Genomic DNA, 243,879 nt, shown 5'->3' on the forward strand with positions numbered 1-243,879 from the left:
CTTTACTGGTAGTTTCAGGCTTGACAATTGTTTATCTTGTTCAGTAAATAAGATTTATCGCTGAGCGCGATGAGATAACTCCAGTGGTTAAGAGTTTATTTCTTGTCGTCCCAAGTTCTGGATTCGATTCTCGCCCACCCCCAAGATTTACTCAATTGTAAGGCATATAAGCCAAATTAGTCAAAAAATAAGATTTATCGCTTGAAATTCAATTAATCATCATCGAAAACGACTGCACTGAAAACAACTGTACCTTTGCAATTAATTCACTCAGATTTATGAGATCCTGCCCCCGAATTGTCATGTGTCGTTTATCGATATTATCTTAATTTCATCGATGATTATTCCAAATATACTTGGATATATCCCCTCGTTTGCAAATCTGAAACCTTTACATACATTTTGTAAGTTTAAATTAGCTGTTGAAGATTTATCTGGCGCTAAAATAAAATCTTTTCGGTCTGATAACGGAAAGAAAGAAGTATGATAATAAGGTGTTTAATGCATTTTTGTCAAATCATGGCATCCATCATCATTTTACATGTCCTCATACATCTCCTTCAAATGGAATAGCCGAAGGAAAAAGCATCCTCACATAGTTGAAACGCCATTTGCCATAGTTTTAATGAGGAACTCTTTCCATTTGCCAGCATACTGTCATCTGGAATTCTACAATCAATGGATAAAATGAAGTCTTGGTTCGATTCAACCGAACCGCCAACCTAGAGCTGTAAACGAACCGAACTCGGACGAACTTTTAACGAACTCGGCCAACCTTATCAAGTGGATTAATCTTTCTGAACCATTTCAGAAAGCCTCATGTACCTACATCTCCCAGTATACCATCAGCACCGCAAATCACCACTAACAAGATAATATATCACATGTATCAGCAGAACCAATTATCACCAAGAAACACATATCACATGTTCAAACCACTTCTCATGTTCAGAGCTTAGCCCTTGCTCCAATGAATACTCGTGAATCTATCCATCGGATTTTTACACGCCAACGTGATGGCACAAGAAAATCAAAGGTTCCTTATACTGGCATAGCTACTCGTCATCTGCTTCCGGTATGCTTACAATCCATTTTACATTATGAGGATGATGAACCTACATGTTACACGAATGCTTCTATGTTCCCTCATTGGCGTACGTGCATTAATGCTTGATGAATTTAATGCGCATTTAAAGTAAAGAACATGGTCTTTTGTTCCAGCAAGTCCCAGATAAATTATGATTAAAAGAAAAGCATACGGTACTATTGAACACCAGAAAACCCGCTTAGTTGCTAAGGGTTTGATCAGCAATATGGCATAGACTTTGTTGAGACATTCAGCCTGGTAGTGAAGCCTCAAACTATACTGCTTGTTTTTTCTCTTGCGATGAACCGTAATTAGTGTATTCGTCATCTCGATATTAAAAATGTCTTTTTACACAATGTTTCACAATGAGATTATCTACTTGAAGCAACCTCCAGGTTTTATAGACAAACAGTTTCCGAATTATGTTTGTCTCTTGCACAAGTCTATTGTCAGTCACCAAGGACATGGTTTAACGATTTTAGCAAATTTCTACTTGAATTGGGTTTTAAAAGAAGTCGTGCTCACACTTCTATATTCATACACAATGCAGCTCATGTTATGACTATACTTTTGATCTATGTTGATGATATTCTCTTAATTGGCTCCAGCATTGAGTTCATATCATCTATAATTAGTCATCTTAATTCTCGTTTTGAAGTTAAGGACTTAGGACAACCGAGCTATTTTCTAGGAATCGAGGTTCGTAGAAATGGTTTCAAATACAACTTAGCCACACAAAGTATGCTCTTGACTTGTTAAAAAGAACAAATTTTTTACTTGCTAAACCATGTTCTTCTCCGGTGGCACCAGGCTCTGAGCTTTCATCACTGACTCAACTCCGCTTCTTGATGCAACCGTTTATCGTAGTGTTGTGGGAGCTTTGCAGTATTTAACCATCACGAGACCAGACCTTACTTATGCAGTGAATCAGGTGTGCTGGTTCATGCACCAACCTCGTCAAATTCACTTGGTTGCTGTAAATGAATTTTGAGATATCTGAAGAATACTCCTCATTTTGGCACTCATATAAATAAATCACAAGATGAACATATTTATAATTTTTATGATGCTGATTAGGTTGGTTGCCCAGATGATAGGTGATCAACTATTGGTATGTGTATATACTTTGGTCCAAATCTTATAAGTTCGGCAATGAATAAATAAAGTACAGTCTCAAGATCCAGCGCAGAGGATGAATACCATGCACTTGCTCATGTTGCATCTGACATCTGACAGTTCTACCATGTCCACCCATCAGTTTGAAGGGGGGTGTTAATGATATTACAGGAAAGCTCTGCTGAGACTAAGGGTTCTGGTGAGATTAAGGGATATTTGCATCATTACCATATCTTCTTAGAGTTTGTTATGATTACCAAATCATTGCTCATGATGTAAATTACACTTATATTTTAGTTGTTGTATGTAACATTATAAATTCAATACAGACATCCCAAATCATAGTATAGGGTTTTGTCCTTCATTCTAAACTGGTATCTGAGTTCAGACTGACGGGAGGATTCACGAACCTGCCTGCCACCCCCAATATTTTTCACAATTAAATTTAATTGTGAACTCGAAAGGTAAATTAGTGCTACAAAGATGCATCACTAAGTATATTAAGAAATTAATCACAGAGGCACAAACAAGTACTAATTTAGGAAGCTTATAGTCTTATACTGCTTATTGATAGGGTAGTTCACGAATCGAGCCGAACTGAGTTTTGACTGAACAGAGCCCGAGCCGAGCTTTTTTATCGATAAAATATTATGTTCGCGCTCGAGCTCGTTAACTAACGAGCCGAACACGAGCTTGTTCGCGAACATAAATGAGCCGAGCCATCAGGTCGACTGTGGAAATAACTTATCAAATATTTTTTTTTTGAAATTTTGGTTATATCACTAAATATATATATCTTGACATCCATACGGTTGGATCGATGAAAAATATTTTTAAAATATTCAAAACACCTATTCATGACTAAAAATATCCATGATATATTATAATTTTTTCGAGTTTTAAAGAGCGAGCTCTTTGAGCTCGGCTCCAAAACTCGGCTCGAGCTCGTTTTGCTTCACAAACACATTTGTCTGTTCGAGCTCAAGCTCGAGTTCGTTAACGAGTCGAGCCGAACGAGCTCTTAATGAGCCGAGCTCGTGCTTGTTCGCGAACAACTTGGTTCGTGAACAACCATCGATATAACTATATTTAGTAGCATGGTGTTATAAGAGTATAAGATCATGTCCGGCCTCTATGTTCGGCCTTTAATGGTCGATATTTTCTCCTTCTGAAACCTTGGAGCTTGTAAGTGCTTGTCTGCAGAACCTAGTGACTATAAACATTTATCGAGTCGATTAATTAGGAATGACTGTCAAATAACAGGGCTATACCTACTGAACAACTTTTGAATGCACTAACGAAATGATTCTTTCGAGAAATTTCGATGATCTTTCTGATGAATGTCCTGGTAAACACATAGTGACCACACAAGTGCTGAGAGCACTGCTACTGCCTTACCATGTATCACACACGGCTAAGGCTTGTTTGTTTATATGGTCTCCAGTCCATGGAAAATAGGAGTATAAAGAAAGACTTGTGTCTTCTTGAGGGTTTCCTTGCAACTACTAGCTATATTTGTCAGAACCTTCTTCCTAAATACTAAAATTATAGAGCGTGTCTGCAATATTAAACATGATATATCTAGTCAAGTAGTGTATTGAAAAATTGCAAAGTGTTTCTCATTTGTACTCCCTCCGTCCCACCGGGATGTTTACGTTACTATTTGACACGTATTTCGAGGCTTCTATAAAGTGTAGTTTTATAATGTTTTTTCAAATTTTTTTTTGAATAAAAGTTTAAACATGAAACTTTTATTCAAAAAAGAATTTAAAAAAATATTATGAAACTATACTTTAAACGAGTATTGAAAAGCGTGCCGAAAAGTAACGTAAACAATCCAGTGGGATGGAGGGAATATGTAATTAAGATCTTACTCGATTGTATAATATGTGTTTGATATTGCTGTTGCTGACAGCGTTGAAAAACAGTTAAAAAACTGTTTGGTAAAATTAAAAAACTGTTTTTCTGAAAAGTACATTTTGCGTAAAAGTGTTGTTTGAAAAAGTAAGATCTACCATGCTTTTCAAAAAAGCTGATACTGATTTCACCATCAAACCTCATCTAATTTTTATAATTTTTTACATCAAAACATATACAAATTAAAAATATTACCAAAATGTCATCTGATTTTTTCAACAACACTTTTTCCGCCAACACAGCAATTTTTAACCGCAATTCCAAACAGAGCAAGTCTCGTATTGATTCACGACATAACATATATAACCAAATATAATATCAATATCGATAACAAATATTTAAATTAAATAAATGAGTTAATAATACTCAAAACTGATAACCTCCTTAGATCTTATTTTATCGAAAATGTCTGTGAAAAATGTCTCGAAAAGTGAATATTGATAATATAATAATAGATCAATATTGATAATAGATTTTGTTGTTATCTTAAACACAAATTGTTAGTAGGATAATAATAGTACTCTGTTAATTAAGAAACATTTTCATAAAAGTTCAACATGCGTGCAGTACTTCTTTGTTGAATTTTGCATTAATCAGCGTCAATGTCAAAGTTTTGAATTTTATTGGTAAAATATGTTGCACAAGTCAGAAAATACGAGTTTTCAAAATCAAATTCTGCATTGTCGTGCAGGTGTATTTATAAAGTAAAATTCGAATTTTATCATATATTGAAAATCGTGTATTCTCGAGAAGGACGGGTCTAGGTAAAGGCCCTTAGTAGCATAATCGGGGTAAAAAAGATTCAAAATCTCACGCACTAAATATAATCCTTATTATTACTCAGAAACGCAAAATTTTATTGCCGTTATTTTTAAATTAAAAAACGCAAACTTTTCTTGCGTTTAGTAACGAGACTCATGTAATTGATTTTGAAATTCAGAAAAGAAACACAAATTTATGATGCGTTAAGTCACCAACATATCGTAAAAAAGTGTTTATCTAAATAAATCTGTAGGCTCATTAGTGGTTGAATTTCAACTTTTGTATAGACGTATTATTTTTTATGGATCATTTTTGTGATATGTGATAATTTGAATTATTTACTCCCAAATTATAAGATAAAGAACATTTTTTTCTCTAATATAAGATATACGGGACACATGTTCTTTTCTAAAATTAAAAATTTTACAATATTTATTTTTCATTTTTTTTATCGTAGATAATTTGCAGCCGCTATCTTTCGGATGCGCACGGGTAAATCATATGGGCTCAAACAATATTTATTTTCCGTTTTACTCTTGTGCAGCATGATAAAATTACCATGAAATTTGCAGGCTATTGCATGAACGCACCATAAAAGTAGCGGCCGCGGGTTATCTACGAAACATGAACAACTTGGTTGACGTAGAGAGACAAGATTGTTCTGTGTTTGTGGGTGGTCCAACTCCGAATATTTGACACACCTCTAAATTCACGCTTCTCTGTCTTAAATTCCTTTCCCCCAAACTCTTCTACATGTATTCTACACTCCTACAGTCCAAACAATTTTATAATTTAAAAAGATTTTGCGACAATAAGTGGTTAGGTATATGATTTATCCCTAATTTTGAAAATTTATCAAAAATACCATCTTCTAGCAAAATATTTACAAAAATACGGATACGGGTTATATATGAGGTTGATTCGTATTTTTGCAAATATTTTCTGCAACTTGAATATTTATGAAAAAATCCCTATAATTTTTCATGATGATAATAAAACTAACGACAGCTAAAAATATACAAAATTTATATTTGAACTAATGGTGGAAAAATTGAGGAAACATCTTTGGGAATGAAGTTTTTGAATATTATAGTGGATGTAAATATTTTATTTTTTATATTTTCTCAGATATGTATTCGATATGACATTTGTATTGACGTACGATGTTTGTAAATTTATTTTTAAAAATAAAATACCTATTTTATAAATATAAAATTAGGAAACAAATCACGATTTCTAAAAAAATCATGATTAACGTATTAATATCTTGATTATACAAGACATCAGACTGATTTGATTTTTAATATTTAAATAAACAACAAATGCATTTCGTAAACTAATATAATAAGTATAACTTTCCGCTTTTTACAACATCGTCATGTTCTAAAAATTAACAATTTTACTGATTAATCACTCGAATAATTATTATAAAATATTCTGTCGATTCAATTTCAGAATCCGATTAATCGTTATATACTTTTATAACCTAATATATCAAGTTTAATAAACTAAATATTTTTAATATTTATTTTAATATATCCAATTAATATTTCAATAAATCGTTTCACCTAATTACTAATTATTCAATTAATCACAATAACGCATATTTACCGACTAATTCTGATTTCCGTATTTTAAACTCTTTCCAATTGGTTAAAAAGGCCCCTCTTGCTCTTGTGGTAACTTGTTAACTACACTTTTAGCCTACTTTCTTATTTTAAAATTGCTAAAACACTAAACTTTACAAATATAATTATCAAATAGTATCTACAATTTCTCGGTAATATCAATGTAATACAAAAAAAATAAATAAATAAAATAACCGACATAGCTTTATAGAATGCGTATTCTCCAACTATACTAAAATTCTTTCAGTACAACTACTATTTTACAAATTATACTTACATGTTTTATATATATTTCTTCTCATTAACCCCTAAATTCTTGCATATATACATACAGCTTCTTGTATCTATAGGTCACTTATATAATTTATTAGTTTGATGTAATTGAGTTCAATTAGGGTTCATGTGTTTGCATAAATGCTTGTGAGAGGCGATCTAGGGTTTGTGGCGGTGATTGCGGTGGTTTTGGCGGTGATCTGGTGGGTGATTCGCCGGAAATGGAGGATTGCGGCGGCGAGGAGGGAGGAGATCCACCGGCTGTTGGTTTTCGCGGCGGAGGAGTCGGCGAGAGCGGAGTTTGAAGCTACGGTGATGTATGAGAGTGCGGCGAAGGAGGAGTTTGTGAAGGAGAAGGTGCCGGTGGTGAAGAATCAGTGTGCGCTTTGCTTCTCGCCTGCTGCGAAGCTTTGTTCGCAGTGTAAAGCGGTTCGATACTGGTACGGTAAATTTTGGCTGTTTTTGATGTGTTTGAATTGGAGTTTTTGTGATTTTGTTGTGAATTGTGCGATTTTTGTGAAAGTGATTTTTTTCGGTTTTTGAATTGAATTGAGGTGAAATGATTGGGGAAAGTTTTGATCTTGTGGGGAAATGTTGTGGAAATTGGTATTTTGTTGATATAATGAATAATGATTAATGTGTAGTTCGGAAGTTATGTGTTGATTTTGGATTTTGAATACGTTAGGCGTGGTATCGGGTTTTTTGAATGGATTATGTTGTTAACTGTTATTTGAATTGCTAAGAGTTGGTTTTTTTGTCGTTGAGCTAAACGGAGGGTGTACTTTGTATGGATTATGTTTTTAACTGTAATTTGAATTGAAAAGAGTCGGTTTTTTGTCATAGACCTTTAGCGAGTGCCTGCTTCATTAATTGTAAGTGTCGTGTTGCTTTTGATGATGATTTGTCTCAAGGAAACTAATGTTTGAAAGATACGTTATGTGGCAGATGAGGGATGACATGTATTATGCGTTAGAAAGCGCGTGTTTTAAATGGGATGCATTAAATTTCATAGGAAGGCGTGTGGTGTGAAATACTTTCTAGATTGCGATAACTTGAAGTGAAATAGCTATTAGGACTGCTTTCTTAATTGTTTGGCTGAAACCCCTCTCAAGGAAAACTGTTACTCTTTAAGGAAAATAAGTTTCTTTAAACTTTTGACTGTTAGCGCGTTGAAAATAGGTAATTAATGAATTCGTAAATTACAAAAGGAAGTGCTTATATAGGTATACTCTATGACGAAAATAAGTAAAGGCCTTTCTTATATAAGTGAATTTATTAGTTGTTGACAATGTATAGAGTAGCGGAGCAAAAGCTGTTCCTTTGAAGTAGGTTATAGTCAATCAAAGGTGACTGGTAGCTATTGTTTAATGCATATTATGAAAAGTTAACATTAACATAATTTGTGTGCTCAAAAATGTAACTGAATAAGTTGGAGTAGCTGGGCAATTGTGTATGCCCTCCAGAATTTCTTACTGCTTAACTAGCAATCTTTGTGCTGAGTTTTTTCAGTATGATCTTTTTATGTCCCTATACTGCATGTTTGGTAGAAAAATATAACTCTGGATACAAATTTTTCAGCTCTGGGAAATGCCAAATAATTCACTGGAGACAAGGTCACAAAGAAGAATGTCGTCCATATACCATACTTGATAAGAGCCATGAAGGGAAATTTTCCAGCCAAAAGGAGTTCAATGAAGAAGAAGATGCGAGTTATGGGAATAGCTATGAGTTAGACAAGAGGCAGTATGCTAAGAAAGTTGAAACATTTCCTAAAAATTATGCAGATACTGGCAACTCTGATCTTTTGCACAGGAAGGATGATAATGAGGGCGAAGGTCTTATTAATGATGTGGAATCTAACTCGTCTGCTACTTCTCATTTGTCTGAGAGGAGTTCTGAGCCGACTAATACGTCCAGTGAAGCCTCGCTTGATGCTTCTGTTTACATTTCTAATGATTCTGACAAATTAACCAGAATTCAGACTGCCACAGGTGTTGCGGTCAAGTCTGAGACCTCATATATGGGCATGGACCCAAACAGGCCACCATCTACTGAGAAACCATCCAATCTGAAGAAGCCATCCGTGTCTGGTCATTACAAACCTGTTTGTAGTGATAGAGATAGTCATAGTGTCTCTTGCAGTTCATCTGGTTGGAGTGTTGATGGTTCCAGTGATTCTCTTTCTGAACCTACCACACCCTCTTCTGCATTCTGGGAAGGAACAATCAACTCTAGGAGGTCTAGAAATGGTGCTAATGATGATAGCACTCAATCCAGTTCCAGTGATTCTGGTGGGGACGTGATTTCAGGTCCTGTATCTTCTCCGGGGACTTCAGCTGGCCTGGCTAAAAATTTTACTCCTGCCATGCCCCATCAAGGGTTTAACTCCAACACAATGATATCTGATGGTCCAAGTGCGTCAAGGACCAAGAGGCATGTCGGTGAAGCTGCTTCATCTGTAAAATTAGGTAAAGATAGTTTGAAGTCCATGAAATCAACATCATTAAACTCAGAAATGTCTGCAAGTATGCATACTGACACTGGATATAATTCACGGGTGCTTAAGTGTAGAGAGACCAAGTCTTCTTTATCCAGTAATCATTGTGCTCGCCCATATGCCAATGATCAAGGGCTTTTACCAGTGAAAGATAGTAAGAAAACCAGTAATTTGCCCCCATTGTACTATGAAAGATCAAAAGTGGGCAGTGATACCATTAGCTCTTCACGTGCTTCGAAATCTCAGGAAGTTGGATCTATATTGCGCAGAGATCCTGATACGAGATCGACATCTAGTAGCGGGCGGGATGCATATTTATCAAAGGTCGGTGATAGTGTTCATGGGGTTATAGATTCTTCAACTGCCAGAACTGGTTTGAAGTCAACAATGTTGAAAGTTGTTGACCAGCTCAAACCCTCTAAAATTTCAAAACATTATTCGATGGGGTTAAGTAGCGAAACTTTGGGAAAATACACTATTAAGGTTCAGTACTACCTCTTGGATTCACTTCGTTTATTATATCCAGTTTGCCATGTTTAATGTATCTCTTTCTAATCTGAATTTATCAATTTCGAACAGGGCCTGTTTTCATACGAACTGTTTGTTAAGCTGTACAACTGGAATAAAGTTGACATGCAACCATTTGGGCTCATAAATTGCGGAAACAGGTAATTGTAAGCGGGCTTTTAAAAAGAAATTGAAATAGACAACGGTACTAAAATATGACAGGAGGATACAAAATTATAAAGATGGCATGAGATTTCTGAAGTTCAATAGAGTGCATAACAAACGCAACAATCTTGTTCAAGTAACTAGACTGCATCAAACAACTCTTCATGTACTGGCCCATAGGAATTATTTGACCCCAACCACATTTCACCCAAGCATTCAAGACTTTTAGCCTCCTCAAGTGGAGAACTTGCACAGTGCACACTATCCACCACATGCTTGCATAAAACCACATTTCTGTTTATTTTAACAACAACGAGATTTACACCTTTTTATATTTTTACAAAAAATATAAGAATGTCAGTCATTATATAATACAGAAACATTAGTTTGATATGTTTTTTTCTTTCAAACTATAAATTCAGGCTGATGTGTTTCATGTTTATCTGTTTTATTGAAACTTTTTGTAGTTGCTATGCTAATGCTGTCCTCCAGTGCTTGGCGTTCACACCACCTATCACTGCGTATCTTTTGCAACGTCTTCATTCTAAAACATGTAAGCTTCTTGTTTGGTCTTTCTGTGGGTCTTTTTAATCTCCTTTTAACTTGTGTTTTGTGTAAGATTCTTACTGCAACTAAGTTCTTGTTTTTTATTTTTACATTAGGTCAAAATAAAGATTGGTGTTTCACCTGTGAATTCGAACATCTAATTGTTATGGCAAAGGAAGGGAATACTCCATTATCTCCAATTAGAATACTTTCCCATGTTGAAAACATCGGAATTCATCTTGATTACGGGAAAGAGGAAGATGCACATGAGTTCTTAAGGTGTGTAACATTTGCTTCAGGAAAGTTTTTGACATTTAGTATATTGAGCATTCACATGCATGTAAAGTTTAAGACTACAATATATTGAGATGACAGGTGTGCCATTGATACATTACAATCCTCTTGCCTCAAGGAAGCCGCCTCAAAGAGCGCAGGCTCTTTGACTGAAGAAACTACTCTAATGGGCCTTACTTTTGGGGGTTACCTCCGGTCCAAGGTAAATATGGTTTATGAAAGGTGAATAAGTTCTATAAATAAACACATGCACTCCCCTCCCCCCTCTCCCTCCCCACCTCCCTCCCTCCCTCCCTCCCCCCCCCCTCTCTCTCTCTCTCTCTCCCTCTCTCCCTCTCTCTCTCTCTCACACACACACACACAAACAGAGTGAGGGAAGAGAGAGATCCGTCCCTCTCTCCATCTCTGTGTGTGCACTTGTTTCCATTTCTTTAAAGTGATTATTTGTTTGATTTTCTTGCATATGAAATATTTGATGGTGTATGTAAATGTCCAGATAAAATGTATGAAGTGTGGAGGCAAGTCTGAGCGCAATGACAGAATAATGGACCTTACTGTTGAAATAGATGGAAATATCTGTACCCTAGAAGAGGCTCTACGAAAGTTTACGAGTACTGAAATTCTTGATGGTGAAAACAAGTACAATTGCAGCAGGTTCGTTGTGTTGATCTATTTGCTATTAACCTGAAAGCGTGTTTTGGCATCTATTTTCGTTTACTTTATCTTTGGCACGCATATCATATGAACTTCACATAATAGTACTCAGATTATTAACTTATTTTGTTAAGTATTTTGCAAGTTAGGCATCTTCTCTTTTCTTATAGACTGCTAAAAGATAATTTGAGCTATTTAGGAAATTGTATTGTAAATGAGGTGTATAGGGATGTTTATCTCTGAGGAATATTGTAAGTTTTCTACCTGCAGTTATAAACACGGGTTTCCCACTATTTAGTTGGTTACGGTATCTGAAGTTCATTATTGTTTGTTTTACCCATTACCTTACTGAATATCTTCTCTGTTAGTGATGAAATAGTTTATTGACCTTGTTACTGGATTCCTTTCAGATGCAAATCTTACGAGAAAGCTAAAAAGAAGTTGACCATATTAGAAGCTCCTAATATCCTGACCATTGCGTTGAAGAGATTTCAGGTATGTTGCATAAATGACCCTACACTATGGACTCTAATTGGCACCTGTTGCGCACTTAAATGTTTGTTTGCCTTGCACAAAATTGCAGTCAGGCAAGTTTGGAAAACTTAGCAAATCAATCCAATTCCCTGAGATTCTGAACCTGGTTCCATTTATGAGCTCAACTAGTGATACGTCTCCAATATACCGGCTTTACGGAGTTGTGGTTCACTTGGATATCATGAATGCGTCTTTTTCTGGTCACTATATATGCTACGTCAAAAATATTCAGAATAAGTGGTTCGAAGTTGATGATAGTTCGGTATGTTCTGTCCTAACCTTGTTTAAACCTGTTATTTTTTTTTGAAAGACATTTTATTAGAATAATTGTCCCATCTATAAATAATGTAATCACATTCTTGAACCGTTCTATGCTTATTCTAAACACAAGGCTGGATGAGAAGTAGAAGTGTGGAACGAGTGTAATGGAAAAGAAATGTGGCAGGCTGAGTTAATAAATACGCAGACTAATACAAGTATTAAAAACACATTAATAGTTTTGACTTCAAAGGAATTCATTTAAACCTGATATTACATTGGTCTTCTACTTCTGTTAACTTGTTTAATTATGATATTAGTTCTTTAAGATTAAGTTTTGTTCTTTAACAATAGGTTTAGTTATGTGTGACTTTGATATAAACCCGTACTTCTTTTGTAGTTTTTTTTTGTAATTTATGTTGTTATGCAGGGCAGTGGGCTAAGCTCACTGTGTATTGTATTTAAATTTGACTTCCTTTATTAGCCAAAAATAAATTGACTTCCTCAAGTTTTTTGAATTATGACTTGCCTCTTTAAAGTGCAAACGGGGAAATAAACATATCCATTCAGTTTTTAATATTTAAGCAGATAATCAAGTTCAACCAATCTGTTTTGTTGGCAATAAAGGTACAAGAAATTACTCTTGGGGGATACCTAAGCATTTTTCATGCAGTAAATACCTGGGCAAAATCCGGCTCTAAAATAATCCATGTGTAGATGATCCAATATAGTGTGACAAACAGCTACCTTGCAAAACATAGAACCTTTAAGACACGATGGTCTGATGTATGGATATTAGTCAAATGTGTTGGATACTTTTCTCTGTTGGTCTGATTAGGTGGTTAGCTATGGTTTCAGATGTATCCTCTGACTTCCATGTTGAAGGTTCAAATTATTAACTGCTTTATTGTTGGGCATTAAAATACTGTTGATAGCTTTAGTTCTTATGCTTGAGATGGATTTACAGGTGAATGCTGTGGAACTTGAGAGCGTCTTGACAAAAGGAGCATACATGCTTCTTTATGCGAGGTACGAATATCAACTGCTTTTGTCGTCAATACATGGATTTTTACTTTTCCTTTTCATATGACTTCTTTTTTAGATAATGCCATTTACAGACTTATGACTTCGCTAATATTCCCATAGGTGTTCTCCACGGGCCCCGAAGTTAATAAGGAACTCAATGGTACCTCGTGATCCAAGAAAACCAAAGAATACATCACTAAAGCTGGGATCCCACTCCATAGGTCCATGTGATTCGAACAAAACAGATCATTTAAATTATCAGACCAGTAAAGGCTCTTATCGAAATTATCCCAGTTTTCAACGGGTTTCTTCCATTTTAGAGGATGATTCTTCAAGTGACAATTCTTCCTCCATATTCTCTGAGGCTGGTTCATGTAGCACCGAAAGCAGCACTAGAGATTCAATGAGCGCTGATGACTATTTTGATCAAATATTTGGTGATTCCGGACACAGCTGGAACAGCTCCTGGTGGAATACATCTGACTCTGACACTTCATCATCCTCATCATCTCCCTCCCCTATGTACACTAAAAACACACCGGACACCAGTTCTGATCATTATGCGACTAGATATAATGAAGAAAGCCACTACTCGGCTTATCTTGCAGAATCAGCGGAGAATGGCCGTGTTTGGGCAAAGCAACCAGGCAAGAGTAGCAACATGAAAAGCTTGAAAGGTAAAGGAAGTGTCCCCATTTTGTAACAAGACTAAACAATGTAGAGAAGTAGATAGTAATAGTAGTTGTAGTTGTAGTAGATGTAGATGTAGGGAAACTAACTTGAACAGATTAGTGAAGGTCAACTCCCTTAAACAATGTGAAATCTGGGATCTCTCAGAGAAGGTATAGTAGAGGATAGCTGGATTAAAGATCACTCATTCAATGATAGCAAATTTAGACTTAACTTCTTCAGTCGGCATTATGGAAGCAAAGGAGGACGACGATAGGGTTTACCCTGAGCGTGTTCATGGACAATTTCCCTCCACATCGTGAGCTCATATGCCCGGGGTGCTAAGCGAAGATCCGGAAGAAAGACGGATACTGGGAGGAAACTTTCTTTTAGCACCCCTCTTCAGCTCGCACTTGGAAGCAAGCTTTTAGTAGAGATTGGAGGAGATAGACACCGAAAAGTATTTTGATTGCAGAGTAGGGACAAATAAAGAGTTCAAAAGGGTGGGGTTTAGGTAGTGGGTTTGTATGTATATGTGCTCTTCTTGTTGGTTTTGTTGAAAGAAATGAACCAGCATTTTGTCACCCTCCTTCCCCCATTTTACCTTTTATAGAGTTAAATAAAATCTTCCTGTATGTTTTACTTCCTTGGACTCGAGGATGTTTTATTTGTTGAGGTCGGATCTTTAATATTTTGTACACTTATTTCCCAACGGTCTTGTTTTCTCTTATTTTTCTTCTAAAAATTAGTCTCTCATGGTAAAAGTAACTACAGTAAAAATTCTTAAAAGTAGTAGGGTTAGGTTAGGACTAGAGATGTTCAAAAAATTTCAAGCCCAAATTCGATCAGATTCGGAAAAAAGCCCGAAAAATCCGATCGGAAAAAAGTCTGGCCCGGTTCAGCTCGGCCTGTGGGCTTTAAATGAGCCTACTTTTTCTAAAAAATCCGGCCCGAATCCCGAAAAATCCGAATAAAAGCCTGGATTTTTCAAATCCCGGTTCGGCCCGGATAAAAGTCCTGGCTTTTCGAAAAACCGATTTTTTATACACCCTTCGTTCCAATTTATCTGTCTTGTTTGACTCTTGATTGTCAAATTGACTCAACTTTTACCGTAAATAAAAATTTATTTTTTTATTATTTTGAAAAATTGTAAAATACATATTAAAGTAGATTAAACAGACTTTCGAATGATATAATTTTTATAAATATTTTCGATAACGTACTATATATAATTTTTGGTCAAAGTTCGGTCAATTTGACCGCAAAAAATCAAACAAGACAGATAATTTGAACGGAGGGAGTGTAAAATTTGAAAATATACAATATATTTTGTGATTTTTAAAATATTATATTATAATATTAGAAGCAACTAAGGTATATATGATTATTTATATCTTATATTAGAAAATAATTATTCATTTCGTGTCTAAACTACTTTATCTAATATATCAAGATATTATTTTCTCCCGAAGGGTTGTCAACGAGGCTCAAAAATTAATGTCTGGTATCAAAGTTTGTAATCATGCTCCGAGTATAACCCATATGTTCTTTGCCGATGATAGTTATTTATACTGTAAGGCTAACGTGGAGGAATGTCAGAATGTGTTGAATATGCTGAAAATAATTGAGGGTGCATCAGGGCAAAAGATAAATACCTCAAAATCATCGATATTTTTCAGCACAAATATGGAAACAACAGTAAAATGCTAATATGTGAAACGCTGAGAATGCAGGAGGCAAATGACTGTAGTACATACTTGGGCCTTCCAAATATATTGGGTAGAAACAAGTCGACGGTACTTGGTTTTTTGAAGAATAAGGTCAAGAGGAAGGTGGAAACTTGGGATGGTAAAATTATTTCAAAGCCTGGCAAAGAAGTCCTGATTAAATCGGTTGCTCAAACAATTCACAGTTATGTTATGAGCGTATTTCTCTTGCCATTAAAAGTTACAAAGGACATAGAGTGAACTATATCTAAATACTGGTGGAGCTCGAAATCTGATGGCACTAGGGGGATATATTGGATGAGTTGGGATCGATTATGTAACCATAAATCAACTGCTGGTCTTGGCTTTCGAAATTTTCGTGACTTCAGCATGGCCTTACTTGGTAAACAGGGTTGGCGTTTCCTCACTAAACCGAATAGCTTGGTTATTAGACTGTTTAAGGCTCGTTATTTTCCTTCGACTAATTTCCTGAATTCGGCGTTAGGCAATAATCCAAACTTTATCCGGAGAAGTGTGTGGGAGGCAAGGGAGCTGATTCGTGCTAGGGCCATATGGATAGTAGGGATGGGGAGAGTATAGATATTGTTGGCCAACCTTGGTTGAATGATGCAACTGATCCCTATGTCCCAACGATTTCTGAATCTTTTGAGAATAACAAGGTCTCATCTTTGTTTGCAACAAATTGCATGAATTGGGACACGGACATTATAAGACTTATTCAATGCACGTGATCAAGATTGTATCAGGTACACTACGGTGGAGGGTGGGTCGAATGAGGATAGGCTGTATTGAAATAAAGAGGCTTATGGGTTGTATACTGTTAAAAACGCCTATTGATTGATTCAATCTCAAAAGGGGTTATGGAGCTCTGTTGATAATACTAGTATGTGGAAGAAAATGTGGAGAATTAAAGCTCCGCCAAAGACCTTAAATCTTTTATGGAGAGCAATGTCACGGAGTCTACCGACTAAAGTGCAGCTGCAGCACCGCCACGTTCCTGTACTGTCAAGTTGTCCAGTTTGTGAAAATGAAGATGAAACCGCCATGCATATTTTGATTTTTGTCATTTTGCTCAACTTTGTTGGCAGCTGTTCAAGCCAATGCTTTTATCAATTCAGTGTGAGGACTTTGCGGGTTGGATGGAGCAAGCCTTGCAAATCTGTAATGCTAAAACAGGAACGGAGCTTGCCACTTTGTGTTGGCCTATTTGGAAAGCGAGAAATGATAGAGTTTGGACGAACAAAAAAGCTCGTGCAAATTATGTTTTCTCATCATCCATGCAGTATCTTTTACAGTGGAAGAATGCCCAAAGTAAGAATTTTATACCTATCTCTCACTATAGTCGTGAAGGTGATGGGGCGAGTCTTTGGGTTAAATCTCAAGGAAGTAATCGCCATTCGAGAAACTCTGGGTCGGTTAAAGCACAAACAGTGGAGTGGAGTGGTGGTTGAGTCAGATTGCTTAGTGGCTATACAAGCAATCAGAAGCCAAATTGTCATGGTATCTCCATTTGACAAGGTTGTAGCTACCTGTCGCAACCTCTTGGAGGAACTAGCAACAACTTCGTTATTTTTTGTTAAACGGTCTGCTAATGAGGCTGCTCACTATATGGCGAGAGAGTCTTATTCTTTTCCAGATCGAGTTCTTAATAGGAGTACTGTTCCTATTGAGCTTTTGAATATTTTGCAAGTTGATTCGTCTAATTAATAAAACACCCTTTTACGTCAAAAAAATTACTTTCTCCGGTATTTAAATCACTCATAATTCGAGTTATAAAATATTAAAATAATTTTTAATATATAAATAAAAAGCCCGTATAAATCCCGGTTCGGCCGGGACGCGAACCTAAAACGAACCTTATATTTCTTAGGAAGTCCGGCTCGATCCGTTTTTAAAAAAACCGAGTTTTTTAAAGTTTGAATAAAACCCGGTCCGATGGACATTTTGTGCAACTCTAAGACTTAGGACTACCAAGTTTATTATTTATTCGAAAGTAAAAATATATTGTTTTTATTATGTTCGAACTGGAAAAGGATTTTATTTTAATGAGTTTATTATTTTACCGATTATTACTTAATCGAATTTTAACTTTATTTAAATCAAATCGTTTTTTTGTATGTTAATACTATTGAAAATATAATTAAATTATATTTGGGGGGAGGACACACTAGTACTCTTAATAGTCGATACCCAAGCTGAGTTAATTAAGGAGAAAATCTAATGAAAACAACAATATTAAAGCAGGTCATGTATTACAATTTTTATCTTTATGCTTCTTGAAATATAAGTTGATAAAAAAATTTAGGTAGTATTGAAAAATTATTTATACAATATCGTAATTAATTATTTGTTTATTTTTTCTATATTATAAATATAGACTTATTTCAAAACAAATTTTAATATTACTCCCTCCATCCCTTTTTACTTGTCACATTCGACTTTGATTCAGTCAAATCGACTAAAGTTGGCCGATTGAACAGAATAAAAAAACTATATCATCGGAAAGTAGATTTAATCTACTTTAACATATAATTTTTAGTTTTTTCAAATATTAATATAAAAATAATGTTTAATTTTTGATCAAAAATCGGTGAATTTGAGTGTGACAACTAAAAAGGACCGGGAGAATAATAATAAAATTTAAATTAACACGACTTAAAATCCAAGCTAAAAAAGGTTTTTTAAAAATCCCACCTAAAAAAGGTTTGTTATACACGCACTAATAGTCAATAAACTTGCATTCCACGCACCCTATGCAACTCTTAAAACACAGATAGGATTCACTTAATTTCTCATTCAGAAAAGGAATCGAAGATTAAGATTATAGGGTATTATATAAGTAAAAACTTACAATGTTACCATGAAAATATAAAGAGATATAAGAAATCTAAAGCTAAACAAACCACTTTGATCATGGCTTCCAAGTGGATATTCACCAAGTTTCTTGGAGCAGGATCGTACGGTTCGGTTTTCTTAGCACAATGTGCATCGCCTTTAACAGCCTGCTACTCTAATTTACCGAACATGGTAGCTGTGAAATCGTCTCTAGACAGGGTTTCATGGTCTTCGAGGTTGGAGAAGGCTGTGTTGCATGAACTTAGAGGATGTCGAGAGATCGTGCATTGTTTTGCAGATGAAGATTTTGAAATTTTTAATAAGTATGGCAAGAAAATTTATAATATTGTGCTTGAGTATGCTGATGGAGGTACCTTAGGACAGGTTATTGAATCGAGGGGAGGAAGGATGCCTGAGTATGAAGCGAGCTGGAATGCTTGTATGATGCTTAAGGGGCTGCGTCATGTGCATGGTAAGGGTTTTGTTCATTGTGATTTGAAGCCGGATAATATTCTTGTTTTTAATGTTGAGGCCGGGGAGGGTAAAGGAGTGGTGAAGTACAATCTTAAGTTAGCGGATTTTGGATTGGCTAAAAAGAGTGGAGGGGGAAAGTGTGGTGGAAGAAAGGAGTATAAGAATCGCGGTACTTTGCTTTACAGTTCTCCTGAATCTGTGGTGGTTGGAGTTCATGATTCCGCTATGGATGTGTGGTCATTGGGTTGCATTGTGTTGGAGATGCTTTTAGGGGAGGGAGGTTTGTGGAGCAATTTTCTTGATGTTGATAAACAATGCTTGGGGGAGATGATTGCTAATTATGAAGATGATAGGTTAAATCTGATTCTACCAAAGTTTGATTACTTATCTGAGAATGCAAAGGATTTCGTGAGGAGATGTTTAACAAAGGACATTGAAGACAGATGGACTGCTGAAGAACTTCTCAACCATCCCTTCATTACTCTCAATCAGACTCTGCTGGAGGAATTAGAAGCACGATTATCCTACGAGAAGATGATGAGGTACCAGTCCAACACTCCATTCAGTTCTTCATTCAGATCAGCCCATATCTCTCTGGGGGTTTGTTAATTTGACGTTATAGGTACTTCTTATCAGACTAACTATCTTTTTCGTTTGGACTAATGCTGATGAACAAGTTAATTTAGGGGACGATTATTAGTATTCACAAAGATGGATGATCAACTTGATTCTGCTCTAGAGTTCAAACATACAATATGGAGGTTTTATTCGATATTTTTGGCTAACAGATGTGCAGAAGATCAGCTGTGACCACAATCGGATGATAGTGAAGTAGTTTATAGCATCTGAAACTCATATAAGTTAGAAGTATATTAGTGTTATGATTAAGAGGTTAATGCAGTGCTGATAGTATTGTAAAACCTTCAATTTTCTATGCAGTGAAATATTACTGAGTTTCATACTTATTGTTAAGCTGTAGCTTTAATTTGTGTTGATTATCTATGGTTTAATTTGTTAGTTTAATACATATGCCTCTTTTAATCCGTGTCGGATCCTTTGACTGAAATATGGACACTTAATCATACTTAATATTCAAAATAAATATGAAAGAAGAATGAAAGAAGCGATAATGAGATAAAACTAGGGAAGATATCAAATTCGTTAAGTTCTTTAGAAAATTAACTTTAATTTTAGTTATGTTGTTACTTTATTGTTAGATGTCTAACTTAACATACTTGCTTATTAGTAAAATATGTCGTGTTCCCGTAGCCTTGTCCAAAAATAGGACAGTGTCCCCATGTCCCCAGTTTTTAGACTTCTAAAATCCGACATTCAGATATGTGTCGTGTACGACACTCTGTACCCGAGTCAGAGTAACATAAGCTACGACTCCTTGCCTTGATTCGGGGCCTAGGCCTATTGACTTTCCTTGTTTCCCTTGTTTCTTTCTTGGCAAGCAGCAATGGTACTTTGTTCAACCAAACACATCATTTTTCATCTCGAATCAGCCTTGAATCAGTATTTAGAAGGATTGCCGGAAACACAGATTACTATGTACCCTTGTCTCTGTCTTCTTACTCCAGTGGCTGCTGATCTGTAGGGAGTACTAGACGAAAATGCAGCCAGTCCCTTTATTGAACAAATTTGAAGATTGCCACTTAGTTGAAAGGAAAATGAGATTGTAGACGTTCACAATTGATAAGCAAAATGTATGACATGGTCTTTTAAGCTTTTGCTGGTAGTGAGGACATGGCAATATACTGAATTACAAAACATGTAGAACAGTGAGTGACTATTGCCACCTGATTTTCTTCACTTCTGATTTTGTTGGCAGTTGGCAGTAGTTGTGCATCAGGCTCTCGTAGTTGCTCGTGCATTCCACGATAGAACCTAACGATTCTATAAACACATAATTCTCTGGAATAGAGATAAGGACCGTAATCAATATATTCAATTACCAAGTTTAAACCGAAATAGAACCAGTTTAGCATTATCACAACCCGCTTATATTAAGACTGGCTATCAGATTAGATTTCATAAAAATTTGAAAAAGAAAGATTAAACCTCGCGATGATGTCGATCAACAGTTCAATGAGATTAGGAGTCACGTTAAGGATTAAGAAGAGTAGTTCTAATGATAATGATTGTTCATCAAGGCTAACTGAATAATAAGTTTGGAATGGAGTACAATTATCAAGATAGCTATTCACTTATTCTCAAAACATGGAGTCAGCAGTTAATGTATCAAAAATCTTGTTCCAAAGCACAGAGATTTTCTCATCACGTACAACGACCATAATCGACCGGTCCAGGCTAAGCACCTGGAAGGTAAGGTTGTTATCCTGCACTTTGTGCCACTAATTCCTCGGGATGGGATTCTGATGCGATATGTAACATCCCTGGTGGATATATATGACGCGATAAAACCTTAAGGCGTGGAGGTCGTTTTCATTGGAGTCATTTCACGAGAGAAGAGTCTTCTCTCGAGAAATGTTTTGAATAAAAGTTTTCTATCATGCCATGGACTGCCATCCCGCTCTCCGATATCATAAAATATCAGGGATATATGGAGAAGAAATTAAGATTGAGGTTCTCTGAATATGTCACTGCAATTGGAGGTAGTTTATCTAAAGAATTGGATGTTCAAAAATTATAAACATAAATAAGCAATTCTATTTAGCAAAAAAAAAACAATTCAAGTTTAGATTTATATTGTCTTCCATGTTTATGAGGAACAAGCATTCCTTTCTCTCATTCATTTTATTCACAAGCTTGAACACTATTTCTAACTATAATCTAGGGGTGGCACTAGCTATAGTCGAGCAAGACTTGCTCCTAAAGCCCCGAACACTCAAGGGCCCCAAAAAATTCAACTTTTTTAAGTAAACATATATGAATATGCATGATTTATGTATGTTAGGACCCCGTAAACTGATTTCGACTAGGACATCTCAAATCTCTGGACCGACCCTGTTATAATCTAATGCCATCTATTCATTGTTTTTGACACCTAATTGTTATATTATAATGTCATTCATATTCCAGGGTCGATACCATTTTTTATGAGTTCCTCTGAGAAGAAAAATATATTACTTGTTTCTGGGCAGTGGACTGCAGATCCTGATTCTGTAAAGGAATATGTTGCAAGTATCCTCTGGGCTCATCAATACAGAATAAACATGCTGCATTTGAATCTCAAGATCCTACAACTGTGATTTCTTTGCTGAAGTCAATAATTTGACACTCTAGAATCAGATCCATCCAGAGTGAAAACTAAGATAGAGTGCATTATAAAACCAAGTTCAAGATTACAGATCACAGACTCACAATACTTCATAATTAAATTAACAATTCAAGATATGAAATCAAAAAGCACTTACCTTCTGCATGCAATAATCTCATCATCTTGATCAAACTAAAAATAGTAAAAACCAATGACAAAAGAAACTATTTATGTACTTTAAATGCAAAGCTCACACAACTTAAAATCCAACTTGTGTGCCTTGATAGCCAACATCAAATACCATAATCAGATATCAGAATAGGCATGAGATGAAACTAGGCTTAGGGTTGATGAACAAGGTTGTAATGTGTAAACACAACCTAACACCTCGTTCTTCATCCCGAATCAGCCCTTGAATCAGTAGATAGAAGGACCGCCAGAAACACAGACTCCGATACCCTAGTCTCTGTTTTCTTACTCCAGTGCAGGGACGGATTCAAGGGGGCATGAGAGGGCCATGTCCCCCATTGTAGTGTTCTTGAAAATCTACAGTTTCTCATGAATGCTCAGTCTTGAAAAATTTTGTCTGAATTTCGCCCCTCCAAATTTATTTTCTGGTTCCGTCCCTGCTCCAGGGGCAGCTGATATGTAAGGATTCCACCGAAAATGCAGCCAGTTCATCTAAAATAACATGTCATAACACTGGCAAGACAAAAACAGCAATGTGAATACAAAACATCTAAAACAAGATTTTAAAAAAGAGTCTCGTAAAGGAATCCGTTACTCTAAAATCTCAAGATATTAGAGAATTGCCGTTTTCCGGATCTTATATTATTCTAACATGGGCGCCCATTTTTTGGGATAAATTTGTTTTTCGTGTTCCTTATAAATCGTGAGAAATGTTGGGGGTGGCAGGGGCTTAAGATATTAAAGAAAGGCCCTTTCCAGAATTTATATTATTCTAACAAGGGTTTTAATCTCTAACAATCATGTGTTAAATAAACTTTATCTAGAACTGCTTCACAATCCTTAGATCTTTATTTCAAGTGCTCAGCCGCTGAAAAGAAAAAGTCCTTTCCGCAAATATTTATAGCGAAGGGTAAAAAAAAAGCTTCAATCCAGACCGTTGAAATATAGATTCGACGCCCCTAGAATAACGTGTTATTTAAACGGTCACTGACACTCACCGGGACCTTTCTAACAAACCTTTTTTCTATTGTTTAAATTTATCCATGTAAACACATTAGCCTTTAACTTTGGCCAACCAAAATTTGGCAATTCACATTTGATATGTATCACCTTTTTCACAAAATGTACACCTTTTATTACAGGTTAAAGTTGCATGATTTTTGTATTGATCTTATAGTTGGTATCATTACCAGAAAGCAGTTGAGTAGTTCTTTTTAGGTAATACATTATATTCGTAATTTTGTTTTAATGTCTATTAGATATTAGAGATCACTAAACATGCTTGGAAACTAATTCATCCTGCTTTCAAGAAGTTGGCATAGAAACCATGACCTCTAAGGTATTTTGTTTTTTAAATAATATAGTTATTCATATTCAAATGTTACATTAGAATACCATTAATTATTAAATTAACTATATTTATATGTTGTAAATCAGGTCAGTTGATTTAGATTTAGTACAGAGTATCACTTCTAGTATCTAGACACTGGCCGTTTTGTTCAATCATCCATGCTATATTCTATATTTGTAAGAAATTCAAATTTGAACACTATTTTTAATTAGCGTCTGAAGCAGTCTGAAGAAATTTATTCATCGTCAATCTATCATCGTTTTTAAAACCCGATAGATTGTAATATTATAACGTGCAAAAGGTCTGATTCAGGGAAGAATGTGTTGCTAGAATTCTCCGGGCTCATCAATACAGAAAAAGCATTTGTTGCATTTGAAACTCAAGATCCTAATATGGTTAGAAACATAATGACCTTCATAACAACTTGCAATTTGGATCATAAAGAATATGAGAATTCATTAAACAAGAGAACAATACTGCTAACATACCCCTGCAATATGATAAAGATATGTCCAGAACACCTGCTACAGTGCTTTGTAAAATTGTCATCACCAAGTGATACTGAGAAAGTGATTCTCTACATTACTTTTTGACACGTTTTTCAATGCTCATTGTTAAATATATGATCATATTGGGGTCTTCCTCTAACACCTTAAGATTTTAGATGAGCTGGTTACTCAACATGGTATCAGAGCTTAGGCTGGCGGGAGAACTAAGGCTGGGAATAACTAAGGTTGGATTCCCAGTCACCCATAAATGGGCTTTCGAGTGAGTGGGAGTGTTAAATATATGAGGGCCTTAACACTCATTTAAAACATAACTCTACAATATTTTTTAAAAAAAAAATATTATGAAACTATACTATATAGAAGTCTTGAAATACGTGCAAATAGTGAACGCACGTATATAATCGGATGAGACGGAGGTAGTACAAGAGTACACTTAGTGCTGATCCTGATTGTCAGAATGTGTGTATATATTAGGTTTAGTACACATCCAATTAGATTCTTAAACAACACATGGACATCTTTTTAATCTTTGGAGTTCATATTTATTTATGAGAAAACAGACAATAACATTGTTTAAAATTTTAGCCAATAGACATAAATAATAGCAATTCTCGTATAGTAGATTTCAAAATGATTTCAAATTTCTGTTTTAAAATGATTTCAAAATGTCAATGTTGCATGTTGTGATTGGTCATCAAGAGTTAAGAATTTCATGCATTCACATCAGTAATCACCAATTAAAATAGCGCAATATGGGCCATCACCAATGTCTCATTATTTTGGAAATACTATTTGTACCCAATTTCGATCATTTCATTTCCAAACTTGAACACTATTTCTAACTAAAATTTAATGTCATAAGTACAGAGTCTATATTATGAGTTCCTCGAGAAGAGTAATCTACAAACTTGTTCTGAGAGGAATGTGTTGCAAGTATCCTCTGGGCTCATCAATACAGAAAAGCAGTTTCCTGCATTTGAAACTCAAGATCCTAATATGGTTAGTAACATAATTGACCCTAATAACCCGCGATCCTACTATGATTAGTAACATAGATGACCCTAATAACCCACCATTGGATCCTAATACATGTGAATTCATCGAACCAAAGAATAACACTGCTAACATATACTGCAATATGATGAAGATATTTCCGGAGCACCTGGTACAGTGCTTTGCAAATTGTCATCACAAAGTGATGCAACTGAGAAGTGTGATTCAACCCAATTATAGGCGATCCTCCATGTTATGTAGATAGTGTGAAAGATGATGCTAGTGAAGATCTCAAAATAAATTCAGGGAAGGGCCCTAAGCTTACTTCTGAAGATCTTTCATCTGGTTGCAAAAACCTGAATTTCTTTGGGAAGTCTCTGGGAATGATACGGGTCATGTGATTAGTGTGGAATGCATGAGCAACCTACAATCAGGTAATTCAAGGTGGATAATTTTATATCTAATGGCTGCTGATTCTCCCATTGAAGATGAGGAACTACGAGAGCCTGATGCACAATTATGCCAACTCTCGTTTCCTGGTGGATTGGAACAGGGTTCAAACAAAATCAGAATTTAAAAAAAAACAGTGCCGGAAGTGGGAGAAATGAGAGCAGAACGAGTATGATGAAGAACAATGAGAAGTAAGCGTGTCACAAAAAGATTGATATATTTTGTATAAATTTATTGGTGCGATGAGTGGCCATGGGTAATATGTAAATGAGGTTAGAGATGAATATCAATTATAAATGTCAAAACAGGGAGGCTAACAATGATTTTTGTTTTCTTATTGCATTCCATAAATACGAGGTGTAAAACAGCACAAGGGCATATCAGAACAGGCATGAGATGAAACTAGGCTTAGGGTTGTTGACAAGGTTGTAAACAGAAGTCCAAGTAATTACTTTACTAGTAATACAAAGATATAACAGGCAACAACAATCTAGAGATACAGGATCTGATTATCAACATGACTCAACTGGTAAATCATAAACTATTCAAAACTTCGACCTCCCTCAGTAGTTACCTTATAACACTATAAAAGATTCCTACACTAAGTGCAGAGGTGACAAAACCGTATCCTAAACTAAGCTCGAGATTACTATATCCACGCCCTTGATCACCAATTCCGTAATTACAGGGTAGAGGATAAAAAACGCAGGGTAGGAGTCACAACTCTATCCTCAAGTCACATTTCCACTCACATTCACATTCCTAAAACGGGAGTCATATTTCCATCCTCGTCGCCTCATTTCAATCCTGAGGCCTGAGCCCTCTCCCTATTCAAATTATCTACATACACAGGAGGCACGCAATTAGGATACCTGAATCTTTCCTCCCACTTCCACTTCCTCCAACCCCACCCTTACAGATTTTCATCAACACAACTACTAATTGTGCTACAATCAAGGTCAGCTTAAATTTGCATCTAATTTAGATCATATAGATTAGTTATTACAAAGTATATATAACACTGAGTTATAGTTATCATTTATACAACTTACCTATGACCCCGTACATTGTTTGGATCTAATAGGGTGGGAACATTCATTCCCTGCTGTTTTGTTCTGTCATTCTACTAAGTTTCTATCTTCTAAATTTAAAAGGAATGAACATTCCTTTCTCTCATTCATATTTGTCACAAACTTGATTTCTCAATTCTTACACTAAAATACAATATCCTCTGTTCTGGTTTCCAGCACCTGCTAAAATGAAAGATTATTTCATATCACATAGCTATCTGTACTCAACGTGTACAAGTCACTACCATTGGTAAAAAAAGATAATAGAGAAACTTGTTTATGGTGAAGCAACACTGCCAACATTTGCACTTGTTTGTTAATATGAAACAGGGTAAAAACGAAATCAGAAGTAAATCAGGGCCGGAGGGAACATGTTATTGATGAAGAAGATTGGGGACTGGGTATGCAGCAAGAAGATTAAAGAATTTCTCAAAATTTAGTAATGGAATGAGTAGCCATGGGAAATACAAGGACTGTATCTTAGCATAAGTTATTGAAGTGAGATGAGGGTCGTTTAGAGATGAAGATCAAGTTTAAATGTCAACAGTGTAGACCAACAATATCTTATTTTCTCATCGCATCCATCATCTTTTTAATGTAACACTAACATTAGGGCATATCACAACTAGATCATGAGATGACACTAGGCGGCTTAGGGGTGATGATATTAAGGACGTACACACACATCTGAGTAATTGCCTAATCAGTAAAAATAAAGACATATCAGGTAAGAACTTTCCCAGTATGAAGTATTAAAAACATAACTCAACTTCTAAAACAGAAAATAATCAAAAACTTTGATTTCTTTACTCAAGTAATTAATTTAGAATCCGATTCCTCCAGAGTGAAATCAAAGATAGAAATAGAACACATTATAAAACTAATTACATGAAAGCGTAGTACCCTAAACTAAGCTCAAGATAATATTTACAGCCTTCATACACAAACCAATGACACAATTATAGGATAGAGAACAGAAGTAAACCAGTATCTGCAGCTTGAGAAAATGGAATGAAAGCAACATTGCAGGATACAATACTTTATACCACATATATATTAAATTAACGATTCAAGATATGAAATCAATAAACACTTATCTTCTGCATAATCTCATCAGCTAGATCAAACTAAAGATAGTAAAAAAAACGATAACAAAAGAACTACATACTATTAATGCAAAGCTCAGACAACTTAAAATCCAACTTGTGTGCCTTGATAGCCAACATCAAATACCAATATCAAATGATACAGTTACAAATCTGAGAAAAGCAAATGACAGCAATATTCAAAGCTACAACTTTTACGCAGTTAGTTACAAATTCATGATTTGAACCTACAAGTCTTCTGCGACTGCAAGCAATTCAGCAATGAACATAAACCAACATAATAACCAACAAAATAAAGAAACTACCTACCTACTCCAATTCACCGCATTCCTAATCAAACTTCTGAATTCTATTTCTCCTTGTTCCTTGCTAGCCAACACTTCTCGACAAACCCCAAACCCCCATTTCATTACAAATTCTTCCTTGGCCTGCCCCTCTTCTTAGCCCCCGTCGACGAACCAGAACCAACCCCCACATTCCTATGCACAGGAGTCACATTCCCCGTCACACTCACATTCCTATGAGGCGGAGTCACATTTCCACCCACACTCACATTCCTATAAACCGGAGTCACATTCCCATCCTCCTCCCCTCCATTCCCCTCATTCAAATTCTCCACATTCACCGGAGGCACCCAATTTGGACCCCTCTCCTCCTTCCTCCCATTCCCACTCCCCCCATCCTCATTCCCCGTAAACCCCATCGGAAAAAACCCCCAACAACAATAATACGCCTCCTGCCCTTCCACCACCGGAGGCAACGTCTTGATCTCCGTCCCGTGCATTGCCCTATTACAATTCCCACATTTCAACACACAATCCTTATAAACCCTCGGATACTCATACAGATTATAACAATACGGACACGTAGTCCAAAAACTCGATAACCTCCTCGGAGTCCCAGCCCCCGAAACACCTCCACCCGAAACCCCACCCTTACTATAATTCTGCTGATGTGGCACTTTTTTCCCCAAATTAACCTTACTAAAAATCCCATACTCACTATCAAACCCTCGCTTCTTACTCACATCTGATAACACAGCCCACGCATCCGCCACGAGTCGAAACGCATCATGGGCAAAAGCGTAATTATTCTTATCAGGATGCAACAACAAGGCTAGTTTCCGATACTGTTTCTTAATTGCCTCAATACTTTCCAATTTCGAGTCGAGTCCGAGAATCGCGTACCAATTGAGCTTGTTATTGACTTTCTTTGTTTCGGCGGCGAGAAGCACGTCGGAGATGGCTATGATTTGATCGGAGCCGTCAAGTAACGGCGCCGTTTCCTGGGCTAGCGCGGCGAAGTCATGTGCGCTTGTTAGATCTTTGGTTTGTAAGAACTTGGCGGCGATTGTGAGGAGTCGCTCGCCTTCTGCTCTCGCGTCGGATTCCATTTCGTTGGTTTTCAGGTGAAAATGAAGAGAGAGAGAGAGAGAGAGAGAGAGAGGGAGGGAGGGAGAGGGAGAGAGAGAGAGAGAGATGGGAGAGAGACTGAGGGAGAGAGAGAGAGAGAGAGAGAGATACTGAGGGAGAGACAGAGAGAGAGAGAGAGAGAGAGAGAGAGAGAGAGAGAGAGAGATATGAACTTTATGAGATTTACTTGGGGAGGGAGAGAGAGAGAGAGGGAGAGAGGGTGTATGTTTTTAACTATGGTAATGTTGGGTTTATATAGGGAAGGGTTTTCAGATTGAACTGGGGTTTGGATGAGGGTTAGAATATGACAAGTTTAACGAGGATCTAGAACCAGGCTGGGTTGTTAGATCCAATTTGTTGGGCCTTGTAATGGGTTTTAAATGGGCCGTTTGATTTTTTGGGTTGACTTTTTGGAATTTGAAATTTGGAAAAAACTTTGTTCAAGAAATAACTGGATTTGTTGTCATTGGCCCGTTTAGGTTTCAAATAATTTACGTATTACTTTAAAGATGAAATCAACTAGTAAAATATATATTACTCGTATTCCTATCATTATTTTATATATATATCTTATATAACGGAAAAAATATTAATTATAATTTATTGTGGAGGTGAAAATATTTAATTTTTTTACTAAATCGGGCTTATATAGATTACATAGTGAGATAAATGAGTAAATTTTTAAATACTCTTGAATAATTAAATGGTTATATTGGTTCAATATTAACTAATCATTTATTTTTATATTTTTTATTTTTAATCTGGGGTGTGATTGAGAGCAAGACTCAAAAGTGGGTTTTATTCAATTAATGAAAAATCAGCTCGTGAACAAGTATTTGTACTCGGTCGATATATTGGCTAAAACGATCGAGTTTTTAAACAATGACTTGGATTAGTTGGACAATGACTCGAAAAAATAAAATATTAAAATTTGACCAAATATAAATAATGTATTAAATATAGTACATTTCATTACTTGTTATTACATATATTTTAAAAATAAAAAAAGTACTAAATTTTTTATTAAATTAGACAATAATTTACACCCTACATTTATCGATTTAGTTTTTATCATGAAACTTTTCTAAATGTACTTAATTTGTTATTTTGTTTTAAGAGCACGTTTAATTTTTCATTAATTTTAATATGTCTTGAATTCTTATTAATTTACCCAATATTTTTTCAACTTATTTCACTCATCTCACATATATAAAATGTACTTGGTCAACCTAAGTGTTAATAATTTATGAGTGAGCCTAACTAGTAATAAATATGTTTGCTTTATTTTCACTCTTCATTTTTTAGTCTTAACCAAACAAATAAGGATGGGTATTAATCTCGCCTCGCTTGACTCTAATACGATCCCCGCCCTATTCAGATCGGAAATTCAGGAAATTTTTAGGGCCGGGAAAGATGAAAGTTTTATAGAAACTTCGGGGTTGAGGCGATGTCGAAGATTAGTGTCTTCGTGACCCCGATTATGTGTGTGTCTATAATATGATTTATGCTATTATTATATTTTTAAAATAATCAATACTTTTTTCAATCATTTTTTTAACTTAATATAATATATATTTTTAATTTTTAATGTATCATTTTTTTATATTATAAACAATTATAATACTGTTTGATGTTAAAAATTGGAATATTACTAATGTTTTTATATAATACGAATTATTATATTATTTTTAACCATACAAATTTATTAAAAATATATTATTATTATAATTATTAATTATTTCCTGAATCCCGCATGAATTCCCGTTCGTTGGGGGACCGGAGAGGAAAAAAAAATTGTTTAGGGTTTAAAAACGTTGATAACACTTCCCAACCCCAAAATGGTCCAATGCATAACCCTACAAACAAACTTTACATGTTTTTGTTATAATAATATAGTTTAAATTTATTTAGTAGTTAGACTTATATACTAATAAGTATCTAATCTCAAAATTCACGGGATGAATGAGAATCGAGTCCTACTACAAAAAATAAACTCTCCCCACTTAAATTATCTAATCCAATTTTAACAGTATGTATGAAAAGAAAAAGATACACAATTTAGTGATGAATTTTATGTAATATTTTTATTTATTTAAATTTACGAGATGTAATCAAATTTATATAAAAAAATATTATTTATCATCACCTAATTGCTATGTGAATATACAATATAGTCAAAATAATCATATGTAGTATCCAAAAAATATTTATTTAAAGATACAAATTCGTTTGAGATAATATTTCAATATATATATATATATATATATATTGGTCGTGACTCGCACCGGCTTTTATGTTACTTTAAATTTTATACTCCGTTACATTTATTGGCCTTTAAAGTTTCATAATCCCTCTGTCACATTCAATTTTTTATAATTTCCCTTATTTATTTGTCCTTCTTAATTTTTTACATTCCAAAAGTTATTAAAATTTTAGTAAAATTATATAATATACATATTAACTAAATCCACTACATTCCTTAATTATACACACTTTATACATAAAATTATGATATAATTCCAATACTTATTTTCTTATTTCTCAACACAAATTTACACTTATTTTTAACTTTCATGTACAAACCAAATATAAATAATTGGATGAGACAGAGAGAGTATAATTTAGGGACCATTTGACACACGTTGTAATATATTAAAAACAAAATTACAAAGCCAAATTTTCAGGTTAGCATAATGCATAATTTCATATTTCCATGATTTATGAGTTATTAAAAATGTAAAAAGAATCAATTTCACCCACTCATTTTTATGTCGTACATTAATCTCTTACCATTCATCAATATTTGATCATCTTCTTTCCAATCCGAGGACCAACCACCACATCTGGTGGCCGCCATTTCCGACCACTGTCACCGGCCACCAACATTTAATAAAAATGTTGTGACTGAGAGTATATTTTAGTTTTCATTTTTGCGGGGCTTCTCATTTAAATAAGAATGATAAACATTGAGTAACTTCATTGTTTGATTTGTTAATCAAAATTTGTAATTATATATAATAAAAAAATGAAATAAAGATATGTATTATATATATTATTTACCCAACTTGAACATGTCCCCAAAATCAAAAATATAAACCCTAATTTGTACTTTCTCTCATCAGTTTCGGCTCGTGTTAAATTTGACACCCCTAATTTTAACTCATGCTGTTGAACATAACTACGGAAATAGGTAATAATTTTATTTCATCAAATACTTTTTTTTGTCGGATTCATCAATACTTTTTTTAAAATAGAAAAACAGGGACAAATTTTGGAGCATTGTAATTTTACAAATAGCATGATAATATTCGAGAATTTAATTTTGTACTTTACAAACATGGAAAATTTGTTCAATACTTCAATCATGTAAAAATGAATTTGATTTATGATCATGTGAAAATCGACCCTCTAATCACTCGACGGTAATGAATAAATTTAATATCTACTTTTTTACTCCAAAAATAAATAAAATTATAAAATTAAAAAACAATAAACCACATTCTTACGAAAGGACTTAAACTACACGCGCTCCACGCGGCTACCCTGTATAAAGCCGCGGTCTCAGAAATTAACTCGACTTTCCGAAGGCCTTGTGTTTCGTGCCTAAATCATTCTTACTGTCTCTATATTTTGACCCCAAATAAAACCCTAGTTTTTTGAAATTGATGATCGCAATTTGAGTCTGATCGTATAGAGATGAAGAGTTCGCTCGATGTTTTCGATTTCGATGAGGAAGATGATGTTGCTGAACTCAATGCTGCTAAGTATTTTAATAAATTTAAGGACTCTGATGCTCTTGACAAGTGTGGATTTCTTCAGAATGGTGACAATTCTCTCTCTCTCTCTCTCTCTCTCTCTCTCTCTCTCCCTCTCTCTCCCCCTCTCTCTCCCCCTCTCTCCCCCTCTCTCTCTCTCGCTCTCTCTCTCTCTCCATCTCTCTCTCTCTCTCCCCCTCCCCCCTCTCTCTCTCGGCACTCTCTCTCTCTCATATATACATATACAAATTGTATATGTATAATACAATTCGTATTTACTGGTGTGTTTTGTTGCTCTCTCTCCTTGCCCCTCTCCCTCCCTCTCTCCCTGTCTCTCCTTCCCTCTCTCTCTCCCGTTCTTTCCAAAGACACACTTTTTTATGTACTGAATTTGTTTGTGTATATGTAGGAATTCCGGAAAGAGATTGATTTTGGGGGTTTAATAGGAATTCTGTAATTATAATATCAACCTTAGGTTCGTGGTTTAGAGAGCAACTCTTTAAATGCTTGAGATATGCATGTATTTTGTAATTTTAAACCCTAGGTTTGTGTTTGTATGTGTGTGTGAATAGTAGCGAAAAAAGACGATTTCTGGATGCTGAATGGGAATTTTGTAATTTAAACCCTAGAATTATGTTTGAAAGAACAGCTGTTTATTTTGTATTATGCTCTGAGATGGATAATGGAATATGTTTTCAGAAGAGTTAGGGCTTAATTGGAGAGGTCTAATCCCAAACACTTGAAAATTTGATAGTGTGATAATATGAACTTGAGAAGTTAAAAACAGATTGGAAAGGAAAACTTTTCTTTTATTATAGTGGTTAGTAGTAAGCATTTGCATATTGGCGGGTAGAGATTCCCGCAGTTAATGGTTGAAAATTGGCAGACTGAAGTTGAGGCGGGCATTTTTTTTTTCCTTTTAAGATCTTTGGCCTGTTTGTAACTGACTAACGCGGTGAGAGATATAATAAAAACAAGTTAATTACCTCCTTTATTAAATTCATATTGTTTGTCATATTTGGAAACTGGCAGCTGTCTTTATCTTTATATATAGAAGTTCTCATTACTACATGTTATAATGGAAGCAAGAAAGATATAATGAATTAGTTTATATATATAATGAATTCCGCTATTAATTGTTTAAGCTCCAAAAAGGTTTTGGTCATAGTAATATGTGCAGATTTTTTCCACTGCCACTACATCTACAGATACTAATTAATTGGAAAATTGTTAGATATGCCTGTATTTTATCTTCCCTAACATTGATATTATTTTCTAGTTGGCCAGAAAAAAAATGTGCAGTCAAAGGAGACTAGCAATGTAGCATGTGTGGATGTTGATACCGTCAACATAGACAACGACAGTGAGTGTGCTGCCTCATTCACCTCTATTAATGGAGAGGATTGCAATGCCAACACGTCTGTTTTAAATGCTGTGCCACACATGATTTCCGTTTTTTCTGACAAGCTCCCGCAGTCTAGACCAATTAAGGTTGAGGCTGAAAGTTCCTTTTGTCAAATAGGAGGCTGTTCAGTATCTGAAATAGCTGTACCTGCAAAAACCAGATTTAAGTGTACCGGGGATGAGTCATCCAGCGTAAGCGAAGGCTTAATCTTTATTATCTCAATTCTTCAGCATTGAGCTTTGCTAAGAGCTAACAAATGGCTGTACTTGTGCAGGACGAGTCCTCTGATGCAGTTCCTGGTTCCGATGGAAGCTTGAGCGAGACATCCCCATCAACTTCTTCCTTAATTGGAGATGATAATGATTATGGCGACGATGATGGTATACGTATAAGCACACCCCTGTAAAGAATATATATAGCTGTAGTTTCTTTCTTGTTTTTACCCTGCTAGTCAGTACAAGGAATCATGACAGCAATACTAATAGTAGTTAATAGTTATTTCCGAAGAACAGCACAATTTGTAATGGTTTAACACATAAAATTGATGCATTATACTTAGCAAAAAAAATGATGCATTATGTGTTCTGGAAATAACAAATATTTGGATATAGCTGTAGTTTCTTTTTAGTTTTACCCTGTCAGTCATCACAGTAATACTAATTGTTATTATCGTTGGAGCCATCACAAATATATAATGTTTTAGCTTATAAGATTGATGCACCATGTGTTTTGGAAATAAAAAATCAGATATAACCTTATTTGCTTAGTCAATTCTGACAAATGACATATTTTACTGTGATGTTTGCATTCTCAGTTCCTCTTGATGGGATGGAAAATGAATGGGTTGGCTACATGCAAATGGTAAACAACTACTTGTTTTTGTATCACATTGTTTATTTTATTTGACACCATTATTAAGAATTAACAAAAAATTAAAGATTTATATGTTTCACATAGAAGATGTAAATAACGATTTAAGATTTTTGATGTCATTTTATTTTGTAGTTTAGGCATACAGAAAACAGGATCTAACTTGGCTCAGTGTAAGTAAAGGAAAGCAAGTCCATGATTTGATTAAACATTTGGTGCTTTTACTTGCTAAAGTTCTTGAAGCTGCTTGGTATCTAGTTTGAGTATAATTATAAGATGCTGGTTAAATTTAAATTAACAAGTTAAATGCACTTCTATATTCTGATTATATTGTGCATATCAATGGTATGAGATACAAGCTCTGTTCCCTACAAAAAAGAAATAGATGAAGAAATGGTATTTTGTTTTAATAATTTTATATATTTAGCACGGGCATCCATACGAAAGATCATTATTTGAGGCAACTAAACGCAAAACTTAGTTGACTTATCCATGTTAATTGGGAATCTCTAAGAGTAGCCAAAGTTGGTAGCTATCATGATAAGGTTCCCCAGTCAAACCTGGAGCAGGTTTGAACTGCTAAATCTCGTCTATAACTTGCATGAAAAGATGAAAAATGAAGTATTAGTCATCTATCTGATATAATGAAAATAACCTTTTCACAGAAGTGCAATTTCTTCACTGTTTTTAATATAAGAACCCTCTTGCCATAATTAAATTACTGACTTTCAACAAAGTTCTTGTGCTGTAACCATGTTGGTTCTTGTTATTTTATTTGCAGGTTGATGGAGAGTTGTGCGTTGAATGTTTCCCCGATTATCTTGTGTATCGTGGTAAATATCTGTCGGACTCTGTAATAATCTTTTCAAGCAGCTGGATCAAAATTAAAAGTTCAACACATTACATAGAAGATGAAAGCTTTGAATTTCATTGGAGACTTGACGATATCATTAATGTCGAGTCCCAATGTTGTGAAAGGGTGAGCTTTAATTGGCCGTGTCTCTGTTCTTTACATCTGAAGTGTTTGTTTTGTGTAGTGTCCAAATATGTTCATCTCTTTTATGTTTGATGTTCAGTATGATATGGCAATGGTAAAGATTCATGTAATTTCAAAAGGTTCAGTTTTGGCTGGAGATCTACATGGCACTTCAGGTTTGACACTGGAAGTACAGATTATGCATTCCTCGCTTCTTGTGCTTTCTTTTTGTGTTACATGTATTTAACTTAAGCTACTTAGCTTGTTTTCTTGTATGGTATTACGCAAGTGGGCATGTTACTATATAAGTTTAAAAGTAACTGGATTTTTTTAGCCCTGACTTTGGACTGCAGTTAAACATGTATAACGGCTTTAAATTTAAGACGAAGGGATATGTATCTTATGGATTATATCAAATTATACATCTCTTGCACCTAAATAAAAAGCTGGATATATGTAATGTGTCACTTGTTAAGCTATCTGCTAGTTGACAACATTCTACTAGTTTTAAGGCCATTTAATACGTTTAATCATTCATTATTATTTTGACATTGAACTTATTTAGTACCCGTACTTCTATCATGTGTTTTGTTAATATAAATTATACATACTGTATTCTTTTCCAATTCTAATAACACGTGTTATGTTTATGTTGATTTTAATCAATAAAACTTCAAATTTTTATCAAAACATAAATTCAAGAATTTTTATTGTTATTAATTGTACGTCTTTTATATATGCCATGTCAAAATATATATGCGTGTGTGTGTGTATCTTATATTCTAATGTTGATAATTAAAATATCAGAAGATAAAAGTTACTTCTAGGTAGTTAGAAATGGGATTCCGACTCTGTCACTTTGATCCTTGTTCGGGGAAGCTTAGGTGGAATTGTTTTGAGTTTTTTTAACAATTTGTAAGAATATTTTTTCATTGATTCTATTTTTATTTTCTACACCATATTAAAATTTCTTTATATTTTAAACGATTATTTCCTAAAATTAACATACGACACTTAATAAATTTTACAGCACAGTTTGGTGTTGTTAATTGGTAAATAGTTACCAAAATTGTAAATATTAAATTCTAAATTGAAGTTGTATTAGGAATTGAATTTGTAATTACAATTTCCAAGTTTTAAACAGAAGTAATTATGATTTTTTGTTCATTTTATACATCAGAACTGTTACTGGAAGTTTGGAAGGAGTATGTGATTCAAATAACTGTAATGACGAACAATATATATATATATATATATATATGATTAGACCGTGTACTTGTAAAAGTAGTTAACTGTAGTGATAATTTTATAATTATTTGGGGTGGCGATGGGTTGTGGGTCACTGGCTTTCTCTCCAAAGTATGTTAGCACGTATGCAATGAAGATGTTAGCCAAAGAACCTTATTAGTAGAGACACTATTGTTGGAAACATTTAAGTAGTATGATTATTTGAAGATTTTGAACCACACGGGAAAAAAGAGACTTGACTCATCCAGTGAAACCCAGACCTAGAGTTACTAGTTTCCTAAAACCAAAATTTTATGTAGTCCAGAAAAGGTAAAGAATACCCTGAAATCATGGAGACTTATATAGGCTGCAAAGGCTGGGAAACTACATTGTAGCTGACTTTGCTTTTTACATATGTATACTGATATTTAATCATCTCTTTGATGGCTATGCCTGATTCTTGTTTGAAAACATAATATAGGTATTGAGGAGTTGAAGTTTTCAATCGTTGGAGACTGGCGTGGGAGACAGAATGCGATCACTTCTATGGATGTTTACAAGCCTTTGTGGAAAATTGTGCTAGAGTGAGTGCTTTGAACTATTCATTTTCTTTTGTTTGCTATGATATGCAATTATTTGTCATGATACATATGGAATTTGTAATCTCTATTATTTTTTGGTTACTTGCCATAACTATTTTTAATAATATCCTGTTGATCTTTTTAATGCTATATTAGTAATAAAGTTAATTGCTATTGATCACAATAGATAGATATATTGTTAGGGATATTTTAGGTTATGGTGGTAGGAAAATAGAAGTATTAGTTTCACATATTTGCTACTTTCCTTATTTGTAGGTTTTACATGTTAATTAAGACGTGACATATTAATGTTTTATTCTGATATTAGGTGTAAAATTATGTTATTAGGAGAGTTTGATTAATGAAATTAATACCATTGTCTCATTATGGTAGTTGTGATCCAAAACAATTCCTCTGTTTACGGATGAGAAATTCTAGGGGTAGTTCTTTTTACAGTTGTATCATCTTCAATCTTAATAGAATTAAGAACCAGCTCAGTCTAAAAGTTTTAATATTTTCACCTGCTGTTGTTTCTTATTTCTTCAACTGTTTAAACATGATGTTGATAGGTGGATTCATTTAGTGATTCTGTTTTATCTTGTTTGTGGTTCTTGTCCAGATATAACTAGTTAGTTTCGGTACCATGCATGTTTGTGATCAAAAAGTTGTATTGTATTAGTATACCTAAGAAGCAGGGGTGCGCCACCCCCCTGGAGCACTGCGCACTAAAAGCTTCGGGGGTGCGGGGGTGTGCACGGGGTGTGCCCGCGGGGGTGTGCACGGGGTGTGCGGGGGTGTGCACGGGGTGCGCCACGCGGCGTATCCCCATATTTGGCAGCTAGGATTCGCAGGGGTGCGGGAAGGGTATATTTCGTAATTTTTTTTTTTTTACTTTTACATAAAAATCACTTACGTGTTTCATCTTGTGAGAGGAGGAGCCCTAATTAGACTTGTGAGGCGAGATAGGAGAGGCAACCGGGCGACTTCATCTTCATCGTCGTGTTTTCCGTCAAATCCGGCACCGTCATCTGGTGAATCACAAACTCCGGCAGAGTTTTCTACTTTTATGGCTTCCTAGTTGTATGTATAGGTTGTATGTATATATACTGTGTTTTGTTTGTGTGTGTCTACGTGAGGTGTTTGTGTGTGTCCACGTGAGCGGCTCTGCTCCCAAGGAATAAGACCACTGTTACCTTTTTAAGTATATTTGTTAATTCAATTTTTGTTTATTTGTTTATTAATTAATATTATTATACTGTTTTATTTGTATATATTGTTTTGTTTGTACAATTGTGTAAACATGATTGACTGTGTATTGTTTGACAACATGTTTGTTTATTTTTTTAGTTATTTGTCTTTTAATTATTAAGTATGTTGAATTCTGTAATGTTATTCAGGATGTTCGACTACTTTGTTTAAATAAATTGCAATTTTTGGATCATAGATATCTCTATAATATTATATATAGTAAATATTATTTTATTTTTTTTGCCGTATCCCCCCCACCCGAATCCCCATATTTTTATTTTTGCCGAATTCCTGTATTCCCGTACCGCACCCCCGCACCCTTGCTTCCTAGTAGTATACAAATGTACTACAAACTTAACATATTCTGTTTCATTTCTCACCTTGTGAAAAAAATTGTATTGAAAAATAATAGATAAAAGTATAAAATAATAACTATGTTTGCCGAAACAGACAAAAAAGGTAGATCTTAATTAATATGATCCTATGGTCTTGCATTTCCATTCTGGGATGAATGACTTTTGACATCTAAATCAGCTGTGTATATGGTACTATGTTGATATATCTTTTCTGCTCAGATTACAATGCCTTGTTGGTTTAAGTCTTCTTCTAGTGACAATGCCAATGAAAATACCAATATCCACATGCATATGTTATTTCACTTCAGTGTGTACGTATTTATTGTACATCCTTCACAATCTTTTGTATATTGTTTTTGCTCATGCGTGCCTGCGGAATTTAGACCGGACTTATTATGTCATTTTCTTTACACTAAATGTTCGTCTTGTATCTCTGTAGTCAGTGTGAACTTATCTTCTGATGAATCGTTAACTTGGATTCTCTTTTTTAGCTCTGAAATGAGGCACACCAGTGAAGTTTCACTTGGGAACAAAGGTGTATTGCTCTCGGATCGTTATTTTCCCAAGTAAGCTCAAAATGCAATTCTCTTGTTTATTCTTATTGAAGCACGATTATTGCTCCTCTTACTTCTTGTTATGCATTTGATTTTTTATTTGTCACGGCCTCAAGTGCAGCTCCTATCTTTCATCTCCTTTGATGCCTTAATATTGGGACATGATTGTTTTCTACTTATCTTTCACCATTCTCTGTGATTCCTATATATGACAAATGTTTTTGTATAAATTACAAAAGTGATTTTTTAAGTTTCTAATTATCTTTGCAGATATGATCAGTTGCTATATATTTTTCTGCATATAACTATCTCGTTACTCGAGCAGTGTGTAGTGAATATGACCTGCTAATATGATATCTAAATAAAGCGTGTAGCGGCCTTTATGTCCTAATTTTATTTCAAATAATATGGTCATCCTTTTATGGAGTTTTTTTATTCCAAACTCAGACATAACACTGTTTGTTTAGTTGTACTCGGTGATTATAATTAGTGTATTGTATTCATTAATATCTGTTCTATTTCAGTAGTACTATTCAAGTTTTTGTATTGTCAAAATGCAGAATGATTTGTTTTGCTGAATGGCTTTGGAACAGTGTAGACTCCATATTAAAGATACTTTACGAGCAGTTTGGTTGAGGAAATCGTACTAGGCCAGAAGTCCTAGAACACGTGTACGAGTAAAAAAATTACCTGTAGTTACTGAAAAAGCTGCAAGTTAAAGCAATTAATTCGAATGGGAGGAGATATGTATACAAATATTCATTAACAAAATTACCCAATATATTGTGCACAAGCACTATAATTTTCCTTTCTAGGCATCATGTAGTCATGTGTAAAACAGTAGTAACATATTGTTTCCAGCAGTAGATCAAGTTACCCTGATGATCTTGTATTCATGGTTATGAAGTCTGTATCATTAGTTGGAGTTGTTCGAAAGAAGGGTTGTTTTTTGTTTCTGTTACTCCTATCATCTTTTGAATGGTTGTGTTTCATTATTTTGATTCCTTGAAATGTGAAGCTGATTTCCATGCAACATTTGTGCAGTTTTGATAAGCCTTTTGAAGACCTTATATATCCGAAAGGGGAGTCTGATGCTGTTTCAATCAGTAAGAGGGACATCGATCTTCTACAGCCAGACACATTTGTTAACGACACTATTATTGACTTCTATATCAAGTAGGTACTTTGTGGTATTACCTTGTGGTTTGTAGTCTTTCTTCATTGCAGAAGCATGCTGCATCGCAATAACAATTAAAATTTTCTTGCTATAACCATGAATGTATTATCAGACGATGGGGTAGGGAAATTGATAGTGTGTGTGTGTGGGGGGGGGGGGGTTGGAGAAATTAGTATTATGTTAACCACAGAATATAGATTTCCTGATCGCAGGATGAGGAATATGCATCCCTTTGGTTTAATCTTCAGTAAATAAGTTGTATTCCACTGTTTTCAGGGTGGAGGGGAGAGTTTTGAATTTAACTTCAACTGGTTCTATTTGAGAGATGCCTTGCTCACAAAATCAAATTTAATAGAGAACATCCGTAAATAGGTAGTAAATATGTAAATGAAATAGGGATTTATAGAGCATCTTATATGAAGAAGCTGCTTGATAAATTTTGCTCGAATCCCCTACTATATATGACAAAAAGGTAATGCAATGACAATTTTGTAGGTCTTGCTACATCCCTCGAATAGGGAAAATGATGGCGTGGGGGGCCATATACTCATATATGTGATCTGCCTATATCACTATATATGTAAATATATTATATTTGTACATCAATATCATTGTATATGTAGATTTGTATATGTTTTCTTTCTGCTTAACTTTTTTTTTCACCATTATATTACTTGTGTACCATTACCATGTTATGATTTTTATTCTCGATGTCAAATAGTTTTACTTTTCAGTTCTCACTAAACATTTACCTTGCAAGTTCTATTATTGGAAGGTCTTAGTAAAAAAGTTGTTATATTGAAAGGGGACTGAAAGAGTTAGTATGTAAATTCATCTATCTTATTTTTGAAAAATTTGTAGTCCTATCTTGTTTGTGATATATCCGTCATAACTTAAGCTATTTTATCTGGGCTATTGTTTCTCTGTACAGTGTCTTACTTGTTTATCTAATGTCCAGATACCTGAAGAACAAAATTGAACCTGGTGAGAGACACAGGTTTCATTTTTTTAATAGTTTCTTCTTCCGAAAACTGGCTGACCTTGACAAGAACCCATCCAGTGCTGTGGATGGAAGGGCTGCATTCCAGCGAGTTCGAAAATGGACTAGAAAAATTAATTTATTTGAAAAGGATTTTCTTTTCGTTCCTGTCAATTTTAAGTAAGTTAAAAGCTGTAAGCAATCTTCTTTTTGAAACAATATCTATTTAGTACCGAGTTCACTTGACAAATGTGCATCGTTGGTGACAGTTATCACTGGAGTCTCATCGTAATATGTCACCCTGGGGAAGTGGTTGGGTTTCAAGGCAAGCATCTGTAGGTGTATTATTTATTAAACAATGTCAAGCATACTTATCTGAATGTAGTTCTACTTATTGACATTTCAGATCCCGATCCACACAAGTCCCTTAGGTCACCATGTGTATTGCATATGGATTCTATCAGAGGAACTCATTCTGGTCTGAAAAGTCTTCTCCAGAGGTATCAGGATACCATTTTGATCCGATTCTTTTGAACTTTGCAATTGTGAATGTGGAGCAAATTACAATATGTGGCATAAACTTTGTTAAATTTTATTAATTTATAGGCTTCTTTTAAAATTAAATCTTGAGATTAGTCACTTGCTGACATGAACCATGTTTTCGCAGTAAGAACCATGAGTAGTTACATCCTGACATGACCATGATGGCATAAACCATGTTTTATTATTTGATACTGTTCTGTCCAACCTAGCCTTTATAAGTTTCTAAACTTGAGCCTAATGTTCAAGTAGTCATCTTTTAGATAAGGTGGTTTGTGTTGTTTTGTATTGTATTTAATTTTAATTGAACAATTTTTTTAATATTAATTTTCTGGTATGTTATGGGACCCGAACCTCCTTGTACCCTTTGCCATGGTTGTGCGGGCGGTTTGGGTATAGTATGGGACCTGACTCTCCTTGTACCCTTTGCCACGGTTGTGTGGGCTATTTTTATTATTTGATACTGATATGTCCAACCTAACCTTTATAAGTTTCTACACTTAAGCATAAGGTTGGTGTTGTGTTGGTCCATGCCATTAAAGTCAACCAGATGAGGTCATGAACAAAATAGATTCATATGAATAACTTATTTGTTGTTCATTTTAAAGAGAATGAAGATCATATATTGTCGACCATGTTGCTTTGTCAATCCTATAGTCATGAAAGAAGAGCTAGATGCTCCTACAAATAGCAGGAGGGAACCATATTGATGTGATCAAACCCAATGACTTCATAATCTCTCGTACGAATTCATAAAAGCTTATGTGTAAAGAAAGAGCTGCTCCAAGTTCAGTCAAGTTGGCAATGTGCTGTTTGGTTGATTATAACTGTCCATTTAACTGTTTGGGTCAATTTGTACACGGCTCTCAGGAGCCCATCTAATTGGACAATTTGAGGCTGTAGATCGGCTGGAAAATATGTGGTCGACGATGCTACAGCTGTAACCATGATAGGAAAAAATAATTACAGCTGTTGAGGAACTCTAAAACTTAGCTACTAAATGTGGTTATGATAAATACAAAAACTAATCCCACTTTTTTGTATCTGTTACTAATAATATATTTTTTAACTAGGGAAGGAAACAAAAAGCAGATTTTAATATATCTTAACTACTAAAGCTGAGTACAATCAGTTTATAAGGATTCACTAGCATGGACTGCTAGTAAAACAATTGGGAGCTGGGTGTAAGAAATAAGATTGAACTTTAGAAGGATTCACTAGCATCGACTGATTTTAGTTTTATTAAGAAATATAGTATATTATAGAAATTAGAAAATTCAGCTATCGGAGCTGCTCATCTGATTGAGTTTTTGTTTTTATTTATTTATTTATTTATTTATTTATTTACACCTCTGTTTATCTTGTAATGGCAGTTACTTGTGCGAGGAATGGAAGGAAAGGCAGAAAGATTCATCGGAAGATATCTCCTCAAGATTTTTAAATTTGAGATTCCTGTCACTAGAGGTACAGTGTCAAGTTCAGATTGTTTGTAATGAAGTAGCATCATGTCATTATGTGTATATAATTATTGTTTAGATAAAGGCATAATCATGTGGGCCCCTTGTAATTCATAATTGAACTTCTATTGTAATTTTTACATGATGGAAACCATATTATTACTTGCCATTCTAATGTATAATTATTAGATTCTGTTCTAATATATAATTAGTATATCATGTGCAGCTTCCGCAGCAGCAAAATTCATATGATTGTGGCCTTTTCTTGCTTCACTACGTAGAGCTCTTTCTGGAAGGGGTCCCTGCTAATTTCAACCCCTTCCAACTAACAAAATTCTCCAACTTCGTAAGTTAACTTGGTTAATTTCTTTTTCTGTGATTTGGTTTGATTTGTTCATGCTTTAGTTTTGTTCTTTGAGTTCCCTCATTCTCCCTCCATAATTATTGACTATGGACATTATTTTTGGGACAAGAAAAAATGGAAATAATGGACAACAAAACTGGTACGGAGGGAGTAAGACAATAACAGACCTTTTATGGGTTCTATTACTCTATTCCTTGTGTTGTATGGTAGCCTGGATTACATAAATAACTTGTTTATCTTGAATCGGTATAAGTATCAACTAAGATGGCAGTAAGCGGGTAAGATAAAAGTAATGTTGAAGTTAGTTTTGTAGTGGTTCGGGGGATAAAAATGGTGAGAACGGTGTTGTTTGAGATAGGAGTTTCTGGTCAGACCTTTTTAGAATTAGTTTTCTATCTATCTTCAGTCTCAGAGATCTTGTTATGAGCCAGATCTTTTTTGTCTTTTTAGAATTTCCCGATCTTTCGTGTGTGGTTCTGGTAAGATCACAAGTAATTTCAAATCCATGTGACATTACACTACTAATTACATAATAAGATTACTTGAATTTCTTAGTGTTTTTCTGGAAACTTTTGTTTTGTTTTTTCTTAAAATATGCCATTGGAAGATAGCAAGTTATTATAGTTTGCTGATTGGTCTAATTTGCTTATGGGAGAACATGGGGACTATCTCTGTTGTATCACTTTTGTTAATATTTTAATATAGAAGAATCAAGATAATAAATACTTATTTTTTTTAACGCTATTTGCTGTATTAAATACTCCCTCTGTCCCCCTAGGTAGTATACATTGGGGAACGGAGGCTCGGCACACATTTTAAAGCTCTTTTAAAGTAGAGTTCAGTAAAAAAATTCTAAATTTTTTTCTCCTGAATAAAAAAATATGTTGTTTAAAGTTTAATACAAAAAAAAAAAGAAAAATTCAAGACTAAATTATGGAAGTATACTTTATATTCACCTTAAAATGTGTGTCGAACCTTGAAAAAAAACTGTATACAATTAGATGGGACTGACGGAGTAATAAGGTAGCATAGGAGATAGTAACACATTCATAGTCCGAAGTGTGAAGTTCACTGCTTTGCATTTTCTTATATAGCTCACTTGAAATGATGATACTGAGGTGACATGTAGAATTTAATCCATCAGATAAATTGTCCCAACACTGTTTTGATTTCCAATTTTACATGTTTGCAATTGAATAATGTACAAGGTTTAGTTCAGATCTAGTTCATGAATCATTTCAAGATATGATTCATCTTAATTACTTGGTCATCCTGCGTTTTACCAAGTAGACTCAAAATTGATCTGTTTGGAGCTGATTATGAGTGGGAAGGACTTTTTGTTTTTGTCAGATCTCAAAATTATACTTCTGATATTTTTTCCTTGAGCCTCTAGATAAATTAGAATTAAGCTCGTGAAATTTTGCTTATTAAAACTGTTTTTATGTATAATAAATATTAAATTTCAGCTTACTGCGGATTGGTTTCTACCTTATGAGGCTTCCCTTAAGCGAACCTATATCCAGAGAATGATCTATGATCTTCTAGAAAATGGGGGTTCACATAAAATTTCTGGTGCTGGAAGCGTAAAGGAATTCACCTCAAACTGCTCAACATACTCATTTGAAAATGGAAACACTGTAGGGTTTATTGCAGCTAGATGCAGTCCTTCGAAAGCTTTCCTTGGGCATGCCACGAGTTCTCAAACTGGGCAGGAACCTGAGTTGACCTTGTTACCATCTATTCTGAAAAGTCCTGGTTGTAATCAAGATTCAGGATTGGTTTACGCAGACATGATGGAGTCAGGTGATGCGGTTGGGTCGCTTTATCAATCTTTAGAGCAGTCAGCTCCTTTGAATGAATTGAACAATGCAATGATGCAAGTGGAGGTATGACTAAAATTCTTATATTTGATTTGTATGCTTTACATATGATTATTAATGTGATTGATGTACCCTGTCTTTTTAATAAACCACTCCAAACTGTAATTTTGGCTTTGTAATTATATTACTTAATTGGTTTGCTTGAGGTTATAAATGTTTATTCAAAAGCGACATCATTAGGTTTGTCAAGTAAAATTCCGCCCTATTTCATCATCCCTAATATAGCTAGCAATGTTGACAAGGGAGGTCGTTCCTTTAGGATTTTTAAGCCATAAAGATGATTTGTGAAAATCTGCTCAAATCTGTGAATCAATTGCCATTGGTTTTCTACACCTGCTCTGTTACTTAGATATAAGGCAATTTTTAAATTTAGGGGAGAAAGATGCCTGTGTAAGGATAACTAATAAGAAAATTATTTATTTGAAGGATTTGGTGAGCTCAATCATATTATATACACACACACACACACTGATTTTGGTCAAGATATTTGGCTGAAATCTATGTAATATACCCTTTAATCTCCGCATATAGAGTAGTAGAAAGTACTCAAATGGTTATTTATATTCTCTAAAGATTTCCAAAGCAAAGCACAGACAAGTCTTATCTCATTGATTAGATATCTTAATTATAAGGTGTTGTGAGCAAAAAAAATCATCAATGGGAAGATTTGGTCTTTTTGTATGTTGAGAATAATTGGTTTATTTTTCGTGTGAACTTAGAAACATCAAGAATGTTTTTCTTTTAAAATCCTTATTTCTTTTCTAGTTCATTCAGTTCTTTGGCTCATTCCTTGGTCCTTTCCTATGGAAGGGAACACAGTTATTAAACCTTTGGTGGATTTTGATATTGTTCATTTAAATATATCTTTTTTTGGTTCATTTAACTTTAGGCAACTTTGATGTGTTTACTTTCCTATTTCAATCACATTAGTAAGAAAATAATGTCTCGAATGTCTCGCCTGTCTATTTAAGGGAGTTTTCCGGTCATCATTCTACATTGAATTTCAGAAACATGCTCATTGGCATAAGGCCTTCGTAAATTTGAACCTTGATTTAGTTCAAGAGCTTTTTAAGCATATCGAATGGATTGAGGTTTTGAAATTTTGCTATCGATGACTTGTTCTATGAGCTTTGTTGTTTTTAACAACCAGACTTAAATCTTTCTAGTGGCTAGTAACGTATTTCAATTCCTTTGATATGCAATATTTTTTTTAACATCACACAACACTTCGTATTATTTTGAAACAGGGAGAGAAAGACATGGATGGGTATTGTGGCTCCACAGCAGCAGGGACTGGTCTTGAACAGTTTGTTGCTACTGCATCTCAAGAATCTAATGCCTTTTTATCTACAGAAGTTGAAGGAGAGCCATCATGGAACTTAGGAGCATCTGTTCATCAGATAGTGCCTGGGGATATTAATTCATTAATAGAGACATCTGTACGTGTCACTGATAAAGCATTAGATGCAGAGGTGGTGGACCATGGTCTAGTAAGGACAAATCCGACTTTTGAAGTAAACATAGAGCAATACAGACCATCAACAGATGACGGAGAGTGCGTAATGTATTGCCTTGGCTCTGCTCCCAGAAGGATACTTGAACAAATTCCTAACAACAATCCTGTTCATTTGCACTGCGCCAGTGAGGATGCGGATTTGGTTACAACGAATAATGGAGAGTGCTTAATGGATTGCCATGGTTCTTCCTCCAGTGGGATACCTGAACAAGTTCCTAACAACAATCCTGATCGTATGCACTCTACCAATCCTGATCGTATGCACTCTACCAATCCTGATCGTATGCACTGCGCCAAGGAAAATGCAGATTTGGTCGCAAAGAATAACGGAGAGTTCTTAATGGATTTCCATGGCTCTGCCCCCAGTGGGATGCCCGAACAAGTTCCTAACAATCCTGACCGTATGCACTGTACCAAGGAGGATAGAGATTTGGTCACAACGAATAACGGAGAGTGCTTAATGGATTTCCATGGCTCTGCCGCCGGTGGGACACCCGAACAAGTTCCTAACAACAATCCTGATCGTATGCACTGTACCAGGGAGGATATGGATTTGGTCACAATGAATAACGGAGAGTACTCAATGGATTTCCATGGCTCTGCCCCCAATGGGATACCCGAACAAGTTCCTAACAACAATCCTGATCGTATGCACTCTACCAATGAGGATAGGGATCTGGTCACGATGAATAACGGAGAGTGCTTAATGGATTTCCATGGCTCTGTCCCCAGTGGGATACCCGAACAAGTTCCTAACAACAATCCTGATCTTACGCACTGTACCAAGGAGGATAGGGATTTGGTCACAACCTGCTCGGCGAATTCACTTGGATCGTCTGCCCAAAATTTTGATGCAGGAGAGGAAGGGATAAATTGTTGTAAAGGATCACAATCATTTGCTGATACAGATTTAGGAACAAATGAGCTTCATGATGCTAAGAGAAGGAAGCTTATATCAATGGAAGAAGGGCAGCTGCCAGAAAATTTGGCAAGGGACCTGTAGTTTGAAATATTTGGCCCGGTTACTAGTTATTATAGTTAAGTGTCAGTCATGGATAATATAATGTGAATACTTTTACTTTGATCTGCTTGTGAAGATTCATTTAGGACTAGTAGTACTGGGTTTACCCTTTAGGTGAAGTCAGATCGTGACTGCATGTTAGCAAACGTTAACGTTGTGTTTGGTTGGGGTAAATGAAATGTAATGGAATGGAATGAGATTTAAAGTGTAAAAAGACTAAAATTTTAAAATTTTGTCGGACTCGTTCCATTCCCAACTACAAATGCTCAATTCGTTATGATTTCCATTTTCTTCCCAATTCTTATCATAAGAATTTTGAACCATCTCACTTTCTTTCGAATTTTTCCTCCATTTCATTATTTTCTTTTCAATTCAATCATTCCATTCCATTCACCCCGATCAAATATAATATAAGGCCATTTCAATTATGATTTAATTTTGAAGTAATTTGAACTTCACATTTCACCTTTTTGACTTCATTGCACAATTTTGTCACCAACCATTGCTCCAACTGTTACTTTTATATTACATCTTTCTTCGTACGTTTAAGCTAGTTAATAATATTATTGTATTGAATAATTGAAACTTGTGTAAATTCGTTACTCAGTACTGATAACTCCTGGTGGCGGGGCTGCTCCTTTGACGCCGTCCTGGATCCTTCGCCGCTGTGGGAATGTAGCTGTGGTAGGGTTCCTATAAAACAATATCGGAAGGGGGGTTTGGGTGTCGCGGCGCCTCCGGCGTGAGAGTAAGAACTCGCTTTTGGGGAAGATAAAGATAGATATGAATGCAGGGTGACTGTGTGTGCATGTGAGAGAGTGATTAACCCCAAAATCTCAATAGCCCACGGGTAGGGTTTTGGGTTGGTACCTTTAAATCGTAGCCATTAGTTCTTGGAGCGGAGGACACCTGACTAGAGTGGATACTTTACGCGTGTCAGTGCGGGATTGACTGAGAAGTGTTCTGAGGATCCTCTGATACGTGTCCTGATTATTCCCATGATTGATGTGTGACAGTTGTCCCCATCATGTGTTTGGGCCAACGTCTCACGTGCTGAGATTTACCAAGGTTAGGCTTGCGGGACTGAGCTGATTAAGATTGATACTATGCGGGACTACTCCTTCCACGAGCTACGTGGAGCTAGGAGTTTAAGAATACCAGGAGATATATGTAGTTAAAAGTATAGGAGTAATCCTTTCAGGAGTTATATATCAAGTACGACTTTTTATTTGAAATAAACAGTGCATTATTTTAAAAATGAAGATAGAGTCAAATGCTGTGAGGCCATCTCCAACAACTTCATTTTAGATTTTAAATCGCTGTTTTATCTTCAACGACTACTTCAAATTTTGCTTCAAACATAATTTTTTATATATAATTACATATAATAGACATAGTCACACGGGCAAATGCAGTAGTTATATTATTAAACAATTGTTTTTTTTTCAAACCAGCATGTGCTCTGAATACTCTTGCTTTATCACTTCAGTGCATCTTCAAATACGAAGCAGCACAGTGTATATTTCTTTAGATTTAACGATGAAGTTATGTACTTATCATTTAAATTCTATTACTCTATTTATAAAGTCAAAAATGAAATAATATAAAATTTGAAGTGAGTGTTGGAGATACTCTTGTAATTTTTTATATATAAAGTAAAAATGGATTTGAAGTGAATTATTGAAGATGCCCCTGGGGTGTTAAAGTTTGTCTTTTTTGTTAAGTAGGATTACAAAGAGGAATTGATTGGCTCGCAAAATGAATCTTAGAGATAGGTGCCCGTCGGAATCTTAAAATAAGTAACTTATAACTTAAAATGAATAATCGACTTATAAGTGATAAGTAGATAAATACTTATAAGTTATATAAGTGTTTGGATAATTTTACTTATAAGTCAGAAATTTTATTACTTAAATAAATTAAAATAAATAATTTTTAAATATTATTATCTTAACTCGTGAGTTTTAAATTAGAAAAATATTTACAAACATATATTTTAAAACAAAAGTTAATAAAAACGAATAAATCAAAACAAGTTGAGAAAAAGTACGTCGTTACCAACATTCCACTTATTAATTTATAAGTTATTTATTCGACTTATAAGTTGGGTCGACAAACAGTCATCGGTAACTACTTACGGGCTTATAAATTGATAAGTAGGTTATAAGTTGTTCGTCAAACAAGCCATGATGTTGTATTTTGTAAGTTGGGACCTTTTTTATTAGCATAATCATGACTAATTAATATACGGAGTAATGCATAACTATAATAATACATTTTAATTATATTTTAAATAATATTAGGTATTCTGATATTTTTTCTCAAATTTTTTACATGACGTGGCATTGCTCTCACATTTAATTTAGACACGACACTTTCTCCGATACACATAAAAAATGCTCCTGTTTTTTACCTGTGTCTTGTGAATGAAAAGTTTTTTTTAAAATGTGATTCAACCGGGTCTATGAGTCTAAAAATAGTTATATTTTCTGAAATTTCAGCATAGTGCAAGTAAAATATCTTAATATAAGCAACTTCATAGTCTTTTTTATAATTAATCACACACGCACATGTTAAGAGTCGAATTTGTGACTTTCGCAATCGCAAGGGGAACATGAACTCAGCCCTTGAACCAACTCCTTAAAAATTTATTAAAATAATTAGTTTACTAAGTTGCGTTTCACAGTGCATTATAAACGTGTTTTAAAATAAGATATATCAATAATAAATTAAAATAATATTATAAATTTTAAATTTTCGATTTCGTGTTTGTTATTCTGAAATTCTGAATTAATAGAGGCTAGGACGTTTGAAGAGATGACCCATCACTTCTTAATGAACAACATAGCTATTAGGAAATCATCATCAAAAATTATTTGTCAACCTATAATTAGCCCGAGAAGATGATTACGGTTTTGGAGAAGAGTCATCGGCTTTTTCTGAACTCTTTTACGATTTTTTTGCAATCGGAACTCTTGATTTTGACTCGGTGCTTAGTAAATCGTCCTTTGCAGTGACCTTATAAAATTAGGGTTTTATAATCTTACACTTGACGGTCATTAGTCTGATTGACCTTTACATGTTTATGATTACATTAAACAACAAAAATTACAAGAAGCCTAAAAACATAACAATAATTTTAAATTACAGAACAGGAGTACCGAAAATGAACTATAACACCAGACCCCTTGAATTTGCAAGCTCGAACACAAATCAATAAATATAAGTATTAGTATATTCATAACTTCAATCACACCGGAAAATAAAAAATATTCATAAAACCAATAATTTAATTCAAATTTTAACATTAACACATACACATATACATACAAATATATATGAAAAGATGAAAAGAGTCGGATCTTGTTACAGCGCTCGATATGTATAAACTCTTCTCCAATAATAAACCTCTCGTTTCATAATTTAATACTTTGATCCAATGATTCATGAACATTACTTTATAAATATTTATTGACTTTGTTTTGTAAGATTAATTCTTTTTTCATTTGAAGAGAAAGTTTAAAAAAACATTACTCCCTTTATTAGTAAATCTTTGAAAAGTAAATTAAAATATTTTTTGACTTAAAAAAAATAGAAAGTAGTATATCATTGAAAGGTAAATTAAAATATTTTTGACTTAAAGAGAAAGTTTTAAAAAATATTAATAAGGAATTGTTATTTTCATGCGTTATCATATCTTTGTACGGAATGTAATTGTGAACGGAAGATAATTGAAGAGATATTTTAAGAGAATAATAAGATGGTAATTTGAGTTTAAGAGAATAGGGTAATTCATATTAAGTTAGTAAGTTGATAAAGAAATGTAAGTGAAAAAAGTTTAGAAGAATATGTTAAAAGAGAAATTTTGAGAAAATATTAAGGTGATAAGTTAATTTTTGAAAAAAGAATAAAAAGTTTAGGAAATTATAAGGTACTTATAGTTTTTAGTATTTTAAATTAAAAAAATTGAGAAAATTCGAAAAATGGAATGAAAGATCTAATAGGCGACACGTAAATGTCATCATCTTCTCAAATATATAAGTATATTGATGGATCTTAAAAATTTAGGACATTTTATTGTATCTTAATTTTAACAACATTCCTGTATTTGGTACATTACTATTATATATAAACTCGAATTGTGTATTTAAACTTTAAAAGGGTTGATGAGAGAGAAGTGAATATTTAATCATATAAATAAAGTATATTGATAAAGTATGACCGATGGATCTTAACTTGTTAAGAATTTACTAACACATTATTGGAGTTTAAATTTATCTAACATTCCTTAAAATATTGCTATTAGATTCATTTAATTAAATTACGTTTTGTTTGGAATTGTCGTTAAAATTTATTGTGTTATTAGAAAAAAGTGTTGCAAAAATTGGATGACTACTTGGTAATTTTTTTGATATATATATGTTTTGATGCAAAAAATTAAAAAATAATCATGTTTTTCCCAACTTCTTACCCATCTCAATGTGCCTACGTACCCTTTATATAGGGATCAAGCCTGACGTACTTCTTGGGGAATAAGAATTCTAATGGGTTTATACTTCTTATTCCTAGACCCGGTAGAAACCCATCCTAAATCCATCTTCCGCTAATTTTAGGAATGTCCAACTATGAGGCTCAACCGTAAAGGCCCAAGACTCGTCCGTAATCGTAGGACTTCACGGATAGTGCATCTCCCTGCGCAAGGATAACACTCCGTTACAGCTATCTCCCTTGATTTACGGGCGCAGGTATAACCACGGTTCACCCTAAGTGCCGGACGCATCACTGTCCCCCGAATGAGGATAACCCATCAGATAACATGACATGTGATCCTAAGCTCTTGGGTGCAAAGTGCAGGACGATTCCAAAGTTCTACAACGAGGACACCCGTAGAATACAAGAACCGAGTTCCCAAAGCACACATTAATATTAACCCCGCATCCACAACGAGGACACCCCGTTGAATACAGGAGGAGGCCTTCAATCATCAGGCATACCCCTGGAGGCCTTCAAGTTTTTCACGGACATCCCCCTCCTTGACCGACTCAAGAAAGGAATTATTCAAAAAGTACCTGCAACAAATACGTTAATAGAAATAATCTACATTGCTCTCTTCCAAGCATACTTTTCCTAAATGATCCTCATGAGAGAGCACTCACCAAACACATGACGCGTCCTATATCATTGGGCGCGTCCTCACCTCCATGACGCCTATATCACTTTCCTAATATTTTTCTTTCACTACTTTCCACAATGACAGGACGCGTCTTGAGCAGGACAGGCGCGTCCTCCAGCTTATATTGTCAAAACATCACAATTGTTGAACACATTCACCACGGTGGACGCGTCCACAATATTTGGGCGTGTTCTACCCTAACCATGTGCTCCCAAGCTTCCCTATTATCAAACAATCTTTCATAAAATATCTCCTAAACGTTGGGCGTGTCCTGTGGCAGCACCGAATTTTACTGTAATTAGCCTGCGTTTGACTCGAATCACTTCAATGCCAAATTTTTGGTATAATAATCATTATTGTTAATTTGTTTATTTTTTAATTGATCGTTCATCACGTTACTTCATGTGAACTTTATAAGCATGTAAACGTGTGTTCTAGAGAGTAGTTCATATGTTGTTGTGCGACTACATAAAGTGTTGTCACGTATTTTCATAAATAATTTGTTAATCTCGTATTAGTGTAATGAGTTGATCAGCAGATAAAAGAATTGTTTCTGGTCCAAACTTTCTAGCACAAGTGTGCTCTCTTTTAGTCCGGAAGATCCTCATTTTGGTCATCATTACTTGCCCAATCAGGCCAGGCCGGGCTTTATCCGAACATTTATTTATTTATGTATTAAATAATATATAATATTTTTTATGTCGACCTGTGAATCGTTTAGATACTAAATGAAATAATATTTTAAATTACGAGAGAGAATTGTTTAGATACAGAAACAAAAAAAATATTTTCTATATTACATTAAAATATTCTCAATTACCAACCTAAAACTTTAATGACTTTTATTTACGGTATCAAATCAATAAACCAATGAAATGTACATGGTTTTACGTCTGATAGAAACATATAGTTTATAAATTTTATTAACAATATTGTATATTTTAAATTTTGCATAAAAATTCAAAAGTTTATCCTAGCTTATTGAAATATACGGGGATTTCATCCAAATTTTTACAAAAATAGGAGGTCCGTGGCCTAAACCAAACCAACAGCCTATTTTTTGGATTTTTTGAACTTTTTTTCGAACCGGATCGGATGTTAGATTTTTTAAACATTTCTATATGCAGTAGAGATTGGGGGAGCTAGAATGAGTCTCGGTTATTGCCAAGCGTCAAAAATTATAAAAAAAAATTGGTGTAAAATTTTAAAAATATATAAAATAATTAATTTGGTCCCCAGAGCATTATTTGATCCCCAAAACTCTTTATTAGCTGTCCAGAATTCTGGAAACTTTAATGTAGAATTTGGATTTTTTTGTAAGCACTTGGACTAAAAGCTATGAACTTTTATTTTCCTTCAATAATTTCGAATATTTTGGCTTTTGTTTAAGGAGATATATTTAATCAAAATTTTAAAGGATTTTTAAGAATTTTCAAAATTCATGAGTATTTAATTTATTTAAAATATGAAGTTTATTTTGGATTGTAAAAAATTTATTATAATGTAATTAAATTCAATCTAGATTTTAAAAAAAATCAAAATCTTGGGGTATTCGGTTTGAATTTTAAAAACTTTATTAAAATCTGATGGTATTCAAAAGTCCATGAATTTTGTTTTATTTGAAAAATTGGTGAATTTTGATGAATTTGCTAGTACTTTTAATATTTTGAAATTTCACCAAAAAAAATGAAAATTTAAATGATTTTTAAAAAAATTACAAAATCAGCAATACTCTTGCAAGATTTTTTTTTCAACTCAGTCAATATTCACGAACAATTAAAATTAACGAAAATCTTTTGAAATTCATGAATTATTATCGATCTTTCAAAATTTCAATTGAATACACCATGTTACTCTCTATGTGTGAGAGTTTATTTTATTTTGATGTTTTTTGGTACTCTTCGTATCTGGAATTATAAATATGCAGGATTTTCATCTACAGTCGATTGCTCAAATCATTTGAATAACAAAATGTACATATTTATATCATTTTACATCTCGAAAAAGGAACGATTCAACAATTAGACATGTTTGTTCAATTTTAATAATACGTAAATGTCGGATATCTTTTTTTTATTACTGAATTGATTAACTTTTCAAAAAAAATTGCATATCAATTAAACCATATTTAATAACACGAAGGGATGATGCAAATGCCATACATATCAAAATTGTTTCATTAATTGATAAGAATATGAATTATTAAAACTAAGAATTAAATTATACTCCCTCCGTCCCGGCCAATTCTTTACGTTTGGTTTGGGCACGGAGACCAAAAAATATATATAAAATAGTGAAAAAGAGAAAGAAAAGTGAGTGAAGTGGTGAGACCTATTGATTTTTAATATATAAAAGAGAGATAATGGAGTAAAAATAGTGTGAAAAGAGAGAAAAAGTGGAAAAGTGGTGGGACCCATTAACTATTTTTGGTATTTTTGGTAAATTTTGAAATGTAAAGAATTGGATGAGACATCCCAAAGGGTAAAATGTAAAGAAATGGTTGGGAAAAAAGGAGTAACGAATTACTCCCTCTGTCCCTCCCATTTATTTACACTTTCCTTTTTTGGATATCCCTTCCAATTGTTTACATTTCAAAATTTTCCAAAATTAGTAAAGTTTTTATAATTTTTAAATTAACTACATCCACTACTTTCCTATTCCAATTGTTTACATTTCAAAATTTTCCAAAAATAGTAAAAATTTTATAATTTTTAAATTAACTACGTCCACTACATATAATATTAATCGGTCCCACTACTTTACTTATTTTATCAACTTTTTTCCACTACTTTATCATTTTTTTTAAACTTCACGCCCCGTAACAGAGGGAGTACAAAAGAAAGTACAAGAGCATCCAAATCCCCCAATAATTGGGCCTACATAAACTCCGACACCGTTGGGATATTTCTCCCTGCAAACTTTCATGCAATCCAAACAATTCATTATTTTTATGACGTTTACACATGATTTTGCTTCTACTCCGTTCATCAAGGCTCCTGCAACGCAGCAGTAGTTGTTCAGCTCGTAAACTTGGGCACGTACTAGAAAAACCGAATTTAAAGAAGTCGGAAGAGTTACCTGAGAAAAAGAGCCACAAGACAGAAAACCAAGTGCTGTAATTTTCCCATCTATGTTTTAAAATTTTATTAATATTTGTATTAATATTTAATCAGTTGAGTTTATGGGTACCAACTACTAACACAATGGTACTGCCAGTATTTATAAGCTGCAAGGGTGGTAATTCTTCAGTTATTTTGAATTTATTGTGGGGCCTGATAGAATTTGAATTATAATATTAACAATATCTATGTTTATAATAATATTATTATTACTACCAACATTATTATTATTATTATGAGATATAATCATAATAAAATCACTTTTAGCTACTAAAACACTTTAAGATTATTGGTCAGATTATTGGTCACTTAACCTGATATCAGAATCGAAAACTCCGGTTATTGAAAGATTTAAATTTGAGTCTCTCGTCTAGACCCTCAATAATTATTAAAAATTTTAATATTAAACTTTAATGGGCCCATGAAAAGATTCTCCAGACCCTTGGCAATTTTTAAAAATTTCAATATTAAACTTTGATGGGCCCAAAAATCAGAAAAGATCTATCCAAATCAAATCAAATCAAACATATCTAATAAATCCGACTTATTTCCTTATCTTTAAAAAATTTATATAATGGGTCAAAATATTAGATGGGATCTCTCAAATAATTAAATTTGGGGTATTTAATAGTAAGCACAAATATTCATCACTCTGATCCAATACAAAATATATCAAAAAATGCAATTTTTTAATGAGAAAACTAAACATCTCAATTAATTTACTTTCAATAATAAAGGAGATGGATTACATTTGATGATAATATTTTATCACAAAATTAAAAGGTAATTATAAATAAATAAATATACTAAAACTATGAATTGCAAATGTAATAACAAATGCAGCCATGTTCGCTAGCGCACATCGATGTAGTGCCATGCCTTCCGTATTTCTGATAGCACAAATTCATGCAACCTTGTCTATCACATTTATTTACGAGTACAATGTCGTAGCAGTAATAATCATTGATAATTTCCTCCGTCGTTGTACCTGCAAAGATATGAAAATAAGTTTCGTAAAAATTAAAAAAATGTTCAATAAATATTTTTTTTTGTGTCGTTTGAATCATTTTTCTTAAGTGTGTCGGTTATAATGAAAATGAGATTTTAACTAAATACGCGTTAGATTCTTGTTCATATTTCTATCAACGAGTTAATATTTCTAGATAAGCAATGCTACGTATTCAAAAAATTTGCCGAAAATGTTTACAAAATTGACACGTGTCATCGATTAATTCGTGGGATTTATATTAATACACGAGAGACCCATTTATGAGTGAATATATAATAACAACTTAACATTCGAGAATGGTTTTAAGAACTGTTTTTGGAACTCTAACATTTCTTATTCGGGATTCAAACGACACTCACAAGACTTGATTCCGTGTAAAAGATCACAAGATGCCGGAAAGATTACCTGAAAAGAGAAGAGCCAGGAGGCAGAAACAAAAGCAATGGAGCTTTGCCATGTATTAATCTTATCGCTCTGAATATTTCATTCCTTTTTTTTGTTTTTATAGATACGCCAGTGAGTATAAGATGAGAACAAATACAATTCTGTAACGGTAAAGTGCTGGTGTTCACTCTAGAGATGCACAAAATGTCCATCGAACCAGGTTTTGACCGAGTCTTAAAAGGTCCGGATTTTGACCAGACCGGGCTTTTTGAAAATGTAAGCTCGTTTGGGCCCTCGAGGCGGGCCTCACCGGGATTTTTTTCGGGCCGAATTGGATCGGACCGGGTTTTTTTACTTATTTAAATCGGATCGAGTTTTATTAAAGATTCTGAAGGCTATAGCAACTAGATCATCATAAAAATGTATTAGTTTGCATGAAATATTTTATGAAAACATTACTTCGTTGAAAATATTTAAATTTGACAAAAAATAAACATGTTTATAGAATAATATGTTTTATCAATGTTATCCAAATATTTATAATGTACTTACTATATCTTTTTTCATTAATCCCGGAATAAAGTATATAAATCATATTTTTAATCACGAATATGTAAATATATATGCGTTTAAAGTATTATTTATACTAGCTAAAAACTCGTGCGATGCACGGATGAACAAATCTTTTTTAATATTATATAATTTTTTTAATATTTATTTTGAATTGAATTTTTTAAATTTGTTCATTAATTTTTTTTATTTTTACCTTTTTAAATAATATGATTTCATGATAATTATATTAATACCCCTATATGTTCATATGTTTTTAAAAATATTATAGCGATTTAATAGTTTTTGGGGAATAAAAAATACAATGTTTATATTGTGTTGGAACTTTAATAAAAATATTATTTTAGAGAGTTTATTATTTAATCAATAAATTATAAGAGTTATTTGAAAAGGACTATAGTACTAATTGAACGATATAGTTTATTGATCATTTTATGTGTGTTTTAAAAATAATAATTATTATGTTTATTTAAAGGTTAATTTTTGGTTCATATCAATAGGATACGAATTATTCTTAATCTGATATTAATTTGATTTATCCCGTATTATTGGCTTACTTTATTTTATTTTAGCCCGATGCCCATTACTACGACCAAATTCAACTAATTAAATTTAGCGTTATTTTAACTTTTTATGTCCGGATTAATAAGATAATTTTGTTTTAGTCCGAATAATTAATATATATATATAATATGATTTTATTTTAGTTGGTTGAATTATATTTTAATTATCTTAGATGACTAATATGTATTATTACGTTTACCCTGGTTCAATAGTATAATTTTTTAGACGGATCAGTGGTATTTATTATTATTTTTCTTAATCCGATGCACATTATATCGATTAAATTCAACTAATTATATTTAGTTTGCTTAAATTTATTTTAGTTCGAAATACTAATTAGAATAATATATACCTAAATATGAATTAGAGTTTTTAATTGATAGAATAAGTTGACTTTAATATCAATTAATAATAATATCGAGTTGGATATGAAATAGAATTTAAATTGATAAATGAAGTTGACTCCAACATCAATAAGAATTGGAATTGCCCAATCGAATAACTGAAGTAATTAAATATAGAATAAATAATTAAGGGTAATTAAGTAAATTCAGCAAGTATCGACTGATCGACTATCAAACTTTTAATGTTTCGTCTATTATAATATAGTATAGATTTATAGTAAATGTAAATTCATAAATATAACAAAATATATTAGAATAATCAGATTTTAACCGAGTTTTTTCGGGTTTTTAATCGGGTCGGGTCAAAGACCTGGTCAGGCCGAAGTCCCTCGCTTTTGGCCGGGCTTTGCCTAAAAATATAGAGCACATTAAGACCCTAAGCCCGGGCCGGGCTTGACCGAATTTTGACCGGATCAGGCCGAGTCAGGCCCAAGTTTTTTGTGAATCTCTGGTTCAGTCAAATAGTCCAAGCCCATGGGAATATTATTTTATAGTTATTTTATTCCAAAATTGAAAAAAGGAAACTACTACAGGAATGGAAAGAAATCAAAGAAATTTATTGCTGTTATGAAAGTAACATCAGTTTTTGTGCCGAAGAGCGGAACGTACTTTTTACAAAAGAGAAATTTAGGGATCTCAATTTTTTTTTTTCAAATAACGATGTTTCATGTATAAATAGTGCTAGTTTTTTTCGATAATAATGTGAGATCATGTGTGTGTAAATATGTACCCCAAATCAAAATTCGACGTGTGTTATGCTACGTTATTTGAGAAATATATATGAGGAACCTAATATTACTTTGGATTTTTTTAAAAAATACCCAAGTCTAAAAATATTTTTGCAAAAATACTGTCATTTTATTAAAAAATTTGCAAAATTATTTTTTAATTTGCAAAATATGTTTTTTGGCAACTGGAATCAACTGCATGCAACCTTTGACAAGTTTCTGCAACTACATGCAACCTCAAATTAACCAAAAAAACTTTATTCAACTAGTTGCATATCTGGTTAATTTTGGTTAATTCCGTATTTTTGAAAAAAAAAATCAGAAGATAGTAAAATCGCAAAAAAAACTTAGAAAAATCAGTATTTTTGGTAAATTCTCTATTACTTTTTAGAAAAATATTTTTTTCCCTTCAAAACTGTTTTTGAAAAACACAAGTAATCCTATTTTTCAAAAAATTGTTTTCCGGTTTTTACGAAAAATAAAAATTTCCCCTGTCAATTCTTGTAAAAATATTATTTTTAATGTTTTATTTAGAACATGGGCAGATAAAAAATATTATCAAACAAATTTTTTGATTTTTATAACAACACTTTTTGCATCATCCAATTTTCTACCGACAATTCCAAATTGAGGCTAAAAATAGTGTAATAATTAATAAATAGTATAATAACCAAAAATTGATGACAACATTTTTTATTATATTATAAAAAGGATAATTACAAAAATGCCAAAATTAAGATGGACAAATGTAAAAACAAGTGCAGGCCATTTCGTTAGTGCATAATGCCTTGGTGCCTTGGGCAGGGTATTTCTTGATGCACATATTCAAGCAACCTTGATAATTACATTCATATACCCATATACTGTCATCGCAATAATCATTCCTTGTTGATGTAGTGCCTGCAAATACAAAAACTCAAAGTTCTCAAAAAGAATGTCATGTTATATTATTTCATAATTCATATTTATAGATTTCGGAGATCAAAATTATTCGGCTGAGTTTTCGAATTACGATTATCGGTCAATTTTTAAAAATAATAAGTTATTGAGAATCCATCAAACTGGACAATTTTTCTTGACCGGCTTTTGAACGATTTATTGGGGGAAATGTTATTTACAGAGTAAGGTTTTTATTTCCAGAGTAAAAATCGGGTGAAAATATCAAACTGCCCCACCATTCACAATAAACATCACCTGAAAAGATTAAGGCAATGTAATTTGGTAATTTCACACTCTATTGCTCTGTAAACAAAAAAAATGATCTGGAAATAACATTTCCCTTTATCAACGATCTTTGAAATACCGGCCGATTTCTAAAAACATGTATTATTTCGGGAACAGAGCTGTCTTCATAGGATACGAAGAAACAAATTTAATTTTTGTTAAATATATGAAAACATGTCTATAAATATTGAAAAATACGAAAACATTTCCAGATCGTGGATTCAATTCTCGTTCACTCGAGATTTGTTAGAACTATGAGCTTAATTATTAAAAAAGAACAGCAATTGCTGGTCACCAATCAAAACAAGAAGGATCACCTGATAAGCAAAGGGCCAAGAGGCAGAAACAGATGAATTGAAGCTTTGCCATATATATTGTCACTGTGTAATATTGCTTTTTTATGTTTGTGATGTTTGAATTTGTATATGCTAAGAACCGAAAAATCGAGATATATAAGATAGAATTCCCAAAATTTATGTATGACTGGAGTCAAATTGAAAGTATTGTTCTGAATTTTTAAAATCCAGCTGTATTTAATTTGAATTTTTCAAAAACGTATAATGGTAATATTTAATAAAGAAATTCAAAAGTTTTTTTTATCGTAGGATCACGTGAATCATGTTAAACCGCATTTAAGCGACAGACTTGACTCAGCAGACATAATCATAAATTCTCCTCCCGTAAGATTCGAACTCGTGACCAAGAGGATAGTTTTCCCTCTTTAACCAACTGAGTCAATCCCTGAGGACAGTTTTTTTAATATTTGTTTGTACTTAATTTGGATTTTAAAGCGTCAATTTAAACTGGTTTTGTTGAAGTATAGAAAGTTCATCCGAAAATTTCAAAAGCTCATGGACTTTTTTGAAAATAATAAAATGGCCGATTTTCATTAATTTGTAAGTATTTTTTTTAAATCTCGATAAATTTCATGAAATTTTAGAAAATGAATAAAAATACGTATTTAAGAATTGTTTGATTCGAGAGGTTGCGTAAGTGTTTGGTTGAGAAAAATAAATTATGAAACTCATTTCTCAAAATCCAAATATATGGATAAGAGTAATGTTAGAGGTACAAAAAATTATATAAAAATTGTTATAAAATGATATGTCATGACTGATGTGGCAGTATAAAATAATTTTATTGGTGCTTTTAATGTAAATGGAGGGAAGTCTATTTTCATTTAACCAGTAAAAATTTGACACGTGAATATTTTATATTTTATAATTTTTTGGAAACCAGTTTGATACTATGTGAAATTATGAACTCGTACTTGATAATAATCTTTTAAAATCCAATCCATATCACTCCATTAAAATCTTCCTCGAATACAACCCATTTGATCAAGTTTAAATATAGAAATTCAAATCTCAAACCCACAAATATGTTTCCAATGAAGTTCAGATTCTCGATTTTCATTTACTATTAACAATAAATATGTTAGCCTCAAATGTTAATGAATCAGGAAGGCTTAAAGCATTACACAAGATAATCAGATTTTTTAACGCAACATCTCATACAATCAAATCAGATTATTACCAATACATTTGATACTGATATTTTATTTGATTACTCCTGAAAGGGAAAAGGTTGATATAGTACTAAAACTAAAAATCACATTTGTAAAAACAACTGCATTCACTCTGAGCAACGCAGATTCCGATACCGCCTTGCTGGTGTCTGTCAAAGCAAATCTTGTTGCAGTCTGAAAACTTGCAAGCACCGATGGTTATCAAATCGGGACAAACCACGACGCCTCCCACTTCATTCGCCGCCAATGCATCTGCATTATAAAAGAAAGATATTACGTTTTTTTTCTAGTTAAACACACTCACAGACCCGCCTTGTGTTTGACAAGGTTTGGACCCAGGACATCCTGTAAAGGGAACGAGGGAGATATCGAGAAAGGATTACCTGAGACGAAAAGGGCTAGGAGGCAGAAACAGAAGCAATATAGCTTTGCCATCACAAATTGTGTGTGTGTTTGTGCTGTTTCTTTCTTCTTATGTTACTATGTGTTGTATAATGTTAGAATTTTAATCAACAGCCAACTTCTAACTAATTGCTACATATATGTCACCTTTTGACCCCTGAATCAAGGTGGAGCGACACTGTTTCTCCATTCTATTTGATGATGTAACTGAAGACTTCCAAAAGTGTGAAAACATGCCTTCGAAATTGATTCGAAATTGAATGGAAGATGAGTTTCTCAGAGATTATTTAAGGAGATTGCGGAGACCATTTCTATTGACGAGATCATTAATTTATCTTATCTGATCAAAGAAAAGCGCGTGCATCTCAAATAGACCGGTATATTTTCTACTTTTATCAATTTGGCCCCCATGTTAGATTCCTGGTTACGCCCCGCCCGACTGAAGTTTAAATATACTTCGAAATCGAATACAAGATGAGATTCACAAAGATTATTTGTTACTCCCTACGTCCCTAAAAACGTTTTCTATTTGTGTTGGACACGTTTGTCAATGTACACTTTTGATTGTTAATATCTTTAATTTCGTATTAGTATTAAATATAAAAACTTCACTATATTAAACTACTTATAAATACGAATCCAACAAAATCACTCATGACTATGTTTGATATTATAGATTAGACGTAAATTAGTAGTCAATCGTTTAGCATGAACAGTACAAAAAGTCAAAAGGGGAAATAATTAACGGGGCGAAGGGAGTACTATATATTGAAAAGGAGGTTGTGGAGACCATTTCTATTAACCTGATAATTGATTCATTTTATTTGATAAAAAAAGGCGTGCGAATCTCAAATAGACCGGTATGTTTTCTATTTTTTATCAATTTGGTCCCCTCATATTAGATTCCTGGTTCCGCCCCTGACTGAAGTTTGAATATACTTGTGTAAAATTGATAACTGTATATAAAAAAATTGTTATAATTTATAAAGGCCAGAGTCTTCTTTGGGTCAGATTTTGTAACTGTAATATAATCAGAAGGTGCTTCATGGAATTTTCTGAAACCCGAAATCTGGGCTGCTACCTGCTATGTAAAGTTTTTATTCTTCTGGACTGCTTTTGTTTCTTTACTCAGCTGCTGCTTACAATTTCAATTTGGAACTGGAATAGTTAAACTACGAAAGGAAGGAGCATGTAGTGGCTGTCCTAGCTCATCTGTCACACTGAAGTCTGGTATTAGAAACATGTCGATGCATTATGTACATGAGGTTAAGTATTAATGTTAATCTTTCTAGCAATCGCGATTTTAGACCTTTCATGTATCTAATAAGAGACTAATATAGTGTTCTCATTTGCTAATATGAGAGATTGTGTATGTGTTCAAGGCTCACTTTGAGCTAATTGTCGTTTGCTAAACTTCTCCAGACACATTAGTGTACTCGGTTATAGCTCATTTTCTTATTAAAAACCTGATATAATGGCGATGAGGCATAAGGCCTAGGGCGCTGAAAGGAGAATGATTAATTTGAGAACTGTAGTAGTTTCTGTTAAATATACCAGTTCATCTTAAATCTTAAGGTATTAGAGTAAGACCCCAATAGGATCATATATTTAACAGTTTCAGCATGAGCAGAGCTATCTAAGTTGGCATGCTTGAAGCTGAAAAAGTCAATCCCAACCATGTCATTCAATGACTGCGATGATTGACACAGTTCAACATCTCTCCATGATCTCAGCTCTCAATGCTAATCTCGCCAAATCGTCTTGCTACTTTTCTAATGTGCCTTTACAAGCTCTTCATGCTGTTCTAACACATTCTGGGTATCAATGGGGTGATACTTTTCTTGTTTTGCCCTTGATCACTTTGAAACTCTCGCAAGAAGATTGCATTTCTCTGACGAATAAAATTTGCAGCAGAATTTTTCAATGGAATGCTTGTTTTCTTTCGTATGTAGGACGACTTCTTTTGATTAAATCTGTGTTATTTGCTGTTCAAAGCTACTAGACTTCGTACTTAATTCTTTTCAAATCAATTCTCAAACAAATTCAGTCAATCCTTGCTAAATTTCTTTGAGCTGGTAGTGCTACCTCTTGCTCTTAGGATTGTGGTGGCTTCGGTCTCGTAGATGTTTTTAAGTGGCATGATCTTTCTATCTTTCCTTCTTCTTTCTTGTCCATCTTTAAACAATACGTGTTTGTTACCATGATATCATTAGAGACTCCGATTCTGACCTAATCTTTCAACATCTTCGCGCATCTTCGTTTGAGATGGGATGGTAACATATCTTGCTATCTGTGATCTTATTTCTCTGTCTCTGTTCTTGTTGTTATTGCAAACTGAACACGTGCAAGCACGGGAACATATGGCTGCAATGGGAGTCTTTTTCGCGATGCTTATGTTTTACTTCTTAAATTGAGTTAATCACGATGACATCGAATTTTCCCAGGCTTTCTTGAAGATCACTGTAACTTGTGCAGTTGGTGGTCGTAAAACAGATGTAAACTTCTGTTTACCACATGAGCATTTGTTCTTACTAAGATGAAAGAAACTGCAAATACTTATCTTAATAATAGTGTGAGTAAGGCTGTAGTCACAGTTCCTGCCTATTGTAATGATGCACAACACAACCAACTAAAGATGCTGGGGAAATAGTTGGTCTAGACGTGTTTAGAATCATTAATGAGGCGACTACTACATCACTTTCATACGGGCTTGACAACGAAAAAGGTACAGTTGCAGCTTTTGATCTAAGAGAAAGAAAGATGAGATAACTACAATCGGGAATGATGACCAGCAACCTCTCAGACATAAATACGAGATCTGGTTCCGAGGGAGAGAACAGATAGGCCAAGGGAGCGGGATGACTGGCAAAGGCTTAAGCAATCTCATGAAGAAACTCTATCAAAAAAGAGAGGGAAGATGTGCGTGGAATGAAAACTACCAGGATGGTTGAAGAGAAATCATGGGCTAGAGCGAAGGACGAACTTAAAGGTTCTGATAGAGAGTACCATCTGAAAAATTCAGATAATCACAAAATGCTTCTGAATATCTACGAGCAAGTCAAGCCAATAATGATGAGAGAAGATCCATACATGAAAGACCAATTGCTCGTAATGATCGTTCTGTTTATGGTTCTGATCATCACAAAATGCCTGAGAAGAAGCATGAAGAGTACCTAGGAAGAGCAAAGAGTCTGTTGGAGAACTCAACTTAACGTTACAGACAGTACCATCTGTTGTGTGCAGTAATAATTCCATTAAAAGCCAAGAGTTCAATTATGAAATGCACAGAGTGAACGAGTACTCGAGCTAATTCTACAACTTAGCTTGCATTGTCAAGTTGCTAAAATTAAATAGCTCTTGCATAACCAAGTTGCTATAATTATGCCTTGTATCTCCATTTAAATTATGGCACCATATTCTGTCGAGGCAGACCAGAATTCTTGAAAAACCTCTTAACAATTGTAAATGGTTTTGACAATTTCGGCATCATATTCTGTTGAGACATGCCAGAACCCTTGAAAACCTCTTGAAAGCAGTTATAAATGGATGACAAGGAAGAATAGAGATCGAGAGATACATGATTTGGAGTCCTCAAATGGCCAAAAGAGCCGGGACATGTGAAACAAGTCCTCAAATGATTTGAATGTGTTTAAAAGTGTCCTTAAATGACTAGTAAAAGTCAGGACAAAACCTTAAACAATCCTTTAATGGCAGAAAATGGAGCACCTGTCACGACATGATTATATGTAGTACACTTCAACTGTTTTTCGAAGATAAGTAGTAGTTTTTTTTTAATCTTCTAGCCAAGAGTTTGACTTTGTTCTCACTCATTAGCGTGTGAGAGGGGTGTTGTGGAATAAAATATAAGGGTAGTTTTATCTTTATATTGAGTAGGTATTGGGATATATATAAAGCCTCGCTTAGTTTCATCTCCACATAGAACCATTCACAATATAGCCGTTTAATGAATACATATATACAATTTTATATTCCCTCCGTCTCAATTTATCTGTCTTGTTTAACTTTTTACGGTCAAATTGACGCAACGTTGACCGAAAATTTCATACAGTATAATATCGAAAATACTTATAAAATTTATATATGTTTAATCTACTTTTACATGTATATTTTAATTTTTCAAAATAATGAAAGAATAAGTTTTTATTTACGGTCAAAATTGAGTCAATTTGACCATCAAAAGTCAAATAAGACAGAAAAATTGGGACGGAGGGAGTATACACGTATCTTCCCTTCTTCTTTCTTGTTCATCTATAAACAATATGTGTTTGTTATCAAAAACTCTATAAAACTAATAGATTGTTGCGGTTTGGTCTATTTGTTGACCTCAATTGTGTTCAATGATCTTCGGCTAATGAGAATTTGAGTGCGAGTTCTCTAAGGTCAAAGATTGGAATTCTTTGATCAATGCTTGAGTTCTTATCCTATAACCTGGTAAACAACACTATGAGATTTTATTTTACCACTGCAATCTATTACTTATGAATGGAACATAACGGGAGGATGAATGGAAAGTCTCGTTGTGATTCGGTTGTCATCCTGGAGCAAATCAAGGTTGGTGTTAGGAAAAAAATAGCTCAAAAGGTTAAGAGTATCTCCACCGGTCTTTTAAATTATTCCTAAATATAATACTCCATCCGTTCCACTGGATGTTTACGTTAGTATTCAGCACGCATTTCGAGTATTCTATAAACTATAGTTTCATAATGTTTTTTCAATTTTTTTTAATAAAAGTTTAAACATAAAATTTTTATTCAAAAAAATATATTATAAAACTATACTTTAAACGAGCATTGAAAAACGTGTCGAAAAATAACATAAACATCCCAGCGAGACGGAGGGAGTATAAATTATTGGCTCTTAGCAAAATAATATACATTCATCTCCAACAATACTCTCTACATTCACTCTTTATTTATTTATGTAATATTAAAAACAACTTGAGCTCATAAAATACAAAAGAAAGTGGGAGGAGAGAGAATGGATGTGTTATAAATTTAATATAAAATAATAGTTAAGAGTTACGTATTGGCTCTTACAATTGAGGAGAGAGTACGCTCTTAAGTTTTTAAATAGACTCTAAGAATCTCTTATAACTCAAATTTTAGCATTACTCCTTATATTTCAAGTTAGCAGCTCATTTAAAGAGATTGTTGGAGATGGTGTAATTCACAGACAAAGGATGCATGGAAAGTCTCGGTGTGATTCGTTTGTCATCCCGGAGCAAATCAAGGTTGGTGTTAGAATTTTTTTAGCTCGAAGTTAATTTACAGACAGATTGTCGTACGACAGCTCGTGATCATGGTAGGTGCATTAAGGACAAAATGTTACTCAAAATGGGAAATTCATTAAATTTCGTATATCATCCGAGATTAGTCACGATTTTGCAAATGTTTTGATTATCTTACAATTAGTATAAAGAATGAGATTTTTAAGTTACAAATAGGTATATGATTTCGAAAAAAAAAATTAAATTACTAGTTTTATAATTTTGTTGAAAAAAATCATGTTAGTCAAATTAAATTAAAGTAATTCGGGATGAAAAAATAAAATATCCACCAAAATGGGGGCAATTGACGGGAGTGTATGTTCAAAATATCTATGTAATACTTATAAAGAGGATGTGAATTCACTTTTAAAATTTTATCGAAGATTACATATTATTTGCATACGTATACCTTTTTGGTCTTTTATGGATACGTATTTGTGCAATGCGTATTTCATTAAAAATAAAAAGAAATACGCATGCATACAATATGTGTTGTTTACAGGTTTTTAAAATTTTAGATACTTATCCCCATGTGCGTAATTTGTGAATATTTTGGACGGTTATTCTCGTCAGTGGGCATGAGCACTTGAAACTGAAAAATAATGTATTTTGATCATTCTTTCAACGATGATAGTACACAAAATTTTAATTACTCAATAACAAAAACTACAAAAAAAATAATATTCCCATCCACATATTCAATTTTTTACCTCAAGGACAGGATACAAATTTTCTCGTACCTATTACTTGCTTTCATAGTGTTAAAGGCTCATTGTATTAGGCCCATGTTTCGAGTTTGGGCCGAAAAGAAGTGAATATTATATGGGTTGAAGGGAGGTCGACCCAAGAAGAAAGATAGGGGATAATCAGTAAGGGAGAAGACGCAGTCCCGTACCCACAATGTCCACGATCCCCTCTAAGTGGAACGGACCGAAGATTCGGGGATGAGAACGTTAACTTGGTACATGCTATATACACAATGAGACATTTTTTCTCACACACGCTTAGATGACAGTACTATCTCGTATCCTGAATTACCCATACTTAAAATCGATTAACTTATTCTCACACCGGAGTTGAATCGATTCTCTCTCGCATTTTTCTTTTTACAGGCCAAAGTCTATTCATCAAAACGAAGACAAGATTGGCAGAAATCTGGTTATAACACATAGTAATAATAAAACCAAAATAAAAGATAAATTTATCAAGTATCAGAATTAAATATTTAACAAAAAAAGGAGAAAAAATACTTTGAATTAAAAAAAAATGCGAGTAATCTCTCTCACAACTGACCATAAAAAAATCGTGAGTATCTTTTCAAAAGGACAATAAACTTAGGGGTGTATTCAATTCAGATTTTAGAGAATTTATAATAATTTATTGATTTTGAATGATTGTTACTGATTTTGGGTGATTTTAATTGTACGCGGATTTTAGCGGAGTTGTTGAATAAATTTCGTAGAGTCTTGTTGATTTGAGTAGTGATTTATACAAATCCATCAAAATCTCTAGGATTTTGGTAAGAATTCTGAAAATATAAAATATACTAGCAAATTCATCAAATCTATAATTTTATTAAATACAAAAAATTCATGGATTTTTGAATATCACCAGATTTTAATGGATTTTTAAAATCCAAATTTGATACCATCAGATTTTAATGGATATTTTAAAATCTAAATTGAATACCCACATATTTAAAAGATTTTTTTCAATCCCTATTAAATACCATCATATTTTAAAGGATTTTTAGAATTTAAATTGAATGCCCTAATATTTTCAAAATAAAAAAAAATCGTTTAAAATCTTTATTGAATACACCGCTACTAGGTAATTAGGTAAATAGTAAATAAATACAAAAAGAAGTAACTACTGGGCCATGTTACTAACGTATAGCACCAAACTCATATTTGAAATTCATAATACCTTTTTAGATCTCATTTTGTAATTTTCATTTTCATTTTTTTCGATCGTGGTCATTTTTATTTTGCCCCTCTTCCCAGTTTCAAAATACACACACACAATCTCTCTCTCTCTCTCTCTCTCTCTCTCTCTCTCTCTCCCTCCCTCCCTCCCTCTCTCCTCTTCAATTCAAAATTATAAATTCATATATCCAAGCTAGGGTTTGTGTAGGCTGCGATTGATCAACGGTGCCGGAAATGGAGAATTCCGAGACAAAAGATTGCGTTCGAGTCGCGGTGAACATCAGGCCACTAGTAACAAATGAATTAGCTGCTGGTTGTACCGATTGCATTGCCGTACCTCCCGGTGAACCACAGGTATAATTGATTGTGTGTAGAGTGGATAATTCAGTTGACGTGTAGTTTCTGATATTTTTCGAGTTTTTGAGTTTTCGAGATTATTAATTGATTGATGTTTAATGTGATCTGTATTAAATAGGTTCAAATCGGAGCTCATGTGTTCACGTTTGATTATGTTTACGGTAGCTCTGGCCAACATTCCTCGCGGATTTACGAGGAGTGTGTTGCTCCTCTAGTTGATGCACTCTGTCAGGGATATAATGGCACTGTTCTTGCTTACGGTCAGGTAAAGCTTTACTTTACTTCTGAATTATGAATTTTGATTTATTGATTTGTTTAACAATTATTGTTATATTATGTGAATCTGATCGAATTGTCATGTGTATGTTTGTGTGTGTGATTTATTTTACGTTTTTTCCTTTTGTAATTTGATGCTCTTACGTATTAGTAACTTGATTATTTATTTACGAGGAGAGGTTTTTAATAAATTAGTGTGAATCATGCACTTTAATGTGAGTTAATATGTTGTATCCTTGTATGCGTTATAGACCGGATCAGGTAAAACGTATACAATGGGAACTAATTATAATGGAGAAGGGCGTAATGGAGGAGTTATTCCTAATGTGATGGAAACCATATTCTCGAGAGTGGAAGCATCTAAAGAATCTACAGAATTTCTGATAAGAGTGTCATTTATTGAGGTACGGAATGCAAATAAAACCTAATTTTGTTGCAATTGTTACACATGTATGCTGAATACTTGTCATTATTATCCATGTGCGATGTCATTTTTCAGATATTTAAGGAAGAAGTCTATGATCTGCTGGATCCAAATTCAACAGCTTATTCTAAAGTTGACGGGACTTCACAGGCAAAACCCTCTGGTCCTGCAAGAGCTCCTATTCAAATCAGAGAAACTGCCAATGGAGGCATTACACTTGCTGGTGTAACTGAGGCAGAAGTCAGGACAAAGGAAGAAATGGCTTCGTTTCTCTTGCGTGGTTCTTTATGCCGTGCTACTGGGAGCACAAACATGAATAGCCAATCCAGGTGCAACTCAGCTCAGTTGTACCACATTGTAACAAGAAAGGAATAAGTTAGAACGTGGATATTAAAGTGTTGACGACTAACATTAATTTCTATTTAGTTTAACGTGCAATTATAATAGAATCTGTGGAGTAGACGTTATATCTCTCTCTTGGATAGTGATTATTTTTATTTTTTGTATTCCAAAACACCGCAGCAGCACATTTTGCATGGATAATATTTTGTTACCAATATTTTCCATATATTAGTTCAATTGTATGCTTACTTGTATATATCAGAAGTCCTAGACTTGGTGGTTACAGTTGCATCTCTTTTTCTCTGCTAAGTATATTTTAGGCTTCTAGTAAACAATATAGCAGCTTAACCAGCTTCAAAAGAAAATTGTTCGTTATAAAATTGAACTTTATGTATTACTGTTCTCTCATATGTGCTTTCTTTACACCGATTTGCAAATTCTAACTAGTATACTTCATTATATACATAAACTGATTGAAAATACAACATTACGAGTATTTATGTACAACATTAAAAATATTAAAGCATGTTTTAAATACAGTCATTTCTATTGTATACATTCAATCTTAACAATCACGTTTAACTTTTACTATGATTTCTATATAGTCGATCGCATGCAATATTTACAATTTCAATGGAGCAAAAGAGGCTTTCTTTAGCTGCTGGAGATATGCATGATGCCACTGATGATATTCTGTGTGCAAAACTCCATCTAGTTGACCTTGCTGGTTCTGAAAGAGCCAAACGAACTGGGGCGGATGGGATGCGTTTAAGAGAAGGTATGATTACCAACTTACATGTTACAAATGATAATAATAATATAGTTCGAAAATTCGTGTTAAGCAATTGTGTTTAAAATATTGTATTTATACCTAATTCTTATTATTAGGTATTCATATAAATAAGGGGCTACTGGCTCTTGGGAATGTGATTAGTGCGCTGGGTGATGAGAAGAAGCGCAAAGAAGGGGGCCATGTTCCTTACAGGGACAGCAAATTAACTCGCCTCTTACAGGCAAGTATCTAACTGGACACCTTTCTTATTCTTAGATGCTCTAAATAAATTTATGACTGTCTTTTGTTTCTAATTGTTGTGTACTACGTAAGTAGTGCTACATTAATATCTACTTCCAAAATAAAACTAAAAAGAGCATGCAACTTTCCAACAATAATTTTCTGCATGTTTGTTATATTGTATCGGCTCAAAGTAGAATGGATTATAAAGAAATTTAAGGGTTCACTAGATAGAGCACAAGGCGAGGAAGGTATTTAATAAGCAGTGGAATTTAAGATTCTTGTTAGTATATCATACCATTTAAGTCTGGGTGCGATATTTCTTCGATCCATATTTTGGTCAGGCCCCAAACGCATATCTAATCTTGGTGTTAACTGTTAAAGGATCACCTACCCCTTCCCAGAATATTAGTTAAATTTTGTGTTTGCTTTTGGCTGTGCATTGGTAAACACTTTCCTTTTCTTCTTTTAATAAATGTATTGGTAAATACTTCTAAGTATTAAGTTCTAATAACTTAAGTATTGTAAATGCCATGATGCACTGACCATTTTATTGTTGTATCTTTTTATTTATTAGAAATCTTCAGACTATGTATTCCTTAAAATAATAATCTGTGAACGATATTTATAAGTATTAGGTTATTAGAGCCTGTTTAAATTAAGTGATATATGAATATACAGGAGCTTCTAGTATACATGAGCTGATGAGCACGGTTCTTGTTCACTTCCGTTTTCTATCATACAGTTTCTGCTAGTCATTTTACCATATATAGATAAAACTTGGCAGATGAATTTCATATTTTTATGTCGTTAAGTTAGCAGTTTCGTAGCTGCTTCTCTCAGCGTTGTTTCTGCAATCAATCATGCTTTGCATCTTATTTGAATGCACTGTCAAATATATCTCCTAATTGCTAAATTAACATTTTAGGACTCTCTTGGAGGAAACAGCAAAACAGTCATGATAGGTATGCTTTTATACACCCTGTCATGTTCATCCTATAGTTAATACAGGGAGTCTGTCTATATCATACATGTGATGTTATGATTTTACATGAAAGTTTTGTTGTTGCTTCTTTTCCATATATGGATGTAGCTTGTGTAAGCCCTGCGGACACTAATGCGGAGGAGACACTAAATACTTTAAAGTACGCAAATCGAGCCCGTAACATCCAAAACAAAGCAATTGTAAGTTATTTTCTTTCCATCTTTTCAATGACTTCATGAAACAACTTGTATATGCTTAAACTATTCTTTTCCATCTCTTCTTTCCAAATTGCAGGTCAACCGTGATCCGGTTGCAGCACAGACTCAAAGAATGCGGAATCAAATTGAGCAATTGCAGGCTGAGTTGCTTTATATTCGCGGAGATTCTGGTACTCCATTCGAGGAACTTCAGGTAATATGACAGCAATGCCTATCACTTGGCTGTGACCTATAGATTTTTATGAAAATTTCATGCCAGATTATCTGAAGCTATAATCTTCATTTTGAGTTAATTTTTTATGTTCTAGATTCTAAAGCAAAAGATCTCGTTGCTCGAGTCTAGCAATGCAGAGCTACAACGGGAGAATCAAGAATTCCGGATCAGCTCTCAGCATCTCTCGCAACGAGCTATTGATGCTCAGGTATGATTTAGTAATCATGATAAACTCTTTAATGGTTACTGGGAATGCATTTCTTGGTGCTATGCTATCTGAGATTATCTTCTTCCCTTATTTTTTTCGTAAAAAAAATGTGATTGTCATGTAACCAGGCAGAGTTATATGAGCTGGTTTTGTATTTCAGGTAGAAAAGGATAGCCTGATTATGAAACTTGAATTAGCACGAAGTGGTAAACCGTGGGAGGAGATTGATGCTGATCAGAACCCGGTATGATGTGGTGTTAGGGGCTTATTTAGGCTGTTACATTTCTAAAAGCTTCTCTGATCATTGCTTAAATATTTTCAGCAAGGTATTGGGTTGGTTAAAGATTATGTGACAAAGATCCAGAAATTAGAAGGTGAATTGCTTCGATTACAGAAGTCAAATTCTTCCAAACACAATGAACTTGCAGATTACCTTGGATTGGATGCTGTTGGGTATGCTCCAAATAAATCGTTGTTCGATCAATCCTACACAGAAGCTACAGATACTGATGGTAAGCTTCTTTTTTTATAATTATAGTTTCTCGGTAAAAAATTTATGGGTTCCAGTGGCTAATTGTTATATGTGATGAAAGGCTGTAGTGCGACCGATAATAATTCTTTTGGCTTAGAGTTTACTTGGATCAGTAGTTATAGATTTTAAAATTTTCTACTTCTATCCATCAATAGTAAAATTTCTGTATGCCAAAAAAACAAATGAAAATATTTAATCATTTGTAGGTGAAGCTGAAGTTGGTGTGAAAGAGCTAGAACATTCTAGTATTCAAGAGCAATTGGATATGGAGCTTAAAGAATTGGACAAAAAACTGGAACAGAAGGAGGTATAAATTTATTATCCTACTTTACAAATGTACCCATGGCTACTGCATCTTATGAGGGTAGCTTCTTTATGAGCTCTATGACACCATGTTTTTTAATCATTCTGTCGCTATTTAACTTGCATAAATTACTAATTAGATTTATTTTTGCATCTTTCACTAATATTAATTATGATACTCTTTAGTCGAAAGCAACCCATTATAACTGACATGATAACTTTCTAAAATTTTCAATTGCCGATTCTTGTGATCAAAGGCTGAAATGAAGCGGTTTGCGGGTGCCGACACATCGGTTCTGAAACAGCACTATGAGAAAAAGGTTCTGGATTTGGAACAGGAAAAGAAGACTCTGCAGGTTGAAGTTTCATCGAATTTTGTATTCATTTTTACATGTGATTTTGATCATACTATGTAATTGTTACTTATATTGTGATCAATTTGTAGAAAGAGATCGAACAACTGAGGTGCAATCTTGCAAATTTATCATCCACTTCTGACGGCAGTACTCAAAAGCTAAAAGAAAATTATCTTCAAAAGTTGAATTTTCTCGAAGCACAGGTAATTTTATTGTTAATGTTTCTAACTCTACTAAGTTACTTAGCTTAACAGCCAACTCCTTTTCAGGTTTCTGAGCTAAAGAAGAAACAAGATGCTCAAGCACAGCTGTTAAGGCAAAAGCGAAAGAGTGATGAGGCTGCAAAACGTTTACAGGATGACATTCAGAGGATAAAGACCCAAAAGGTAGTCTTTCTTGTTCTCTTTAACTAAGATATATTCTGTCTTTTATATAAAACTTGCAAAGCTCCTTGTGACAAAATATTTCATATAGGTTCAATTACAACAAAAAATTAAGCTAGAATCTGAGCAGTTTAGATTGTGGAAGGCGTCACGGGAAAAAGAAGTTCTTCAGGTATGCACATATAGATTTATAGAAGAAGCAGACAGCTGATTATGATGCAATTATCTCAGCTTAGTTGGAAGTTGTTCGTGTTTTTTAAGGCATTAATGAATGAGCATTTACTCATTTCCTATGGGTTAAAGTAGCATTCAAATTATCTGCTAAATGTGTGCAAACCTTATTGTCTTAGTTGCTCTGGATTATGAATTGAATATCCCTCTTGATGGTGTTATTATCTCTTAGCACAAGAAAATCCTACTGCATAAACTAGCCGTCCAATTTTATCTTTTTAAATGTTGATGAACATTTTCTTCTGCACTTTAAGCCTTTAAGCCTAAGCATAGCAATTGAGCCAGTCTCACAATGTTACATGCACACTATTTGTTTCATACTTTCAGTTCTAGAAACCCATATGTAGATGTAATACATAAGTGGAAATAATTTATATTGGGGGCAACTCTATATCATACAAGAATATGGAGGTTTGTTAGAATATAATATAAGATCCTAGTAAGGCCTTCCTCTAACACCTTAGATGAGTTGGTTACTTAACATGGTCTTCGACCCAAAAAAGGGGCTTTCGAGTGAGGGGAAGTGTTAGATTATTTATAAGTTCCTGGTAAGACCTTCCCCTAACACCTTAATGTTTTAGATGAGTTGGTTTTAAGATGTTACATGCACACTAGTTCAAGAAACATCTGGAAGATGTTCTTGAGTACATAATCTGGGTTAGAACTACATAGGGTTTGATTCTTTAAAATAAGAGGATATGTAGCTAGTTCGGTGTTTCTAGCCGGATGCGACCCCCCACGAATACGGTATTGTCTCAGCTGAAGCGCCTCTTAGAGTATATAATCTTGTTTGGTCCTTTTAGCATGTCCGTTTGGACACATTATCCCTTATAAGTAATTTTTCTTGCATGCCTAGCCATCGTGATTGCCCGTTGCACAACCTGACACTTCTTCTAAGAATTTATACTTGATTATACCCTTTCCAATTGCCAAAATTACCAATTCCGGTTAAAATTATACTCATTGTTTTTCTCTGACTGTTAACTGATTATACCTTATATTCTTGTGTGCGCATAACTGAAGGCATTAGAATGCACCAAATAATTAATGTGCAATATGCTTTGTTGCAAACAAAGGCCATTTCCTCAAACTAGCTACTGCTTTGAGTATACCAAACCAAAGCAAAAATTATGATTTTTCTTTTTCTCTTAGAAAGCTCAATTTCCTTTTATAATCTGGAACTATATATTGTATTTTGGTGAGTAGGTTCAAGCTTTTATTACTATGTTTCCCTTTGTTTACTGGTAGTTAACCTTCTTAACAGCTGAAGAAAGAGGGACGGAGGAATGAATTTGAGATGCATAAGCTATTAGCTTTGAATCAAAGGCAAAAAGTGGTAACTATCCCATGTTTCCAACTAAAGTCTGCAATCCCTACTTGTAAATTTATAAAAAAAAACTGTATGTACTATTCATATCAGGTTTTGCAAAGGAAGACAGAAGAAGCAGCCATGGCTACAAAACGGCTGAAAGAAGTTTTAGATTCTCGAAAGGCTACATCACGTATACCACATGGTATTGAATTTATAAATTGTCATTCTACTTTTTTCTTCTTCTTCTTTTTCTTTTTCTGTTTATATATCATTGTCATTAATTTTATTTGCAGGTGACGCAAATAACAATGGTCCAAGCATTCAGGTACATATTACTTAATTGGAAAGAAACAATTGTCTATGAACAGATTTTGTATTTTGAACTGGCAATATAGTTGGGTGTGGTTTTATTAAAGGGAGCATATAATAAGGTTCTCGATGGGGCAGGACAAGCGGTGAACCTACCCTATTAACATAGGGTACATGGGGGTAATAATCTGGTGAGAGTATGAGATTTAAATCATCTTCTAGAGAAATTTATTAAGTTTTAATAAGTTTTTAAATTTAATAAGTTTTTAAATAAGTTTTATTTAGATGATATTTATTTAAATAGGCGTATCTGTATTAAATCTAATAAGCAGTCAGGGTATATTTCTAGTTGGTTTGGTTAACCATAGAAAGAGTAATGACCGTTAGATCTTTAGTAAACAGATGAGATCCGTTAAATCTAATACCAAAAAAAATAATCTTTATTTTAATGTTTAAAGTACTACCACAGGTCTGAAGTTCGATTCCCGCTAACAACATAGAATTCTAATATAATTCTAATATATTATTAATAAAAAAATCTAACAAAAGAATAAAACCAATTAGTTAAAAAAATTAAAACATTAAAAAAAATTATAAAATATTAACAGAATTCCGTGTATTGCACTGGGTATAAGCTAGTATATTGCACTGGTTATAAGCTAGTATAGTAAGACCGTACGAGTAGATTTGATCTCCCTTACTATGAAATAATTCACATTAGCAAATGAATAAATGAAGTGGAACTATGCTGGGAATAGAAAGATCACCACCGGCGAGGATATGGGGATTGTAAAAGATTCCATGCAGGGAGAGCGGGTGAGTATGTGATGGAAGAAATTATCATAGTGGTCCGTGCAATACGAGTTGGAAAATATCTGGTGTTTGAAAATATTACAACACCACTAGGTTCTTGGCGTACTAGACCATAGACATGGATGTTGGCATTCTTTATATTGTTCTCTTGGTTGATTTTTAGTAATTAATGATATCCTGCTATTCATAGGCACTGATGCATGCTATTGAGCATGAGATTGAAGTCACTAAACGTGTACATGAAGTACGTTGCGAGTATGAGCGTCAAATGGAGGAGTAAGTGCTACTGCTTATGCTGTTGTTGATTAATTGTTTTTTGTACAGTATGTGACCTTTTTCATGAGGTGCAATTTTTTATTAGAAAAATATGATGTGTTAAGTTATAATCTTTATTAGAAAAAATAGAGCTTAGTATTAGATGTTTGCTTGTTTGCTGTAGGTGACTATCTACACTGCTAATCACTTGGGTGCAAGCTGTCTTTTGATGTTACACTTAAAGCACTTATCTTCTAGACTTATATATGTACCCCAGTCATGATTTGTATTTAGCTGTATAGAAATTTGGTTGATTCACACTTGCGCTTTGTCATGTAGCCTGATCTATTCAGTATGTGCATTTCTTGTTCTCATACTGTATGGAGACACTGCTTCAAAGCTTGTATCACATGTTCTATCTTTTAAGGTGTTTATACAAATACAATAGCTGTAAAATAACTTTCAATACCTTTTCTATTACTGTTTTATGCATGGTTTATATCTTTATCACTCTGTAGGGTTATTTGAGATCCTCCACTAATTTCTTTTTTTGCTCAATCATTTTGGTTTATAGGAGGGCTAAAATGGCCAAGGAGGTGGCAGAGTTAAAGGAAGCAGCACAATTTCATAATCGAACTATACTAAGGTTTTAAATTTTTTATGAAGTAGAATTTCTTTCATACCAGAGTGCCTCATTTCCCTTTTTTCTTCTTTTGTACTTTTTTCTTGATGCCCAATATATGCAATGCAGTGATTGTCCTTCGGAAATGTCACCTGGTGCCAGAAATTCAAGGATTTTTGCACTTGAGAACATGCTCTCCACGACATCCAGCACCCTTGTATCAATGGCATCTCAGCTGTCAGAAGCTGAGGAGCGGGAACGAGCCTTTACTGGCCGCGGGAGATGGAACCAAGTTCGATCACTCGCCGAAGCAAAGACAATTATGAATTTCTTGTTTAACTTGGCATCCTCCACTAGGTAAAAACTGGAAAAGATAAACTTCTTTATCTCCAAAAGTTTAGAGATATAATAAATTCTTAGATATCTTTGCATTTTTCAACAGGGAAGGACATGTTTCCCAGTTAGAATAAGGATTATTTATAGCTGCTGAATAACTTTGTTTAAATTTTGTGAAGGTGCTCACTGTGGGATAAAGAAGTCAATTGCAGAGAGAAGGATTCAGAAGTAAGAGATCTGAAGGAAAAAGTGGTACATTTAGTTCAGCAACTGAAATTGCAAAAGGCTGAGATTGTACATCAAGAAAAATTGTTGGTTCGTGTTTCTGCCATCCATGCTCTAGTTCGTGTTATTTCTGCAAATTAGTTATGGATGAAAGCAGTTTTAAATTATATTTTTTTATTTTTGTTAATTTAGTGTTTGGCTCCTATATGCTTGATCTTTGTTCAATCTGAATTAAGTGTATTATTTCACCACAGGATTCACTGTTGGTCTTAAGCAGAATGTTAATTTTTTATATCAAATTAGTTCTTTAGAAATAATATACTATTCTATTGACATTTTGAAAAATTGTAACAGAAATCTTCTCTAAAAAATTCTCTGATGGAAAAGGATAACTCTGGGGAGTCCATACAAGACCGGAAATCACGTGTATATGACCTGCGGCTAAAGGTATTCACTTCATCCCTTGAATGTATTAGCAACTACAACTTTCATAGCTAGTGTATCTTTCCGTTCTTATGGTAATAGATTTTCTAAATAATTGCGGTTTGAGAAGTCATACAACTTTGATTAATTCAGGCATCTCGGAATTCCACCATATGTGATGCTGGTGGTTACATTGCTGAGCTGCTGGAGGACATGGATACATCTGAATCAGAGCATTCAGATCGAGAACATGATGATGACTGTGACTGGGAAGTTTCTGAGCCAGATGAAGGAGAGGACAGTGGCTGGGGGCATGCTAAAGTAAAAGGAAAAAGGCGTCAAACCAATCGAAAAATGTCTAAGAGTGGAAGTCATTTAGGCTCACAGACGACTTCAAGTTCCGCTGACCCAGGAAGTGTAGCAGCATCCGATTTATGCTGCTCATGTAGCAAACAATCCTTGTGCAAGACAGGAAAATGTGAGTGCCGGGCTGCACGGGGCAGTTGTGGTCTTTCTTGTGGGTGTCATCCTAACAAGTGTAGCAATAGGGTTGCGAATACGATTAAGGAGCTGGGTGCTCTGCCTCAATTAGAACAGGCTGGAGAAACGGAAAATGTTTCAAACTCTGATGAAATAGAAAGTACCCGTAGTCTTGCTTCTCATGGTGCAATGTTACTTCAGACGGCACTTGCTGAAGTTTCTGTTAACTCTAAGAATGACACTGCAACAAAGAGAAGGCCATTGTCTGACGTTGGGAACTCACTGGTATGAACTTGCTTACTTTTTTTATGTCCTCCCTATTCCAACTAGGAAAACATCCGTATTCTTAGTGCATTCTCTGACCTATTGCTTTTGTTGTGCAAAATCAACTTTTTTAGCCATAACTTTAGTTGCAAATATTAATTGTTGTTTGCTAATTGAAAACTTGATCACTTCAGCCTAAACCAGATGCTCCTAAGCCTGAAAAGAGGAAGAAATGGCGAAAACCGAAATTTAAAACTGTTCCAGAGGCTCCACCTGCTCAGCCAGAAAGTAATGAAATTCCAACAAGCACTGCAGCGGAGCCTGACATTCCTCTGACATTACCAAGAGCTATGAGATCTATGTCCTCTAATACCACTCTGAGAGAAAGGAACTCTGATCAACAGCCCAAAGGTCCTGTAGCTACTAAGGGAGCTGATATTCCAACTCCAGGAGATCCAAACCTACAAGCAAGACCAGCTGATGAGAAGGAAAATGGCCTTTGAGGTGATGAATATAATTCCATCCCTATCGCTGTTTCTAACATCTTTGAAAAGTTATCCTTTTGTCTAAATTAAGTGCTCTGAGTGGCTTAATCAATTTCCAACAGATTTGTCACCATGTATTCCAACTAAGCAGCTATTATGCTCCTGCTTTCCCCTCTCAGAAATTTTAATGGGAACGAGATTCTCCCTCCCCATGTTTTGCGAGTTCTCGAGTGATGTGTACTGAAAAACATAGTTTCAGAATTTAACCATCCAAATAGCTTGATATTATAACTTTTCGCTTAATGATGATGTTCGTAAAATTCTATATTGGTGGATGTTGTGACATTATGGATGGTGATGTGCATCTGGAAATTATTTGCAAACTAAACTTAGTGTGCAGAAGTGGAATCTGTGGTATATCAGCAATAATTTCATTATGGATTTTTTTTTGAGATTTTTTGCCATCATATTAAATGTGAGTTTTTTTTTGTACCCATGTTATCGTATATTTATGTGAGCTTTTAATTTAATTTTATTTTTACCATTTTGAAGTTAATAAAATTTATAGATAAGATAAACTGTGTTTTTATTTTGTTCAAATGTTTACAACTTACGAATTGCGGAAAATGAGACGAAAGTTTAACTTATTTTGTATTTTAACTACAAACCTTTGCGTATTGTATAAATATAAATTATATTTTCAATACAAATAATTTAGAGATTATGGTACAAGAAGTAATCTTGTGTTGCAATAAGTAATCTTAGGGGAATATTTCTCAATTTCTTCAAAGAACTAATGAAAATTGACTAAAGAAAATGTATGTAGCTAATGGGTCTAAAATATGCAGAATATACGATTAAGAAATGAAAATATTGAGAAACTTACTAAATCAACTTATTGCTTTAGTCATAATTTCAGAATACCTAAGCAACTTATATTGAAAAAATTACATGAGCGAGAGATGTTGCATATCTAAATTTGTACTTGACTAAGACGCGGTTTGGAAGTGCTATTAAAAATTGCTGTGAGAAAAAATATTGTCAGACAAATTAGATGACTATTTGATATTTTTTTTTAATTTATGCATACTTTGAGATATAATATATAAAAATAATATTTTTGAGAATGTTTGATAGTGAAACTGATACTTATTTCATGCAAAAACTAAAAACAGTTTTTTATAAAAGCATGGGGTACATGTTTTTGCTAACGGCAGTTTTTACACCAAAAACGTTTTTTCAAACAGTAACTTTTAGAATTTACCAAACACCTTTCTGAAAAAACTGTTGTAGCTGTCTGCAACACCAATAACAAACGGAGCCCAAGTAGTTGTTAATTTGGGAGCTTCAGGGTGATATTTGATCAACATGATTAAGAACCTCAATCCTGCTCTTTGCTAACCTATGAAAAACCTCCCTCACTTGTTGTCCTAATGCCCCTAATCCCTCGTCCATTTTTCGACAAATCGCCGCGAGCTCAGCTACCTTCGCTGCCGTCTCATCGTCATCCCGGAAATCGGACTCCGCCAAAAATGCTGCCACCTTTTCCAGCCTCTGGCTCTCCTCCAATGAACCACCATTGAAGTTTTTATCCTTTTTCTTCCATTCCTTTCCAATTTCCTCCTGCACTAACATAATGGGCTGGGCCCAATCCAAATGCTTCGCGATACGTAGTTGGGCCGGCAGCCCATTACTTTCTTGGCAAGGAAACGCAGCCACCAAAGCCCACATAGTAAAATTCATAATTGTACTCATAATATAAAACCGGCAAACCCAAGCCCCAGCCATCACTGCCACGTGGCACAACCATATTGGCTGACATTAATTGAATTTGTTTAGCGGACGACCATGATTTCGAAAACGGAAAAGACAATGACCGGAAACTTGACCGGTTCTTCGCCGTCGCCGACGTTCCACGGCAGCCAAAAGACCAACTCCGATCTTCTGACTTGGCATTAATTTTATCCTTGTCATCAAAATTCATCAACGTCAGCAACGAACTTAACGTCTTTTTGGCGCGTCTCACGTCTCCTTAAAACTCTCTATTTTGTCGTATGGTTAAAGAATGTAGGAGGCTACTGCAAGAACAAAACACAGTTTCGTTGTCATTTATCAAACGATCTGCTAATATGGTAGCACATGAGTTAGCTCGTGCATCATATTTCTTTCCAGATCGGGAGTTTGATAGGAGGTCTGTTCCTATTGAAGTTGATGTTGCTTTGAAAGCATATTTATGCTAATAAACTGACTTGTTTGTCACAAAAAAAAAAAAAAAAAAAAAACCAAGCCAAGAACAAAACGGCGTTGTTTACAGGAACACTTCTAGCGAGTTTTTTAGCAACGTTGTTTTGAAAATGATCAAACTCGGGTAAAAGTGTAGTTTGATGAATCATTGAAACAACTTGGTTGCGCCTGAGGTTAATGCGTTTCATGAATGAGACTTTATAAAATGTGACCTGCATGGTTAAAATAAAGATAACAGTTTGGTAGTGTGGTATTTATATACATGCATGTGTTTATGTATTTAATTAAGTTAAGTTGATTATGTACTAATTATCGGGATATAATCTTGTTTTTATTTGTCTCATGGATTTTTTTTTTCGTTTTTAGACAAGTACACGACCACATTCAATATTACAAGGATTGATAAACTTGTATGCAAATAAGAAATCAAGAAGAGTACGCTTGGATAATTCAATTCGTTAAGAGTTTATTCTCTGTCGTCTTCGATCCTCGCTCACCCCGGAAATTTATGAGAACAGCTACTTATTTGTAAAATTATAAGTCATATTTGTCAAAAAAAATCAAGAAATTTTATAAAGATCTTGTAGACATAAAAATCACTAAATTCAATAAATCACGAAATTAGCATCATGTTTCCTGTGTCCAATTTCCTTTCATTCTTGAAAGATCTTTTTTATATAAAGAGCAATGCTACTATCCTGAAAAAATCCGAAAAATTCTCTCAGATAACATGTGTTATTATATCATTCGTGGGATTTATACTAACACATGAGTGTTCCTTTTTATCAACGAAGTGCAACAACTCACGCTTTCGGGAACGCTTTTAAGTATTCTGGTATTTCTCATAAAATTTAGCTTTAAAATTAGAATTTATATTTTTAAAATATGTTTGCGAGTCAATTATGAAAAATGCTAAATAGATCCCATGTTGATTCATTATTCTGATGTGAAGATTATATGTAAATATACTTAAACTTGATTTCATCAATTGATTCAGTCTTATCTCTTAGCAGAACATACACTTCCATAAATATTCGAGATTTGCAGCTTAGATGAAATTATCCAATAAAATCAATTTTAGATGTAATTAGTGGTGGTCATGACTCATCATCTCTGTTCTACACTTCAGCAGCTATGAGGTCTAAAACTGTAATCACTGAGATTATATTTTTATGTAATAATTTTTTAATTTGTTTTTGTTTCGAGATAGCTATAATTGATTTTTCAAGTTTAGGACAAAGAATATATCAAATAGATATGAGTACAGTAAAACCTCGATAAATAACTATTCGATAAACGAATATTGTCGTCAAATATATAATTTTTTCTGTCTCAACATAATAGACACAATGTATTTTTAAACTCAATAAATGAATAATCTCGTTTAATGAATAAATTTTTCTGGTCGCGAGCGTATATATTTTATCAAGATTTAACTGTATATAACTTTTATCCATAGGTGTTTGTACGATTTTTAAATACCAATAAAGTTATCCTCCGTTTTTAAATATTTTGACAATTTAGTAGTTTTGACAATATTTTTAAGAATAATTATTTTTTTAAAAAAACTTTTGTGAATAAAAGTATTGTTTTAATATTTTTATTCAGAAAAAAATATATTCAAATTATTATAAACAATAGAGAAAGTATATTACATTTGAAAACTTGTTACATTAGTACGTGGTAGTAAGATAAAAAAATTGGGTACAAAAGTGACAATATGAAATTATTTTCATCAGTCTTATTTATGTTAAAGCATGGGTTCATGTGATATAATATTTATTCTTGCCAATTTGGTAAAAATAATCGAAATATAAAACTTTTGTCCACAAAAACCGCTCTAAACTTTAAATGGGAAATTCATGATTAGAGTTTTTTGACAATCTGTTCTATATCTAATTCTGCAGTAGACTTACAACAGGCTTAAAGTTGAAAAAATAGTTGATCCTAACAAAGAAAGAACACAAGCAAAGAACATGCCCTTTTGTGCTCATTCATATAACATTCTTCGTAGTTGGCCAGAGTTACTAGTAAGCCCAAGCTTTTCTCTAGCAATGCCAATGTTCCTTGATGCAGCAAATTTTGTGGTTGATGGAAGCCTTTAAGATACAAACTCCTTGCGAGCTCACGTGTTTCTGTTGATGTTCAGCCTTGTCATCCAGTAGTCCAGTTGACTAGCAACACATTCTGAACCCGTGGATCCATATGAGCTGAAGTTCTTGATTGAATTTTCGACGCCAAGATACTCATATACATCTTGATCAAAAACTGGACTTATGCTTCGTAACTCATCAAGACTCAAGTCCTGAAGCTGAGATTTTCTGGATACACACAACGCAACAGATCTACCAACTACGTCATGAGAGGTTCTGAAAGGCATTCCCTACAAAACAATAATACATACTTTAGATACATGTGTCATGAGATTAAAAATAAACTTCTGAGGTACGTATTTGCAATAAACATTGTTTACAAGTACTCCTATTGATTGAATATATTAGTTGTGCCTTAGTTTATTACTTCTAAAAAAACGTCACATGCCATCTTTTGTGAAATGTTTTCTCCAGTACATGTGTTCCATGCAAGTGTCAATTCTCAATTTTTAACTTTAACGTGATGGCCAAGACATAATTCTGTAATCTACATCGACAAACAATGCACTTCAATAAGGTAAAACTTGCAAGGATTCTTATACCAAGCTCTTAGCATGTAAGAAGCTGCTTAAGCCCGAGAGAGACCATTTTATACATATGTGGCAACTTCTTTAGATCATTGATCATCTCAATGAAACAAAGCCGCACAAAAGCTTAAAAGACTAGGACTGTACCCAACTTATTAGTTTTAAATATTAATACTAAATAGACAAAACACTCATACTTTCATATAATAAGGGAACCCGCTTAAAGAAACATGACTTACCTTCTTCACCAGATAATCTGCGAGTGTAGTTGCATCAAGATGGCCAGCTGGTAATGCATTCTGTATTCTCTCTGAATTAAATGTAATGTTTTGTGCAAATTCTGCCGACACTTCAAGCATTCCCGTGATTGCTTTAACACTGTCGAATACAGGCTCCTTATCTTCCTGTTTATAGAAAAGAACAGAAATTTGAAATGACTAAGATACATAGTCGAGATGAAAGCTCACTGTATGCAGGTTCAGAAAGAAACATAAGATAGTATGTCTGAAAATTCCAGGCAATAACAGAAAGAATGTAATAGCTGAATACTGGCATGTGATATCAAGGTGCATAAGGCCGGGGAAGAGTAACATAACCCCTTGGAATCTACTCAACAAGAGAAGCCCTCTAAAGAAGTACTGGGAATAAACACCTACCTGTAAATCACGGTTGTAAGCATGAGGAAGTCCCTTGCATAAAACAAGAAGAGTAACTAGATCTCCAACAACTCTGGCAGATTTTCCACGAACAAGTTCCATTGGATCTGGATTCTTCTTTTGTGGCATAATACTGCTTCCAGTTGATACAGAGTCACTAGGAGTTATAAAGCCAAACTCTTCCGATGCCCACAATACCCATTCTTCGCCAAGCCGAGAAAGATGAATGGCAGTGATGGAATTAGAAGAAAGGAACTCCAAAACAAAGTCTCGATCTGAAACTGCATCAATGCTATTCAAGTAACCGTATGTTACAAATGTTGGAAATAATAATTCAAAATTATTTTAATTGTTTTTGAATTTGTTTTGATTAGGTTGTTAGAAGTAGATTTTGAATAATTATTAGATAATGTACTTTTTGAATTCGAGATCAGATTTCAGTGGTTAGGGTTAGCTATTTGTTAGGTTTATTTGTTAAATGTATAGCCTATAAAAAGAGGCTTACGGAAGTATTTTATATATATGTAATCAGATAATAAAAAAGTTTTGTTTTAGTTTACTTTTAGTTTACTTTTAATCAATTATCATTTATTTATAAAAAATCTAACAATAAACAGCCGTATAGTAGAAATATATATACACTTAACAAATCTATACAACATTAGAAAAGAAACAGTAAAAAAAATCAACTTCCTTTACCCAAGTTGGGATATCATGATTTCCAACAGGCAACAAAACAGAAGACTAATAAAGAATAACTTAGAAAGGGTATCTAGCACTAGCTGATGTAAAGCTGAAGAATGGACTAATTATGTAATGCGGAATATGCAATTAAGATTAGAAAATATTGAGAGAACTTGTAAGATACAAGTTTTGTTTTTTTTATGATATCAGAATTCCCGTGTCATCAAGTGCTATGGATCTGGAAAGTATAGTTAATACCTGTTTCTCATTGGAGCACTGAAACCCAAAGCATCAGAAGTCATAAATCGATCTATGGGAAGGCCAGTGCCAGCTAATGCACATGCACCCAAAGGGCAGAAATTAAGTCTAGTTCTGCAATCTAGTAAACGTCCAGCATCGCGTTCAAGCTGTGCATAGAATTTTACTATTATTCGGGTATGGTCAATGTGTAGATAGCATAAATAAAAAGATAAATAATACATAATTGAATCCAAGAAGGAAAGGACTTGGGTAAATGTTCCTACTTTAGAAAGATCTTATTTAAAGCAAGGTTCGCAAAAAAATTATATACCCTGCATGTTCTCTCATAAAATATGTTAGGTGGCACTCTCTGACTTTCACTCTTAGATCTTTGCTTTAAAGGATACTCAATAGAAGTACCACTACGTCAAATGTAAAACCTTCTTTCTCCATTATGTGGGTGAGGGACTATTAACATATATGTGCATTGACTAGTATTTTTCTTGAAATTCTGGTGAAACCTAAAATTGTTTTCAGATATTATACTAATCAATCTTCAAAAAACAATCTTGTTTATTACTTATCCAAAGATATTAAGTTATCCTAGAGCAATGCTCTAATATGGAAAACTGCAGCAAAATTTTGTCAAAACTACACATAGACCTTTTAAGTCACAAGGCAGTCACCGGAAACAGTTTTACACTGCATAATCTAACATCTTATAAAATTAATGAGCTTTTATGCAGATAAAGAATTCAAAGATTACTACTAATATTGAAAGGTAAAAAGAAGAAAGGGAAAAACAGGTAAAAAAATCCCCTGACAATAGATGTGTGATTGGAAGTCTGACACAACATCAATCACATTTTAAGCATGTACAATAGTACATAGTTCAATCATGAGATCATGATCTATTTGTAAAAAAAGTGAGAGTGAAAGTAAGAAAGTAAAATAATAATTAACTTCAGGTGCAGCAACACATAGATAAAAACATTAAATTTATTTATTTTTGTCCACGACTTATTCAGACCTGCTCAACATACGCTAAAAGGAGATGCTGCAGTAGCACAGGTTGTGCCCTCTGCAAATGTGTATACCCAGGAACAATAAGGCCCTCATTATTTTTAGCCAGGATCACCAGTGCAGCCTACGCTTTTAGAGGATAATAACAAAAATTAGTGAAAAGAATATGCTGACAAGTGACATCCATAATAGGTTTATTTATTTTACCTAATTGGACCAAACAGAGGTTAAAGTGTGATACTACTTGCTTTATTGAACGAACAATAAAACTTCAACTCTAATATACTAGACTACTAGGTGAATAATTAGCAGCTAATTTATATCAAAAACTAACAGAAAAGAATTACATAGTTAGGATAATATCATAAAGACATGCAGTGAGTCAGTGACCCGATCTATTGTGCATACAAGAACAAAGCATAAAATAGTCTAACACAAGGTTTTTGAAAGGCATTAAAATAAATTAAACAACCTGAAGATACTTGATGCGGGAAACAATGTTGCCAATGGCATCTCGACACCACAGGCGAAAATCAGTTGAAACTTGATCATTTCGACTCCTAGCAGTGTGAAGCTTCTTTGCAGGTTCACCAACCAAATCAGTAAGAGCAGCCTCTATATTCATGTGCACATCCTCCCTATCGGTCCTCCAATTAAAATTACCCGTTTCAATCTCGTTTTCAATTTGATCAAGACCTTTAAGAATGATATCTTTATCACTCGCATCAATTAAACCCTGAAACAAAACAAAAAGTACAAAACTCTGCTTAATACAAACTTAAAATAAAATAACATGCCGAACCCAAATGAATCAACATGACAAACAAAATAAACTTCTTCCCAATCAAAACAAACAACTTAATACAACATTATGCACAATCCATCACTTCAAAAAAAATCTATCAATTCTAACTAATGTTATCTCCACGGCATCCTCCATCGCAGAACTAGTCATAGAGCAATTGAAACACGTTTTAATTCATTAAGCTTAGAAAAAAATACTTATACAATTTCCACTAAACATCTACTTATTACTACTCAATATTTATGCTCCTCCTCTTATACCTGCATTTTCATCATCACTAACATTTCACTATAATCACTTAATTCATTCATTCCAACTACTCAAACATTATTATTACAATTATTCCGCACTACTAAACTCAAAAATCTCCCCAAAATATCACTACATTCTACCCTTCCCAGCTCCTTAAACAAACACGCTACCTTCAGTCTAGCCTACACTGACATTCTTTCCGGTACCAACAAAAAAATTTAATCACAAAAACTAACAAAACCCAATAAATCAAAAAAAAACTCTAATTATCTTTATCAATATGGAAGAATAGCCACTGAAAAGGAATTCGTTAGCGAACACTTCTTCACCACAGACAAGAAGAATGTTAGCTACTTCAATTTCTATCCAAATGCTGATCCAGACATGGTCTATGAAGCATACCAATATGGACTATTAGCACAAGTCTATCCTGCTAATAACCTTTTGGAAATTTCTAAGTTCCCCAAGGAGTTTAGAAAAGCAGTCAAGACATTTAAGAACAATTGTCTTAAAGGAAAAGAGATCGACCTCTTCATCAAAACCACTAGTACCATTATGTGCTGGGAAAATGAAGAAGAATATGATTGTCCACCTAATCAACCTTTACATTATATTCAGGTTGGTCCTGCCAAGGAAAAGATCTATTCTCCAAGCCAAGCAATGGAACCTACACTGGAGAAGAATGATTTAAGAGCACTGGCTGAAAATAAGTTATTGATTTTAATCAATAAATTATTTAGTGTTCAAAAGGAAGATAAGCTAAAAGTCAATTTAGCTACAACACATGCCTTAATGACCTCTTATTCCCATAAAGGATTAAGTGAAGATGACTACAATAAAGTGGTCGCCTTCAGAAGGCAATTGTTACACAAAGATGTTGTTGGATCGCATCAAGAAATCTTCTGCAAGAAAAAGCAAAAGGAAATAAGCAAATTCGGCATCCATCTCGAATGTCAAATCTGCGGTGTCACCACTCCAGACAAAGAAGCTGGAAAAAGAATAATGGAGGACCCCTCCACTTCAGCAGAAGACAAAGAACTTTTGCCTAAAGCAGGAATACTGCTCAAAGCAAAACCGGGACACCGTTTTTAATAGGGCATCTTATCTTTTTGGAAAAAGGTAAGGCATCTACTTTATGAAAAGCAGAAGGCATCTACTTTATGAAAAGCAGAAGGCATCTACTTTATGAAAAGCAGAAGGCATCTACTTTATGAAAAGCAGAAGGCATCTACTTTATGAATGATTAAGACAAATAGTCTTGTAATAGGATCTCGACCTTATTCTATAAAAGGAGATCTAAGATTTAGGAAATATCATCTTGTATTCTTACAACACAAACACTTTCTGAATTCCAGAGAGTACTAATAATGTATTGCGAGTAGTAACCCCAACGGGGTTCTAAGCTATGTATTATGTAAGGGTTTGAGAAATAAATAATATTTGCCTATTTTGACAATACTTATGAAGTGTTCCGCGTTTTGGTATCAGAGCCTTGTTGTTTATTTAATTCTTTAGTATCAAGGGTTGATTATATCCTGGAGGGAGTAAGTCATAGCGAAGTACCGTTAGGCAGGTGGCCGTTGAGGGAAGCAGGTGCATCCTTGGAGTAATCAACATCAGGATAACTACAGAATTGAATAAATTCTCGGATCATATCTCACAAAGACTCAGGTATGTCAAAATTAGGTATTATATTATTGAACCTTACTGCAAATACAAATGCTTAGAACTCTGTATTTTTAATAAGTGTTAAATCTTTTTAAATCTTCTCATTATATGAGTAGCAATAATCATCCGTGGTTAGTAAACATATCTGGTAGTGCCATGATTTCCATGAATAACTATCAATACTTAGAACACCTTTTAAAGGTTTCTAAAAAGATTGTCAGTGAAAAAGACAATAGAAACATTAGATCTCTTATCTGGGATCTAGAAGAATTTAAAACTGAACAAGTTCAATTCTATAATAGATATTCTATGCAAATAGAAACAGAGATATCTTCTCTTAAAAGAATTCTCAGTTATGATCTTATTAAGAATCTATAAATGAGTTTGTTAACAGAAAAACATCCTGAGGAAACTCAAGATGAAAACAATTTGGAAATCGAGTTGTCAGAGAATGAAAAAGGTTAATCACACACTGTGCACGACTATAACTACTTAATTCATTCATTTTAACTACTCACACGTAATTATTACAATTATTCCGCACTCCCAAAGCCAAAAATCTTCCCGAAACATCACTACATTTTATGCTTCCCAGCTCTTTAACATCCTTCAATCTTTAAAATTCTAACAAAAACTAACAAAATCGAAAAAAACTCTAATAATCATTTAATCAAACACATGGTGAGCAAGCATAGAAAAAATTATTTTGGCAAGTTTATTACTTTATCAGGAGTAAAAATACATTTTGTCCATTACGTTGGAGCCGGAGAAAATATTATTTTAGCGAGATTATTACTTTATCGATTAATACTTCATCGAGGTTCAACTGTATTCCGCACTACCAAAATCGAAAATCCTTACTACATTTCCAACCTTCTCAGCTCCTTAACATTCTTTCAATTACCAAAAAAACTAAAAAAACACAATTCATCGAAAAAACTCTAACAATCAATTAATCAAACACCTGGTGAGCAAGCATAGAAGCATGAGCGCGACTGCCCATAATATCCTGCTTATAAAGCGCTTTATCGACCGAAATCGATTCCGTAAACCTCTCAACAACATCACTAACTCCCTCCTCAAACCTTCCGCCCCATAACTTGGTTTCTTTCTCTTTCATTTCCACTTCATTTTTGTGAGCATTGCACGAGACTGAGAGAGATTTTGGGGAAATATTCATTTTATAAGTGTAATTCGATAAGTGAAGTCGTGGAGGGCGGAGAGTTAGAGAAGAAGAATGAGTATGTGTAAGTGTGTGTTTTTGTAGAATTGATAACTCCATGGCTCTCTGCTGCGGCTCTAGCCTGTAATCAAGTCTGTGTTAGGTCGTGTTTTCGTTATAAATAATGGGTTTTATATCAAATTGTCCACCGAATTCGTTAAAATGTACTATATCCGTCCCTCTCATTTCTTTACAATTTTTTTCACATGTTTGATACGCATTTTAAGGCAACTATAAAGTATATTTCCGTAATTTATTTTTAAAATTTTCTTTTTTTGTATAAAAGTTTAAATATTATATTTTTATTTAGAAGAAAAAAATTTTAAAAAAAAATTATGCAATTACATTTAATAAAAGCATTAAAGTGCGTGCCGAGTCCCCGTCCCCCAATGTAAAGAATTGAGGGGGACAGAGGGAGTATAAGTAGCTACTCAATCTCCAGAGCGACTCATTTAAACCACTAAAATACTAGTATATATCATTTTTCGTTAATTTTTTTAAATTTTTTTAATAGAAGTGCTGTGTTTGCCGTGTATTTTTTTGATTATTATCGTTTATTAGAAAACTTGAGTGCCTCTCTCTAATCTGTATATCTGTTTAATTGGTTCTAAAATAATCGTTATCTTCACAAGTGATCTGCAATTGCAATATTAGTTTGAGTAAAATTCAACAGAGAGATGAAAAGAATATGTCCTTTGAATTAGGACTCTCGTTATTTATCTCAATTGTATGTGTCTGGCAATTTAACAAAAATATACGACTACAAATTTTTAAAGTTAACATTTTCCATTAAATTTTTTTAAAAAAACTAACGGAGTGATATATACTAGTATTTTAGTGGTCTAAATGAGTCGTCGTGGAGATAAAGTAGCTACTTGATACATTTTAACGAGTTCGATGGGCAATTTGATATAAAACCCTATAAATATTCTATATCGTTATAAATATTCTATAAACCAACAAGTCGTTAAATAAATATTTTTTCCGTATTCCAACATAATAATAAAGATAATGTATTTTAAATAATGTATTTTCTTCAAAAAAATAATATATTTTTAATGTCGATAAATGAATAAAATTTTAATATCCAGAATCTCTTTTTAGTTTGTGTTTGCCTATAATCAACAATACATTTTATAATTTCCTAAAGTAAAGTAATAATAATAATAATAACAATAATAAATAACTAAATATAAGAATATGTGAATTGAAATAATATATACAAATTTTCATTATTTTTTGATGAAATTTATGATGTACTATACGTGCAGTACATTTATCGAAAGTTTTTAAATTTCACAATATAAATTTTTTTCTATTATTGTAGCCTAAAATCATATTTATCGAAAGTTTTTCATGATCCAACCGTAAAGATATGAATATTAAATCAAAATATAATTATATAAAAAAAATTTATGCAAATATAACTGATATAGTATTGATTTTATAATAAATTTATTTTTTTTATATAATGTGTTAACTTGAACTATTAGTTTTTGTTATACAATGATCGATTCGAATAATAAAATTAATTGTAAATTTGCATACTTTCTTATTTTTTACATAATATTTATATTCATAAGGTTGGGTTTTTAATTTAATAATTAAATATTGTAAATTTGAGCTGCACTAATAAGAACAAAACTGTAGTGAAACTCACCCTTTTTTTTCTTATTTTGTTGCAACATTCAAAACAATTCAAAACATATCAAAAAGGATATAGGGTTTCGAATTTTGATCTTAAAACTAAGTTTGGGACTTGTATCTTAACTAATTATTGTTAAATAGAATATAATTTATTGTGATACACTATCACAATTTATGAAAATATTTATACGATTTTAAAATAAAGTATATGCTGCTGTTATAAAATAAAATCTGTGAAATTGATTTAAAATTGTTAAGATATATCCATTTTGGGATGTAGGGTAGGGGTCTGAAAAAAAGATTTACCAAGCTGCAAATTATATATACTCCAGCTAAAAATTCATAATTAAAATCCAGCTAATAAACATAAGCCAATTTACAAAAACTAGTTTTAGCTTACAGTTAGCACAGTTAGCTAAAACTGTTTGAGACTAGACTATCATTTTAATTAATTACACGTAGCTTAGGTCCTAACTATGAACTCTTGCTTCATCTTCCATTGTCACAGTTCCATATCACCTCCAACTAACCTCTTGTTTCACACCAAGATTCTCATCAGCATCCATCAGTACTTGTTCATTAGTTTTCTTGTTCGCGCTATTTTCCTTGCAAATATCCATATCTACATGTTCATCCCCGCAATTATCATATCTTAGTGCATCCGCCGAGTTAGGAATCATGCCTTCCAAAAATTTGGTCTCGACCTCAATCACAAGGCCGGAGGTGGCAACTTTAGTTGGTTGAGATGCCACATTCAATTTAGGACCAGTTTGCCTCGGATGATTACCATGAAAAGCTGCTCCAGTAGGTTTCAATCGTGAGTCATTTGGTGGAGCACTAGAATATGAAGAAAGTGTAGTTGCTAAACCAGTGCGAATGTAGTGCACATTACTAGGCAATGAGTTTCCACTAGTTTTTAACAATGACACTGCGTCAGAAGGAGTGACAATCCGAGCCCCTGCGGCAACCGCGGTAGCTTTTACCATCTCATCGGATGAGGGTTTGGTTGGAAGAGTGTTCAAGTTAAGCAAAGATTTGGATGAAAGACCCAGTATAAAAGACCGTTGCGGTGCTCCTGTCACATTAGACCCCAATGTCCCAGATCGTTGTGCTGGCGTTGGTGTGACCGAGTCCACCTTAGACGGGGGGAGAAACATTTCAGGCCGCTGTGTTGAGTTTGGGCGCAAATCACATTCAGGTCGAGGTTCAGGTTCGTTTTTAATGCTTGTAGAAGTTTTGGGAGCAGGATGATGCATACTAGTTGTCCCCCCTGTTGCAAAATGCAATGCATAAGAATCAGAGACAAAATTTGCATCGATACTTACAATTCTAGCTTTTGTGTACGTAAGTATAGGTATTTTCAAAACATTAGACTTAAATTACATAAAATTTTCAAGGTTGACAAGTGATAAATCAAATATTAAAAATTTTAAAATGAAATTTAAATATTAACTGTTATTATTTAAAATATCAAATATAAAAAATTTTAAAGTGAAATTTGACAAGTAATAAAAGTTAAAGGTTGCAAACTGTTTTTTACAAAGTATGTATACACTTTGAATTTTGAATGAAAGGTGTGGATTGCAAAATGCAATTTACTTTTATTGTAACAAATATAGGTATCATTCAAAAAAAATTCAGGATAATATAATGCACAACCTTTGTCCTAGGTAAACTATCATATTAAAAAGACAATTTCACCCAATAACTATAACAAATCCATTTTGCCTCGCCAATGACAAATCATGAACCTCCAAAAACAAAACCAATAATCACAAGATCGCCAATGATGTAGCTAAACGAACCCAAAACATATAGATTAGCAAATAGCGATAATATCCTTTCAATGGTAAGTTATAATCTTATTAGCATATATGTTAATGAGTATATCCCCTACTACTGTTCAATTCCAATCTACCAATATACAATTCCAACCACAATATAAACATCACCAACTAAAACACATACTTGCATGCAGCACATTATTTGGTAGCGGCTCTGTAATAAACAAAATATTTCTATATGAATATCTTAATTATTCTACAAACAAGAGATTAATTACCACAGGAGGAAGAGGCCTTCAACTTATCTGAAAAAGGCATATTGAGGGCTATAGACATTGCCCGACGAGCTGCTAGTTGAGCCTCGGAGAGTTGTGAGCTGCCTCCTAAATTTGAGTTGCTCTTGCCTCCTAAATTTGAGTTGCCCTTGCTTCCCGAACTTGAGTTTCCCTTGCCTCCCAAACTTGAGCTACCCTTGCGTTTCCTAATAATGTTCCACCTCTGCATGTATCCATTATCTCACAAAAATTAGTGGAAAAGAACCATGACTGAATTAGTTGAAAAAAATATAAGGTTTTTGGTGGAATAACCATGACTGCATTATCTCACTCACATTTTCAATTTGTGTTTACACAAGACACTTGAGTTGAAAAAATGACTAAAAAATATGGTAAATTTAGACATTTACGCACACATGTAAAACATTTCTCCGTTGCCGGGAATTGAACCCGGGAAACCTGGGGGAACCCCAAACATCCTAGCCATACTGGATAACAACGGACTTATGTAATACAATTCCTATTATTTATTTTTGTCCAAAATATGTGGAGGAGCGGTGGTGACCAATGATGTCTCAAGTTTTGCAAATACACGCTATGCAATGCACAACCCTTTTCCTTTTCAAACAGATAATGTCACTTTTTATAGTCTAAACATGTCAATTTCAACTCAAACTAAATTTGTTGTTACATGCAAACTTGATTAACATTTAGAGTGACTCTTAATAGTATAATACTCTGATTATTGCAATCAATCAATCATAAAAAATTGCATGACAACATGACAAAAAATTCGCTACAAGCATCACTTCATTTTGGGATCTCAAGCTATTGTAAATGAATATGATAAAAACAAATATAACATCGTATTTCTCCAAGGGCTAATAAATTTAAGTGCGATATAGTGTACTGTATCCTTCTTAAATGGGACAATATAGAAACAACTACCGGTGACTTAGGATTTAGCAAAAATGCAAATTTTCACTATCTACTCCTACGTCCTTTCCATGTTTCTTTTATCCTTCAGCCAAAAATTCATTAATAGAATATAAGGCAAAAAAAAAATTCTTGGCTAGCCTAAGATGATGCTTTTAGGAGGTCTAACAATTTCTATCTTCTATGCTGCTATGCATAAAATTATACACATATAAACTATGGTACAGCCTACAATCTTCATAAACACAATTTAAAGACTGGAACATTTATGTGAGAGGCAGCACAATGAAGAGCCATAAAACTATACATTAAAATTAAAGAAAGCTAATTCTACCAAGTAATAGCAATTCTATAGTGCATAATCTGTAACATATCTAACAGTTGCAATTGAAGGCAAGTCAGTGCAAACGATGGGCAAAGGGTTGGATAAATAAATTAAGTGAAGATAAGCTAAGACAAAGACCTGAGATAGTTGTGAAGCCGATCTTTCACTCTTGAAGTCCCCTTTTAATATATTTGCCCAGTTACCTTCACCAAATTTTTTTACAGCAGCAATCAATTCCATGTCCTCTGCATCAGACCATGGTTTTCTTTTTCTTCGAGGAGGGAGGTTCCCACTATCCAATCCTTCAGCAGCTGTGGCAGGTGTAACTGCAGGCAGTTGCTCTTTTTGAACAGAAACTGGAACTGTAATATTTGTTCCGTGGACAAATCTTGACGGCTGTAAATTTTCTGGGGGAGGTCTTGCTGATTGTCCATTAGGTAGGCTTATAGTCAATGGAGCCTCAACTGTAGAACCATTTGGTAGAGTAGAGTTACTTGGCATACCAGAAGCAATAAGTACCTGAAGAGACAAATGATCACTATTTAAGCCACTAATTCCCTATAGGGCAACAATGCCACGACTATCCACTGGAACAATAATCAGAAATCAAAACATATATAACTTCTTCTCCCAATTTTTGGAAAAAAAACAGTAAATGTATTAAAAAGAAAACCCAAATACCATAAAATATCACAAAAGATGGTGATAATGATGATGCAAAATACTCAGGCTTACAAGCAACTAAAAAGATTAAGTGAAAGTACAGTAGCGCTTGATGATTTCTCTCAGTTTCGAAAAACCATAACAAAACTAATTGACATTTAATTTGCACTTTGCTAATAAAGACATTACAAAAGAAAAGACACAAAAAATGCATCTATTTGGACTTCAAACTGAAGTGATGATTGTCCACCTAAAGTAAAACATGCCTTACCTCATTAAACACTTAATAATGTCATCTAGAGCTCTTGTGCATACAACACAACCAGCTGCAGATTTCTAGTTCGAAAGTTTTATAGAAAAATTTAGGTTACATCCTAAAAGTTTCTTACCAACCAAACAAACACAATGTTTGTTTAAAATAAGTTACATGACCGGCCATTAAGAGTCAGTATTGTGAATCACCTTTACACATGCTCCAGCCTCGGCGGAAGCTTTGGGCGTAACAGTTGGCAGAGCTTCCAATTCACACTCCAGATCACTGTCATCATCCTAGCAAAGGAAAATTTGCACCAAAAGATACTCATCTTAGCATAACAATATTTCTTTGTAAAACTGAATATCATGACTTAATATAATGTTTGCTTAAATTATTGAGTATCGGTGAATTCAGACTGATCAGTAATCAAAAACACCAATTCGATTCAATAAAAATATCAACGTATAAAGCATTCCTAAGTTTAACAGTAATAAAGCAAGAAAAATAGTTTATTTGTCGTAAAGATTTTAAAGTGTGAAAGAGACTAGAATATTAAGATTTCAACAGTATGAGTTCAAAAGTACACAATACGCTAGGCAAGGTAACAAGGCTGCGTGGAAATTAAATACAAGCTGAAGCATCATGTTTACAAATTACACATACAAAATATGTTTAAGACCGAAACTGTGCAATACAAACATATTATTCCGCAAGCACCAAGCTAACTAACCATTCTTATACAAAACAGGTTAGGAAAAAAACAATAAACTTACAAGCCGTTCAACCTCCTCATCATCGAGTTTTTCTAACAATGGCGTAGAAATTAAATACAAGCTGAATCATCATTTTTACACATACAACATTGTTTAAAACCGAAACTGTGCAATGCAAAAAATATATAACATTCCACAAGCACCAAAACTCGAGAAGAGAGTGAACTTACAAGAGGTTCAGCCTCCTCATTATCGAGTTTTTCAACCAATGACGATCGATAAGCCAAATGTCGCCACAACATCTGGTACTCCCTGGCATTTGTTATGCCAGTATTCGACTTCTTCACCATCGCATTCCAATCATATTTCTCACACGGAGCTTGAGCTACCTCCTGAAGTAATGCTAGAATCGTCGTTGCTGAATACCTTCACAAATCAAAAACACAAATTAAAATAAAATAAAAACAACAAACGGTTACATAAACGACGTCGTTTCGAAACATTTTTATAATTATTTGAAAAAGGACCTTTGTAAGACGACGGAGATGTCTTCTTCGGTGATAAATCCTTTTTCAGGTGTCTTCGCATTCTCATCCATCGTGATTTCTCGCCAGATCGCCGCCGAGATTTCACCGGAGAAAAACTAAACCCTAACCTAAGGTTTAACAACGCAATCAAGCTTTTAGACTCTCAAAATAGACTGGAAAAGGAATATTCCGGCGATAAGAGTGGATGTAACGGCTTTCATCTGAGCAGAACTGAACGGAGTGGAGTGCGTAGAGAGCACGCGCTGACCGGAGATTATGCCCCGAAGAGACTATAGAGACTGAACGAGAGAGGAGAGAGGAGAGAGGAGAGAGATAATACTAGGAGAGAGAGAAAATAAAATTTGGAAAATATGTTTTTTTTGTGCATTTACGATAATACCCTCGTGTTTTTATATAAATTTGTTGTCGAATCTCCAGTTATTTATTGACATCGATGGTTTGTACTGAGTATTGAGACTGTGGGTCCATACGATGGTTTTGGTGAAAAGTACGAATTCGTGTGGGATTAGGAAAATAATACATTTATTGTTGAGTAATGGCATGGTTATAAAAATCGGTAATCGGTAATTATCGGTTTAGGTATGATTAATCGGTAAATTAAGGATTAATCGGAATAAAAATCGGATATATTTAAATATTTTAATAATATTTAATATATTTACCTTATTTATTAAGAAATATATAATTCAAAAATAATTTATAAAACATTAATCGGATTTCAAAAAATAGATCGGTCAAATAATTTTTAAAAATTAATCGGGAATTTTTAGAATACTGAGTAATGATATTTTAGGAAACAAATTCTGTTTTTCCGTAAGGCTGAGGAAAATTAAACAAAAATAAAAAAAATCAAAAAATTCGATTTGATTTGGTCCTGATTATATTTGTACACTTTTAGAGCTTTGGAAAAGGGGGTCTGCATGGTTCAACTTCCCGCGCTGGCAAAAATCAGGGGTTAATTACAGTTAAATCTCTTTAAAATAATAGGATTGGGATTAAAAAAAATATTACGTTACCGAGTTTATTATTTTATTGATAATAGAAATATATTATGTCTATTATATTAGGATTAGAAAAAAATATTATTTTAACGAGATTATTTACTTTATCGATTATTACTTCGTCGTTTAACTGTATAATTATTACATAGTCAGTGAGAAATGCAACAAAGGTATAAAAAGATCGTAAAAGAGAATATTACTGAAACTTTAGCAACTTGATATCAGGGGCGATGCCAGCACTCGAAAAGAAAAGAATAAAATATTAATAATCTTTTCTTCTCTATTAATCTTCCCAAAAGTGGAAAGAAAGTTATGGAAACAAATATAATAGAAAATTTCTCCCCTAATCTTTAACCTTCTTTTCTCTTTCTTTCCAAAACAATTCATTTATGAACAAGTGGTGGAAATATATTATTCACTTTTCTTTTCTTTTCAAAAATTGTTTCTGGAATACAGTGTAAGAGCATCTCTAATGCAACAAAGCCCTCAGCTATATTATCTATGTGACATGCATTTTTAAATGATTTATAAAAATTTGAACACTCCAACATATTAACCCTTAGCAAAAAAATATAGATAATTATATTTGGTTGACTATATTTATTGAACCATCAAAACTCTTAGATATAATTTTATATACCATATTAACATTCGAGTGGATACCTTCCCCTCAGCTAAAAATTTACATAATTTTTTATTTTATCATTTTTTAGCTAACAGGCTTTGTTATTAGCAATGGAGATGCTCTAAGAGAAGGGGGATAATTGTCACCCCAGAATTCTAGAGAGGAAAAATTATTTTAAAAAATAATACTCCCTCCGTCCCCTCAATTCTTTACATTGGGGGACGAAAACTCGACACGCACTTTAATACTCTTATCAAATATAGTTGCATAATTTTTTTAAAATTTTTTTTCTTCTAAATAAAAATATAATGTTCAAATTTTTATAAAAAAAGAAAATTTTAAAAATAAATTACAGAAATATACTTTATAGTTGACTTAAAATGTGTGTCATGCATGCGGAAAAAACTGTAAAGAAATAAGGATGGATGTAGCAGTACTTTTATAATGTACCCTCATTTATTAGTTGCTTAAGAGCATTTCCAATGGTGTGCTATATCTTGTGTTCTAGCAATAATAGTGAACAAAAATTAAAAAATCTCAATCCAATGGTGTGCTAAACTTTGTGCTAAAATAATACAATGCTATAGTTTGTGCTAAATTCACAAAATATAACATTGTGCTATAATTTAACACAAAAAGTGAAAACAGAGGAGAAATGGATGAAGTAGGAAATTAAAAGTGTGGAGTATTTCATACTTGGAAGGTAGTTAAATTTATAATCAAAAGTGTAGTATATTTGGAAGTTATCTAAATTTGAAATAAGATTTAAAACAAACCATTGGAGACATGGTGCTATTTTAGCACAAAATAGTGTTTTTTGATGCTAAATTATAGCAATAACTACACTTATATTTAGCACACCATTGGCTTTGCTCTTATGATTGTCTAGTACTAGTATGTTCTATATAGAGAAATTACAGAAATTTAGCTTCTATTATTAGTAACGACGATGGTATAATACATTATTTTCAGTCGACGAAAACTCATGGGGGAAAAATATAAGAGCCTGTGCCAATTTTTTTTAACAACTTGTACCCCCATTTGTAAAATCCTGGGATCGCCACTGCTTGATATACGGCAGGCATACGATCATAGGTGAATCATACAGTAAAAAGAATTATAAGTCAGTACATTTGCATGCAGATACATGACTAATTCCACAGATGGAACTAATTTTAATTGTCAGCACTAATGCTATAACCACAATACCTGCAGAGTGCGGTGTAAAGATGTAAATGGCTCTAGCCAAAGAAGATAGAACAACACAATCCCCATACTGGAGTAATGAGAACCGTAATAAAAACTGAAAACAAGTAAACACATCTCAGTAAAGTATCTGAATAAGGAAAAATCCAAGTAAGCTATAATAGAGCTTGAAAATTACTTGGGAATATCAGGATCGGAAAAACTATGATATCTGTCCTCAAAAACCAGTACAGATAAAAAGTAGCGATTAACATAGTAAAAAATATATAGAGATAATAAGTGGAAATTTTAAATGAACAAGGATATAAAATGTTATTGACCTGCACTTTCCTGACGATACAAGAATTCCTCGACATAACACCTCACCTGGCTACCCCCAGAAAAGGCTCTACCTATGCTATGAGTCAAGCAGAGAAAGTGCCATTTTTTTCTAACAAGGTTCACATTCAGAGAGACGCATTGTTGTTTCTGATTAACAGACTGCAAAACATATAAAGTGAAAGTCATAAACCCGAAAGTTATTCTGCACTCAATAATAGGGAGATTAGGCAACTACAAGTGTAAAACTAATGATCTTACAGCTAGTGTAAAAAGGTGCTCATGTCAAGTACAATTCCATAAGAGAAACGAATAACTGAATTGAAGATCTCTCCCCTGATTGAACTCTTACCTCATAGAACAGCTTGTCTTTTGCAAGAGCAGCTAAACAGCCTCTTCCATTTTCTGTAAGAAAGCTAAAAAGTCCCATCGTTTCAGTTCTCGGGAAGTTTTCAACCCTGAACCAACAAGAAAATGAAAATCCCTTATACAAAGGCCAATGCACGGGCATCTTGATTATAATACCCTGCAAGGATAAGATGACAAATTAAAAACAAATTTAATGCGACATAAAATGAAATATATTTGGGAAAGCAAACTCAAAATTTAGACATTTACGTATCCAGCAGAAAGGAACACTGGTAAAATTTATTCGCTGTGTCCATTCGAAAGAATCTTCGTCCTTTTTAACAATTTTTAAGTACGTGCTACATACTGTTAATACTCTTTTGTTTGTTTCTTATACGTGTCCAAAACAATGAAAAATGCACCATGCAAGCATCATGAGGTCTACGCAACCAAGAAATTCTGATTGCTTCGATACCAATATAGATTTGATGGTACTTTTTAAAAGGCACAACTCATAATTTAGTGTACGTACTTCTTTAATGCTCAGCAGAAGATTGGGAATGATTAGTAACACAAAACATAAACGGGTACTTCCCGAGAAATGCGAATATAATTTTTGCCAAAAGACACAGTAAATGGTCACAAACTCAACTAGTCGTCGACTAGTCGAGCAGACAGCTAGCTGAGGTCGACTTAAAACCTTGACCGGTGTTCTGTAGTTCTTTCAGGCGACTGGGCTTTGACTGGTCGACTGGGTCGACTTGGAGAATGGTTTATGAATTAAAAAAAAGACACAACCCAGTTGCAATTGAAGCCCATTAAGTAACCTAATCTCCTTAAAACAAAAGAAGCCCATTATGTAATGACTGGGTTGACTCTTTTTTTTCTTTCTAGATTTCCCTTATCTATTTCTGCTTTCCAGATTTCTTTTGTTGCCGCTGCAGTGCCGCCACTGCCCACTGATGTGTAGATTTCAGCTAGCGTACAAACTGCAGTTGTTTGTTCTTTCTGCATATGGTGATTGGTGAGGAGGAAACAAGAATGTGACAATTGAATTTTGAATCATTGATTTGGTAATCTTTTGTGTTTGTACAATAGTCAGACATTTCTAAATTAGATTACATTATTTCTTCTCTTCTCTCGATTTTCTTTCTTTAGTCTTCTTTCAATATTATTGTGGTCTTTATCTTCGTAGGTTTAAGATCTCGTACGTATATAAGAGAAAAGGGAGGCATGGTTTGTTAGAAGTTAGAACTTAGAACACACATATATAATTTATTTTTAGATATCTATATATTTATAATTTTATACCTGGTCGACAAGTCTACGACTAGTCACGACGTGACTAGTCGCACACCCCGGTCAACTCGACTCGACTTACTGACGTAACAACCATGGTCACAAAGATGTTAGACTATATAATTAGAGCTTCAGAATGTGAAAAGAACAAACTATTCAAAGGTAATTTCTGTTTCCAAGGAAATCAACATTTTAAGGGTCTCGGATTTTCATGAAATGATCCATCAGATTTGCTTCAGCATGAGCTAAAGGCTTTTCCTTTGCTTCTAATAAACGGGTTTTATTGTTGCCTTCTAGGGACACTCTTGTGTGTAATTAAGAACTCTTATCTGAGTTCATATCCATTTGTGTGCTTGGTATTAACACAAGTAAATTCTTTTCTCCTGTGCAAACAACATAAGGCTGCCTAATGCAACAAAACAATTTTGTTGCAGTTGCAGCCCCTATAAAGGACCTAGGGGTTTTTCTTTCTGTCAAAGATTCATCAAGCCAATTATTACCCTAGATTTCCCAATCCCATAGTCATGAAGATTTTATAGTTATTCCAAATTTTCAAAATATTTTAAGTTACAACTATTTATTACCTATCACTTCTTAATTATCATTACTCCAGAATATCAACCTTATTTCATACAAACACGCCAGTATTGTACATGTTATCTATATATTCAGATTTAGTGATTCTCTAGTGATGTTGTCAGCGCATCAGACTTACAGAATTGTAGCCATTAAGATCGAAGAAGGCTGTTGGTCCTTTCTCATTCATCATTGATAAAATGCTGGTCAAAAGCAGTGAGCAGTACTGCTGACGAGTTCCTACTTTCTCACTACGAAGAAGAGCAAACATCTTGCGAATATTCTTTCCAGATATACTGTGACCACCAGTGACCTGAATCAACTGAGCCAGCTTCAGGTCCACGCCATCATCTTCTTCTTGCGAAAACCAGTCAATAAGATAGTTAAGCATTCCTGCTTTGACACACAAAACTCGATTGGAAATTGATTCCTTTAGCAATTGGAGAAACAAGTTAAGTCCATGAAGCCATGATGACTCACTGCTCTGCCCATTAAAAAAATAGCAATTACCGACCTTCTGCAAAACACTGAGATACAGTAAAATCACGTCTTCATTCTGTTATAAAAAGAAAGGAAACGCAATGAAAACGATGTCTGAGAAACAATTATGCACAAAATTAAAGAAGAAAGCGACTCATCAGACACTAGATGATCCAATAACTGTTGACATGAGTATCAGCAGAATTACCTTAATAACAGATTTTGTATTGAGATCAAACTTTCCATCAACAAGCATGTCAAGTAAAGCATTTAAAAGACCTTCGCTTGGCCGCCACTGACAAAAGTCCAACAGCAAACTTTGCAGAGTTCGATAACCCTTGCCTACAAGAGCTCTAAATGCATCCTTGATAGAAAGAAATAGAAAGGTCATCAACACTCATTATAAGGAAAAAATATTATTGAAAAAAAGCAATAAGCCAACAAAAGAAAAAAGAATCTTTTTGCTAATTGAAGTAGATATATTGAAAGAGAATGAGTATCTTTAGATCAGAACTATAATTACATAGAAATCATTAATCAATTTGAGGCATGCAATTTAACAGCGGACCTCATTGTATACATATGAGAATATGGAAGTATATATTGTTCAAAGTGCAAGGAACAGACATGAGACATCACAAACAAAATACCTTTGAGATATCATTATTTGCAAGCAGGCAGGTCAGAGTTTCAAGGACGCTAAGAACCAGCTTCTCGCCATTCTCTTCTTCAAGATTTCCATTCAACAAAGATAAATGTAAAAAACACTCACCATGACGAAATAAAGCCTGATAATACTGGTAAAAGGAGGCAACATATTATTCAATATGTCCAGCGTGAAAAAAAAAATAGGTTAAGGAGAAGAAAATAATTGTTCAACCAAAATATTACCCTTTGCTTCATTTGGATCATGCCTCTCATACCGTGTAATAAATTAATTGATAACTCTGTAACGCATTTCTCCCGTTCCTTCACTTGAGTAAATGTTTCTAAATATTTGGAACATAGATATGTAATTTCAATTTTTGGCAGAAGAGGGAGTTGAGAAGTCTAGCAAGTTTGGAGCGGACGCGTTGATATGTAATTAATTCATGATATCGGCCAAACATATATTGTACATTAACTTGTACTAATAAACTAAAACTACAACTAATCATAACCAATCAAACCACTAAAAAGCTTATGTCAAAATCATTATGCAAACCACTAAGAAGATAATGCCAAGATGCCATAAGGGAAACTAAATTGTAAAGCCTTGTAAAAGTGCCTCATACTAATCATCATCCAGGGCCTGATCCAATTACATTTCGCTCGTCAAAGTAACTGCATCGCTACTCTATTAAGCAGTAGTACTTTCGATATTCATTTAAAACTACTTGATAAGAATCACTGAAGAACGTACATAACAGATTGCCCCATAATAATTTATTAATGGCCTCCACACAATAACCGGAGTGAACAAGTACATTGTACAATCGAATCAAACAACACAACTGAAGGAGGATCTGAACTGTGGCTTGTGATCAATATCCGGATATGATGGTTGTCGTACTTCGAGTTGTAGCCTGCACAGTGACATGATTACCCTGAATTAGTTGCAATTCTATTTACATGTAAAGACATTGCTGTAGTCAAGAGATTAAAAAAAGTAGAGAAAATTGACTTGAAATACAAAGGTAGTCCATGAGCAACTACACAATCTCATAGCAGTATAGCACTAACTTTCAGTCCAAAACAAGGTGTGTGCATGTGCCTTCGTAGGAAGATGGATTATTCAAGGTCATGTCATCATACTCTCTGGACAGAGCAAGTTGTATGAACTATGAAAGCAAGTGAACTGACCATCATATTTTGGAAACTTTTATCTCTTTAAGCACTTGTTCATAAGCTGAAAGCATTGATGACCGCACATTTGCTACTTCTTGAAGAGCCTCCAAAACTGCATTATGAGAAATTAGGGGGACTCAATATAACAATATAAAACATTTTTTGGTCCAAATCAACTTCTAGAATGCCATAGGTTTATGAGAGGAGCATGCAGGTTATTATGTGTAAGACGTGTAGGCTACTAACTTACATGCTAGTAGGAGACACTCAAAGTAGGTCTTTTAATGGGCTCACAAAAGGTAAAATTAGCACACATATAATGCAGAGAAAGGAATAAAGAATACTTCCAGAGAGATTGCTAAACAAATTGATTACATGTACATTAATGAATTCTGAAGTTCACCTGTCTCAAAAGAAAGTTGGGCAGTTCTCAGCTTAGGGGACACCAGAGTTCCAAACATAGACAGAGTTTTTGCTCGTTCTTTTTTAATCTATGCATACACATGAAAGAATCAATGATACAATATTATACACCAGACTATGTATATGTATATGTATATGTATATGTATATGTATGTGTGTGTGTATGTGTTTTATCTTAACACTTCATTCACTTCATTAATCGGTGTTAATACTTAATTTCAATTGAGTCCACATTTACGTAAGTACATGTATATCAATGGATTACCAATCATGCATTTTTTTTTAAATCTACTACGTCCAGCTTTCCTACTTTGGAGGTTAAGTGCTAGTCACAATGACATGAAGCAATACAACACAAATATTTCAGTATTGTATCTATTTCATGCTGCTATTAAATTGACTACGAGTATTTACAATACTTGTAAGTTGTAACTGATACAGAATTGTTATGGTAGAACTTTCTAGTCAATATGAATTTAATATCATTCTTTAAACACTTACATGGTTTTCAGGTGTACATGGAGAACGCGGTGATGACAAAACTTCTGCTTCAATCATTTCAGGCCGTTTCTCCTGATGTTCTTCACAGTAATTAAAAGACCATGCACAAACACAACAGGAATCAAATTAGTCTAAATCCCAAACTTGACCTAAAAGGAATATACAAGCTAGCATCATAGAGTATGCAGTATTCTGCATATAAACTCGGATGCCAGATTATTTAAAAAAAAAACAAAAAAAGCTTAGCACTTATGTAGCCTTTCGGTAACACTACTTTTACATTTTTGTATGAATTTCACCATATCCATGCAGCAGTATCATCAAATATAGCTGGAAAAGTAAAGCAAGAGAACATACCGGAGGACATGGATGCACCGTCATTATTACGTGGACTGCAAGATTTCCTCTGTAACAACTCATCCTCAAATTTTGCTTCCCCAGGGCTAAATTCTTGATCATCAGTTGATACCCATTTGCGTAAGGTAAAATGTGGTTGCTTCACATTGGAATCAGCTATGACAAAATGAATTTGTAATAAGTAATAACAAATTTGTACAACTGATTTGTCAAAAAATAAATTCTACTACATAGTATTTCAAAGATAATTTGATAATGTGTGTGTGTGTGATATCAATAATTTACTACAGCTGAAATTACTTCGTCCATATGGATCAAATATGAGCTTCATCACAGTTTTTTCCTCAATCCTCGTGTATTAAGGACATAAATATACAACTCACTTTCTGCCAACAGATATCTTTTATAGGACCAAAAGACAAAGCACCCATCTAGTGTACATTGAATAGTAAATTTGAACATTTTAATCGAAAAGTACTAACAAATGCTAAGCTTGATTGGTGTACAATATTATGAATATCATACCATCATTTTGATCTACTTCCATTAATGTTGCAGCACGATGATACTTGAGGTCAAACAACGCACTGCTCACACGCGAAGAACCCATAGACTGTCGAGCACTTGCCAATTCAAGCCACCCCTGTAACAGAATAATTATAAAAAAAAACTTACTAGACTTGTTATAAAAATAACCATATCAAACGTCTAAACTGAGTACACTAGAGAGGAGGGAGAACAGAAAAACTAAGCTTCGCAGTTCTCAATATCAATAATCAGTATACCCCGGCCGTTTAAGCTAAAAATTATAAGATTATCCGTTTCCTCGTAGTAGATATTCACATTTCATAATATTCTTTTTAACATTCCCTATAAAATTTAAACCAAAGCTCAATCCCAACAAAGAATACTCATTCCTACTGTACTTACAGTTTTTGTCTAATAAATTCATATTCCTCCTTTATTATAATTCGCAATTTCTTGTTGCATTCCTAATACCCGAGAATACGCAAGTTAGTGCAGTTACATATAATATGCGTTATGAACAGAACAAATCCCAACCAACCAACAAAGCATACCCTGTTTATCAGGTTCAGGGGAGGGTACGATGTACGCAGCAGCCTTATCCCGTTCAAAAGAACGAAGAGGGCTGAATAAACTGAATCTGTACTAAAAAATGATAGCCAATATTGATCGATAGATTGATTGAAATACCTGACGGAGAGTGGAAGATAAGGAATCCATGAGAAGAAGATAATTATTAATAGAATCAAGAAGCTCTAAAACAGATTCATCTTTAGGTAATAATTGCTCCTCTGAGTTGTTGCTGCTGCTTTTTACTTGGCTTGTTTCTTTTATTTCTACACACTCTTGTTGTTTAAATTCTTCCATTTTCGATGGCCCCCTCCTGTTCACTCCAGATCTCTATCTTCGCTGTGCTGTATATCAAAAATATTCACATACAGTACATGTGAATATGCAATCGTACATACGATAATTATTGAATGCATACATACGTGTGTGTATAATCACAATATGTGTCTAACTTTCGTGTATCTGATCACAAAATGAAGTCTGAGGCAACAATTATATCTGAATCATGTATTATAGCTATCATGATTTCTCATTTCTCTATTTCTCGCACTATGTTGTCGCTTCGTATTTTACATGGATTAGGAGAGGTCAGTTATCTGCTTAATTTCTGCTTTGAGCTTAGGGAGGATAATCAACTTTTTCAGTGTAACATTAATATATAACCGCCAAATGAAGTCCGAGGCAACAATTAGAAAACTTATGAATCCACTAATAGTCGAATTCATCGAAAATCAAATTAAGTGATTAAGTTACGACAATAACTTAATTCACGCATCCTAATCCATCGACAGCAAATAAGGTGTTAAAACAACCGTAAATAAGTGATCAATCCACTAACAACTAACCGAAACATCATCTTCAGTTACAATACACAAACAAAAAGACTACATAAACTAATCTATAATAGTGAATTTTCAGTTAAAGCAGGAAGCAGCAGCACAAACTCGATTAAATAGATACAGATATTTTTGTGTATAATCACGAGATAAGTAAACGATCACGATTAATCAAGTAGATACGGCGAGAGAGAGAGATAGAGAGAGAGAGAGAGAGATGATTGGGTAATACCTGATCAGATCGAGCAGTTGAATTGTGTATAGAGGTTAAATGTAAGGTAGAGTTTAGTGAGTATGAGATCTAAAAGGGGTGAGTGTGTATCTGTGTGTGTTCGGATGGTGGCCCGTGTCACCTTCGGGTAAAAAATAGCAGAGCCCCAAAATGGAAAAAAATGCCTCAAATGTCGCTTTCTAGACTAAAAAGACCCTCAATGTTATTTTTTGAATTTTTTGCCCCAAATTTCACTTGAAAACAGCGGTTCGTGTGAAATTTTTAAAAATAGACGAAAAACGTAGTCTCGTGTTGAGTTTTTCTATAACAATTTTTTTTTGAAATAAAAGTAAAACGCAGTTTCGTTTCGTGTTTTTGTGTAAAAACGCGGTTTCAAATTGAGTTTTTGATGAAAACGCAAATTCATAAATTGTTTCGGTCAAAAAAGCAGTCTCGTCTTGAGTTTATGAATATAAAAACGGCGTTTCAAACCGAGTTTTTCGTAAAAACACAGTTTCTAACCGAGTTTTTCTCAGGATGCGTAAAAAATAAATCAAAACGCAGATCCAAAATGAGTTAATATGAAAAACACATTCTGAGATTGCGTTTTTCCCCCATAAACACGGGTTGAAGTTGCGTTTTTCAAATTTTTTTTTGAAAAAAAATTCAAAACGGAACACGCAACTCCGTTTTTTATTAATAATAAAAACTTCACCCGAAACTCCGTTTTAGAGTGACATTTGAGGCCAATTATTCAGAAAGTGACAATGAGGGTCATTTGCCCTAAAAAAGTGACATTTGGGGCCAACACCCCCCAAAATGTCACTTTATAACCGCAATCACTTTATAACCGTAAATCGTGTAGTGCTCTGAGAGATGCACAAAAGACCCGTCGGGTCAGGTCTTGACCGGGCCAGGCTTTTCGGGCTTTGACTTTCACCGTGTCGGACCGGGTTTTCCGAAAATGTTATATTCCGATTGGGTCCTCGAGGCGGGCCTAACCGAACTTTTTTTAGGATCCGATCGGATCGGGCCGGGCCTTTTCTATTTTAAATCATATCGAATTTTATTAAATATTCCGAAGACTAGATATATTAGCAACTAGATCATCGTAAAAATGTATTAGTTTACATGGAATATTTTATGAAAACATTATTTCGTTGAAAACATTTAAGTTCGGTGGAAAATAAACATGTTTATAGAATAATATGTTATATCATTGTTATCCAAATATATATATATATATATATTGTATTTATTATATCTTATTTCATTATTTATGCAATGAACTATATAAATAATATTATTAATCACAACTATGTAAATATATATATATAGGCAAGTGCTCAAATACAAACCAGTACTTAGAATACAAACTACAAACCAATACAAACCAATGAGATTCACATGTTTAATCACTTTCCCCTTCGTTTTTAATTTTACTTTTCCCTTTAGTTGGTTAACTTTTTAAAAAAATAATTTCACCGTATTTTTATTCATCTCCCACTCATCGATTTGCATAGCATATTTGCTATATTTTGACGACAAATTAGTATTTAAACTTACCTGAATCGGTAAACTGAATTCAGTACTAATTTCAGAACCAGTACTTTTAGTGATTCTCGTAGACATAATTAGTGATTTATCGTCTGAACATATCAAATATGGTATTCATACTGATTGTTGGATGATGTAGAAAAATATAGTGAAGTTAAATTTTGAAAAGAGTTCACTAATTGGCGGGAAAAAATTAATTAAAAATGGAGGGAATTATGTGTAGTTGTGTGTGGGAGGTGTAGTTTGTAGTTTGTATTTTAATTTAGTTTGTATTGAAGTAAGACTATATACATATATATATATATATGTTTAAAGTATTATTTATATTTATAGTAAATGTGAATTCATAAATATATAAGAAAATATATTAGAATAATCAGATTTTAACCGGGCTTTTTTCGGCCGGGTCGGGCCGGCCGAAGCCCGGGCTTTTAACCGGGTCGGGCCGGACCGGGCTTTGCCTCAAAATATAGAGCCCGTTGAGGCCCTAAGCCCGGGTCGGGACGGGGCCAGATGAGCACAAAATATTGTTCAAAATATTTTGCCTCAAAACATTGTTCGATGAGCTCAGGCAGATGCTTTTGAGTAAGCGAGGAGGGCAGGTCGCGACAAGCGAGCACCTTTATCTCCTCGGTTGTGGTAGAACTCTCCTCCCCATCTGGGATGATCTACTTCCTAAAAATGATTTCACCCTAAAGTTCGGGCCGGGCAGGAGGTATGCAAGGCTCAGGAGAAGCCGCGGAAACATAGTTATAGTTGCAGATTTTGAATTGGCTTGTCACATCTGTCACCTCCCCACTTTGAGGGGAATCGTAAGACCAGTGCAAGCCGTCTTCTTCACCTTCGAGCCCCAAGATGGAATATTTTGCGACAACAGGCTCTTGCCCTCTCTTAGTGTCATAGTAGGCACTCCCGAGGTTGCTGTCAGTAGACTCAGAGTCAGGATGAATGGGGTCGAGGTCATTGGTTGTAGCTTGCTTGAGGCGAGCCTCTCTCTCTTCAGCCATTTCCATCGGAATCTCCTCGGCCCGTTCTTTGTCTATGGGAGCGGGCTCGCGGCGTAAAAGTTCCTCCACCCCGAGAGATGCCGGTATTTTGGAAAGGTCCACGGTCTTATCTCTCCAGTCGTAAATGTTAGTCTCCCTGGTGTAGTCCTTAGGGTTAGGATCAAGGTAAATGTCCAGCAAGCCAGAGCCACCTGCTCGCATCGAATTCTCAACTCGAGCAATGTTTAGGGCCCCTTGAGGGGTGACGACAGAACTAGGAGAAATAGGTTGGCGGAGATGGCCAGAGGGGGAGGTCAGCTCGCGTTGGAAGTCCTTCGAGCCTCGCTGCTCAGGTGGGTATTGGTTTAATGGAGATGGAGTAGCTGAAAAGCGAGTCGGGCTGGCAGATGAATGAGTCGGACTCGAAGAAGAGTGAGACGATCCGTAGGAGCGGGCTGAAGACGCATTCGACGTCTGTAAAAGATGGTGAATATTAGTGTGTGACCCAAAAAAAGTAGAAACAAGTATGGGGTCGCATATAAGTGTCCTCACGTCACACACGGGGTCGCGATTAAATATCTATGCGGGCAGACGGGCTCGCATCGTAGCTCGTGATTGTGTGTGGGCTCGCATCGAACATGTGGTGTGTGCTCGCATGGTATATATGAACAAACAATAATGGAGATGAATGATTGAGGATCAAAGGGGTACCTGTAGGTGAATCGTAGGATGATCCTGATAAATCTGTTCCCGGAGAATATCGTCGCCGACAGATGGTTTTTGTGGTGATGATGGTTTTCACCGTGGTAGATCCTTGAGCAAATTGGGCAGAAGTTTGTTATGTGTTATTGGAGTTGTGAGAAATGAAATGAGATTCTCACATATTTATAGGAGATACGAGAGAGAAAGGAGAAGCGCCACGTGTCTTTATCTCAAAGGATGAGACACATCCATACACCAGTTGTCCTATAGTTGTCATGGGCTTAAAACTCATGACCGTTGAAAGACCTCGCGCTCGTAGGATCAAAAAAACTAAATGTTGGAAAATTTCTAGGCTCAAGATGCGACCATGAATTTTGGGGGTAGTTGTTATGTCCGCTTTCGGTCATGGGCCCTAAACAGGTCCCTCATGGGTGCATTGTAATGGATTTTAATCGCAGCGGAGGCATGGTAAAACACTTTTACACACATAAAATCCAAATAAAAGCATATAAATCGTGGTAAAAACGTAGGGATCGATTACTAACCTTTAATATGCGATCCAAAAGCAACGATCAGAGATCCTTAGCAGCTGCTCCTCAAACGTGAAACATTCCACCGGTATCCACCAAGAAAACGACGTTAAGGAGGAGGAGGAGGTGGAGAGAATTTGGTTTTCTAAAACTTTTGGCTTTTTGGGGTTCGAATAAAAAATAGGGTCTATCATAGTATATTTATAGGCAAAATTTTCAGCTGAAATTTTTTCATAAATATTATTATTATTATCCCATTTATTATTCTCATTAATAATTAAAACACCTTTTAATTAATAATCCTTTTTCTAAACACTTTAGAAATAATTCTCTATCTTGATTTAATTTCCAAAATTAAATTCTTTAATTAATAATATTAAGAACTTTTCTTAATTTATTTATAATCAATTAAATCTCATTTAATTAATTATTAAATTTGCCAATTAATTAATTATTTCATAAATAAATAATTATCAGCCATTATTAATTAATTCTTCCACCATTAAATCATTCTCTTTTTATGGTGTGACCCTGTAGGTTCAATATTAAGCCGGTAGTAGAAATAAATAATAATAAAACTATTTTATCATTATTTATATAAATTCTCTAATTTATTAAATATGATTAATTAATTAATCACATTTATTCTACATCGTGAGGGATACTTCTCAGCATATCGTGACTATCCGGATAATACGAATTCACTGCTTAGAATACCAAGAACCTATTCAGTGAATAGTTACCGTACAATAAACTCCTTCTACCCTACAATGTCCCGATTAAATACAAGGCATGGATCTCGTGTCAAGCCTATCTAATTTAATCATTTGCTTACCATTTACTATGCGTAGTTCTATGCAAATTAGAAACTCCTTTCTAATTTCATTCACTCTGGCCAGAGATTCCTGAACTAGCATAAGTGGATCAGCCTTGAACATTCGCTTCCTTCACTGGAAGGGGTAGATCCTATATTGATCATACACTATCTTCGTGTACAAATTCCTATACCCAGTAGAGCCCAAATAATTGTCCCTGGAGACTAAGAACTAAACCAAAGCATAGTTCAGTGTACACAAGATGACTATGATGACCTCAAGTCTAAGGATACTTGTACAACTATCACTATGTGAACAACTACTGACACGTGAGTGAACTCCATCAGTTGTTCAGCTGTGCGAGTCATGTTCAGTGAACTTATTCTATAATAAGCACCTACATACTAGCTATAGTGTCACCACACAAATGTCTATGAGAACAGACATCCTTCATAATGAAGCAAGCATAGTATGTACCGATCTTTGCGGATTATTAATTACCAGTTAGTAATCCTATGATCAGGAACTATTTAAGTTTAGAGTTATCATCTTTTAGGTCTCACTATTATGATCTCATCATAATCCATAAAAAGCTTTACTCTAAACTATGGTATATCTTATTTAAACACTTAAATAGATAGAGCCCGTAATAAAAACAAAACAAGTCTTTTATTAATATCAATGAAATCAAAACAGATTACACAGGAAGTTATTCCTAAATCCTAATTCATGATTGGACTTAGGACATATTCCTTTCAATCTCCCACTTGTACTAAAGCCAATCACTCTGGTATCTAATACCCATCTTGTCTTTATGATGATCAAAGTGACTTTCATAAAGTAGCTTTGTGAGTGGGTCTGCTATGTTGTTATGTGTGTTAACTCTAATTCAATACAATATAAGAAATGTTACCGCGCTCCCACTAACCCTTTTGTAGACGCATGGTTCATCTACGTTTTTGATAAAATTAAACTATTTGATTGTCTCATCAAAATGAATGTTCCATCTTTCGAGAAGCTTGCTTTAAACCACGTATGGTTCGCAGTAACTTACACACTAGGTTTTCATTTCCCTTGGAAAGAAAACCATCTGGCTATATGTCAGATCTCATAGTCGTAGTAAGCAGCAATCGCAAGCAAAATCCGAACTGATTTAATAGGGCTACAGGTAAAAAGTTTCATCAAAGTCAATCCATTGCCTTTGTTTGAATCCTTTTGCCACAAGCCTGGCCTTATAAGTCTCCACCTGACCATCTGCTATAATCTATCTTTTGTATACCGTATACATAGATTCCATTTTGGATTTCATGGTACTATGCCATTTTTCTGAGTCAATACTACTCATAGCCTCATTATAGGTCACAGGGTTGTCATCATCAATGATCGACAATTCATTGTCATTCTCAATGACAAGGACATATTACCTCTCAGGTTGGCGAGACACTCTCCCTGACCTACGAATGGGTTGTTCCACAGAAGGTTGTTCAGTCAGAACAGGTGTTTCCACTTGAACCGTAGTAGTTTGTGCTTCTTGAACTTCATCAAGTTCAATTTTGCTCCCACTGTTTCCTTCAAGGATAAACTCCTTTTCCAAGAAGGTAGCATGTCTGGAGACAAACACCCGATGATTGGTGTAAAAGTAATACCCTAAAGTATCTTTAGGATATCCCATAAAACTACATTTTACGGATCGATATTCCAGCTTATCTGGGTCAACTTTCTTGACATAAGCTGGACATCCCCAAATCTTAACGTGTTTAAGACTCGATTTCCTTTCTTTCCATATCTCATACAGAGTTTGAGGAACAGATTTGGAAGGCACCTTATTCAGTAAATATGCTGAGGTTTCCAATGCATAACCCCGTAGGAATACTGGAAGATTTGCATAGCTCATCATGGACCGAACCATGTCTAACAGAGTTCGATTTCTCCTTTCAGATACCAATCTGGAGGCGTCCACTGGGAGACTATACCATTTACTTTGAGATAATCAAGAAACTCTCCATTCAAGTATTCACCACCTCGATCTAATCGAAGAATTATAATACTATGTTTGGTTTGTTTCTCCACTTCATACTTATATTCTTTGAACTTTTCAAAGGCCTCAGACTTGTGTTTCATCAAACACATATCCGAATCTAGATCTATCATCTATGAAAGTAATGAAGTATGAAAATCCACCCATGGCTTGCTTAGACATTGGTCCACATACATATGTGTGTACCATTCCTAGCAAATTTGCAGTCCTCTCTCCATGTCTACTAAATGGAGACTGCAGTGCCACTATAAAGTGAGATTTTCATCATCCCTTTTCTTTTATTAGTTTGTTCAATCTGAAGTAAATTATGTCACATATATACAGACCATTATTTAAAGCACCACGTCCATAAAGAATATTATCTCTAAGAATAGAACATTCATTATTCTCAATAATAAATGAAAATCCAGCAAAGTCTAACATGGGAATAATATTCCTCACAATCGAGGGAACAAAATAACAATTATTTCAAATAATAGTCTTGCTTGTAGGCCTATGTAAATGAAATGATTCTACATCTATAGCAGCAACTCTTGCTCTATTTCCCATCAGTAGAATCACCTCCTCTTCCTCAAGAGTCCTACTTCTCCTTGGTCCCTGCAACAAATTGCAGATTTGAGAACCACAGGTGGTATCTAATACCCAAGTAGAAATTTGATTTAATGACATATTCAGATCTATCATGAACATACCTGAATCAGAAGCGGTAGTCTCACTACCCTTCTTCTTCTTCTTCAATTCTGCAAGGTAAACCTTACAGTTCCTCTTCCAGTCCCCCACCTTGTTACAGTGAAAGCAAACAACTTTGCTCTTGGGGTCTTCAGCTTTTGGTGGAACCGGCATTTTCTCACCTACTTTCTTCTTCTTGGAAGAGTTCCTCTTCCTTTTCTTAGGATTGGAACCTTCACTAATTAGAAGAACAGAACTCTTCTTAGGGGGAAAATTCGATTCCGCAGTCTTCAACATGTTGTGGAGTTCAAGCAGGCTGACATCCAACTTATTCATGTGAAAGTTCACAACAAACTGCGAGAACGAACTTGGAAGCGATTGCAAGACCAAGTCTTGGCTCAGCTCCCCATCCATGGCAAAACCAAGTTGTCCAAGACGTTCAATCAAGTTGATCATCTTAAGTACATGGTCATTCACAGATGATCCCTCAGACATCCTACAACCGAACAGCTCCTTCGATATCTCATATCGAGTTGTCCTGCCCGCCACATCATACAACTCTTGTAGATGCATTAGGATAGTGTGAGCATCCATATGCTTATTTTGCTTCTGTAGCTCAATGTTCATGGAAGCTAGCATGATGCATTGAGCAACATTTGCATCATCTATCCACTTACGATATACAACATGTTCATCATTATGTGCATCACTAACAGGTTCAGTAGGCTTAGGTGAGTCAATCACGTATTCCAGCTTCTCAATCCTGAGAATAATTCTCAAGTTTCGAAGCCAGTCAGCATAATTAGGACCAGTCAATTTGTGAGCATCCAGTATGCTCCTGAGTGATAGTGTAGAAGACATAATGTATATTGTAAATCTGTAAATGATAAACACATAACAACACTTAGCAAATATTCGATTTCATTTTAAAACACTATATGAATCGGGTCTTTATTCATAAGTGGCTCCCACTAGTTTACCTAATTTATTCAACCCCCTACGTGAAAAATTAAGCATTCATAATGCTAGTGGGAATAGGGATCCTACATTCCATTACACAACCCCGGCTGTGGCACGAAACGCCATGTAATGTTCAATAGGCAGACAACTCTTGTCAATTACATCTAATGTTATTCCCTAATCAAACTTTAGCCTCTTGAATAATTGAGTCACGACTGTGGCACGACAAACTCAATATTCTAAGTCAAGTCAAACCCAACATTCCGTACAATTGAATCAGTCCCCAAAGGCCCACGGTTGTGGCACGTAACGACCTTTAGATTCTTATTCAATGTACACATCTCTATGTAATAGACAAGTATTTCTTATTTCGAAATCAAAGCCCTCGGCTGTGGCACGAAACGACAATGATTCAAAAATAAGAACTACTTCTCTATCATGTTGGAAGGTTATGACCGACACAAGCCCGTTGTATCATTGGCCAATTACTACTTGATATTATTTAATTTTAGAGGGATTATATTACGTTACAATCATAATCATGTTATAAAGAGATTCTTCCTTTTAAATTAAATATTTCAAATCAATAATCAATAATCAGATGATTCCCAGATCGGGTGGAGCATTGTCAAGAGGCGTCACTTAATAACCCTTTCTTACAGATAGAAATTTGTTGTTGACAGAATCATCCTTTCTCTCATATCGAAAATTCATATTCAATTACGTGTTTCATAAACACAAGAATCTCATGATTGTATTCATAATATTATTCTTAAGGTTATGAAATAATTTCAATATACTAGGTTGTCTAACAAACGCCTTATGTTCATTCAAGTTCACCTAAATCTATCATCGCATGATAAACTAAGCATATATCACATATATATAAACGTGAATAAACATCAAGGTAGACATGTTACATCATCTAGCATATTGGTCTAAGCATTATACATCTCTATGTATCACATGAAGCATTTAAAAGCAGTTAAAACAGTTAAAAACAACTTTAAAACACTTTCGAAAATATAAACAGTTCAAAACTTTTATATAAACTAAAATTGATCACTCCATTAGATCCGTCTCGGAAAAACGAATCCAACGGTATATTGCACGCCTAAAACGGAGTTACGAAACTCCCAGAAAATCAATTTTAATGTGGACAGTCGGGTTGTAACGCATTACAGGAACGCGTTACAAGCCCTGTAACGCATTCCGGTGATGCGTTACAACCCTTTTAACCAATTAAAAGGTGTAACGCATTCCGTGAATGCGCCACAGGGTGTAACGCATTCCCGGAATGCGCGACACCCTTTTTTCAGCGTTTCTACTGCAGCAGCCGACACAGCCGCCTGACTTTCATTCTCGATCTCCGTGCAACAACAGACTTTTGTGTCTTTTCTTGTTTCAACGTGCATCACAGACAGCAGACAAGCAGATATATTGCAGATATATATATATATATATATATACAACTTAATATACATATACATATACATATATATACTTATTTAATTACGAATTTAATTACAAGAACTTCAAAAATTCATAATAAAAAATCTATACATCATAAAATTATGAAAAAAATACCCAGACGATCTACAACACTTGTGGAACCCAAATCAACATTCAAAATTATTCTGAGAAACGATTTCTCATCAGACAAAATTAATCCATGATATAACTTGTAAAAATTATAATTAATTCATACAAGCACATTAAATTCTGAAATTTTTACCACAGATCTATATGCATACAACCTAAGCTCTGATACCAATGATGGATTTTAATCGCAGCGGGGGCATGGTAAAACACTTTTACACACATAAAATCCAAATAAAAGCATATAAATCGTGGTAAAAACGTAGGGATCGATTACTAACCTTTAATATGGGATCCAAAAGCAACGATCGGAGATCCTTAGCAGCTGCTCCTCAAACGTGAAGCACTCCACCGGTATCCACCAAGAAAACGACGTTAAAGAGGAGGAGGAGGTGGAGATAATTTGGTTTTCTAAAACTTTTGGCTTTTTGGGTTCGAATAAAAAATAGGGTCTATAATAGTATATTTATAGGCAAAATTTTCAGCTGAAATTTTCCCATAAATATTATTATTATCCCATTTATTATTCTCATTAATAATTAAAACACCTTTTAATTATTAATCATTTTTCTAAACACTTTAGAAATAATTCTCTCTCTTGATTTAATTTCCAAAATTAAATCCTTTAATTAATAATATTAAGAACTTTTCTTAATTTATTTATAATCAATTAAATCTCATTTAATTAATTATTAAATTTGCCAATTAATTAATTATTTCATAAATAAATAATTATCAGCCATTATTAATTAATTCCTCCACCATTAAATCATTCTCTTTTTATGGTGTGACCCTGTAGGTTCAATATTAAGCCGGTAGTAGAAATAAATAATAATAAAACTATTTTATCATTATTTATATAAATTCTCTAATTTATTAAATATGATTAATTAATTAATCACATTTATTCTACATCGTGAGGGATACTTTTCAGCATATCGTGACTATCCGGATAATACGAATTCACTGCTTAGAATACCAAGAACCTATTCAGTGAATAGTTACCGTACAATAAACTCCTTCTACCCTACAATGTCCCGATTAAATACAAGGCATAGATCTCGTGTCAAGCCTATCTAATTTAATCACTTGCTTACCATTTACTATGCGTAGTTCTATGCAAATTAGAAACTCCTTTCTAATTTCATTCACTCTGGCCAGAGATTCCTGAACTAGCATAAGTGGATCAGCCTTGAACATTCGCTTCCTTCACTGGAAGGGGTAGATCCTATATTGATCATACACTATCTTCGTGTACAAATTCCTATACCCAGTAGAGCCCAAATAATTGTCCCTGGAGACTAAGAACTAAACCAAAGCATAGTTCAGTGTACACAAGATGACTATGATGACCTCAAGTCTAAGGATACTTGTACAACTATCACTATGTGAACAACTACTGACACGTGAGTGAACTCCATCAGTTGTTCAGCTGTGCGAGTCATGTTCAGTGAACTTATTCTATAATAAGCACCTACATACTAGCTATAGTGTCACAACACAAATGTCTATGAGAACAGACATCCTTCATAATGAAGCAAGCATAGTATGTACCGATCTTTGCGGATTATTAATTACCAGTTAGTAATCCTATGATCAGGAACTATTTAAGTTTAGAGTTATCATCTTTTAGGTCTCACTATTATGATCTCATCATAATCCATAAAAAGCTATACTCTAAACTATGGTATATCTTATTTAAACACTTAAATAGATAGAGCCCGTAATAAAAACAAAACAAGTCTTTTATTAATATCAATGAAATCAAAACAAATTACACATGAAGTTATTCCTAAATCCTAATTCATGATTGGACTTAGGACATATTCCTTTCACATTGAAGGGATGTGCTCTCACATATGAGCTAGAATTGGGGGTTCATGTGACTTGGGTCAGCGCATGCGGGCGGGGCTCGTGATGTGCGAGCTGGGCTCAGATGTCCATATTCGAGCTGGGCTCAGGTGCCCATACGCGAGCTGGGCTCAGGTGTCCATACGCGAGCTGGGCCCATGAGCCCACATCTTATGAAAATAAAGGAAACATCATATTTATTTATTGAGAGGAAAGGCGGTGCGGGCTGAAGTGACCATACCAACCCGCATTAAAGGACTTTGTGTGCAACATGGAAAGTGACTCATAGATGACTGAGTTGCTCGTAAATTTCGGGGTTGACACAGGTTATTTCTACAATTACGGGAAGAAATGTGAAGATGCCGCGAGATTGTAGGAAGCGTGTGGTGTCGGTCGGGATTTATGTGACTAATGGGCTAATGCCTTACTTTATCATGGGTCTGGGCTGCACGGATTGAAGAACCCTAACCATAGCCTATGTGACTTGTTCCCCAAGAACTACGTGATGTTTGATCCCTATAAATAGGGTACGCCGACACTTATATGAGACATGTTTCGACACTTGATAGAAAATAACAAAGCCCTATTATTTCTTAAGGAGTCAACATATAAGCTCAGACACCACCATACATAACCTTCCTCCACCCTCAAACACCACCCTTGATCTTTATTCCGGCCAATAACCTCCGATTTACCGTTATACGAAATTCTCCTTATAACTATATATATATATATATAGCTAAAATTAAGATAAAAACTGGAAACTAATCTAACCATTAGATCAATCAAATATAATGCCCCCAAGACCATCTCCAACCCAACTCTTTATTTGCACTTTTACACCATTTTGGTGTAAAAATCCTCTCCAACCCAACTCAAAAAGTTGTACCATTTTGGTGTCACGCCAAAAGTTACACCAAATTTGCTTGATTGCTAAATGCAGTAAACTTTTACTCCGTGCAGTAATCAGCAATTACAAGTTTGACCTTCACTTGTATTTTGTGCAAATGAATGTCTTCACTTGTATTCCGTGCAAATAAATGCATTTAACATGCATATTAAATGATTCTCTAAATATAATAAATAATCAATTTGATAGTTAAACTCTCTTTTTCAAATAAAATGATTGAATAAATTATTTTCCTCATAAACGAATCTCTTCTATATATAATAGGAGAACAAGGGTATAATTTCATTAGATTAAAAAGTCTCGTTGAAAAGACTAAATTGCCCTTATTTTTAATATTTATATAAAAGATGTGGTTTGTGGTGATCGAACTCAAGTTCGATCATTCAACTATACAACCTCTTACCACTACATCATATTGTCACATGTGTTTTTTATCATACACATAATATGTAAGTGTGTTAAATGAATATTTTATTTAACTTTAAAGATACTTGCTTGAATTCCGCAAAAAAAAGATAGTTAGTTGAATATTTGTACAATTAATTTTAAATAATTGAATTCCAGATTTAAAATTAGGCATAGTACATAAATGGATTATTATCTTATTTATTAATCATTTTTTAATTTGAAAATATATCTCAAGTATTTTTAACATATTTTTTATTATAAAAAGTAATTAAAATGTACATATATAATTTTTTTTAAATATTGAATATAAAATCGCTTATATATAAATAATCTATATTAGTATTACATATTTAGATAAGTTAGAACTATAATGAGTGAATGCATTTTAGAACTTAACCCATTGTTCAAAAAATACACGAAATTTGACTACATGACTCGGCCGAAAAACTTCGTTACATTCTACGTTTAGTAAATTTAAATAACAAGCTCGGCGAGAATATTTTACCAATAATGTGAATTTTTTTAATATCTTATATTAATATAAATTAATATGTTTGAGGTCTTTATATGATAAAGTCAATTGATTATTTATATTAAAATTACTAACTTCACTGGTAATGCATTATTATTTTTGGAATTTGTCTCAAGTTTAAGAATATTGGAAATGAGATCTCACTAGATTTGTTAAAACTACGATTATATATTGAATCCATTTATTTTTCACTTAAAAAAAACTAACTTTTTAAAAAGAATTCTTTTAGATCAAAAATATTCATTGATCAAGATAATATTGTACAAATATTTTGATTTATTTTTCATTTTCAATTTTAAAAAACTAACTTTTTAAAAAGAATTCTATTAGATCAACAATATTCATCGATCAAGATAATATTTTACAAATATTTTGAATTATTTCAATATTTTGAATTATTCAAATAAAAGTTATATATATACTATATTGTAGCATTTGATTCAATGTATTTCATATTATTTAAGTAAAAAACATATATTGTTCAATAATTTGAAGAAATTAACCAGTTCAACTAATATTTATAAAACTTTATCGAACTGAAATTTTTTAATTTTAAAAGAATAGTATAAAATGTTATCAAATTATTATATTAAGAAATATTATAGTCGTAATGAAAGAAACTTAAAAACGGTTTAAATAATGATATAAATACAATGTTTCTTTCGAATTCTTGAAAAAATCATGAATATTAATAATAAGTCTTAAAAATATATAATTCATTTTTATGTTACAACCATGATTGATACTCGGTTGCGTAAAAAATATATATGGATTGTTTGTCACTGATAATGTGAATACCATATATAAATTATAGCAATTTATTTCTTACATAATTTTAATTTTTGAATAATTATAAATGCATTTTATTTAAGTAATCAATTATCTCACTAGATGTTAATAATGATTATACATGTACATAAATCAGATATTTAGTATATAAATAATTGAAACCATCATAATTTACTAAGAGATGTAACATACAATAATTTACATGCTAACACACACACATACATATAACTTAATCTTACTTTGTTAACAGTAGTGTAAATAAAAAACTAACATTTTCCCATACATACATATGTTGAATTTCAAAAACTAATATTTTCATTAAAATCAACTTTAATATTAAAAATAATGTAAATTTTACATTATTGTATATTATGATTGCAAGTCATTCTGACTCCAGTTATGCATTTTTTATCTTTTTAAATTGAGTAAGTTAATTTTAAATTAGTAGTTAACTGAGTAATAATATAGAGTAGTACATATAGTTTATTTAAATAAAATTCAAGATTTTGGTCAACTCTGTATTTAACATATATGTTAATTTGTAGCCTTTTATTTGTAAACATACTAACGGTATTTTACATATTAAATTTAATCGTTTCGTTTCAAACGTACACTTACTACCATGTTTATATTCATTCATTAAATATAAAATAACGGGTAAGAAAAATATAATATAATAATAGTTGAGAGAATATTCACTCCTAAAAGTGAGGAAGTATTCGAAACTCCTAATGTTATAGAGGGGGACATGTAGCTTGTTAAAGATAAATTTTATCTACATTTCTTCAAAATTTGACTCAAGAGCCTATATACGGATATTGTTGGAGTTGGTCTATAAACATTATAATTGAATGATGTATAAAAAAACTCTCGACTATGACCCGTGCCTCGCACGGGTTATTATGCTAGTATACTTAATAAACTAACCGGTATTATCTTAAATTCCTTTATATGTTCTTCTTAAGTGGCGATCGTGTATGTATTAATTTTTAAGATTCCACAATTTTTTTTCCATTAAAAAAGACTTCAAATTTCTTCGATATTTTTTAATGTTTCATGGTTAATCATGTGAAATAGATTAAAAAAATCATAACAAAATTTCAATTGATCCAAAAATAATTTTGCAATTACAATTTTTTTAATTGCTCATTAATTGAATAATACAATTTTTGTTATAAAATAATATGACATATGTACATAAATTAATGATAATTAGACTATCTTTGATTCAATTTCAAAATTATACTTTTACTAAAATGATCTATACAAGAACGTGTCTACGTAAAATCTAATCTGAATATATTTGAGTTGAGTTTAACAAATTTTATGTTATTTAGGCGTTAAAGTGTGATGAATTACAAATTATCTTTGTTTTGAGTTCTCATTTAATAATAAAAAATAAACACAATTAAATATTTACTATGAAATAAATATTTTATAATTAACCAAATTAAAAATATATATCATTGGAAAGTATATTTAATATACTTCAATAAATAAATTTTGATTTTTGTAAATAATATAAAAGTAATGGTTAATCAATGGTAAAAAAATTTGTTAATTTTACCATTAAAAAGAAATATGATAATTAAAAGGGATAAAACAGGACGAAAGAAATATAATTCAAAAAAGTACGAGAAAAGCAGATAAATCGAAACACATAAAAGAAGTACTCTTTTCGTCCCTTTTTATTTGTCATATTTCTATTTTTATCAATAAATTTTGATTTACAAAAAAATTACAAATAATATTTCTAATTATTTAATCAAAATATATTAAATACATGCAAAAATAAAAACATCATATAAAAAATAAAAATGTTCGGTTAGAATTAAAGAATTTTATCTACCTAATGTAGTTCAATCTCTTATACATACTTTCTCTTTTTTGTAAGTATATATTTTTACTTTCCATAAGTAATTTTTTCTATAATTTTGTTCCGATTACAAACATAGTTACTAAGTTTTATGACCTTATTTTTATATGTTCACTTTTTATTGTACAATAATAATTATTATTTGAATTAAGTATAAATATTTTTTAATTCAAGAATAGTATTTCCATATTTTTTCAAGTAATGGTATTACATTAAATTACATGTTAACAATTATTTTATCAAAAATATTAGTTAATAAGATAATTTCGATTAACAAATCGATACAATTTGATTAGTTTTGGTTGACACAAGATTAAAAGATTTATTCTGATTACCAGACTATTTAATATTTGCAATATTACAAGAATGCTATTTAATACTTGAGTGCTATTTAAGGTTAGAGATGAGGGACATAATAGTAATTGCTGATTACTGCATGAAGCTAATATTTACTGCATTTAGCACCACGCCAAATTTGGTGTCACACTTAATTTTTAGAGTTCTTGTATATTACCGTATTGCCCTTGTATTCATTTACTCAAACAAATTTGTTTTATTTGTATCCCAACACTTTATTACTTAATTTACTTTTGTATTTTAATAATAAAATATTATATATAATACAAAAATGACGTAAAATTTACTGTTAATGGGTTAGTTGAATTTGAAGATAGGGTAGTTTTTACACAATTTTGGTGTAAAAATGACACCCAAATAATGTAATGGACCATATATGCTCTAAAAGCACCACACCCAACTTAGAGTATATTTGGTATTGCTGTTGCAGACAGTAACAACAGTTTTTTGCTGAAAAGCAGTTTAAAAACTGTTTGGCAATCCCAAACAGAGTCTTACATGTACAATATCATACACAATTACAGTTTTTTCCATTCCTTTTTAATTTGTTTTTTTCCCGTTAAATGGTAAGTTTTTTTTAAATCCGAATTCATTATATTTTTCTCCATCATATCATATATGATATATTTCGATGTAATTTTTCTTAAAAATTATTTGGATATAGTTTTCATGCTAAAATCGGTTTATATTATATTAATGTAGCCCTTATATATAATATAATATATATAAAATATAATAAATAAAATAGATAGATTTCCTCCTCGCAGACGTTGAAGCTTCATTGAAGAACACACACAGATACACACACACTCCCCTTTTAGATCTCATACTCGCTAAACCCTATCTTACAATTAATCTCTATACACAATTCAACTGCTCGATCTGATCAGGTATTGCCCAGTCATCTCTCTCTCTCTCCATCTCTCTCTCTCTCCATCTCTCTCTCTCTCTCTCTCTCTCTCTCTCTCTCTCTCTCTCTCTCTCTCTCTCTCTCTCTCTCTCTCTCTCTCTTTCTCTCTCTCTCTCTCTCTCTCTCTCTCCCTCTCTCTCCCTCTCCATATCTACTTAATTAATTGTGATCATTTACTTATCTCGTGATTATACACAAAAATATCTGTATCTATTAATCGAGTCCCTGCTGCTGCTTCCTGCTTTAACCGAAAATTCACTATTATAAATTAGTTTATGTAGTCTTTTTGTTTGTGTATCGTAACTGAAGATAATGTTTCGGTTAGTTGTTTGGGGATTGATCACTTATTTACGGTTGTTTTAACACTTTATTTGCTGTCGATGGATTAGGATGCGTGAATTAAGTTATTGTCGTAACTTAATCACTTAATTTGATTTAGATGGAACTGACTGTTAGCGGATTCATAAGTTTTTTAATTGTTGCCTCAGACTTCATTTTGTGATCAGATATACGGAAAGTTAGACACATATCGTGATTATACACACACGTATGTATGCATTCAATCGAGTTTGTGCTGCTGTTTTAACTGAAAAATTCACTAGTATAGATTAGTTTGTGTAGTCTTTTTGTTTGTGTTGTAAGTTTGTAACTGAATTTGTTTTTTCGATGATGTTTCGGTTAGTCTGTTAGTGGATTGATGACTTATTTTCTGTTGTTTAACGCTTTATTTGGCCTATATGAGTAAGGTTCTAGAGAGAACCCTCTTAGAAAGGGAAAGGGAAAGAGAGAATCCATCTAAAACAAGATTCTAAATTTTTTTAGCTTATTTTAAGAAATAATTTTTCGTTGATATTATAATAGTCATAAAATAAATTTTAAAATCAAGATTTGAATCAAAATTCATGAGATTCAAAAATAGATTTTTATAATTTATGAGATTCAAAAACCAATTCTTAATTTTTTTTGAGATTCAAAAGTAGATTCTTAATTTTTTTCATGATTTTTTTGTTTTTTTTAAAATGGTTTTTTGTAATTAACTTTATGGAAGCACTATGAAAAAAACATTTGCACCTCTTTTGAATTTTAAAATTAATTTTTAAAAAAGGGTTCTCTTGTTCCCTTTTTAAGGGGGTTCTCTCTTGAGCTTGGCCTATATATAGGTTAGGACGTGTGGATTAAATTACTGTTGTAAGTTAAGTTGATTTTCGATGAATTCGATGTTAGTGGATTCATAAGTTTTCTAATTGTTGCCTCGGACTTCATTTGGCGGTTATATATTAATGTTGCACCGAAAAAGTTGATTATCCTCCCTAAGTTTGTTTTTGTGTTTCTAGAGTTGATTGTAGTTGTTTATAATGGATGTAATAATTATCTGTGTGTAATTTGTGCTTGCACTTATTTTCTTTCCATGTTCTGATTTTGATCTAGCAGAAATCAAGTTGATGGCCTGTGATGCTATTATATCTGTTAATCGCTGGATTCTGAAGTATTGCTAGTTGGATAATATTGGTGGGCTAGCATGAATATCGTAAAGGGTGTTGCTGACCTTATCAGAAGGTCGTCTACTGGTTATGCTACAGAGTCTAGAGTAGCGTCAGGGAGATTCCCACCTCCTAGTCCAAAAATCTGTTTCAGGTATTAACCTTGATAATTTATTTTTGCTTGAGGTGGCCTATTTATGTTGTGGTTAACTAATGAGTAGTGGTCATTGGACCATTTCTTAGGGTCAAGGAATGAAGGTCTATTATCAGCGTGGTGATTTTGAAATATACACTCTTATTAGTGTTAGTCTAGTTGCCTCTGTACGGGGTTGTTTGTACTTTGTTATTTGGTTGAGAGTTTTGACAGGTCACTCACTGTAGTTGTTTTGTAGTTTTTTTCTTTTGGAATGTAACTGTAGTTTAGACTTTAAGCTCAAATTAGGTGTTGCAGCCTTCATAAGTCAGACATTTTGATTAAATGCCCACCGCTTGACATTTGTTGACTTTAAACATAAATGCTGTAAGCTTCCTGATATTTGGGACTCCCTAAAGCAAATATAGTGAGAAAATATTGTTAGTATAACTTGTTGAGTTTGTAAATAATTCTTTTAAATGTAGTATGACAGTTTAAATGTCATGGTGTTCGTCTTTTAATATGTATCGAAATCTGTTTGTTTCACATAACATATAGGGTACAAATAGAGGTGTCTTGAGATGACAAATTTGAAGCTCTGATGTGTACTTTAAGTTTTTAACTAATGCTGGGCTACATATAATCCTAAGAAAAAGTGCTCCGTTACTTGATTAATTTATCCATTTTTTCTCTATCGTAAAAGACATTGTTAAATTTAAAACATACCTCTCTGTAGGGATTTGCTATTATTCCCACAATATTTCATGTCGTAGTTTGTATTTTGTACCATGCCTCTGTACTTCGCTAAATGATAGGTGGAGATGATCAAATAGAAATAGTTGTATGGTGTAAAGCTCCTAACATTGAATGATTCTTCTCTGGTCTGTGTTAAAAAACAGTCATGCTACAATTTTTTAAGCTTTATAATTTTCTTGATTAGATATGCATTCGTGGGGTTTAATTAATTGATTGTGACATTTTTTGTTCAAGTGAAACCGGTGACGAGGCAATTTTAAGCACACTTTGGGGAAGGTACAATGATGCCTATGATAAGGTAATTTTACATACCTCCTTTTCAGTTTTAACATGTTATTTGATGAATGAATAATTGTCAAAGGACATCAATTTCGCTATAGTATTTATAAATTTATCCTTGTTTCTGCTTGAGTTTGATATACGATTCAATCAAGTTTAAGGCCATGAATGATTGTCTAAATAAATCAATTTTTCTATGGTGTTAAAGAATTTCTCCTTGATTCATTTTGAATATTATATATATATATTCCAGTCAAGGTTTAGGAACAGTGGTTACTTAAATTGGTTTAGAATGTCTTGCTCATGTTTACTGAGTTTCGGCATTCTCACCCCTAATTTTTTTCATGTTCACATGTTTGTTAATCTGTTGGTATGTCTTTGTCCAGTCGTGCAAGTGAGAGGAAGTGTTAAATATAATATATGATCCAATTAAGGCCTCCTTCTAAAATTCCAAGGTTTTCAGGGAGCTGGCTACTTAAAAGCTCTTTATTGACCATTTGGTGTGGATGGTATTTCTTGTGTGTATTAACAACTTGATTTTTTAAGATACTGTAAAGTGTCTTTTAAGTGTTTTCATCGTTTAACTTATTCTTGATTAGATCAGCCCGATTTGTTGTTTCTAAACTTTCCTCACACGGACAAGAAGGTTTGTTGGAACATAAGATGTTAGCTCTAACCTATAAGTCATTATGTTTGAGAGAGTGATTTTTAGCTGTATTTATATTGTTTATAGAGTTTATTATATTTGTCAAAGTATATTTCGTGCTGGTATGTACCCATGTTCCCATTGTTTTCTCTTCTGAGTTTTTTAGAATGCGTTCGTAGTTGGTTATTTCTGTTAACTCTGTTATTCATCTAAATATGGATGGCCTCTTGCTTCTTTTCCTCAATCGCAGGTGGAAAGAAAAAAGTTCTTTCTCATGTTTCTAAAGCAGTTCTTAGTTGTGTATAAGAATTGGAAGCCAGTAGATCCAACACAATCCTCAGAGGCTGCTTCACCTGCTTGCCCACCAACAGAATATTCACAACACCATGATGTGTTATTTGGCTGTTCTATTGGCCATCCTGCTGAAATAACTGTAACTTTAATCGAAGAAATCACTCATATAACAGCCACGGTCTCTGAATGTAAGTTGTCCTTAACTTGTTGTATTTTGGGTTATTTGGGAATTGGGCATGTGAAGGAATCTTACAATAATATGTTTTAGTGGTCGCTTTTCGTTATCAATTACTTGCTATGTTTATTGGTAAAGCCAATATAACTATGCTCTTTTCTTTGCCTGTAGTTTCTTAGTTAGTAGCTGATACTGTGCTTAACTATGCATTAAAGCTTTGTTTTCAATATGAATATTTACACGTATCCACACTACAAATAATGGAAAGAAGAATTAACAATCCTATAGTGCAAATCAAACATTCAAGTCAACATAGCTAGTTTTTGCTTTAGGCCCGAAGCTACTCACCCATGATTTTAGCTACCATTAGCAAATGATGAAAGGAATCAAAGAATTATCCTATTGACACTTTCAGCTTCAAAACTCACTTACTCCTCGCAAACTTATCTTTAAAGGGCGACTTTCCTGTTTGTTTAGGTTGTTTCATTTTATTAGCTTAAATACTTAAGAAATTTAGTATGAAATTCTAATCGTCGTTATATATTTTCATTGCATATTTGCTTAGAAGTCTTCTAATAGTAGACCTCTTATTGCATTTTTTCACATCTTCTATTCATCCAAATGTAAAAACTACGTTGTACTCCAATCTACTGAGAAGTAAATGTAAGAACTTAATTGCATTATAACATGATGTTGAGTAAGACGGATTAATGAGAAGTAGATCACTCTTAAGGCCTACCACCTTGCGATGACCCTCACCAAAAACACTCTACACAGGAGAACTGAATCAGCTCATGCTTTATCTTAAGAGATTTAAGAAGAACATAACTTTTCTGAAGAAGGATATGCTTTTATATTTACATTTTTTTTATTAAAAGTAAACAAGGAATTCTTATACATCTTCTGAAGCAAGCTGAAAGTAGGCGGAGGCGGTTCTTGGGGATATGGTCGTTCATGGAATGTTAAAATTAGGGATCAGAGGTGGCACCCTTTAGTGCATATCTAATCATTCTTTATATGATTTTTTTTGGTCCATGTTTAAAGAATGTTTTCACTGAATAAAAATTAATCTTGACATAACACCTGCACTTAAAATAGCTTACATGATTGAACATAGCATAACTGTGCATGCAAGTCAAGTTTAAAGAAGCTGATTGGTATCGGTAACGTAACACATCCTTATTGTTCGGAGGATAGTAGACGTCCTTGTATAAAGGTAATGGACAGAGAAATCTTTTGTTTGTTGAATATAGTGTTATACGCATTAACTGTTGTCTTTGGGTGTTTTAGGCTTTAAGCGCATCACAATTATTTAAATTGCCAAAGAGCCTCACACAAGGCTACCATTACCTAAGTGGAAATACTATAATGAATATGTTTCAGGATTCAGACTTTGACTTATGCAACCACTAGTAAATCTACTATATATGTATTATTTTTGTCATTAGATAGCAGGAACCATGAAATAATGTCTTATTAGTGAAAGTAAATTATTAAGTCTATATTAGTAGATAACTAGTGTCATTGAGGAGGAAATAACGTTTTCGTAGTAGAATGATTATTAAGTTAATATTTGACAGTGAATGTCATGCGGAGCAAGGAACTAAAAAATGAATTTGTATTTATTATATGTACTCCCTGCCCTGCGTACCACTTATTTTGTCCATCAATCAAAATCCACGTTCTTAACAATTTACTACATATTTTTTTTAGTTTCCATTTTAAAGCTTAAATAATCCTATGTTTGTAAAATTTCGACATATTAAATACTTGATTTACCTTAGTGAAAGTGGACAAAAATTTGGGACAATCAAAAATGGAAATGAGGTCAAAATAAATGGGACGGAGGGAGTATTATTTGAGAATAGAGCTAATTGTTTCTATAGAAACTTTGTTAGATAAATATATATTGTTAGTTTATTCTATTAGTTTTTAGAACTATATAAAGGATTTATCTTTATCCCCTTGTTATTAGGTTTTGTGAGGTGGTTGTCTGCTAATCAATTATGACCATCTCTCAGTTTTGTCTATTTAAAGGTGTCAAGGAGAGTGCTCTAGTGATACTATTTCTTTGTTGTTAGTATGGGTGAAGTAAAAAAATGGTTATGGTATCTCATAACGTGCCCAATATTTATCTTGTTGAACCAAGAAAAATGAAACCGGACACATATCCCAATCTTTATTTCATCCAACTTGCTATGATATAAATTATTCTTGCGTTTGAGTATTAATTATTTGATTGTTTTTATATATTATTGGATAAATTATGTCTGACTTTGAAATTTGTACATGTTCAACGTGTGACTGAATATTCTTCAGACTATGGTTGCGAAGGGAAGATCTTTTGCAACTTTATTATATATTTTTCAATTGAATACATTTTAGCTATCCATTGATGTACATTACTTTTTAGTTATTTATTAATATTTTGCTATTTCTTATTCATAGAATTTACTTTTTAAGTAAACTATTAGGCTTCGGAATCCTCCTTGACCAAAAAAGTTGAGTTAAGGTAAGGAGTGGAGTAAAGTAAATTTGGTTTGTGTGCTTGACTTTAAATGAGCGCAGGCACTTTCCATTATCTACTTTAAAGTTGAGAAAAAAGAATAGGGCCTACTGACTTATTTGGTGGTATGAATAATAAAGAAGAAAAGCTAAGTCAAGCAAGAGTTTCAGTTAGGTATTTAGGGAAAGGTGATATTTTGTGTGTGGCTAAATCAGGTATAAAACTTTCATCTGCTATCCTTCCATTTTAGCCCACTTTTGGGATGCAAGTTTATTTATAAAATTGGAAATATCTTCGACTCTTGCCTTGTATCGCCTAATGCAATGGAACAAATTGTTCCAAATCTCTTCGCTTCTGCTTTTGCCCTGTTCCAATTAAAGGTTAGGTCCCAATGTAAACATATTGTAATTTTTCAAGTTCAACCATGAGGCAGTAACCAGGATGATCTGGATAGGAAAGCTAGTGGTTGGTTGTTTTGGTTTTTAAATATATTGTACCTCCTATAACCCAGTTTATTTGACCAAAGTTCACCTTTTTCATTGTATAGATATTGCTAGATTCTTCCGTTTACCATGTATAGGTAAACATTTGAGTTGTGGATGCATAGAAATATAGCTATGAATCCCAATGCTTATATTCTACAAAAATTAAGCTTGCATCGGCATTAATTTTAAAAGTGGTCAATCAACATTGATTTTAGGATTTTTCATGTACATGGAGGGAGTAATAGAATGTACATTTTCCATGTATAATCATGTAAATCTTTTGACTGGTTGATCTCAGTAGCATTATTCAGTGCATTTAACTTATGTATTAATGTTTATAACTTCTTCTCTGAAGACTTTCGTTGTATTTTTAGTTACATCTGTGAACATGAGCGGGATGATATCAACCACTGAACGATTAGGGAATTTAACGAGCTTAACTCTTACATCCGAAGGGTTTCCCGTTTTGGATGCTCTTACCATTGTTACAAGGTCAATGCACAACTGCAAAGTCTTTGGTTACTATGGCGGGATTCAAAAACTTACGGCACTGATGAAAGGTATTCTTCTATTTATTGTCTTACATGTTTCTTAAACAGTCAATAACTTTGGCGTGTGTCTGTTTTGATTATTTTTTTATAATATTCCATACACCATATGGTAAATGAAGGGGAACAATAACGTGGAAAAAAGCGTGCAGTAATTATGATAAAGTTTAGTTAACCAGCAGTTTGAAGATTCTGTTGTCCGCAGTTACATGCTTTGTGAGATATGTTTTAGCCCTTGTTACTAGTGGGTTTTGCTGTCGGGTTGAATGAGAAATAGATGTTACTAGTATTTTCAACCCCTTGTATTGTATTGGCACTACATAGCTGAAAAAAGTTTAGATAGAGGAATAAAAAAAGTAGAACAAAAATATCAGATTCAATGAATAATAAGTAACTAGAATAAAAAAAGGGGGGATTTCTCGGTCATTACTTATTAGTATAGTTTCAAGAAAGCAGACCAAATGTTCTTATAGTGTCAAACTAGTTTAGCTAACAAAGATAATTTGATTTATGTTTAGTTGAGAAAATAGGAGACAAGTCCGCGATATTTTTAAATATAGATCATTTGCGATGATAGGTTATAAACTTTCATGGGATTTTAGTTATTATGTTGTCACAGCTACTTACAGTGCCAGCAAACTGTCTGAATATATGGTATTCCATTTCTTAGTTAACGTGTTTGATGTATGATGTCCATCTCATTATTGCAGCCGCAGTTGTCCAACTCAAGACAATCACAAGTGTGCTTTCAGCGGATGAAAGTTTATCAAGCTCTATCCTGGAGAAGATTGCATTTTTGCAAACTTTACTTAGACATGTTGTATTGATAATCTGTAGCTTTGTCAATCTGCATTCAGATGTTTACGAAATATCCCAGCCATACTACAATATGTTGAAGTTTGATTCCGCGGCTGGTGGTTCAAACTCTGTAGGCTCTTCTAGCGACACGATAGCTCCTTCTGAAACAAGAGTTTGTTGGCATCAAAAGGCAGTTGTTTCAGTGATGGAAGCTGGGGGACTAAATTGGTTAGTAGGTAAGGTAGGCTGCTTTGTGGTCTCACTTGTGAGTTTAGTGTTGTGTGACCTTTTTACTTGCGTTGCTAAAGGAACAGTATTAAATATGCTTGTTTTTGCTAAAAAGTCTCGCGGTTGCACTTGGAAATAAGGTTTTCAAAGAATTGATGTGGGAACATTTATTATTAACTAATATGCTAATTTCAAATGAGGTGACTTTTCATAGTACAAGAAATATTATTCATTTTTTAGCCATTTAAGTTTGTGTTTCAAAGCAAGTAGTTGTTTATTAATTTTTTTCCCACTTAAAAATTATATTTTCAAAACTCATTGAGCTACCATGGACTTCCCTATCAAGTACAAACTACTTTGAGTTATACACTAATTGGAAATTTATAAATAGCTAATTAGGGTTACATGAAATTAGTGCATGAAATTTTTATGTGTCAGATCACTATTACTACTACTTTGTACTACTTTTATCTCTATGATGTATAAGTGGTGCTAACAATTGCTATAAATTTGAGATACATACAAATGGAGCTCAATGAATCATGTAAAACTCCACGAGATATGTTTTTTTTAATAAAAAACTGGGAAACCTACTTCGATATGTGCAGCTATGATTTATTCTGAGGTTCGTAACTTGAACTTTTTGGGAGGCAATTATAGAATCGATATCTATATTTGTTACTTTTGTAGAATAAGTTTTTTTTTCTTGCTGTTTTAAATCATATGACTTTTTATGCTATATGTAGTTTTTTCTACTGCAATATTTAGCTTATGGAATATGTTTGTTCTCAGAGCTATTGCGAGTAATGCGAAGGCTGAGTATGAAAGAACAGCAGACAGATATGTCACTTCATTGTTTGACTCTAAGAAGCCTTCGATCAGCATTAGTGAATAACTCGCGTGGTCAAAATCATTTTAGGAGTATTGGTGGACTTGAGGTTCTATTGGACGGACTTGGATTTCCATCAGTTAACATATTAAAATCAAAGAGTTCATCTTTTTCAACCACGGAAAGGTAGTAATGTGCCTTTCATATTTAATGATTTTTCGGTACATAAGCTTTGACGCGACTTCCCTCTTAAGCTGACTACTTTCTTACTTGTACTGGGCAATATTATAAATCAGCAAGTATATTTTATAGTTAAAGTTGTCATGTTTATGTATTTAGCCTGAAAAAGTTTCCTATAGGTTCTAGCTATAAGCAACTCAGTAATAAATTGTACCTACCGTTATCTGCGTTATACATGCACATCTTGTGTGTGTGCAGGCATGTATCATGTATTTTATTGAAATCATGTATATCTGAACCGTTTGGAGCATTGTGCTTATCGCATGGTCCATGACCCCCCTTCTCTTCCTCTCAATCATATGATTTCCTCTAATTGTGGGGAGCACATGCCCATCAAGTACTAACTATCTAGGATTGTTTCAAAGTGCCGGAATTCTGAAGCACGTGTTTCATGTCAAATTATGTGATGGCTTAGTAAGGAACAGACTATCACTTTATTATATCTCTATTTGTTTAGACATCACACTTTGAGGAATACTGTGACATGAAGTTCTATTGTTTTTTGTTTCACATCGTCAAGTTGATATATTATGACCATATCGTCATGTATTATTGCAGAATTATGATAGAAACAACAAACCAATGTTAACTTTTACTCCTTATCTGCATCTGCGATGTTGTGCTTAAGTAATATCTTTATTACAAAATTTTTGCAGAGGGGAGAATACTTTTGTTGGAATGCTGCTGCTCCATGTACTTTCCTTGGAGGTTCTTAGAGAATCTGTGTATCCTTATCGTGACAGGCTACCTTTCGGTGAATTTTGTGTTTAAATATGTATACTCTTTGTTTACAGGCTAGTGTTATTGTGCACATAGATATATACCTTTTGTATGTACCGGTATTTTCTTTAAAAATGTCCCCTTTTTAAAATGAGAAGTATCTTTCAATCTTTTGATCAGTTGTTTTAAATAGTTTTGTACCATAAATCTCGACTATTACACTTCTGTTTGTTATGATATGGAAGGGAGAAATACCAGAATTGTTGTTTGTTTCCTATTTTCACACAAATTAGTAACAGTGTTCTCTTGACCAGTAAATTGTAATAGATTAAATATATGAATTCTGTATTCGACACAATTAAAATTTAAAAGAACCATATATATCCTGATGTTAGTTTTGGACTTTTGGTGGTGGTGTATAATGATGCAATAGTTTTGGTGCACTTAACTATTGTCTAGCTTTGGGAATTTGAATAATTTGCAGTTCTTATGCGAGAATGGGAGAATACACAAATTTGCAAACAGTTTTTGCGCACCTGCGTTCATGCTTCAGGAATATAAGCAGCAGAGCAAGGATGGACTTGTGCAGGAAAATTTGTATCTCCTCGTTTCAGATGCCAAAGAGACTAATACGGAATATCATCAATATTGGAAAAATTATGTTGTCAAATTAAGCAAAGTCCTTACTGCATTCCTTCTTGCACTAGAAGATTCATATTCACACGATTTCCAATCATCAGCTAGTAAACATACATTGCCAGTTTCCTTGGTTTATGGTGAACTTTCAGTAAAGTGGATCATGAGGGTTCTTCTTACTGTCTTTCCATGCATCGAGGCTTGTTCAAATCAAAATCAGCTACCTAACTATTTAAGGTGACTGATCCACTTGTATGTATTTTGGAGTTTTTTACCCTTACCCTTAAAGTTTGCAGGCTGCTCAATTGTTTTCCCCACCATTTCACTGTGTTATCATTGTTTTCACTCTGCTACTTTTGACTCTTTTTCTTATGTCAATAAATTATTTCTTGGTTTTGTCCCACATGTGCAGGTTGTTTCTCTATGTATTGCAGCACCATGTTCTCTTTGTCTTGAGAAGGGTTCTTATTTTGTCACCTTCACAACTTGATGTATTCCGGTCAGAGGGCGTGTGGGATTTTATCTTTTCAGAGAATTTTTTTTACTTTGGTTCAGTTTCAGCCGAGTGTGCAGCAGGTTATAATTCATATAGAGAGATACTTCCCTGGGACTACGTGTGCAATTTGGATCCCGACTTCACTGACCATCAAGTAAACAGTAACGAGATAGAAATTCTTCAAACTGAAGTAATTTCGTTATTGGAGTTCGCTGCAACTTTAACCGGAAATTCACATAATCTGGTGGGTTCTTGGTTTAGCGTTAAATCCCGGTTTTGATGTTTATGGTGTTTCCATGGTTCAATATCTGTATGCAAAATTTTCAGTTCTAAAGTCCTTATATTTTCATTTCTCTTGTTTTTTTAGTTGTATTATAAATATTAAGTGTGAATAGTTCTGAAAATATGATTATTATTAATATAACATGTGAGGTTTCTATCTTTGAATTTTTTATTCGAAACTGATAAATAACATTGTTAATGTCTGCCTGGAACAATGCATCTTAGTTAATCTACCAACATTTATTAATTTGCATTAAATTTAAAGTTATGCAGGCATTTTCATTTCTGCTTTCATCTAATATCACACAAATTTGTACTTTCATCGTATTGTCTTGCACATATTTTTGTGCGATATCTATGGATTGAGTTTAAATGGTTGTATTTTATTATTGTCTGAGATTGATAAATTAAAATGACTGCTCATGTACTATATGGTCTGTGTACCTCTTTGATGTTTACCTTCTCTTTTTCCAACTTTGACATAGAAAAAAGGCGGATCACTGGATGTGATTGGTCTAGAAAAATGTAAATAGTTATTTCAGGGTTGTATGTTGTGTAAATGTGTCAGACGCGAACCATTTCTAGTCCAATTGCAGTGATTTGTGCTAGCTGTATATAGGCATCACATACAATATTTGATAGTCTCAACTCTGACTTCCTTTTAGTTTGAAAGACATCTACCTTGTATGTTTTAGGTGTATTCATACTTCATACTTGTAAAATTTTTGTTCATACTGTTTACTTGCACTGTAAGGTCTGTTATGTAGTATTTAATACGGGCTATTGCAAGCAGTCTTATGTTGAGTACTTACAAATTTGTTCCAATCCACAGCCCGAGTGTTCTGTTTTGTTGGATGCCCTTGAACATTCTGCATGTAATCCTGAAATTGCTGGTGCTATAGGAAAATGCTTGATCCGAATTTATCAGTGTGCATCTGAAAAAACCGCCTCTTCTTTTAAGACCCTTGATGCGATTTCACGGGTGCTTAAAATTGCTTGTATTCAAGTCCATGAATCTAGGAGGATAGACTATAATCATGCAGAGTGTGAAGGTTTTGGAAAATCTACTCCGCAAGAGATGGTGCAAAGTCTGTATGCAAGCTTGGAAACATGTATGGAGCTCTTTGGGAAATACTTTTCTACCACAGAAGATGCAAGAAGTTTGATTTTGCGTAGTTCTAGTTGTATTGATTGCCTCTTTGAGTTATTTTGGGAGAAGAATTTGAGAGAACGCGTGCTTGCTTATGTTCTTGACCTTATGAAGGTATGCACTTCCGTATCATTTGCTATATTTTTTTCATTTGATATTAAACATTTGATTAGATCCCTAATACTCTTTCCTAATCCCTTTTTTTGGCTGTTTGTTTTTTGGTGGCTTGGTCATTGTTATACAGACCATTCCATTTGCTGAGCAAGACCGAACTGCCGGGGTGTATCTATGTTCCAAATATTTAGAAACATTTACTCAAGTGAAGGAACGGGAGAAATGCTTTACAGAGTTGTCAATTAATTTATTACATGGTGTGAGAGGCATGATCCAAATGAAGCAAAGGGTAATATTTTGGTTAAACAATTATTTTCTTCTCCTTAACCTTTTTTTTTCACGCTGGACATATTGAAGAATAATATGTTGCCTCTTTTTACCAGTATTATCAGGCTTTATTTCGTGATGGTGAGTGTTTTTTACATGTTGTATCTTTGTTGAATGGGAATCTTGAAGAAGAGAATGGCGAGAAGCTGGTTCTTAGCGTCCTTGAAACTCTGACCTGCCTGCTTGCAAATAATGATATCTCAAAGGTATTTTGTTTGTGATGTCTCATGTCTGTTCCTTGCACTTTGAACAATATATACTTCCATATTCTCATATGTATACAATGAGGTCCGCTGTTAAATTGCATGCCTCAAATTGATTAATGATTTCTATGTAATTATAGTTCTGATCTAAAGATACTCATTCTCTTTCAATATATCTACTTCAATTAGCAAAAAGATTTTTTTTTCTTTTGTTGGCTTATTGCTTTTTTTCACTAATATTTTTTCCTTATAATGAGTGTTGATGACCTTTCTATTTTTTTCTATCAAGGATGCATTTAGAGCTCTTGTAGGCAAGGGTTATCGAACTCTGCAAAGTTTGCTGTTGGACTTTTGTCAGTGGCGGCCAAGCGAAGGTCTTTTAAATGCTTTACTTGACATGCTTGTTGATGGAAAGTTTGATCTCAATACAAAATCTGTTATTAAGGTAATTCTGCTGATACTCATGTCAACAGTTGTTGGTTCTTATATTGGATCATCTAGTGTCTGATGAGTCGCTTTCTTCTTAAATTTTGTGCATAATTGTTTCTCAGACATCGTTTTCATTGCGTTTCCTTTCTTTTATAACAGAATGAAGACGTGATTTTACTGTATCTTAGTGTTTTGCAGAAGGTCGGTAATTGGTTGTCCGAGCACATTACTTTTACATTTTTTTTATTCCTCCGCCTCCCTGTTTTTTTGTTCGCTTATCCATTGCTATTTTTTTAATGGGCAGAGCAGTGACTCATCACGGCTTCATGGACTTGACTTGTTTCTCCAATTGCTAAAGGAATCAATTTCCAATCGAGCTTTGTGTGTCAAAGCAGGAATGCTTAACTATCTTATTGACTGGTTTTCGCAAGAAGAAGATGATGGCGTGGTCCTGAAGCTGGCTCAGTTGATTCAGGTCAGCGGCGGTCACAGTATATCTGGAAAGGATATTCGCAAGGTGTTTGCTCTTCTTCGTAGTGAGAAAGTAGGAACTCGTCAGCAGTACTGCTCACTGCTTTTGACCAGCATTTTATCAATGATGAATGAGAAAGGACCAACAGCCTTCTTTGATCTTAATGGCTACAATTCTGTAAGTCTGATGCGTCTGACAACATCACTAGAGAATCACAAACTCTGAATATATAGATAACATGTACAATACTGGCGTGTTTGTATGAAATAAGGTTGATATCCTGGAGTAATGATAATTAAGAAGGGATAGGCAATAAATAGTTGTAACTTAAAATATTTCGAAAATTTGGTACATATATAAAATCTTCATGACTATGGGATTGGGAAATCTACGGTCAGAAAGAAAAACCCCTAGGTCCTTTATAGGGGCTGCAACTACAACAAAATTGTTTTGTTGCATTAGGCAGCCTTATGTTGTTTGCACAGGAGAAGAATTCACTTGTGTTAATACCAAGCACACAAATGGATATGAACTCAGATAAGAGTCCTTAATTACACACAAGAGTGTCCCTACTAGAAGGCAACAATAAAAACAGTTTATTATAAGCAAAGTAAACAGTTCATGCTGAAGCAAATCTGATAGATCATTTCATTAAAATACGATACCCTTACCATGTTAATTGCCTTGGAAACAGAAATTACCTTTGAATAGTTTTGTCTTTTTACATTCTGAAGCTCTAATTATATAGTTCTACATCTCTGTGACCATGGTAGTTACGTTGGTAAGTCGAGTCGAGTTGACTGGGGTGTCCGACAAGTTGAGTTGTGACTAGTTGTAGACTTGTCGACTACTAGTCGACAAGGTATAAAATTATAAATATATAAATATATAGATATCTAAAAATAAATTATATATGTGTGTTCTAACTTCTAACAGACCATGTCTCCCTTTTTTCTTATATACATACGAGATCTTAAACCTACGAAGATAAAGACCACAATAATATTGAAAGAAGACTAGAGAAAGAAGATCGAGGGAAGAAAAGAAATATTGTAATCTAATTTAGAAACGTCTGACTATTGTACAAACACAAAGATTACCAAATCAATGATTCAAAATTTAATTGTCACATTCTTGATTCTTCCTCGCCTATCACACCATATGCAGAAAGAACAAACAACTGCAGTTTGTACACTGCAACTTCAGTTTGCATACTGCACGGCAGTGGCTGCTACACAACATTGGCTGGCTAGCTGAAATCTACACATCAGTGGGCAGTGGCTGCATTGCAGCGGCAACAAAAGAAATCTGGACAGCAGAATTAGATAAGGGAAATCTGGAAAAAATGTCAACCCAGTCAATACATAATGGGGTTCTTTTGTTTTAAGAAGATTAGGTTACTTAGTGGGCTTCATTTGCAACTGGGTTGTGTTTTTTTAAATCATAAACCAGTCCAAGTTGACCCAGTCGACCAGCAAAGCCCAGTCGCCAGAAAGAACTACAAAACACCAGTCGAGGTTTGAAGTCGGCCTCAGCTGTTCGACTGCTCGACTAGTCGACGACTAGTTGAGCGAAGTAGTAATCATGTTTGTGACCTTTTACTGTGTCTTTTGGCAAAAATTATATTCGCATTTCTTGGGAATACCCGTTTATGTTTTGTGTTACTAATCATTCTCAATCTTCTGCTGAGCATTAAAGAAGTACGTACACTAAATTATGAGTCGTACCTTTTAAAAAGTACCATCAAATCTATATTGTTATTGAAGCAATCAGAATTCTGAATTTCTTGGTTGCGTAGACCTCATGATGCTTGCATGGTGCATTTTTCATTGTTTTAGACACTTATAAGAAACAAACAAAAGAGTATTAACAGTATGTAGCACGTACTTAAAAATTGTTAAAAAGGACGAAGATTCTTTCGAATGGACACAGCAAATAAATGTTACCGGTGTTCCTCTCTGCTGGATACGTAAATGTTTAAATTTTTGAGTTTGCTTTCCCAAATATATTTCATTTTATATGTCGCTTTATATTTGTTTTTAATATGTCATCTTATCCTTGCAGGGTATTATAATCAAAACGCCCGTGCATTGGCCTTTGTATAAGGGATTTTCATTTTCTTGTTGGCTCAGGGTTGAAAACTTCCCGAGAACTGGAACGATGGGACTTTTTAGCTTTCTTACAGAAAATGGAAGAGGCTGTTTAGCTGCTCTTGCAAAAGACAAGCTGTTCTATGAGGTAAGAGTCAATCAGGGGAGCGGTCTTCAATTCAGTTATTCGTTTCTTTTATGGAATTGTACTTGACATGAGCACCTTGTTACACTAGCTGTAAGATCATTAGTTTTACACTTGTAGTTGCCTAATCTCCCTATTATTGAGTGCAGAATAACTTTCGGGTTTATGACTTTCACTTTATATGTTTTGCAGTCTGTTAATCAGAAACGACAATGCGTCTCTCTGAATGTGAACCTTGTTAGAAAAAAATGGCACTTTCTCTGCTTGACTCATAGCATAGGTAGAGCCTTTTCTGGGGGTAGCCAGGTGAGGTGTTATGTCGACGGAGTTCTTGTATCGTCAGGAAAGTGCAGGTCAATAACATTTTATATCCTTCTTAAAACACTTATTATCTTGTTCATTTTAAAATTTCCACTGATCAACATATTTGTACTGATTCAGCTATGCAAAAGTTAATGACACCCAGATGAGTTGCACAATTGGCACAAAGATAGATACGCCTTTAACTGAAGATGAAAATTATGTGCCCAGCATTAAAGAGTCATCTCCTTTTTTTGGTCAAATTGGTCCAGTTTACATGTTCAGCGAGCCAATTAGTTCTGAACAAGCACAGGGAATTTTTTCCTTAGGACCAAGTTACATGTATTCGTTCCTTGACAATGAAATTGCATTTCGATCAGACAGTCCAGTGCCTGGTGGAATTCTTGATGCTAAAGATGGTCTTGCATCAAAAATAACAATCGGACTCAATGCTCAGGTTCTTTTGTTTTTACCAAGTTCATATATACAACTATACAAGTATGCTGTGGTGACTGTAACCAATGATTAATTGGTACTAGTGTCGGAAAGTAACAAATTTACCTATATTTTATCCAGGCTTGTAATGGCAGGACATTGTTCAATGTTTCACCAATGCTGGATCATGCGATAGATAAAAAATCATTTGAAGCTACGGTCATGGATGGTACTCAGTTATGTTCGCGTCGTTTGCTGCAGCAGATTATCTACTGTGTTGGAGGAGTGTCTGTGTTTTTCCCCCTTTTTACTCGTTCTGAGTTGTACGAAAATGAAGAAAGTGAAGAAGTGGGGCACAGTTTGCTCACTACAACCAGAAAAGAGCGTCTTACTGCCGAGATTATTGAGCTGATCTCTTCTGTCTTGGATGAAAATTTAGCTAACCAACAGCAGATGCTTCTTCTTTCTGGATTTTCCGTAGTAGGATTTTTATTGCAGTCGGTTCCTCCAGAACAACTTAATTTGGAAACTCTTTCAGCTCTAAAAAATTTGTATAATGTTGTTGTCAACTGTGGTATGTCATTTTATCTTCTCATATCAAGCATGTATTTTTTAGTCTTTCTAATAATTTACTACACAATTAAACTTTATCCTTTCATAAGTTTGTAATTTCTCTTTCTCCAGGCTTGTCTGAGATGCTCGCTAAAGATGCTATTTCTCATATCTTTCTTAATCCATACATATGGGTCTACACAGATTACAAAGTGCAACGTGAGGTATACATGTTTCTTATTCAACAGTTTGATAATGACCCAAGATTGCTCAGGAGTTTATGTCGTCTCCCTCGTGTTATTGATATAATTCGCCAATTTTACTGGGATAATCCGAAATCTCGTTCTGCTATTGGTGGCAAACCTCTTCTTCATCCGATAACAAGCCAAGTTGTTGGTGATAGACCAAGTAGGGATGAAGTACAGAAAATTCGTCTTCTTCTACTAAGTCTTGGTGAGATGAGTTTAAGGTAAATGTCCACCTGGAGCGTTTGCTCTCTTGATTTTCCCTTGACTTGTCTAGTTATGTAATCAGTGACAAACTGTGAATGTGCAGGCAGAGTATTGAAGTACTTGATATAAAAGCCCTGATAGCTTTTTTTGAGACTAGTCAAGATATGGTCTGTATTGAAGATGTTCTACATATGGTTATTCGTGCTGTTTCCCAAAAACAAATACTTGCCTCGTTTTTAGAGCAGATTAATTTGATTGGTGGCTGTCACATTTTTGTCAATCTTCTAGAGAGGTATTTACTCTTCTGTGACGCCTTCTTGTATTTCTCATTATGCGTTGAGTTAAAATGCTCAGGATTGTGAGCTCTCTGCAACTTCCACTTGTATTATACTTTGCATTAAGGCTATCATTTTTCACTAGCTAAATCTAATAAAGAAGTTCAATTGGCTTTTCCGTAGCTCCTCTAGTCTATAACATTACAACATGTTAGAAGGAGGCCATATTAGTCTGGCATGTTAGTAGTTCTGTTCTAATTAGAGAGATATTTTTTTTGGAATTTCACAAATGAAAGTACATTTCGGATACTTTTTCGCACAATGCAAAGTATGTTTTCATCCTTTTTTCTGTTCTACAAATTTAGAGTGATGTCCATATCTTGCAAATTGCAGATGAATGACTATTTCTTCACTGACATCTATCAATAAATATCATATTAATTATTCTCACCATTTTTCGTGTCTTTCACCTCTAATTTTTTACAATTTTTATTTTATTAATCTAATCCATTTTCATTATGTTCCAGCTGACCAATCACGACATTAATCCTAAAGAAGTAAATCTAAATGTTTGTTTTTTCTTTAGTTTTACTTTTTGGTAAATTATTTCATGTACTGTTTGGGGTAATTTGTTAGGTTTCAAGAGAAGTTCAATTTGTGATAATTTATTTGCATGGGATGAGCATAAAATATATTAGGATTGTGTACCATCGTCGTGCATATTTATGATCTAATGCCAATCTTACTTGTTTCAGGGATTATGAGCCCATCAGGTTGCTCGGCTTGCAGTTTCTAGGGAGACTTCTCGTTGGGCTTCCTTCAGAGAAGAAGGCATTAAAATTTTTTAGTATTACTGTAGGAAAGACTAAATCACTTTTAGATAGCAATAAAAAGCCTGATATGGGGATGCAACCTATATTTTCTGTCATATCGAACAAGCTTTTCAAATTTCCTCAGACAGATAACCTTTGTGCAGCATTGTTTGATGCTCTTCTTGGCGGTGCTAGTCCTAAACAGGTGATTGTGGGGGATGAATATTCCTTTCTATCTTTAAGTGTTAACTTCTGGAGTTTTTGGCTGTAGGTCTCATCTTCTATTTTAACATATTCTTGCGTACTGAATTTTATTATTGGCTACACACTTATTATATTGTTTATTGTTTTTTTTATCTATGCTTGCCTGAATTTGTAGTCATTATCATGTCAGTTGGATGAGTTTCTTTGCAAATACGTCTGCAGGTTTTGCAGAACCATAATCAGTTTGAGAAGCAGAGGGGAAGAATGAACAACTCACATTTCTTTCTTCCTCAAATTTTGGCTCTCATTTTCAGATTCTTGTCAGGTTGCGAGTCTGTAGCCGCAAGAATAAAAATTATTGAAAATATGCTTGATCTGCTTGATACCAATCCGTTGAATATCGAAGCTCTGTTGGTAAAAAGTTTTTTTTTTTTGGTGCCAATACGACTTTTCAATCTTATATTCTTGTAATTCTCCTGTAATTCTTGTCTTTAACATTATTTTCCTTAACAGGAAAATGGATGGAATGCATGGCTAGTTGCTTCAGTGAAGCTTGATGCTGTACAAAACTATATAATGGACTTGCGAATTCAAGGACAAATTGAGATGAGTGAGCAAACTTTTGTCAGGAAGCTTTTTTGTGTTGTCCTTTGTCATTGTTTACAGTCTGTTAAAGGTGGCTGGCAACATTTAGAAGAGACGGCAAATGTGTTGCTTATGCATTGTGAACAAGTATGTTTAAATCTTCTATGTTTTAGACATACACTCGCAGTTGGACAATTTATCTATATTTACTTCTCATTTTCCTTTTTTAATAGGATAGCATTTCATATCGATACCTTCTCCGTGATATATATGAGGATCTAGTACAGAGGCTAATAGAGTTATCTTCAGAGGACAATATCTTTCTCTCACAGCCATGTCGAGACAACACATTGTACCTCTTGAAACTCGTTGATGATCTGTTGATCTCTGAAACTGATGCAAAGCTTCCGGTATTATATGTTTGCACTTGTATCTACAGATATCAAGTTGGAAGTTTGCGTTCATTTTCATTTTCATTTTCATGTCTTTACCGTAGAAGAGCATTTCGTGTGAAGAGAAACTTGTTTTATGTTTTTATATCATATTGTGCGTAGTATAGTCTTAAGTTTTTATAAGCTGGAGGGAAATGAAAATCATAATATCACTTGGTCAGCATATATTTACTGCCAAATTTACTTTCAGCTTGTTCGTAATTTGCCGAAATGTCTGTTGTTGTATGCTTCGAAGTCCATAATCAATTAATTTTATGCTTTAATGTAAGTTGCGAATTGTGGACTTGAAGTCATATTATATGTTTCTTAAATGGAGAGTCTGCTTTGATAAAACATTGCCATGCTCGCTCCCAGGTCCTGCCCATATATCTTGGAAGATTAGACTTTTCTGGTCAAGATATCATACTGCCTAACTTTCAATGTGATGGAAGAGATGTATTGAGCTTTATGTTAGCAGTATTGTAAATATTAGCGGAATTTAAATCTTTGTGTTATACTTATACGTCAAGAATTTTTACTCAATAATTCGTTTGTAATTTGTTATATATTGTCGTGTCAAACTGATATTATGTAAATTTATTCATGAAAATATTTTTTATTCTAATTTATCTTCCTGATGTGCAGTTTCCAGCTAGCTTCACAAATTTTTCTACTGACTTCCTAGAATTAGAAAGTCACAAGGATCTCAATTCTCCTCTGTATGGCGGTCTAAATGCAGAATATGATGGCCAACCATCCAGGTGCTGCAAATTTGTTTTCCTATTCATCATTTACAGACATATTTGTAGAAAGTCATTTGCTTGTTCATAGTTTGTCCCGACTCCTGAACTTTTGTAGTCTTAGTCTATAGCTGTGTTGTTTAATAATTTTAGTAAACTGTATTAATTATATTGGAGTGTGTGTTATTTGTTATTTCCACATTCTTTTGTTAGTGTCAACAAAAGACCTCTGTTTTAACCTCTGATTAGAATATTAGTAAGTTGATTGCAGTTTAATTGTAATAGTTGTGAAGCATTAGTTTACTTTTATATAATTGCTTCACGAGTAGCTTTTTGGTTTACAATAACAAACATAAAAGAAATCACCAGTACATCAAAATTATCAACTTTTGAGGATGCCCCGAATCTTTCAGTTTAAGTATGCATATATGTGTGTGTGTGGCTTTTGCTCAAATGAGAACTTCTTAAACTGAGAACTGTGAGAACCGGTGATTTTCAAAGTTAGAATTAGTGATTTTACAAAATTTAAAATTTTTGTTTTGCACAAAATCACCAATTTACTGAAATCGAAATTTCATTGTTTTGAAAAAAATCACTAGTTTCAACTACAGTAATCACCGGTTCTCATTTTAAGAAGTTCTCAATAGAGCGCGACCCATGTATATATATATTAAGTATGTTAAATAAATTATCTTATATTAAGTATGTTATATATCTAAATTATCATATATCAAGTATGTTATATATATATATATATTAAGTGTTAAATAAATTATTCTGCATTATAATATGTTTGTAAGAATTCGTTATTTGATATATATGTACATCTTTCTGTAGTAATATGATGGGACATGTCATTCCTGAAGATGATATGTTTGATGAAGAATGGTGGAACATATATGACAAGCTGTGGATAGTAATTAGCGAGATGCATGGCAAAGGGCCTAGCAAATTACCAAGATCATCTTCATCTGCGGGGCCATCTTTTGGGCAAAGAGCACGTGGTTTGGTAGAATCCCTAAATATTCCTGCTGCTGAAATGGCTGCAGTCGTCGTATCAGGGGGCATAAGCAATGCACTGGTCGGGAAAATGAACAAAATTGTCGATAAAGCCATGCTATTAAGAGGGGAAAAGTGCCCACGAGTTGTATATCGATTATTGGTCGTGTATCTATGCAAATCTTCTCTTGCAAGATGTTCTCGATGTGTCCAGCAGATCATTCCTGTTCTTCCTTATCTTCTGACAGCTGATGATGAGCAAAGCAAAAACAGACTGCAGCTTTTTATTTGGTACTAATATTTAAATACCTTATCTGACTTTGTAGGGCTAAATTTTTATTTTTTTTCTGAATATATTAGTAACTCTTGCATTCATTCTTTGTAATTTTTGTTTTACATTTGCATTTGTGTGCAGGTCATTGCTTGCTGTTAGGAAACAATATGGTATGCTCGATGACGGTGCTCGCTTCCATGTAATTTCTCACCTAGTTCGAGAAACGATCAATCATGGTAAGTTATTGCTAGCCACCACTCTAGTGGGCAGAGAGGATTCATCAGATTTAAGCAGCAACCCAGGAGAAGCCGGATCACTTCATAATCTCATCCAGAAGGATCGACTGTTGGCTGCGGTGTGTTCCGATTCTTCTTAACTGACACCAGATGTCAATCTATCTTTCTTTGCCTAAACTTTAGTTTCCATCTTTGCACTGTTTTTAGTTCGTATAAATCCCAAATTCGTTACAGGCCATCTTTTTTATGATTTAAAAGAGCATTAGTCCAGGATTTACTATGACATATAATTATATTGGACATCATACTACTGTTTTTAACCGAAGAAATCTACCGCTGAAGTGTAAGGTCCCAACTAGAAGTGGCATTCCCCATTTCCGTTCTCGGTAACAAGAATTTTGATTAGGGAAATCATTTATCTCTGATAGAACATGCCATGTTAGTTATATAATGAAGGACTTTCATTTGACGTGGTAATGCTCTAGCTCATACCTAAATGTTCCATCATTAATGTTTAATTTTTATATGATGCACAACTTAGTACCTTATAATTGATTGTACTTTTGTAGTCACTACTCGACTCTGTAGAGATCAGGGATTTATTGGTACCTTTTCCTAATTATATATTGAGGATCCCGTTCCCCGTTTTCTCTCCTCAGTCCTCGCGTGTTTTTCATGTACCTGAAAATGGTAAAAATGAGAGAGTATCACAGAAGAGTATTCTGCACTAGCTGTTAAACCGCGTGCCCTTTTATAAATATATAAACATTATATTTGTCCGTTGCTTGTGGTTGCCATCAGGTGTAACCATAAATTCTCAACGTGTTTCTCTTTGACAAAGATAAGAGTTCTCTTTAGATAAGGTTTTTTTAGTATTTTATTTTTATTTACTTCCATCCTTCTGTTTATAGGTTTCCGACGAAGTAAAATATATTAAAACTTCAAAAAATGACCAAGCCAGACAGTTGCATGACCTCCGTGCAAGGATGGATGAAAATACATTATCGGATTTAAGCCATACAAATTCTTCTCTAGATGAGATACAGAATAGCTTAATTGGAATTCTTGCTTCAGATGATGGTAGAAGAGCTTCCTTTCAGCTCGCTTACGAAGAAGAGCAACAAATTGTTGCTGTAAGTACATATTTTATTTTAATCCCAGTAGTATGGTCCCTGTATATCTTTATATATTGTTTCTATTTAGTCTTCAGTTTTCAATTTTGACGGCATGATAACTAAACTATGGTAAAGAGCAAAAGATGCTCTTCTTACCGAACTAAAAATTGACAAGTGTCAAGCGGAAGAATATTTTTAGAACCAAGTGGAATTTTTTGGTATACTGATATATGTACAATCTTTTTGGCCTTCTTTATGTTATACTTTCCTTCTAGTTTTTGTGACTTGTGAGCCTCTGTTGGAGCATCTTTAATTCTGAATTACTAAAACAGGACAAATGGATACACACTCTTCGCACATTAATCGATGAGAGAGGTCCATGGTCCGCTATTCCTTTTCCAAATAGCAGCATAACACACTGGAAACTTGACAAAACGGAGGATGCATGGCGGCGTAGGCAAAAATTGAGGCGGAATTATCAGTTCGATGAGAAGCTTTGCTATCCTCCCTCCAGTATACCAAGCACCGAAGGAACTCACCTCGTTAATGAAGGAAAATTTGGGTTTGGATCACAAATTCCTGAGCAAATGAAGCAATTTCTACTGAAAGGAATTCGCAGGATAACAGATGAGGGGCCATCTGACAACATTGAAGACGAAGATGGATCTGGTGTGCTAAAGGCATCTGACACTGAGGGTCACTTGGTCAGTCAATTTGAGGCACTTAAAGACAGCAGCAATCAGAAGGATGTTGTTCTAGACAAAATGGAACCTCTCCTCATCGCAAAAGACTCGCAACCTAGTGAGGTATTTCTTTTCATATCATTTGTTTGGTATGTGTCATAATATTGATGCCGGGACTAAATTTTAAAACATGACTTGTTTTCAGGTTCTAAGGTCTGTGCCCTGTGTGCTTGTAACTCCAAGGAGGAAATTAGCCGGTAATATGGCAGTCATGAAAAGTTTCTTGCATTTCTCTGGTGAGTTTTTGGTGGAAGGCACTGGGGGATCATCTGTTTTCGAGAACTTAAGCTCATCAGGAAACTTTGATGCAAGCAAGCTTGATCAACCAGGAATCAAACAAAAGTTTCTGATCAGTTTAAATTTGGATTCTGGAAGAGGTTCCATTGGTAGTATGAATGCCACACATGGTAGTGCCCTCAAGAAGCAAACCAAAGCTATAAAGCGCCACAGAAGATGGAACATTTCCAAGGTAGTCAATTCATAATATATTTGTTTGTTTTCCTCGCATATATGTCATATTACGTGGCTGCAAATTTGATTTTTCTTGGTACTAATCATAGATAAAGGCTGTACACTGGACTCGGTATTTGCTCAGATATAGTGCAATAGAGATTTTCTTCAACAATTCGGCTGCTCCTGTTTTTTTTAACTTTGCATCACAGAGAGACGCAAAAGATGTTGGAACCTTGATAGTTGCCACCAGAAATGAGTCTATGATTCTGAAAGGATATAAAGATAAGAGAGGCTTAATATCCTTTGTTGATAGACGTGTAGCAATGGAGATGGCAGAAACTTATAAAGAGAGCTGGAGGAGAAGGGAAATTACAAATTTTGAGTATCTAATGAGACTCAACACTCTTGCGGGACGAACCTACAATGATTTAACTCAGTACCCTATTTTTCCATGGGTACTTGCTGACTACTCCTCTGAGAGTCTTGATTTTAACAAGTCATCAACTTTTAGGGATCTTGCAAAACCTGTTGGGGCACTGGATTCAAAACGGTTTGAGGTTTGTTTATTTTTTTGTGTTTCTTTAATGATTAAATGCATTCTCCATCTCTATATATTTTTTACTATGTTAGTGGCTACTTTTTATCTGTACAGGTTTTTGAGGACAGATATCATAGTTTTTCCGATCCTGATATTCCCAAGTAATTTTCAAGCTCTATTATAGCTTACTTGGAGTTTTCCTTATTCAGATACTTTACTGAGATGTGTTTACTTGTTTTCAGTTTTTATTACGGTTCTCATTACTCCAGTATGGGGATTGTGTTGTTCTATCTTCTTCGGTTAGAGCCGTTTACATCTTTACACCGCACTCTGCAGGTATTGTGGTTATAGCATTAGTACTGACAATTAAATTAGTTCTATCTGTGGAATTTGTCATGTATCTGCATGCAAATTTACTGACTTATAATTCTTTTTACTGTATGATTTGCCTATGATCGTATGTCTGCAGTATATCAAGCAGTGGTGATTCCAGGATTTTACAAATGGGGGTACAAGTTAAAAAAAATTTGGCACGGGCTCTTATATTTTTTCCCTATGAGTTCTCATCGAATGAAAATAATGTATTTATAGCATCGTCGTTACTAATGATAGAAGCTAAATTTCTTTAATTTCTCTACATAGAAAATACTAGACAATCATAAAGCAACTGATAAATGAGGGTACATAATAAAAGTACTATTATTTTTTAAAATATTTTTTTCTCTAAAATACTGGGGTGACAATTGTCCCCCCTCCCTTAGTGCTGGAATCGCCCCTGATATCAAGTTGCTAAAGTTTCAGTAATATTCTCTTTTACTATCTTGTTATACCTTTGGTGCATTTCTCACTGACTACAAAATAATGATACGTAACCCATTGGTTTTTGCCAGGGCGGGAAGTTCGACCATGCAGACCGCCTTTTTCAAAGCATTGAAGGGGCTTATAAGAACTGCCTCTCAAATACAAGTGATGTAAAAGAGTTAATTCCAGAATTCTTTTATATGCCAGAGTTTCTTCTGAATTCAAACTCTTATCATTTTGGAGTAAAACAAGATGGCAAACCCTTAGCAGATGTTTCCCTCCCTCCTTGGGCCAAGGTATATGATGCAGATATGGACTTTTAAACTACTGTGCAATACGACACTCCCTTTAAGTAATCATTGTCTTTTTGATGGAATTATGCTCGAATGAAATATTATTTTATTTTATATTTACTCACTTTAAGTGCACAAACGTGATTCCTTTTAAACTTGACTATATTCTGGAAAGAGATTAGTAATTAGTTTCTATTGATAAGAATCAGTGTAACGTAAGCTCTGAATGATATGTTAAACAAGCCTCCCATTGGAACACTTGGAGTGAACTGTAATATGTGCTATTTATTATACTGATAATCATTGGTGACTTTCTCTTCCCTTGTGGTGGTTTAAGATGAGTTTTTTATTTTATCTTGGAATAGATTGAATTGGGCCAAGTGGCAAGTCACTAAACTGTCTCTAGTATTTTGATAAATTGACAGAATTCTATTGTCAGACCCAAACCATCATTACTGTTTTGTGCATTTTGATATGTTGTTACTTCATTAGGTTGTTAGTTATTGGGCTTTATATTTAATATAATGTAGAACCAAATTTTCTGTCCACTTTTCTCCAAACTTGTTATTTAAAAGTTGTTGTATGCCCTGTTGTATGTTTTTCTAAACAGATTATTAGGTCATTTTATTATAAGTTGTTGTGCTATGAACTTCTTACAACTTGTAACTGGGTGATATTGGAATATTGGGTACTTTTGCTTTCCGTCACAATAAACTTATATTCCATTTTTGATAGATAGAGCCATAACTTGGTGTGCCTATATACATGTAAAATATTCTAGTAGCTTCTCCTTTAACATTTTTGGAAAACGTTATTAGAAATGTTGCAGATATAACCATTACGGGAAAATGTTAGCTCTGGTTGTACAGCATGTTAATTTATCCTATTTTACAACTAGTTGGCTACCACATACTAGGTCCGCGAATCATAATTAGCCGCGTTCAATACAGTTTGCTTCAAATAACTAAAGGTCGAGCATTCTTTATAAAAGAATTCAAAGTACTGGTAAATCTAGCTATCAAGGAAACAGATGGTTTAAGGCTTTGTGTATTGGATTGTTTAACGTATCCCACTTTATATAAAGGCAATGATATAGGCAGGTCTTTGTAGCAGCTGAACTCGTTAGGTTTTAATGTAATGGACTCCGGTACTGGGTGAAGTAAAATACGATTTACTGTTTACACTGAGGAGTTCATAATTATTAATTAAGATCCTCCTTTTTAGGTCGTTTCCGGATCTGGCTTGTTTGCTTTCTGTATTTACGAGGAGCTATAAATAGAAAGTTTTTGTAGAAACTTTGCTATATTGAAGGAACTCCTGAGGCCTCAATTTGAGTTATAGAATAAGCGGATAAATAAATATAGTACATTTTGCCCGAGTACATGATTTCTCAACTTGAAGTTGATCCCTTTTCCTCTATCGTTCTTTATATTAGCACACATCTTCATAGTGATTTCCATCTTGCAATGGAGTACAAACATAAACATACATGTTTTCTTTGTATAAATATTAATTGCAGGGTTCCCCTGAAGAGTTTATAAGCAGAAATCGGGAGGCCCTTGAAAGTGAATATGTCAGCTCAAATCTTCACCACTGGATAGATTTAGTGTTTGGCTACAAGCAGCGCGGTAAACCAGCAGTGGAGGTATCCCAAAAACCTAATAACTGAAAGCTATCCGTTTGGTCATTTAATTTTAACTTGCTAATTTAATTTTAACTTCATACTCATCTTGATTCCATTAAATCATAGGCAGCAAATATCTTCTACTACCTAACATATGAAGGCGCTGTTGATCTGGACACAATGGAAGATGATTTGCAACGGTCAGCAATAGAAGACCAGATTGCTAATTTCGGTCAGACACCAATCCAGATATTCCGCAGAAAGCACCCAAGAAGAGGGCCACCAATTCCAATTGCTCATCCTTTACGCTTTGCCCCTGGTTCTATCAATTTGACTTCCATCGTGTCGAGTACAAGTGATAAACCTTCAGCTGTTTTGTATGTTGGTGTCCTTGACTCTAACATTGTACTTGTGAGCCAGGGCCTCACCATGTCTATTAAGACGTGGTTGACAACCCAACTGCAATCTGGTGGAAACTTCACTTTCTCTAGCACACAGGTATGTTACTGATACTAGCTAAAATAAAGGATTTGGTCAATCCAGTTTTTGTTTTGGATTTTGATGGTTCAAACTTTACAGGATCCCTTTTTTGGAATCGGTTCCGATATTCTCTCTCCTCGTAAAATTGGGAGTCCTTTGGCTGAATATATTGAATTAGGAGCACAATGCTTTGCTACCATGCAGACGACATCTGAAAATTTTCTGATTTCATGCGGGAACTGGGAAAATAGCTTTCAGGTCATATCTCTAAATGATGGAAGAATGGTGCAGAGTATTAGACATCATAAAGATGTTGTTAGCTGCGTTGCAGGTAGCTTTTCTACAATTATAAAAGATACCAGTGATAAAGTTTGAGTTAATAGTCTAGTTGGCTTGGTAGGATTTAGAAGTCACGTTTCTCATGTGGTGTTAGCCGGTTAGCTTACAAATTTTCATATTCAGACAGGATTCCTGGTCTCTTTTCTGCTATCTTCTGTGTGATATTTATTTTTACACGAACCAAGCTATAAATCATTGTAAGTAATTAAATTTCTCAAAATTAGGCTACACCAATAATATCTTTGTTTGTATTTCTGGGGGGGGGGCGAGGTTACCTATGAAGCACAATAAGAAATTCTAATAATTATACCTAGCATGATTTTTTTTTCTTGATACTGAGATGAAATATGGCAATGTCGAAAATTTTTGAAGTACACTTGAATTTAAAACCGAGCAAGTAACAATTAATGAACCTGATAGCATGACAAGAAAATGAGAACCTCTCTCTTTTTTTTTTCATTCTAAACCAGTACTGTGTACTGAGAAAATGAACCCCATTTTAAGCTTCAAAGTTCATGCTTGGGGGTGGGGTTTCTAAGAACAATTACTTGCCACTTCTGATGAGGAAAACTTTATTTCTTTTTCTTTTCTCCAGCACAATTAGCATTTTTTATGTGATTTTGTTCAATGATTGTTCTATTTTGGCAGTTTCGAGGTACTTGGCGAGGAGAGGATCTTATGAGTTACATTTTTTGTTTGGTGTTTAGCATAGTATTATTTGTTGCTTATTTATTGAAGTGGTGAAATTGAACTTTTAATTCAGTGATATACAATCTGTGTAGATAAATTACCTTGTCATTGTTTAATTTGAAGTGAGGGTCATAATACATTTTCGGACAGAGAGGAAGTAACTCTGTCCAAGGGAACACTCTTTCTCTTTGGTTTGTCCTAAAATATTTATATATTATACATCTAATGGCTCAAATTCATTTTTCTGTTGCATGTTATTGCTCAACTAATACTGCTCTTTTACCTTGTTCATCTAATTAAGACTGCTAAAATTCTGACTCTCTGGATTTAGAAGGTTTCCATTAAAAAGTCAAATATCAGACAATACAATCGTTTTAGGGGTGGGGTTCTTTACTCAGAAAATTGATATAAATTGTATGTGAACCGTTCCAGTTACTATCTGATTAACTTGAAGCTCAAAGTACTTGTAGGATCTGTAATTATAACAATAATCTCTTTATACTTTTGGACAAATAATTGCGTTAAATATTAATGGTGTTGAATTTGCAATGGATTATATGCTGGTATTGTAGTATAATATTTTACTAAGTTATCTTTGTATGTCGTACACTTAATTTACTGAAAGGTAGAGCTGTAAATTGGTTTAGAAATAAAAAGTTAAGTGTTTAATGCAGAGACCTGCAAAACTATAATATTGTACTTTCTGTACAAGGCTCGTGACCTTTGCTTTCGGGCTACCATATAAAGTTTCTGATTTTAATTTGGTCGACCAATAGTTTTATATTGCATTATGTAAAAAATCAATATTCTGATTCTAGTTTGGGGTTTGTGCTGCAGTGACTTCTGATGGAAGCATCCTTGCTACTGGGAGTTACGATACGACTATTATGGTTTGGCATGTTGTTCAGGCTAGGACGCCAGAAAAGAGAGCTCGAATTGCTCCAACAGAGATGCCACGTAAAGACTATGTAATTGCTGAAACGCCCTTTCATATTCTGTGCGGGCATGATGATGTGATAACGTGTTTATTTGCAAGTACAGAACTTGATATAGTGATAAGTGGATCCAAGGACGGAACCTGTATTTTCCATACCCTGAGAGAAGGAAGGTATGTAAGATCTCTTCGACATCCTTCTGGTAGTCCATTGTCAAAGCTTGTGGCTTCATGTCATGGACGAATTGTTTTATATTCTGATGAGGATCTCAGTCTACACCTGTATTCTATCAATGGAAAACACCTGGCAAAGTCGGAGTCCAATGGCCGCCTTAATTGTGTTGAATTAAGTAGTTGCGGTGAGTTCCTGGTTTGTGCAGGAGACCAAGGCCAGATTGTTGTACGGTCTATGAACTCACTTGAGGTTGTTAGGAGGTACACTGGAGTTGGTAAAATAATAACGTCATTAACTGTGACCCACGAGGAATGTTTCTTGGCTGGAACCAAAGATGGAAGTCTTCTTGTATACTCCATAGAAAACCCTCAACTTCGTAGAGCCTCTGTTCCTCGGAATCTAAAATCCAAAGCTTCTGTACTTTGATAGATCCGTATTTAGTATAACATCAGCAGGATGTGACTTATTCACCATTATTCGGTGATTCAAGGTATCCTACTGCTATTATATATCCCAAGATTATACTTTCATATCCGTGCGTGATGCTCTCTTACAATAATGAATCAAGTATGCAGACTTTGGGTAGCAGTCACGCTCCCTGACCAGAATCCGAACTGAAAGACGGAAAAGAGAAGTAACTTCCCACCCCTGCACAACATTTGGCATTTGGGGAGGTTAACATTTTCCTTTGTGTACATTGTGTGCCATATATAAATATATTTACACATGCTTCCCGTTTCACCCTTCAAGTTGGAAGACATTTGATAAGTTGCCCAAGATATATATTAAGTTGCCTTCACATCCATCACAACATAGTTGACTTTATAGCTGCAGAAGGATCAAAATTTATACTTGTACAGTTTTTGTTGTAACTCTAGATTAGGGATGTTGTGTATTCGTTACAGCGAAGTATAGGTTCTCAATTTCTTCATCGTCAGCGAAGTGTTAACAATTTTCAGATTCATTGTGTATGCGGGTTCAACACTTCCTATACCGCAAGGCAATTTTTGATACAGTATACCGACTGATGCACCCGGTTTTCTGGGTTCCCAGGTCTTGTTATTGTTTATTTACATTTGGCATGTACGATGAGCTAGTGCTACGTGGGTTAGTAAACTCGTGTACACAAACAAGTTACTGTGGAAGGACTCTTATGCACCACCTACTGAAGAGTTTCGTGTTTTATCCATTTTTTTGGTGCTTGATAGACCCAAAAATTTTGATTTCCTTCCGGAAAACTTTCTAAAACCCTCGAGCCATGTTGGTTTCATGCTATTAAGTATTAAGCATATGATAGGATTATAACCCTTTAAGATTATCAATTCCATGTGTGAAAACCTATTTGGGATTGGTCTTGATGGTCCCAACTCCTAAGCATGTGCTTACGTAAATGAGAAGATGTCAAATAATTTTTAATATGAATGAATAAGGGGTACTTTGAAACTGTATAATTTATTTAAAAAATTACAACTTTGCCATTAAAGTATATTATGTACTCGTCTAACTCGTATTCTTTAGGAGCATTTTTCTCTTTGGAATTAATTTAAAGATTTTCATTTTCTTTGTTATTTTGTTTTATGTTTTTTTTGGAGGGGATGTAATTATATTCCTCTTGTATTATTTAGGGTTTTTTGGTTTAAGATGTGGTTACGGGTTGAAAGTAGTAATCGGGTTAGAGTAGTACGAAGATCAAATATCAGATATGATATTATGTGTTTGGTTCATGTGTTTGGTTGAGTGTTCTAATAAATATTTTTAACTTAATATATATTAAGTCAATAAGTTTAATTTAATTAAATATATTAATTTTATTATTATTATTATATTTTTAAGGTTCATAGATTTTTTTTAGTACTAAATATTTATATTTAATTACTTAAATAAAAATTAAAATAGAGAAATAAAAGTTGATACTCATACCACTTCCTTATACTCACTTTCCCACTGGGTATAAAAATCTTATATCTTGGTGGTTTTAGTAATGGGTTGAAATTTTATTTTTCTGAACCAAATATCTGATATGAGGAAATTCATAACTAATTCCAGAATATAAGGAATCAAACCACTCTTAATCCTTTCTAACAAGTCATTTGTTGAAGGATTACACCACGTGAAATAACTAAATTATCCGTGAAAATTAGGAAATGACAACCAAGGGAGGTACAAAATATAAGCTGTTTATTTGTAGAATTTTTTTCCATATTTTTATTTTCTGTTTTTCTAAAATTTTCTAAAATTTTCATTTCTAAGAAAACGGTTGAAAACTTAGAGAATGTGTTCTAAATACTAAAATAATATATGATCTGTTTTCTATTTTCCTAAAAATATTAAATAAATGACAAGATAATTTGAGATAAAATGACTTTTTTAGATAAAATATAATAAAATATGACAGATAAAGTATAAAATAGTCTTCTAAAATAGGTTGAATAATGAAACTTTCTAATTATATGACTATATATATATATGATATATGATTTTGTATATATATATATATATATATGATTTTGTAGCTTTTAATAAATAATCCAATTAATAATTATATACAAATTTTTTGAATAATATTTTACGAAATAACTCATAACTCATAACTAAGTTCTAGTTAGGAATCCGTTCTTTATTTTTCTAACATATAAGTTATTAGTTATTATATTATTAAACTCCCTCTTATAATGTAAATATTAATATTAATCAAATTAATAAAATAATTGTTAAATTAAACTATTTTGATTTTTTTTATTAAAAATAAATATCATACTTTTTAATTTAAAAATATGTATTATAGTGTTGAAAATTTATAAATTCCATAAGTTAAGTTAGTAGTATATTGGTTGTTTATTGACTAATTTTTTTTTTGTTCGTTAGGTGTTTAACGTGTTTTTCACTTTTTTAGATTTAGAAAACATCAAAATGTTGTTTTCCACTGTAGTCATGGTTGTAAAAATCGGTAATCGGCACTAATCGGTTTAGGTACCGATTAGGGATTAATCGGCAAATCGGGGATTAATCGTAACAAAAATCGGATATATTTAAATATTTTAATAATATTTAATATATTTATCTTATTTATTATGAAATATATAATTCAAAAATAATTTATAAATATTAATCGGATTTCAAAAAATAGATCGGCCAAATATTTTTTAAGGATTAATCGGGAATTAATTGGGGATTTTTTAAAAAATCGGGGATTTTTAGAACAGTGACTGTAGTTATAATTTGGAAAACAAGGAAAAGCGTGTTTTCTATTTTTCCAGTTTTTTGTTTTAAAAATTTTGCATTTGAACATTTTTTAGTTTTTCCAATTTTCTTAGAAAAATTTTCTTGAAAACAGTTCAAGCAAGCAGGCCTAATATTTTCTTTCCCTAATTAAACACAAGAAGCGAGGGAATGTTTATCATTGCTTAAAATTAATGTTACAAGTACAGTTGCTCACTTGGTTAAGAGTTTATTATCCGGTTCGATTCTCGCTAACCCCTAAAATTTATGAGAACATATACTGATATAAGCTATATTTGTCAAAAAAAAACAATGTTACGTGGGCATGATGTTACCTTGTTGGGTAAACAAATACCGCTTTCCCTGTAATTTTAATGTTTATTTCAATGCAAAGCAAGGGTAACCCACATGTCGTACTAAAAAAACATCTCGTAAAAGTATAAACCCATTTGAATAAATTATACTCCCTCCGTCCTTTTTAGTTATCATATTGACAAGCATTAAAACCAATTCGTTTATTATTTTTAAAAACTGAAATGGGTTAGTTGTAATTTCCAATGATCATTAATTTCACTCAATGTTCAAGAAATTTGACCATTAAAAGTCAAAACAGGATAACTAAGTAAAATGGAGGCGCAAGTACACTTTAAATTTAAAAATATAGTGTATATTTTGTAAGTTACATCAGGATGTGAGTTAAAAGAACAGCTTAAAAGTAAAAAAATTAGAGATTTTTCTTAAATAACTTATTTTATTTTACAGTATAAGTTAATATCATTTAAGCCAACAAGTTACCGGAATATACTATAAGTTTTACTAAATTCTTTTATGATACCAATTTCTGGGGTAGATTTCTTTCCTGGATCGTTTATAAATCTAACCCAGGGAAGGCAAATTAACTTTTATTCTTACATTTTCATTAACTCATAAATAGGATAAAAAGACCCTCTGCTCAAGTTTATCATGGCATTATTACTGCAATACACACACATACACTCTATTGAGACTGGCATTGGCTGCCTGAAGTGAGGTTCAGTTACAGCTCCGTTAATCTGTACATAAGACAACACCAGCGATAGAAAACTACAACACAAGCTTCTATACATGTTCCGTTTTAACTTAAGAAACCAAACCGGCTAAACAAAGTCAGTAGGTATATCCATCTCTGCTTCGGAAGTATTTGCAAAGTCAACAAGGGTATCCTGTAGACCCAAAATTTCGAGTGACAAAAATGATAGCTACTTGAAAGGCTACAACTTGAAAATCTAGCTACTAAAAACCAAAGTATAAAATGAGATTGCTGTAACTGGCAGTTTTTCAGGTAGCGTACCTGATCAAGGGTGCCTGAGGGACTGCCAATGCCAATAGCCAAATTTTCGGGAAACGCTTCAGCCGCGTCCGAAAATTGCTGTACAAAGGTAGGATTTTTCCAAGGAAATCATAAACCAAATCAGAATTTTAACCCATAAGTTATTCATTGATTAATAACCAAAGAGAAAAATCCATATTGTTAGACGTAATTTATATGGGTCTTATGCCAATCTACCACTTATTCAATTATGGAAACACTAGCTTGAGTCCAATGTCATATATGCTTTATCTAGGAGATAATAATAAGGGTGGATTACCGGTAAAAAACATAAGCTTAGGTGGATTACCGCAGTGACTTGTTCTATAAGAAAAAAAATCAAAGAACAGTGTCAAAACTGGACATACTTTATCCGGGTCGACAGATTGATGACTAGTTTCTTCGACAATAGCGTTGGAAGGATCTTCTGGAATAACCTGCAAATACAAAACATTTATATTTTGTCATATATATATTTTTTGTCATTTTTCCAATGTGTTAAAATGAACCATACTGTATCATTAAGGTGTCCATCATAACTCCGGTCTTCAAGAGGTAATGGCTTAATCTCCCTAGGTGTTCCCTGCAAATCCCATTGACACATCAAGAAAGCTGAATTTATTGTCAGCCAAAGAAAAGATTATGGGAAATAATGAACCTATAATGAACTAGGTACCACAATTCTCATGTGTTTACCCGTTCGACTTGATCAACCGGATGATTCCTACTCCCTTTGCGAAGATCTCTTAATGTTCCCTAAAGGCAGTTAGACAGAATGATCACAAGATTGATAAATAATATAAATGTAGAAGCACCGTTATGTAGAGGCGCTAGCAAAAATGGTGTTCACAAAACACAAGGGTAATTTTCTTTTATTAAGTAATAGCTCTTGGCGGTTTAAGCAAACAACGGTAGAAAGAAAAAATTGAAACTCTTATGCAACTGCTTCCTACTAGCTAGAAGAAAGAAATTGAAGCTATTTTGCAATTGTTGTCTATTATCTGGAGGATTCTTTGACTGCTGAATAGAAGAGTTTACTAGACCTATGAATATACTAAGAAAATGTTTCCATTCGCGTTGAGCCCTAGAATGGAAATGCATAAGATTAAAATAATTCAATGCAAATAAAGAAGCTTGTAGTTATGTTTGCAGATTGTCATCTCATCTGTGATCCAGTTCTACACCAACATGAGAAAGAAAATTGATTTCCCCAAGAAATTCCAACAAGAACTATACAAACCTTATTGGCCCACATAAGACCACATGCATTGCACAATGTCCTTGGTCCGGCGGGTCCACGGCGCATAGCAGGAGTAGAACTTTCACTAACACCACAGTGATGACACCTCCGGAGATTTCTAGGAGTAGAGGATACCATATACAGATTTAAGTCAAACATTCCTTCACAGATTTAATTTGGAGAATAAAATAAAAAGCACAAAATTCACAAAAGAGTTAAAACTCACAAAGCTTCTGAATGACGTGCACCATCTCCTTGGGGTGAAATCCTTTCAGAATCCAAGTTTGAAGACCCACAACCTTCTTTTAGTGATGCAAATTGCCCATTTTTACGGTGCATCCTGGTGTAGATATACGCAATTAAAAAGAATTTGGAACTTATAAGCTATAAAAGCACCTCTGGCAGTGCTAGTAGTGCATAATAAATAAATAGTAAATATAAGTAATTCGAATAAATAGACTAACAGAATCTTAGCAAAGCCAAAACATATACAGAGAGCATAGCTTAAGAAGTTTGTATAATTCAAATATTGTTTTTTAAATAAGTTTAGCACATATAATCTCTCACCTCTGAGCAACCTCTTTCCGGACTGTGTATCTTATCCTTTTGTCAAAGCATCTCTCTTTCCGTTTTTCACGGAACCTAACTAGAGATGCTATTCTCCGTGAAAGATTTGAACGTATTGGTGAATCATCCACGACCTATGTACAATAATGTAGAAATATATTGAAAACAAATCTCAAAATCAATAATAGCATCAATCTCTGGGACAGAAGACTTACCCTGTTGTTTGGAACAAAAGAAACATCAGGGGCTACTCCAATAGGAATATCAGGTGTCCCTAAAAGCAAGAGCACAGCTTGCACCTGGGGCATAAAACTTCAGCAACATTATGCACTGCACCGAAACTAATTACTCCAAATTCATCACAGTTTTTATTTTGAGATTGTGCATGGGAAGAATAAAGAAAACCATATATGCAGTTACTTTGGCCTCCATCCAGATAAAGTAACATAGCATCCATCTTAATACTGATCCAAGAAAGAGATGGAATTCTCAGAACTCTTAGATGCCAAATATTTTATTGGTAAACCAAAGATTGACATTTAGAAATTAAAACCTACTTTTAAATAGTACAACGAAAACAGAGTCTTATCATACTCCCATTTAAATGTCTTCAGCTAGGAGAAGTAGGAGGGGTACATGGCAATGGTGATTGGTGAGCAGAGGCATTTTCATTTTATTTTTTTATATCGCCCTAAACCATTATGGACTGGATTTCAAGAAATGTTGAATGGAATTTAGATTACAGAAATTCGCCTTTGATCAGTGCCATCCTAAAAGTTTTACAGGAAGGGTTAACATATCATTCCACAAATTATGATCAAAAAGCGTACGTGAAGGGTTAACATATCTTTTTACATCATGGTGATTCCCAAATCGAGGGACTAAAATAAATCATGTCAACAATCTATAACTTCAAATCCTAGAGCCTCGTTGCATTCTCGTAAGAAATAAGAATCAAGGACTATCAAATTACTCTCGGGTCTTGCTTAAATTTTAACTAACTACTGATTGTAATCTACTGACTTGCATATAGTATAAGTTGCGTGTCAATCATAAAAAGTAACTAAGCACAAAAGTTCACAGCATTTAAGGTAAAAGCATTAATAACAACAATTATCTTACTAGATTAAGTACCGGTTGTCACACGCTAAGAATTCATGTTTGATAAGTTGTCAAAATGTTATTGGTCGAGAGGGGGGTCCATCATTATTAATAAGCTCTCCGCCAATAAAATTTTGACAACTTATCAAGCACGGATTCTTAGCAATTCGATTAAGTACATCACACAAAAAACTAACAAATTCACGCATAACTATTTTTCAAAGCAAACAAACATACCTAATTATTACTCCCTCCGTCCCTCCCAATTGTTATCGTTTTTAAGAGAGTGTCCGACACGTATTTTAAGATGAATAAAAAATATAGTTCCATAACTTTTTTTTTAATTTTTTTTTTCTGAATAAAAGTTTAAACATTCTATTTTTACTCAAAAAAAGAAATTTTTTAAAAGAAGTTACAAAACTATACTTTATATTCATCTTAAAATGTGTGTCAGACACTTTCTCAGAAACGATAACAATTGGGTGAGACAGAGCGAGTATCATATATTTTCTAGCTAGCACAACAAAATCATACAATACAAAAATTCTAATCAACATAAAGCAAAGCAAAATCACAATTAAATTACTGCAAATTCAAAATATACCAAAAACTCGAATAAATAATCACCTTCTCAGGAGTAACAGCCGGAAAAACATAAACCTCGCCTTCGAAAGCAACACTCAGCTCACTAGTCCTCGACTTAATCACACCACCACCTCTGCTACTACCGCCATTAACATTATAACTACTGCTATAATTCTGTTGCTCATGGCGCTGTGGCGGCACATGACAATTATCCACGTCATCATCGATATAATCCTCATCGAAACCAGCTTCTTCTTGTTCAAACTCCACGTCATCGTCCACGTCATCATCAATTTGCATATGAGGATTGTACGGACGAGCTTCAATTGGCGCCGCCATAATTAAACAAGTGAACTGAACTCGAATAATATAAATTGAAATATGTGTGTAAGTTGTGATGGTTGAAGATGGAAAGTGAAGCTAAGTAAGTGAGATTAGAGTGGTAATAATTTAATGAAAAACCCTAACCCTAATTTATGGAGAATTGAGAAGTGTACTTAGAACTTAGAAGTGGAAAGTGAAGTTGAGGATGCTGTAATAAAAGTAACGATAATGACGATGTTACCTAGGATAGGAAAGACGACAACTTATAATATAAAGGTCTGTCTCTTATGCAAATCACCTAAAACGGTACTTCGTATAAAGTTTTGACATTTTGAATTTTTTTTATGTATAAAATAATAGATAAAGTAACGTTTTGGTACAAAACGATATATGATGTACCGTTTTGAGCCAAAATGCTACTTCAACTAACGTTTTGTACATTTAAAAAAAATTAAAGTACCAAAACGGCACACTATGTACCGTTTTGCATTAAAAATACAAAACATAAGAGTAAGTATCGTTATGAAATGACATTTTGGGTCATTATTTTCAAAAATGTCATTTTGGACCATAAATGAAATTTTGGTGCATTATTCTAAAATTTATAATTTTGATCCATTTTAATTGATACGGTTGTTGTGAATACATGGGTCTACCATTATAAAAAAATGTAAGTTAATCAAAATAAATTAAATTTATAAAAATTTTATGTTTAGCATGTGTTTATGGACACAAAACCGATAATAAAAATACGGAACTAATATATTCACACCATCGATACCCTTCGTTGCTATGAAGATCAATCTATCCTCATTTGCTATAAAAATAGATTATTTTTGGTTTAGATACTAAAAAAAGGGTGTGCACCGAGGGTGGATACATATCAGCTCCCTAAAAATAATACTTAACCTGTCACAAAATACAAATTTATTTGAATTTTTACGCGTATTCTCCACAAATTATTTTTCAATTTTTTTTTGATAAAAATATATATATTAAATTTTAATTTAAGAAAAAAAAATTGGAAAAAAATATGCGGATCGATAATTTTTATACTTTCAATTACACGTAAAATGTTAAAGAAATTTTTATTTTGAAACGGAGGAAATATCGGAATATTGTTGGAAGAAAGTTTTGCAAGTACGGGCACTCATCCGATGTTTCATCAAATTCGCTATTTTTGGGAACTTTACTTTCAGTGCTTTTTCTTTCCTTTTACTTTGACAACATAGAATGCTCGCAGAAATCGGTAATCCAAATTACTGATATAATAATAGGGAAATCGAAATTAATTGATATAATAATAGGTAAATGTTATTTGCAGATCAAATTTTGTTTCGAAACAAAAAAAGAATAAAAATACAAAACTGCTCCATGTACCGCTCTTAAAAAGATTAAGGGGTCGTTTGTTCGGAAGAAGATATGAGTTTGAAAGAAGAAATCGGGTTAGGCTTTATGGGGCTGAGGAATCATTTCTGATATAATGTGTTTGGTTCGGTCCTGTAATGAAAGTTGTTTGATTTAAATATTTTTGATTTAGTAATTAAATCAAACTTTTATATGTTGCATATGTCGAATTGAAGTTAGTTATACAACTTACAAATAAAAAAATTAAATATAAGTGATTAAAAATTATTTTTTTAATGTTATTTATAATTTTAAAACAAATAAAATAAAATATTACTAATTTGTATTAAATAAAAATAAGTACAACTTATTTAAGATTAAACAACATGATATTTTTTTTTATCGTAGGTAACACGCAGCCGCTACCCTTCGGGTGCGCACTGGGTAACCAAGGTAAACCGCATTTAAGCGACAGACTCTGACTCAAGAGACATAATCATAAATTCTCCTCCCGTGGGATTCGAACATGTGATCAAGAGAATAGTTATCCCCTCTTTTAACCAGTTGAGCCAACCCTTGCGGGCAACAACAAGATATTTAAATATATGTTTTAAGATTGTATTTAACTTTATAAATAAAAATAAAATAATAAAATTTAATTTGATACCTCATACCCCTCTTTCAAACCCAACTCTCCACTAAGGTATCAAATCTGATTTCAGATGGGTATAAGAAATGAGAATTAGATTTCAAAAACACTAAACCAAACATCATGTATGAGTTTGGAATGAACGAAACCCATATCTGATACCAGAAAGAGCCGAACCAAACGACCCCTAAGGTAGTATATTTTGATATTTTCACTCTTTTACTCCGAAAACAAAAAAATTGCTCTGAAAATAATATTTTTCTAATAGTATTGTAATAACAGATAATTTGGTGATCTGAAATTAATCAAAACAATTATTTGAAGTATTAATTAAATATATAAAGATAACGAATAATATTTAATTTATTAATTTACGAAACAATATGTATTGAACAACCAGGTTTAACAATCGAATTGACATACGATTGATCGGAAGATTAATTACTTAATCCAGAAATTTCTACGACCATGTTATTTATACAAACAATAAAATAAGCTCTTGATTGCATCTTTTGCTTATTATTTCAGCGTAAAGTATAAAATGATAACTACATTGATTCAACTACATGTGATATCTGACTTTTGATTCAAGCATTTTATTTTATTTTCTTATTATCTTCTAAGAAATTCTCGAGTCTCTAAATAAGCGAGGGTTGTACCCAATACATGAGATAATAGTGAATAACCTCTTATGCTTATGCATACTCAACGGCTATTGCATGAGCCCGTAAGATTTACCCAATACACACATGAATGGTAGCGGCTATAAGTTCACTATAATAAAAAAAAGCTATTAATCAATTGAGTTATCGCTCTTGCTTTAACTTATATAAAAATACTATTCTGTATCATTCAAGTTTCGCTAATCTTAGTTTCATGTAATCTGTAACATTCAAGTTAAGTTCAAAACAAATACAATCTTTAATTTAGGGCTTAGAAGTTTGTCAAAATAAATAAAGAACTGGACCAAATAAATGGGTGTAGATGTAGCCGATCCTCTCAAGACCATAGGTGTTTCGCTAATCTTAGTTTTATGGAATAAGTATTTATTTAAAAAAAAAATCATGCGCAAAGCCTCGTTATATCAAAAAAAATTACAAGTTGAAATTTTGATATATCGCCAACAAAGTGTTGGTGTAGTGGTTGCGCTCGTGTACCCCTTGCGGAAGATCACGAGTTTGACTCCTGACACGTGGCATGTGTAAATAATTATAAAAAAAAAGAGTTATTTACAAAATGCAACCCCGTGGTTTGGTCAAAATGCATTTTTTTACCTATATTTTAGATAACTGCACTTTGCATCCCCTTACTATTTTGGCGCGACAAATTGCACCCTTTTCGTTAAATTTATTAAAATTTTTAGAGGCATTTTAGAAAATTAAAATATTTAATTATAATTAGATCATTATTTAAGTTTTTTGACCCTCTAAATGATACTTTTCGAAAAAATTTAAAGAACGAAAATTACAGAGAACGAAAAAATCTTTTCAAAACAATAACATTCAAAATTATCAAAAAATTTACGAAGCCAAAATTAAATAAAATATATACTTATTGAATTTATTAAAAACAATTATAAAAAAAATATTTCAATTTTGAACCTTTTTATTTCGAGAAGATCTTTTTATTCTCTACAACTTCCGTTCTTTAAATTTTTTCGAAAAGTATCATTTAGAGGGTCAAAAAACTTAAATAATGATCTAATTATAATTAAATATTTTAATTTCCTAAAATGCCCCTGAGAATTTTAACAAATTTAACGAAAATGGTGCAATTTGTCGCGCCGAAATAGTAAGGGGATGCAAAGTACAGTTATCTAAAGTATAGGTAAAAAAATGAATTTTGGCCAAACCACGGGAATGCATTTTGCAAATAACTCTAAAAAAAATTATATAAAGTAAATAGAAAATATTTAAAATGTGTGACCTATTCTAAATTTCCGTATCTTAGCATAACTTTGATCGCCAAACATCTAATGCCAGCAAAACTCAGGATCAGTTTAAGTAATATCAGCATGATATTACACGAGTTTTCACGTAGAACCCGAGTTTCTCGACATGTTGGGTATATTGTATAGAACAAGACCCATCACGAGTACCACGCTTCCCCAAAGGAAATAGGGGCTCAAAGTTACTCCTTCTGGGAGATAGGGCAATGGAAGTGCCAGTATGTAAATTGAAAGTGGCACTGCAAAGATCGCAAACGATTCATTTAGTAAAAGCACTTATCCAAGGAACCGAAGTAAAACTGTGAACACGAGTAAAAAGAGAAAAAGTTGGAACCTGAAAGTAGCACAGCAAGGGAAGAAACAACTGCAGAGGAGATCTTAACAAGGTTGAGCAATGATATATTAAAAGCTATATTGGTGATTATGTACAGAACAGGTAATAATGGCGCTCCATCACAACCTGATGCAGTGAGACAAATATAAGAGGGACTGGTTAGTAAAGTAAAAGAGATTTTCTGTCACAGTTTTACGATACTTTCAAGTTTCAACTTCTTACTTTGGATGGTTTTCACAGCAACACCATTATCAGCGTAAGAAAATACAAATGAGGAAACACTACAAATTTTTTTTAGAAAAATGCAAATAACGATATCTCTTATAGCCCTTAAAATCTTTAAATGCGTTCGATATTGAATTCTCAAGTGAAGAGGGCAGCGGGTAACAATGGATAGCAGCAGAGTAGTTGTGAGGTTTGGCTCTTTTAGAGTTTTAGTTATAAAACTAGTTTCACGACATGGTATTTGCCACCTCAATGTGCTTTAGCCCACAATTCATTTCTCATTATTTTTTGATCAATTGACTTGTACAAATTTGATAATAATACTTAATTCAAATTAATTGGATAAAACTGTTTCGAAATGTGGAGTATATCTGCATAGACAATTCGGTTTTAGCCGGTTTCTAGCGCTTTCGGTTTCAAAAATTTCCGGTTTCTTGCTCAGCCCTATGCACAGTTATCATACAAACTATAAAACTTTGATAAACGGAACACGGTATAAAAAGTAAAACTCGCACTGAAGTACCACGTAGAAAGAAGCAAAATACTATATTACCTGTTGTATTGGCTCCGATATTAAAAAAACAACCGGCACCACTCTTAATGTACAAATGAAGTTGAGAGAAGGGTATGCCTTTCAAATTTGAGAGTAAAGGCAGACAGAGAAGTACAAAAAGGGCCTAAAAATCCAATAAAATGGAAGATTATCAACTGATAATAAATATTATATAGATCAATATATTAAATTCTCTATATAGAGGGAATATGACGATAAGATATATTGAAACACATCTCATGTGAAAATCTAGAAAGAACGGGCAATCACACACAAGTTTATTGGTTTTATGTTTTGAGTATTTTATCACCACAGACAATATAATTTATTCGGCATTTTAGTGACCGCAGAGCTGCCTGTCTCAGATCCTTTCCTTCCACTAAGATAAATTGGCATCAACATGATACTTAATCTAACAAATTCGAACTGAAGTCGTATGTGCATGCGCCTACTGTAATAAGGCTTGTGAAGAGCTCGAATCAACCTCAAATAGCATGTTTGTAGGTGTTCTAGAGACAAAAAGAGAGTATGGGCTTAACTTTCATCCTATGTCACCAAAGAATGGAAGCCCTAACCAAAAAAGAATCTTCCACTTTCTTTAAAATGTTCTTCTTAAAGATTAAAACCTTAAACCCTTTCATTTTAATCATTTCTTTTCTTTGCATTATACTGACGATTATGAAGATCAACCTTCATCCATATTACTGTTTAGCAAAAACTAGTTTTCCCTTTTAGGTCATGTTCAGACTTCTTTTAGTGCATGAAGAGATAGATAAGTCACACAGTACAGGATCCATCCCGTGGAAAATTACTTAACAATATTATCATCATAATTATCAGATATCAAAACGGTCTCCAGATTCAGAACCCTAAGTCAGACACCAGCAACATTTTAAACATTACTAAAATGAAGATAAACACAAGGAGTCAAAGCAATTAATAATTTACTTCACATATGAAGATCACTCTACTACAGTTAAAATTTACCTGGAATCCAGATCCGAAAGAATTTACCACAAATATATCAAGCAACTTCCCCTGTAGATTAAAAAAGTTTTTAATTTGCAGCAATAGTCAACATGCAAATCGTAATGACAGGTTGGATGAATTTCCTGAAACAAAAGAGTAACAAGCAGCACCTTTAAGCGTTTCGTAGCATCAATGAAAACAGATTCCTGCCATAAACAAAACAGTCATAAGGTTATTTCCTTTCTCACGTGAAAACCAACATGGTATGACTAAATTCACTACATGTTTGATTACCTTCAGTATAGATGCGCCAGCTTGAAAGGCACTTGATGCAACCATTAGCAGTGGCCACATAACACCAATTCCAGAAAGCATTTGACCAGAGTCTGACCCACTGCATCCATAGATATAAAATTTTGAAAAACAGGGCAGACGTCTGGTTTAAAGCCTGATTATACAGATGTTGACACATTGTGGGTACTGTAATTTGAGACAATGTGGTATAATGAACGTTCCAAAAAAATATTGATAGCACTGTGTGAAGGTAATTATACCGAAAGAAAAGGATATTATATAAGAGGAAAAAGGTGCTAGCCCCGCATACAAAAACAAAATAGATGGAGTCCACCCTCATACTAAAAGTTCATTAAGCTAATAGGTGAAAATACTGTAAGAATTCTATTCATATTTACTATATTATTTAGAAGGATAATTCTAGCAGAGTCTATAATTAAAAAAAACGAACAGTTATGCTAATTTTTATTTTCCCAGTAGCTGTTCTAGGCTCACTTCAGCGTAAGCTGAACCGAGCACTGATTTTTTAGCTAGCTACAGGACACATGTACAAGCAAATATAGACATCAGTACATCACCATACAATGGCAACGGCTTTATGTGAAAAAGTTTGGCCTCGGAATAAATAAGCACACATTAATAATTATGACACTGACCATGTGCATTCCAAGAAATTAGCACCTCTCACAGGAGCGATTTTCAAAAAGAATAAATAACCATGAAAATGATGCTAGGAGGCTCAATAAATGAGTCACAAACTACATAACATCATTCAATGGATGGTAGACATTATATATATGTTTCAGTAGCAGTACATTGTTGGCATGTGCACTTGAGAGACAAATTAGACATGATATCAAAGACCCTCACCATTCTTCTAAGTACTATCTATAACTAGAATTCATAGAGAGTAAAAGTATCTATAACTAGAATTCATAGAGAGTTAAAGTTTGCAATACCTTACAACTGCTATGACCACGCCCACAGCAACGAGTAAGCATCCAGCAATCTTATTCAATGAATACCGTCTTCCTAACAGGATGGTAGAGAAAGCTAATTGCCACAACAAAAATGTCTGCAACAGAAGTGATAAGAAAGCAATCTTTAAATATTATATGTTCCTAATAATAGTAAACGCAACTCATAACATTCAAAATGGTATAAATGTTATTTGTATAATTAAAAGAACAATGGAATAGATATCCTCAACTGACATATATCTTCCAAGTTCCAAGGATAAGACCAAAGATCTTCCAGTCATAGCCATTAATATTTAGAAGTTGTAAGATGTTATTATTTAATACATTATGAGAATCAAGTTCCTAAAGTAAGATCAATGTGTCTGATGCAAGACAAGATAACACGTATTAGAGACACCAAAACAGAATTAATATTAAAAAATACCTGGCTCAATACTGGTATAGCTGGTCCAGGGAGCATCGCTGAAAGGAAAATATAATGTTCGGGAAGGATGTCAGATATACAACCATGAACCTTCTTCCACAATTTTTTTCTCGAATTCATAGCATGACTTTTAGGAAAATGATCGAATGTTAATAGCTGAACATGAGAGAACAAATGCAGGTAGACCCGAAACTTGATATTTTAGCTTACTAAATGAAGAATAGCTTAATGAGGTAACAATATGAAGTTTCATTCTAACTGGGCTTCAAAACAATTTGAAAATTAAAACCCCATATTTTCTTTGTAATAATACATTAAATAGTCAACAGCACCTCCAGAGGACATCCCCGCAACAACTCCTAATGCTTCCAGTAAACCAATGATCACGAAACGAAATTTGGGAATGGCCATCATCTCATCAGTTACAATTCCAGCATTGTATCTTATATACAATATTGAAACATAGATAATCACATACCTGCATTCAAGAAAACATATTATTTATAGATCATTTTATATGGAATATGATAGACAACCAACAACATAATCATTCATGTGGATACTGGAAAACGATATAACAAAAGTTTTTGATCCAAAAAAGTGAACTTAGTATACTAGAAATTTATTTCAAATGATCGATTCAATCCAAGTGACATGCTTAAGATTTTTAAAAAATCGAATTCTCTTATATTCAACGACATTCATATATAGCCTATCTTTAAGACTCCAAAATGATTACTCAACTCATGTCATTTGCAACCAAGAGTGACGTATAGACTATAGTTCAGAACCAATAAATACCAGAACCAAAGAACCGTAATCTTAAACCAATAAAACTAAATTTCATTCCGTTAACAAAGAGAGGCGGGACGTTCTTAGTCTAAATACGGTTTTCTAAACGAACCTAAGCCTCGAAACAGATTCTATATTTCCAAACCCTATCTAGTGCACTTCGAAATCTAGACTATCAAATAAGTCAACAAAAAAAAAAAATCAGCAACATTATCGATCTCTCAAACACTACCATACCGAAACAAATAGTAACAAATAAAACCGCAATAAAACGTAAAAGCAAAGCTCAGGCATTGTATTAAAATACAAACAACATATTAAAATCAAGTAGGTGAAAATGTTACCCAAAAGTATTGAGTTGAGCTAAGAAAAACGGATACTCCTTCATAGGGACGAGAGCGAGTTTGTAAAGTACTCGATTCGAGATCGCTAACGCAATTGTAATAGCTGAGCATATTAATATTAACTTGTTATTATTATTAGTACTAGTTGTAGTTTTAGTAATATTGATATGTGATGATGAATTAGTTAAATCGAGTTCTCCATGGTCCGGTGAAGTGCAATTCGGTTTAATTCGGGTTTTATTGTGATTGAATTCGAAGAAATTGTTATGGTTAGCAAAAGGAATAATGTGAATTGAGAAAATTTTGTGGTGTTTAGGGTTTGGAGAGATCGAGAATAGATTAATTTTTGCGGGATTGTGTTTGGGAAGAAATGGGGGATTGGAGTGGAGGGAGAGAGTTTGTGAGAGACATGAACATGAAGAAATTGCCATTTTGACTGAATCTCTCTCTCTCTCTCAATCTCTCTCGCGCGCTCTCTCTCTCTCTCTGTTTTCTTACTAGTTTATAAGATCTTCCTGTGTGTGTGTTTGGGAGGGGAAATGGTAGTTACTTTTCCGTACAATTTCGATTTCCACCTGCATTTTGTCGTTATCATCGGTTTTAAAATTCCATTCATTCACTGTAGACTATAGGTGGAAGTTTATCCTTTAAACTAGGGCTGTACAGATAACCATTCGAACGGTATCCAACCGTTTAACCATTTGCAACCGACCGTATTTTGCGGATAATCGCGAAACACAGGTTGTTTGTGGATTTAAATTTTAAAAATCGCTCATTCGCGTTTTGAATGCGGTTTTAAATTTTTGAAAATCGCAATCGCAACCGCAAATCGTAACATATATTTATAATAAAATATATTTTCAAAAATATAGTTGATATCATATAAATTAATAAGTATACACATTTATTAACTAATCTTAGGTCAATGTTAGGACTACGTTCACAATCATTATAAAATATATAACCAAACAAATGGAAAATGTAATCAACGTGTAATTTTTTTATGCTTTTCTTTTCTTTTTTTTCTCTCGCCTCCGTATTTTTGTATGTTTTTAATATTCTTGCTCCATACGTAACATTAGTTTATATTTTATTTTTGAATGTAAATTTATCACATAACTTAAACTTGAATTTATTTTTTGCAAATTATTAATTATTTTAAAATAAGTGGTTGAACCGCAAACCGATCTGCAATAACTGCAAATTCGCAACCGTAATTGACGCGGTTAACCGCAACCGCAAATGCGGTTGCAGATGACAATTTTCCAAAACCGCTCTTTGCGGTTTGGTTTGACTTTTACCCTAAAACCGATCTGATCTGAACCGCGTACACCCCTACTTTAAACTATGTAGATCGTGCATGGATCAAAATCAAAAATAGGCGGCGGACATAATTTTGAGTTGAGATTAATCAGGTCGAGTCGAGTCGACTCGTTTAATTAATCTTGTAATGACGCTTAGTATTACAGTTTGAAAAAAAATTGCCCAAAATCTCACATGTGCTGAAATATGACCCTTCATAAGTTCATATCACTTAAAAACGTAATATTTTTTCCGTTTTCAATCCAGGACAAATAACTCAACTATTACATGCGTTTAATAGGGCAGTTGACTTTTTTTACTTTTGAAATAATTTATAATGGTTCAACGCACGTTTTTAATGCGTTTGTCCTAATTCAACGGTAGGTTGCGTTTGTTTTCATCAAAAAGATAAAATTGGGGTCCGTGGGATTTAAAAGCCGGTCTTTCAGCAGGCTGAACTCTACGATGCACCGCCTAATCATTGAGCTAGAAGAAGATTTTGTATAGAATTATGAACGCAGTATTAACGTTTATAAGTGATACAAAAGGCCATAAGACAATGCATTTGAGATTTTGAGTCTTTTCTTCCTAAATTGTAAGAATAAGGGCCATAATTCGTTTAAATTTTTACTCGAACTCAACTCGTTTAAACGAACGGGTTTGAGTGAGTCGGGCGAGCTGTGTCATCTAATTTTTACTTTTAATTAAACATAAACCTCTACCCAAATTCTGTTCGTTTAATTTAATTAATTGAGTCGAGCCGATTTATTTAATTAAATAAGCCTGAACTTAGCTTATTTAACTAAACGAGTCGAGGTCACTTAAATAAACGAGTCAAGTCGAACTCACTTAAAAGAGTTCGAATCCAATCCATGTATTTGGGTTTGCATAGTAAATTTCATGTGTATTAACTGGTTCTCTAAAAAGTAGACGGTCACATAAATTTTGGGGTTTGTATAGTAAATTTCATGTCTATCAACTAGTTCCCCGGAAACTAAAAAGTAGACGGTCATATAATTTTTTTAAAATTGAACCGGTTGTTATGAGTTCACAGCATTGTTATAAAAATCGGGAATTGAACATAATTGGTTAAGGTACCGATTTAGGATTAATCAGAAATCGGGATTTAATTAGAAAAAATTGGGTGTATTTTAATATTAAAATCTTATTTAATATATTCTTTTAATTTTATTAGTTATTTATTAATAAAATATGTATTGTTTATGGCAGGACCTTTTTATGGAGAGCATCATCAAATTGTTTGCCTACAAGAAGAGATGTGTTCAAGACAAATTTTTGGGGTATATAACTTTAGAAGACGGTGATAAACACTCAGTCTAACAATGTCAATATCTGTCAATATCAATACTGATGCAGCCATTTTTGTAGAATGAAATAGATATTGTGCCCGTTTGGGAAATCTTAAAATAAGTAACTTATAACTTAAAATGATTAAGTGCGAAATAAGTGATAAGTTGATAGATACTTATAAGTTCTACAAGTGTTTGGATAAATTTACTTGTAAGTCAGAACTTTTTTTACTTAAATAAATTAAAACAAATAATTATTAAATACAATTATCTTAGTTCATGAATCTTAAATTAGAAAATATTTTAAAATTTATATTTTTAAAACCAAAACTTTAGAAAAAAGTGAAAAAATGAAAATAAGTTGGAAAAAAGTACGTCACTGCCAACTTTCAACTTATCAGCTTATAAGTTGTAAATTCAGCTTATAAGTTGGGTCGACAAACACTGGTCGATAAGCTGTTACGGGCTTATAAGCCATAAGTGGCTTATAAGTATATAGCCAAACATGCCCATGTTGGGCTTTTGTTGTTCATAATCATGCCAGCAAGCTGGTTGAAGCAAAATCAAAGTGCAGAAGAGGCAGTGCAAGCCCAGAATTGGCAGAAGCAATGAGTATTAGAGAAGCATTAAGTTGGCTGAAGGAAAAATAACCATGATAACGCGATTGTGGAATCTGATTGCTTACAAGTAGTTCAAGCAATACGCAGCTCATTTGTCTGCTTTTCATATATGGGAAGAGTAGTCAACAACTAAATTACTTGCAAGTTTTAGTAACAAAAACGTGAAGTTTAGATTTGTTAAATGATCAGCGAATAGACTAGCTCACTATATAGCGAGATACAGCCGTATTTGGAGGGGGTGATGCCACTCTGAATTACATCATGTACTTACGAGCGATTTAAGTGTTTAATGAAATTTCATCTTTTCGTGACGAAAAAGAAAATGAATATAGTATTTTAATTTTAATAAATTATTATATATATCTTATAAGAATTAATGGGATTTAAAAAATCGAATCCGCCGGGCACCTTATAGAGAATTAATCGGGAATTAATTGATCAAATCAAATCGATAAATTTTAGAATACTGATTCACATACAAAACTGAATAATTAAAATTTATTACGAATATATTACCAAATAAATATTTAAACTCGAATTAAATAAAAATAGTCCAGACGGACCGAATGTTTTGAAAGCATTCGAAACATATTTAGCACTTAGCAGGAAAAGAAATAGTAATGGAATTTGGTAAAAGATCAATTTATACAATGCTCACTAAGAAAATTTGAAGTGTAATTTTGGGGTTTGTTGGTTTGTTGTGCGGATGATAGATGATAAGTATTAAAATTTATAAATTTAAGATTTTAGTGGGTATAGTTTTTTTTTTTTGAGAAATAAATTTCATTAAACTTGCATAGAATCACGAAGAACAAACTCCAACACACCGGAAGGAGGAGAAGTAAAAGAGTTCACAGTTCCTAACAAACATGGAAGTTTAGCTATATTATGAGCTACACTATTTGCTTGCCTCCGAACGTGCTGAATCTTTAAATCCGATCTTTGTCGTAGGATGTGCCTACAACTATCTAGAATACTCCCAACCTCAGAAAAATAAACAGTGCCTTTCTGCACTGCACTGACCACATTTAGAGCATCACACTCGACTGCAACATTTCCCAGACCTAGACTTTGGATCCAACAGAGAGCCTCGTGCACAGCTATTGCTTCCGCCTCCATGGTAGACACCTGCCCTGCCATACAACTCTGCAACCCAACAATGAAACTTCCACTGTCATCTCTAAGCACCCTGTGGCTTCTCCCAATGAACTTGAGACTCATTTTCACTCCTATTAGGTGCATTACTTGACAACTGGTTTTTCTGTTGAGCCTTCTGCCACTCATCAACCATCTTCGCTGCTACTTCCATAGCCACATTTGGAGGCGTCTGTTTATCCTCCCTGACTTTTCTATTACGTGCAAACCAAATTCCCCATAGAGTCCTTGCTAACCTCACCAAGCAGGAGTTTGATTCTGAGCTAAGCCGTTCCAAAACCCAAGTAGAAACATGCTCAACATCTATTACATCATACTCCTTCCCTACATAGGACCAACATCCTCTAGCGTATGGGCATTCCAAAAACAAGTGTCTAAAGTGTTCCACATCAGTATTGCACATAGGACATAGTATTGGTTCTGTGGAATACGCGTATTTAAGATACAACGAGTATCACCATCATGAAAGGTTTGAGTTACTTTTGCCTCGTCCCATTGCTTACCATCTGGACGGAAAAACTCACACACCTTATCAATTCTGGTGTTATGCGTATGATCAGTATCCACTTTGTAATCTGACTTCCCCCTCAACCACTGATCCGTGAAGATGCTGATATTACGTCCATCACCTAACACCCATTTAAAACCCCTATAAAACTCATCCTTAGCTGCACAAATTCCTGACCAGATAAAGCTAGCATTACTATCTTTCTGCGCCTCCAAAACATGTTTGTCTGGAAAGTACCTTGCTTTGAAAATCCTCGCCACCAAAGACTCCGGATTCTTCAGAAAATTCCAAACATGTTTGCCTAGCAGGGCCAAATTATAACCATACATACATCTGAAACCCAATCCTCCTTTGTTTTTCGACGTGCACATCTTATCCCAGGCATGCCATCTGATACCTTTACCACCGTTTTTTCCAGATTTCCACCAAAATTCATTAAACATCTTTTCTATCTCATTGGACAGCGATTGTGGTAACAAAAAACATGACATACGGTGAGAGGGAATGGACTGCGCTACATTTTTCAGAAGGATCGATTTACCAACTTTTGACACTTTACTGTCACTCCACCCCTGAATTCTTTTCCAAACTCTTTCCTTAATAAAACTGAACACTTTCTTCCTTGATCTACCAATCAGAGACGGAAGTCCCAAGTACTTGCTCTCCTTTAACTCATTATTCACACCCAGAATGCTAGAAATCTCAGTTTGATTATCTCTTCTCACATTCGAGCTGAAAAACACAGCAGATTTTTGAAAATTCACGGCCTGCCCTGATTGCTTTTCATAAAGATTCAGCATATCCTTCACCACCCTAGTTTCCTTAGTGGGTATAGTTGTTGTAGATATATATTCATCATTATTAAAAAGTGGAAATCAATTAAAACAAGCTAAATTTATGAAAATTCATGTTTTTTGTGTATTAATGAACACATCCTAAAAAAAATCGAAAAATAAATATTGGAAGGGATAAGTACTTGTGTCACCAAACACAATCGAACGTTGTCATGCTATCTTTCTTTAAGTTCAATTGAAGTTGAACAAACCATTACCGAGTATAAATGTGTGTTGAAGAAATAATATCATCAGCTTCCCTAACACCTTGAGATTTTCGGAGAACTAGTAACTCACAGATGTGTGTCTATACAGAAGATAAAGATTATAGAGCTGCAGAGAACATCATGTCTTATGATAATGGATATTGTTATTCTAAATCCACGATACAGATAATTTGTAAGGTATGTTTGACGAATTCTGAAACACTTGCATGCTCTAAATTTATAGGTACCGGGATGTTGTATGGATAAAAGGTTACACCCACAAACACCCCTGTAATCGAGCTTAAACTTCTGCCCGTGACAATGAAAATGTCTTGACAAATGCATATTATATTACAGGTTTGTAATGCTACGTGGTTCATCAGGCTTTTACTCCTATGCTATTTACGAGCATTTAGAGGAATGGCCAGGGCTAAACCTCGACGAAACAAGGATTGCCTTTAAACTCAGAAAGGATGTGTAAGCAAATTAACTTTCATCCATGCTTAATTTTCTTAGATCCTATTTATGGAAAAATAGTTTAACTTGTGAATAATTCGAGTGATTTAAATGGCCTAATTGAGTTATTATCTATAAGTGCTGGTGGTATGCTCAATGCTGCAGTGCAGGTTTCACTACATGTCAATGGCAGATAATAGGCAAAGATTTATGCCACTGCCAGATGACAGATTACGGCACAGAGGGGTTGCCTTGGCCTATCCAGAAGCAGTCCTTGTAGTTGATCTAGTGGAACCTAAGTTCAAAGGAGAAGTAAAGCACTTAAGTTATATAATTTACGCAGATTGCATTGAAGACAACATAAGCCTATAATTTTGCTTTGTTGATATTGATTGCATGAATGTATTCAGGTGGATGACAAATATCATTTAAGAGTCCACAGGTGGATCTCTACGGACCAATCTGTAGGCTTCTGGCAAATCACAGCCAGTGATGAGTTTCGTACTGGTGGACCTGTTAAACAGAACCTTACTTCTCATGTTGGTCCTACAACACTTGCTGTAAGTCCGCATCTTATGTCCTCAAATCCTTTTAATATCAAGAACAAATACCTAAGTCTCATCATTTTGAGCACTCCATGGTTTTCACTCAAACGGAGATTATGCTATTAATAGACTGATAGGCATTTGTGAGAAATATTGAACAGATGTTCATAAGTGCTCACTATGCTGGAAGTGATTTGGTCCCCAAGTTTAAACAAGTGTATGGCCCCGTATTCATCTATCTTAATACTGATGATGGTCTTGACCCCCTTGCACTTTGGAACGACGCCAAAACACAGGTGTGCTATGAATGGAGAATACAGAAAAGAAAGTTTGTTTGCATACTTGTAAACTGTAATACATGTACATTTTCTTTCAGATGTCGATTGAAGTGGAAAACTGGCCTTACGACTCTCCTGCTTCCAAAGATTTTCCTTCAAAAGACCAACGGGGCAATGTATATGGAAGATTGCTCGTCCATGACACGTACATTTCATACATTCAGTACCATCTTCAAATTTTCTCAGCTCAACAAAGTCGTACATTACACACTGTTTTTAAAAGTATAGCGCTTGCTTAATAGGAACATCAGTGAAATTGATTTTTCAGCAAAGGGGGCTTATCTGGGATTAGCCTCACCAGGAGAAGATGGTTCTTGGCAAAGAGAATGCAAGGTACTTATTCCTTTAATCGCGACACTATTGTTACTACGGTACTGCAATATCTATGATCAAACCTCAAACAGAAGTAACTATTTGCTAATCCTGTTATCATAAGCAGGATTATCAGTTTTGGACCCAAGCAGACGAAAATGGTTGTTTCTCCATTAACAACATTCGTGTTGGTGATTATAATTTATATGGATGGGTTCCTAATACTCTAGGAGATTACAAATATGATGTTTATATCAACATAACAGCAGGTCTCACTAATACATTTTATGTTCCTGATCCTAACCCTAGATATATCAATAAGTTGTTCATTAATCACCCTGACAGGTTTACTTGACTGATAATTCTGTTATCTTCAGTTTTTCGTGTCTTTTCTATTAACTCGTGGTTGTTTATATGCTGAATCGACAAGAAAATGAATAACAATACAAAATTCATGTTTTTTTTACAGATTTATATCCAGTTGAGGACTTGGTTTACACAGTTGGTGAGAGTGATTATACAAAAGACTGGTTCTCTGCTCATGTTACTAGGTACCATATATCGTCGAATCTGACATGACGATTAAATGTTGTGCCTCGGTTAGTTTTTTTTATTGTTTTTGTGCGATGTGATTATGATAATTTGAGTGATCTGCAGACTGACTCTAAACTTACTTCAATGAATGGTGAATGTAGAAATGAAAAATACACAATTTGGATCGATATGAATTTGAATTATCCTAAATGTCAGGAAGAAAGATGATAAAACATACAAAGGAACCGCTTGGCAGATCAGATTTAATCTAGAGGAGGTGAGTAATGAAGAGCCTTACGCGCTGAGCCTGGCATTGGCATCTGCAGCTCAAGCAGAACTGCAGGTATTACTTAACAACGCTTAAAGTAGATCGATAGAAACATTTTAACATGCGAGTTGATCAAGTTAATCGATGAATACTAACAAAACAGTGTGATGCATTGTTATAGGTAAGAGTAAACAATCCAAGTAGGGAAGCAGTGTTTACAACAGGGATGATAGGAGGAGATAATGCAATAGCAAGACATGGAATACATGGGTTGTATTGTCTCTGCACAATTGAAATACTGGGAAATAATCTTATTGAAGGAGAAAATACAATCTATTTGACACAAGCATCAAGTACTAGTCCTTTTCAAGGCATCATGTAGGGCTGTAATTCGAGTCGGGCGGCTCGCGAGCTCGCCCGGCTCGAACTCGTTTAAGTGGGCTCGGTTCGACTCGTTTAGTTAAACGAGCCGAGTTCGGGCATAAGTTTCGGCTCGTTTAATTACTCGAGCCGGCTCGGCTCGACTCGTAAAATTAAACGAGCCGAGTTCGGGTAGAGATTTAGGCTCGATTAGGTATAAAATTAAATGAGCCGGCTCGTCCGACTCGTTAAAATCGGCTCCTTTAGCTAAACGAGTCGGCTCGACTCGACTCGTGAAATTAAACGAGTCGAGTTTGGGTAGAGATTTAGGCTCGTTTAACTAAACGAGCCGGTTCGGCCCGACTCGATTAATCTCGGCTCGATTTATGCCCGGCTCGAAACTCAGCTGGTTCGGCCCGAATTACAGCCCTAGCATCATGTATAAATATGAGCTTGACTATGGATTTTAGTCAAGATTGTAGAACTCGAAAATCCGTTCTATTTGATCGTGTCTTCAAAATTTGAATAATTGGTCTATTTTTCGAGTACTCGTATTCAGCATTCGAGTACTCGTTTAAATCCGAATCGGTTGACATCCGATTCACAAATATTCGTCAGAGTCAACCGATTTTTATAAGACTTAATTAATTATGTAAAAAACATATTTGTATTTAATCTTTTACTATTGCAATGGTTCAATTATTAAAATACATCAAGTATTGTCAGCAAACAAATTCTCTGATTCTCAAATACGAAGAGAAAATTGAAAGATTTGTCACATTATATGTAATCTTTGTAGTTGTCACATTATAAATCTCTTCTATATATAATAACACAACAAGTGATAATATTTTGATATTAAAAAGTCTCATTTAAAAGACTGAACTACCCATATTTTTAATATTTATATAAAAGTTGTGTTTTGTGGGAATCGAACTCGAGTTGCTTCATTCTTCTATAAAACCTCGTACCACTACACCATATTGTCACATGTGCTTTTTATTATACACACATAATATGTAAGTGTGCTAAAGAAATATTTTATTTAACTTTAAAGATAACTACTTGAATTTCGCAAAAAAATGATAGTTACTTGAATATTTGTACAATTAATTTTAAAGAACTGAATTCCATATATAAAGTTAGGCAAATTCCATATATAAAGTTAGCGATTCTATTTCATATTTTTTTAACATTTTTCTTACTATAAAAAGTAACTAAAATGTACATATATAATTTTTAAAGAAAATATTAAAAATAGAATCGCCTATATATAAATAATCTAGATTGTTTTTAAATATTTAGATAAGTTCGAATTATAATGAGTCAATGAATTTTAGTTTATTTTGAATTTGAAATCAGAATTTGGCCTATTGTTAAAAAAATACTCGAAATTTAACTACATGACTAGCCGAAAAACATTGTCACATTCTACGTTTAGTAAATTTAAATACAAGTTCGACGAGAATATCTTACCAATAATGTGAATTTTTTTGATATCTTATATTAATATAAATTAATGTGTTTGAGTTATTTATAGGATCAAGTCAATTGATTATTTGTATTAAAATTACTAACTTCACTGGTAGCGCAATAGTGTTTTGGGACTTGTCCCGATTTTAAAAATATTTGAAATTTGATATGAGATCTCACGAGATTTGTTAAAACTACAATATTATATTAAATCAATTTATTTTTCATTTTTCATTTAAAAAATTAGCATTTTAAAAAAAATTCTTTTAGATAAATAATATTTATTGATCAAGATAATATTGTACAAATATTTTGAATTATTTTAATATTTTGAATTATTCAAATAAAAGTTATATTTATACTATATTGTAGCATTTGATTCAATACATTATATACTATTTTAAAAAAAACATTGTTCAATAATTTAAAGGAATTAACCAGTTCAACTAATATTTATAAAATTTTATCAAATTGAAAAATATTTAATTTTAGGAGAATAGTATACAATATTATCAAATTATTATATGAAGAAATATTAGAGTTGTAATGAAAGAAACTTAAAAATAGTTTAAATAACAATATAATTATAATTTTTCCTTCAAATTCTTGAAAAAAATCATGAACATTAATAATAAGTCTTACAATTTATAATTTATTTTTATATTACATGATTGATACTCGGTCGCGTAAAAATCATATATGGATTGTTTGTCAGTGATAATGTGAATACCATATATAAATTATTGCAATTTATTTATTACATAATTTTAATTTTTGAATAATTATAAATACATGTTATTTAAGTAATAAATTGCCTCACTAGATATTAATAATGATTATACATGTACATAAATCAGATATTTAACAAGTAAATAATTGAAACCATCTTAATTTCCTAAGAAATGTAACATACGATAATTTACATGCTAACATAAACACATATAACTTAATTCTATTTTGTTAAGAGTAGTGTTAAAAAACCAATATTTTTCCAAACATACATACGTTAAATTTCAAAAACTAACATTTTTCATTAAAATCAACTTTTATATTAACAGTAGTGTAAATTTTATATTATTTTATATTATGATTGCAAGTAATTATGAATTCAGTTATTCATTTTTTATCATTTTAAATTGAGTAAGTTAATTGTAAGTTAGTAGATAACTCAGTAATAATATAGAGCAGTTATATAATTTATTTAAATAAAACTCAAAATTTTTGTCAACTCAGTATTCAATATATATGTTAGTTTTTAACTTTTTATTTGTAAACATGCCAACGACATTCTACATATTAAGTTTATTTGTTTCATTTCAAACTACATTGACTACCTGTTTATATTAATTCATTAAATACAATTATACAACACAAACACGAATATATATATTTTTCTTAATGAGCTATATTGAAAACGTTGTGTAATTTAGTAATGTCTTGTATGCAAATGATTCACAAATAAATACGTTTGATATTATACAACATTTACAAATAAGAATATAACTAAAAACATAACTAGTGCCTAGCACGGGGTATTATGCTAGTTTTATTTTAGGTGAGAACAAGAAACTTACTTTAAACAGTAAAATATGTAAATTCAAATATTTTCTTTTAGGATAGTTTGTAATTGATTAATTTCTCAGCGGTCTAATTTTCAAAGAGGCTGTATCAAAAAGAGATCTGCTCATATGTAAACATATTTCCAATATATAAAAATGACAAATAATATTTGCTTGTAATAAATTTGAATGAATGAAAGTCGAATCACAGACATTTAAATATCAAATTGAACGGTGCTAGATATCCCAAATTCGTTTCCAAAATTTGTCATGAATGACTTGACGTGACACTTGCGCATATGAATACACGCTGACTCTCATTTCATTATACGAAAGTTGTCTAGTACGAGATTTTCACATAAGCATTTGAAAACAGTTTTAAAAACTGTTTTTGGGACTTTAATATTTCTCTGTCAAATTATTAACAATGAACCAGGGTGACCACTGCACTGACCAGTGACCACAATTAAAGTTCAGTCATATTTTAGCAAACAATGTTTAGGAAGGACAAGTGCAGCAACCAAAAAGTTGTGAGGACTAAAAGCAGGTCACAGGGCAGGTTAAAGTCAGTTGACAGACCTTTAAACTGTCCCTTACTCTTTGGTTGTATTGCACATGACATGCCTACACATGTACTAGTTTTGTTGAAGAACCCGTGAATCCACTTTCTTAGTATCCTCGGATTTCGGAAAACCGGTGACTTGACATGATATCGGATTTCTGATCCCGCAAGTTCTCAAATTAGAGTCAAAATTTTGAGATTTTTGAAAAAACAAATTGTGGGGCTCGCTGAGCATTATATTCTAGCAAACTGCCCCTCTCAGATGTGGGACAACTCCTAACAATTTCACCCTTCACATATCGGGACCGACACCTGTCGATTCTGCCTCCTTCAGTGTGACCAGGCTCCCTCTCGACCCATACTGAAAGTCCATCTGGCATTTCCCCCTTCACATATCGTGTCCGACACCTGTCGATTCTGCCTCCTTCGACCCATACTGAAAGCAGACCTAACTCCACATTAGTATGATATTGTCCGTTTTGGGCCGAGTCCGCACGAGTTTGGTTTTGGACACCTCCAAAAGACCTCATTCTAATTGGAGTTATCTGGCTGCTTATATTCTAGCAAACTGCCCCTCCCACAAATGATGTGGGACAACTCCTAACACGAATAACTTAACATGATATCAAAATTCTTGTCGTGACATGTTTCAGAGTCATGTACCTTGTTGATCCCCACAAGTATGCTTAGCTTTTACTTCTCCCTTTCTGTATACCTTACTTTATAATCTATACACACACACTAGCTCAACAAAATGTATGTGTATGGAGTTAATTCTTAAACCATCCATTGTAAGCTTTTTTCATTAAATAATTTTAAGTTCGCTCTAAAATATCAACGTTAAGGAAACAGTCGCTCCAAAACTTTAAAGTGCTAGACGAAGGCAATCTTATATTAATATTCTAACACCCGAAAAAGATGGAAAATCATACATCTTTAACGTAAAGGCTCTCTTTATCTTTGTTCTTTATCTGAAAGGCAGGCAGCTCCTTTACAAACATTCTCCATTCAAGACTCTGCATCAACAGCACCACAGGTACACATTGCTTGCATCCTTTACTATCTTCACACACACACACACACACACACTTGTAGTATGAATTAGGGCATTGTTCAACACTATTTAAAAAGTGCATAACAATAATATTATAAAGAATGTGCATAAAAAATGCATAGAAACTGTTTCACACTAAAATGTGTTTTTCATAGAGCACGAGCCTACGTATATAAGTTAACATAAACTTGGAAATTTGGCATCAAGAAGTATGTAGAATGGTTTTTACTATGATTTTTTTTTAATTTTGTGTAGCTAACCTTTATAATGTTTGTTTTTTGTGATTACAGACCAGTGCCCTTAACTTCAATGTCTAATTCAGGAATGTTGTTACATGCCCAAGATGATTATGTAATTATATCTCTTATTCATATTATACACTGTTCTCTTAGATTTACTAACTAAACAAGCCTCACTTGTGTTTTCAATTGATGCATGTTTGATGCCAATTTGGATTTTGGCTTGAATAATGAAAAGGGCATTTCCTTTTTTTAGAAATTGTTAATTCTTCTCACTGATTCACAACTTTTCGGTTATTAGACTGGATGCAAAAGTACATGTAATGAAGCCTGTTAGTTCTATTATTGTTTTCCTAGCAGATAGTGGTAGATAATGGAGTACTCCAGATCACATTAATCAATCCGGGAGGAAATTTGACCAGAATACAGTACGGTGGAATTGATAATGTACTTGAAATGCAAAACAAAGATTTGAATGGAGGGTATGTCCATTTTCATATTTGTATGGTTTTAATTAAGTTTTATAGGTTGAAGCGCGCTGCAATGTGATGCATAGTTGAATATACGAACAACTGTGTCTGTATATCCTGCAAGAATCACAAATTTTTTATTTTTTTTGTCGGTCTGGGTAAAGCTAAAGACATTACACCAGGGATCTTGAGTACTCTGTGAACGCTGTTCAGTGAGGACTTGGTTGTGTTTGTGCAGTGACTTACTATGGTATTTAACCAGTAATGTATTAGTTACATTGCAGTTAAACACAATTGAGACAAATTGTTTGACACCTCTTTAATAACCATTTCTAGAATATATAACATGCCTTCAAAATGCTAATATATTGGGCATTTACTCATCAATGGTTTATTACCTAGGTTTGTGTGCATTAAAGAGTTCGTGGAGCATAATATTGGTTTTGTTTGATTTTCTGATCTCCTAAGTTTTATGGAACCCCTAAGTTCTGCAGATGGTATCTGTGAATTTTTTGTGTGAATAGTCTTTATATACGGCAGTGGTATTTGCAGGTTTTGGGACCTGAACTGGAGTGAAGCTGGAAGTCGAAAGAACAGGGGGAAATTTGATACGTAAATTCTCTGCAACTGCATTTGCTGTGTTGAATAATTCTGAATTACAATTATTCTCGCCAAGGCTAGTATTGTTTTTTAGCACCTCTAGATAGGAAGAGTATAAAATTACTAATATAGGATTTATGTTCAACATCTTGATGTAATCCACATGAAGTGCTTGATCAATTCCACTGTAAATCCCGGTGAAATGTGTAGCACAAAAAATAAATAATTTAAAGTCCTGCTAAACATGCTTCTGGGCACTTTAAAATAAGATTAGTTTCTTGTTTGACTTGTGGCTCATCCTTTGCAGAAACTACAATGGGAATGATACTTGTGTGCATGTTTAGTTTGCATCCTAAACAGAAAATGTATAAGTTTCAGAATTACACTTTTGTATACTTGCAGTAAAACCAGATTTATTTGATATCTGAAAATCATGCAACAATGCAGGATTACTGGAACTAGTTTCAAGATTATAGTGGAAAACGAGAAGCAGATGGAACTCTCATTTACAAGAACATGGGTTCCTTCAGATCAGGGTGAGCACGCCCCCTTGTATATCGACAAAAGGTACAATGAAGAAGTTTTAAATCCATATAACCTTGAGACACATGACTTTATAATGTCCATGGTAACAGTGATATTAAATTTCCAGGTTTGTGATATTGCGTGGCGTCTCAGGATTTTACTCCTACGCAATATATAAACACTTGAAGGTTATGCCAGCCTTTAATCTCAACACGAGCAGGATAGCTTTCATGCTCAGAAAAGATAAGTATGGTTTCTGCTTGTTATTTAACAAATACTGGTATTATGCTTAAAAACCTTGGTGCATTAGTGAAATTAACGGAGTTTGTAAAAGAGGAAACATGAAAAGAAGGTTTCTAATAAATATAATCTGCTGAACTAATAACTTAGTATACGATAAGTTAGTGTACACATGACCAGTTTACAGTCTCTCCATCTCTAAAATTCAACTTATGCATAACAAGTTTTCAATTTTGTTCTTCAACTTGTAGTCCAGAGTTATCTCATTATTTCTAACTTGCTAATGAAAGGATAAGAGTTGCAGTTACAAGTTGTTTTTGAAATTGTCAAAGAGGGATCGTGATTCTCCTTTTCTTAATTACATGTCCTTCGTTAATGTGTGGTTAACTAAGTGTACTAAGTAGTGTGATTTCGTTAGCTAGATGGTCAAAATCCTCGGAATTATATGTAAAACGGTTTAATTATACATGGTGACACACCATATATAAACTTCTGTATCCGCCAGCTTCTTGACCATTATGTTATAATAGATTTAGACTACATGTATAGAATGTTAGTGTATTAGTTCAGTTTTTTTTTTTTAATTTCATACATGTAGAAGAGTAGTAGTATGTTTGAGTGACATTTTATGACTGAACCATTACAATTCTAAACATGTGAAAATATGGGGGCAGGCTTTCCAGAAATGATATCAAGTAATAGTGTTGTAAAATAATACGAAAAGTGAACAATAAGGTTAAGGCCCATCCAGGGATTAGGAGGCGTAATAGATCTCTCCCTTTTCCTATCAGGCTTGCCTTGTCATAAAGCCTGGCCAAGCATGCCTTCTAACTGCACAATCAATGCATGCCAGACCAGGGTTTTTATGCACCTTTGTATCGTTTCCACTCAATCCTTAATTATCAAATAGGTGGAAACGTAGATGAGCGTAAGTGGTTGCAGTATTTGATATCACCTCTTAAGAGTTTAAGATACCTGATCTGATACTAATTTTGTACCTTGAGAAAAAAAAATATGTTGAGAAGGTGTTTATATAAAGATAAACAGGTAAAATGCATAACAACATATGTTGGTATCTTACTGTTAGGTTTCACTATATGGCTGTAGCAGATAACAGGCAAAGGTATATGCCACACCCCGATGATCGGCTACCAGGTAGAGGAGAACAGCTAGACTACCCTGAAGCAGTTCGGCTTGTTGATCCAATTGAACCAGAATTTAAAGGGGAGGTACTTTACATTGTTTTCCTGATAAGTCATTTGGTCTACATTATTGATAATTTTGAAATTTAGTTTTCTATGAACATTATGAAAAAGGCGCTATGCAATGTGTACATTAATCTAATGACGAAAGCTCACAAAGAAAAGAAGAACCGAAAGAATTTCATATCTGAAGTGACTCTAATGCAATACGTGTAAACAGTTTTAGCATTGTGGAAAAATTATCAACTGTATTATTAGCAGAAAAAAAATCAATCACCTGGTTTTATCTATTGCATAATTTTAGGTTGATGACAAGTACCAATACTCCATTGAGAACAAAGATAATCGTGTTCATGGGTGGATATGCTTTGATCCACCAGTTGGATTCTGGCAAATTACACCAAGCAATGAGTTTCGCAATGGAGGGCCACTAAAACAAGATCTAAGCTCTCATGTGAATCCATCCACCCTAGCGGTATGCTGCTGTGGTAGATTTTCATATTTTTAGTCATTTTCACTATCAACATCTGTGTTCGGAGTACTTTTCAATTCTCTTTTAACGTATAAAAAATATATATTTTGGCCAATTATATTTACTCGAAGTAAAATTGGCCTCTTAGATGAGCTTACTGCAGTCGTTTTTTGTCTGGCTGTAATTCATGCATTTTGAAGCATATAGTGAAACAATTTTATTCAGATATTCTTAACTTCTCATTATGCTGGAGAAGATCTTCTGATAAAACTCGGAGCAGGGGAAGAGTGGACGAAAGTTCTTGGCCCAGTTTTTATCTATCTAAATTCTGTACCAAGTGCTGCTAATGCTCTTTCCCTCTGGGAAGATGCAAAAGAACAGGTACTAGTATATGAGACAACTAGAAATATTATTGGAAGATAAATAATCATGTCAAATTCTATAAGAATAAGACGATTTCATATCACCTTATCTGGCAATCAACTCTTCAGATGAATAAAGAAACCAACTGCTGGCCTTACAGTTTCGTAGCCTCAGATGATTTTCCCAATTCAGATTGCAGAGGCACCATTAGGGGCAGATTGCTAGTTTATGACAGGTTTATAATATAGATTAGTTACTGTCATTTCAATAGTCAATACCTTCGTTCGTTCCTACATGTGCTGATGCACCTGGTTGCTAGGTTTATCACTGAATTCAATGTTCCAGCAGCCCTTGCATTTGTGGGGTTGGCTGCACCAGGAGATGCTGGATCATGGCAAAGAGAAAGCAAGGTTCAGTTATGCACTTAAGTAATTTTGAGCTATATTATAAGATCTTTTAAGTTGATCATTCTTGCATTCATTATAGTTAGTCTAAAGAGTAACAAAAAACATTGTATCTTTGCTGCCATCTCAATCTCGTCAGGGTTACCAATTTTGGACTAAAGCTAATGAATACGGTGAATTCACCATTACAAATGTACGTGCTGGAATTTATAATCTTTTTGCATGGGTTCCTGGTTTTATAGGGGATTATCGATGTGATGTTGAAATTTGTATATCATCAGGTTTTTCAACTCATTCTGACCTAAATCTTATACCGTGGTTGTAGCTAAAACTTTTTGATGTTTGTATGTTGATCAAGTGTACATTAAATGCAAAAGCAGGTTGTGACATTGATGTGGGTGATTTAGTGTATGAACCTCCAAGAGATGGTCCTACAATGTGGGAAATTGGGATTCCTGATCGATCTGCTGCAGAATTTTACATTCCCGACCCAAACCCAAAATATATCAACAAACTTTATGTCAATCATCCAGACAGGTTAGTTTACTTGTTGTTTAGAAAGCGTGCACTGAGGAAGCAAGTAGTAATGCCAATTGACGGTGTTCTTGATTTGTACTTATGACAGGTTTAGGCAATATGGCCTTTGGGAACGATATGCAGATCTATATCCGGATGAAGATCTAGTTTATACAATTGGTGTTAGTGACTACACAAAAGATTGGTTCTTTGCTCAGGTCAATAGGTATACTTCTCCATTTTTTTATTGTATAAAGTTTGTCGTTTTTAGTTCTAGTAGTTTAGTTATCTATATGAAGTCAATAAATTTAAGGTCATTTTTTTGGATGATAGGAAATTAGGAGATGGCACTTACAAAACAAGTACATGGCAGATCAAGTTTGAAGTACTAGAAGTTGAAAGATTTAAAAGCTACAAACTACGATTGGCACTTGCATCTGCACATCATTCTGATTTACAGGTGATTGGTTCATGGTCTTCGCGCTTATTTGGTAAAAGAGTAAATATTACAACAATTTCAGCAATTAGGTTGCTTTTTCTGCGAAGTTAATGTGGCTTATCAGCATGCGCTTTCCTTCTGTCACCAAAGGTAAGGATTAATGATCCTGAAGCCGATAAGCCTCTGTTTTCAACTGGAGAAATTGGGGACGATAATGCAATTGCAAGGCATGGAATCCATGGGCTCTACTGGTTGTTCACTGTGGACATTCCGGGTGATCAACTCGTGGAAGGGGACATCAACACCATATATTTGACACAATCAAAGAGCAGCAGTCCTTTCCAGGGGATTATGTATGATTACATTCGTCTGGAAGCTCCTTGTCTAGAAAATGTTAAAGCTACATCATACTAGTTTTGTTTCTCCCTATTTCAATTTATAATGATTTGTATGATCCCGCGTCCATTTATATGCTTGCAAATATTAACTTGTTTCAGTGATGAATCTGAGCACAGCCCGTGGTAATAAAATTGTTGTGTGACAAGGTTCTTCAGTTTCATGTGAATCGTGTCCCTTGTATAACAATCCTGATAATGTTCAGTACTAAACTATTCAGATCTTCTAAATAACTGTATAAAGAAAATTTTATCCGTTTTGTATGGAAAACTGAGCTTCTGAGAGCTTGAATAGGTTGGAAAAATTAAGCTTAAAAAATCAGGGGTTTTTTGTTTGAGCCCCGGCTAAATGTTAAGATATTAGCAAAAGAAAATAAATTGATAACTCTTGTCAGAATTGTTAGAACAATAAGGGTCATTTTCTAACACCTTGAGGTTTTAGAGTAATTGGTTCCTTGACATGGTATCAAAGCTCAGGCTGGCAGAGAACTCAGGTTTTAGTCCTGAGTTCTTAAGCGTTCTTAGAACTCAACAAACTCCTCGTCACCATACGTTTTAGTAAAACGTGCATTATGTTCAAATGTATTGAAAAAAGATGCTGTTAGGAGGGTTTAAGGAACCTGCAGGCACAGAAAGAAAGAGTAGTAACTACTTGAAGTTAAAATAATTCAGAGATGGTGTATACGTAAAGAGAGTTCAGTGGAAGAGAATTTAAAAGTGGGTAACCTTGCCTTCACGGGTTCATAACTCACACAAACACAAGCACAACAGTTCAAAACTACTAAGTTCCCTTATCTCTGTTTACAAACTCAAAGTTTCAACTTACCCCACCATTCTCCATGAAGAAATTTTATTATTTCAGCTTTTATTTCTTTTGTATATACTTGAATACCTTGGTGTCAAGTATGGCCATCGAATTGCATATTTCAGATGATCAAGTAAGTTTTTGTATATTTTTATTATTTTTTGGATATTGTTGTTTACATTAGGGCCTGTTTGGCCACTCCCGATTAAGTAACTTATTCGCTTATAAGCCAATAAGTACTTATCGACGAGTGTTTGTCGACCCAACTTATAAGTTGAATTTACAACTTATAAGCTGATAAGTTAAATGTTAGCAACGACGTACTTTTTCTCAACTTATTTTTGATTTTTCGTTTTTTTATTAATTTTTGTTTTAAAATTTATGTTTTTATATGTCTTTCTAATTTAAAATTTACGAACTAAGATAATTATATTTGAAATTTATTTATTTTAGCTCAGTTAAGTAAAAAAATATTCTGACATTTAACCAAACACTTATTTAACTTATAAGTATTTATCTACTTATCCCTTATAAGTCCTTTATTCATTTTAAGTCATAAGTTACTTATTTTAAGATTTCCCAAACGGGCACTAAGATTGTGCTGATATTTAGAAATGTTTAAGAAGCATATTGAATTGAAGTCTCCAGTCTCTCGTGTCATCGAATGTCTGAAGCAGTTGATGCTTTCATGTAAATTTATCAAGAATGTCTGATTTTGCAAGTACAATACTAGTGTTTGAAACGGATTTTTTTATAAAAAGGGTTAAAATGTTATTTGCAGAGTTGTGTATATATTTGATAGAAAAAGACCAGAGCATATTTTGTTTGAAACTAACCACAAATTTGTAAGCATGGCAGTTGAAAACTGTTAATATCTGTGCTTGCAACTTGCAAGTACAATTATGTGTTCCACAGTATGTTTGTTTTAGGGCTTTTATACTTTCCTATTAAAGAAACAGCCTCTTCATTCTTTGGAACGAGGGTAAGACTGTGTACGTTATACCCTCCCCAGATACTGCCATAGACGGTATTATTGGGTAAGATGATGATGATGATACTTTCCTATTAAAATAATTTTAGCACAGTCAAGAACAGATTGTTGCATTTCTTAAATTGTAAAGCACTCATTCTACAATTTTATATCCGCTATATGTATGAATTATGAAAGTGAAGGTTGTGGTCAGTGTGATGGTCAAGTTTTCTGAAACAGCCTCTTTATAAAAGTAAGGGTGTGGCTGCGTACATTTGGAACTGTCCACTTCCCAATGTTAGTATGTAGTAACACAAGAAGCTTAGCGAATGTACTGATAATTTTAAATGATCTGCTATTTTTAGGCAGCTAGTAAAATAGGAACATTAAGGATTGATCATTCTTGTTCAGGTGGTGATGGGTAACGGCTTGCTTCAACTCACATTTACAAAGCCAGGGGGTCACATCATTGGAATTCAATATAATGGACTCGACAATTTGGTAGAGCTTCACAATCCGGAGTTAAATGGAGGGTACAATGTTCTGAAACTGCATCACAGTCTATGCACATTCTAGTCTTTACTCAAAAAACCAACAAAAATATGCTTTGTTGTGCAAAGTGATAAATTATACTGTTATGAGACAGATGGTGCAGGAATCGTAGTTTTTGCAAATGCACCTCATGATTTACTATGCAGTGTTCTGAATTTTTGGTGAAAATTGCAGGTTCTGGGACCTTAATTGGAGTGATCCAGAAAGTACACAAACAAGAGGAAAATTTGATATGTACTCTCTTTCTCTATATTTATATATACTACATGAGTAATTACGCGGTCAGTAACTTCAGAGTTGTTATATCATGGCTTTGGCACCAATATGTTGGTATCATATGTGCTATTGCATGTTATCAGTAGTGTTGGAGTTGTTATATCATCGCTCTGGCACCAATATGTTGTCCTAATACTTATCGAATGTTGAATGACTGTTTAGGATCAACGGAACAGTCTTTGAGATTATTGTGCAGAATGAAGAACAAGTAGAACTCTCGTTCAAAAGGCCATGGGATTCCTCATTAAAGGATGAGCATTCCCCTCTATATATTGATAAGAGGTTTCTTATAAGTCTGTAAACAAAAGATGGAAACTATTTTGGCAATCATGATCCTTGTGACTAAAAATGCTGTCTGGATGTTTTAGGTTCATTATGCTTTCTGGTTCTTCAGGCTTCTACTCTTATGCCATATACGAACATCGAGAGGACATGCCTCCCTTTAGCCTCAACGAAGCAAGGCTCGTCTTTATGCTCAATATAGAAAAGTACAACTTTTACCTTTGAATCTTTATTATGATTTATAAAGAACTGAACTGGTAACAATCCTTTAGTATCATCTTTAAAAGAGCTAAAGCAGAGAGTGTTATAATAATATAAGATCCTGGAAGGGCCATTCATTATCGTCCTGCAATTTAATTAGAAACTCCATTGACATAAGGACGCTGAGGTTGCGTTTGCATTCTAGGTTTCACTACATGGCCATGGCAGATAATAGACAAAGATACATGCCTCTTCCATATGACAGACTACCAGGAAGAGGTCAAGAATTGGCCTATCCAGAAGCCGTTCTCCTTGTTAATCCCGTGGAGCCAGAATTCACAGGCGAGGTACTTCTTTATGTCATCATTTGCTGTTAAATTGCTTTTCAGATAGTACTTGAGTTTTTGGTAGCCGTAAATTTGAGTATCTAATTTATTGAATTTTTTCATGAGAGCAGGTGGATGACAAGTACCAATACATGTGTGAAAACAAAGATAACAAGGTCCATGGTTGGATCTGTCTTGACCCGCCTATTGGATTCTGGCAAATCACACCCTCTGATGAGTTCAAAACATGTGGACCTCTCAAACAGGACTTAACCTCTCATGTCGGTCCCGTGAATCTTGCTGTATGTACTGAGGAAACAAAGATAACAAACTATTATCACTTATTCTGAGTTTCATTGAATCTCCATTGTCTGTCCAAATATACTGCAGATGTTTGTAAGTGCTCATTACGGGGGTGTGGATGTAGTGCTCAACTTCAAATCTGGTGAACCATGGAAGAAAGTGTTTGGCCCTGTTTTCATTTATCTTAACACCAGTCCAGATAAAGAAAATGCTGTTTCAGTACTCTGGGAAAATGCCAAAGAGCAGGTTTCAAGACAACTTCCTGAAAATGTTCTTCAATAATTCGCGTGAACTCAACTTCCTGAAAATGTTCTTCATTTTCTTTAAACTTGTTATTTCTATTCTTCAGATGAGAACTGAAGTCCAAAGCTGGCCGTACCATTACCCATTGTCGGAAGACTTTCCACACTCTGATCAAAGGGGTAGTGTCAGCGGCACCTTGCTTGTTAATGACAGGTAATCTGTTGAATATTTGCAACTATATGCATTCATTTTGATCTGTTTAATTACTATTGATGATAATATGGTTGAGTTTTTTAGCTATGTCAGCGATAACCCTATGCTTGCAGTTGGTGCTCACATAGGATTAGCTCCACCTGGAGAAGTTGGATCTTTTCAAAGAGAAGGCAAGGTGGCTCAAAAATCCCATTATCGCTTTCCAATTTCTGAAGCTTAATTGCCTGTATTCTAAATCGATAATTTTTTATGCAGGGCTACCAGTTTTGGACCAACACAAATGATGAAGGTCACTTCTTGATTGAGAATATTAGACCAGGAGATTACAATCTTTATGCAATGGTCCCTGGTTTTATTGGTGATTTCCGATGGGAAGAACTCATTACAGTAACACCAGGTCTAATACCTTCTCGAGTGTACATCATATTTTTTAGTTCCTGTTCTTGAAAACACATCTGCATCTTAGCAGGTGGAAGCATTGATGCAGGCACACTAACATACAAACCTCCAAGAGATGGACCTACCTTGTGGGAAATCGGCACTCCTGATCGTTCTGCTGCTGAGTTTTTTGTTCCGGAACCTGATCCAAAATATGTAAACAAACTCTATGTCAATCATCCTGACAGGTAAAGCATCATTTCTGCATAACATGGACAATTGTTTTGAAGTGTCGTTACTTGTGGAAGCTCTTGCTGAGTCTTTCAACTTGATGCTATAAATTAATGACAGGTTCAGACAGTATGGATTGTGGGAGAGGTACACAGATTTGTATCCAGATAAAGACTTGGTCTACACAATTGGGGTCAGTGACTACCACAAAGATTGGTTTTATGCCCAGGTGACTAGGTACATTTCTTTGAATTTACTTATGTTGAAGTCTTGTAACTGATGAAATACACTTGCTTATTCTCTATCGTCGGAGAACACATTCTGGGGAAACTTTTGGTCTACAATACCATGATCCGGAGTGACCCAACATCGCAATATAACTGTGTCCTATGATCCTAAATGTTAGAATAATATAAGATCCTGGAAAGGGTCATTCTCTAACACCTTCAGGTTTTAGAGCAACTGGTTACTTGACATGGTATCAGAGCTCAGACTGACAAAAGACTCGGGGGACATCTTGAGGTTTTAGAGTAAACCTTGAGATTTTAGAGTAACTGGTTCCTTGACACTAAAAATAAACAAAGACTGCAGGTATACATGAAGCATACATGTAGTACTCTTGACCTTGTTCAGATTCTGAACTAAATCCTTTTTCTACCATGAAAAATCATTAAACAAGTACTCCTGCTGTATCAACTGAGACACAAAATTAAAATTTGATTGGCATATAAAAGTGTCCCTTCTACAGGAAAGCTGACAATGACATGTATATTGGTACTACATGGCAAATTAAGTTTAAACTAGGAAATCTTGATCATTCTGGGATCTACAAACTTCGACTAGCTCTTGCATCAGCAACGATGTCCAAATTAGAGGTGAAGTCCAATAAACTCCTATGATTTGCCTCATCTAAGTTTTGTGCACAGCATAACAAATGCCTAAATTTCTTCCAGGTACGAGTGAATGATAAAGAAGCGAATCCACCAGTCTTCTCGACTGGTTCAATAGGGAAAGACAATGCAATTGCTCGACATGGAATTCATGGACTTTACTGGTTGTTCAATGTGGACATACATTGTACTCATCTTGTTGAAGGCGAAAATACTATTTACTTGAAGCAAGCAAACGGAAGTAAATTTCAGTTCGGGGTAATGTATGATTACATTCGTTTAGAAGGCCCTGCATTGTCCTCAGAAACCTGAAATTTGTGTCTTTGTTCATATCATTCCTTTGTCATAATATAATGACTTCAATTTTATTTATTCGATTCCTTCTTTAAACAAAGAACGCCATATTCAAGACTCAAGAGCCTCACAACAACTTAGTATTCGATTGAAGAGTCAATTTCTATGGAGACCGCGTTTTTGTTAGAAAACCAGGGAGATCCTTTATGTTTTGCAACTAAAATCTTGCATAAAAACATTGCAAAATGTATTATTTTGTGAATTATGTTCTATAAAGATTATTATTTTATTCAAAATCTTGAAGTACTGCATGTAGAATATTACAAAATTTTTTTCTACGGAACATGTTTAGTTTGCAGAACATTTGTTCAAATTGCAGAACATACCCATTATACTTATTAAACTTAAATGATTTTCAACAATTTTAATGAATTAGTGATATTCGTAAAACATATTTTACAAAATAATCTATTTCATAATGTTTTGATTGCAGAACATAGTTGGTCTCTGAGTTCTCCGATAAAAATGTGGTCTCTATAGAACTTCTCTCTTCGATTGAATTAACAGAATTTCAATTTAGTGAAGAAAATTTAATCTTTTTGTTGAAATTGTGAGAGTCTCTGCACATTGGCAAAACAGTTCTTGCAACTTCAGGTGCAGTGACTTAAAACTTTGAAAAATTGAGCTCGACCGTGCATCTAGAACTTATAATTTCGAAAACTGATACAAGGTTCTGACTTGTAATATGACAATGAGCTCCTAACAGACATGCCATAACAATTTCATCACTAGTCTACAATATTTTCGTTTCTTTTCTGCAACGAAACTTAATCATCCGATATCAATTGGAAGGAACGTGGTAGAATTTGCCATGACACATGCACCGGTAGATAACAGGGCAAGGTTCCGCGACACTGATGGAACACTTGAAGCTCACCATCACTCTCTTGCACGGTGAACAAGGACCGCAAGCATGCGAACAATCAGGCAGACTTGAACCTGTCGGGTACAGCTCCTCCATCCTCGCCTCGTTCCTTCTTTCAATATCCACCTACATTATCCATTCAAATTTTAGTTTTTTCATCGTGTCAAGGAACCAGTTACTCTAAAACCTCAAGGTGTTAGAGAATGACACTTTCCACGATCTTATATTCTAACATTCTCCCTCACTCGAGAGCCCATTAATGGGTAGAAGAGTGGATCACGGGAGCTCTAATGCCATGTCAAGGAATCAGTTACTCTAAAATCTCAAGGTGTTAGAGAATGAAACTTTCCAGTATCTTATATTCTAACATATCGCAAGTACACACAAAAACACATCATAGCCTGTTAGATAGAAAACAAACCTCGGCCTGCTCACGATGAGTTCGGTCTTCATAATACGTATCCTTTCCGTGGTACAGAGCTGAAAATTTAAAGCATTACTCCAACATTGACATACACGTGCACAAACACACATTAAAAATTTCAGGAACGGCTCTGAACATAACATGGAGAAGAACTTACAGTGCTGCGGGCGGATGCATTTAGCCGGAATTATAAGCACCACGAAACTAACTGTCAAAGGCAACAACACATTGATACCTACATAAACAATAGTCTTCATGGTCTTTGGATAGTTTTGGCAATGAAATATAGTAGTTGAATTTGAGTTATCATTATATAGACAAATTGAGAGTGTAAATGCAGAGAGATAGCTGGAGGGTTGGTATAAATGAACAATGGACATGATATCTAATGCACTTCACATGATACACGGCCACTTTCTGAATTAAGGTTTCACATGTTCTTGTGAGTCTCCCCTGTGTTGAAGGCTACAGACTCTGTTATAAAAATCAGCCGATTTTTCAAAAATCGTCGATAAATCGCTAAAAAATCGGTCAAAAATATTTGTCCGATTTAACCGATTTTCGATAAATCGTCGATAAATTATCCAATTTTTTAAAAATCGTCCGATAAATCGTAAATCGGTACCTCAACTGAATGGTTCCGATTTCCGAAATCTGTAACACTGGGCTATAGATAGATATATCTTTATTAATTTACATCTATTTACAGTTTCCAGCAGCAGAAAGAGTTTGACCAGGTAGTAAATGCTTCTCGAATTTCTGGAATTAAATGTTGCAATATATGCTTCTATACCTTATGAAAATTTATATATACCTCTTGTCACCAAAATATTACTTTTTTAATTTTCATCATCAATCTACCACTTTTCAAAATTTGGGTCCAAAAAATATTTAGGGAACATACAATTTCGTATTAGGGTGATGCGCAGTTTCGTATATCACATTTAATGTACATATTGTGTATGCGTATGCGTGTCACCCTGATACACATAACTGAAATGCGGATCACCCCATTTTTTGAAAAACAATTTGACGTATCGGATTCGTAGGATAGGCCGAAAAATGACTCTTTTTTTGTGGTTATCCCTTTTTATTTTCAAATCATTTTTAGACATATTCGAATTTTTCACGTATTTTAAATCTTTTGTTAGGACGCTAATGTAGAAAAGATTTCTTTTGGATAAATTTTTCTGTAAATTGTTTTTGACATATTTAGTAACATATTTCTGAGTTTATTTAATATAAAATTAAATTATAATTTATTGAAAAATCAAAATAATTAATCAAAATATGTGTCCGGTATATCTTAAAATATGTATAAAATTTAAAGTTCGCAAATAAATCGAAACGGAACAAGTATATTCTAAATTTGATACCTTGAGTAAAATTTCATTCAATTCATATTTTGAAAAATATTTTTTACGCAATAATTTGTTAATTTATAAATTAAAAATAATTGTATTACTAATAATTAAACAAACTTAAACCGTTGGGTTGGGCCATGGAGAAGATCTTGACCCAAATTGAAGTCATTCAAGTCATGACTACCATATGCGTGAAGACAACGGCATTTGAAACTTCAATGTCTTTTGTCTTCTTGTGTCACGACCGTATATGTTATAATTGTTCTTTTTAATTGTATTAAATTGATTAATTTGTTTTTTAACGAACAATAAGATTTTATTGAACATAAAACATAAGAATACAGTCGGGACAAACCCCCAAACCGACAATTACGACCTGATTGTGAAATAAAAGCCGAGCTAAACAAATAACCGTTTTGTTTTCAAATTGCTTAGCAGATAGAATATAAATATTCTTGATAATAAAAATGATTACAAAAGTTTCTCGAGCAATCCAGTCGACACCACTATCACTGAAAATAGTAGAATCACAATTGACCTGCGCACATAAAAAACTGGTGATAGACCAGTGTTCATATTCATCAGTTACACCAACTGATGTTGGAAGTATAGATGCCCCATATACTGAACAATCATTTATTGTGCGAGGTGAGCTCTCGCGATAAGTACCACAATTCCATATTTGAAGTGGGTTGTCCAGATCTCCCAATACACCGTATAAATCATTCTTAATGCAACATGACAACGAATCAAAAACGCAACAAGAAATACACCCAAAAATTGGGTACAATCAACAACCCAAAAAGATGGGTACGGTAACAAGATCATACCCCAAAAAATTTAGATCTCAATTTTATTGAAAAACTACTATAATAGAAATTAAAGATTTAAAAATGGAGGAAACGGGATGAGATGATGGATGAGACGGATGTGAATTTGATGGAAGGAGGGGATGGTGAAGGATGGATGATAGTTATGAATGACGACCGACTCTCATTAGGGTTTTCTTTACATGTTGTCAAAAATTGATTAATTTTTTGATCAATAATTAAAACTTATTTGTTTATTATTTAAAAACTAAAATACATAATAAAATAGAATTTTTGTAATTTTTGATGATATATTTTTTAAAAATAATTTCACAAATATAAAATACTTATATATCAGTCAAAATTCGGTTAATTTGACGGTCATAATATAACAATTAAAAAGGGATGGACTGAGTATTTGCTTAATTGCATTTATTGAAATGACAAAAATGAATGCAAATTTTATGGCCAAATATTAAAGAAATTAAAAAGAACAAAAATGAAGGTTTAAATTAGTTGTTCAATTATTTTTTTTAACTTTTCCTTCAAATGATATACAATATATTTTTTTTTGGCGAGATTTCATATTACAATATGAAAAAATGATCAATAATTTTGCGACATTTGTTTAACTTAAAAAATATTAGAATAATGTTTAAATCTTAACATTTTTTATATGTTGTATACTATTATTAATTACAGATAAAACCCATATCTATCTTTCGCTACCCGTAAATAATATTAAATTGTTACTAAGGATAAATTAGTCGTTAATAAGCTGTAAAGTAAGCTTGTATTGTCGCCTAAAAATAAATCTACTTTATTCCCAATCTATTTGGCATAAGATTCCACTGATTTACTTCTTTCGATGCCACCAGGAAATTAAAAATTAAATTTCAGGTCATAGTTGTTAGGTCGGCTTTAATCACTACTCCCTCCGTCCCACTGAATTGTTTACTTACTTTTTGGCACGTTTTTCAATACTCGTTTAAATTATACTTCAAAAATATTTTGTTTTTTAAAAAAAATTCCGAAAGAAAATTCATGTTTAAACTTTTATTCAAAAAAAAATTTAAGAAAAAACATTATGAAACATACTCTCTCCGTCCCCCTCAATTTTTTACATTGGGGGACGGGGACTCGGCACGCACTTTAATGCTCTTATTAAATTTAGTTGCATAATTATTTTTTAATTTTTTTTTCTTCTAAATAAAAATATAATGTACAAACTTTTATAAAAAAAAAAATTAAAAATAAATTACGGATGTATACTTTATAGTTGCCTTAAAATGCATGTCAAACATGTGAAAAAAAACTATAAATAAATGAGAGGGACGGAGATAGTACTTTATTGAAACCTCGAAATATGTGCAAACAGTGTACGTAAACTATTCGGCGGGAGGGAGGGAGTACTATATTAAATATAAGGTTAAGTGCACTCCATTATCATTAAACAGTTAATATAAAATTCTTGTGAGTCAATTTATTTTCACACATTTATATATGCTTGAAAGTGACATTTCTAAATAATATTTTTTTTTAATTTTTCATTTTATTAAAACTATTAATTTATATGTTTTATACTTTATATACTTCTCCCCTGTATTGAAAATAAATTATGAAGGCGGAGATTTCAGTCAGATCTTAAATATTTAGGATACGATAATTGCACACCCTCAATTTAATAGTTACACACCCTTTATTATTTATTTGACCAAACTATCCTGATTTATTTCATATTATCTTTTGATCCTCTATTTAAGCATTTACTCAATTAAATTAATAATATTTATTTCATTTAATTAGATACCAATTATATTGTAGTTCTTTATTAAATTATTTTATTATTACATCACAAAAATGTACATGTTGACATATAAAAATTGATTTGCAAATAATTTATTTAATATTTATGTGGTATTAATTATCATAATTTAGCAAAATATCAAAATGTAATAATTTAAGAGAATTTAAGAAAGAGTCGTACTAAGTTTATGAAACAAAGAATTATAAAGCACTAACCTTTTCAACGGGCAGTGCCCTTTTTGTTTTTACGAATTTAATACAGTAAAATAAATTAAGATACAAAATTATATTTTTTTTAAAGATAAATGGAACACAGCATTATCAAAGTATCAAATTTTTATATTAAATAATCTCAATCTAACTCGATTCTCCACAAAATTTATTTATATAATTTAATTTATTTGATTTTACCTATAATTATATTAAATTAAAATATATATGATACAAACAACTAAAAAAGGAAAATTTCAAAATTATTATGGTCAAATATATAAGAGGGGTGTGTGCAGCAATTAATTAAGGGTGCGCCCTACCTTCATTGTGAATATTTTTATATAACTATAAATTAAAAAACTGAGAAAAAAATAGAGAATTTATCAAAAATACCATTTTTTGGCAAAATATTTGCAAAAGTACGGACGCCCCTGCAACTTGAATATTTATGAAAAAATTCCAAAAAAAATCAAGAAACTGCACATGAAAACCTAAATTTCAATTATTATAAAGAAAGAAAACGTTATAGAAAGTGGAGACTAGCTGATAAGTAATCGAATGCGTGATCCAATTGTTCCACTTTAGAACCACAAAAGCAAAAGTTATACTCCGTCGTTCTCGGCCAATTATTATGGTTTCTGAGATAATATCTGGCACGCATTTTAAGATGAATATAAAGTATGGTTCTAAAACTTTTTTAAAAAAATTTCTTTTTCTGAATAAAAATAGAATGTTTATACTTTTATTCAGAAAAGGAAATTTTTTAAAAAATATATAAAACTATACTTTATATTAATCTTAAAATGCGTACCGAATACTCTTTTAGAAATGATAACAATTGAGAGAGACGGAGTGAGTAGTCGGTTATCTCTCTTATTCTGCACAAATACATTATATTATTCATAGTGGAGTATATGAATAACAAGGGTTAGATGTGAGTATCTTTCAATTTCAGGTATTGATGCACATATATCTTTTATTCTTAAAACTCTACATTTTAAGAGATGGCAAGGATCCATAAAGCAAATTTAAGATTTCGTTGATGTAGAAAGTTACTAGGATTTCTTTCTTTTTTTTGTCTAAAGAATATGTACTAATGCAAGTATATTAAGGGTATAATCATGGATTTTTTTTACATTCGAACATTTAAGGCCGTAAATGAGTTGATATGTTTATGAACAGATCGGTGTCCGGTTCGCAAAAAAATTAATTCGAGTTCGGTTCAATTTATAAATGAGTCGGAATAAACATTGTTTTAAGATTCAATTTGTAAATAAGATGAATTTGAACACAAAATAATTCAATTCGAAAGTTCACGAACGAGTTCGATTATAATGTTCGTAAGTAAATTCATTTATGTAGTTGGTGAATTAGTATAAGAATTACTAGTTATATATACACTTGTAAACATGTTGTAAACACACGCTTATCACATATAACTTAGACATATAACTTAGTGAATAGTTGTATATATATTGATCAAAAAATAAATTTACCTATTATTTGATCCATATATTTTTCATTAAATTTATAAAAAAAATATTTGATAGTAAAATTATAATACATGGTAGATGATAGATTTATAATTATTTAATTTAGCCCGTGTTCATGTATTCAAGCAGTGTTTATATATCATTATTTAGATATAAATAATATATTTTAATTAAAAATTTAATGCTAAACATTCAAATCTATTTATTTATTTATTAAATAAAAGTTATGTAATTATGGGACTAAGGTTTTTTAAATTTTAATGTGATATTATTTATTAATTTTTTTAAAAAATGAAATAACCAAACCCATACAAAAGTTCGGAAATCACGAGAACGAATTCTTAAAACAGAGTTTTTTGTGATCAAAAGTTCATAAATAATCACGAGTTATTCGTTGAACTATGGTTTGTGGCTGCTCGTGAACATTTTCGCGAACAACCTTTTTTTAATGAGTTGATAAACAAACACAAATTTTGACTCGATAAAAATTCGGGTTCAAATTTAAATTTGATATATAACTTTAACGAGGTAAAACATGAACATTTAAGAATTCAGTTCAATCCGATCCATTTACGCTAAGAAGTCAAAATAGTCGTATTTGTATGATGCATCACTATTCATGATATTCGTGCATGTACAAATATAATATTGTTGTCTAGTTGCAGTGAGCAATTCTTTGAAACTAGTGTATGTTTTTAGGTACATGTATTCACAAAATTTGGTCAATCATATCTTGCAATTTTTATTTTTTCTCGAGTGCAAAACAGCTCCAAAACTAAACTTATTTTAAGTACATTAATATAACTAGTCCGTGCAATATATGATTATTTTTATCATATTTAATTAATAATTTTAATATATTATTATCAAGATAGAAATGGGTAAAAAATCAAAATACTCACCATTTGGGGGTCTGGTGCCCAAAATACCCACATGCGGGAAAACTGCCCAAAATACCGACTGAGTACGCATTTGTATCATGCGTACCCTGTTTTTTTACAAATGATACGCATGTCAGACATGTGTATCAACTGCTACAGTAAATAGTGGATACGCATGGGCATTCTGGGCACTAAGGTGAAAAGTGGTGTATTTTGGACATTCTTTCGATAGGGACCTTACACCTCTCACAAAAGGTTATAACTTCCTGTCAATTTGATTTGAAATATCGAACGAATTAAGTTAAACTCTTAACGGACCGGACAAATGACAATCAACGAAAATTTTAATGTTTCGTTTTTAATATTATTGTTTGAAAATTAAATACTTCAAATACCTAACCCATTTATGATGATATATTAGAAAATGAAAGCACCGGTGTTCTAAATTTCGCATTTATCGATTTTTTTTGATAAATTCACAATTAAATTTATTGAAATTCAATTAATATTAGTTATTATTTATTTTTTAATGACATGTTCTACAAAAAATAATATTATTATATAAATATTAAAACTGTCAATTCAATTAACTTTAAATTCGTCAATTAATTCCTAAACCCATCCTTAATTCCTAATTCTTGCCTCAACTCATCAGTTTCGAATTTTAACTTTTATGATCATAATAAGAATTAAAATATTTTTTTAATAAGTAATATTAGAGAGTGTTTGGCATGTGCAAAAATGAGATGCCTCATCAAAAGATAAAGGAGTGACAATATAATAATGCCGTATCTACAAAAAATAAAAATAAATTAATGTCATACCGTAACCGGTACTCCCTCCGTCCCAAAATACAAGTTTTTGACCTTTTACGCGTATTTTATGGTGAACTAAAATAATAGCTCTACAAATTATTTTTGAAAATTTTTTTTCCAGAATAAAAGTATATATATTAAATTTTAATTCAAGAAAATAAATTTTAGAAAAAAGTAAACGAAATTATGACTTTTAGACACCTTAAAATATTTGTAAAATATCAAACGAACTTGTATTTTGGGACGAGGGCACTATAATATTTCTGTATTCTATCATCCTGCACAATTCTCCACATCAATCCACTAAAAAAAGGCTTTAATTTCTTAATTTTAGTTTCTTCACCTTCTGCCACAACTCAGGAGTCAAAGGCATTTTAGTTGCAGCTTAAATATAGTCATGAAAAGCCGTGAAAGTACTTAATTTTGAATTGAAAGATTTTTCGAGGCAAGTCAAATTGAACGTTAACACTTATTTTCGGTGTTCTAAAAGGCGTAAATGGGTTCGGTGGACAAATCTTTTAGCGTTTAAACGGTTAATCGGACGTTTAAGCAGAATTTTTAGCGGATTTATAAGCGAATAAATAATATTTATTTAAATTTTTAAATCAAATAATAATATGTGTAATACTTAAATAATAAAAATAAATAATGTATGAATAATATAAACATAGATTTTTTCTTAAAAATTATATATTATTAATTTTTAATTAAGATCATTGTTTTATTAAAATAAAATATTAATATTTACAATTAAAAATTTGACAAGTCAAAATCGGTTTTACCACTTAATGACCGTTTAATTTACTTAATGGTCGCTTAATCAGTTTACAAGGCCGCTTAATTTTTAAAAACTCTTCATCATCCAATTAGTATAAAATCGAAGCGTTTTATGATCTGATTCCCCTTAAACGGCCGCTTAATGCGCTTCTTATAATACTACTTATTTTAGGAAAATATTTTTTGCTGAGAAATATATTTTTTTCTGCAACAAAATAAATTGAAAAAACGATAATATCCTCGTATAATGCTAATTTATGTGTTTTTATGAACATTTATATTTTTTCACATCAATTTTGTTATGAAAATTAAAAATCAGCTCCGAAAATAATTTATCTTGTTTTAAAATAAAAAGCTATTTCGTAGCTTAAACATCAAACATTTCCAAAAAATATTTTCAATCGGGCACTATATATACAATAGAGTCATGTCACAAGTATAAACTCGTAGTTAGGATCAAGTTTTTTGACTATTTTTTAATATATCATTTCAAAAACAAAATATATAAAACTAATTTTTCTAATTTTTGGATTAAAGTAAAATTAGAATAAAAGAAGCACAAGTAAAATCTTGATACGCTATCAAGTGTTAAATGTCAACTTCACTAACCGTGCATAGCCATAGTGATAGGTCCAGAAGATGAGATCGAAATGTATTTTTTTTAAATTTTATGAATATTTTGGAATCGTGACATTTATAATTTTGAAAAGAATTGTTCGTTCAAAACGTTTTTTTTTATTTTTTATGAATATTTTGGAATCGCGACTTCACGGCTAATACATACTCCCTCCGTCCTGTTGGATAGTTTACGTTCACTTTTTGCACGCATTTCGAGTCTTTTATAAAGTATAGTTTCATAATATTTTTTAAATTATTTTTTTGAATAAAAATTTAAACATAAAACTTTTATTCAGAAAAAAAAAATTAAAAAATTATGAAATTATACTTTAAACGAGTATTGAAAACTGTGCCTAAAAGTAACGTAAACAATCTATTGGGACTGAGAGTATATGTCTGTGCGATACGATTCAATAACAATAATGTGCATGCGTGAATATAAAATTGATGCGAGTCTCAGTGCTGATAATACAATATTAAAATACGGGTCAAATCCCTCACAATTGACGGATAAAATTATTTATAAGCTAAAAAAAATTCGCTTATAATTTAACACGAATAATCAATGTGAATATAAGGAGGTCATGTTGTTTTTAATGATTAATTTTTTAATTCCGAATTTTTACTTTCCGCGAAAATTTTCCGCGAATAAATGGTTGGACGGGGACCAGTAGCATTAAAAATGGACCTAACTCCTAACAAGCATCACCGGAGAATAAGGTTTGAAGTTGGAGGACAAATGTGTCTATATGCTGTCTTTTCTCTTGACAAGTTGGTTTTCCTTTAAACATGACTGATTGGTCTTCTTTATCATTTATTAAACACCATTTTATCACTAATTGTATACTAATATAGTAATATTTGTTGATTATAGAATGTTATCTGCCTAATTATTGCAGCTTTGTCTCTGCACAATACAACTCCTACTGGTACTTCCACCGATGAACAGGTTACTATTCATCTACCTCTTGTCATTTTTTGTTGCCTTTTGAACTTGCTATTTATCCATGTTGTGTGTTTGTGTTGCAATGTTTTTCAAGAACTTGAGTTGATCAAATAAAAAGGTCAGTATACTTTTCTTTCGACAAATATGGCTTATAGCCTTACAACTTTACAACTGAGTACCTGTTCTCAAAAATTCTCGGGCTGAGCGAGGATCGAAACCAGGAACTGGGACGATAGAGAATAGACTCATAATGTCTATTATGTGAAATTTGATGTTATAATCATATAGTTACTATATATATGCCAAATCTTTGCTATGTCATTTTAGTTAGTATACCAACTTATTGCATATTGATGATCCTTGAAGTTGGCCACAGTTAGGGTGAGTGAGTAAATTGAATAGCTTTGTTTAATAATGATCTGTTCTTCAGGGATTAGTTTTCAGTTTTCGCTAAATTTAATTGACCAGGTGGCTGCAAAATGATGAAAGATGTTTGATTTGTTAGCAAGATCAAAGTTCTACTTCAATAAAGGCTGTTATATTTGGTGTGTTGATTTAAAGTTAGAGTAAGCATCTATTTTTTCGAAAACAGAATATGATCATCATTGTTCAGGTGTCGAGTAATCAGCTCATCTGAAACCTTAAGGTGTTAGAGAAAGGCCCCAATAGGATCATATATTTAACACTTCCCCTCACTCGAAAGCCCATTTATGGGTCGAGTTCATATAGTACTACCCCTCTAGTCCTCTACTTTCCTAGGAATGTTGAAGTGACATAAGTTTTTCGAGTTTGATCAGATTATGTTCTTCTATCTGTTTTCCCGGGGAATGTTTGCGGTGATGTATAGTAATTGTTTGATTATGTTTTTATGACTTGAAACAATAGTATGGCATCTCCGTCAACTCAATTTGCCACGACGAGGAGGATGGGAATCTATGATACACTCCACCAGATTAGCATGTGGGAGGACATGCTGGGAGGCGGTGTTGGTCCAGATACGTGTACATCTACGAATTTAAAAGAAGATGCAAGACTGATTAACAAGGTAGAAATTTTGAGTGTCTGTTGGAATACGATTTTTTTCTTTTAATGGTTGGACTACTGATGTTCGGTTTATGTTCTGTAGACTGAGTATACTTCTCAGGAATCACTCGGCCCTTCATCGGATAATCAAGCAGCAAAAATATTATCTGAAAAGGTAACTATGTAGATCCGCGATTAGTCTTCCTATTTGCAGCCAATGGACTATCGGCAGAATGAACAGATGCATAGACTGAATCGCGTGGTATTAGTTTTTTTTTTTTATATCAGAAGTTGTAATTCGTGTTACATTTTGCAATATCGAATTGCAGTTGCAGAGGCGGCTAGCACAAAATCGTGAAGCTGCACGCAAAAGTCGTTTAAGGAAAAAGGTAAGCCAAAAGGCAAAACTGTAACTTTCTGATAGGAAGGTATCTTTGAATCACCTGACTTGATTATCCTTCTAATTTCTGCATTTGAAGGCTTATGTTCAACAATTAGAAACAAGCCGTCTAAAATTGGCCCAACTGGAGCAGGATCTTGATAGAACTAAACAGCAGGTGCGATTTTTATATACTTCTATACATCAATTTCCTTTCGTTGTGCCTCTATGGATCAGGTTAATCTGTTAGACATGCTTAATCAGCCAGTAATTATTTGCAGGGTGTGTACACTGGGGGCGGAATAATTATGGGCAATGCTGGATTTTCTAGTACGATAAATTCAGGTGCTGCTTGTTAATGTGTTTAGTCATAATAGGGTGAGATCATTTATTTAATCAAAGATTACTAAATGCTTCTGAATGTTTTCCATGTATACGTAGATGCAGGACTAATCACATTTGGTATGGAGTACGAGCTATGGCTAGAAGAACAAGAAAAGATGAACTGCGAACTTAAAAATATGTTGCAAGCCCACATAAGTGATGCACAACTCCGTATGTATGTTGAGAGTGGCTTAAACCATTATGCTGATCTCTTCCGAATGAAAGCAGAAGCTGCGAAGGGTAATGTCTTTTATCTATTGTCTGGCATGTGGAGAACAACAGTGGAGCGAATATTCCTCTGGATTGGAGGATTTCGCCCATCTGAGATTCTAAAAGTAAGTCGATAGGACTGCTTTGCTTAAACTAAACTCAACGCCTATGTTGTCCACTTGATTACATGCATCTTATTTTTTTCGTTTGTAGATTATCAGGCCTCAACTTGAACCATTGACTGAGCAACAGCTTGCGAGTGTTAGTAGTCTGCGCCACTCATGTCAGCAAGCGGAAGATGCTCTTTTGCAAGGAATGGAAAAACTTCAGCAGACTCTGACTCAATGTGTTACTGATAGTACTCCTGGTTTAGCAAACTACAGCTGTCAGATGGTTACAGCCATGGAGAGGTTGGACTCATTAGAGAGTTTCATGATACAGGTAGTGTATTCTTTATCTTGCTTTCAGATTATAAAAGAATTAAAAAAAACAAGTCAGAACTTGTCTAAAAAATACTATAGCATGCATTCCAGAATCCAGGATGTAAACTCCAGGTTTTCCGACATCTCAGGGCATAATAATACTTTGTTTTAGCAAGTTCCGGTGAATCCAAAATGACAAGTGCATTAAGCCTTATACTCGTATATTCGTGAATATCCTTATGCTACATTTCTACCTGAAACAGAGATAGACAAACAACAGAATGCATAATAAATCTGTGTTTCTTGGTAAATTTATTAAATTTCTGAGGGAACTTATACCAGAAAGATGTTCTAATGCACGGCTCTTTATTTGTCCTGAAATTGTTGATGAAATGGATTTTGTAAACAGGCAGATCATCTTCGCCAGCAAACTCTGCAGCAAATGTTTCACATCTTAACTATACGTCAAGCAGCTCGAGGGCTGGTTGCTTTTGGGGAATACTTTCAGCGTCTTCGTGCTATAAGTTCACTTTGGGATGCTCGATGTCATCAACAAACTTAGTTTCAGACCACCATGTACGTTTGCCTGCCATGTAGTACTCCTAAGCTAAAAAATAGCTTTTCTTGTATGGATTACTATTGTTTCTCTTTGCAGTTTTAGCCTAATCAGCTCTCAAATTTGAAATTGTATATATGCGTGAGCTATGAAAAACAACAACTTTAATATCATTAAATTTCAAGGCATCTATAGCTGCAAAAACAGCGTCAAGTTGGGGTTCAAAAAGGCTCATATAAACATTCCCGTTGGTAGAGTCTTTCACGCCTTCATTGGGACGAAGCAAAGCATAATCTAAAGAAATCGTGTTAGTATTGGCTTCATAATGTTATAGGAGTAAAAATAATAAATAAACATATTAGTTAAATAGTTAAATAGTTGATCGATTGATGATTGGCTATTAAGGAAAGAAGCGGGATAATCTGTTAGCTTCTTCCTTTATATAAAAACTCTATTGTGTAAATTGGATCATTCAAGAAATTAAGAAATGAAACTTCTGTATCTCTCATCTCCCTTCTCTGTGAATCTCTCTCATTCTCTCCAGTTATCTCTCTGATTATCTTTATAAGCTTGCTTAGAATTAGTTAATAAAGGAGAAATAGTTTTGTACTTTATTAGTGGTATCAGAGTTGTTCGTTCTTGCGGATTATACACACAATAGATACAATCGAATGTGTTTCAATTGGCTATGACCAGAAAATCATTAACCATGGAAGAACATATCAAGACTGTAGATCAAAAGTTGGAAACATTTAATCAAACGCAGGAATGAACAAGAAAGTTGAAAAAACGATGATCAAACTGATGCGTACGATCGAAGAAATGAAGGCGCAATTACAACAATTACAAGGAGCAAACCCATCTCAAAGAACTGGAACAGAAATCCCAAAAAATCATGATTCAACACTGATTCTTGATTTAGGTAACAACATATCATTCAAATTTACTTCTAAAGTCGATTTTCCTAAATTTGATGGTAGCAATGCTAGGGTTTGGATCAAGAAGTGTATAGATACTTCGAATTGTGTAAAATTACTAGGGAACAGAAGGTAGATTTAGCCTCTTTACACATGTTGGGTAAGGTTGAAACATGGGTTACCAGTTATTTGGCTAATAAGAGAAATGTAGAGTGGGATGACTTCATTATAGATCTGGTAGCAAGGTTTAAAGATGATGGGGTTGTAAAAGTTGTGAAAAAATTTAACAAGTTATATTAAGTAGGTCAATTAGAAGATTATATAGATGAATTTGAAGGTATAAGATCTTTGATGTTGCAGTATAATCATGTCTTGCCTGATTCTTACATTTTAGATAGTTTTGTTGGTTGTTTGAAACATGTTATTAAGCCATTTGTTAGGGCATTCAAATCAGGAACTATTGCAGAAGCAATTGAGTATGCAAGATTGAAGGAAGAGTCATTAACTGTCACTAGTAAACCTTACAAGTTTAACAATCTATCACCATACAATCAGCATAAACCATTGCAGTCTGTACCAATGTTGGCTAACACCTTACCACCCTTACTGCAACTCCAACACCTGCTAAAACTATAGTGAATAATATGATGGGAAAAAGGGACTGCCAATGTTAGGAATTCTAGATACATTCCTGCAGATGTTAGGGCTGAGAAAATAGCAAAAGGACTATGCTATTATTGCGACCAGGCGTATGAGAGAGGACATAAATATAAATTCAGGGAGCCTCATCTTTTTACAGTAGAAGTACCTGGTGATGATGATGGTATGGATGATCAATATGAAGAAGAGGTGTCTTTAATGTTGGAAAATGAAACGGAACCTTGTATTTCAGTAAATGCTCTAGCTGGAAATCAGAACTTTCAAACCATGAGATTAAAGGGCTTGGTAGGAAATAATTCAGTTCATATTTTACTATTTTAGTAGATTTTGGCAGTACTCACAACTTTGTGGATTTAGAATTTGCTAAGAAGATGGGATATACAGTGAATGAAGTATCAGAACAAGCAGTTACAGTAGCAGATGGGAATCATATTGTCTGCAAACATGTGTGTGAGGATTTCAGTTGGGTTATGAATGGTAGGAGATTTAATGCTGAGGTGATGCTAATACCATTAGGTAGTTGTGATATGGTACTTGGGATATAGTGGTTGTCTACCATTGGTCCAGTGTATTGGGACTTTAAGAAACTAAAGATGAATTTTATCTTGGATGATGAGCATATTTCACTGAAGGGAATACCACAAAAGAAGATTATGGTGTTTGAAGGTCAACCACCTAACAAATTAATAAAAAATATTGCTCACTGCTGTTTGGTTCAAGTAAGAAAGATATCTTCATTGATATTAGCTAGTAAAGAAGTATCTCAATGTGATTCTTTACCACTTTCAAAACCAAAACCAGCAGAGTTACAACAACTAAAGGAACAGTTTGCTGCAGTTTTTGAGGAACCAAGGGATTTGCCTCCTACCGGAGGGACTTTTAATCATAAGATTCCACTTGCACCAGGAGAAGGGCCTGTAAATATCAGACCATACAGGTACCCATTGAAGCAAAGAGATATAATAAAACAATTAGTACAGGAAATGTTGGAAATAGGTATTATACAAGATAGCTCATCTCCTTTTGCTTCTCCTGTAGTTTTGGTTGGTAAGAAAGATGGAACTTGGAGGCTGTGTATAGATTACAGGGAACTAAATAGAAAAACTGTAAAGGACAAGTTCCCAATGCCGGTAATTGATGAACTCATTGATGAGTTGGCGGGTGCTAAAGTATTCAGTAAACTGGACTTGAGAGCAGGTTATCATCAACTAAGATTGCACCCTGATGATATTTTTAAGATTGCTTTCAAGACACACACGTGACATTATGAATTTTTAGTTATGCCTTTTGGCTTGACTAATGCTCCTGCTTCTTTCCAGTCTTGGATGAATGTTATTTTTAGGCCATTACTAAGAAAGTATGTCTTGGTATTTATTGATGTTGTGTTGGTTTATAGTAAGAATTCCGAGGATCATTGGATTCATTTAGCTGCAGTTTTTCAACTAATGAAAGATAATAATATATTTTTGAAATCTAGTAAATGTGCATTTGTTGTCCAGAAGATTGAGTATTTGGGCCATTTTATATCAGCACAAGGTGTGGAGACTGATCCAAATAAAGTATCAGTTGTTAACAGTTGGCAAGTACCAAGTAGTGTTAAAGAATTGAGGGGATTTTTAGGCTTGGCTGGGTACTATAAGAAATTTGTTAAGGGATATGCTTTAATTAGCAAACCTCTTACAGATTTGTTAAAAAAGGAGCATTTGAATGGACAAAACATGCTCAGAAAGTTTTTGAAGAATTGAAAGTGGTTTTAACTACTACACCTGTATTAGTTGGGCCTAATTTTGATTTGCCATTTATTGTAGAAACAGATGCTTCCAATAAGGTTATTGGAGTTGTATTGATGCAACAAGGTCATCCTTTAGCCTTTATTATTAGAACTTTGGGTCCCAAATGGCAAAAACTATCAGTTTATGAAAAGGAGTTACTGGCTATTGTCTTTGCAGTTCAGAAATGGGAGCAGTATTTGTCAGGTAGTCACTTTAATATTAAGACTGATCAGAAGAGCCTGAAGTGGTTGTTACAGCAGAAAGTATCAACTCCCTTTTAGCAATTTTGGTTATCAAAATTGCTTGGTTTTGACGATGAGATATAGTATAAAAGTGGTAAAGAAAATGTTGCAGCCGATGCTTTGTCAAGGGCACAAGGTTCTGAGATTTTATGTTTGGCAATATATGTAATCTCTTCCAATTTACATGATTTGATTGCATCCAGTTATGCGGATGATGTTGCTGCTCAAGAAATTTTATTGAAAATTCAGCACAATCAGGTTGGAAACTCTTATTCTTTGAAAATGGTTTGTTAAAAAAAGGGAATAGGATAATGATCGGTAATCAGCCTGACTTAAAGAAGCAGATTCTACTTTGGCACCATGCAACTCCAGAGGGAGGGCATTCTGGAAGAGATTTAACACTGAAAAGAATCAATCAGTTATTTTATTGGAAAGGAATGTCTAATGATGTTAAAAAATGGGTGAGAAATTGTCAAATATGTCAATGAAATAAAAGTGACCTGGCGGCTTACCCTGATTTGTTACAGCCATTACCTATTCCTGATGAGGTATGGACTGCCATTTCTATGGACTTTATAATTGGTTTACCCAAATCTGGAGGCAAATCAGTTATATTTGTTGTAGTGGATAAGTTGAGCAAATATGCTCACTTTATAGTTTTAGCTCATCCTTTTATTGCTGTTGAGGTAGCCCAAGCTTATTTGGACAACGTATTCAGATTACATGGTTGGCCTAAGTCTATAGTCAGTGACAGAGAAAGTATCTTCCTCAGTACCTTCTGGCAGTCATTGTTTTCTCTTCATGGTACTGATCTTTTACCATCCTCAGCATACCACCCAGCTACAGATGGTCAAACAGAAGTGGTGAATAGATGCTTAGAGAATTATTTGAGGTGTATGTGCAGTTCTAATGAAAAACCCTGGTGTTCTTGGTTACCATTATCGGAATGGTAGTATAATACTCATTTTCATACTTCTTCTCAAATCACACCTTATGAAGTGGTGTATGGCCAACATCCTCAATTGCATTTTCCTTACTTAGCTGATGAAGTGATTAATGCAGAGGTTGATAGGAGTTTGCAAAGAAAGGAGTAAATTATGGTTGATCTTAAAAGTAACTTGCAGAAGGCTCAACAGAGGATGAAAGTTTATGCTTATAAGCATAGATCTGATAGGATTTTTGCAGTTGATGATTGGGTTTGGTTAAAATTTTAGCCTTATCGACAACATTCAATACATCAGAGAGGCAATCATAAACTTTATGCCAGGTTTTATGGTCCTTTTCAAGTAATTGCTATAGTGGGGAAGGTGGCATATAAGCTCAGGCTTCCTAGTTCTGCCACAATCCATGATGTTTTTCATTTTTCTCAGTTAAAAGCATTTCATGGTCAGGTTCCTTTAACTGTTACAGTTCCTACTTCTATGAGGACATCTGAAGTGGCTAGAGTGCCTTTAGATATCCTGGAAAGGAGAGTTCAGAAGGTCAACAATACAGTGCAAATTCAATTTCTGGTTCATTGGAATGGTCTTCCTGATTCTGAAGCTACTTGGGAACTTGCAGCTTCTTTTGTTAAGCAATTTCCGAGTTTCCCTTTGTAGTTTACTTGACTTGAGGACAAGTCTTGAAGGAGCAGGGAGCAATGTTATAGAAGTAAAAATAATAAATAAACATATTAGTTAAATAGTTAAATAATTGATTGATTTATGATTGGCTATTAAGAAAAGGAGCGGGAAAATCCGTTAACTTCTTCCTTTATATAAAAACTCTAATGTGTAAATTGGATCATTCAAGAAATTAAGAAATAAAACTTCTGTATCTCCCATCTCCCTTCTCTGTGAATCTCTCTCATTCTCTCCGGTTATCTTTATAAGCTTGCTTAGAATTAGTTAATAAAGGAGAAATAGTTTTGTCCTTCATCACATAAGCAAAAAAAAGATAAGAATTAACCAGAAGATACGACCTTGTTCGTTGAAGAAAAGTGAGCATAGGCTTGATAAAAGGCTCGATCAAGTCATACTTAAATGATTGAAGGCGGGTAAGAACTTTGAAGTCCACTTAGCGGAACAGGGGCAGGAGACCTTAATATCACCACTAAAATTAAGTTTTCGAACAGAGCGATGTATATTTTTCATCATAGGCACGAGGAGAGGGTCTACGAATACTTCATTCTCTACTGCGATAGCTTCAATTATGATTCCCGAGCATTTTGAAAAACCATCTTAAAAAAAGGAATTTTTTATATAAAATTTGAAAATATACAATACTTTTTATAATATTAAAAATATTATATTATAATATTAGAAGCAATTAAGGAATCTATGATTATTTATATATTATATTAAAAAAATTATTTATTTCGGTGTCTAAACTACTATATCTAATATATCAAAATATTATTTTCTCCGATATTTAAAATACTTATAATTCGAATTAAAAAATATTAAAATAATTTTTAATATGTAAATAAAAAGCCCGGATAAAGCCCGATAAGCTCTTAACTCCATCTTTGATTCCTTGTTTTGTACAAGTGATTATGATGTGACTCTTTATTCTCCGAGTTTTTTTATTACTTTTTTAATTCACTTTTTGTTAATATGTTTAGAAAGAATGCTCAAAATACATAATTTTTGGATTTAAACCTCCCAACATTTTCAGATGCGCGAGTATTGTCCAAAGTATCCACGGAATATGCATTATGCATATTCAGGCTTTTAAAACTTAATAAAGAATACATGTTCAACATGGGTATTCAAAAAAAAGCAAAATGTGACATGTGTATTCTTTAATAATTTTTGAAAATTCAAACGCATCCTTCACATGCGCGTCAGTCGATAATTTGGGCGGAACATCCCGCCAAATGGTATTTTGGGTATTTTTTCCTCAAATGGTGGGTATTTTGTTTTTTCACCTATTTGTTTATTAAATATTATGTATATTAAGTTTAGGATGTTGAACTTGTTTTGACTACTTTGTTTAATTAAAATGTAACTTTGGGATCATAAATATTATATTAGCGTTTAATTAAAATGTAACTTTGGGATCATAAATATTATATTAGCCTAAAACGCTTATGATGCACATATTATTTTTAAAATTACATAATTTTTTTGAAATTAATTTGAAGTAAAAAATTTAAGTTATAAAACTTATTTATTTGAAATTTTAATAATATGATTTGATAATATTTATTAATATACACATAAGTGTATAAGTTAGTGCTACTACAGTTCTAAAAAATATTGTAATAATTGAAATTTATATTTTTTGTGATATTTATAGACGTGTTAACGAAAGATTATTATATTTAGTTAAAAAAATTATATTAGCCTGAGGCGCATTATATCAACCAAATCCAGATAATTATACTAACTATTTTGTTTAATTTTATTTTAACCTTGGGTGATTATTATTTTATTTTAAATCGAATGGATAATATGTATTATTTTGTTTTAGTTTGATGACATTATATCAACCACACGAATTTCCTTTCAAATGTTTATTTTGTTATAGCCCGGTCCAATAATACAATATTTTTCGCGGAATAAATAATATTTATTATTTTATTTTAGCTCGATTCTTCAAATCCAACTAACTATATGTAGTTTTTTAAAATTTTTATTTAAAATTGGATCAATAATATAATTTTGTTTAGCCCGGTCGGGTGAATTTTATATATTATTTTGTTTTAACGAAAACCATTAGACATATTATAATTCTGTTACTAATATTTATCGAGAGTGTTTTATTTTAAATATTACTATAATTACGGTGACCAGACCGACTACCAACCAAATTTTCATCGTTTCGTCTTTAATATAATAGTATAAATAGATAAATGGATAAATATAGTATTATATAGGTTTTTTTTTGAAAAATACCCAAGTCTAAAAATATTATTGCAAAAGTACTATCATTTTAAAAAAAATTGCAAAAATATTTTTTAATTTGCAAAAATACTATTTTCAATTTATTATTTTTGCAAATTTATTATTTTTGCAAAAATACGGTTTTTGGCAACTGAAATCAACTGCATGCAACATTTGACGAGTTTCTGCAGATATATGCAACTCCATTCAACTAATTACATATCTGTTTGATTTTGGTTGATTCTATATTTTTGCAAAAAAAAATCAGAAGATAGCAAAATCGCAAAAAGACTTAGAAAAATTAGTATTTTTGGTAATTTCTCTATTATATATAATACTAGCATATAACCCGTGTGATACACGGACTGATTATAACATTTATAATTTTATTATTTTATAAAAATAAATTATATAAATAATAATTAAATATTATTGAGATTAACAAAGTTAAAATATTTATCTTGTATGTATTATATTGTTGAAGGATTCAAAATTTAGATAGTTAAAATTTTAAAAAGTCCTTCGTTGCGCGGGTGCATAGTCTATAGGAAAGTGGGAGTTTTGAATAGCAGTGCTGTATGTGGATGATTTGGTACTTTTTTAATATTATTTTTTAATTTTTTATTGGTTTATTAATTTTTTTGTTATATTATAATTTGAATTGCTAAAATTAATTTCGGAAGTGTTTGGTTCCCTGCAAAGGAGGTAAGTGGTGCGATTAAAAATTTAGCTGGATAATAGTTCTAGAGTTTGTACTTATATTAGATACATATTTTTTTTTAATTAAATTATATTTGTTTAAACTTTATTTTGGAAGGTGTTAACATACTTTTTAGGAAGGTGTTAACCAACCGACGAAACGAAACCATGTTTTAAAATAATAGAAAAAGATTATATGAGAGGATGTGGTTTATCAAATATTTTTTTTAGGGGATTCAATAAGATATGCGCATAATAGTAGTGACATGTACTTCAATAATAGAAGTTTAGGGGTTCGAATCTTGGTGTATACATGAGTAATTCTTAATTTTAACTTAAATTATATATGAGCATTATGTGGGTAATTCTTGAAAATGAAAGGGTAAACTTGTAATTTCACACGGACTGATTATAACATAATATTATTATTCATATAATAACTTTTGTAAAAGTAAAATAATTATAAAAGATAATTAAATATAATATAATAATTATGTATTATTGAAATTAATGATACATATATTTTTTATATTATACTTTTGACGGATTAAAATTTGGATATTTAAAATATTAAGTTTTAAAATATTGTTCATACTGAATATAACGATTCTAATTTATTTATTTTAAAATTTATTAATACCATCACATATCAATACTATATTTTAAAATCGAAAGATATTAAAAATGTGACATAGCTACTCATATTTTAATACTTACACCATAAATTCTTCATTTTATAACTAAAATTTTAGTGTACAAATCATAAATTCAATTTTTTTTACTTCGAAAACATTCATTTTTAAGTTATATGTGTTTCTTAAACATAAGTAATCCTATTTCAACATAAGTAATCCTATTTCATGTTGGCCTATGTAAGACCGTAAGAAAATGCAAGTCTTGTGTTTTTTTCAATTTCATGTATTTTTAATTTAATTTTTAAATATAACATTTGTGTTCATCTTATGTGTATTAACTAGAAAGAATGCCCAAAATACCTTATTTTCCAGCTCCAACTGCCCAAAATGCCCACTGGCGGTACGTTCCTCCCAAAATAACCACTAAATGCGCATTCAGGACATGCGTATTCAAATTTTTAAAAACTAATGCACAATATGCAACACATATATGCGTATTTTACAAAAAAAAAATGAATGAGATACGCATTCTAAGAATGCGTATTCACTGAAGGACAAAACTGAATACGCATTTTTGTAATGCGTATCCTTTGTTATTTTTTAAAAAAAGTTAATATGCATGTCTAGAATGCGTGTTCAACGGATATTTTGGGCGGACACTCCCGCCAATTGGTATTTTGGGTATTTGTCCCCTAAATGGTGGGTATTTTGGTTTTTCACTCTATTAACTATTAAGAAATAATTGATTATGAGATTATTTGGTCTTCGACTCGAAGAAAATTATAATTTGAATTAATTTTAAAAGAGTCAAAGACACATATTTTTTCTAATTTTTTAATATTAATAATATTTTTGAAATTCGTGTTAACTATTTTTTAGGAAATTATTAACCAAACAACCAATCATAATCTATTACGATTAAAATAGCCTATTTGCTTATAACAGTATAGTATAGATTGATAGATTGATATTTTTTTTTAAAAAAATTTCATTTTTTTCTTGATTTATTAATTATATTGTTATATTATAATTTGAATTACTAAAATTAATTTTGAAAGTGTTTGGTTTCCTAAAAAAAAGGTAAGAAAGAAGTTGAGTGTAATTATATATTAAGTTGGATTAGAATTCATAGAGTTTGCTGTTATATTAGATACTTGATTTATTTTTTTAATATAATTGATTAAATTTCATTTTGGAAGGTGTTAGTTTACTTTTTAGGAAGGTGTTAACCAACCGATCAAACGAAACTATGTTTCGCTTATAATAGTATAATATAGATATATATATCAAATATCAAATATTTTATTTTTTGTCGTATTCCCGTACCCGAATACCCATATTTTCAAATTTACTGAATTCTCGTATTAGCGCACCCCTGTAGCCCATATTTTCAAATTTACTGAATTCTCGTATTAGCGCACCCCTTAGCCGCACCCATGTTTCCTAGGTTGCAACAAATATACAAAGATTTTGAAATGGTACATAGTGATTTTAGGGATCGTCAACAAGTCAAAACTAAATTCCACCAAGTCTTAAAATTACACGAGTCAAATTTTTCGTGAGTTTTCGAGTTCGGCTTATAAAGTATCTTAATTCAGTTCAGAAATGGTTGAGACATGATCGAACTCTATTCGTATTCTTTACCGAATCAAGCTCGAGTTTTAAATAACTCGGCTCGTAAAAGTTGACGAGCTTTTATAATCTTAGTTTTTACATTATAAATTAATTTTTATATAAATATTCAATAATTTAAATATATAATTTATATATTTAATAAAGTCGAACCAAATTTTTGTCAATATTTGGTAAAATCGAATCGAGCTTTTAAGCCGAATTTAAACCCGGATCTAACTTTTTAAGGTTGAGCTCTCGCTGACTGACTGACTTTATACTGAAACCATCCAAGTCTCGTACTACCATCTGCATTCTTAAGTTGGTAATTTTCTCTTCTCCTTTAAAGTTTTTTTAGTTCAAATTCTCATATCTAATTGTAAATTAAAGTCCACTTTTAGTATACACTGCTAAGCTCATACATATTATTTGATCATACAATATAAACTCTTTGAGAATAAAATTGAACAACACTACCCAATATACAAGTTCATATAACTACACTGATTATAACACATTTGTTGCAGTTTTTATCCGATAGTTTGCAACTTTGTTTGAAGCTTGATACTCGAAAAACATCGTGTTGCTTGCAATGTGTTTGACCAAATGTGTAGGAGAAAATGTTATATTAAAGAATTGTGTTGCAAATGTATGATAATGTTATGTGCTAATAAGATTTTTGGGTATTAGTTTTTTTTTTGTTGAAAATATCTCGATTTTTGATACATTGCTAATATACATTTTCCATTGAGAGAAAAATAATTGAAATTAGTGGTGTTTTTAGTTCTTCAGTTTGTAAGTTTGCGATTCATGCTCAATGGTGGGAATGAGCTTACGGGAGTTAGCTTAAGGAAGTAATGGTATCTGGTTTCAAGATTTTACCGTAGTCACTTATTTTAATGCTGAACATATCAAACTTTTCAACATGTTGCTTATGCACATTTCAATTAGTTTAAATTGTAGTTTGTTTATAGTCCTGCTGCTTTTTCTTGATAAACCTTGCGGTTTCTTTTTAGCTCAAGAGTATGAGTTTCTAGTAGCCTTGGCGTCTTATTAGGTTGACAGCTATAGCTACTAAATTATCATAATTATATCAATTTTTTGTTCAGCTTATAACATTTAAAGATGAGTCGCCGAAAAGCTGCCTCTATAGTCAAAGATATCAATGTTTCCGAAGAACGTAAATCTTTTGAAGGAGCAGAAAAAAGAAGTCTAATTTCCAGTATTTTTTCTTCGTCAAGGAGGGTATTTATACTCTGTTTGGTTATGCGCATGATAAATTCTTTACTGGTGCAAACATATTTTAACCCTGATGAACACTGGCAAGCTTTAGAGGTTGCACATCGCATTACATTTGGGTACAATGTTTTTTATCAAATTATTTTGATTACCGTCTCTATAAACTTAAATCTGTATCTCAAGGTGTTGATGCGTTCTTGTTGATGAAATGAAAGGTATGGACATCTAACATGGGAATGGAAAAAGGGAATTCGGAGCTACCTGCACCCGATGATGTTTGCGGCTTTGTATAAAGTTCTTGCACTCTTACATCTTGACATCCCATTATTAATGGTAAATTTTATGAGCATTACAGCTATAGATAAACATGTGTGGGAAAAACCATAGTAAGTTGGTAATAATACCTTTATTGATCGCGAACTCATTGCATCGTGATTATTTTATTGACAGAAATCACCTTTCACCTTAACTAACGCTAGTTTCTGACCTCGTAATTTCAAATTTTGCAGATTAAAGCTCCAAGGATGCTGCAATCTATCCTTTCAGCTTTTGGCGACCTTTACTTGTACAAATTCTCTAGAGTCTTATTTGGTGACCATGTTGCACAGTGGGCGGTATTAATTCTTATTCTCTTATTAGTTTAAAGAATGCAATCTATAAGTCACTAATGTGTTCTTTCTTCTATTTTCCTTTTTCACATCCATTAGATGGGTGACCGAAAACCTTGAACACTTATATCTGGTACCTGGTTATATCACAGCTCTTTGCACAGTTGACAAACTGGTTTATGTTTTACTGCACAACACGTACTTTATCAAACAGTCTGGAGACTGTTCTTACACTTGTAGGCCTATACTACTGGCCTTGTTTGAGAACTTCAACTTATAGCAAAGTCTCCATGGTTCCGAGAAAGTATGGTTTGGCAGCAGCTGCTTTAGCATGCGCTCTTCGGCCAACAAGCGCTATCACATGGGTATATGTTGGTCTTTTGGAGCTGATTGCAGCACGGGATCGGCTAAAGTTTATTTTCCTCGAGGCAGCTCCCATTGGGTAGGTAAATTTCACCTATGTTTATTGTCCATTTTTTCCAGTCTTCACTGTTTATTTGTCAATTGTTTGGTTGAATCTCAAGCTACTCTCTGCTAGTACCAGATTCTTCTAAACTCCACAGATGCTAATCATGCTATGGTATTATTTTGCTAAATCTCAAACCGTTTAATTATTTTGCGAGAAAGTGTAAAAAATAATAACAAAATTGCAACAACATCAGAAGTAACAAAATATATGTACATTAAAAATTTATAAAATTTAAAAATATTAAACAAGTAAATTTTAAAAATATCGTGCATCGCACGGGCTATAAGCTAGTTATGGTAATGCTGATATGATGATTTAGCTAAATACTTGTTCCCCCCTGCAAGTATGAAGCTAGAGTAAGGCAAATTAAGTAGTCAAAAAAAGAGTAAAGCAAATTATCAGGTTTTAAGGGTTGCAGGAAAATGTTTATGAATTTAGTAAATCTTGAGAAGCTAAAACTCTATGCATTAAAGCTTCATGTTTTTTGTTTTTCTGTGTCCATTTGTCACTTGCTTTCTCATCTCTCCTAATTCAAATCACTGTAAATCTGTGTTATTTATCAGTCCGTAGGCGCATTGTCTAACTTGATATTGTACTAGTTGTGGGTTTCAAATAGCAAAAATAAGGGATGGGCGTACTAAGGATTTTCATAAAAACGTTTCCCGTGATATCATTTTTTATTCCTATGAACTCTCACTTTGTTACATGCCGAATCTTTAAAATCATGACCTCAGGGGCTTAGTTCTTGGACTCACTATTCTACTGGACCGTTTAATGTATGGCTCTTGGGTCTTGGTTCCTCTTAACTTTCTGAAGTTCAATTTTCTTTCATCTGGTGGAGACTATTACGGAACTCATGAGTGGCATTGGTACTTCACCCAAGGATTTTCTGTAATGCTCTTTACTTTCATTCCATTCTCAATATATGGAATTATCCTGTCTAAGCAGTGGAAACTTTCCGGGCTTATTATTTGGGTATTAGGGCTTTATAGTGTGCTTGGACACAAAGAATTCAGGTAATGTCTTCTGATTCTATCCCTATCTCGTTTTTTTCTCCATTTGTATATGACTTTACGCAGAGACCATAATTTCAAACTTTTAGTTTTGATTCTTATGTGTTGTTGGCTCTCCCTTATACATGTCTTACAGGTTTGTCCTCCCTGTGCTTCCAATAGCTTTAATGTTTTCTGGCTATCACTTATCCATGATTAGTGGTACTAATATTCCAGATACAAAGAGAAAAATATCTCCAAGTAAATGTGTTAGGAGATCCTTAAAATCTCGACTGGCCATCTTTTTCCTGCTGGCAACAAATGTTCCGATGGCTTTGTATATGAGTATGGTTCATCAGGTATATCTTTTTTTGCCGCAATTTTATTATGCAGAAGTCTTTTTGTTCTGGATTGGTTTTGTATTTAGTTCTTATGCGAAGGTCAGGAGATTTTAAGGTTTCCTTCCATTTTTAGTTTTAAAGCCTACTAGATAGTAGATACAACTTAGAATCAGCTTAGTTTTGTGAAAAGACACTTATCTATATTGACTTGCAATCTACATTGCGCAGAGAGGAGCTGAAGATATAATGAACTATCTTTCACAAGAAGCTAACAATGGGAAAGTGGAAAGTGTTCTTTTCTTTACACCCTGCCATGCCACACCTTACTACTCGACCCTCCATCAAAATGTTCCTATGCGTCTGTTAGACTGTTCACCAAGGTAAAACTTAATTTCGCCAGTGAGCATGCTGTTTACCTTGTTGAGATGGATTTATTTTAAGATCCAATTGCACCATTTGTATAATTTGTAACCTCTGCTAGTTGTTTTTGTCCTATCATTTAACAGTGACACCAAAGAAATTCCTGATGAATCTGACCGATTCATGATGGACCCAGCTGGTTTTGCTTTAGAATTTGCCAAAAATTGGTCTGTACCAAGTCATATTATACTATTTGATTCTCAAGAACGACTATTGAAGGACTTTCTAGCTTTCCACTCTTTCCAGGAGGTTTGATTAATGCTTATTTTAGCTACCGTTAGTCTTTACATTATTGATGAGGTTACAGAGGACTGGTTATAAAATCTTTCTTTGGTTATTTATGGATTTTGGTTGACAGAGAAGGAGGTTCTTTCATTCTCATTTCAAGGTGGACCGAGATCTCCAAGCATCGATTGTAGTGTATACTCTCGAGTCATGAAGGGCAGTGAATTCTGTCTTTGCTCAAGGACTTGAAGAACATCAACTTTTTAGTTTCATTGAGTTGATCCAGCTATACATGTACAACAGTCATTAGTCATTTGTATTCTAGTGCTAAAGTTCATGTTTTGCTATCATATAATTTTCTTGGTCAGTATATAGCCTAAAACTACTGACGACAAATTATAACAGCATAATGAGAATTGAGAGGCTTCATCTTTTTCTTTTTCTTTTTCGTTCGTTTGCTTTTATTTTTCTACACCCTTTCACAGATGTACTTCCATTCTTTGCTACTACACTTGTGGTGACAGATTGTTCCAAAAGTACTGATCCTGGGAAATACATTTATAAGTTAACTCACATGCTAAAGTGGAGGTATGTATTATATTTTTTATTGCTTTTGGAAATCTGTACCAATGTTTTGGCCCCTTTAGAGCAGGTTATATTATTGCCAACGGGAATGTTTATATGAGCGACGCTGTTTTTGCAGCTCTTGATGCCTTGAAATTTGATGATATCAAAGTTGTAGTTTCCGGGACTGGCTGGCCTTCTGCAGGTGGTGATACGGAATTTGGTTCTGGAGCTGACAATGCAGCAGCTTATAATGGGAATCTAGTGCGCAGAGTACTCACAGGTGGTGGCACTCCCTTGAGGCCTAACGGTAAACTCAACGTCTTTTTATTTGCCTTGTTCAATGAAAATAAAAAAAGTGGACCTATTTCCGAAAGGAATTATGGCCTCACAGAAAGTTTATGACATTCAATTGTCAATAGATGCATTGAATGGAACAATGTCAAATCCGAGAAACAGAAGTAAAGCAAAGGTGCCAGTAGCATCACCGCGGCCAGTGAATAAGGGTCCAAGCACAAATGGACAGACTTGGTGTATAGCTAATGTGGAGGCAGGGCAGGAGAAACTACAAACTGCGCTTGATTATGCTTGTGGTGAAGGTGGAGCTGATTGTAAGCCAATCTTGATTATGCTTGTGGTGAAGGTGGAGCTGATTGTAAGCCAATCCAGTCAGGTGAACCATGTTTTCACCCGGATACTCTGGAGGCCCATGCAGGGCCGGTCCTGAGATTCGAGGGGTCCTAGTCGAAATCAGTTTATGGAGTCCTAATATACATAAATCATGGAATTCATATATATTAACTTGAAGAAGTTTGAATTTTTTGGAACCCTTGAGTGTCGGGGGCACTAGGCGCAAGTCTTGCTCGCTTATAGTCAGGGGCGCAAGTCTTGCTCGCTTATAGTCAGGGCCGCCCATGCTTCATACACGTTCAACAGTTATTATCAGAGAATGTCTCGTGCTGGCGGGAGTTATTTTGGTGGAGCTGCCTATGTGGTTCCTCGTAAGTTTCTGTGCATATAATTTAGTTTTGCACATTAGTGTATAATTCGATTACACTAAGACAGGTGTCTTTGTTGGTTTTTTACAATGTTTTTGTTCTATCATAATCGCACTTCAAGATTTTGATTTCTTAATTCTTCATTCGGTTAGCAATGATTCGATTTGGATTAAAAATTTAATAAATAAAAAAAGAAATATTAGAAAATGAATTAACTAATAAGCTTTTATCATTAAACCTCCACTGCTATTACAATAAATTCCATTTTGTTTTCTGATATAAATCACCCACCTGTTCCCTTCACAAATTTGATTGAAAACCAAAACTCGTTTTTCAAGTGTAAACCAAACCAAACCAAACCAAACATAATCTGTACGCCCTACTCACAAATCTACAATACGAAAGCGCTAATAAACGAGTTTGATTTACTTCCAATGGCATATCATGCAATTCTAATGATTAGCTACTTTAGTCGTTAATGATAATCTATATTTGTTCAAGATAATCTCAAGCTAGCCTTCACTAAATCACCAATAAATATTTATTAAATTTGGAGAAACACAATGCATTTGTACTTCGGTTTTGGCACTGTTGTATCCAAGCAAGGCGAGGGCTATCAAATAAATTTATAGATAATATGTAATAATAATGCCCTCACTTATGGTTGTCACTGCTAATGCCCGGGTAAAAGGATAACAAGGCTTTTAATCGTGATCAGCTGGACTGCTGTCACCGTTCCTCCCAATAAACACCGACCCCAATAATATGGTAATTCCGGCTACTGCTATACTAATTAGAAGGCAGTTTGGCGAGAACTCAGGGATCTGTCATTGTCGAGGTCTATTAATATGGGCAAGCAAAACAAGCTATATTACAGTGAGCCAAAAACAGCAGATTATACTTACAGTTGCGCGGGTGCCTAAGAAATGTACATGTTTCTCGATAAGTTTACTGGGCACCATATCGCCACAGATTTTGCACTTCACAAGATTCCGGGAGCAGTGAGCATAGTGTGAGTCAAGATTTGAAAACGGTATTATTTTGTCACTGTCAACATATGAAATTATGTCAATCAACTAAAAGGTATAGCATTAGTGATATCTAACAGGAGCGGATTTTAGCAAACCTTATAGCTTTATGACGTCTACTAGGAGTATGCAAAAAAGAAAAAAATAAATTAATTTAAGTAATATAAAAAGGATTTACCAGTGACTGCAAACACTTGTTGCCTGATCAGTTCCCTGTGAGTCCCTGGAGAGAGGCCATTTGATTGTGTTAAGTATAATCATCATAAAATGCCAAGGCCGTTTACTTGAAAACAGGAGGACAGACAACTGGGTGCCTAAATATAAGAAGGGCACATACCGGGGTCTCAAGTGCCTTATTTGCACTGTGAGCTAAATTTCTTATTATTCATAGCATTTTCTTGAGACCAGAGTCATAACTTAGTTAAACCTTAAAACTAGACGTCGCTTTCTGGAAAGTGGTTTAGTTAAGGTACCAAACTGAATGAAAAGATAAGCATATGGCAATGTGGCAGAAAATAACACATACCCTTTAGTGCTTTACCCTTGTAACATGCAGGAGTGCATCGCATTGCATGGGTTGGATAACATCAGAAGATGAAGATCTAATGTCCAGTACTTATTTTCATGATATTTGGTTCAAAATATATTCAAGCCTATATTATATCTTTACAATTTATCCAAGAAGCACCGACTTAGATGATGAAAGTCGGCTATAATGGCGTACTAGAACACATAGGAAAATATAAATGATAACAAATGATAAAAGTTCATGATTATGGTTCTGGTTCTCTTGGTTCTCTGACGCTCCCTGATCAATAAGAGTTGGCTAAATGACAGCAAAAGCCAAAAGGAGCTGTTTCTGGTGTTATCAACTGAGAAAATTTGTTCTATATATTTAAGTTAAAAGATTTAAAAATTAATGCTAGTAAACAAATAAAAATTGTTACCTAGAGGATTCGGCAGGAACGTTTAGAACACCACTGCAACTGCTTTCATGATTAACTATTTCCCGAAGTCTAACATATATTCTACATGAGTAACATAACTTGGTCCGGCTCCCACAGACTTCCTAATTCAAATATATAGATATATCAGAAATTTGATGCCTGTTACTTGCAGCTTTAACTTAGAAGCATAATAAATTACTACCTGATGCTTAGATAGACCGGCTGCAGGAAGTGGAAAATCACAGTAGTCACATTTCACAATTCTTTGCAGGCAATATTTACCTTTATGCTCACCAATTTTTTTGCGTTCTATTGTGTCATTGCACTGCGAGCAAGATTTCTGCCCCAGAAAATAAATCAGTCAATCACTGATACAGAAAATTGTATAAACACAATTTAAAGATAGTGGAATGAAGTTTTATTCACAATTTCTAAGGCAATGTTGTATTCCAATTATGGCATTGTAAAAAAGGTTAGGACCCAAATGACAACTATAGGTTTAGGCCAACTGCAAGTCTCAGCCTAAACTCGAAAGGTGGACATTGGCCAACCTATATACAGATATAACATTACTCATTGACTATTTGAACAAATTCTTATTGCAAAAAATTTCCTGAGTATGGATTGAAATCTTGCAGCGAAATAGATCAAGATATTAGAATTCGCTAAAGGGAAAATGTACAATCATGAGAAAGAAAATATAATATGGAATAATTTATTTAAACACAAAAGATGGGTCATGTTGTGATGATTTCAGCTTTACTTCAGGTTGTGGGAGCTGGAAAAAAACTACCTCCAAAAACCATGATGACCCTACTACTCATCAAACTGATAAACCATGTATGAATTAGATATTTTATATTAATATGGGCAGGCAAAACCAGCTACATTATACTGGGCAAAAACCAGCATATTATACTTACAGTTGCGTGGGTGCCTAAGAAATGTTTCTCGATAAGTTTACCAGGCACCATATCGCCACAGATTTTGCACTTCACAAGATTCCGGGAGCAGTGAGCATTGTGCAAGTCAATATTTGAAAAAGGTATTATTTTGTCACTGTCAACATATGAAATTAAGTTAATCAGCTTAAAAATATAGCATTAATGATGTGTATGTACCAGGAGGGGATTTTAGCAAACTTTATAGCTTTTATAACGTCTACTAGGAGTATGCAAAAAAAACAATCAGACACACACCATTCAACATTGAGTAACATTTGTAATGTACATGAAGGACCCTATACAGGGATAAGTGAAATAAACTTCACTTTGAGGAAATTGGCGTTTATAACTACACTATGCAACAAATAAAAATTAAAACATATGTAGTAACAGTCCTTGCACTTTTTCCCTAAACAAACTACAGAAATTCAGGAAGTTGCAAAAATTCGTTTTAGAGTTAATAAAAGATTAAATATTTACAGCACAATAATATTCTTATTTTGTTAAAAAGCTCTTGAGCTTTGACCTAAACATTGTAGATATACAAAGGAGGGAAGAGTTCTAAAAAAAGTTGAAATTACAATAAAAGAATTATAGATATTCACTTCTACAAATTTTACAAATAAACTTATATTGATATACTATTACAATAACAAATAGAACAATTCACATCCAATTATTTAAAATTGCTACCGTGTAAGCATTATTACGACATTTTAAATAAAAATAGTTTGATGATTAACTAGCAAATAAGAAAAGAATAGTTTAATAAATATTGTTTGACATTGCTACCGAGTAAGAATTATTACGACATTCTAAATAAGAATAATTTCATTCAACGGATAAGTATTAATGTGCTGTATAAATTGTGTCACATCTTAATTTCAATAACCAAGAACGAAATTTAAAGTAAACACCACAATCATTTCCATTAACAAGACGGATAAGTATTAACGTGTTGTATAAATTGTGTCACATCTAAAATTCAATAACCAGGAACGAAATTAAAGTAAACACCATAATCGTTTCCATCAACAAGTACACGTGTGAGGTATTTCATTGTAAGGGAAATTGATATACCAACATAATACATTCTTCTCGCCTAATCATGTCAACTGATCCACGTGAATCCTTGTGTCTCGTGTGATTGTATTTAAGTTAATTTTGCATAATTACCTGTTCATTGTTTATTTGACACAACCATACGCTAAAAGAAACATAGAATGATGAATATAATACCATAATATATTTACGATCCAATGTGATCAGATAATCGAAGAATATATGCATAAGAACAATCAGTTTGCAGTTCGACTCATGTGTGCGTGTGTAATTAATTAGCAAAAAAAGGAGTTTACCAGTGACTGCAAACACTTGTTGCCTGATCAAAAGCTTCTGCCATGATTAAGTTACAATTAATCTGCTGCAATCACATAATTAAGTTAAAATCAATCAGACTCGAATAAACAACAATATTCAATACATACAAATTATTTAGTTTAATTGAACAAGTAATCGGAAATCAAATTTTGTTTTAGTTACACACACAATTGAGGAATATTTAGGTACATATATACACAAAATTTAGAGTGAACTGGAGTAATAATATGATAATCCGCGGGATGTCGAGGGTTCGAATCTTGTCTGTGTTTGTGTGTGAGTGCAATAGATTAGAATGGGAAGAACATGAAACCTGTAATATCTGCAAAATTGATAAAAGAGGAGATTCTCTTCTTACAACAATCGAGTCCGTTGGTCTTTTTATAGACTCTTCAGTGTTTCAATATCGAGTTCGATGTCCGATTTATCTGTTATGTTTGACTTTTTTTGGTTAAATTAATTCAATTTTGATCATAAATTAAATATCAATCTTTCATTATTTTAAAAAACTGAAGAAAACGTATTAAAATAGATTACATGTACTTTCTAATGATATAATTTTTATAATTTTTTCCGATTATATACTATATGAAATTTTCAGTCAAAATTTAGTCAATTTCACCACAAAAAATCAAATATGACAAATAAATTAGGACGAAGAGAGTATTTTGTAACATCAATTTTCTGTTTAATTTCCATTTTAAAATAAATAATTTGTTATTTATTTATTTTAGTTACATCGATTATTCTGACAAAAAAAAAGTTACATTGATTACACGCCAAGCCACTTCTGTTAACGGACTGAAGTATGAGTGTGGGCTGGGGAGATAGTTTTGGGCCTGGCGCCAAATCTAACTTTCAGCCCAAAGAAATTTACAGGGTCTCTTTTAGTACTTGTTATTAATATTGATGAACCAAATCAAACCAAACATAACACTATATCCCGCTTAATGCAGGGTTCGGAGACGGTAAAATATACGCAGCCTCCCAAAAGACCCTCGGCTTACGTGTGTGTAAAGATACGTAAAAAGTGAGATGAACAATATAATACATATGCAAAAATTAATATCAATTTGAAACAAATCAAAATATGATCAATTAAATTGAAAAGATTTCAAACAAATCTTACCACATGGTATTATTCACACGGGACTTACGTAAATCCACTTTGAAATGAGTAATGATGAACAAGTACAAATCTCGTATAATTTCCAGTGCCATGTGAATGTAAAATTGATCATATCACGGAAATGTGCCTTATGAATGCTGAATGGAAAATAGTTTGTGGACGTTTGTATCCTCTTCCCAAAATTGCTTAACCAATCTTTGTATTTTGTGTTTTGCACTTGATCCCCAATCCATTGTCCATGAACAAATCGATGTAAATTGTGAGTAGAAGAAGACACTGGGAAGTTGGATGTGAAATTGAAATGTCTCCCGTTTCATATACCAAATTATATTTGTCCCCAATGAAATTTTGCACACCAACTCTCTTCTTTCTGATTAAATATTGGTTAAATGAATATGATGTGCCACGTCTGCTTGAATGGAAGGATTTTTGATGGGTGGTATTTTAATTCCTTTATTGAATATGATGAGTTCTATTCCAAAATTAAAAAAACAGATATATTGAGCACGACCGGATAGCTCGGGTGGGTAATGGCTTATGTTCATGTTCGACTCTGATTTACCCCAAATTTTTTTTAGAACGTATAACCTCTAAAATAGAGTGTTAAAATTCCATGGTTAAATATAATAATTATTAAATTTTAATATAATATTTTTTAATTTTTTAATTATTTTTTTTGATGTAAATGAATCACAATAACGGTACAAATTATAATAGGAAGAAGAAATCGCATATATGTGACCAATTGCAATGGACTAGGGAACTCATCGCAGATTGAACTTATTTTGGATTCCGGTGTAAAATCCTGGTTTACAAGGAAATCCTGTTTTACAAGGCCTCTATAATTATAATAAAACCCTAATTAAAACCCTAATTTCAAACATAAATTGTTGATCTGAGCACTACTCTTCTCCATACACCACTGGAAGATGTCAATCGGGTACATACCTGATGCAATCTCACCAGAAATCTTCAAATGCCTTCCGGTAAAATCCCTCGTGCGTTGCATGTGCGTTAAAAAATCATGGTATCGTCTTATAAATTCTCCTTACTTCATAAACCATCACTCGAACTATAATATCACAACAAAAACACACATAACCGATAAATTTTGTTCCTCTCGCGTGACTCAAAATCATTATGTTTACGTTACGATGATGACCAGTGGGAAGAATTTAAACAACTTAAACTTCATCCTGGCCTAGAATACTGCAACTGGTTGCGAATTTCATCTGGTCTCATATGTCTGTCCATGGTCGAAAACATGACACACGGTAACATTTATCTATGGAATGCCTTCGATTAGTGACTATCGGGTGGTAAAGATTATTGATTATTATAATGCTTGTTTGTGTTTATAGTTTAAATACGAATTCTTGGAAAATCAGGACTATTGACGATAATCTTTTGGTCTGCGACGTCTCTAATGAAATTAAGTCTGTTTCTGTGAATGGTGTTCTGTATTGGAAAGCCTATAAGATAGGCGAACCAACACTTCTATCATATGATACAATAAACGATGTCCTGCAAAATATTCCATTACCTCAAACGGGTAGTGATTGTTCTCTGCATCAATTAGGTCAATGGCTTGCTTATTTTGTCGAGGAACGTGACTCAAATGTCTTGAACATGTGGATATTAAAAGAGGACTCGAAAAGGATTCCATTTGTGAGAAGAAGAGAAGTGTTAACCTAGACAAAGATATTGGTACGAAAGTCTTGGGTATAAGGAACAACGGGGAACTAATGTTATCGACATGGCTAAGGGATTTGGTTTCGTATAATGCTGAGCATAAGAAGGTAAATAATTTTGTTAGGTCATGGCACCATTGGCCCTGTATTGCTGCTAAACACAAGGAGCTGGGATCTTATCTCCATCGGATATGGAGGTGCTGGTGCAATGCACTGAATTATGACAACCATCACTGATAGCCTATTATAATATAGGCCCAATTACAAGAGCCCGGGGAGTACTCGGCTTTAACCTTGAAGGGCCCAGGACACGTGGCAACATCACCACCGTCCGGGTGCCCGGGATCCAGAACGTTCCTACGGTCCGGATCCGGTAGTACTCTGACGCATCCCAGGCGTCCAGATACCCTAAAGTCCAAAAGGCACACCTACGGTCCAGATTAAAAGGTGCAAACCCCTAAACCCTAGTAGGAGGCCTATAAAAGGTAGGACAGAAGGAATGTTACAGGTTACAATCTCACATACTCTCTCTCCCACACGTACTTACGCATACACACATATACACACGTACGCACCGTAAATACACTGGCATAATTCCGCTTTGCCCCTCTTCTCCTTAAAACCCTTTCTCATTCTCACGCCGGAGGTGCCGCGGGGACGCCACCCCATCCGGTTCTGTTTTGTAGGTTCCCACCCTACAGCTACACCGCACACCGCCGACGTTTCCGTCCAAAAGGAGCTTGAATCCGGGCCAATAAGGAGAAGGCCCCGGGGTGATTTGGGATTATCATTGGCGCTAGAAGGAGGGGCGAACCTCCGACCTTGTGGTGTTCATATCCACAACTTCTACCCCACCCAGCAGCTTGGGATACCATCCCCTCAGTAAGAACGCCACTCCCAATCTCTTAGATCTGTTTTTTACGAGTTTTATTACTTTGAGTTTGTAGTACTATTGAATAACCATGACTACGAGAAAGAGCAAAGCAGCCATTTCTACCTCTTTCCTTCCGCCTCCACCCCAACCCAGGGATGGAGATATGGAAGATCTGGACGAAGGACCCCCCATAACCCATACTCCATCTCAAAATCTCCAACCAGGAGACCAGATAATAGTTATTGAAAAAGCTGCCCATAAGCACACTGGGGCTCCCGCCAACCCTTGGGGAAGCATGACCTCGGAACAGATACAGGCGGCGATGGACCTGTGGAAGGAAAAATAGGATGCCGAACCTGAGACCCACCCAGGGGATCAGCGAGAACGGTCCGGTGAACGGTCCGGAGAATCCCGGGGATCCGTCTTTGACCGGATTGCAAAGAATTTAAAGAAACCACCAGAAGATGCCAGAGATGAAATAAAGAGAGTTGCCCTCCGTGAGAGAATCCGGAAAGAAGAAGAGGCTAAAGCCCAGGAAGCTATCGAAAAGAGAGTCCGGGAAGAAGAAGTAAAGCTAAAAAGAAAGGCACACCGGATTCATGTTTCTTCCGACTCGGAGCCAGAAAAGGAATCCAAGCAAGAACAAATGACCCGGGCCCTTCGGGACCTCAAAAGAAAAGTAGAAGGCGACATGGAAGTGGGGGCGACAGCAACCCCGTTCACCAAGAAGTTGGAATCTACCCCCAGAGAATCAGGACTGAAGCACTTCAATTTTGACTCTTTTGATGGGTTGGCCGACCCCGAGGAGCACCTGAACTATTTCGAACAAATCTCTAATATTTGTGATTATAGTGACCTAACCAGATGCCGGTTCTTTGCATCAACATGGAAGGGGGGAGCCCAGAAATGGTTCAGCCGCATTCCATCCCGGAGTGTGGACTCCTGGAAAGACTTCCGCGAGATATTCCTAAAAAGATTTAGGGCCAACCGGATGAACGAACTGCAAATGTGTCATTTGGAAACAATCCAGCAAAGAAGCAAGGAGTCCCTCCCGGAATTCATCAAAAGATTCTAGGAAGCAGTTAACCAACTCTCCAACCTGGAAGAAAAAGAGGTAGTGAACATTTTTAGAAGGAACTTGCACCCGATATCCTGCGAAGGCTATATTAAAGACTTGATTCATAGAGAGCCCCAGAGCCTAGCATCAGCATACGCGTTGGCGTCTAAGTTCATAAAGGAGAATGATTTCCTCAAGTCAATGAAAATGAATAGAAGAATACATGATGATGATGAGTCTCCGGAGTGACGCTCGTCCTCCCGGAGAGACAAAAGATACAAGCTTGACAGGCAAGCCAACTACATTCAGCAGTCTCGGGGAACCCCACCCCGGGAGACATACGCCGAATTAAGAAAGAATGAAAGGAAACCCAAGACCAAGAAAGAACCCAAGCCAGAACCGGAGTGGACACCCCTCAACAGGCCCCGGGCCGACATTTTGCGCGAAGTTAAGGGCAAGCCGTTTTATTATCCGCCAAAACCCTTACTGGCGCCTCCCGAAAATAGGGCCCGGGACAAGCATTGTGGCTATCACGAGGATCATGGCCATACCACTGAAAAATGTTTTTCCCTCAAAATGTTCGTATAAGACCAGATCAAGAAGGGAAACATGAACCAGTATCTTCAAAGGGGGTCAAATGAAAAAGACAGAGCCCCGGGAAGAGGCAAAAATGTGGTGAATGTTGTTTTTGGAGGCACAACCTCTCCACCTCGGAGCCCAGACCAGGAGAATGATGTGATGATGATCCAAAATTTGGATGATGAGCCGGTCTACTTCTCTTACTCTGATTATGAGGGGCTCGATCCAGACCAAAACTTGGCATTGGTGGTGAGCCTTGATATCGCAAACAACGAGGTAAAAAGAATTTTAGTTGACAATGGTTCCTCTGCTAATATTGTATTCGAGCACACACTTAACAGGATGTAGCTCGGCCACCTCCGAATGGACCCCTGTTCCCTTGTACGGATTTGGGAACACAATGATTCTAATCTGGGGCATCATTTATCTCCCCATCATCTTTGGAACCACACCCCGGCAGGTCTC

The 243,879-nt window shown here is 33.7% G+C and overlaps 22 protein-coding genes and 1 long non-coding RNA gene across 52 annotated transcripts; 12 read left to right on the forward strand and 11 right to left on the reverse strand.

Moving 5' to 3' along the window:
- Positions 1–6,754: 6,754 nt before the first annotated feature.
- Positions 6,755–14,663, forward strand: LOC141711365 (ubiquitin carboxyl-terminal hydrolase 17-like). Its single transcript, XM_074513764.1, has 11 exons — positions 6,755–7,223; positions 8,362–9,763; positions 9,860–9,948; positions 10,420–10,505; positions 10,615–10,777; positions 10,874–10,994; positions 11,289–11,446; positions 11,857–11,941; positions 12,030–12,242; positions 13,206–13,267; positions 13,385–14,663. Exons 1-11 carry the CDS (start codon positions 6,925–6,927, stop codon positions 13,965–13,967), a joined length of 3,261 nt encoding a protein of 1,086 aa, XP_074369865.1. The 5' UTR covers positions 6,755–6,924; the 3' UTR covers positions 13,968–14,663.
- Positions 14,664–16,211: 1,548 nt separating this feature from the next.
- Positions 16,212–17,367, forward strand: LOC141711243 (uncharacterized). Its single transcript, XM_074513648.1, has 2 exons — positions 16,212–16,319; positions 16,516–17,367. Exons 1-2 carry the CDS (start codon positions 16,212–16,214, stop codon positions 17,365–17,367), a joined length of 960 nt encoding a protein of 319 aa, XP_074369749.1.
- Positions 17,368–18,546: 1,179 nt separating this feature from the next.
- Positions 18,547–19,724, forward strand: LOC141710500 (mitogen-activated protein kinase kinase kinase 20-like). The gene has a single exon (XM_074513066.1). It carries the CDS (start codon positions 18,574–18,576, stop codon positions 19,576–19,578), a length of 1,005 nt encoding a protein of 334 aa, XP_074369167.1. The 5' UTR covers positions 18,547–18,573; the 3' UTR covers positions 19,579–19,724.
- Positions 19,725–28,269: 8,545 nt separating this feature from the next.
- Positions 28,270–29,253, reverse strand: LOC141711244 (uncharacterized). Its single transcript, XM_074513649.1, has one exon. The coding sequence runs from the start codon at positions 29,251–29,253 to the stop codon at positions 28,270–28,272; it is 984 nt and encodes a 327-aa protein (XP_074369750.1).
- A 3,607-nt stretch (positions 29,254–32,860) lies between these two features.
- LOC141711367 (putative ubiquitin-like-specific protease 2B) lies at positions 32,861–49,501 on the forward strand. Its single transcript, XM_074513765.1, has 16 exons — positions 32,861–33,095; positions 34,307–34,623; positions 34,707–34,812; positions 35,247–35,293; positions 36,084–36,281; positions 36,379–36,454; positions 37,987–38,089; positions 40,182–40,256; positions 41,289–41,420; positions 42,380–42,580; positions 42,670–42,725; positions 42,807–42,900; positions 44,314–44,404; positions 44,624–44,743; positions 46,228–46,647; positions 47,889–49,501. Exons 1-16 carry the CDS (start codon positions 32,969–32,971, stop codon positions 49,158–49,160), a joined length of 3,435 nt encoding a protein of 1,144 aa, XP_074369866.1. The 5' UTR covers positions 32,861–32,968; the 3' UTR covers positions 49,161–49,501.
- Positions 49,502–63,829: 14,328 nt separating this feature from the next.
- Positions 63,830–64,501, reverse strand: LOC141710501 (uncharacterized). The gene is made up of 2 exons (XR_012570951.1): positions 64,265–64,501; positions 63,830–64,133 (listed from the first exon to the last, which is right to left on the reverse strand). It is a non-coding gene; the product is annotated as an uncharacterized LOC141710501 (long non-coding RNA).
- Positions 64,502–71,548: 7,047 nt separating this feature from the next.
- Positions 71,549–83,163, forward strand: LOC141711368 (kinesin-like protein KIN-4C). 2 transcript variants are annotated; one of them, XM_074513767.1, is made up of 28 exons: positions 71,549–71,849; positions 71,971–72,117; positions 72,380–72,532; positions 72,628–72,881; positions 73,500–73,672; positions 73,783–73,907; positions 74,835–74,871; positions 75,000–75,091; positions 75,186–75,302; positions 75,418–75,531; positions 75,692–75,775; positions 75,854–76,043; positions 76,270–76,370; positions 76,624–76,722; positions 76,812–76,925; positions 76,992–77,108; positions 77,197–77,277; positions 78,601–78,672; positions 78,757–78,850; positions 78,942–78,973; positions 79,961–80,046; positions 80,600–80,671; positions 80,777–81,004; positions 81,163–81,298; positions 81,563–81,655; positions 81,785–82,396; positions 82,570–82,879; positions 82,983–83,163. In XM_074513767.1, exons 1-27 carry the CDS (start codon positions 71,730–71,732, stop codon positions 82,876–82,878), a joined length of 3,852 nt encoding a protein of 1,283 aa, XP_074369868.1. In that variant the 5' UTR covers positions 71,549–71,729; the 3' UTR covers position 82,879; positions 82,983–83,163. The 2 variants fall into 2 exon arrangements, with proteins under 2 accessions (XP_074369868.1, XP_074369867.1); XM_074513766.1 differs by having other exon boundaries at positions 82,570–83,163.
- Positions 83,164–86,924: 3,761 nt separating this feature from the next.
- Positions 86,925–94,442, reverse strand: LOC141711369 (argininosuccinate lyase, chloroplastic). Of its 3 annotated transcripts, none has more exons than XM_074513768.1 (7): positions 94,077–94,442; positions 90,860–91,123; positions 90,395–90,511; positions 89,383–89,531; positions 88,441–88,732; positions 88,024–88,188; positions 86,925–87,487 (listed from the first exon to the last, which is right to left on the reverse strand). In XM_074513768.1, the coding sequence occupies exons 1-7, from the start codon at positions 94,392–94,394 to the stop codon at positions 87,230–87,232; spliced, it is 1,563 nt and encodes a 520-aa protein (XP_074369869.1). In that variant the 5' UTR covers positions 94,395–94,442; the 3' UTR covers positions 86,925–87,229. The 3 variants fall into 3 exon arrangements, with proteins under 3 accessions (XP_074369869.1, XP_074369872.1, XP_074369871.1); XM_074513771.1 differs by lacking the exon at positions 94,077–94,442 and adding an exon at positions 91,973–92,112; XM_074513770.1 differs by lacking the exon at positions 90,395–90,511.
- A 1,840-nt stretch (positions 94,443–96,282) lies between these two features.
- LOC141711370 (uncharacterized) lies at positions 96,283–101,829 on the reverse strand. The gene is made up of 6 exons (XM_074513772.1): positions 101,461–101,829; positions 101,164–101,359; positions 100,427–100,513; positions 99,440–99,820; positions 98,044–98,263; positions 96,283–97,251 (listed from the first exon to the last, which is right to left on the reverse strand). Exons 1-6 carry the CDS (start codon positions 101,529–101,531, stop codon positions 96,497–96,499), a joined length of 1,710 nt encoding a protein of 569 aa, XP_074369873.1. The 5' UTR covers positions 101,532–101,829; the 3' UTR covers positions 96,283–96,496.
- Positions 101,830–103,814: 1,985 nt separating this feature from the next.
- LOC141711371 (BEACH domain-containing protein B-like) lies at positions 103,815–108,385 on the reverse strand. 6 transcript variants are annotated; one of them, XM_074513777.1, is made up of 9 exons: positions 108,226–108,385; positions 107,985–108,131; positions 107,543–107,698; positions 107,335–107,371; positions 106,994–107,247; positions 104,984–105,157; positions 104,634–104,793; positions 104,492–104,524; positions 103,815–104,410 (listed from the first exon to the last, which is right to left on the reverse strand). In XM_074513777.1, the coding sequence occupies exons 1-9, from the start codon at positions 108,253–108,255 to the stop codon at positions 104,349–104,351; spliced, it is 1,053 nt and encodes a 350-aa protein (XP_074369878.1). In that variant the 5' UTR covers positions 108,256–108,385; the 3' UTR covers positions 103,815–104,348. The 6 variants fall into 6 exon arrangements, with proteins under 6 accessions (XP_074369878.1, XP_074369879.1, XP_074369877.1 ...); XM_074513776.1 differs by having other exon boundaries at positions 103,817–104,410; positions 107,335–107,410; XM_074513774.1 differs by having other exon boundaries at positions 103,823–104,170; positions 104,317–104,410; positions 106,994–107,410.
- Positions 108,386–108,540: 155 nt separating this feature from the next.
- Positions 108,541–112,764, reverse strand: LOC141711373 (uncharacterized). The gene is made up of 8 exons (XM_074513779.1): positions 112,606–112,764; positions 111,658–111,881; positions 110,968–111,085; positions 110,443–110,598; positions 110,086–110,165; positions 109,565–109,652; positions 109,177–109,273; positions 108,541–108,899 (listed from the first exon to the last, which is right to left on the reverse strand). The coding sequence occupies exons 2-7, from the start codon at positions 111,832–111,834 to the stop codon at positions 109,179–109,181; spliced, it is 714 nt and encodes a 237-aa protein (XP_074369880.1). The 5' UTR covers positions 111,835–111,881; positions 112,606–112,764; the 3' UTR covers positions 108,541–108,899; positions 109,177–109,178.
- Positions 112,765–129,921: 17,157 nt separating this feature from the next.
- Positions 129,922–162,204, forward strand: LOC141711374 (BEACH domain-containing protein B). Of its 5 annotated transcripts, none has more exons than XR_012571325.1 (41): positions 129,922–130,053; positions 131,505–131,708; positions 132,678–132,741; positions 133,619–133,850; positions 137,203–137,388; positions 138,087–138,410; positions 139,195–139,417; positions 140,128–140,196; positions 140,651–141,064; positions 141,240–141,567; positions 142,438–142,869; positions 143,000–143,158; positions 143,253–143,402; positions 143,689–143,844; positions 143,988–144,029; positions 144,133–144,477; positions 146,365–146,538; positions 146,728–146,888; positions 146,977–147,292; positions 147,412–147,844; positions 147,955–148,291; positions 148,378–148,566; positions 149,305–149,566; positions 149,788–149,979; positions 150,079–150,297; positions 150,384–150,560; positions 151,227–151,342; positions 152,159–152,611; positions 152,736–152,949; positions 153,742–153,963; positions 154,278–154,751; positions 154,834–155,157; positions 155,249–155,698; positions 155,794–155,840; positions 155,922–156,015; positions 156,570–156,776; positions 158,293–158,418; positions 158,524–158,895; positions 158,977–159,208; positions 160,744–161,505; positions 161,584–162,204. XR_012571325.1 is itself a non-coding variant. In XM_074513780.1 (40 exons), exons 2-40 carry the CDS (start codon positions 131,593–131,595, stop codon positions 161,439–161,441), a joined length of 9,729 nt encoding a protein of 3,242 aa, XP_074369881.1. In that variant the 5' UTR covers positions 129,922–130,053; positions 131,505–131,592; the 3' UTR covers positions 161,442–162,204. The 5 variants fall into 5 exon arrangements, 3 of the variants coding, with proteins under 3 accessions (XP_074369881.1, XP_074369882.1, XP_074369884.1); XR_012571324.1 differs by having other exon boundaries at positions 161,591–162,204; XM_074513780.1 differs by having other exon boundaries at positions 160,744–162,204.
- A 2,979-nt stretch (positions 162,205–165,183) lies between these two features.
- Positions 165,184–169,623, reverse strand: LOC141711375 (GATA transcription factor 19-like). Its single transcript, XM_074513784.1, has 10 exons — positions 169,118–169,623; positions 167,605–167,688; positions 167,390–167,523; positions 167,049–167,162; positions 166,823–166,940; positions 166,279–166,338; positions 166,097–166,165; positions 165,951–166,019; positions 165,565–165,642; positions 165,184–165,436 (listed from the first exon to the last, which is right to left on the reverse strand). The coding sequence occupies exons 1-10, from the start codon at positions 169,412–169,414 to the stop codon at positions 165,371–165,373; spliced, it is 1,089 nt and encodes a 362-aa protein (XP_074369885.1). The 5' UTR covers positions 169,415–169,623; the 3' UTR covers positions 165,184–165,370.
- A 3,382-nt stretch (positions 169,624–173,005) lies between these two features.
- On the reverse strand, positions 173,006–178,826 carry LOC141711376 (protein CLT2, chloroplastic). Its single transcript, XM_074513785.1, has 10 exons — positions 178,259–178,826; positions 177,455–177,600; positions 177,123–177,160; positions 176,678–176,793; positions 175,719–175,818; positions 175,595–175,630; positions 175,443–175,493; positions 174,456–174,579; positions 173,678–173,803; positions 173,006–173,582 (listed from the first exon to the last, which is right to left on the reverse strand). The coding sequence occupies exons 1-10, from the start codon at positions 178,687–178,689 to the stop codon at positions 173,428–173,430; spliced, it is 1,323 nt and encodes a 440-aa protein (XP_074369886.1). The 5' UTR covers positions 178,690–178,826; the 3' UTR covers positions 173,006–173,427.
- A 3,450-nt stretch (positions 178,827–182,276) lies between these two features.
- On the reverse strand, positions 182,277–182,609 carry LOC141711245 (uncharacterized). The gene has a single exon (XM_074513650.1). It carries the CDS (start codon positions 182,607–182,609, stop codon positions 182,277–182,279), a length of 333 nt encoding a protein of 110 aa, XP_074369751.1.
- A 1,944-nt stretch (positions 182,610–184,553) lies between these two features.
- Positions 184,554–187,027, forward strand: LOC141710502 (uncharacterized). Its single transcript, XM_074513067.1, has 10 exons — positions 184,554–184,669; positions 184,819–184,960; positions 185,059–185,208; positions 185,355–185,489; positions 185,570–185,676; positions 185,774–185,864; positions 185,971–186,193; positions 186,283–186,394; positions 186,594–186,720; positions 186,827–187,027. The coding sequence occupies exons 1-10, from the start codon at positions 184,557–184,559 to the stop codon at positions 187,025–187,027; spliced, it is 1,401 nt and encodes a 466-aa protein (XP_074369168.1). The 5' UTR covers positions 184,554–184,556.
- A 4,257-nt stretch (positions 187,028–191,284) lies between these two features.
- On the forward strand, positions 191,285–197,682 carry LOC141711377 (uncharacterized). 4 transcript variants are annotated; one of them, XM_074513786.1, is made up of 16 exons: positions 191,285–191,635; positions 191,944–192,004; positions 192,253–192,374; positions 192,915–192,974; positions 193,410–193,529; positions 193,615–193,734; positions 194,815–194,956; positions 195,234–195,404; positions 195,627–195,782; positions 195,893–195,999; positions 196,084–196,174; positions 196,308–196,449; positions 196,549–196,705; positions 196,794–196,910; positions 197,018–197,144; positions 197,274–197,682. In XM_074513786.1, the coding sequence occupies exons 2-16, from the start codon at positions 191,963–191,965 to the stop codon at positions 197,535–197,537; spliced, it is 1,938 nt and encodes a 645-aa protein (XP_074369887.1). In that variant the 5' UTR covers positions 191,285–191,635; positions 191,944–191,962; the 3' UTR covers positions 197,538–197,682. The 4 variants fall into 4 exon arrangements, with proteins under 4 accessions (XP_074369887.1, XP_074369888.1, XP_074369890.1 ...); XM_074513787.1 differs by lacking the exons at positions 191,285–191,635; positions 191,944–192,004 and adding an exon at positions 193,270–193,327 and having other exon boundaries at positions 192,356–192,374; XM_074513788.1 differs by lacking the exons at positions 191,285–191,635; positions 191,944–192,004; positions 192,253–192,374 and adding an exon at positions 193,270–193,327 and having other exon boundaries at positions 192,948–193,038.
- Positions 197,683–198,231: 549 nt separating this feature from the next.
- On the forward strand, positions 198,232–203,604 carry LOC141711378 (uncharacterized). 2 transcript variants are annotated; one of them, XM_074513790.1, is made up of 15 exons: positions 198,232–198,456; positions 199,705–199,826; positions 200,020–200,079; positions 200,284–200,403; positions 200,490–200,609; positions 200,810–200,951; positions 201,062–201,232; positions 201,321–201,479; positions 201,583–201,689; positions 201,774–201,864; positions 201,945–202,086; positions 202,156–202,315; positions 202,419–202,535; positions 203,047–203,173; positions 203,252–203,604. In XM_074513790.1, exons 1-15 carry the CDS (start codon positions 198,358–198,360, stop codon positions 203,498–203,500), a joined length of 1,986 nt encoding a protein of 661 aa, XP_074369891.1. In that variant the 5' UTR covers positions 198,232–198,357; the 3' UTR covers positions 203,501–203,604. The 2 variants fall into 2 exon arrangements, with proteins under 2 accessions (XP_074369891.1, XP_074369892.1); XM_074513791.1 differs by having other exon boundaries at positions 198,236–198,456; positions 202,159–202,315.
- A 431-nt stretch (positions 203,605–204,035) lies between these two features.
- LOC141710503 (protein EPIDERMAL PATTERNING FACTOR 1-like) lies at positions 204,036–205,174 on the reverse strand. Its single transcript, XM_074513068.1, has 3 exons — positions 204,989–205,174; positions 204,829–204,887; positions 204,036–204,533 (listed from the first exon to the last, which is right to left on the reverse strand). The coding sequence occupies exons 1-3, from the start codon at positions 205,086–205,088 to the stop codon at positions 204,324–204,326; spliced, it is 369 nt and encodes a 122-aa protein (XP_074369169.1). The 5' UTR covers positions 205,089–205,174; the 3' UTR covers positions 204,036–204,323.
- A 9,125-nt stretch (positions 205,175–214,299) lies between these two features.
- Positions 214,300–217,929, forward strand: LOC141711380 (transcription factor TGA1-like). Of its 8 annotated transcripts, none has more exons than XM_074513798.1 (10): positions 214,300–214,378; positions 214,507–214,556; positions 215,439–215,598; positions 215,680–215,751; positions 215,906–215,965; positions 216,056–216,133; positions 216,237–216,300; positions 216,397–216,674; positions 216,763–216,990; positions 217,381–217,876. In XM_074513798.1, the coding sequence occupies exons 2-10, from the start codon at positions 214,549–214,551 to the stop codon at positions 217,531–217,533; spliced, it is 1,101 nt and encodes a 366-aa protein (XP_074369899.1). In that variant the 5' UTR covers positions 214,300–214,378; positions 214,507–214,548; the 3' UTR covers positions 217,534–217,876. The 8 variants fall into 8 exon arrangements, with proteins under 8 accessions (XP_074369899.1, XP_074369898.1, XP_074369897.1 ...); XM_074513797.1 differs by having other exon boundaries at positions 214,315–214,378; positions 214,482–214,556; positions 217,381–217,875; XM_074513793.1 differs by lacking the exons at positions 214,300–214,378; positions 214,507–214,556 and adding exons at positions 214,752–214,934; positions 215,022–215,119 and having other exon boundaries at positions 216,403–216,674; positions 217,381–217,929.
- A 10,199-nt stretch (positions 217,930–228,128) lies between these two features.
- LOC141711381 (mannosyltransferase APTG1-like) lies at positions 228,129–233,913 on the forward strand. 6 transcript variants are annotated; one of them, XR_012571326.1, is made up of 13 exons: positions 228,129–228,254; positions 229,039–229,287; positions 229,384–229,501; positions 229,678–229,782; positions 229,929–230,218; positions 230,980–231,261; positions 231,395–231,596; positions 231,807–231,958; positions 232,085–232,247; positions 232,357–232,517; positions 232,709–232,811; positions 232,927–233,097; positions 233,210–233,913. XR_012571326.1 is itself a non-coding variant. In XM_074513801.1 (10 exons), the coding sequence occupies exons 2-10, from the start codon at positions 229,055–229,057 to the stop codon at positions 232,435–232,437; spliced, it is 1,626 nt and encodes a 541-aa protein (XP_074369902.1). In that variant the 5' UTR covers positions 228,129–228,254; positions 229,039–229,054; the 3' UTR covers positions 232,438–232,593. The 6 variants fall into 6 exon arrangements, 4 of the variants coding, with proteins under 4 accessions (XP_074369902.1, XP_074369904.1, XP_074369903.1 ...); XR_012571327.1 differs by having other exon boundaries at positions 232,748–232,811; XM_074513801.1 differs by lacking the exons at positions 232,709–232,811; positions 232,927–233,097; positions 233,210–233,913 and having other exon boundaries at positions 232,357–232,593.
- Positions 232,905–233,808, forward strand: LOC141711246 (glucan endo-1,3-beta-glucosidase 4-like). Its single transcript, XM_074513651.1, has 3 exons — positions 232,905–233,097; positions 233,210–233,460; positions 233,638–233,808. Exons 1-3 carry the CDS (start codon positions 232,905–232,907, stop codon positions 233,806–233,808), a joined length of 615 nt encoding a protein of 204 aa, XP_074369752.1.
- A 374-nt stretch (positions 233,914–234,287) lies between the features above and the next one.
- LOC141710504 (uncharacterized) lies at positions 234,288–238,480 on the reverse strand. 2 transcript variants are annotated; one of them, XM_074513069.1, is made up of 8 exons: positions 238,398–238,480; positions 238,063–238,127; positions 236,684–236,819; positions 235,963–236,100; positions 235,761–235,882; positions 234,992–235,036; positions 234,691–234,832; positions 234,288–234,609 (listed from the first exon to the last, which is right to left on the reverse strand). In XM_074513069.1, the coding sequence occupies exons 2-8, from the start codon at positions 238,104–238,106 to the stop codon at positions 234,490–234,492; spliced, it is 747 nt and encodes a 248-aa protein (XP_074369170.1). In that variant the 5' UTR covers positions 238,107–238,127; positions 238,398–238,480; the 3' UTR covers positions 234,288–234,489. The 2 variants fall into 2 exon arrangements, with proteins under 2 accessions (XP_074369170.1, XP_074369171.1); XM_074513070.1 differs by having other exon boundaries at positions 238,063–238,124; positions 238,398–238,469.
- Positions 238,481–243,879: the final 5,399 nt, after the last annotated feature.

This window comes from Apium graveolens, chromosome 3 (genome assembly GCF_009905375.1).
Source record: "Apium graveolens cultivar Ventura chromosome 3, ASM990537v1, whole genome shotgun sequence".
NCBI lineage: Eukaryota > Viridiplantae > Streptophyta > Magnoliopsida > Apiales > Apiaceae > Apium > Apium graveolens.

What these genes read in the sequence shown, in the direction of transcription:
- LOC141711365 (XM_074513764.1), top strand. Translation starts at nt 6,925, where the DNA reads ATGCTTGTGAGAGGCGATCTAGGGTTTGTGGCGGTGATTGCGGTGGTT. An exon ending in CTCATAAATTGCGGAAACAG is followed by an intron (nt 9,949 to 10,419) that starts GTAATTGTAAGC and finishes AACTTTTTGTAG; the next exon opens with TTGCTATGCTAATGCTGTCC. An exon ending in GGGGTTACCTCCGGTCCAAG is followed by an intron (nt 10,995 to 11,288) that starts GTAAATATGGTT and finishes GTAAATGTCCAG; the next exon opens with ATAAAATGTATGAAGTGTGG.
- LOC141711243 (XM_074513648.1), top strand. Translation starts at nt 16,212, where the DNA reads ATGGATAGTAGGGATGGGGAGAGTATAGATATTGTTGGCCAACCTTGG. An exon ending in AATCTTTTGAGAATAACAAG is followed by an intron (nt 16,320 to 16,515) that starts GTCTCATCTTTG and finishes CAATCTCAAAAG; the next exon opens with GGGTTATGGAGCTCTGTTGA.
- LOC141710500 (XM_074513066.1), top strand. Translation starts at nt 18,574, where the DNA reads ATGGCTTCCAAGTGGATATTCACCAAGTTTCTTGGAGCAGGATCGTAC.
- LOC141711244 (XM_074513649.1), bottom strand. Translation starts at nt 29,253, where the DNA reads ATGGAATCCGACGCGAGAGCAGAAGGCGAGCGACTCCTCACAATCGCC.
- LOC141711367 (XM_074513765.1), top strand. Translation starts at nt 32,969, where the DNA reads ATGAAGAGTTCGCTCGATGTTTTCGATTTCGATGAGGAAGATGATGTT. An exon ending in TGATTATGGCGACGATGATG is followed by an intron (nt 34,813 to 35,246) that starts GTATACGTATAA and finishes TTGCATTCTCAG; the next exon opens with TTCCTCTTGATGGGATGGAA. An exon ending in ATTATTGACTTCTATATCAA is followed by an intron (nt 41,421 to 42,379) that starts GTAGGTACTTTG and finishes TCTAATGTCCAG; the next exon opens with ATACCTGAAGAACAAAATTG.
- LOC141711368 (XM_074513766.1), top strand. Translation starts at nt 71,730, where the DNA reads ATGGAGAATTCCGAGACAAAAGATTGCGTTCGAGTCGCGGTGAACATC. An exon ending in TGGGATGCGTTTAAGAGAAG is followed by an intron (nt 73,673 to 73,782) that starts GTATGATTACCA and finishes TCTTATTATTAG; the next exon opens with GTATTCATATAAATAAGGGG. An exon ending in AGAAGCTACAGATACTGATG is followed by an intron (nt 76,044 to 76,269) that starts GTAAGCTTCTTT and finishes AATCATTTGTAG; the next exon opens with GTGAAGCTGAAGTTGGTGTG.
- LOC141711369 (XM_074513768.1), bottom strand. Translation starts at nt 94,394, where the DNA reads ATGGAGTTATCAATTCTACAAAAACACACACTTACACATACTCATTCT. An exon ending in CTTCTATGCTTGCTCACCAG is followed by an intron (nt 91,124 to 94,076) that starts GTGTTTGATTAA and finishes GTTTTGTTTCAG; the next exon opens with GGTTTAATTGATGCGAGTGA. An exon ending in CAGATTATCTGGTGAAGAAG is followed by an intron (nt 87,488 to 88,023) that starts GTAAGTCATGTT and finishes ATTGTTTTGTAG; the next exon opens with GGAATGCCTTTCAGAACCTC.
- LOC141711370 (XM_074513772.1), bottom strand. Translation starts at nt 101,531, where the DNA reads ATGGATGAGAATGCGAAGACACCTGAAAAAGGATTTATCACCGAAGAA. An exon ending in AGGCTGGAGCATGTGTAAAG is followed by an intron (nt 99,821 to 100,426) that starts GTGATTCACAAT and finishes TTGTCTCTTCAG; the next exon opens with GTACTTATTGCTTCTGGTAT. An exon ending in CGGCTTCACAACTATCTCAG is followed by an intron (nt 98,264 to 99,439) that starts GTCTTTGTCTTA and finishes GGATACATGCAG; the next exon opens with AGGTGGAACATTATTAGGAA.
- LOC141711371 (XM_074513774.1), bottom strand. Translation starts at nt 108,255, where the DNA reads ATGAGAGGCATGATCCAAATGAAGCAAAGG. An exon ending in AAGACAAGCTGTTCTATGAG is followed by an intron (nt 104,794 to 104,983) that starts GTAAGAGTTCAA and finishes TATGTTTTGCAG; the next exon opens with TCTGTTAATCAGAAACAACA. An exon ending in GTATCGTCAGGAAAGTGCAG is followed by an intron (nt 104,525 to 104,633) that starts GTCAATAACATT and finishes TTTTGAGGACAG; the next exon opens with ATATCATAGTTTTTCCGATC.
- LOC141711373 (XM_074513779.1), bottom strand. Translation starts at nt 111,834, where the DNA reads ATGGAAGAATTTAAACAACAAGAGTGTGTAGAAATAAAAGAAACAAGC. An exon ending in TATCTTCCACTCTCCGTCAG is followed by an intron (nt 111,086 to 111,657) that starts GTATTTCAATCA and finishes ATTCTGTTACAG; the next exon opens with GGGTGGCTTGAATTGGCAAG. An exon ending in CATGTACACCTGAAAACCAT is followed by an intron (nt 109,653 to 110,085) that starts GTAAGTGTTTAA and finishes GTGTATGCATAG; the next exon opens with ATTAAAAAAGAACGAGCAAA.
- LOC141711374 (XM_074513780.1), top strand. Translation starts at nt 131,593, where the DNA reads ATGAATATCGTAAAGGGTGTTGCTGACCTTATCAGAAGGTCGTCTACT. An exon ending in ACTTACGGCACTGATGAAAG is followed by an intron (nt 137,389 to 138,086) that starts GTATTCTTCTAT and finishes TCATTATTGCAG; the next exon opens with CCGCAGTTGTCCAACTCAAG. An exon ending in TGAATATCGAAGCTCTGTTG is followed by an intron (nt 149,980 to 150,078) that starts GTAAAAAGTTTT and finishes TTTCCTTAACAG; the next exon opens with GAAAATGGATGGAATGCATG.
- LOC141711375 (XM_074513784.1), bottom strand. Translation starts at nt 169,414, where the DNA reads ATGGCGGCGCCAATTGAAGCTCGTCCGTACAATCCTCATATGCAAATT. An exon ending in GCACGTCATTCAGAAGCTTT is followed by an intron (nt 166,941 to 167,048) that starts GTGAGTTTTAAC and finishes CTCTACTCCTAG; the next exon opens with AAATCTCCGGAGGTGTCATC. An exon ending in AATCTGTCGACCCGGATAAA is followed by an intron (nt 165,643 to 165,950) that starts GTATGTCCAGTT and finishes ACCTTTGTACAG; the next exon opens with CAATTTTCGGACGCGGCTGA.
- LOC141711376 (XM_074513785.1), bottom strand. Translation starts at nt 178,689, where the DNA reads ATGGCAATTTCTTCATGTTCATGTCTCTCACAAACTCTCTCCCTCCAC. An exon ending in CTATACCAGTATTGAGCCAG is followed by an intron (nt 176,794 to 177,122) that starts GTATTTTTTAAT and finishes CTTCTGTTGCAG; the next exon opens with ACATTTTTGTTGTGGCAATT. An exon ending in ATGCTACGAAACGCTTAAAG is followed by an intron (nt 175,494 to 175,594) that starts GTGCTGCTTGTT and finishes TTTAATCTACAG; the next exon opens with GGGAAGTTGCTTGATATATT.
- LOC141711245 (XM_074513650.1), bottom strand. Translation starts at nt 182,609, where the DNA reads ATGGAGGCGGAAGCAATAGCTGTGCACGAGGCTCTCTGTTGGATCCAA.
- LOC141710502 (XM_074513067.1), top strand. Translation starts at nt 184,557, where the DNA reads ATGCTACGTGGTTCATCAGGCTTTTACTCCTATGCTATTTACGAGCAT. An exon ending in GGAACGACGCCAAAACACAG is followed by an intron (nt 185,490 to 185,569) that starts GTGTGCTATGAA and finishes ATTTTCTTTCAG; the next exon opens with ATGTCGATTGAAGTGGAAAA. An exon ending in AGATTGCTCGTCCATGACAC is followed by an intron (nt 185,677 to 185,773) that starts GTACATTTCATA and finishes CTTGCTTAATAG; the next exon opens with GAACATCAGTGAAATTGATT.
- LOC141711377 (XM_074513786.1), top strand. Translation starts at nt 191,963, where the DNA reads ATGTCTAATTCAGGAATGTTGTTACATGCCCAAGATGATTAT. An exon ending in CATGGCAAAGAGAAAGCAAG is followed by an intron (nt 196,175 to 196,307) that starts GTTCAGTTATGC and finishes CAATCTCGTCAG; the next exon opens with GGTTACCAATTTTGGACTAA. An exon ending in TATGTCAATCATCCAGACAG is followed by an intron (nt 196,706 to 196,793) that starts GTTAGTTTACTT and finishes TACTTATGACAG; the next exon opens with GTTTAGGCAATATGGCCTTT.
- LOC141711378 (XM_074513790.1), top strand. Translation starts at nt 198,358, where the DNA reads ATGAAGAAATTTTATTATTTCAGCTTTTATTTCTTTTGTATATACTTG. An exon ending in TATGTCAATCATCCTGACAG is followed by an intron (nt 202,316 to 202,418) that starts GTAAAGCATCAT and finishes AATTAATGACAG; the next exon opens with GTTCAGACAGTATGGATTGT. An exon ending in CAACGATGTCCAAATTAGAG is followed by an intron (nt 203,174 to 203,251) that starts GTGAAGTCCAAT and finishes AATTTCTTCCAG; the next exon opens with GTACGAGTGAATGATAAAGA.
- LOC141710503 (XM_074513068.1), bottom strand. Translation starts at nt 205,088, where the DNA reads ATGAAGACTATTGTTTATGTAGGTATCAATGTGTTGTTGCCTTTGACA. An exon ending in ATGCATCCGCCCGCAGCACT is followed by an intron (nt 204,888 to 204,988) that starts GTAAGTTCTTCT and finishes TTAAATTTTCAG; the next exon opens with CTCTGTACCACGGAAAGGAT. An exon ending in CTCATCGTGAGCAGGCCGAG is followed by an intron (nt 204,534 to 204,828) that starts GTTTGTTTTCTA and finishes TGGATAATGTAG; the next exon opens with GTGGATATTGAAAGAAGGAA.
- LOC141711380 (XM_074513792.1), top strand. Translation starts at nt 215,043, where the DNA reads ATGTTTGATTTGTTAGCAAGATCAAAGTTCTACTTCAATAAAGGCTGT. An exon ending in TTGATAGAACTAAACAGCAG is followed by an intron (nt 216,134 to 216,236) that starts GTGCGATTTTTA and finishes AATTATTTGCAG; the next exon opens with GGTGTGTACACTGGGGGCGG. An exon ending in TAGAGAGTTTCATGATACAG is followed by an intron (nt 216,991 to 217,380) that starts GTAGTGTATTCT and finishes TTTTGTAAACAG; the next exon opens with GCAGATCATCTTCGCCAGCA.
- LOC141711381 (XM_074513801.1), top strand. Translation starts at nt 229,055, where the DNA reads ATGAGTCGCCGAAAAGCTGCCTCTATAGTCAAAGATATCAATGTTTCC. An exon ending in CTCGAGGCAGCTCCCATTGG is followed by an intron (nt 230,219 to 230,979) that starts GTAGGTAAATTT and finishes TCATGACCTCAG; the next exon opens with GGGCTTAGTTCTTGGACTCA. An exon ending in CTTTCCACTCTTTCCAGGAG is followed by an intron (nt 232,248 to 232,356) that starts GTTTGATTAATG and finishes TTTGGTTGACAG; the next exon opens with AGAAGGAGGTTCTTTCATTC.
- LOC141711246 (XM_074513651.1), top strand. Translation starts at nt 232,905, where the DNA reads ATGAGCGACGCTGTTTTTGCAGCTCTTGATGCCTTGAAATTTGATGAT. An exon ending in CACTCCCTTGAGGCCTAACG is followed by an intron (nt 233,098 to 233,209) that starts GTAAACTCAACG and finishes AATTGTCAATAG; the next exon opens with ATGCATTGAATGGAACAATG. An exon ending in TTGTAAGCCAATCCAGTCAG is followed by an intron (nt 233,461 to 233,637) that starts GTGAACCATGTT and finishes CGGGGGCACTAG; the next exon opens with GCGCAAGTCTTGCTCGCTTA.
- LOC141710504 (XM_074513069.1), bottom strand. Translation starts at nt 238,106, where the DNA reads ATGGCAGAAGCTTTTGATCAGGCAACAAGTGTTTGCAGTCACTG. An exon ending in ACAAGTGTTTGCAGTCACTG is followed by an intron (nt 236,820 to 238,062) that starts GTAAACTCCTTT and finishes ATATGTTGACAG; the next exon opens with TGACAAAATAATACCTTTTT. An exon ending in ACAAGTGTTTGCAGTCACTG is followed by an intron (nt 234,833 to 234,991) that starts GTAAATCCTTTT and finishes ATATGTTGACAG; the next exon opens with TGACAAAATAATACCGTTTT.